The sequence below is a fragment of the Pezoporus flaviventris genome, unplaced genomic scaffold (genome assembly GCF_033815535.1).
Source record: "Pezoporus flaviventris isolate CSIRO_AGI_PZ_B2104156 unplaced genomic scaffold, CSIRO_AGI_Pfla_v1 ptg000005l, whole genome shotgun sequence".
Classification (NCBI taxonomy): Eukaryota; Metazoa; Chordata; class Aves; order Psittaciformes; family Psittacidae; genus Pezoporus; species Pezoporus flaviventris.
The window spans coordinates 5,316,326-5,570,056 of record NW_026892553.1 but is presented as its reverse complement, the minus strand read 5'-3'; the positions used below and the strand labels follow the sequence as shown (position 1 = coordinate 5,570,056).

Here is a 253,731-nt window from a genome sequence, read left to right as displayed (position 1 = left end):
GAAGTTGCTAAGCCACTGTCCATCATATTTGAGAAATCCTGGCAGTCAGGGGAAGTTCCCGATGACTGGAAAAAGGGAAATATAACCCCCATGTTCAAGAAGGGGAAAATGGATGACCAGGGAATTACAGAGCAGTCAGTCTCACCTCTGGGCCTGGCAACATCTTGGAGCAGATTCTCCTGGAAGGCATGCTAAGGCACATGAAAATCAACAAGGTGCTTGGTGACAGCCAGCATGGCTTCACTAAGGGGAAATCCTGCCTGACCAATTTGGTGGCCTTCTATGATGGGGCTACAGAACTGATGGACAGGGGTAGAGCAGTTGATGGCATCTACCTGGACTTGTGCAAAGCGTTCGACACTGTCCCACACGACATCCTTGCCTCTAAACTGGAGAGACATCAATTTAATGGATGGACCACTCGGTGGATAAAGAACTGGCTGGATGGGCGCACACAAAGAGTTGTGGTCAATGGCTCAATGTCCGGCTGGAGACCAGTAACGAGTGGTGTCCCTCAGGGATCGGTGTTGGGACCGGTCTTGTTCAACACCTTTGTCGCTGACATGGACAGTGGGATTGAGTGCGTCCTCAGCAAGTTTGCCGATGACACCAAGCTGTGTGGTTCGGTTGATAGGCTGGAGGGAAGGAATGCCATCCAGAGGGACCTCGACACGCTTGTGAGGTGGGCTGATGCCAACCTCATGAGGTTTAACCATGCCAAGTGCAAGGTCCTACACATGGGTCGGAGCAATCCCAGGCACAGCTACAGGTTGGGCAGAGAAGAGATTCAGAGCAGCCCTGTGGAGAAGGACTTGGGGGTGTTGGTTGATGAGAAAATGAACATGAGCCGGCTTCAGTGTGCGCTCGCAGCCCAGAAAGCAACCGTATCCTGGGCTGCATCAAAAGGAGCGTGACCAGCAGGTCCAAGGAGGTGATCCTGCCCCTCTACTCTGCTCTCGTGAGACCTCACTTGGAGCATTGTGTGCAGTTCTGGTGTCTCAACATAAAAAGGACATGGAACTGTTGGAACAAGTCCAGAGGAGGCCACGAGGATGATGAGGGGCTGGAGCACCTCCTGTATGAAGACAGGCTGAGAAAGTTGGTGCTGTTCAGCCTGGAGAAGAGAAGGCTGCGTGGAGACCTCATAGCAGCCTTCCAGTATATGAAGGGGGGCTATAGGGATGCTGGGGAGGGACTCTTCATTAGGGACTGTAGTGATAGGATAAGGGGTAATGGGTTAAAACTTAAACAGGGGAAGTTTAGGTTGGATATAAGGAGGAAATTCTTTCCTATTAGGGTGGTGAGGCACTGGAATGGGTTGCCCAGGGAGGTTGTGAATGCTCCATCTCTGGCAGTGTTCAAGACCAGGTTGGATGAGGCCTTGGGTGATATGATTTAGTGTGAGGTGTCCCTGCCCATGGCAGGGGGGTTGGAACTAGATGATCTAACGGTCCTTTCCAACCCTAACCATTCTATGATTCTGTGATTCTAAAACTGTGAAATGAGTGGCTGACTTGCACCAGGAGCTCCTTGAGCTTCTTGGGCCTTTCAGATTCAGTAATAAGACTTATTCTTCAACTCTTGGTTTCAGTGACCCTGGTATCATAGTCCCAACAAAAACCGGAAGCTTCCCACACTCAAGGAGATAAGCTCTCCATCAGTCTACCTCCAAAACCCCCTGAGGGTGTTAAGCCTGTTCATAGGGAGGATCTATGATAGTGCAACTCCTCCCCATTGCATCAGGGCACATTGTGGAGGGGTCAAGCCAAGCACCCACCTTCTAACAGAGCCAGGGTGAAGTCCAATGTGTGCCTGAAGGCTGGGCCCACCTTGTAGCCAGGGACAGAGCATGTCCTCGAGGGACTCGTGTCAACGCTACATCTCTGACACAGGGGCTACTGAACAGAGGCATCTCACTGAACACCACAGAAAGAAAGATCTTAAATAGTCTTCACAGCCAATGCCAGCGTTCTACAGCGTTATCCGATGGGACAGGAAGGAGGGATATAAATGCCTTAAAAATAATCCTCATGATGTTAAATAATGTGATTAAGCAGGCTGCCTAATTCTCCTCCTTGGTATTAAACTGTCCTGTTTATCACTGGTTTCAGCTCTGCCCCCCTCACTGCCCTGTCCTGGGCACACTGCTGCAGCACGGGGCTGACTTGACACTCCACCACTTCAGCAGCTGCCTGCTGTAGAAACGTGCCCTTATCTCTCAGTCTGCAGTTGATGTTCAGTCTTTTTATTTCCCTTCATGTAATCATCAGACGTTTCTGCGTTTCGTCGTGATAAATACCAGACTGTTGAATCTCTGGGGCTGCCAAGAATTGCATCTCAGCATAGCACAAATAGAGCTGCTATTTTGTTTAATTCCTTCCTTTAGTTTAGCGTTTATTCTTGCTATTGTTGTCCTCAGAAGGATAACTAGGGCTGCATCTTGCTGGCATACATTAGATGAAATAGTAAATAACATGATGGACTGAAGGATATGAGGACTAAACATACTATATTGAGATAGTGAAGCACAGGATGTGATAATGTGCTATTCATTATACAGGTGCACCAGTGCTCGCTACAGGATAAAATTAGATTGACTCATCTGTAGGTCATGTACCTTATACGGCTCAGAACTGGCAGAGATTTTCTGCTGTCTGTGCTGGGAGTGCATTGAAACAGGAGCACGTCAATCACAGCCCTGCACTCCAAATCAAGGTTTCCGTGATCACACTGTACTACACAGTATAAGGCATAAAGGATCCTGGTCATCACAGCTTTGGTACCAGTTTTGAAGACATCTTTTCATTTATACTTTTTAAATGCCACAGGTTTCTCTTTCCCTTCCTCTCAAAGAAGATAGATGTGCAACATGCAAAAAGATAAGAAGCACATGATGGTTGATAGACAGCTGGCTATATCAAGCATTACCCAGGTTATTTGCTCGAGATCATCATCTGAAGGCACATTCAGTGATGCTGAGTGACTCTCTGAAGTGGTGATACTTTGATAGGCAAAGCCAACTCACACCAACAATGGCTATTTGCTGCTGCAGTAAGTCGTGCTGCATTTCAGACAGCAGGACAGGCTGTGGCTCTGGGTTTCCTATTTCCCATCCCCTCTGCCAGCTTACAGCCACTATTCCTGAGGTACTTCTGCCATAGAACCTAGCTATAAAATGTCGTGTGCTCCAGAAAACACAACCCTTCAATACTTTTCTCTTTGCAGGTGGATTTGCTGTCTGAAGCTGCCTTTATTTATACACCACTATGGTTATTTCCATTAAAAGGCTCGAAGCCTGATCATGCAGTCTGGAAGACCTCTGAATCTATTGTGATGGTAAGGAAAAAAAAGGTGCAGTATAGACAAGAAGAGATGGAAGTGTCTTTTATGCTTTATGCAGGAAACAAAGAGATGCAAGATGGGAACTCACTTCCATGGGAGCTCACTTGTAATTGTTTAAGCCCTTCTGTCCCCCAGACACAGAGATCAATAAGAGCCTGTGATGTCATTTTCGCTGCCTGGGTTATCTCCCTGGGTGGCTTGTCTGCAGGAAAGGCTATTGAATGGGAACCCTCCAGGTATAACTGCTGGTCACTCTCTCTCTGGATGACAATTACTTCCCCTTCTGCATTTTAAGATGGCTCAATATATAAACTTGCTGCAGGGCAGGAGCAAAGACAAAGCACCAATGAAGAGCTGGATTTAAGCTCTTCTTTCGAACAGTCATGGTTCCCTCAAAAACACCATTACATTCCGAATGAGCAGAAGCTCCCTCTTTCCCATCAGTTTTTATGAGGTTAGTTCTTACCCAGTGTCCTATCTCCCATTCTTGAGCCATTTCCCAGTGTGATGTTCAGCCACTGCCCTGAATGTTGCTGCAGCTAGTTGTGGTTGCTGCAGCTAATGGTGGGCTGACCACCAAGCCCTGTCATGTCATCCCATCCCAGCAGGAGCCAAGCATACCATCGTCAGTTTGTGGCAGCACATGAAGCCAGGTCATGCTGTGCTCTCCATCTCGGGTACCTTCACACAGACAGAGCCATCTTCTCTGGCCACAAGCAGCAGCTGTAGGTAACATACGTTTTCTTTGCTTGTCTGTTGACTGCTGCCAGCAAAAAGACATTGCTGTTGCTATATGAGGATTCCATATGGCACAAAAACCCCTCCATGTCCTTAGACACAGAGGTGGCTGCAGAGCAGATTAGAGGGGCTTAGGAGAGCGGTGCTACAGCATCACTGACACCAGTACCCTCATGCAGCACCCAGTGGGATGCCTCTAGAGCAGGAGTGAGATGAGATAAAGTGGAAAAGACATTTTAAGGGATGCTGCAGAATTAGCCTTTTGCCTGGCTTGGATTAGCCAGGTTTTCATTGGTGATGAGGTAGTGACAGGCAGCTGGAGATGAAGGTCAAAAGGGAGGAGGGCAAGTGGTTGGCTCAGGACAATTTCTGAGGTTTGGGGTTAGTCAGCAGAGAGATCGCTTTTTCAGACAGAGAATGGCTTTCACCATGAGGGATCTGGGCTCTTTATCCTCCCCACAGGACAGCTCTCCAGCACAGTAAGTTCATCAATGCCAGCACAAAGCACTTGGCTGTTGTTTGCACTGGCATGTTCCCAAGCTCAGCAAAACAGAGAGGTAAGCAGTGCAGCCAACAAACTCCATGACCCACACAGAAGCTCACCACTTCATAACTGCTACAGCATGCTTAATACAAACCTGCTGTTGTGTCAAGCCCCCTATTGGGTTCCAAAAAGAACTGTGGTGGGTTGACCTTGCCTGGGCACCAGGTGCCCATCAGGCTGCTCTATCACTTCTCTCCTCAGCAGAATGGGGTAGAGAGGGAAATACGATGGAAAGAAACCATGTGTGTCGAGATAGAGGCAGTTTCATAAAGCACAAAAGGAGGCCATGCACAGAAGCAAAGGAAAGCAAGATTTGTTCTCTACTTCCCATTAGCACACGATGTCCAGCCACTTGCCAGGGAGCAGGGCTTCAATATGCACAGTGATTGCTCCAGAAGACAAACATAATGCCCCTTCTCCTCCTTTCTCTTAGCTTATTTGCTGAGCAGACATCATCCGGTACGGAATAGCCCTTTCGGCAGTTTGGGTCCTGGCTTTGTCCGCTCCCAAGATCTTGCCACCAGGCTCCCGGTGAGGGGCAATGTTGGAGAGCCAGCCTTGATGCTGTGGAGCACTGCTCACAGTGTGTTGTGACCACTGGTGTGTTACCAACACCTTTCCAGCTACCAGCACACAGCCCAGCACAATGAAGGGGAAAATTAACTCCATCTCAGCCAGACCCAGTGCATCTCTGTTGTTCCTTTTCTCTTGGAAGAAATCAGGAAGATGCTTTGCAGCCACAGAAGCCCAGGCAGAAGGAGGGGAGTGCTTGACAAATAAGTGTTTAGATGGTAAGAAAGTGTTGAGAATTGAGGAGGAATGAAATGAAATGGGAAAAATGGAACTTCTGTATCTCAGAATATAATGAAAACAAAAAAGAACAGGAAGAAGCTGGCCATTCCAGCTGCTGCTTTACACCCAGGACCTGGCACCACCCCGACATAACAGCTCTTACTGTTTCAGGAGAGGTGATGAAAACCATCCAGCACTGATAAACAATTTCCTCACATTGCTGGGATTTAGGCTCGTTCCTTTTCCTTAATTTCCTCCAACACTTCTAAGTCTCAGCTCCTCCTCTCCCATTTGCATGTGTTTATCTCTTCCAAATACTTGTAGACAGCAACCACATCTCCCCCCCACATGATGTAGCTTTAACTAGGGACAGTAAAATGACAAAGAACCTGCGCAAACAAAAAGGCAAAGAGATGACAGGGGCGTTTTGCTCCCCTCAGCACTAAGGCACAGTGACTGCTGTACTTCACAGTGGTATCACTGGGGTGTATTTCAATCATACACGCTTTGCAGGCATGCAGGAAAATAACCATCCTAAGGAGGAATTCTTATCTGTGTTATCTTCTGAGCATGAGTTGGCCTGTGAGCCTCAGAGCATCTTAAGACATCAGCAGAGTAGGAGATGCAGGAGTGAAGCCTCAGTCCCGCAACAAGGTGGGGACCATACAGCAGCATCACTCCTACCTCTGTCCCAGTATAAGAGTGGACAAAGTGCTCCAGTGGCAGCAAATGCTACTGGGGACACAAAGAACCAGGCACTTGTTTGCGTTCAGCTCGTTGGAGCTTGTCGGTATCTTTGGACTCCTTTTTTTGCAGGGGGGATGTGATTTTTTTGTTAATTAGATGTAATCTATCACAGAGTTCAGGAGTGACAGAAATGGCCAGGAGATGGGCTGGCAATGCAGTGGTAGAAGCTCTCTTCCCTTCAGAAATCAACTTAAAACCCCTAGATAACTGGAGAAAAGGCCCTGTTATTTGGTGACCATTTATATTTCAAGGTCTCTGTCTCCAGTGAAAGAGGGGATGTCTGCATCCTTCCTTCCTTCCTCATAATCAGAGTTTATGACCTGGAGACTCATTTTTAAGGTGCCCCTTTCTATTGATCTGCAGTTCCACTTCAGAGGCTATAACTGATAATACTCGATTTTAATCAACTCAGATTTGGTCATGAATTCTACTGTCAGCTATAGGAATAGAGTTAACTGCCTCTTGCCTTTTGCCTATTTATATTTTAACTGCATTATGAGGGAATAATGTGGCATCTTCATTCAGAATTAGTCATTTACTTTATGTAGAAATCTGCAGCACGTAGTAATCTCAGCCATATTCAGCCAAGCAGGTAAGCACATACTGAGGTCTACAATTAAAATCCTTAATTAAATCCTTAAATTAAGCACATACTTAAATGCTTTGCTAAAGAGGGATATAATCTCCAACATGCTGAAGATAAAGTGTGTGTTTAAGAGTTTTACTGAACCAGTGCTTTTGCTGCCACACAAAATCTATTTGTGAAGGTGTAATCGCACAAAAACCCCAGCAGTTTGATGGGGGAAGCCTGTGAGTATGCATCAACATAAACCACCCATCACCCATTCTGACAGCTCATACCTGGGGTTTGATGAGGTGTTTCCAGGCCAGTGGACCACCGTTGGCTGTGCTGGGACTATGGCAGCGTGAACAGCAGGGTTTGGAGCTCATCTGTGGCTTGGGTAAAGGACAGTCGCAGCTTGGGTGTCTGTTGGGCTTTGTGGGGCTCGGTGGGCTTACATCCGAGATTCAGGGCTTACATCCAAGCCTTGGGGCAGGTCTGGGCTCCATGTTGACTTTGGAAGATGGAAAGACCTCCTCCACTCCACCAAGCACCGGAGCCAGCACACTGCAGTGGATAGGCATATTTATGGAGCAGAACAAGAAACAGGCTTGGAGATGGTGCTAGGGCTGCATCCTGGGCCTGAGGGAAGGGATTCTCCCTGAGTTTCTGAATGAGGTGAGCTGAAGAGCTTAACTCTTGCATCTGCAATGGCTCACGGGGTGAAGGTGATAGTTGATTCTGGTATGAAAAGGCAGGGATGTCAGCTAGCTGCTATTAAAGCTCAAGGTGGGCTATCTAGTTGGTAATGGGGACCAGGATGAGACCTGATGCCCTGAGTGCACCTGAACCTCCTCCTCCCCACCAGAAGATTTGCCCATGGCTCCAGTGCCTGTAGCCAATTCCCACCTTGGATGGTGTAAAACCACCTGTAGGGCATAAGGCATCACTGGCAGTTGGGCTATGAATGGAGGGGAAGTGTGAGCATCAGCACACAGCGCTGTTTGCATCGCGTGCCGCTGCTTCGAGGGCTGCAAAGCCCGCAGACAGTCGCAGCACTGCATCAGGCCTCCTCATTTAGGGCTCCCAGGAAGCATCGTCATTCCCGAGTTTGAAGCACATCCAAGAGGAGCGCTTACAAACACCCGACAGAAAGCAATCGCCAGGTTTCTGTATGCACTCTCTTGCAGGAAGAGAGGGAAACGCATCCACGATGTAAACTCATCACCTGACACCCTCTAGAGGCCTCCCTCCCGCCTGCAAACGCTTCAGCGTGAGCTCAGCTCAGGAGGATATTCCCACCTTGTGCTACTTCGTTCCAGGTAACGGGCCCAGGAGGGCCAGCGGCATGCAGGGTAGCGGCTGCGCTGAGCCGGTCCATCGGCGAGACAGGCACCAGCCCATAGGCACAGATTGGGAAGAGGAAGATCTGAGTCCTTGAGACGTGATGTTACCAACTCAGGGAAGGGTCAGCAGAGAGAACAAGCAGTGCTGCAGCCCATCCAGCCCGTTTTCCTTTGGATACATCACGCAATCCAACCGAGCTGCGGCACAGGATGACCTCCGATGTTGGGCAGAGCTCGGGCTGCAGCTCTGCTCTCTGATGTCTGCTCTGACTGGATCTACACCACCCCTAAATGCTACACAAGGTGAGCCCTTGGGATGCAGCCCTGTACCTGGGGGGCCCTTCTGACCCTTTCTGAGTGTTTTTTGTGAAGCCCACTGGGTGGTTAAGCAAAGCTCGGGTGCTGTTGGATTATTTTTCCCATCACTGCTTTGCTCTCACTGCAGGTTCTCTGGTTTTAGCATACTGCACATCTTCCGCCAGTGTGCTCTGCAGCAAGAGACTGATTCCATTAAAGCAAAACCCAAGCAAAATGTACAGTAAAAGTTCAGCTTCCGCATGTATTTCAGTCCATGCCATTCCCCACTGTGGGACAGGGAGACCTAAATGAGTCCCTCATGGGCTTGTGCACCCTTAGCCAAGGCAGGTACTCCAGCAGCTGGAAAATGGCACAGCTGTGGTTCCCCAAAATGAGTGCAACCACATCTAATGCACCCTCATAGTCCCAAATCCATGCAAACAGCACCCAAACAATCTGTGTCCCCTCTCAGCATATACCCTGGGTAATAACACGTTAAACCCCACTGACCCTGCCCTTCAAAATGAAAGAGCCTCTCAGCTTTGGCAAGATAAAAAGGAAAAAACCCACCAAATTAATTGGAGAACTGATCAGCTTCTTCCATTCCATGCTCTGATCAGGTGAAAAACCACCACAGTCCAGCCTGCCTCAACTAAACCAGGCTGTCTCCTCTCCCTGGATGAGACCCCAGACACTGGGTTATAGCAGGCCAAAGGGAGCTGAGCACCGCAGTGGCCCATCCTCAGCAGCAGGATTCCACAGGAGCCCCTCGCAGCAGGAGCCCTGTGCTGCTCTGGGACACTTGTGCCCAAGCCCACAGGATTTAACCAAGGCGTGTTTGAAGGGGGTGATAAAGACAGGCAGACCACCAGGTTACCAGTCAACTGATGCCATTGCTCACACCACTCCTGGAATCTGGGATGCCTTGTGGGAATTCTCATCTGGATGCGGACGAGCTTCATGAGCACGCCCTGCTTAAACACATGGGTTTGCTGGGACCAGATGGGGACGTGGACAGGCCTGCAGTGATTTACTGCCTCCCACTTCCCGAGTGTTGAGATAACCGAGTTTGCTGCAGAAAGCAGCACCAGGAGGGTGGGTTTCTCACACCGGCTGCTGGGGTGGTGAGCATGGGTGTTAAGGTGGCTTTGAGTCAAGGTACAGCAGAGTAGCCTTTAGGCATAACAGGAAATGCTATAGGGGTCAGATTCCAAGTCTAACTCTTCCCAGGATATGTGTGTGTGTGTGTGTGTGTGTCTCCTCACACACCTCCTCGCTACTGCCCCTGTTAACCAGGCAAAGCATCTACACAGGTTGAAAAGCCGCTGTGCAAACCCCTCCTCCTAAGCCATCCTGTGGCATGGGCTGCAGAATCCCATTGCTGCTCCAGCTGACGGCAGTCAGACTGCAGCTGGAACCACTGAGGAAAGGCTGGTTTTACCCAGGGCAGGTTTGTCGGCAGCCTGAGGCAGCAGCTCCCAGTGCTGTTAAATCACATCCTCATTAAAACCTGTCTCTGCTTTCACTCACCCGGAAAAGCCACTGGGCCGTACACGGAGATGGATGCTGGTTCATCCAGAAGTTACAAGTGCTTTAATTACATGTGCATCTAATATAAATGTGTTAGATAAACACAAACCCACTTTAACGGAGCCCTTTCTGTAGCATTACTCAGGTATACAAATGCTTAATTAAATGTGTTTTATTTGGGTAAAGATGGGGGATTTATGCAACTAACAGGTGCTTTATTTTATAGGGTAGTTTTCACTGTATTTTGATTTTTAAATGTGGGAATTTATCCCTTTGAACAAGCACAAACCTCTGCCTTTAAAATGCTACAAAGATAAGACTGTGCAATTCAAATGGCGGGCAATTTAACTCTAATTTACCCTTCCCAGCTGTTTATCTTCGTTTTTAGTACTTACTTTGCCAAGGCGATGATGGCATCTCTGTGCTGGTCCCTTCAATCAATCCCCACCTGGGATCACCAGCTCTGATTACCAAAACAAAGCAAGTTAATGCCCAGATTAAAAGCACAGGGGCACTGGAAGATCATCATTAACCTGTGCAAGATGGCTGGGGCTTTGCCAAGGGGCAATGCCTTGGGTGGCTCAAGACATTCTTGTCCTATGGCAAGAGGCCCTATTAAAAAGTCTATCCCCAAGACTTCCAGCTAAAACTTGCACTGAGGAGCTACAGCTATGTCCAGTCTGCAGGCTGTGGGTCTGATTCCATGTTGGAGGGCAGGCTGGATGGATTGGATGACCATGGGCTTGACTCGGTCCCTCTACACTTTTATTTACCAGTGAGCAGCACCAGGTCGGGTTTGGTCCTTCTCAAAGCTGAGCTGCAGACAGGCTTCCCTGCTCCAGTGCTTGCCCCACTCGCTGCTCCAGGCTGCCACCATTGGGATCTGCATGGCCGGGTTGGATGGGGCTTGGAGCAAGCTGCTCTAGTGGAGGGGGTACCTGCCTGTGGCAAGGGGTTGGAACTGGATGAGCTTTAAGGTCCCTTCCAACCCAAGCCAGTCTGGGATTCTATGCCCGGTGGGAAGCACTGAAATCCTGTGCCCCACTGTGCCTGACACAGTTCTGGGGAGGCAGCACTGGTCTGGAAGCAGTTTGTGAGCTTAGGCAGTTGTAGAGGTGCCAGGTCTGCTTCTGGGGGCTCATTTCCTGCCCCTGTGCCAGGCTGGTCCCATCATCTGGTTGCTAAACACAGTGCCCATGTCCTGCTTTCTTCTGGCAGGGCTTGGGAAGCCCTGAGACTGAATTAATGCCGCCCTCCCATTGTTCCTGTCAACATTAAGAGTTAATGACAGGAATGGGAATTAAAACCCCACCATTTTCTAGGGCATTTTCACAAGAAACTGAAAACAGCAGCGCTCATAACCATGGGGCATTCCACTGCACCCACCTGCTCCTGCCCAGGAAAAGGTCACTCCAGGGGGTGCTTCCAGCACTGGGAATGGGGTGGGAACCCCTCTCTCCTGGCACTGTGTGCTGGGAAGAGCTTCAGGTCTCAGCATGCTGCACTGCCCATCTCCATGCCCTTGGAAGACAAACCCATAATTCCTTTTGCTGACGTTCCCATTCCTCAATTGAAAATACACTTCTTGGAGCAGAAGTGAGCCAAGCGCTTTCCACACCTCTTCCCATCCACAGCCGTGCCTCCATCTCTAATCTGCTTCAATGCTAAGGCGCATCAGCCCAATGGAGCCATGGGGCTGGGACCAGGAGTGTGCGCGGAGGGGACCGGTCCTCATCTCTTACAGTGATTTGTTCAAAAGAAACAATTCCTAATAGTCAATAAACGGCAGTTTTAATTTCTTCTTCATACATGATCTTAAAATGAGATTTTAAAGGTTTTTATTTATTCCATAAACAATATAACAAACCTCAGCAAGTTAACAAGATGACGTTTCCACCATACAGAGTCAGTCACAAATATTTAAAACCTTTGCAACAAGAACAACAAAACCCAAAATCTTACAAGAATAATTTACAAGAGGATCTATAAAACAGCAAAGCGCTCACAAATTGTCCAGGTTCCTTTACACGATATCACTACACTCGTTCACAACAGCTCTTTTTTTTTTTGGAGGGGAGGGGGGGGTGTTTTTATTACAAAATTCCCAACAAAAGTTGTCATTTTTTTGTCTTTGTATTTTGGTTTTTAAAACCAGAAACTTTTAAGTATACATCCTTTTATTAACACCCGGAGGTGCAAAAAAAGGGAAACCTCACACATACAAACACTTCACAGCACTTTCCTAAGAAAAATATACACTTACAAAATATTTTACAAATTGGCACACTTAAAAATATACAAGATTTTGTAGGCGTCTTAGAGTGATCCTTAAGAATTATACTTCAATTGACTCTACAGAATATTTATAAAGCTTATTCTAAAAGAAAAAAGGCAAATCATTTCCAAACATGTTAAAATTGCAGTGTAAAATGTGGAACAGAAATGGATATGTTACATTCATAAAAAGGGCCATTTTATAGTTCTTAAATGCTCAAGGGGGGGATAAAAGTTTTCTTTAGCACCATAAAACAGGAGCAACTTCCTAACGAGGTGCCTCTAGTTCTATGGGAGGGAACTCAAGGAGCAGTAAAGTACATTCACATCTCTGGAGGCAGCAGTCGAAACGCCCCGGAACGGAGCAGCTCCTTGGATTTCTACCCTGCTTCCCACTGGGAGTAAGAGACAAAAGGAGTTTAACTGGTACCTTTCTTTTGTGTGTGTATGTGTGTGTGTGTGTGGTTTAGTCTACGTTTGAGTCTTCCCTTTGTGCTTTTGCAATGGACGTTTGTCTGTCTAGCGAAGGGTAGTGGCGAATATCAATTTGACTTCTGGTTTCCTTTTGTACCAAGTGTTCAAAGGCTCAGTAAACGTGTCTGGCAACCCAAGCATCCTGCGAGATGGAGGGCATCCTCCTGCTTTAGATCCCAATTCCCTTAGATGGCTGTTACTCCACTGTCATTAGTGTCACTTGTTTACCTGAGAAACAGATTTGAAAGCCTTGCTTCTACCACAGACATTGTACTTTGATTATTTTATATATATTTAATTCCTTTTTTTTCTTTTTTTTTTGCATTATTTCATATGCTGAAGAGATAAAGAGGCACATTCTCAAACAGACGTCAGCGGCTTGAACCATGCAACTTCCACTGGACCCCCTGGGAGCTGCACAGAGTCCAACACACCGAGCTGAGAAAGTAAGACCAAGGGCCTGATCCTGCACTCACTGAAGTCCACACACCTGATCCTCTGCTCACTTACACTGACCTCAAGGGAGTTTTTGCTCATGATTTAACAGCAAAGGCCACTGCCATCCAGGAAAACACTTGGGGAGGAAGAGCCTATGGGACCCACCCGAGTGCTTTGCTGGATTGGGACCTTAGGGAAAGAAGAATATGGTCCAGCAGGTAAAGGATGAAAACGTTTAAAACATCTTTATTTTGGTTCGTGGCTCACTGGAGCCATAGTGCCAGGAAAAACCAATAGCAATGGGTTCACAAAGCGACCCCGAACGGGCTGAAAACAGCCTCAGCTCTTTCTCTGAATGCAGGCCTGGCCTCGGCAGGACAGTGCAGCACCAGCAAGGACAGCCCTAGTGCTCTGCTCACCTCCTCCTCCTCCCAGAACAACGCCTAAATCTGGTCCACGGTCATTATTCTCAAGCTGTTGTTCAAGAAATCCCCCCTTTTTATGCTTATAAAAAGAAAAGCAAGATGTAAACCTGGAAAAGAGGCTTTTTTTTTTCTTTTATAAAAACCTATTACTTGAATCCCCATCATTGATTATTTTTCTATTTACAAAACCTCTGTATGCAAGTACCTCCAGCAATCGATGGTCACTGGGGGTGGGCTGGCTACTGCTAGGTTGCTGTAGGGTTTCTTTCTGCAGGACATCCCCTGCATGGCGCAGTCACTGCAGAGAGACCCATGCTCCCATTCCACAGGACTCCTTCAGGAGGTGGAGCAAGAGACACAAGAAGTGCTCCACGTTGTTCTCCTCTCAGATGGATTTTATGACCTTCCTTTGCAAGTGGCTGGTTTTCCCTTCCTAATTTCATTGCCAATTATAGGTTGCCCAAGCCACAGTGTGCCAGCACAGTGAAGCTTTAGGAGAGCAGCATCACTGACACTGGTCCTGTCATACAGCGCCCAGTGGGACGCCTCTAGAGTAGGAGTGAGACAAGAAAAAGTAGAAAAGACATTTCAGTGGATGCTGCAGAATAAAAGTCTTTTACCTGGCTTGGATTAGTTGTCCCAAAGAGGCAGGAGCCCAAGAAGAAGATGCAAGAGGAGGCTGTAAGTGCAACAGGACTGAGCTGGAGGATGAGCTGAGATGGGAGCCAACACGGGGAGCCCCGGAGTGCGTGGATGGTGGGCAGGGATGGATGGAACCCATGTCCTGGTCCTCCCACAGCTGGGAACTGTGCCATAAAAAACAAAATCTCACCAATACTGACAAGAAGGGCAAGCGGAGAAAGAGAGGTGGGATGGCAAAGAGTGGAGCAAGAGTGGGGAGTGATGAAAACCTTGAGGTAGTGATAGGCAAGTGGAGATAAATTTTAGGAAAGCAAACTTGCAGCTCTTCAAGGAGTTGGTCAATAGACCCCCCCAAGGGAACTGCCTGCAGGGACAGGGGAGCAGAGCAGAGCTGGCAGATCTTTAAGGATGCTTTCCATAGAGCACAAGAACTCTTGATCCCCAGGTATAAGAAATCAGGAAAGGAAGGCAAGAGGATGGCCTGGCTGAGTTGAGACCCACTGGTCAGAGTAAAGGGCAAGAAGGAAACGCACAGGCAGTAGAAGCAGGGGCAGGTGTCCTGGGAAGAGTACAGGAATGTTGCCTGGTTGTATAGGGATGGCGTTGGGAAGGCCAAGGAGCGGCTGGAGCTGGACTTGGCAAGGGATGCACAGAATAATAGAAAGGGCTTTCACCAAAGGCAGGTCCTGCCTGACCAACCCAGTGGCCTTCTATGAGGAGTGACTACATGAGTGGAGAAGGGATGAGCTACAGATGTCAACTATGGAATGATTCTGTGATTCTGATTCTGTGACTTCTGTAAGGCTTTTGACATGATCCCCTAAAGCATCCTTCTTCCTAAATGGGAGAGATGGATCTGATGGATGGACTGTTCAGTGGATGAGGATGGATGATGCCACATCCAGAGGGTAGTAGTCAACAGCTCAATGTCTGGATGGTGATGGGTGATAAGTGGTGTCCCTCAGGGGTCCATACTGGGACCAGCGCTGTTTAGTATCTTCATCAGTAACACAGTGGGGTTGAGCACAATCTCAGCAAATGACACCAAGCTGAGTAGTGTGGTTGAAATGCCTGAGGGACACGATGCCATCCAGAGGGACCTGGACAAGCTTGAGAGGTGGGACCATGCAAACCTCATGAGACTCAACAAGGCCGAGTGCAGGGTCCTGCATTTTGGTTGGAGAAACCCCCAGTATCTACACAGGCTGGGGGTGAAGGGATTGAGAGCAGCTCTGTGGAGAAGGATGTCAGGAAGAAATCTGTAATGATGAGGGTGGTGAAATGCTGGCACAGGTTGCCCAGAGAGATGACAGATGCCCCATCCCTGGAAACATTCAAGGCCAAGTTACACAGGGCTCTAAGCAATCTGATCTAGTTGAAGACATCCCTGCTCATGCCAGGGACCATTAAAGGCTCCTTCCAACCCAAACCATTCTGTGATTCTATCAAGATCAAAAGGGAGGAGGACAAATGGTCCAAATTTGGAGGTCAGTCAGCAGAGATCACATTTTCAGCCATAGAGAAGGGCCAGTGCCACACAAGGAAACCAGGCTCATGAATATCTTCCCAGTCAGAGATTTTATGGGAGGACAAGGAATGACCACCAAAGACAGAAGGACTGAAGCAGAGAGCAACAAGGCAGCTGGTATTTGTGATTAACAGCGTCCTGAAACACCTAGCTGGGTATTCATGGATTTCTAACATATAATAAAACAGCTGATATGTTTCATGCCTTATCTTCATGCCCTATTGAACATCTCTCACAAGCAATAAATATTGCTACCTGTTTCAGTACAGGGTATCTTATTACAATGAGTCCTATATTCATAATATTAAGCATAACGAGCACAGTGCAGGCCACTTGAAATGTGCTTGCAAACGATGGTTCTGGTCAAAAAGAAGAGCCATGCCATATCCCAGCCCTGGACCTGACCTGTCTCCATGGGAGCTGCAGCCTGCAGGAGGAATGCTGAAAAAACGGGATACATCAACACCATGGCAGTGGCTGGAGATTGTAGCACCTGATGACCATACAAACAGAAAAGACAGATACTGGAGTAGCAGGGGAGAGGGTGGTGGCTGCAGGTGAGCCTAATACCCAGGGATGGAGCTCTAGCACAGCTCCTAATTAAAGCCTGAGCATCCTCTGGATCAACTTCTGGGAGCCAGAGCTGGGATGGGATGCTGCACCCTGCAGGGTACCCAGGGACCGCACTCATCCAGAGCAACTTGCTCCGGACAACACCAGCATTGCATTTTTCATGGCATAAATGAACTCAGAGGATGGTTTTCAGAATTCCTGTTTTGTTCAGAGTTCCTTCCTTCATCTGTTAAGCAAAATGCAATGCAATTACCTTGCTGTTCTCTGCGGGATTCAGAGCTGAGCCTAAGCTGTAGCTGGAGATCTGCAAATGCTGAAAACATTTTGATTCCAAATCGACACTCTGCAGCTCCACTTCAGCTCTAAGTGTTCACTCTGCTGTTTTGCCAAATTAACTTACAACTACTCTGCAGTTTTGCCTTGCACCTGGGCTGAAAAAAACCTACTTGTAAGGAAACCCAAGTGTAGTCCTGTGCTCACGATCAGGTCAAGAACATGACCTGTCTGACTGCTATTAAGGCTCCTCTTTCTCATAATTTCCTATTGCATAAACATGTCCAAGCCTCATGTCCTTCTGCTCCCAACAGCTCCCAGTTAGCAGGGCTCTTGCATATCAAGGTTTCATAAGAAATCAGCAGCAAAATGCACAGGCTCTCAGTTGCACAAGGAAAAGAGATACTTGTTGGGTTTGTTATTGTGGTGGAGGGTGAGGGTGTGGTGAGTAGGGTTACAAATAAGGCCTTTTGAGAATACATTTAGCATTCAATCCTTAATGCTGTCTTGATAAAGTCCAGTCATGTATGATCCGGCCCTGATCGGTGACTTCACAAATAGCTCCGTTTGTTTTTATGATCCTATGAACTGAATCAAAGAAAAGGGTCCGAGTTGTGTTTAAAACTAATGACTTAGCTGTTGACAGTTCAAACTATATTGGCATCGCAAGGTTAGACATGTAGGAAACACCAAAGCTATGACAAGGAGAGCGCTTTGGACAGGCTCTGCATCGAAAATGTTCAAGAAACTACTCAAAGGAAAAGTAAATAGCAGTAAAGGTACGAAACGTATTAGTTCTGTTTTTATAACTCTTTTAGAATTCATCCCAGGTTCTTATAAAATATATAAAACTGAGATACAAAGAATTAGCAATGTAACTTTGCATTTCAAATGATCTTCAGCTACAGGTTTTGCTTTAAGAAAACAGACACTTGAAAAGCAGCTAGCTGTTCTGTAGTCTCTAGATGCAGACACTTGAGTTCCTGGCAAACTTACCGTGTCAGTGGGTTTCTGAACTCCTCCACCATTTCAGCTCTCTCCTATACTGAAACTCAACACTTCACCATGAAGTTGTTCTGCTCACGGTTTCAAAGAGAGGACGTTACCATTTCCCAGCATCGGTTTCAAAGTTCCTTTTTCCTTCCCCCTCCCCCCCCGTTCTTTTCCTTTTTTTTTTGTTTTTTTTTTCCTTTTTCTTTTTTTTGTTTTTTTTTTTTGTTTTTTCCCTTTATGAGCTTTAAACCACAGGGTGAATCCATGAAATGAGGTAAGTAAATTTGGCACACTTTTAGTCATGTCCATAAAACTTTTGGTAAGTTGTAGAAGTGAACAACATCGTTTTCCTCGTGAGTTACAGGTGCTTTCAAAGGGGGGTGGTTAGTACTTAACAACTGGAATGTTTCTAGTAAAACCAAAAGGCATAGCTGCAGAAAACACTCACAACCCAATGTTGATAGAGAAGTAAAAATATATACAATACAGTCACTTGTTCATAGTTTGGCACAATTGTTTTGTTGTTGTGGGTAATAGTGCATAAACTACTGTACAACAGTATGACTTTTAAAACAGTCTTTCACAGAGAATACCAGATTAGGTTTCGCTTTCAAAGAATAAAATTCCCACAATTTCAAACTCTTCATTTCAGCACTTACATTTCAACGTACCACAAGGCAGATTTCAGAAAGGAACCGATGGGAAAACAAAAAGTAAACCCAACCCAAAAAGAAACCAAAAGGAAACAAACATCGACCGTCTTTCTAGAAAAGGGAGTCTCTTCTTCAAATACAGGAAAACCCAAAAGTGTTGTTTCTGCTTTAAGAAGAATGGAGTCTGATTCCCTGCAGGAAAAAAATCAAACATTTGATGCCATCTCAAGTTAGCTCGTCTGGAGTCACCACCACGACGGAGGGAACGCGCTAAAGGCGGGCGGGTGGAGAAGATGCAGCTTTAGATGATGCAGGTTAGGAGATAAAACAGCAGAGGGGGCCAGAAAGCACTCAAAAATTGCCACGTGAAGCTCAATTAGGAGCGAGTTCTCATTTGCAAAGGAAAAGAGCCTTTTAAGTTTTGAGATCTTGGCTTTTGGATGCATAACCTCTTTTTTTTTTTAAATTTTTTTGTGATTTGTTTTTAATCTTTTTCTTACAAAATGTTCAAAAAAAAAAAAAAAGAAAAAAAAAGTCTTTCCAAAATCATTAAAAACAGCGTGAAATTGTGGTTTGTTTCGTTTTTCCCCCAATAAATAAGGAATTAAAAACCGAAGAAGCCAAACAGCAGGAAAGAGTAGCCTTGTTAGTTTTGTTTTCACCCCCAGCCAAGCCAGAAAATTGGTCATTCTTTAGGTAGCTTGCAAGTAAGAAGTATTTCATGCATTTCAAAAGGAAAAACCAAACCAACCCAACCAAAAGAAACCCCAAAACCAACCCCAAAACCAAAACGATAAAAAAGGGGAATGTCTTTTTTTGTGTTTGTTTTTTTTTTCATGCAACTTTTGCTTTCAAGGAAGGAAAAACTGAGGAGCAGCCTAGCAGGTGGGAAGGAGGTTAAGGGGCATTCCAGCCAGTTTGGTGCAGCATTACCTCAGTTTCTCAAAAGCAGCTGTCACGGGTGGGTCCTTGTGGGGCTGTTCGCGGTCCATTCGCTTGATTTTACAGTTCTCATCCCGCAGCGATTTCGAACTGGATTTGTGACGGTAGAGTTTTTTATGGGTAGGTCCGTTATTGCCTAAAGTGCTCAGGTTACTATAGTTTTTATCAAAAAAGGGAGTGGGAATGTCCGTGGTGAACCCGGTTGAGCAGTTGGGACGACCGGGATCGCAGGTTGCTGCTTTGCCGTTTTTGCTTGAGCCCTTGTTGGTTGACTTGTGGTTCTTGGCTGCGGGTGGTGAGCCACCATTCGCCTTCTTCTTTGACTCTTGGGATGTCCCTGCCAAAATCTTAAGAGTTTTCAGTTTCAGGCTGTTGGATTCCGGTGACCGGAATATGTCTGGAACACTGTTGTGGCTAACAGGCCCCCACAAGGGCTCAATGGAGGCCATCATAAACCGCTGGACATCTGCCATTCCCGACGCGATGTTGGACAGGATGTTGGAAGGTTCTTCAAACTCCCTCTGATCGTCGTCCAGGAGGCTGGTGGCATTGCCCAAGCTGGCTTCTGACCAGCCTGTGCTCCCCTCTTTTCCCAGCGCCCACTCTCCAGACAGCCCATTGTGCTTGCCCAGTTTCACCCCGGCTGGGCTGCAGTGCTGAGAGCTCTCGGCAAGGCCCTTGGTGGCAGTGGCCATGTTGCTCAGCTGGTTGACCACCCTGCTGCCAACAGCCGGAGCCTTCTCAGCATTGACTCCCACCGCATTCTTCCCTTTTCTGGTGGATTTGGGAGCTTGCCTGGAGTTTTTCCCTGGCGGTTTATCAGTTCCTTTGTTGGTTTTGGGCGATTTTTTCCGGGTGGCTTTCGGGGAAGAGCTTTGGTTTGTACCCACATTCTTGCTGGATGAACTTTTCCTCTTCGATTTTGACACTTTGCTATTGGTGCTAATTTGACCAGATGGCTCATTAAATGTTGACAAGCATGGACTCTTTTCGAGAAGGCTGACAGAATCTTCATCGTTGAACATATGGAACTGGAACTGGTGATTATTTAAAGCAAACCCATTATCTGCCTGATCCTCGCTCTGCAGGACCCCACAGTTCCACTTGACCTTCTCGGAGCTGTTGAGGGCAGCCTGGGGGTTCTCTTGAAAGCCCTTCAGGGTGCCCAGAGGCTTGGTGTCGGAGCCAGCTATCTGCGGGGACAGGTTGGGGGTGTCCGGAGGGGACATCTCCGAAAGCGACGACTGGCGGAATCTATCAGGCGTGAAGTTGGAGATGTCTAAAAGGTCCGTGGACTCCTTCAATGGGCTGATTTCATCTATGCTTTGCTGGATCACTAGCTTGGGACTGCAGTGGGCCAAGAAATCATCATTAATATCATCCTCGCCATCCTTCTCGCAAGACTTTAAACTTAAAGAACTGTAATTGCTTGAACTAACTGACAATGAACCCACTGAATCAAAACTAATGAGCCTGCCATCATCTGTACTTAGTGTACCTCGCTGGAAATGAAAGCGCCCCTCTCCATTATTAAAATGACATGACTGATAGGAATCATCAGACTGCACTTGTTGGTTATCCGGCATGTAATTTTTTTGGTAAAGCAATTTGCCGTTGTTCAGAGTGACTTGAGTGTATCCAGAGGCAGGGAGGCCGTCGGCACCCGTGGCACTGCCGCCGCTGCCAAACTCGCTCGGCAGCCCGGCCGCCTCCTGCATGTCTCCGGGGAAGTCCTGGTGGTTGCTGCCAGCAGCTTTGCTGGCCGGCCACATGCTACTGAAGCTGCTCTGCTCCATCTCCAAGTGGCCAGGAGACTGCTGCAGCTCCGACTCGGAGGGCGGGGAGAGCACACAGCTCTGCGCTGGCTGCAGAGCCGGGAAGGGCTTTTCTGCTGGGACGATGCTGGGGAGCGAGTGCTGCTGCTGCTGCTGCTCGGAGGGATGCTGGGTGAAGTATGAGATACCGGTGTTGCTTGACAAATCAGAAGCATCTAACAACGTCTGCAGATACCCTCCGGGGATCAGGGGTACATTGGTGGTGATATTAGCAGATGGCAGAGGCTTGTCTGAAGAGGAGGTGGATGGTAGGAAAGGAGAATTTTTAGCAACCTTATCCTCGTGGCACTCCGGGAGATGTGAGCTGTCTGAAGCACAGGGTATGTTTTCGTCCTTCAGACGCGCTGCAGAGTCCTGGTTTTCCAGCGCCGGGGAACCCTCCGCCGTGCTGGTAGCAGCTTTGATCTTCTTGCACTTCAACCTGGCTTCACTTTTGAATTTGATTCTGCGGAGCACTTTCCTCTCCGTCCCCTTGTGCTCCCGTTCCTGGGATTTGCATTTCACGGCAGTGATGCCCGGGATGTCATGTACGTGCAATCCATTGGCACAGCTGGGGGTAGCGATGGCCAACGTTGGCAGCCCTTTCAGGCCTGCGTCCTCTTTACTGCTGCAAGGCTGCTTGTGATCAGAGGAGCAAGAGCCCAGCTTGTTCACTGACTGCTCGATGGCTTTAATTCTTTGAATCCGGTGCCTGTTTGCTAGCTTGCATTTTCGCTTCCGTGGGTGAGGGAGGAATGAAGCATCTGAGCCGTTAAGATAGAAATTCTGCTTGTGGTAGAGAGACGATCTGAGCAAATCCAGCCGGCTCTGCTGCCTCTCTTGCCAGAAGCCCTTCAGTGGGGCCAGCTTCTTGTATTTGCTGAGCAGCTCCTCGTTTAGGGTAACAGTTGTCTCATTGGCATCCACTTTGCTGAGCTTCACCAGCATATGCTTCTCCCCTTTAAACCTGTTAATGATGATGTACTTGATGATAACGGGGGGCTCCTTGCGAGAGACTTTTCGCCGTTTCTTGGGGCACCACTCATCATCATCCTCTTCCTTGGGCCCATCAGGGAGCCACTCCTTCTTATCCAGGATCTTCTCATTCTCGATGGAGTCCACATCGTACAGGTAGTCATCGCTGTATCGCACTTTCCTCTTAGCCCGCAACCCATAGTTCTGCTGAATGAAGGAGCCAGAGTGGTCCCGGGACAGGTACCGGCTGCAGTCCTTGATATCCCGCAGCACGTCGTAGGAGGACTCTGTGCAAGTACTGTCGTCACTGAACTCCCCGGAGTCTTCCGTGGAATTCACCGAGTCCAAGAAGTGGCTCCTCTTGGAGCCCACGTACTGCACCATCTCCGTGCTGTTGCAAGATTTATTTAAGGCAGCTTTCTCCTCCTCCTCGCCATCCTCTTCCTCACCATCCTCCTCCTCCTCCCCCCAGATGATGCCTTCTTCAGACTTGAATTGCGAAGGGTCGGTGGCACCGCTGGGCCCCCTTTTCAGGGTGCTCCTGCTGTCCCTTTTGGTGCAGTTCCCAAACACGCTGGGGAAGAAGTTGAACTGGGCGTCCTCCTGTAGGGTGGTGGTCTTCTCCCGCACGTTGTCCTGGAAAGATTCATATCTAATCTTTAGGGAGCAGACATCGCTTCCCAAGGTAGAATCGTCGTCATCGAACATGTAATTATCCACGTCTTCCTCAGAAAACAGATTTACAGAAAGCTCATTTTTGGAGCAGAGGTCAAGCAGCTCAATTTTACTTTCACTAATGAAAGATTCAAAATAGCCCCATTCCTGGTTGGGATTTGTTAGTAAAGGTTCCTCACCATTGCATTTGTCTAATAGTAATCCCTCGTAATAATTTTTCTGAGTGGGGTCCTCTGAATCACTGTCAGATTTTTCTGCATCTCTTTTGTCCGCTGCCCTCGATTTATGCATAGGGAAGCTTAAAAGCTGGTCTGAAAGCAGTTGATCCCCATATCTCATGGTTTCTCCTGTGCTCATGCAGTGAATCCCTATATCAGAGACTGAACAGGTGTCATAATCCCTATTTATATCCCCCACTTTCAAGCTTATTCCCGGCTCTGCATCAATGCCGTCCTTTGATTCAATAAAGCAGCCCAGACAGGTCCGGCTCGGCTGCATCAAGCAGTCACCCGTCAACGCTGACATGCCTCCAGGCTCCATCATGGTGAAAGGAGCCTTCTCGCAGTCACCCGGCAGTGACCAGGAGCTCATGCCCTTCGTCACGCAGGACGTGAGGGAGATGGCGTGGGCAGAGGAGTCATCCGAGGCGTGCTCAGGGACATCCGTGAGCCGCAGCGGCGACGGGGGGCTCAGCAAGCAGGGCTTCTTGGACGTCAGGGGAGGCAGCGCCCGGTGGCACGCGTGGTTTTCCTTCTGAGCTGTCGTCAAGGCTGAGAACGTGACCGCGGCGTCGGTGGCGGTGCAAGGCCTCTCATCGCCGTCCAGGGCGTGCGACTCTGGAAGGGTAAGGACAAGGGAGGGAAGAAACAAAGAAAAAGAGGATTTAACAACCTCGCAGCTCTGCTTGGGCTCAGTGCCCCGCTCCCTTTCTCCCTAGGGTCTGGTGGTGATCAAAGGGAGCATGATCAGGTCAAAGGAGGTGATCCTGCGCCTCTACTCTGTTCTGCTTAGATACCCCACTTGGAGCACTGTGTGCAGTTCTGGTGTCTCCAACGTAAGAAGGACATGGAGCTGTTGGAGCAAGCCCAGATGAGGATGATCAGGGTACCGGAGCACCTCCTGTATGAAGACAGGCTGAGAAAACTGGGGCTGTTCAGCCTGGAGAAGAGAAGGCTGCATTCAGACCTCTGAGCAGCTTCCAGTATCTGAAGGGGGCCTACAAGGATGCTGGAGAGGGACTCTTCATCGGGTCTGTAGTGACAGGACAAAAAATGATGGGTTTAAACTGAAACAGGGGAGATTTAGGTTAGATATAAGGAAGAAATTCTTTACTATGAGGGTGTTATTTAGTAGTCTTTACTGGCACAGGTTGCCCAGAGAAGCTGTGGCTGCTCCATCACTGGCAGTGTTCAAGGCAGAGTTGCATGGGGCTTGAAGCAACCTGCTCTAGTAGAAGGTGTCCCTGCCCATAGCAGGATCTTGGAACTGGATGAGCTTTAATGTCCCTCCCAACCCATTCTAGGATGCTATGACATTTCCCATGCTATGACCTTTCCCAGCCGCTCCTTTGGGAAGTGCACATGCCCCACGAGATCCCTTCCGGATGTAATTAACATGGTGATGTGCAAGGAAGGGAGAGGTAAACACTCCCCCCCTGCAGCCAGCTGGAAGAGGTACAAGAGTATGTTTAACAAACCAAACCCATCCGTTCTTTCCTCCTCATATACATACCGTTACCTGGATACTGCCTTTCCAATCTGACAAGGTTATTAAAAAACAAAACAAGCCTAATAAAAACGTTCCCATTAACATGGAAAAAAATTAAGGGAAAAATAAGATTCTTAAAGAAACAAAGCATCCCCCCTGTGGTGTCTGCAGCTGAAATGTACCTGAGCTGCGTTCCTGCTTGAGAGGCAAAAAATTATGGCTATTTTTAAGGAGCTTTAAAAGTCTTTTTGTCACTGTCCACACCAAGGGGAAGTAGAAAATCCCACAGAGTTTAAAGCAATGGTTGTTAGAGTTATTGTGGTTTTTGCCATCCTTCCCTACTCTCTAAAAATGCCTTTTTAACAATGTAAGGATGGGTTTTTTCAACCTAAGGATTTTGTATTTTTACCTCGTCGCACACTTTTATGGCAGAATAAAGTCATGGATATACTTTTATCTGACTTCTGCTTCAATGGATGAGACGACCCTTGAAATTTAAATATGGTGTCTTTTCATCCAAAAACATGCTCTGATATCACTGTATTAAATATATATATTAAAAAAATATATATAGATATACATACACCCCAATGTGTGCATTCATACCAGCCATAAAGCTCTGCTGACTTGGAGCTGAGCCCGATGCTTCTGTAGTGGCTCATATAGTTGCTTTATGGTGGCTCCACTTTAAGGGGGGGGGGGGGGGGGGGGGGGGCAAAAGCAGAAACAACACAGGCTTCTCAAGGAGTGACAAGCCCTTTAAAAGGCAGTTGGAGCACCAGGCTGCCATAAGGAGTGGGGTATCCAAAGGGATTTGGCACATACATGGCTGCTTTTATTCAAAACTGATAGAAAAGCAAGCCTCTTACTGCATCCCTGGCAGTGTTCAAGGCCAGGTTGGACACAGGGGCTTGGAGCAACCTGCTCTAGTAGAAGGTGTCCCTCCCCATGGCAGGGGTTTGGAACTGGATGAGCTTTAAGGTCCCTTCCAACCCAAACCAGTCTTGAAACTACATTTAATTAAAGCACTTTTAAAGCCCTCTCTAACTGAATTTCTTGGCTACAGTATCAGTTTCTAGAAATCACCCATCTTTACTGAAGAGGTAAACACTGACTTTACTGCCTATTAGATTAGACAAAGGGACCACAGCTAGAAAAGGAAGGGAAACACCAGCACTACGAAATACCCACTGTGCTGGTCAGGGTTCCAGCCTCCAAGTGGGCAACATGAAAAGGAGCAGGATGTGATGGAGGGCTGCCTGCCTGTGCCAAACATAAAACTTAGAGGAGGTCAAAATCCCCCTAATCTCATCCCAAAACCTTCCAGCAGTTTTGTGCTACAGGAGCCTTAGGGACAGAGCCATTTGGTTAAGTCGTAAGCCAGTAGAAGCAAGCTGCAGTCGGAGCCATGCAGCACTCTGTGGACTTCAAATAACTTTCTGACCACTATACAAATCAAAGCAGAAGTGCAGTGCAGTGCAGTTCATGTCTTCAACATGAGTGACTTGGAAAAGACCAGACTGACTTGTTTGTGATGTTTCCCTTAAAAAAAAGGGTTAAAAAATGACATAAATAAAACGAGCTGATTTTTGAGTCCCTCCCACCAGTTTTTCGATCAGAAATGCAGAGGTGGTGTCTTTTTCCTTAAGCACCAAAACAAATTAACCAGTGCAGTTCCACTTCAGAAGTAAAATAAAATAAGAATCAGCTTGGAGCTGACAGGAAGCATGGAAAATTTGAGGATAAAAGAAGAATGTCTGTGAATGCCGCAAGACTCAAAGAAGGGGGAGGCAGAAAGCTGAAATTCAACCTCAAATGCTGCATTCAATGGGCAGAGATGCTATTATATAAAATAAACTGTCTCTGGGTGTTTCGTTAGGTTTATACTTGTGTAAGTGAACTTAATTCCTGTGGAATACAAATGCCAAAACTTGGTTTTCTAGGGCTTGTATCATGCTAAGATCAGGTGCATGTTCAGGGGATGCTACGAAGTAAACAATACTCCAAAGGGCTACAGTTAAAATGCTGGAGAAACAAACCCACCTTTCTCAGTTTAACTCAACAGCACATGGGCAGCCTGAGTGGAAAACTACTGAGCTGTCTGCTGCCAGCCAGCTCTGAAGACAGACCAGATTCATGGTTAGGGTGAGAGGAGGCAAAAAGCATCAGCCCCATCCCCAGGGCCATCAACAGGGAGGTGGTGGCATCAGTGCTACTTGGTGGCTCACTGCTTTGGATCCAGGGGCAGCTCCTACACAACCATGCTTAAACTGGAAGTTTAACCTGCCAGAGGGGAGATGGAGATGAGCTCTTAGGCAGAAGTTCTGCCCTGTGAGGGTGCTGAGGCGCTGGCACAGGGTGCCCAGAGAAGCTGTGGCTGCCCCATCCCTGGCAGTGTTCAAGGCCAGGTTGGACACAGGGGCTTGGAGCAAGCTGCTCTAGTGGAAGGTGTCCCTGCCCATGGCAGGGGTTGGAGCTGGAGGAGCTTTAAGGTCCCTTCCAACCCAAACCAGTCTTGAAACTATATTTAATTAAAGCACTTTTAAAGCCCTCTCTAATTGAATTTCATGGCTACAGTATCAGTTTCTAGAAATCACCCATCTTTACTGAAGAGGTGAACACTGAATTTACTGCCTATTAGATTAGACAAAGGGACCACAGCTAGAAAATCTACTTGCAGCTCCAGCCGCTGTCATCAGCTGTGGCTTTACCATGTGCAGTCATGAAGGAGATGGGCTGACAATGGCAGTTACCTCCAGTATCACATCGCAGGGGCAAGTACAAGTGCACATTTCACCTGGCACCAGCATATGCTGCAGTGTCCTCATGGGCGTCCTCAAGTCTGGAGTTGCTCAGGGTTTTTGGTAATGAATAACAGCAGCATTTGCCTCTAAGCACCTTGTTTTGAAGTGACAGAAGGATTTGAACATACAAGATGTTCCGTTCTGGTGTCCTCAACATAAAAAGGACATGGAAGTGTTGGAACAAGTCCAGAGGAGGCCACGAGGATGATCAGGGGCTGGAGCACCTCCTGTATGAAGACAGGCTGAGAAAGTTGGGGCTGTTCAGCCTGGAGAAGAGAAGGCTGCGTGGAGACCTCAGAGCAGCCTTCCAGTACCTGAAAGGGGCCTATAGGGATGCTGGGGAGGGACTCTTCATTAGGGACTGTAGTGACAGGACAGGGGGTAATGGGTTAAAACTTAAACAGGGGAAGTTTAGATTGGATATAAGGAAGAAATTCGTTACTGTGAGGGGGGTGAGGCACTGGAATGGGTTCCCAGGGAAGTTGTGAATGCTCCATCTCTGGTGGTGTTTAAGGCCAGGCTGGACAGAGCCTTGAGTGACCTGGTTTAGTGTGAGGTGTCCCTGCCTGTGGCAGGGGGGTTGGAACTGGATGATCTTCAGGTCCTTTCCAACCCAAACTATTCTATGATTCTGTGTCAGAGAACAGTTCTTGATAGCTAGTAAGGTCAAACCTTTATATATAAATAAACTTCTCTCTCTCTCAAGATTTACAGGGCAATAGAAAATGTAAAAAGCCATGAAAATAAAAATAAAAACATGGTGAAGAATGGGAATGTCACGCTCTGCCTCAGTGCTGGACTGCCCCTGAATTTACTGTGGCTGGTGACTACAGTCCAAATGACTTGAGAAACTGCTCAGAGGCATATTTATTCCAATCAGGTTTTCAGGCAGCAGAGCACTGTTACTCCAAATTAGTTATTGCTTTCGAAAGCAAATATGGAATCAATTAAATAGATACAGCAACATTAGGTATTTTGGGCTGGCTGCTGGAAGAGTCACAGGTGCAGCCTTTCCTTTCCATGGGTGCTTAATCTGGGTCTGTTTCTTCTACCCAATCTAATTTTAAACCAGGTTGTAGGGACTAAGTATCCTTCAGCCAAATTTTGCCGAGATAAGCTAGTGGGTTCAGAAGTAACTGTGAAGAGAGGCAAGAAATCCCAGCAGGCAGAGGGCTGCATAGTCTTGTATGACTTCTTTCCCCTAAGAAACCAAACTAAAATCTGTAATTCAAACTGCGTGTGCACATGAATATTTCCCACCATGCATATGTATGGGCAAAAGCAGTACTTGTTAAGACGTAAAAAGGTGGAGATTCATAGCTGCAGTGACATCTGTGCAGAAAATACCCATCTACTGAACTGCTCCACGCTGCAGAGATACCTGCCCACTGCTAAAATTAAATACATGGAAAGAATTAGGGAAATAAGTTGGCTGCAAGTTGTCACTGCTCCCTCATGTACTGTAATTAAGTTCCTTACCGTTTTCTTTCACCCCATTAATCAGGATCGTTTCTTGGTCTTCTGAGGCACAATCCTGCTCTTGTTGGTCATCCATCAATTTAACCTCTTTCTGTTCACTCCATGCCCCGCTGCATCTGGCCAACCTGCGCATTGCCACAAACATAACAGCAGTCAGGACAATTCCCAGAATTGGGCTCAAGGAAGTGTGAATAAAAAATAGCAACAATAAAACCTCCCACAGCCTCCCATGCTGCCCTTGCCCTGCTTAAGAGGACAAATACTATTTATTTAGGCTGTTGTATTTTCGCTTTTCCACTCCACAAGCCAAGTCCAATGTATTTTGGGTGAGGTTAAAATGTTATACATCACCATTTCCTTCCCCAAAGTCCTTCTTTAGAAGGTGGAGCGGTGCTCTGCACCTCTGCAGTACCTTTGCATCGCTCCAAACTGCTTTGCAAAGGCAAAGGTAAGTGTTGTTATCTCCAGATAGGTGAGCAGAGACATAAAGAGGAGAGGACTCACCATAGTTCAGGCAACAACAACTGCATCAAGTTGCAAGAGAAATGCAAATATCCCAAGTGCCAACTGCTTGCCCTAGCTACCTGTTACTGGTCCACTCTTCCCAGCACTGACAGGTATGAAAACACCCTCATAAAAGCAGCTTTTTTTGGGGAAAAAAAAGCATTTCTGGTCTCATTCTTCACTCTAAACATGGCAGCACGAGAGCTCCTTCCTTGGAAGCCCCATTCCCCTGACACCTACCACTGCCCGCACCATCCCCATTAGGTGAAGTTTCATCTCGGTTCTGTCACCACCAGTGGAGGCTGCCTGGACTTTATGATCCTTCTCCAAAGCAACAAAGCCAAGATCAGAATCAAGCCCAGATTTTCTCTCTTCCTCCACTGAAGATTCCCCCCACATTAAATGGATCACCTGCCTAAGGACAGGGAGACCGTGCTATGGCTGAGTCCACGTACGGGTGGCACAGGATAACCCTCATCAGTGCTCCTGATGAATTTCACCTCTTTGACTGTAAATTCAAGTCAGAAACTACTTTTTTTTCCTTCTGGCAACTGGAACTTAACTTTTTCTCTCTCACAGAAGAGGTTCTAGATTGAAGCATTGTTTTAGGGTTATTTTTGTGTGTGTGTTTTTATTGTTAATCAACATTTGTCACTGTCTGATCTTCCCACAGCATTCACTGCCCTGGGTGCAGCAGCCAAACTTCATTCATATTCAGATTTGCAGTGGAGTCCTCTTAATTAACGTGAAATCTTTACAACCGTCTTAGTAAGTGAAACCTTCACTGAACTTAAAGATGTTGTGACACCAAGAGTAAGATAAGAATAACAAGCATCAGTAACTCAATTCCTCTGCATATTTAGAGGAATATTTAACTAACCCTGAGAGCTTTATTTGATGCAAATCCGCATTTCAAAGCTCTCGGCATGCCAGTTGATTCACCGCAGTAAGACCCCTCTCTCCTGCCAGAACCCCCACCCTCCCCACCACCCCGCGCTCCCACAGCCACCAAGAGAAGTTCCGGATGAAGCATCACTGATGGGTAACAGGAGCGACTTCAAATGCCAAAGCACAGACCAGGCATCGCTGGGAGTTCATCTCCATGCAACCTGAAGAAGATTAACTTCTAAGTGCAAAAGCTGCTCTGCGTTTTCCAGTGAGCCTACAACTTCATGCCTCCTTGATAACATCTTCTGCCTATTAAACATATCTTAATTAATATATAAATATTAATAAATGAAGGTTTTAAAATGTGTATTAATGAAAATATTAATAGAATATCTTAAGCCTCAGGAGAAGCACAGGCTTTGCGGGAAATCAGAGAACTACCAATGGCCCTACATGTGGTCCAGCATGACCTCTGGGGAGGGGGCTGTTTGATGCTCCAGGAGAAGGAAAGGCAGAGCTGAGTAAGGAGCTTCAATAGATTGTGCCCTGGTAGATGTGTTTGCACACCCTCGTGGTTTGCCAGGTGGGAGAGACACGTGCAAAGACCTTCCACTTCAATTACCCACGGGCAGGTAGGGTTGGAGGATGGCACATCTGGCTATGCACATTTACAGATCTGAGCATGTTGGTCACTTCATTGCACCCTGTTCGGGTGACGGGACTATCACCTTCAACATACAGGTCACTATCAACCTTTTTGTGTACTCTGATCTCCACCACCTTTCTGAAGCACAGAGGTGATGCTCTGATAGAGGCACAGTCACCCACAGACACAAAGTAAAAGGGTAGAGGCCCTGCCATGGTGCCCTGCTTGAGACTCTGCAGCTGAAGAGCTTCAGCATTCAGAGACTCCATCCACAATTTATTCTATTAATTTCCCCAATTATTTTCAACCCTGTTGACACTGCTGGCCTCCACAGCACCTTGTGGTAATAATGCATGTGGCAGCTTCTGTGTTGTGTGAAACCTGCTTTTGTTTGGTTTGAACCTGCTGTCCTTCGAAGGACAGGCCAAGTTTTCTCACAAGAAACACAGCCTCGGCCCTAGAGATGACTTGGAGTATGACCATCATTTAAATAATCAGTAATATTCACATTTACAGGGGAATCACGGCAAAGTTTCAAGTTAACCAAGTACATAAACCCAGTCAGGATACTACTGAACTTTTCCTCACTGTTCAATGTTTAACCCACAGGAACTAGGTTGAGGGGTAAGAGCTGACCCAGTGTTGCTGTAGAAAGCTGCTTCTCACAAATCAAGTCTTTGTTTTATCAGCATGATAAGCTGAGACCCACAGATTTAAGCCCAGAAGCACAAGCACCATATCTGCGTGACTTTGCTGACCTGTTTGTTGCCTGGGTGTACTGGTTTATAGCCATTTGGTGTAAAATGCCACAGGTGGCCTGTTTTCAACCAGTAACGTAATCACAGCCATATCAAAGTAATGGTTTGCAATGAATAAAACATAGGACAAACCAGAAACAGTAATTCTCCAATAATGTAAATCTGTCACTCCCAGCACACAAAACATCTCCAGAGAGAAAATAACATGGACATAAACCACTAGCAAGCTCCCCAAGAATGATCCCAAGCATTTTAAAGAAGGCATCACCCTATGATTGCTGGAATTTCCACCGGAGGAGGAAGGAGCAGGGTCTTATGTGTCTCTCTGCCTGCCTGCTTCTGGCTCCTTTGGTTTGTGGAGTCAGTGGTTTGACCCCAGTTTGCAAACACACATGAGAGAGGCTTCTGCCTGTCCTTACTTCTGGCAGATACTCAATGGCCAGCCTTCAAGGAGAGAGCAGGGCTCATTTTGGGCAATGGACTGAGAAGGTGAGCAGTGGGCAGCCAAGGAGGCAGAAAAAGAGTTTGTAGGTGGGGAAACGTGTGGGACTTTTAATCCTCTATTATTATTTTTCGGTGTGTGTGTGCATGAAGGGGAGGGAAATGCAGAAGGGACTTTTCCAGTGGACGCAATCCAAAGCTCCGAAAAAACAATGAAGACAATGAAATGCAAGAACAAAGGGGACGTGCCTGTGCACAACACAGTCAACTGCAGTAACTCGGACAGCAGAGCTGAGCTCTAGAAATGACCTGGAGAGAACTGAGAAGAGTTCAGACAGGGGATCCTCACATACAGTCAGAGAGAGATGAAGTGCGAATGACACAGACAATGTGACGTTCCCTGAGACCTGCTGAACAAGGGGACCATTTGGGAGCAGTGTGACCATGAAAGGTCGCATCCCAAGAGGGACAAGGAGAAACACCGGCGACTGCGAAAGAAAAGCTGACAAAGAGGTTTGATGTGATGCAGAACAAGAAGAAACAGAAGGCTGGGAATAACAAAGAGGAGGAGAACAGCTGGGTCCCTGGGAAGAAAAACTAAATCAAGAGAGGTCTGGGGTATAAAGGCAACGGGCAGAGAATACACCAGGTAGAAGGAAGGCACAGTACACAGAGCCATCTGCAGACAGAAGTATAAAAGGGAGAGAACATGGATTTCAGAGAGCATCAAGCCATTGAAGAGGTACATGATGGGGGTCATGCTATTAAGAACTGACAAGAGGAAAATCAGCCACCAGCTTGAAGTTTATGAACTTGACTGGAGCTGGAGTGGATGGAGGAGCAAGAGGATGGCGTGTGGAAGATGATGGTCAAAGCCACGAACTCCAGGTCTCTGGAGAAGGAGGGCAGGAGCACAGCTTGGCATGCTGTGCCGCAAGGACGGTCACAGGTGGTTCAGTCACAGGGAAGAATTCAGAAGGGCTTTTTTTGATTGCACCACATACTTTAGGGCATTGGTCTGCTAAGATCAGAGCTGGCACAAGAGAGAAAGATAGGAGCTAAGAAAGGAGATCAAAGGGAAGAAGCCTCAGAAAGCAAGGAGTGGAGCTAAACAATAATTCAACTAGATGTAAGCACGGGATAGACAAATTAATGGACAAAAGAATGGGATGCAGTTGCCCATGACAGCAATACCCAGGACTTGGTGACCTAGAGAAATCCCTTTCAGCCCTATGACTCCAGTCAGGTAAACGATGGCAAGTGCCTCAGAAAAACCCTCAGCATCACAGCTGAGAAAATCCTCCATTCCTCATGGTTCCTGTCAATTTTCCCACTGCTTGTGCTAATGGGGTTGTACAAAAGCTGTTAGTGACAAATCTGGAAGAATACAAACGCAGCACCCAAAATGGACCTTCCTGTTGCCTTGCAAGCAGGTTCCCTTCAGCCCAGATGGCAAATTAACACAAAGCACTCAAGATTGATTCTCATAATACTCATCATGATACTCAAGATGTTTTACAGGCATTGCTGCTGCTGGAGTGGAGGCAGACGCAGTCAGAGAACAAAAGCCAGTGTCCCAGCTGAGGCCCCACTAGCTCCCTCTGCTCAGCAATACAGCAATATCCTGGTAAAACATTCCTTCTGGTGATGCTCTTTGGAGTAAAACCAGATTATTTCTTCTTCTGTAAATTCAACAGGGTATGAAGAGCAACAGCAACACGAGCAATGCTCCCTATCGGAAAGGAAATCAAGGAATGCTGGTTGTTTACCTATAGAATAGAGGAGGAAATGCCTGAATCACAAAGCCAAAACATCTGGACATGTTCCCACATTCATCTCCAGTCACGTAAATGAGGGACCTTACGGTCACTTAAAACTGGCACTTTTTTTGCACACCTTGCATTTAAGCATGTTCCTATTAACACTAATTTTACAAAGGCAGATTTCTGCAACCATGAAGGGAAAATGCATCTGCTCAATGCCTGTCCTCTACAAAGAAACCAACAAGCTGCTTTACTTCTCTCTCAGCTAGAAAATGTCCATTTCCCCCCAGTATTGCATGCAGCTGTCCTGAATGGGGGCTTACAAAGAGTACAGGTAAGGGTTCATCACCTTGCTGCAGTCAGAGGTGCCATGGGAAGAGACATGCTCTTCAGCATCTCCAGCTGGAAACCCCTGGTGCCCCAGATGCTGGCTTAAGGATAGATTGTGCCAAGGAACCTGCTGGACAGATTTCCTCCCCCCAAGGAGGACTCTCCACAGACTCTTCCTTGGGAAGCAGCAGTGATTTGGCTGATAGCATTTTCCAGCAGAAGCAGTGATGGTTGCAGTGACACCCTGGAAGCACTTAACAGGAGATAAAGCAAAGCCAGCTAGCCATGACCACCACCTAATCAGTGCTTGGCCACGTGTGTATATATACATATATATATATATGTATGTATATCTCCATAGCTAGGTGAACATCTCCTTGTTCGTATTTCCTGGGCACCAGCATTATACTGTTAAAGCTTAATACTCTCCTCCCAAGCAGAGGAGAAAAAAATAATCTACCAGGTAAAAATAAACAGCCTACTCGACTGACTGAAAGCCCACCTACACATATGGGAATTATATTAGATGGACTAGATTAGGGGTTAGCAATAGCTCTTCCATAATTAAAGTTGCAAGAGTGTTTCGGCTTAAAGCTGAATAAACAAAAGGTCACCAGCACCCAGACAAAAACCCAATGTGCCAGTTCCTATTTACACACAGCTTTTATATACTGAGTGCTTTTTATTTGTTGTAGATCATGAGGGTAGATGGAGAGGGAGTAGCGAAAGTGAAGGAAAATCTTTTTATGGAGAAGTGGGGGAAGAAAGCGAAGGAGAAGACGTGGCTTTTTCTCCTGCAGAGTTGTGAATAAGCGCAGGTGTTCCATATATGCAGTTGTAGCTTTCAAAAAAAGAGCTTTAGAGAAATTAATTACATGTCAGAGCCTCTGACAGGTCTTTTAAGAATTATGATACTTTTGAATGAAAACATTATATACTTAAAAAGAAATACCATGTAAATGTCTCCGGGATTTTTTATATTCAGTGGAGTAATAGTAGAAGGGAATTCAGTTCTACCCGTGGCACGAATGAATGCTGAACGTGCTGTGCTCTTCCTAACAACGGCGTCTCCTGCTCTTGCAGGACTTCACGAACTCTCCTGCAGAAGCACAAAGCAAGAGTTCAGGGGCATCTGCCAGGGATCAGCTGTAAATGGAAACAAGCTCTCCCGAAGAACCACATTTCCTGCCCCTCCAGGCTGCATCGCTGAGCGCACAGCTCCTCTCGAAAGCGAGGCCACCCCATCACGCGCCTCCTCCTGAGCTCAAGTGGGCAGCGAGACCTCTGCAGAGGGAGATAGCCAAGTGGTTTTCTGTTGTCTTCTTTTCCTTTATCTATTCCTCCCACCGCCCTTGGGCTGGTTTTCCTTTTAGTCCTGACAAAACCTGGGTAGGACATAGGATAGAGATCTTCCCATGGAAAATGTGTGGTGGGGCAACGATCCCATCACACCCCAGGAGCTGCTGCAGCTCTCTTCCTGACCTGAAGGATGCTGTTTTCCTACCAGCTTCTGAAATTCCCAGATTTATTCCAGGGATTCCATTTGATCCTTGTTTTTTTTTCACTATAATTTGATAACTGGTGGGTGAAGTGACAAAATTTTCATTTGCCAGCAGATGGGGATGTATTTTACTACGAAGCCTAAAAGTATGGCTCTAAGTAAACCTGTTTTTTCAAGGATTTACATGTTTATTTAGGCCAAGGGTCTCTGAATTTTGCCCAGCACCATGACAAGAAAAAAGATATAAAGAGTACATGAAGTTTCCAGAACCAACAGGGTTGGAAAGGTGAAATCTGTAAGGAAAAGTACACTACAAAACCATCCTCCTGCTCTGCCCATCATGAAGTCATTCTCTAGTCCATAAAAGGGATGTTGGACTTAAGGATTCTGGTTCTAAAGTTATCTTCCCAGGAAAAACTCATAGGAAATCATATCTCTCAGCAGTTCCCTGGGGTTTTTATATCAATGATGGTGAGCACATAGGAGAAAAGGTCAAGTGAAGGAGAAACAGAAAACAAAGAAGGCCTCTGTGGGTCAATCCCAGCAGTGAGACATCTACACCTAAAGAAGGTAAGGTTTGCTAGAGTCAGCATTAGCTGAGAATAGGTTCAGCAACCTAGGACTCTCCATCAGGGCCTGTAGTGATAGGTAATGGGTTCAGACTGACACTTCTCATCCCTGGCAGTGTTCAAGGCCAGGTTGGAGGGGGCTTGGAGCAACCTGGTCTAATGGAAGGTGTCTCTTCCCATGGCAGGGGGTTGGAAAGGACCTGAAGACCATCGAGTTCCAATGTGATTGAATGATAAATACAGATAAAAGCCTCAATTCAGGAATAAATGTGAGGGATAAAAAAAATGAAACTGATACTAAAAGAGCTTGTAGAGAAAATGGAGAACACAAAAACCATGAAAAGAAGAAACAATTTTAAGAAGTAGTGTGTTCCCAGAAGGTGTAAAGGATGGATGGCTTGTTAATATTCATAGCAAGCCTCCACTTTTTCCTCAGCTGAAAGCAGATGCAACAATTATCACAGAGCCCAAGCCCTAACTCCAGCAGACCCCAAGATAGGATATGAAGAGCAGCCTGTTTTAGAGCCGACTCTGAAATAAATGACAGTTTCCGATCTTACTCTGGGAGGACATAAGGTGCAGGTGTTTCAGACCTGTCACAAACAACTTGAAGGAAAAAGGAAGGAAGTGAACAAAATTATAGCCTTCCTGACAAAGCACAGGTAAAATACAGAAGGAGCTTTCTCTGTAAATGTATTCTCACACATCAAGAACAGCAGTATATCATAAAGGGAAAAAGGCAGCAATTAAAATCCTTGAGAAGCTGAAATACATGAGGGAATGTCTGAAATATGGTGTATTTCAGCATAATACTGTACTGTATTAGGGAAAGGAGAGCTGAACCCAAAAGATGAGAGAGTACCAAAATACAGAGAAAGGGAGTAAAGAATGATTGCACTATGAGTGTGCAAGGGATAGGGCAGTAACTGGGGAGAGGGGGAACCTCACAGGGATATAGAAGTTCAAGTAGTAATGTGGAGAACAGAGAGACTGAGAAAATGGGGGGGGGGAAATAGACAGTCCAAGTCCAAAACCAAAGGACACCAGCACTGGAAGAGCACAACTCGACACCACATCCTCTGACATGCCAGTGGGGAACCTGTTAGAAAGTTGGTGACTCAAGTAAGGAAGAAACTGATGTCCCTTTTCACTAGATGTGGGATAAAACAAATATCCCTTTTCACACTGTGGGACCAGAGAACTGTTCCCCTGGGAATAACAAGAGTGAGGAAATGCAGGTGAGGAGCCCAGGTAAACTTGTGAGGGTTTAAGTGAGTACACCCGATTTTAGGGTCAAGAAGCACAAAGAGGATTCCTGGGTACCAAGAGCAAGGGAGGGCTATGAAGAAGAGTCGCAGGGTTTCTTTTTGGTCAGGAGGAAATGAAGCAATAATTAGCATCACCACTGTGTAGATCTGAAAAGCACTGGCAAGCTGAGGGCTAGATTTTCATCTCTGAAAATGAAAAAGAAAACAAACTTTGGTTTAGCTGAGATGGCCTAAAGTAAAACATCTCTACAATTACTAAAAAGAATAGCCTTATCCAAAGAAAAACACTTTTACAACTGATGACAGACCTAGTATTAAGCCACTGGTACAAGCCTATTAAAAAAATCAGTGATGAAAACTGTGACAGCTACAACTGCCACTTGATCCCCAGGACAGGCTTGTAATTTCATGAGCTAAATACATCCTTTCTGTCTTAGCAGACAGGCTGCTGGATGAGGACTCCTGGTCCCCCCTGAGCAAAGGTCACCTTAGAAGAAAATTAACAGCAGCAGCTATCGAGCCAGGGTTAGCTCCTTCTTTTTGCAGCTTGTTAGGATTTCTACTGTATTTAGAGAAGCAGGTTATCTTTGTCTGGGATGGGATGAGGGAAGGCAAGAGAGGATTTTAGGGATTTCCTAACCTTAGCTCTTGATACATTGAAACTGTAAAGAACGGAGAAAAGGAGGATATTTGTTGGAAGAGCAAGACCTGAATATATCTGAAAGAGGAAGAACCCTGATCTCACTTCTCCGCAGCACAGGCACATATCTTAGGACTTGAAACACTCTATATAGCTCCCTGAGGGTCATAAATCAGCAGGTTTAATTATGTCCTAGCAGAGCTGACTTCAGTAGACAGGAACTCAAATACACCCAATACTTGGGAATAGCGCACACCTGCCCTATGCTGCCTCTCAGCACCAGATACATACAAAGATTTTCAGGAGTATCTAAGATCAAATCAATTAATTGCAATGGAAGGCTGGCAAGGCCATGAAGAGAGTGAAGAGCTCATTAACAAAGCTTACTAACAAACCGTAAGTCACAAACCACCCCCCGCAGCAATATACCAGAAAAGCAAAACAAGAGACAACCACAGTGGCCCAGGATTGAGGCCCTTCCAATCCTGGGGTTCAAAAACTGGCAGAGAGGTCCCAAAACATCACCCTATACTGGGAATCAGAGGTAAACTGTTGTGCAAATCAGTAAAGCAAATTAACTTATTCTCTGAAACAAATGCTAGGTGAGCCAGGGAGAAGCTAAAACAGGCTGTCAATCCTGCTTGTAAGAGATACCAAGGAAAACTATAGTTCACCTGGGAGAGAAAACAGACACTTTTGGACAACTTTAAGAGGGGCCTCTTCTCTCAACCATCAATTCTAGCTTGTACGAGAGGTAAAATCCTGCCTCAGCCAGAACCAGGAGAGAAAGTCTTTAAACAACCCCACAAGGGAGTGGGAAGCAGATCCCACCACTTACCCACAGACTGATAAGCAAGCAGATCCACCTTGGTTCACAGCTGAATTTTAAGGGCTCTGTATTGTTTCAATGGCTCTGCTTAATTAGATTAGGCATGGAGGTGATACTCCCTCCCACTGGAAGGGACCGAAGAGAGCTGTAGGAAGCACACAGGTGACAGATTGTACCTACTTTGTGTCCTATAGACTCACTTCACCAACTGATGCCCATGCCGAGCGTGAGTTGTCACATTGGCAGATGGCCAGGCGGTGTCCGAGCTTGGGGGGTGACTCCGGATCACTCCGGATTCGCTGTAGGCGGACAAACTGCTGATAGAATGAAGAGGGCACTTGACACACTACATGATAGCTACAAAAATAACGTGCAGGATACCACAGCGAAGTCTCAGGCCAAAGTGAATGGGAAAAGAGTGAAAGAAGCGTTTTTCTCTAGAGATGAGTTGAGAAGTTACGTTTTTGCTTTGTCAAGCAGAGCTGCTCTTGCTGTTCTAGCATGAGGTGTTGCCTTGATGAGGATAATATGAGCAATACCCACTGCTGTCACTGACCTGCCAGCAATTACAGGTAGAAGAAGAAAAGGCTGCCCAAAGGCAGCCCATAACGCTGCTTTCTGCCTTTCCACCTTAAGAACAACTGTAATTCCAAACATGCAGTTTCCACTCAGCCTGCAGATACAAAGTTAAGCTAAATCAGAAATGTTAAGGGCCTGCATTTATTTCTGAGAAAATCAGGCTGGAATGATTAAAAACCCCAAGTCACATAAATCTGCAAAGGTTGAAAAGTCAGTGCCCTACTGGGGTATTAACCTTACAATACCACAAGGATCTCTCCAAAGCTAATTAGGTATCAGTCTAATCTAAAATAACAAAAGCCATAAAAGAACAGTTTGGGATGGGGAGTTCTTGATGGGCAGAATTGCTTCATTTAAATGAACTTATCACCAAAATTCTCTTCCTGCTGCAGTCTTTATGGACACGTGTACAAGACATATCTTACAAGCTTAACAAACTCTTCCTATGAACTTAATCAGGAAATATGAGAGCCCAAGGTCAAGTGCATTAATATTACAGAAGCTTACTAAGAAAGGGGATGTTTTACAGTCCCTTGCACACTGGATTTTATCAAATAACCCAGCTGAAGAAGGGTGTGTAAAATCTTGTTTAAAGATATGGATTAACACGGAGCCAGAAGAGCACGAGGAAATGGGATTTCACAGAGGGATGTTGAAGAAGAGATTGTCCTAAACTTTACGATCACCTTTTTCTTGACTTCTTAAGGTTCCCCATCAGAAACACTCTCTTCTCATCCCTGTTAACCACCAGCTTTAAAAATAGAAGAAAAGAGGAGGTTTTTTTACTGTACAAATTTGTAATATATTAAAGTTTGGACTAAGGAGAGCAATTACGCTGCCTGGTGCTGGAGGAGGATATGAAAGCTCGTCAGGATATTTGCAGTAACCCTAGTGGGGTAAACATTTCTCTTTTCTAATATCTTCAAATTAGAAACATTGTAGGAAAAAAGGAATCTCAGCAAAGCTCATTTGCCTCTTATTAGCAATTGGCCAACGTGGACTCAGGTTAAAAAGTGTTAATTTCTCAAGTATACGTCATTTTCATGAAAGCACAGATCTAAAGGGCAAACAAGTGAGTGGCTGGCTCAGGCACAAGAAGGAATTAAGGAATTAAGCTGGAGCAGGAGGAGGAAGGGCTCGTTCCTCCCATGTTTAAGCAAAGCACTGCCGCAAGGAGCACTGCATGGACAATCCTTGCTCACGGCAATGGCAGGGGCTCCTTCCCCCTATGACTGCAGTGCCTAGATGTGATGGGTGGAAGGAAGCTCCATCGCAAAAGCTGGACCCTCAGGTGAGCTCTGCCCAGCCCAGTTCCTCCACTGAACCTCCTCTCCAGGATATTTACTCCTCCTATTAACTATGAAACAAGGAGCTGCCTGCAGGCAGAAGGGCTTATTTCCTCTCCTCACTACAGTTCCCTTACCATGGGACATGCGAGGTACTAAAATGCAAGTCACCATCAGCTTTGAGAACTACAGAAAGCAGATGGTTAGAGAGGAGGCAAAGGTGAGAGACCCTGATTAAAAGGGTGATGTTCTTCAGGGATATGAAAGACAAAGATCCTTCAGCCATTATATCCAAGTTTCTAGACAGATCCTTCATAAACAGCCTAAGTTTTAGAAGGTTTTTTCCTTTTTATATACATACAAATAACTGTATTGATAGCAGATGGGCTCTTCCATATGATTTCCTTTTAAAACCTTCAACTTCATGCAATTCCTGCATATTTCTTGCGTTGGGAAAGGAAAGCCTGTGCTTCTTAGCTCCAGAGTACAAAGCTGGGGTTACTTCTGATCATTTGCTTTTGCTTTCAAAACCTTTAATTACACAACTGGGTAGCAGCCCTTAAATACATCATCATCATTTTTTCCCAGAGACCACCTTAGTGCATTGGGTCTGCCAGGCAAGGTGAAGCCAAAAGTGACTTACACTGAGAGAAACGACAGTCCCCACTGACTTATGCATATTTTCATAACAGTGTTAGTAGTTTCCTACAGCTGACACAGTTGGACCACCAAATTTTATGTGCAGAAAAACTTCCTAGTCTCATCCCGTGATGTGCATCTAAAGGAGAGAATGCTTCTGGCTAAAAAGGGAATAAGGGTAGGTAGGAAAAGCAGATGATCAAAACACTTATCAGGCTGAGAAAAGAATTTATTAGGTCTGATAAGGAGCCTGAATTGATGACAGCTATAAGGTACCATCCATTTTTAGCTAATAATTCAGGATGAATTAGGTGAGGAATAACATGTGATCATTTATTTAAAGACTTATTCTAATGTATACACTGGAGGAAGCAGAGTTCAGGTTGTATGAACACTTTAACGCTTACACTTCCGGAGGGTTATACCTCACCATTCAAATGCAGAGATTTAATAGCCTTGTATTTAGCTTTAAAATACAGTGGCGGGTTTAGGTTATAGGACTCCTGCATTTCTAAACCAGCAAGCCATTTTACAAGGCTGGTTTATACGCATTCCACTTTTCCTCCACTTTCCTATTCAGATTTAATAAATCTGCCAACACTTGCCTCTGAGAGCTGGTTCAGTTATTTAGAATTCCCAGACAACCCCTCTCCCCCGCTCTGCATGCCTTAGCAGTTCACCCGACTAGACAATAGCCTCAATTAAATGTAAAGCTACATCTCTTAATTTCCACTTGGAAAGATTTTGGGTTCCGCCAACTGCTGAAGGCGATTTCTGAAGGTAAAATCCTGCATTAAGAGAGACTGCAGCTCCTAAGATATCGGTCCAAAATCCCCATCCGTATCCAGGTAACAATCTGGAATGCTGATATTTAAGAGGAGAAATATCTGGACAGCTGCCCCAGCTCCCTGGGAAGCGATGTTTAGTTAAAGTCTTGGATATCACTGAAAGAAGATGTGGAGATGTCACACTGTGGCTGAAGCATTTTTTCAAGTGCTGAATTATTCACCCATGAATCTCAGATGTGAAATCCAAATGCTCCAGCACTGCCCTGGCTTTAGACAATGTCTAATTCCTTTCTGTGCCACTGCAGGGTCTCTTCATCAGCTTTCTTTCATCTATAATCACAGCCAGGTCATGGATTATTAGTCATATTCAGCGCAGAATTCAAACCCTGCTATACCAATCAACCAGCTTGGGACTCCCAAAATGCTCCCTCTGCATTAATAACCACCACACCAGAGGACTGGAACACTCCTGGCACTGGCTTACAGGGGCACAAAGAGGTACAAATCACAGCAGCCATTTGCCCAAGCACTGAGCTGGGGTGAAGCCACCAGCACAATCTGCTGCTGCTGTGGCTCTGGCCACTCATCCCACCAGCTCAGGGCCGGCAGCGCCTGGAATGGAGCAGGAGATGTGTATGGAGCTGTGTTTGTACAGCTGTATGGCACCAGGAAAGCCAGCCCTTCACCACCATGCAGCTCAGGAACTTGAGTTATTCTTATCATGCACAGAGCCCTTCCTGGGATGCAAATTCCTTCAATGTAGGAATGAAAGGAAAAGCAGTTTGGTGCTTTGGGCTCCTCTCACAAACCCCACATACAAGGGAGACATGCTCCCCATCCAACATATGCAGCCCCGCCAGCATTCTGCTGTCTACTCCACTCTCGTGAAGCCCCACCTGAGTACTGTGTTCAGCTCTGGGGACTCCAGCACAAAAAGGAAATGGACTTGCTCAAGTGGGTCCAGAGAAGGCCATGGAGATGCAGTGAGGGCTGGAGCAGCTCTGCTCTGGAGCCAGGCTGAGAGAGATGGGCTGGGTCAGCCTGGAGAAGAGAAGGCTCCTGAAGGGGAGACGTTAGAGCAGCTCCAGTGCCTAAAGGGGCTGCAGGAAACCTGGAGAGGGGCTTTGGACAAGGGCCTGTAGGGACAGGCCAAGGGGAATGGCTTTAACCTGCCAGAGGGGAGATAGAGATGAGCTCTTAGGCAGAAGCTCTTCCCTGTGAGGGTGCTGAGGCGCTGGCACCGGGTGCCCAGAGAAGCTGTGGCTGCCCCATCCCTGGCAGTTTTCAAGGCCAGGTTGGACACAGGTTGGAGAAACTGGGTCTAGTGGAAGGTGACCCTGCCTGGGGCAGGGGTTGGAACTGGATGAGCTTTAAGGTCCCTTCAACCCAAACCACTCTGGGGTTCTGTGATTCTCACCAGGGAGCTGCTGGGGACCACAGACCCTTTACCAGCTGCCCCCAGCCTCAGCACAGTTCCCTTGAAAACGCACCACCCAGCCATACATGTGCCACTACCCCAGCGATGCTCCAGTTGCAGGTCCCACAACCACCTCCCCATCCCTGCTTCCCGGCACCCATTATTCCCCTTTTTGTTAAACTTTGTTACAACTAAGAGGAAGCCAATACATTTCCCCATCCCTTCTCCATGCAAACAGAGCAGGAAGAGAAAAGAAATCATAAACAAAAGCATTTATCAGCTTTTGCTGGAGGTGTTCCTGTGCACATCGGGCCGCTCGGCTGCAATTGTTTCATTAGGAGCACCCTGGTTATGTTTGCAACTTTAACGAGTCTCGGAGAAGAGAGGAATAAAATACTAGGGGCAACACTGCAGCAAAGACAAATAGGTAAACATCCTATGGCTGACATTAGTTAATACATCACAGCTTTATTCACTTAGGGCAGCCATGAAATCAATTCTTCAGTAAAAATAAAAGATTTGTATCCAAATCTGCGCTCCCAATATGAGCGAGGCAAGGCATGGTGCAGCGGGGAGGGAAACCTTGTCTCCGCTCTATGTTTTAAGACTGCTGCTTTGTCTTTGCCTCATGCAAAGCCCCGCTGAGTGCTCTGCTTTCCACAAAATGGGATTTTTGCCGTTTTTCCTCAAAATTAAACAATCTGTCTTGTTTTTTAAACTTTCTCAGAAGTCAGCAGTGATGTGTCCCCAGCCTCAAGGACACTTTAGTGTCATTTCCCAAGTATCCCGGCTAAATTGGGAGCAATGATGGAAACCACAGGAACTGCTAAAAATAAAAACCCCTCCTTCTCTTTGGTAAAGCTAAAAAAAATCCCATCTTATCTCTAGATAAACTTCTGAGCCTCACACCCTAAAGAACGAGGCTGAGAAAGTCAAAGCCAAACCAAAAGCAGCCTATTGAATGCAAACCAAAGGATTAATTCCTGTTTTCCTACCGATTCTCCTGGAAAACCAAGACCAGATCACAGATAACTCATCATAGAATCATAGAATGGTTTGGGTCGGGACCTTAAAGCTCCTCTACCTCCAACCCCCTTCCATTAGAGCAGGTTGCTCAGGTTGCTGATTTGATGCTGTACCTGAGATAAAAATGAATCTGTTGGAATTCCCGTCATGACATGGCTGGAAACAGGGCTTGCTCTTCAAAGACACCCAGTCATGACATGCAATCCAATCAGGCAAACTCTGCCCAGAGACTGAGCACTGCAGCCCTCCAGCAGTGCACATACCGGGGCCACCGACACTCACCTTGAATAAACCAGGCTTGGAGGGAGGAATCCGGCTCTTACATGAACACTGTGAGCATGAGGGTATCTGCTGTCTCTGTAGAGGTGCAGACAGCTGCTACAAACACAGTATTCTGCAAAAGCAACACATACGATGCACCTTGAGGCTTTCCTCTGTGGGTGTGCTTTGCTCATGTCCCCGCTGTTACCCACCCCTCCATCACCTGCCTCTGCTGCCCTGGCCCTCAAAGGCATGACAAGCTTTAAGGGAGAACCCCCTAGTGGGAATGTCTGGCTACAAGGATGCCCAAAGAGCAGCACATCTCAATTTTCAAGAGGACACAAGTGATGGATGGGCACCCAATGCTACCTCAACCAAATTCTCCACCTACCTAACAAAACGATGGCTGATATTCAATACAGACCCCTGCAAACTGCAACAAAAGGGGAAATACAAGGAAAAAGGAGGCTGCTTGGCTCCATTTCCAAAGGAAAAAGGCTCTGGCTTGGCAGTGGAGATACCACTGGGGAAGAATGGTGATGTCAAGGTGGCTGCACAGTGCCATCAGTAGCTGTGGTTCACATCACTCAGGCACTCGGTGCCACCAGTACCAGCCTGACTGGGACAAAACCCAACTGCTTCCACCCTCAGAGGAACAGTAGATGACCAGGAGGTACATTTATTATCTAAAGGAGGAGCAAGTAGCTTCTCTTCTAAACCCTACAGCCAGCTGTACTGATGGGATAAAAGGAGGTGGGAAGGATGCACCCTCCCCACCCCATGTCCATCTTCAAGGGATTTAACAAAATCCATGCAACACCTTATTCCCTTTTAGGTTTAACACTCTTACACTCCTATCTGCAATTAGAAGGCGGACAAGGCAGGAGCCTGGGGAACCCGCACCTCCATACAGGCACCGCAAATCCAAACTATTTAGCACTTTTGGGGGCAGGAGACATTGCTTATGAGGGAGCTTTCATCTATTCTGAGCTCAAATTGACTGGCAATTTTGAAGAACGCGCTGCAAATTGCTCTGCTAATCACAGCCACGTAACCACATTCAAATAACATCAGTGCTGAGACAGAAAACCAAGAACAGCCAGGAGGTGCTGAGCTGCGGCTGCCTGCTCTGGATCCCTCATCTTGCTCATATGGGGATGCTGCAGCCTGCCTATTTGCTCCCCCTCTGCAGTGATCTGGCTCCAGATTCCAGATGGCTGCTCGCACCAGTTCAACAATAACAAGAGGCCACCCGCCTGCCACAGGCAGCTCACTGGGGCAGAGCTGCAGCCCTGTGTTTGGAAAATGAGAGTGTCAACAGTACCTGGGAAAGGCCACTCATACAGCTGAAAAATAATGTATCCCTCCAAGGGAACACTGACAGACAGAGAACGAGGAGGAGATTTACAATTCCTCTTATGACAAGTTGCCTCAAAATCCTTTTACCGGAGACAGACAAGACGGGGATCGGCTCTGAGCACATGGGTGCCTCCATGTGCCCTCCAGCCCTGTGCAGCTCTGCCTTCCCCCAGCTCTAAACCCAAAAAGCTTTAGGAAGCATCATATTCTCCTCTGTTTCTTAACAGCCTGAAAGGAAAGACTGCAGTGGAACAGCTGGCTCCTTTCATTCTGCTCCATTCACTCTCATCCTTGAGATCCCAGCATCTCCCACCAGGGCCTGGAGAACTTGGGGCACCAATTCCAGCTCCAAGGCGAGAGCTCCTTTGTCATGGAGACATGATGACACCGTGAAGCATGCTTTGAAAAGTGCGTTATTTGCCAGCTCATCAGTTAAGTTTAAACCCCCCAGCTTAAAAAACTTCATTTAGATAAACCAAACATCATCCTTCACACTCCAAGCAGGGGCACAGACCTGAGGCTGGTCCATGTTACCGCCATGGCTCAACTTCAGTGCATGGGGCTCTCCAAGCTCAGGCAAAGGGCCAGGACCCTGCTTGGGAAGGGGATTCACTGTGTCCAGGCTGTTTGCATGGGGCAAGCATCAGCAGGCATGGGGCAAATGGCTTTTCCACGGCTTGGAAACCTTCAGGCAGAAGAACCTACTTCCCATCTGCTGATGGGTGTCCCAGTTGCTGACTGGCCTAAACAGTAGATAAAAGGGGAAGGGGAACAATACCCTCGCCACTGGCTGATAAACACAGAGGTCAATAGGGAAGGATAAATCACCCAGTTCTCCCTTTCCATGCGTTTCACTTACATTGGTGAAATATCCTCTACAATGGATTAAATCAAAGTCCATCGTCAAGTTCAAGAACACGTTTAATGCAGATCTATTCATTTCAAGGTGGCTCTGCACAATGGATACCTTTCCCGTTCAAAAATTATTCAAAACTACATGCTTCCTTTTCACTCTGCATCTTAACATTTTAAAATGAAATACAGTGTATTTGTAACAGAGAAACACGTTGTACAAATCATAGCCTGCTGTAAAAAGTGTATTTTACAAAGCCTTTCCATGTACAGGGACAAGGACCACTTGTTGATAAATTACTTTCCATCGGAGAGTGGAAAGATGTATTTGTATGCACCATAAGTGGTGCCATTGTTCGGCAATTTGATGGAAGTCCAGTAAAATTTGTTGTGCAGGTTTTATTTAACCTCATTAAAATCAGAGTAAGGGACAGGGATGGTGTCCAGGGACAAAGCAGAGTCCTATATGCTTCGGTGCATCTCTGTATCTTTTGAGTTAAGGAGTATCTATACTGAATCATTCAATTAGGCCGCCCTCATCTCTTTAGATTTACCTATAATAATGAGGACCTGAGAAGCTTGATGCTGCAGCTTCAATTCTGCATGCAGTTTTATGTCACATGAGGAATGGGCAGTGCAAAGATCCACCTTTTCAGATCTGATGTCATCAAGATCTTACAGAAAACCAGAAACCTGCAATGAGAGCTGCCTCCATTCAAAGCTCAGGACCACACACGTATTTGCTGATGGAAAGAGGCTAGGTACCACTGCAAGAGCTGCAGGTAGACCTGTGCATGAAAAAATAACAGCAAAATCCCTACTACATAAAGCCAACAAAGCTGAAAGCCAAGATGCACCCAAACCACACAGCAAGGTTTTAAAACCAAAGATATGTGTAAAATGTGTATTGGCTAAACACTGGTCTGGGAGAAGAGCCTGAGTTTTGTACCCAAACTCTTCCCGTGGCACAGGGGAAATGACCCCCAGGGATCAGTGCTGGGGATGGTCCACCCCAAAATGAGGAAGTTCATTTTGAAGATGTAGCCTCCTGGAAATGAGTGCAGAGCTCTGGATCTGGATCACAACGATAATGGGCTGCCTAAAAATGACCTGGGATTCCGTTAGGGCTAATAACCATGGAAAAAAATGCTCCCAGACGTGCATTACAAATTCAGTCTGTAGAAATTCTTTCAAAGGTATCTCGGTTAAAGGAAATGATGTGTGGGCATCTCACTTGCAGTAAACAAGCAATTCTGCCCCTGGGAGCGGGAGCGGGAGCAGGAGCTGGTGGGAATGGAGGCTGCAAGGAAAGAGGGGCAGGCAGTCTGCTGGGAGTGGGATGGGAAGCAACCAAACCATTGCTGTGGCCCAGGACCTCCAGTGAGCTCTGCCTGCACAACTGCCTACAGCTCCAAAGCAGGAACTGAACAAATCCCTTTGCTGAACAAAATGCAGTTGCAACACAAGAGCCTGAAGGAATCATAGAACCACAGCCTGGTTTGGGCTGAAGGGACCTCAAAGCTCATCCAATTCCAACCCCTGCCACGGGCAGGGACGCCTTCCACTAGAGCAGCTTGCTCCAAGCCCCTGTGTCCAGCCTGGCCTTGAACACTGCCAGGGATGGGGCAGCCACAGCTTCTCTGGGCACCCTGTTCCTCAGCACCCTCACAGGGAAGAGCTTCTTCCTGGTATCATGGTAGGGATGAAGGTGAGTGGGCAGAGATGCTGGGTGCCCCACCTTGTGCTGCTACAGCACCACAGTATACATGCTGCTGTCACTGCAGGCTTTCTGCTGATGAAATGGAGATGCTTTCCTGATTGAAGAATGGGAGAGGATCTCCCCTATGATCTAGCAGACACCAACACGAAAAAGCAAGCCTATCTCTTAGCAAGAAAGAGAAGAGCAATGACCCACTGAAAAAACTTCAGAGCAATGCAGAAATTAGGTCTTAAACTAGTCCTCTAGCTGTGTCCATGGTTCTTGTTTAAGGAAAAGACATCTTAAGGAAAGACATCTTGAAGTCACTTAGAGGATCCCTGTCATTACCACGGAGAGGTGATGCTGTGAATGATGCAGCAGGCAGAGCCTGGTTTTTCACCCTGAATCTTAAAAATGGGGATTGGCATGTGGAAGTATATCTAAAGCACAGGGGACAGGCTGCTTTCACAGCAGGACAAGGCCTGCAGCAATTTAAAGTGATGGCTTTTGGCTTGCCACGCTGGAGAGGTTAATGGAGAAGGTATTGGGCAGCATGTCTCTCTGCCTGTTTGCTAAACCGACATGATATCCCAGTGCATGCTAAAAATCTCTGAGCAGGAACTGATAAATGGGCTGTGGTAAGCTTAGGGCTGCAAAGCTGAAACTAGACCCACAGAAATGTGAGCTGTTTCAAAACCAGCCAATTTACCCTGGGCACGGTGAGGTGGAAGCTGTCACCACCTAAATGAGATCAGAAGCTGTCAGGACCGGCCAGCCCCTTGTGTGCTCCCGGATGCAGAGTTTTGAAGGGCTTTGGTTGTGAAAAGAAAAGGTTGATTTCCAAGTCTGTTGATGTTTCAAAACACCGTATAGGGAAACAGCCCTTTCAGCAGCAAGCAGAGTGGGATGTATCACCCTGAGAGCTACAGCCTGGCTCACCCCTGGTTTAAAAGGGTTTTATGGGATGGATGGCAGCCTGAGGGCTTCTACTTCAGGTTCATCCCTACCTGAAAACCACAAAGGTCTTGACAGAGGACTGGCTTATCGCAGCAAAAACTAAGCACTGAAGAAAAGAAACAATTAAAACACTCACAGTGATTAAGTCCATAAAACATTTTCACTGCTATTTGTCTGGGAATAACTTGCTAGAAATGACAGACCCCACTTACGTGTAATAACTTTAGGAAGCTGTAGAAATCCCATGGGATGAGAGGCCAGGCATCCAGGCATCCTGCAGCGCTATGATTTTGCAATCAAACGCAGCCCAGGGCCCTGCCAAGGTTGTGCTGATGCCTTGGCTGCAAAGCTAAAACCCATCCTATGGGAAAGAGCAAAGAGAACAACTGTGCCCAGAAAAAGAGATCTGAAAGAATGGAAACCTGTGCTGGAAAACAGATAGGGCTCAGCTCACCGTGCACGTAGGTACTGGGGTTTCTGCCAAGTACTGCAGCAAAAAAAGCCAAACCCAAAGAAGCAAGGAAGTAACTGGAAATCACAGCTCAGGGCGAAGATCTCCGAGGTTCACGTTGACTGAAGACATCTTTAAAGTCTGAGAATATTAAACATTTCATGGTCTTTTAACAGAGAGGTTTCCATCAAGGAAATAACCTATGACAACAGGTTTGTTCTCCTACATGAAGAAACCCCTACAGCTACGTGTCATAACTACTAGGGTATGGGTTGTGGTGCAGAGGATGCTCATGAGCCCCATGGCTCAGACCTAGGGAATGACAACGCGCTGTCACTCAACCGCATGGACAAGGGGGGTGCAAAGTGGGGCTGGGAGGAACCCAGACTTTTCAGCATCTCCTTGGGCGAAACAGGCTCCCAGTTGTGATTCTGGTGACCCATCCACCCTTCACCCCTGCGCTGATGCTCCAGGTCCAGCCAATTTCCCGCAGGAATCCGCCGTGCTCTGTTAGCTCACGGACAAGTGGGAAATTGCCATACACAAACCTGAGCCCCCATAACGTTTATTTACACGGGGTGAGTAGCCCAGTTCCGTGTCTCAGTCTGCCAGGTGACAAATGCCCTCGGTTCCCATTTACTTCAAGATGTGCTGAGAGCCTTTCAGAAATTAAACCTCTTTATTCCAAGGTAAATGACGCATGTTTTGCTGCACAATCTCTTTGCCTATTATGCACCGTGCCCATTACTGAATGCAGGTGTCACACACAGTGCAACTCCATCGTGCTAAAGGGCTTTCGTCCTCCTTTCTTTGAGCGAGTCATATTTTTCTCTCAATAGCAACCAGATCTCTGGGTTGAATTGGCTCAGTTGTGACAGGTCACTGCTGTAACTCCCCTGCCTACCAGCAGAGATTTCTCTTAGAGCTTATACTGTTGCTTTTCCTGGCATTGATTTGCTAATATTTCATTAATACATCCCTGAAATGTGTTCTTTGTATAGCTTGGGGGGAAAAAAAAATGACACCGTTCCCCTCACTCTTTAGATCCGATTGTGGGAGGGAGGTGAAGCGCCACTGAATTTATGCTAAGATTTAAAAGGATGCTATCAATTTGAAACTCACAAAGTACTTCAATCCTTTTTTTGCACCTCAGTTAACAATCTAGCAGCGCTGCAAAAGTGAGGGATTTTAAATGATCTAAATTTAGTGCTTCCAGCTCACCCAATGTGATCAGCTCTGTTTGGTGTCTTTTCTGAATGCCTGAGCTCCTGGAGTCGAGCGCTGACATGACAGCCTCACCTAAAACAAAAGTATGTGTCTAGCCCACCAGACTGCGAAGAAATACTTGAAAATAGGAACCAAGTGCAACCCAGAGGCTCAAAAAACAACACACACAAAGAAGAAATAAAGATATATTTCCGAAAATCGTGTGATTTAAGCCACTCTTACAGTTTCTGAGCACATAAGGATTAACCATGTTCCTTATCTTTCACCATTTATCCAGCCTGTTCATATTCTACCCTGGCATTCACAGCTTGTACAGCTCCTGTTCTGGTTTTCCTACGTGATGTCACTGTGCATTAAATGATGTTGATGTGCTTGGAAATGCAAAGCTGCAGGACATTATAGAATCATATAATAGTTGGGGTTGGAAAGGACCTTAAGATCATCCAGTTCCAACCCCCCCGCCATGGGCAGGGACACCTCACACTAAACCAGGGCACCCAAGGCTCTGTCCAGCCTGGCCTTGAACGCTGCCAGGGATGGAGCATTCACATCTTCCCTGGGCAACCCATTCCAGTGCTTCACCACGCTTACAGTAAAGAACTTCCTCCTTATAACCAATCTAAACTTCCCCTGTTTAAGTTTGAACCCATTCCCCCTTGTCCTATCACTACATTGTATTATTTCCCCCTTTTTAAAGAGCTTCAAACTAAATACAGAAACGGCTTTGGACAGCAAATGAAATCGGACTTAAACTAGTAAATAATAGTTGTGTTTAGACCCAAGTCACTATGCAAAGGTCCCTTTTACACACAGCCCCATTTTCTCACACTATAAGCTAAGGAAAAACTAAATAAATACAAGAGATTTTTTGGAAGTCACATATTCTTGAACACCTTCTAACGTGCAGACACGTATCGCCCATAAAAATACTCCTCAGCAAGCTAAAACCTCTCTTTTAAAGCCCAGCTCTGAAACGGCTCAATGGATGAAACCATTTTGGGGCTCAAATTTCATTTTTCATTTTTTATTTTTTATTTTTTTTGAAATTGCATCTGGGCTGACAGCTTGAACGCTGAGTTACAGCCCCTGAGACAGAAATACCAACTCAATCTTAACAGCACTGCCGCTACCAGTTGCTATAATGATCTTAATCAAAGAGTATTGTGATAAAAAAAGGACTCTGGTTTGACAGCCTTTGGCATATCCTAGATATCAGTGTCCAGATTTCACATGATGCTGTTGGAGAAGTGAATACTCTATGGGGAATTGCTCCCTAATCCATTCTCTACTGAAAGGGTGCATGTGTGGCAGTCTCAATATTCCCTGCACTCCAGGTTATCCCTCTACACCCCAAAGCCAGTGGAAGCCAAAGGGAGAAACATTGCCTCTTGCTCCTTCCCCTCTTGCCATTCCTGACGTAGAACCACTGCCTGCTGTTAAGAGGAGACACAGCACCGGGTGAAACAAGATGTTAAATGACTGTTAACACGCACTGACCTCATGTTTGTCAAAACTAGAGTGCTGCTGCTGGGTGACAGAGTGGGATTCATGGAACCACAGAGTGGTTTGGGCTGGAAGGGATCTTAAAGCTCATCCAGTTCCAACCCCCTGCCACGGGCAGGGACACCTTCCACTAGAGCAGCTTGCTCTAAGCCCCTGTGTCCAACCTGGCCTTGAACACTGCCAGGGATGGGGCAGCCACAGCTTCTCTGGGCACCCGGTGCCAGCGCCTCAGCACCCTCACAGGGAAGAGCTTCTGCCTAAGAGCTCATCTCAGTCTCCCCTCTGGCAGGTTAAAGCCATTCCCCTTGTCCTGTCCCTACAGGCCCTTGTCCAAAGCCCCTCTCCAGGTTTCCTGCAGCCCCTTTAGGCACTGGAGCTGCTCTAAGGTCTCCCCTTAAGGAGCCTTCTCTTCTCCAGGCTGACCCAGCCCAGCTCTCTCAGCCTGGCTCCAGAGCAGAGCTGCTCCAGCCCTCGCAGCATCTCCGTGGTCTCCTCTGGACTTGCTCCAGCAGCTCCACGTCCCTCTTGTGCTGGAGTCCACACTGTGTTCTACCGAACCTAAGCGTGTGTTTGGAGCAGACACACACACGCAGCTGAGTGTGTTCCACCACCACTGCAAGAGCACCCAAGGAAAAAGCTGGTGTGAAGGCCAGGAAACCCAAGCAAAAGGTATGTGAGGAACCAAAGCAACACCTTTCTGAAGCTGCTGATGGCATTTCACAATGATGTCTGGGCTTAAAAGAACTGTGACCATCTCCCCTTGCTGGAGCTCTGCCATTGCCCTCCCCACTGCTGCGCATAGTACCCACAGACCCCGGTGGTATCCAGCCCTGCAACACTCAGAGCAGCATAGGCAGAAATGATCCCCACTGAGAAAATGATAGAGTCTAATTTGTGGCAAAACACAACAGGTGCTACAACACAGGCGGGGGAATGTGAGGAGGAGGAGAGTAACACCAACGGGAACAAATGCCTAGATAGACAAGACATGCAGAGGGAGATGCTCTATTTAAATACTCTGCCAGTTAAAAGTTAAGCAAACAAGTCGGTGAAACAAATAACGTGCTCCTACCTCCCACCAACCGAGAGATACCACGGCAGAAATAGGTCGTGTAAGTTCAGATAATGAAAGCACGTCATGAAATACTATACAGAGCCCCACGTGGCTGTGTACCTGGTAGATACAGGCAGGCTGGGTTAGGGACCGCACTGAGCAGGGCAGGCTGCAGAGGAAGAGGTCTGTCTGCAACCAGGACATCATGTCTCATGTAGGTCTGCATATGTCAGTGCTGCAACACGGAGCATTTAAAAAGTATTGTGTGCTCGGGACACATCTGCCCGTGTCAGACCTTCTGAGCTCCTGGGATCCACACTGCCCAGTAAAAGCAGGAGAACAGTTCTGAAGGAGGCACACCCGGGTTGAGCCATGTGGGAAGCCAGAGAGAGATCACAGAATCAACTCGGTTGGGAAGATCTTTAAGATCATCAAGTCCAACTGTTCCCCCAGCACTGCCAAGGCCACTACTAAACCGTTTCACTGGGGCCTCATCTACACAGTGATTCCACCACTGGCCTGGGCAGCCTGTTCCTCTTGTCCTATCGCTTGTTACTTGAAAGAAGAGACCAGACCTGAGCTCTTTGTTACCAGAAAGAAGAGACCTCCTTGGTCTCTTGTCACTGGTGTGGACACTGTGCCTGTGTCCCAACACAAGCACCTCCTCTAACAGGAATCCCACCAGTTCTCCTTGGGGTGGCAGGGGCAGGGTCTCCAACCCCTGGGAGGACAGAGGGTGACAAGTCTGCTGGATGCCATGGGTGGAAGGATGCATTCTGCCTGCTAGCATTGCACATCCCGACTGTTTTCACACAATAATTTTCCACTGGGAAGAGCCACCACATAGTGTATGAAGGTGTTTCAGCTCCGTGAGGGCATTTCTGGTGACCCCCTGGAGAATCTGCTATGAAAAGCAGGATGAATTACAGAAATTCAGCTCACTTCATGGTATCTCTAAGCACAGATTAATTACTGTGGTTTAGATCATGACAACAGTCCTATAGCTCCCGCGCAGAGAGAGGAAGGGAGGGATTTCACGGGCAGCTAACAGAGATGGCTGAGATTGCAGTTCCATCTGTAAATCCGCTTTAGCTTTCCTCCCTAACACCATCGAGCCACAGACTCTCCATCATTTCCTAATTTGCAAACCGGACTATTACTGTCTTTAAAGCTGACACTTATTTCACTCTCTTTACCAAGGATGCCAATATACAAGGTGACTTTCCTTCTGTGTTATTACCAGAACAACTAAACAGTGCTGGCTGCAGTACTACTGGAAACAAAGCAATAACATTTTCATTTCACTTTGCTAGACAGAAACATTCTTACCCTTGCACTGTGCCTATTTATTGGGGAAGCAAAGCACAAATAGAAATAATAAATGCTCACAGGGAAACACAAGTAGGTTTAGGTGCAACTTCAGCCTTAAGAAAAGTGTTATTTTACATAGCTATGATCATAGGACTGTGTCCAGCTCCGGGGCCACCAGCACAAGAGGGACGTGGAGCTGCTGGAGCAAGTCCAGAGGAGGCCATGGAGATGTAGTGAGGGCTGGAGCAGCTCTGCACTGGAGCCAGGCTGAGAGAGCTGGGCTGGGTCAGCCTGGAGAAGAGAAGGCTCCTTTAGGGAAAGCCTTATAACAATCTTCCAATAACTAAAGGGGGCCTATAAGAAATCTGGAGAGGAACATTTTACAAGGGCCTGTAGGGACAGGCCAAGGGGAATGGCTTTAACCTGACAGAGGGGAGATGGAGATGAGCTCTTAGGCAGAAGCTCTTCCCTGTGAGGGTGCCGAGGCGCTGGCACAGGGTGCCCAGAGAAGCTGTGGCTGCCCCATCCCTGGCAGTGTTCAAGGCCAGGTTAGACACAAGGACTTGGAGCAACCAGGTCTAGTGGAAGGTGTCCCTGCCCGTGGCAGAGGGGTGGAACTGGGTGAGCTTTAAGGTCTCTTCCAACCTAAGTTATTCTATGATCCTATGAAAACCTCCCTCCCCTGCATTTAAGTTGCACCAAATCCACAGCATTGTATGAAGTTGTAGGAGCGGGAAAGACATAACTGGAAAAGTAACAAAATTCAGAACTGGTGGATATTCATTGTCCACATCCAGCCAAGTACCAGCAGTAATCAGCCCTCATCAGCAGTGAAAAAAGAGAATTGCATTTTAACGTTCCTTTTACTTAACCAGCGTGATGCCATTACGGCTATGCTGAGCACTGATGGGAGAAGCTGACAAAATTCCCTCTTTCCCTTTTTCTCCCTCCCAGCACCGGGTGTTCAGCAGAGGACAAGGCTTGCTCTTCCACACAGTCCCACCGGAGGGAATTGCCATGGATCAAGATGCCTGATGCAGGTGCCAAACAACTGTCACTTCTCAAATCAGGTGGCAGCGCTGCCCTTCACTCACTGACCCTGTGGATGGCTGCTTATCACCCCAGGTAGCACCAATGCAGCTGTGTGAGATTCTGCCAACAAGGAGAAGAATATGAATAATCATCATTATTGAATATAAATCAACGAAAATCTCAAAGCCTTTTTGACCAGGAAGGGATGGACATACACAGGAAGGATGTGATGTGGATGGCTGCAGCATGTACCAGGGCTTGGCAGCTGCAGCAGTCCAGCAGTGATGGGTCCAGCAGTGATGGGTCCAGCAGTGATGGGTCCAGCAGTGATGGGTCCAGCACATCCAGGGCCTGTCCCCACCATAGAACTGCAGCCAGGATCCAAACCCATCACTCATTTCTACTGATGCCAGCCTCCAGCAACTCTGCTGATAGCAGAATAACAGAGCTCTCGCTGCTCAAAAGGCCTCTGTGAAAGTATTTGAGCATCTTACATAAGATTGCTATAAACCAATACCAAAAAAGCAAGCAAGTAATTACACTACTGCCTTGTAAGCTTTGATTCTGTGCTGTTTGGGAACAATCTTAGGATTTTTTTGTTAGGCTTATGAGGGTAATGCAGAGAACAGCAAAGCTTTGGAGGTGGGGTAGTCTAGCTTTCAAGCTCCCATGTAAAAAACAGGTTTCCTTAGAATTTCACAGCCTGACAGGCATGACTAGAGAGAAGCAGGAGACATTTCTGCCCTTTCCTAGCAGCTTCTATATTATTCCTTAAAAAAATAAAAAAAGAAAAAAAAAGAAAAGAAAAAGTTTCAGAGAATGTGGTGCCTTTATTCCCTTGTGCTGTTTAAACCTTTTTTCATGGCACCACACAATGAGCTTTCTTCGGGAAGTACAACAGAGGCTTTTCCTTAGCCCACAGTAAGGCAGCTACAGCTTCAGTGTCTTGAGAAGGTGGTGGATAAAATACAAAAAGGAAGGAGAAGAAGGAACCAAAAGAGAGAGAATGAATAAGGGTACAGTAGGGAACTTGAATCACTGAGAGGAAGGAGGTGGGGGGGAGAAAGGAAGAAAAAGGCATTGAGTGCAGGTATAATTGCAAAGCACCAGCACACTTCTTGCACCGGGGAGAAAAAAAGGAATGGTAGATGATTCAGGAGTATGACAAAGAATCCCTTCAACAAGTTGTCTTTTATCACAACTTTGCTGCTCTACAGCTACACTGAAACAGGGAGAAATTGCATCACGTCAACAGCAAGTTTATAAAGATAAACTGACTCTGAAGACAGTGGAAATATGCTGGCAGTTACTTTGTGTTTTGCTTATCACACTGCAATAAATTCACTGAGAACAGCATCAGCAGGGTATGAGAAACAAAACCCCACCTGCAGCTCAATGGGTCAGCTCTGTAACACTGGGGTGCACCCCTGGGTGCATCAGTGACCCCTAGGTAAAAAAGTCCAAACCAGCCCCTGCTGCTAAGCATCCATGTGTGTGACTCCAGTCACCCCAGATCCCAGCTCCCAGACTCCAATTCCTGATGAGCAAAGCTGAGGGGACTCAAATTCAGGCTCTTGATTAATTAAACCAGAGCAGCTCCTTACACCAGCTATTACAAGACACGAAGACATCGCTCTTTGCAGCAAAGACTGAAGACTCCCAATGCAAAGTGCAATAACACCATTAGCTTGCGGCTAAAATATTGACTGTGCATGGGTGACTGAGTGCTGTGTCACAGGTTTTGGCTCAAGGATGGTGGCAGGAAACCAAGACCTGCTGACAGCCAAAGGGATCTTTCACTGCCCTGTGTGGGAACTGAAAGCACAGGGTATCAGACTGTGCCTGTGGGGACCAGAGCAACCTTCACAAAGCACCTGCCCCAGCTAAACAGCAGCTTTGCCCTATCAAAGCCTAAATGATGAATGAGTTTGGAGCTCAAGAATGGAACACTCCTCACTACCTCCTTCTGATCATCCCCCAGCCAGGAGGGTTGTGATGTACTAAAGGGCTTCTCCTGCTTCCTTCTGTAGGCTCCTTCACCCTCTTCCCTGGCCTCACCCCTCCGCTCCATCCCGGAGAACGGCTGCTGGTTTAAATGCAAGTAGTGCACATGCAGGCACAGGATCTTTTTTTAAATGCTGAAAGCTGAGACTTCTAAGTTTATCTCAGAAGGACACTGGAAAGATGAATAGAGAGAAATTATGCAGAGAAAGAGAAAATATTCAAAGAGTAGAATTATGTATGCATAACTGCCTGGCTCCCTGGGGTGCATGGGCGAGTACACCAAGTCACTTTGTGAAATCATTCCCCACAACTCCTGTATCCTAATTATAGTGCTGTAAGTGGGGAGAAGCTAATTTTTCAACAGTCCTGATGGGGTAACTGGAAGAAGCACGAGCATGCTGTTAACCCCTCACCTACTGAGAGTCTTCAGGCAAAGAAGCTAGCACAGAAAGAGTAAATGAAATGTCAGTGAAGCCAATGCCATCATCCTCTGGTTGACTTAAAGGTGTCCAGTACAGGACCCAAGCAAGCACAAGCCTTCAGGCTAAAGTGGAAGGGCACACTTAACAAAACAGGCCAGAATGAAAAAGCCCACCAGTAAAGTGACCCAGACTTCAAAGGAGTTTGGATTCAGCATTATGATGCTTCTGTGTCCCTTTGCTCTATACAGCATGTTCTCAGCCAAAAGCTTTATAAGCCATAAATATGCCTGTACAGGAACCACTTTATGCATGCAGAAAATGCTGCCACCTCAGCACATCCCCCAGTGCAACATGACTATTTGCAGCAGAAAGGGCTCAATCTGGTGTTCCCTGAAAGCCTCCAACTGGTTTGCATGGGATGGAGCTGGTTTCAATGAGGATGTGCTAATAGAACACCTCATCACACCCATGCAGGTCGAAGACATTGATGCATCAGTGAGTGGGAAAGGTCAAAACAATGTATTTTTGACCCATTACCATGCAATGCTCAAGCTTGACTTCTTTCACAGGAAAAATAAAAGGCACTAGGACAGCCCTCGTGCTGCTGATGCAGAAATCAGCCACCAACCGCCTTTTATCCTCGCTATGCTCAACAAGTTTAAGCTAACTAAAACCACTCCTGCAAGTCCCTAAACTCAGATATTTTGACTAAAACTGTCACTAGTATTTTGACCATATTCCCTTTAAATTCCTCAGCCTGCTAATGTTTGTTCTCATTTACTACAAACCCCTTAAAAGGTTTCAATTAGCATTGTTTTTCCCTACTGGAATAGATGCAGGCACACAGTATTAAAAAAGGAAAACATAAAAGAAGATAAAATACTCCATTAACGCATCTTGGGCATGCAAAGAGTTCTTTTTCCCTCAGCCATGCCTTGCACAATACCACTAAAAGCATGGAAACATCACTTAGGGCTGGCAGAGGCACAGCACATGCGCCGGGGCTGCAGCCATTTCATCCCGCTCCATGCTGTATTCCAGGCAGCATTTTGAATCTCCTGGCTACTCGGGTCTTTGTATTTCTACCATATTCATTATGGGAGGGCTTCCCATGGCTGCCTCCCCAGCAGAAGCCACCCATGAAGATGGTTCTCCTTCAGCCCATGAAGGCACAGCTACAGGTTGGGCAGAGAAGAGATTCAGAGCAGCCCTGTGGAGAAGGACTTGGGGGTGTTGGTTGATGAGAAAATGAACATGAGCCGGCTTCAGTGTGCGCTCACAGCCCAGAAAGCAACCGTATCCTGGGCTGCATCAAAAGGAGCATGACCAGCAGGTCAAAGGAGGTGATCCTGCTCCTCTACTCTGCTCTCGTGAGACCTCACCTGGAGCATTGTGTGCAGTTCTGGTGTCCTCAACATAAAAAGGACATGGAACTGTTGGAACAAGTCCAGAGGAGGCCACGAGGATGATCAGGGGCTGGAGCACCTCCTGTATGAAGACAGGCTGAGAAAGTTGGGGCTGTTCAGCCTGGAGAAGAGAAGGCTGCGTGGAGACCTCAGAGCAGCCTTCCAGTATCTGAAGGGGGCCTATAGGGATGCTGGAGAGGGACTCTTCATTAAGGACTGTAGTAACAGGACAAGGGGTAACGGGTTAAAACTGAAACAGGGGAAGTTTAGATTGGATATAAGGAAGAAATTCGTTACTGTGAGGGTGGTGAGGCACTGGAATGGGTTGCCCAGGGAGGCTGTGAATGCTCCATCCCTGGCAGTGTTCAAGGCCAGGTTGGACAGAGCCTTGGGTGACGTGGTTTAGTGTGAGGTGTCCCTGCCCATGGCAGGGGGGTTGGAACTGGATGATCTTAAGGTCCTTTCCAACCCAAACTATTCTATGATTCTATGATTAGTCTGGGTAATGAACAGACATTCGCAGTTCCCCTCTCTGAGAAAAGCCACCTCCAAAATCTTATGGATATCCACAGAATTTAAGACCAGAAGACCATTTCAGAGGACCTCCTACAATAACAAGCAATTAAATCTTACCCAGTCACCTCTTTGTTGGGGCCAATTATTTGTTCAGAGTGTATGTCCAGGAAGATGTGCTTGATTTCAAGCACTGGTCTCAGCATGTGAGGAACTCTCAGTGCAGTCTTACAAGTGAGGAACTCTCTGCCAAACAGTATCAATATCTAACCCTCATGTTCTGAAAATTAAATATTCAACTCAAATTGAATAGCTATTTTTTGGACAAAGAACATGATTTTACTATTTAATCCTCTCACATTGTCTCAAGTTCACTCGAATTAAAGCCATTTGAACTGCGATCTGAGCTCCCTTCTGCTTAATGAACTAATTAGACCAAGGATAGGCAAACTTAGTGAATTGTATTCACCTTTTCCTGGCTAAGAGCTGCGGGACAAGGACCGCACAGTGTGCAGTGGGGATGGAGAGGAATGAAGAGCAGAAGCAGGTCCCTGGTGGGCATCCCAATGCCCAAGAAAAGCAGTACAGCCTGGAAGAGACAGTTATTTTCCTACATATTGTCTATATTTTCTTGGAAAGAAATGTTCTGTTCCGTCTGAAGAAAAGACATCCTTGACAGACCCTCATCAGACATGTGAAGGATCAGACTGCAGTGCCATTCCTGGGGGAGTAAGAGGTGACAGTGATGGCCAGGGACTCCTTTACGTGAACCAAGGGACCCAGACTCCCCTTCCACTCCAGAAGAGGGCCAAAAGGACCCAAAGAGCAGGATGTTCTGAAGATGTTACACTTGACAAAAGCAAACACAGACTGCAACCTCGTCTTTTCCCTCTGGAGCAAGATCATTTCAGCATTCAGGAAAAAAAAAAAAAAGAGTAACTTCAGACAGAAAAACTTGATGGACAGCCTCAAAACATTTTTCTTTGGGGCATTTCCCCCAAAAGAGGAGATTCTGGTTTATAATCTTATTTTGGGTGACGGTGGGTTCAGCTTGTACCTTGTATTATTTCTTGTTATGTCCTCTCCAACAAAGGGAGGATGACACAGCCATGTAAACTTAAGTAGATTTGGGATGATATCTAGCTGTGGCACACAAAGTCAGCACTTAAAATACAGATACACAATATTATCTGTGCATATTTACTTCTGTTCTTTGGAGAAGAGAGGAAATAAAACTCCTGGGGTAATAGCTTTTAATAACAGATGCAAAGAAAGAGTTTGATGATGAGAAGTAGGACAGGGACCACAACATGATGACAGGAGCACCTCACCTCTAGCTCAGATCTGGACCTAGATCAGTAGTGAACCATGAATTTCCTGATAGATGGTTTATTACTGAACCTCTTTTTGAGCCTGCCATAGACATCAACAGCACGATAACCTCCTGCTTGACAGTTCAACAGAAATGACAACACCTATGCAAACACTGAGATCGCTGTCTGCAATTATAGGTGGTCCTGTCTGAGCAAAAATCTCATCAGCCACACTAAATTTGTAATATCATTATTATATGTCTGTCGTGGGTTAAGCCCACCCAGTAACTCAGAACCACGCAGCCGTTCCCTCACTCCCCCCCCCCCCTTCCTCCCCACAGCTCCCAGAGGGGTGGGGAGGAGAATCTAAAGAATGTAACTCCCATGGGTTGAGATAAGAGCAGCCCAGTAACTAAGGTATAGCACAAACCACTGCTGCTGCCACCAGTAATAATAATGATAAGGTAAGTAACAAGGGAAGAGAATACAACCGCTCACGACCAGCCAACCGATACCCAGCCCGACCGAGCAGTGATCCAGACCTTCCAGGTAACTGCCCCCAGTTTATATACTGGGCATGACGTGCTGTGGTATGGAATACCTTTGGGTAAGGTGTCCTGTCTCTGCTTCCTCCTGGCTTCCCCTCCTCCCTGGCAGAGCATGAGACTCAGAAAGTTCTTGGTCAGAGTAAACATTACTGAGCAACAACTAAAACCATCGGTGTTATCAGAGCTGTTCCCAGGCTGAAAGTCAAAAACACAGCACTGCACCAGCTACTAGGAAGGAGAAAAATGACTGCTACTGCTGAACCCAGACAGTGTAAAATGCCCAAAGGTATTCCTGAGGAAGAAACACGTTTAGTGGTAGACCTGGCAGTGCTGGGGTAACAATTAGGCTTAATGATCTTAAAGGTCTTTTCCAACCTTGCTGACTCTATGACAGAGTCCTAAATTCAGTTTGATGCAGTATCACTGCATTTGCCATCAGCAGACAGGGAGGAGCTCAGAGTGGACAGGAAGGTTACAAGGGTGACTTTTATTGTGCTGGTAGTTTTATTCCATCACTTCTTGAAGACAAGATGCTAGAGGTGAGTTTAGGAGGATCTGTAGGCACAGAAGATATTTGTTCAGGAGCCTGTTCACACCACTTTCAGCATAATGCAAGGATAGGCTTGCAAGTGTTGGAAAGACACAGCCAGGGTATTCCCCAGGAGGTGCAACGGGTGGTAGAGGCAGTGACTGCCAGACCAAGACCTCCTATTGGGCAAGGGCAGGAAGGAAGAACGCTTGGAGAAGATTGAATTCAGGCAGATTTCCACAAGGGTTTGCAAACTCGTTAAGAGGGTGCCAGGGGACTGAGGACAAATCCACTCTCATTGCTTAGGTGGGTCCTTGACACCTCCTGGAGCCAGATCATCATGTTGAACCGGGCTACTCCATGAGATTCTGAGGTGGGTCATGTTGCAAAGTAAGATCCAAGCAAGTCCTACCCCAGAGTCAGTCTCTTGGCAACGCCAAAGAACAGGCCTAGGGAAACCGAGTGCATGTGTCACTCTTCCACCCTGAGAGCTGCAATTTGGTGTGGATGATCTTATGACAAGATCGATGAATCCTGATATAGCAGCACTTGAGATAAATGTTGCTTCAGAAGGGCTCTTGTGTGAGTATTTGGAGTGAAGAGGAGTTTGGGAGGGACGGATGACGAATGAGAAACAAAGGAACATCACCAGCTGTTGGAAGCACTGTACCACCTTTTGTACAAACACAGCTTTCCCGGGGTGATCCTTACAACTACCTGCGAAATTATTCCCTATTTCCAAACCTTCTTCCTGTAGCACTTGCAAAAGCTTTTTTGCATCTGCAGAGAAAACAGCTATAGATGCGTATGATACAAAGAGAGTTTCTATGTTGAAGCTGTGGCTGCCCCATCCCTGGCAGTGTTCAAGGCCAGGCTGGATGGGGCTTGGAGCAACCTGCTCCAGTGGAAGGAGTCCCTGCCTGTGGCAGGGGGGTGGAACTGGATGAACTTAAGGTCCTTTTCAACCCAACCCATTCTATGGTTCTATTACATTACAACAGATAAAAACCTCCAGAGAAGACCGCAATGGGCAAAACTCCTCTAGTTAGATCACAACCACATCAACAGAACAACAGTCATCCCGATGCCTCCTGAGACAGAGCTGCCAGCAAGCGCTGCACAGCGCAGCACCACGGGCACTGGAGGCTCGCATCTCCGATCCCCAACCCCTGCAACGCTGAGAGCCAGCCAGGAGCTGAGGCACCCCAGAACACTGCTTGAGCAGGATACACAATCTAGGACACAGATCCACACACAACAGCACCTTCAGGGACCTGATTCCCACCATCACAGAGGTTTTAATTTCCGCATTGACTTTAATTAAAAAAATCCGCAAAAAATTAAGACTCTTCCTGTATCCTTCAGCAAAGTAGAATCGTGTCAAAGCTCCCAGCTCTGCTTGACACAATGGACAGTCTCATGAAGGGAGTGAATGTTTCTAACCCGTTTTGAAACAATTCCATTCGAAAGCCATTGTGTGCAGCGGCAGCAGGCAACGTGGACTGCAGCAAGCAGACAGCAGGCTGGATCAATTGCAGGATGGAGGTGGGTGCAGGAAGGCAGGAGCAGCAGACTGTGGCATTGAGGCTAATAGCTCTGTAGCAATTTATTCAGTGAGAAATGCTGCATAGAGACATGGGGGTCTGCAGAGAAAGTAGGCAGAGAGTACAGCAATGCCTGGGAGGGAGACGGTCCCTGACTCCAGAGCAGCAAAGAGCAGAGAGGATCAATAGGAAACACTCCAGGAAAAGCAGGGAACTCTTCTTCCCATACAAGAACTGAATAAATGACAATTAATGGAGCCAATCCAGCCATCTGCAAAAGAAATTGAAGAAATGCCACACAAAAATACCCCAGCAAGATGAAAGCTTCAGCGCCTGTCACAGCATCGCTGTGTACAATCCTTCCTTGCTGCCTACACCCTTCAGAGGTTCATGGCCCTACCACGGCATCCCGATACAACATCCTGCCAGCAATGGGGACAGGCTATTCATTATCTGTACCAATGGCACGGGAAACTCCATGGAACAATTTCCAACCCCTTCCCCAGCTAGGTCCCACATCACTTCTCCAGGTTTACCTGGAGACACGCCATGTCTCCTCTCCCTGGTGGCTTTCATCCATGCTTTGGGTGAATATTTAAGGAATGGACATGGAGAGCTGATTTGGGGAGAGAACAAAGGCAAACGGCTTTGTGGTTATGACAAATGAGCAAAGAAATCGTGTTTGATCATTATGCATGTCCTGCGATGCAAGCCCAAGAGCTCTGCATCTCCTTGCAGACAAAATTTGCTCTGAACTGCTCCTGCTGGTGTTTGCAGCCCAAGGATAATGCGATGCTCTTTCCAGATCACACTATCTCCATGCCCAAGCACATATGGTCTGGCTAACTAAGAAGCCCTGGAAAGGCTGTCAACAAGACTAGAGGAAGGTGTGCATCTGTGCAGAAACATATGCATGCCCCAGCGCTGCACAGTGAGCCACAGAGAGGATGCTCATGACCAGAATCCCACCAAAACCTGCCTGGCTCCAGCAGAAGAGCGGTGCAGGACCAGTGCCACTGCTGCTGCCACGTTCACAAACCCTTCCCCTCGCTCCCTTTGTGCCGCATGACTGAAAATCCAGAAGTCCACCTCCAAGAACCCTCTTGCCAGGGTATCTAAAGATGATGTTCCCTCTAAACTCAACCAGCACAGCCTTCCCAGCATTGCTGCTCTGGCTCTCATCTGTACACCCACTTACACGTCTGCTTGAAAGTATGTGCTTTATGTTCATCTACAAAAATCTCCCCCATGGTACTAAAAGCAATGGAATAATCTACTATTTCAACTCACATCCCTTAGAGAATTCTGCAGTTAAAAAAAAAAAAAGGAAAAGAAAAAGAAAAAAAAAACAACCCTGGTTGAATTTGATTAAACCTTTGGAATCTCTCCAATATTTCCAGTTATTCCATCTGTAGAAACACTCTACTGGCACTTGGCACATTTATAGCATTAGCTGCCTTCTAAATCAGCAGCAGTTCTGCCTAACAATTTGGCATTTGCACACTGCCTTGTAAATTACCCACCTTACATCTCTGGGTACGAGGACCATCCCCTCCGAAAAGCCTATCACTGCCTCATGGAAATTCTTTGGGAAGAAAATATCTTCTTATGGGCTTGTGTCTTGACAAAAAAAGGGGAGGAAATGGCATTCAGTGGGCACGGTATTAACACTGTGGCTCATGGTGTTACTATGGCAGTAAAATGAAACCCAATGCAACCAGCTGGTTGCTATACTGCTATTAGAGCCTCTTTTCTGTTTCTGACCTTCCTAGAACTCTCCAAAAGGCATTAATCTGTTCAAAACTCATCCAGGATCTAAAGCGCGATGCAAGGTGAAGGTGTTGGCGACGCGGTTCTCCAGGCAGGCACCACGTAGGGAACAATTACGGCTCTGCCAGGAAGGATTTGCTCTGCTTTCTTTTCTGTGCTACGGCACGGCAAAGTCAGGAACCAGGCTAGGAACGGCTGCAGCTCCACATCAAGCCACAAAGCAGCAGGAAACCACTCGGCAATATCAGCAGCGATTTGTGCATTTCTTGGTTGAAAACAAAGAGCGGCGAAGGTCTGCATTATTGTCTCCCCACTCCAAATCGCCTCCCTTCTTTTGTCTACCCAAATCGTTGGGAGGCAAAAAACCTCCCCTTCCCAAATGGCTCTCGGCTCCAAGCTCTTCTGAAAACCCTTTCTCCTTATCTTTACCCACACCTGACCCATTCTTACACATCCCCATCAACAAAGTGTAGGAAAATCACCAAATTAAGCGCCCATCCCGTGTCCTGCAGAACAGCCATCTCCCTTGCCTGCACCTCAGACCTTGTTTCCTACTCCCAAGCTGTGCTCTGGTTAGCTGGTCCTTCCTAGCATGGGTTTGGTCTACAGAGGTTAAGAAAGGGAATAAAAGGACAAGGCAAAAAAAGAACCACATTGAATTAACTCTCCTTCTGCTGCCTCCTGCTTCTAAACTATGCCTTATTGATTTTTACACCTATTATGACTCTCTAGCATTAGAAATCCAGGGTCACCTGAGGACTCTGAGATGGTCACTGTGCTGTGTCGTGACCGCTTGCAATCTGACAGCAAGACAGAGTTCAGAGCTCTGTGCTTGAAAAGGGCTGGCTGGGATTGTCGGGGTTGAAAAGGAATTTCTTACTTCTTGTTTTGCAGGTGGAGATCCAGCACCCGGAGCTGAACTGCTCCCATCCTGTCCCACAACAAGCGGTGACTCAAAGTGACTCATTACCATCCTTTTGGAATTAGTGACTTAGGTAATGCTCCCCATGCTAACATTTAATAAGATGGTGTTTTTTCTGTTCATTTCTATACTCTCCCCTCTCTTGGTGTGTTTCTTCTTTTAACTTCAGGGAGGGATGATCTCCCTAGGCTGCAGTTAACAGAAAAGAGCAACCCATAGCAGTAAGGACCCACTATCTTCATCAGCTCTTTTTTATCAGCTCATAAAGTCCCATCCTGTGTTCTACCACATAGCAGCAAGATCCCATGCCATGTCCATAAGTGGCTGTGGGTGCTAAGGTACCTATAGTTACGTGATAAATAGCTTAACCCACCCCTCTGCAAAGGGCTGCCAGGGACTCGGTGTCACAGAGGCACCAAAGGATGCTCTGACTCCAGAGGTTGGTGTGCCCCTCGTGTCTCCATCTCAGGCTCGGGGCGAGTGCAGGGGCTCTTGTAACACATCTGGAATGCTCCAGTGCTGCCTCAGCACAGGGAAGCTGGCGCAGGAGCAAGGATCTTAGAGAAGGAGAAATGAGCTGAGCTGAGCGACAGCAGGCAGCAGCCGCAGAGACCACTGATAAAACAGAGGATCCCAGCTCCGTGGCTGCTCTGCACTTGATGAAAATGTCTGCTCCCTCTCTCATAAACACACACAAACCCAGAAATAAATAAATAAACCCCTCTCCCTGCAGCCAGCGATGCATACGAGATGACTGCCTCCTCAACATGAGAGCAAAAGGGCAAATGAATCACATTACACTCCATGAATAAAAAACAGAGTCTTAATGCAACAGTGACTTAATGATTTCATTTTCCATGCACTAGACAGTTTGGCCTCATTTGCAGAGGTGCTGAGCAATCCCAAGTCCCACTTCAGCTAACGGGGACCGCAGGCACTATGCACCTCAGGACTCTCCCATGAGCCCTGGATGTACCTAGGAAGTTCTCCCACCTGGCAGGGAGGCTTTCCCTAGGGTTTGAGAGATTGAAAGCTGAGAGCAGGGATAAGCATGAGCCAAAGACCTCAGATCTCGACCTGCTGCACCCGGATCTGTCCTCAGGAGGATGAGATTAGGGTTTACAGCTCTGACCGGTTCTTTATTTCCCACAAGGTGAAGAGGAAGGAAATATGGCCTGCAACGGTGCCCAGGCACTTGCCTGGCCTCACTCTGCACATCCCCTATGCAGAAGTTGGAAGAGATGGCAGCACCAGCCACGTGAAAGAGTGAAAACAGCATTACACCCCAGCAAGGTGCTCACAGAGCAGGTATGGAAAAGCACGTAGTGCAGGGGTGGCAGAGCCAAACCACATCCCTTTGTCATTGCATTACTGGAAAGGGGCTTCTGCAGCAGCCCAAAGCTAGCCAAGCGCCACACCAGCACACATGCATCCTGAATAGAGGGCCTACAGGCATGCTGGGGAGGGACTCTTCATTAGGGACTGTAGTGATAGGACAAGGGCTAATGGGTTCAAACTTAAACAGGGGAAGTTTAGATTGGATATAAGGAAGAAGTTCCTTACTGTGAGGGTGGTGAGGCACTGGAATGGGTTGCCCAGGGAGGTTGTGAATGCTCCATCCCTGGCGGCGTCCAAGGCCAGGTTGGACGAGGCCTTGGGTGAGATGGTTTAGTGTGAGGTGTCCCTGTCCATGGCAGGGAGGTTGGGACTGGATGATCTTAAGGTCCTTTCCAACCCTAACTACTCTATGATTCTATGATTCTATGAATAAACTCTGTTTCGACCCTGTCATGGGGCCAGACACACCACTCCCCCTTCCTGTGCTTTTAGGCCTCCCTATGGCATTTCAAACAACTCCTGTGTCCACTTTGTTGAACCTTGCTGTTTTCTTTTAAGCATCCTTCTGCACTAGCAACGTTTCTCGAAGCAAGCCTTGGTATCCACATCCCTATCATAGCCAACACAGTGGTGGTGTAGACAAGTGTGAGCTGCACCCCGGCCTTGGCTCCATCCTTCTTGGAAGGAACAAAAACAATAAAAATACCTTCACTATTTTCCTACGTCTGTTTGGAAAACACATCCCAGGACAACCTCTCCCGAACAGCATCAGTCCTCTGGCAAACAAAAAGAAGTCAAACGCAAACTATTTATTGCCAAAACCTCTTCCTTCGTTGTAAAATACTGTTTAATTTTATCCCTTAGGCATCTATTATCTCATAGCCCATATTATTTTTCCAGCTATTACTGCTTAATTTCCCCCATCCAAAAAGTACGTACAGACACAAGCCAATTTCCGTCTTGGCATAATTGTTTATGAGAAACAAACAGCTGTTTCACTAGGGTCCTAACAAATAGAGGGGAATCGATGCTTCTCATCTCTTCATTAGCTTCCCACAAGAAACTGGCTGCTGTCACGTGTGCTCTACCACCGAGCATCATCACCCTCCCAGCCCTAGGCAGGGACCCGCATTGATGGGGGGTGCCCTGGAAGGAGGGAAGAGAAACCAGGGGAGATCCACTGGACCCCATGTTCACAGGCTCACACTGTGATGGAAATAAGAGCCTATGCTGAGCATAAACATTTCCCTTTTTTTCATTAAATAAAAGCTGCTGAATTTTAATAAGAGCTTGAAATAAAAAGTAAAACCCCATGGCTAATGGAATACGCTTATGAAAATGCTTGGACTGCTTCTCTTTTCCCATTTGTGGTCGAATTTCTGTGGTTTAGTGCTTGGTTTTGTTGCGTTTCTTTTACTAGCAGAACTTCTGTAGGGTCTGAAAGATGTTTGCAAGATGCTATTGCTGGCTGCATAAGCACAGGACCTTCTCAAGGTCCATAACCCTCCTTTTACGGAGATGGTGGTGATGGGATTGTGCAGCAGCTGGCACAGGAGGCAGCAGCAAACACCCAGCAGGGGTGGAGGTTCACAGAACAGACCCCAGACTACAGCATGCAGCAGATAAAGAATAGCCAACTTAGAAACCCAGATAAAGAAAATGATTGAAGCAATTAAGGAATATGCAAAACTGCAAAATATTGTAAAGGCACACAAGTAGCTCAAGTTAAACAAAAGCCGTGAAAGACAAGGTGTGTGTGCATGTGTGAGATGGACACAGAGCTGGGTGCTGTTCTGGTTTGCATTTCCACGAGCGTTTTCCATGCAGAAGTCTGTAATTCAGTCTAATTCCATTTTGGGTTAAACATCCCTTGAGATTATTTCCCTGTTTACGGTAGCATTGGGGTACTTGGTGCTTGTGGAATTGTGTGCAGTTACACATTCCCAAATGAGCAGGCAGAAAGGGATTTGTAATAATAGAGGGGAAATGGAGAACATTTCTTAGGGATCATTCAAGAGCCTAAATATGCTCAGCCCCGGGTATGGGGCAGAGCATCTCCCACTGTTGATACTGTCTTGGTAGCCAGTTTCCGCGAGGAGGCCTTTAGGGACAAAGCCTATGCTAAATATAGGGATGGCCATTTCAGCCTAACTCCTACACCAGCCAGCCACACACAACCCAAGAGGCATTTCTGCTGCTGCTCCTTCATTTGAATACTTTATTCATGCTTGTGACAAAAGGCATCACTAACGTTTTCCTTTCTGTCACCCGTCCCGCCTTTAGCTGCTCAATTAAAAAGCAGGAAAGCTCCAAAAGCTATTGCAAGCATCACATCAGTGCTTGCAACGTTCCCGCCTTGTCCAGTGGGTGTTCCCACAGCAAATAGAAACTGCAAGCAGAGGCCGAGCAGCAATGAGTCAGGAAGGCAGAAAGGCGTGAAACCAAAATGAATGGAAAGGCAATAAACCTGCAATATTTCACCACTGGTACGGAGTTCCGGGATAACCTCCATCTATCAGCATTATCAGCGCCTGGGAGCTCACCGGAGCTGTACTTACAGTACATTAGTGACCCCGGCAGAGAAGAGGCTGCAGCCATGTGGGTACATTGCCATGTCATGGGCTGAGGCCACCGTGGGATGTGGCAAGGGTAACAGGCATTCACCATGTCCAGCATCCTGGGATGCTCCTCCAGAACAAGGGAAAGAGCACTCCAGCTTTTACCTGTGTCCCAGGTGGAGCAGAGGAGAAACTGATGGAGCAACCCCTGGCAGCAAGATGCCCTGGTCCAGGAAAGGGACCGATCAAGGAAAGGGACCAGTGAGGGATACACACGCTGAAATGCTCATGGACCCTGATGCAAAGGAGAAAAAAAGGCTCACACCCCTCAGGTGTGACTCCAGCAGCAAGCCAGGTGTACAGCTTAAGGAATAAAAGGAATACTGTTCCCTGTAAAAAGGCTGCAGAACAATTCCAGGAATCAAATTAAAAAAGAAGACTCTTTTCCAGTCACCCCAAAACCCACCAGTGCCCCTTTATTTCTCATGAAGGCACGAAGTGTAGCAGCTCCTCTTTGGGGCAATGATGGGCAACCCTTTCTCTGTATCTACAGAGAGATTACAGCATCATTGCTAAGAAACAGAGGATGGGGACTACCTCGATCCCTTGTGTTCCAGAGCACCAGGTACAAAATACCCTGCCAGTCCACTTCTAGAACCCATGACTCATTTGTCACTCCTGTGCAGAACAATCTAGTTAGCTGCCTGCAACTCCTGCCCATCTCCTGCACCATCCCCACCACGGCGGTGGGAAGACCCAGCTATACTTCCAATGCAAAAAGCAGTTGTGTACAGGCTTTGCAGTCAAGTCAGACTCATGGCATTACACAGAGAGCTGTCACCCCAAAAACCTGTGTCCCCTCCAGTGACGCACAGCTTGAACACAGGTTGGGGTCCCCTGCCCAGGCTGTGACTAAAAACCACCAGTCTCTCCCCAGAAAGAAGCTAATTCCCCATTAGTGTTGCAGAAAACTCGGGCAGCCAGCAAGAAGAAAGCTTTTTAAAGAGATATAAAAACAGGATTTTTGTATTGAAACACATGCCACAGATGGTGTAGCAGACGAGGATTAATTCATGAATCATATTTCTTAAATGATACAATCTCTCTTTTCACTTCCATACTTTCCCTTTTTGACTCAGAAGCAGGGATTTAAGATGCCCTTCCCAGATATGAATTTTGCATGAACAAACATTGCAGGGGTAAGAAAAAAAAACACCAGGATATAAAAAAGGCAGCAATAAACCAGAAAACCCAGATGTTTAAAGCTAAGTTCTCTAATGTAAGCGAACACATATCCTGTCCATCTACGAAAGAGCATGTGTGGAAATGCAATATATGCAGGCACAGATCTGGGACTAGGGTGGGAAAATGCATTCCCTACCATTTGCAGATTACTAATGCTTCACCCAGGGGTCTGAATCACAAAAGCTGATTTTCTATCTCCTCCTATCTTATTCGCCACCTTCACAGCAAAAGAAAAGCCTTAAGGCAAACATTTCCACCGAGAGGCCCTCCACGCTCTGCCCTTCAGGTCTGTCCCTCCTCCACCCCCATCAGTGCTTCCCTTTGGAATATCCTGGCACTGGCACCACCAGGTTGCTCTCCAGGAACAGCTCACGGAGCCCACAGCACCCAGGGGATTGCAGAAAGCAACAGCAAGCCAAAACATCCTGCCCCACGCAAACGGATCAACCGTAGCTTGCAACCACAGCTGAGTAATGTTTAAAGTGGAAAAGAGAGGAGGAGATGACAAATGAGCTTTTCAGTAGCTGGAGATGCTGAACTCCCAGCTCCTTCTCCACTGGAAAGCTATCTCCAACCAGCCAAACCCATACAAAGCCCATGACCCATGCAGAGACATCACCTTTACCTAGACAGAAGCACAGATCAAACCAGGGTGAGAACAAACAGTGCCAACACTCCAAGATGCCAGCACGCTGCCCTTCAGGGCTCTTTCTCACCTGCCAAAGGTGCTGCTATACCTTGCTTACACCACCAAATCAGCATTTCAGTCATTTTTACACATAAAGCAGCTGGGTATTTGCTTTAGAGCTTCTTTATCCAGCCTTGCCCTTACTATTGTAGCTTTACACACAAAGCTGCAAGTTAGAAGAAGGGTAAAAAAGATTACTTACCCTTAAATTATTTCAATCTTTCCCTGCTTTGTGTATGACGTGGGCTTCTCTTTTGGTTACTATTTCCAGATTTGGTCTTTGGGTAGGTGAATGGAAGAGGAGAATGAAAGGAGTTGTATTTGATGACGATGGAGACTGTAAAATAAAGAGAAGGATTTTAGTGCACCACAGTCCTCTCTATACATCCATATCAGATTAAATTAAATTAGTGACACCTACATAAATGCTTCCTACTGTTTTCATGCACATACACACATATCACAAGTGTCAAGGAGGAAGCAGCTGTCAGTGATATGGCAGGGGGGAAAAGGAGCAATTTCTATAATGGAAAAGGGGAAAAAATAATCTAGCATAACAACCAGCACTGGAACAGCAGCAGAGGGGCTTCCATGGGTTTGCAGGAGGAGGCAGCTGCCCACCAAACTGAGATGGGTCGAGACCACATGGGAGCACAGGGAAAAGGCTTGAGCAGAGAACAGTGTGGAAAGAGCACGGGTCAAACAAACCCAACAAACACACTTTTGCACCCCAAAAGTTGAGCTGCGTCAGCTCAACTGCTCTTGAGAAAGCAAGAGAAGAGCTGAGAGTTTCAGGAATCACAACTCCTCCATACCCTGTAACGAGGAAAGGACTCCTAGCATAGAAAGGAATGCATAATTTGGTCACCGTACCAGCAAGGAGGAAGACCCTAAACCCCAGATTAATCTCCCACCATCGGCTTTAATAGCAGCATTTCTGCTAAGTGGTTTTCCCCTACACAGACCCACATATCCATGTAAACACACAAACAAACCATTTGGCTTCCCATTCGTGGGGTATGCAGCTGCTCAGAGAAGGGCTTGGTGCCTCTGACATGATGCCAAGGTTGAATTCCTGCCACCCCATCTACTCCTACCCCTCTCCCACCGCTGACTCCGTGCCCTGCTCCTGAGCAGGCTCTTTAAGGCAGCCCAAGGCTCCCCAGCTCACCCTGGGATAGCCACCTCCTCCCCATTTGCCTCCCCAAATCACCATCCACTTAACAAGGCAGTTGAGATCCTTAAGCAGTAATTTCATAGACTCAGAGTGGTTTGGGTGGACGAGACCTTAAAGCTCATCCAGCTCCAACCCCTGCCACGGGCAGGGACACCTTCCACTAGAGCAGCTTGCCCCAAGCCCCTGTGTCCAACCTGGCCTTGAACACTGCCAGCGATGGGGCAGCCATAGCTTCTCTGGGCACCCTGTGCCAGCGCCTCAGCACCCTCACAGGGAAGAGCTTCTGCCTAAGAGCTCATCTCAATCTCCCCTCTGTCAGGTTAAAGCCATTCCCCTTGGCCTGTCCCTACATGCTAAGTTGCTTACATTTCATTGCTTTCAACTGCTTACATTTCATTGTAAGCAACTGAAAAAAAGAACAAAGATGAAAGGAGCTGACTTCCATGCTATCATTTTTCTCATGATTACTCTTCCATCTTCTGTATGTAACTGGCATCTCCAGCACTGTGAGCCCCAGCCCAAACACCAAAAGCACCCCCAAAAAAAACATATTTACACAATTACTAAGAAGGTGCCATTCCTGCTGGTGGGAAAAGAAAAGATCCCTGAGTCAAGGAGACTCATTTTCCAGCCTCAGTTGGTTGGAAAAGCACAAAGGTCACTGCAAGGAGTATATAAAAATACATGCTAACATTGAAGAGGTATAAACATAATACTAAATATCAGGTTTTATACCCAGATCAGTATTTAACACTTGCCCAGAGGCCTTTGATAAACCCCAGGCGCTTTAACAAAGCGAGGAAGCTTTTCACCGCTATTTAGCAGAACGGGAATAAGCAAAGCACAAGAGAATAAAACTGCTCAAGACATCAAGGATCAAGTCAGAAACAAAAAGCCAGGTCTCCTCATCCAGCTCCTCCACCGCTGAACGCCCGCCCTGCTAGGCTGCTCTATTTAAATAGAAACACTATTGTTAGCCATAAGCAATGCAGACTCATTAACATTTATTTTAGTGTTATAAAATATATTTTTGAATGCTTGAAGCAATAATCCGGAGGAAGTGCTAAAGCTCGGAGCAGATTTCCAATATGTCCCAGCTTTTCCAGAGAGATTTCAGGCCTCCTGGAAAGACACAGACCGTCTCAAGGCTGCGGCGCGGGAGCGTGCCGATACCTCCAGCCAACCCAGAAAAGCAGCACATGCAAATTCCCTGCCCCTGCTTCTGCTCCCGGATTGTTCAGCGAGAGGTAAATCTAAAAATGCTGCTGGCTTTCATTACTCATGGACCACAGAAACCCAAAACTATCGCTTCCAAAATGTTTTTAATGCATGTGGGTGTTTATATGTGAATAACACTTGGAAACGGAGGGACCTGATGCCTGCAGAGACACCTCCTCGAGGAGCACGCTGGCAGAAACCCCCTGCCAGCACATGCAGCTCCCGCTGGAACGTCCTCCATGGAGCCCAAGGTCAGCACGCAGGTCCCAACCAGCCCGCATCATATCCCAAAAGCTAATGGAGACAAACCATGTTTCAAATCCAACTTTTCATTAGCCCAGCCTCTCTCCCCACCGCCGTGAAGAGCAGGCAGCATGGGCAGCAGCCCTCACCAATCCCATAAGCCATCAAGGAGAGAGTTTTGGGGTTGGTTGAGAGGAGCAGCAGTTGGTAGTGTTTGTTCCAGTGGTATCCTTAAGAAAATCCAGAGAAAATTGTGCGGGAGGATGTGGAACCACACAGACATAAGACAGATTCAATACCGAGTACAGAAACCAGAGGTACACACCGACGTACAGAGCACAGTGCCCTGTTTTTACCAACCCCCAACATATCAAGAATAGGGAGGGATGCATTTTATGTTATACATACACTTTACAAGAAAACTCCAGTTTTCCATATGACAAAGCCAGCCTTGGGCCACTTTGGACAAAATAAAATGGGAAGAGGCAAGAAGGGAGAAGAAAGAGTTTTCTTTTTCAGTGCCAGAAAAGTTACTGCACCATCAGTGTTTTACAGGTGCTCCATCATTTCAGAGTGGCCTTTAATCCATGTTTTGGTAGGGAAAGGAAGACCCAAGACCTTTTCTGCATGCCATGATGGAGCTAGAGGAGCTGACATGTCAATGTTTAAATCCACACATCTCTTCCCCAGTGTGGAGAGGGAGGGACGTGCTCTGGAGCTCAGCCACGGTGGTCCCTGGCACTGTGCAGATGGCAGTGGTTTGGTTACCCGGTGCTAAACGCAATCTGCGCAAGCTACAGCATACACCAAGTTCAAAGTCAAAATGAACATTTGTTCTACAACAAAACACATTGCAAATGATCCTTAACAAATTTTAACTGTTGGTACAGTCAGATAAGAGCTCAGTAGCGTATATCATACCCTGTCGTTATTGCAAGCTCTGTGCTGCTGAACATACGAGTGGCAATGCAGAGATCTATATTTTGTATTTCAGTATAAATTATAGAGCAGTGTATAGACCTGAAGAGGCAGCTCTGCTCTTTCCTGCATTGCTTCCTTCACGTGTTTCACCCCATTAAATTCCTTCTCCATTTAGTTGCTTTATTTTGGTTCCTTGTTGTATAAAATCGTTCCGCATTCACCAAGCGGCAAAGCCAAATAAATAATCACAAAACTTCTCTGCACAAACTCCAAGAGCTGTTATGGGAAGCAGAGAGGGTATCAGCAGATAGAGACAACTCGAAGGCAACCTGAGGTTTGGTATTCTGTGTCAGCTTGACACACAGGGGAAATAACCCTTTAATCCAGTGCAGTGTATTTCATTTACTGTAGTGTTATCCAGTTCGAAGATGTTATGAAAGGAATCCCTGGAGAGACTTAAGACTTCAAAACCAGCCTGAGTTTGAACTTAATTCCACCATTGCAAAAGGCTGTAGCCGTGGAAGATGACCTTTTCCATACCTTGCATGCCAGGAGCCATTCTGCCTCATAATGTCATGCCAAATTAGAATATTCTCTTTTTGTTTTACTCAGGATTTTGTTTTGCCTTTTCTTTTTAATTAAAAGCATCTGTCACTATTAATGAAATGGGGGGGAAAGGAGAAGGGAAAAAAATCAATGAGACAAACAGATTAAAACCGGTGACGTCAAGAGCTGGGGAGAGCAAAAAGCCACATAATTAACAGAGGGACTTTCACCTCCACAAGCTCTCGTCACCACAGAACAGGTCAGGACCAGATGAGCATCACTGCCACCTCCTTGCTGCTAATTGCCCACCTGAAACAGAGGGACGCTCTTGCCATGCTGGCCTCTGCCCAGATACATCCCCCAAATCCCACCAGCAGCAGAAGCCTGGGTGGTCTCTCTCCTCTCCTTGGAGAGGAAACAAGAGGGGAAAAATACCTTTAAACTGCAGATCTCAAAGTTGTTCAGGTCTTGCCAAGGTTATCCTGAATAACAGGTTCAGATGTGCCTTAAATACGGACTGTAAATCCATGTTAGTGGAACAGAAGCTGCTGGAACTCCCTGTGATGGCAGGGATGAAGGTGTGAAGTCTGATCTTCAACCAGCTGCAGGAGCTTCACTGACCATATGGAATGGAATGGACTGGACTAAGCTAGAATAACCCAGGCTGGAAGAGACCTGAAGGATCATCTGGTCCAACCTTGCACTCACTGCATCTTACAATTTGGATTGTGAATGTATTTAAATGTAAATATGTATTTTCAAAAACAATGTTTTCCCCTCAAATACTAAATTAATTACAAAATGTCTTCATAATGTGAAATCCGATAGCCTGTTAAAGCAGCACAAACAGCTTCATTGTATCACTAATGGTTAGAAATGTTCCGTCAGCACAGTTGAAACAAATGTAAACTAAATATGTCAAGGATACATTGCTTTCTGCTCTCACCATTTTTTTAATGTCTTATTTCATGGTAGATAAAGTGAAAAATCTTTTTACCTGACTTGGTGAGAGGCTCATTTACTCATGCAAATTTAAACCCAAGTGTCATAATACAATGAAATTATAAAAACATATCAGAAAGAAGTTAGCGAGTCACTAAATTTAGCTCCTAATGGAGTTCAACCTGTCTTATACAGTTGTATGTTAATGGGAAGAGCCTACAGTGCTCTGTAAACATCAGAGCACAGCTTAGAAACCATCATTGCACACATGGGCTTTCTGAGAGGAACACTTCAGGTTTACAGCCTCACACACCTATGATCTAAGGGTAACTTCAATTTTGATCCCAGCCAAGGTTATGAGCACGGAGAGCATAAAATAAAGCAAAATGCATTGCAATGGGCTCATTGCAAGCACTGGGCTCTGTGGAGCTGCTTTGCAAACTCCGGTAAGGAGCAGGGGGGACCTGGGATGAATTGTAGGTTAGGGAGTTAACATACAGAGGGATTTTCTAAACCCATACAACATATTATGGCTGACATGGTGAAGCGCTGAGTTTGTGGGCTGAAAGATACTTGGCAGCTTCAGGGCTTGGCTCTGAAGCTGGGTAGATCCAAGCAACAAAGGAAAACTGGTGCATCTGAAATAACAGCAGCAAACCACGCACTGAGGCAGCAGCAGGATCCTCTGTTACAACCTGATTTTTTAACTTGCCCATAGTCCAAGTACAGCACTAAGATGAAGTCTTCTCTCTCAGAAACAATCTCTCATTCCAGGAGGAAGCCAAGAAGATGAAAGGGTTATAAGAGAAGGGAAAGAGATGGCTAAAGTCAAGATATGTCCAATCCATCCTTCAGACCTCCACTGTTCATCAAAACCAAAGCACCAATTAGGCACAGTGGGGAAAAAATGCCTCTGCAGAGGAACTGGCTGAAGAGACAGGAAGGCAACTTCCTAAAGATGCTGATGTCCATATCCCTGCCCATAAGAGCAGGCTTGGGTTTGGGTCCCAGCCATGGAACCTCCCCCAGGTCATTTACTGGGTGGCTGCAGCAGAAACCACAGCAGGTACAGAGCAATACTGGCCCATGTAATGCTGCTGCAGCTGAAGCATGAAGCTGGGGCCCAACACCCCATGGAAGGAAGAAACAAAGATTCCTCACCTGGTAGGACATCGTGAAAATAACACCCTGTAAGGACAAGAGGAACTAATGGAAAACATCAAGTTGCATTAAGGGCTGTGTTAAAGGTTTACAACAGCCTCCAGACAAGTTCCTGAACCTGATGTTCCTGAACCTTTATGGACCCACAGGTCAAACCAGAAGCAAAAAATACCAGTTTTAGGAAATATCACTTGTTGTGACACAAAAAAAAACCCTCCACCCTGTCCCTATGCACGGGTAGATATAAAGACCTTTCCTCGTGAGAATGAAAGCCTGCTGTAGAGTTATGCTGTAACTACAAAAGCACTAACCTGTCCCTGCCTTGTAAAACACAAAGGCTGATACAAGGAATTAGGGAGCTGTCCTACATCTAAATGCCTTAATTAATTTGTGAAGCTCTGCCCCCTTCTCGGAGGCGTGCGCCGTGGCACTTTTGTTGCTCCCTCCGATTGCCACAGTTCTCTATTTTATTTTTATCCTGAGTTAGATATGAATCAGGATCTGCAGAAGACAAAACAGCACACTGCAATCAGCCAGCATGCCAATTAAACTAAAAGATACCCTGGAAATTAAAATTAAATGCCATATCTATGAAAAGAAACAGACAGCTTCCTCAGAAACAACAAAAAAGCGCCTGGATTATGGGAACACGACTGTGGCAGCCCAAAATCGGAGCTGAAGCAGTTCTATAACTATCATCTTTCACATCTGCATACTGTAGATCTTCATCAAATTGTGTATGTTTTTGCACATTTATCATCAAGATTTATTGAAGTTGATTCCATAAATTTCATTTAGTTGTTCACTGCTGCTATTTGTTTCCAAGGCAACAAATGCACTTTGCCCAAGCTGCACGGTAAATCACGATTGTTCAGAATTTGGGGGTCCCTGCCCCTTGTGCTGCACAACGGCTGCACCTCCCGATGCAAACAACAGCGCTGGCAAGAATTAGCAACAGATTTGGTGGGCATTTACAATAAAAGAAAGAAAAATAATCCATGCAATGGAAGAAAAAGGCAGAACTAAGCAGACAGACAGCGGGCTGCCGGCGGGAAGAGAGGATTCATGCAAAGCTCCCCTCCTATCTCATTTACACCTTGGATGGCTGGAGGTTGAGAAATCCATTCGCAGGTTCAGGAGGAGTCAGAAGGCTCTTCCTGCAAAATATAATGATAAGAGAGTCGTCTCCTCATTGAGGCATTGCAGAAGGGACAACTCCAATGGTGAGGGAAACAGAAAAGCTTTGGATTTACAAACATCGCACGTGCGCCTCGGTCCCCATTGGCAGCACCCAAAGGCTCTGCCCCTGCAGCATGGGAACACCAGGGAACTTTGCTGAAGTTCAGCTCAGGGTAGGAAAAACTCACAGTCTAATCTGCGATAACACTGCATCGTTATCTCCATTGTCAGCAGCTGAACTGCAGGAGGTGGACAACTCCAAGTGCTAACTTGGCTATTGCCCAGTTTCCTGCTATTTGAAAGCAGCTCAAGGCTGTCTCATTCATCGAGCCATCCAGGAGCTCACCCTTATAGTAATGACCCACCATGTCCAGCACAGGATCACTAAAGCACCTTAAATAAAGGGCAGCAAAAGGAGAGACCACAACTGCAGGAAGACAAAAATCAAACACAAGAGATGGAGCTAAACCTCCGCACTGCGCTCCCCGAGCCTCCTCCGGGGAAAAGTCTCGCACAAAAGCCATTACTTCAGCAGTTCTAAAAACAAAACCCATCTCATACGCAACGTCGCTGTTTTAATGGGACACGATGGCTTTCAAAAGACAATGCAGTTATTTTTGATCATCTGTCATAAGCAAATACCCAGGACTGCAAAAGCGCCGTGCAAGAGGTAGCTGACGAAGTCGGCACACTGATGTCGGATGGTCCACATGGAACTGGAAACTACGGTGTGAATCAGGGAAACCCACGTTCTGCTTCCAACCCTGTCACTGGTGTGCCATGTAACTGCAGAGGACCAGCCCTAATTACCGAGTGCACAGGAAGCTACAATCCCTTCCCTTTCCCCCTGTTTTTTAAAAAACCCTCTTGTTGGATAGCACATTCCCTTGGATTCATGTATTATTCCCAGAGTGACCAATAAAGACAGCATCCCTGATGACAAAAGCCACTAGTTTTGCAACGTTCAGCCTCAGAATTGTTACAAGATTGTTTGCTTTCTAAGTGCAAGTCCACGTTTCAGAGGAATAAAGAACTTGCTGCAGCAGGCTGGATTAATGACGCAGCCAGGCAAGCCTCTGACCTCCAGCACGGTGGCTGGGCCCAGTGCTCCTGGAAACAATAAAGTAACCACACACTGCTCCTGATCAGCTGCATGATGCAGGAAATGGGGAAAAACTTACTCCTGATACCTGGTGCAAGGAGATACCCCCTTCAGCTACGTGAACTGATAGCTTTTATTAGCGCTATCGTTGTCAGGCATATTCAACCCCTTTGCTGCAATGAGTAGCATCTGAGATGCAAACCTGCCTTTCATAGCCATGACACTGGTAAAACGGAAGCAGGACAGATGGAAATGAAACAGCATCACCTTCAGTTCAGTAGCAGGGAAAAGGAGCCCTCGCTGTCACCTTACAAAGATACAGCACATGCTACATCCCAGGCACGGGGACCACAGGCAGCGATGCTCCCCATTGACAACATCAGCTGAACACCACCTCATTCCTCTGATAGCAGCAAATAAAACCCACCCTGTGAACACCATCATCTCTTCTAACAAGAGACAAAGGAACCACTGCTCAGGCACTGAAGTGACAAACTGCACTGACTATCCCAATCGGGGCAGCGCTCCAGTGCTTCCGCCTCACCCCTTCACTCCTAACTCCAGTCTCTGCTGTTTACACGAGCGTGACAAATAACGTGTTCCAATGGCAGCTTCTTGTTTTACACTACAATAAATGAAAAGCAATACAGGTTGCAGGCCATGAATCCCCCTCCTTTCTCAGGAAACGTGTAGTCCTGCAATTGGGTGATGGCTGGAGAACATCCTTGAAAACACCTAAAAGAAGAATGTTGTCCAGCCAGCAGCACAAAAGCAGGGAGAGGGAATAAATAACCTTTGAGGAGGGTGTATAAATAACTATAGGTAACATTTGCATGCTATAAAAATCCTCCCTTTTTGGCTCGGCTTTGCAAGCATCAGTTTCCTTTCCAAGTGTTTTGCTTGTGCTTTTGCAGACCTACTTCCCCTTCCCTTCCAGGGCAGGGACTCCTCTGAACCCCTTACTACACCCTCAGAAGAATGGCAGGCGTGTGAATTTCTGTTGCCAGCTGTTTACAAGAGATCCTATCCAGGCTGATGGGACCAAAAATTGGATGTGTTGGGCTAGATCCTTCCAGGGGTTACACGTGTAGGGCTGGAGTTGGGCTGTGATTTAACATGTCTTCCTTAGATAAAACCCAAACAACTACGCGCATGCACACACGTCTCCTGCTTGCTCCCTCTCTCCCAAATAAATACTATCTGCCCTCTGAAGTAAGAACCACGAGCTGCCAGCCCCCGAGCTGGGTGAAAACACATCGAGGAGCGCAGCCGGTGCGTGTGCATGTGACACAGGCATCTGCATATCACGCCACCCCTCTGCCTCCCGCCCTCCCTCCTGCTCGCCGGGTCCATTCTTACCAACCAGCAGAGGATAAAAATGCTCTTTAAAAGACCTAATTTTCCTCCCCAGCTATTTGCTGGCGATGCAGCCCATGGGTTCACACAGCTCCGAGAGGGAATTTCACACAGTGACAGTCTCCTCTTGGCAAGGCTGTCCCCTCTCCTCTGCAGCAGGATCAGCATCCCCAAAGATGCTCCAGCCCATCACTCTCAGCATCTCCCCCCTGGTTCTCCCCCAGACGAAGCAGTGTCCTGGCAGATCCATCTGATCCATCTCCCCCTCTCAATATCCCTAACGAGGCCAGAGAGGGAGCAGCCCCCTCCAGCGCTGCCTCCCCTGGGGGAGCGGGGCTGCAGAACAAGGCTCGCCGATGAGCGCTGGCAGAGCTCGCGTACCACCCGGTGAGCAGCTCCCCGTGGCGTGCAGGTGGCTCCTTTGATTCCCAATGATTTGTCAGCCTTGCTTCTGGCTGGCACCAAGCCCAGGCCAAACTTTGCAGCGAGCGGGTCACCCCACCAAACAGCATCGCCAAATGGTCTCTCGGAGATCCCACGGGAAGGGAATGGAGAGCCGGTGCCTGGAGGCACGGCTGTGCCCCCGTCTGGGACCCCCAGTCCCAACTGTCATTCCAGCGAGGGGCTCGCACCAGTGTTTATCGAATGATGCCCAAGCAAAACCATTGCATGGCAAGGAGAGCGCAAGAGAGCTTCAAACTGGAGCTATTAGAAACATTCCTGTTGAAAAACATTAATCAAGGCCAAAATATTGTGCAGGAATATGCCAGTTTTAGCAGAAATCTCACCAGGAATGTCTTGTAAACCCAAGATGCCCAGAGCAGCTTACAGCATCATCTCCCAGCCAGGGAAACCTGGGTCCATGTCCCTGTTGTGTTCAGCATCATCTCCCACACCCCTCCAGGGGAAAGCACGTGGAGTAAACCCATCCAAGGACACTCAACGCCAGAATAAGACACAAGCGAATGGACAAGCCACTACAGAGCAGCAAACTGCTAAATCCACAGCTCCCCAGGCTGGTAACAGCCTCTCATCACCCCACAGTCTTCAACAGAGAAAGCTGTAGGAATCCAGGCATCCTCCAGTAAAGCTCTGGTTAGTTTGGCCTTTTTTCCACTCAGCACAACCCCTGCTTTAATTCCCTCAGTGTTTCTGAATCTGGGTTTGGTCCTTCTGCGGAAGCCCCATGTGTGCGAGTGTCTATACACAACAGGGACTAGTCATATTTGTGGGAGAATGAAGGAGCTAATTGAGGGCTTTGGTGAGATGAAAGGAAAAACCTTAATTAAAATAAGTTTTAAAACCCATCAAGATTTATTTTTTCCTTATCTTATTCAGATTAGCAGCCATCCGAAGATTACACTCTGAATCTAAATGTACTGCTTCTCTTAGACCTTGGGGGCTTTGCTCACAAAGCCCTTAAGACATCAAAACCTTTGCTAACCTAATAAAATAAAAATGGGGGAGAAGTACATCTGACACAGAGTTCCTCAAAGAATGCAAGTAATGCCCTTAGTTTGTAAAAACCTTCCTTCATAGAAAGAACCAGGTTGGAAAAGACCTTTAAAGATCACCAAGTCCAACTGTTCTGCCAGCACTGCCAAGGCCACGACTAACCCATGGCACTGAGGGCCTTGTCTACATGGTCTATGAACACCTCCAGGGATGGTGACAGCAGCACTGCCCTGGGCAGCCTGTTCCATACCTGATCACCCTCTGGGGAAGGATTTGTTCCTCAGCTCCATCTAAACCTCCTCTAGCGCAGCTTGGGGCCGTTTCCTCTTGTCCCATCCCTTGGGAGCAGAGACTTACCCCCACCTTGGCTCCATCCTCCTTTCAGGTAGCTGTAAAGGGCAATAAAGTCCCCCCTGAGCCTTCTCTGCTCCACAGTAAACCCCCCAGGCCCCTCAGCTGCTCCCCATCACACTTGTGCTCCAGGCCCTTCACCAGCTCCGTTGCCCTTCTCTAGACTCCGCTTCCCTTTAACCCAGCTCAGAACAAGCACTGCTGGAAGCACACCGCCATTAACAGAGGGTCTAATCAGCTCTTCTTGCACAAGAAAGCCACCAGCAAAGGGCTGGTTCGCTCATGGGTTTGCACCATAAGGACATTACCCTGCAAATTCTCTGGAGCAGGCAGGCACTGAGAGCAGCAACTCAACTGAGCAACTCTGACCATCCGCGCTGGGCTCCAGCCTCAATTCCTCATCCTCAGCTTAGGGAACCTCATCCCAAGGCAAAAGTAGGGGTGGGAGAAGGATACATTTCCATGGCAGGCTGATTGTTAAAGAAAATTCCCAAACAAGGGCTCCTTTGCAGTGCTCACATTCATTGCGACAGAGACAGAGTAAAGAGTGATCAACAGCACATGATAAAATGCAATTTAGCATCAGGAATCCTCAAGCCATGACTTCACTTTCACCCCTATGTGCACAAACCCCAGGCACACACCAGCATGTCCATCTGAGAGGGGCTTTTTTTGAGCAACAAAAAGGTGTTTGTGGCAGGGGATGGAACTAGATGATGGTTAAGGTCCCTTCCAACCCAAATAATTCTGTGCTTGTATAAAACCTGAGGAGTTATTGCAACAGTCTCACACAAACACGTTTGTACAATGATGAGCAAGCACAGAGAGAGAGAGTCTTCTTACCATAATTCCAACTAAAAAAATACATTAAATGTAGGGAAAATCTTTCCTGTTCAGCGATTCCTCCGGGCACACCCACCCTCACCTCCCAGGCAACTCACTGCCCCCCAGCCCCAGAACAGGCCAGGATTTGGGCTGCTTGCTGCACACACAGCCCTTCCAATCCTGCCTTTGGGAATGCATGGCTGATGCAGCTGTCTCGCTGCGACACACAGTGAGGCAGGGAGGAGGAAACGCCGCATCTCCCAGCAAACCGAGCCGCTGGATGGTTCCTGCTCCCCGCCCCGCAGCCATCCAAGCGAGGGCATCATCTGTATTGCAGACCAGGTACCATTAGTTTGATATTGAGTTTGCTTTAAGGAAAAGAACCAAATCAATTTCTTGGGAGCGTAAACTTGCAGCTAAAGGGAAAAACTACAATTACACTTTTCAGCCATGAAAAGTAAATCAGATGGTGCTGAAATCCCAGCAGAAAACACAGATTAATTAAAGTCTGCACTTTCTGAATCTGTTATTCAACTAAACACAGCTGTTAAAAAAATGATGCCTTTGCTGTAATTTCCATGTACGCTCACACCACTGAAATACAGCGAAAAACATTATTAAGTGCATTCAGTTAGCTGCTGAAGTCGTACGGGAAAAGCAAGCACACATACATGTTTAATTATGACAGGGATTGGCTTATTTAAAAGAAGGAATTTTACTTGGGAGATCAAACGCTGCCTCCAAGGAAGGGATAGAATTTATTAGAAGGGCGAGGAAGGGAACCTTGAGGTGGAGCCAACCAGCATCACCCAAGCAGGGCTGGAGCTCCTCCGGCATCACCGGTCCTTGTCCATGCCCACAGCACACACCATCCACCCATCAGTCAGATCCTTCTGGCACAAACCCACTTGCACTTCCAAGTGCTTTTGGCCATCTGTCCATCACAGCCCGTCTCAATTTCACTGATTTCATTAACCCTAATACATTTTTAAGATCTTAGAGGCATAAAAAGAGACAAAACACTAAACAGTTTCCTTAAAGGGTCTCAAGTAAACCCCATCAAGGCGAAGAGAGGCTCCTGCTCACTTCGGATCGAGCTCTGCTTCCACACACAGCCAATTCATTCATCAGGAGATGACGCAGTTGCCGACACAGTGCTCAGCACCAGGAAGACCCTACAAGAGACACAACCAGGTCCCTCTGCATGTCCTGATCCCCACCACGCTCCACAGGGTGTGTAACATGGGCAGAGCACAGCTACCACTGACACGCTGTCAGGCAGGGAAAATGCAACACGCCTGAAACAAAAGCTTCCCTGCTCTCTTCCCCCCCTTCTCTCCAAGTCTACATCAAGGATCAAAGTGGAGAGCTCCTTGCTCTGTCACAGAGGGAAGCAAAATTGCTGTGATTTGAATGCAACCTAAAAGGCACTCTGCAATTCAACTCAATCAGTATAAACTTACTTCCCAGCCCTGACACAGCTGTTCTTCCCCTATGGAAGAGAAAATAATACTTGAACCTTGCCTCCTCTGCAAGGGGGAGAAGGCTTGTGAGAGCCCTCACTGCCTCTCAATCCTTCTGAAATCATTTCAGCTTAAAATATAATTAGCATGATCTAATACAGTAATAGATTAATATTGGCAATAGCTCCTTGCCTTAATATCAGCCTGTAAAGCCTCTCGTAAATCCCAACTTGCAATCGCTGCAACACGAAAACAATGCCACCAACACACGCTCATGGGTATGTGCATCAGGGGAGGACTAAGACCTGTGACTTTAGAGGGGGAAAAGCCACCAGGCAAATGCCATTGGCTGGATTGACCGCACTGAACCACAGCATCTCTACAAGACGGCAACCACAAGTGTGTGATGGTCATCTACATTACAACGTCTGGAACTGCAGTTACACCTTGATGTGTAATGAGTCCTGGTTTGCATTTAGCCTGCAATGATAATCATTACATTTCCAATCCCCTCCATTATTTATCTTTAGGAAAGCAAAACTGGAACAAAAGAACATCTCCAAGTCTGTGGAGGCTGTAAGAGTTCTCGGGTCCAAGAAGATCTCTGATTCTCTACACAACAATGATCAGTCAGCTATGTGTAACAAGAAATGTGCTGAATAAACTGGTCCAAGCAACTGCTCCACAACTTCCCTGAGAAAGACACCTCTCAGTAGGTTTAATTGTCACTGGCTTTTGCATAACACACCCCACTGCATCTACTTACTATTACTCCTCTACCTAATCTACCCAGCCATGCGCCTTTGCAAGTTCCTGAAACATGATCAGCTAGAAGAAGAAAACAATTTAAACCAGGAGGTATTGGTGAAAAAGAGAACCTGTATTTCTTCAGGGATGAGCAAGATGCACTGGTAGCAAACCACTTCCTATAATCTTCCATTACTGGGCGAAGGTTTTAATAAAAAGAAATAAAAAGAGCTCACATTTTGATCTTTTCTCAGAGCTAGACATGGTTTTAATTAGCTTGATCTCATTATGTAAACTGGAAAGGAAAAAAGGACACCATTAAAGCAATATCCCACTGGCAAATGAGACAACCTTGACATCAACTAAGATATGTTCTTGGAAGAGTCTCCTCTGCCTGTGATGCAGCTTCCACACCTCTTCCTCATCACAAGGTCTTCATCATCCCACCTCTTCCAGCTGTCCTGCTCAATTCAACAGCATTTCTTGGTTTCTGCTCCCCTTTGAGAAGCCTGAAAAATGCTGGTAGTAAAAGAATCAAGCTGGATGTTGACTTGGTTCTATGCAGCCCCAGATCATTCAGCGTGCTCTTTAGAAAAGATCAACTGGAACTAAACATTGCCATAATATACTCCATCTGTTAAAGTACATACTTTTGTAATAACACATTCAGAATTCAATAAGAAAAGGGAGAATTGCAAACAGGGTGTCCATAATGAGCCTCGATATAATTATTAAGCCAGATAAAGTAGGCCTGGTTTTCAATCCAAGAAAGTTATTTTTACCTTAATGATAATGAAATGTAAAAAGCATCTGTAATTTCCACTGAAATGTACTGCAGAAAGTCAACTCAGTGCACGTCACTTTGTTAAGACTATTCTTATTATTGTGTTTGCAATGACAGCAAAATGCTTCTTAGTTCCAACTCCTGGGATATATAAAAATATGATTAGAGCACTATAACAATACAACAACGGATTAATTTGCCCAAGCATTACATTTGGATCTGAAAGACTTTTATAATTTATTTTACCAACTGAAAGGTGGTTATTTGGGGATCCTGGCTCATAGCAAAGTAGCTCAGTGAAGCATTTTGAGATATCAGCAATACTACAGGGCTACCCTGAGCTTCTGTGCCTGCCCTGTGATTTAGCTTGGCCTGCCTACTCATAAAGGCATCACACATCCCATCACCTGCAAAACAAGGCAGTGGTGACTTATCTGGGGAAGCCATTACCCAAGTAGAAGAAACTGATACTTTGGGGGGATGCTCAACAATATCACCTACACCAGGAAAGGAGAACAGAAAGCACTAATCAGTGTTGAAATCTACTGCTAACAAACAAAATCCAAAAGGTGTTGAGAAATCTGGCCTGAAGGGCACACGATATAAAGGAAAATAATTAATAACTCATCTGCTGAGTGTCAATGGGAGCCACCCTCTACAACTGCAAGATTAGCACGGAATAATCACAGATTATTAGCAAATCCATGGGCTCACCCTCAAATTAAATCACTGCCATTTAGAAGGGAATGGCAGTTCCCATTTTGGCCTAAAATGGGATCAGCACCACCACTGTTTGGTTTGACTGGACCCAAATTTCACTGGTTAAGGCAAAATCCCTTCCCAGACTCCTTGCCCCAATTCTGTCCATTCTTCTGGTGACTCCTTCTCTTGAATTTACTCCTCTGCTATTTTATTCCAGGTACCCTGCCTGCTGGACCTGGAGATCAACCTGCTCTGAGCATCTCTCCCAAGATAACATCCCCGTGCTGCTCAGAACATCACATCTGCACTGCCACATGTAGATACATAAATACATCCTTAGCCAAATACAAAAGAGCTGGCGAGACCCAGTTTAAGGCTGAGCTAAAGGGAAATAATTCTAGCAGTGTTCTAGGAGGCAAGCCATGAATTCTGGGAACACCACCACCGAACCACACATGGATACTCCAAGCCAGCTCTCCTGTCATCAGCCTGGTCATTGGCAGCACAGTTGTGACCCCTGGGGCCTTGTCCCATGGAGACCCAAAGGCAGGAGAGTCTTCCGCGACTGGTCTAAATCCTTGACAGTGGATGCTCAACACTATGGAAGAGACCATCTTCTGCAGACACTACTTGACAGTTCAATGACATTATGAGAAAACAAGCGCTATGTTTCCATGAGTCAAGACTATACTCTCAGTTTTATACTCTTGCACTCGTTTTACACCTTTCACACTACACTACAGACAGACTGGCAGCCTCACCACCAGAAAAATAAAGTCTTCAGTCTTGTTTTGAACACTGGCATCTGACACGAGCCTTCGCTGTCCTTTCCCCAGCCCCTCAAACCATGCCATTTCTTCTCATCTCCCTCGCATGCACAACAAGCACCCCAAGATGATGGCACTGCCTGGGTTAGCAAGGAGAAACTGAATGCAATGTCCCTTTTAATTGCAGTGGCAAGGCAGAAAAGAAAGTGCAAAGGGAAGCTTTACTTGCTCACGCTCTCCGCTTTTAACCAATACAGGGCAGAGCGCTGTAACTCAAGAGGCTCCACGCACTGACACTGTAAAGCCTGAGAGTAATGTGGGCCTTCCACAGCTTTTACCCACACAGCCAGAGAACACAACGACTTCATTTCTGGATCACTGTTTCACTAATATCCTCAGCTTTTAGGCAATGAGACTTCTTATGCAGCCAAATGTCCAAATCTTGCAGCTGACTTTTTCTTCCTTTTTTCCTAAAGAAGATTTTAAGGGAATAAGAAATCTGTCTCCTCTTCAGAGAATTATAGAATGGTTTGGGTTGGATGGGACCTTAAAGATCATCTAGTGCCAGCCCCTCCCTCCATGGGCAGGGACACCTTCCATCTTCATACATAACTCTAGTTGTTGCACAACTGACTTTTACGCTTATTTTTGGGTTCTACAAAAGTGAATTTGGCCAAGTATAATATGCCACGTGCCCCTCTTCACTTGAGGAGTAAACCAAAGCACAATCTTCCATGTTATTTCCAGAAAGGAGGAAAACCAATGCTGGGGTCAGGCTAAGCGACATCGCTGGTAAAAAGTGCCACTGATAGGTCTCATCCTCCAAGTTTTAATTAAAGTCATAAAGCCTACAGAGGGTCTATTCCCGGTTTTCTTCCCTGGAGAGTTTGGGGCAGAAGTTACTCCGCAAGGATTGCAAGCAGGTTGTGCAGCTGGCATCTCAAAACTAGGCAGGAAGGATGGATCTAAAAACCCTGGAATTTACAGAGGTTTTGAGCAGTCTGCAATACTGCAGCTTGCATCTACGTGTACTATTTCAAAAGGGGTTTGTCCCCTCCCAGTCTGCACTAAAACTGATTTACAAGTTAGACAGTGGGATAGGGTGGATTTTGGAAAGGAAGAGGAGGATAAAGGACAAATGCAAGCATGTGTGCATACAGAGTCATCTTAAAACTCTTCCTGCCCTGCTTTCCATATGAAATCATATGAGCTTCCCATTCATTACTATCAGCGCTGTTGCTGGATTTGGATGATTGCCCAATTGCTACTATTGCCAGAAATCCTAAACATCACAGGGGTGATTCATCTGATGCCTTGACAGCTCTGGAGCTGGGCTAAGGAGGCGGGGGGGGGGGGAGGCACAAACCCAAATTCCACAGTGGAGTCCCATCACATCCTGCCCAGCTGCTGCAGGAGCCACTAACACCACATGGTCATTGCTTTGAGCTGCACCTCTCCCACTTGCTGCATTCCCAAAGGATGATTTTCTTAGTAGCAGTAGCACATGCAGTTTTACCTCTGTTTTCTTTGTCCACACCACAGGAGTTAATCGCCATAGTAGAACAAAACTGTATTTCCGTAGCAGCAAAGCTCTTCCGCATAGATGCCGTTTAAGTCTTGTTTATATGGTGCTCACTCATCCAAAGAGTTAGCAACTGGAGAACAAGAGGGGCTTTGTACCTCCATGCTCTGCTATGTTAAAAATTGATTTAGCATAATGGTTTCAAAGAGATTAAAATCCAATTTTGTAAATCAAAGCAGGAACTGTACTGACTCACTTCTACAGCAGCAGCAAAGAACCTGCCGAATTCTGAAAGCAACAGTCGCAGCCCTGATCCTCTATTAGCGCAGAGAAAGTAATTAACCAAGCAAAACCACAGTTTAATAAGCTGTATTTTACTGTATGCATCTGCTCTTTATCCTCACATCCATAACAAGATGGGATTTTCAGCTAGAGAAGAAGAAAGGCAGTGTCTGGGTTAACCACAGCTACTCAGGAGCATCCTCCAGCTGACCTACCCAGTGTGGAAGGGTTGTTCTTGGCAAAACCACCATGAGATCCCTCCTCCTCAAAGTATTTATCATCATTTCGGATTCAGCTTTGCGTTATTCCACTTCTAGAAATGGCTTTTAGCATTAAACTTCATTTCAAACAAAACCACAACCAACCACAAATAAGTAAAATGAGATAAACTGAGATAAAACAAATGGGTGCTGCAGATGTCCTACGAACTCCAACACACAAACTACCTCCTTCAAGGAAAACACATTCCCTTTAATACCCTGGATATGCAGATATAGCAGGGAAGAAAAAAAATCCACACATTCAGAAGCATTTATAGTAAGTATCTTTGATGGTTACGGCATCTTTTGAATTAAAATGCAGACACACTCAAGGGCCTGACGCCTACCATGCAGGCTGGAGACATTATGGGATGCAGACAACCCAGGACTCATCAGGTCTTTTAAACATCATTTCTTTCACGCAGCACAAAATCGTATCACTAATTCGCATATGAAAAAGCAATCTGAGCTTTAAAGAACACGTGAAGCTTTGCACAGGCATATTAGGAACCTGGGGATATTCAACCTCATGCATCTACGCAGATGAGGTGGAGTCTGGATTTGTTTTCTTCTAATTTTGTTTTCTTTTACAGGGAGGATATCAGCATTTTCCCTGGCTTACCTTTTAATACAGAAGTCAGCCTTGTTTATGCTACTTGCTTCTCACCTGAATCAAGATCTCTGTGCTACTACACAGAAACATTTTGGATCTATCAACACCCTACAAAATCCCCATGGAAAGATGAGGACTTGTCCCAGAGACACATTTAGGAAGGCTTGGAGCAATGGAAATAGGAGGTTGGGAGGAAACCCTCATGTCACTGACATTCTCCCAGTGAATTTTTTTAGAGCTGGGAGCAGTGAAGAGCAAATAGTCACAAATTTCCCATTGAGAAGAGTGAGATTAAAGAAATTTATATCAAGAATGGTGCACAAGGGCATTGGTGGGGAGGAACCGTCAGATCCACACCATGCCCACAGGATGCAAAAACTGGAAAGGCCTTGGCCATGCCCAGATCATAGTATCATAGACAGATCAGGGGTGGAAAGGACCTTGTGATCACCTAGTTCCAACCCCCCTGATCTAAGACAAGGACTCCAAGATGCCTGAAACAACGTGGTGAAGTTCTTCACCCACCAGGCACTGCTGGCTTTGCATCCTCCCAACCCCCATGGAAAAATCCTTCCTTCTCCTCCTTCTGATCTAGTGAAAGGCGTCCTTGCCCATGGCAGGGGATTGGAACTGGATGAGCTTTAAGGTCCCTTACAACCTAAACCAGTCTATGATCCTCCTCAGCTGACCAAAGCGCCATGTCCCAGCACCATGGTGGTGGCTCTGCTGCCTTGGGCACCCCAGGAAGAAAACCCCCGCATGCCGTAAAGGCAGCCCTGCAGCTCTGCCTGTGAGCAGGGATGTGCCACCAGAGCCCGTCCTCAGGAGCACGGGACCCTGTCCTGGTGTAGCACAGCTGGGGATTAAGAAGGAGAAAAAGGAAGGAAGAAATTGTTCCTTCTTCCCCCACCAGCATGTGAGCCAGATACACATACCTTTTAATTAATAACATCCTGCACAGCTGCAGTTTTGATGGGCGTTTCATCTAATCCAGCATGAAAAACAACCACCATAGCCACACTTGGACCATCACCTATTTAGGTGAATCTCTGTTGGTGCTGAGTAACTTCATGGTGCTTTGAGCAGTTATAAAGACAGTGGCCATGTCACCAGGGGACAGAGAGGAATTGCCTCAACTCCAGCTATGGTTTCCAGTCCAACTCCAGAACTTAATAACTGGAAGAGCACTGGTCACACTGGTACAAACTGCAAAACCAGTCTCCTTTATTCCCTGAAAAACTGTCAGAAATGCTTTGGAAATGCTGCCTCAACATGCATCCATCTCTCTCTGACTCCATCATCATCATCAAGAACCTTCAAGCTCTCACCTCACGAGCTGTTAGTCCTGTTGCTTTTATCTCAAATGAAGCTATAAGAGAAATAATGGGCTATTATATCAAGGAGAACATGATCTTCAACTGAGAACTCTACAGCTTCCCCAGCTCAAAGGAAGGATCCCTTCTGGTTGCCACAGACCCAGGACGACCCAGAGATCCCGGCCCATTGCTGCTCACGGATGAGGATGAGGAGAAAGGCGCTGTGCTGAGACACAGCCTGATGCAAAAACATTATGTAAATGAGGAAAATGAATATTTAAATAAAACATCTACTAAGACCATATTAACCCTGTCAATCAATGCTCACTTTCCTTTTCCCACCCCTCCGGAGGGGCTGCACAATAACCAGTTTGGGGCTTTCAGGGTATATTTAGTTCAGTATTTAGGAGTGCAGCTTCCTGAAAGATAGGGTTTTTTTCACAATGAAGTGCATTTCCTTGTGCAAAAGAGAACAAATTGCTACTTAAACTTTCCTCTATTGTCTATTTGCCTGCAATTTCCACCTCATTTACAGCCTTTTTGTGTCTGCCCTTTTGTTTAGTTTTTACCTTTGACATTCTCTTAATTTCTCTTCAGAGATACCTGACACCTTTACATTAAACTCACAATACCCATAATACGGGAGGTTTTGGAGAGAGGATGCAGCCAACCCCCAGCCAGGCGGGGAATCCTGTTTGGAAAATCATTTCTCAGCAAAGAAGATCTTGAATCAACTGGAAAATGATTTCTCAGCTCTAAAGTTTGTAGGGAGAGCAAGGAGCGCTGGCACGGGGTGGTGGAGGACCTTGGCTGGAACCCAGGTACCCACCCAGCTGCTCCATCAGTGCCCTCCTCAGCTGGACAGGGGAGAGAAAATATAATGGAAGGTTCCTGGGTCAAGATAAGGACAGGGAGATCACTCAGCAATTACTGTCATGGGCAAACCAGATTCAACCTGGGGAAATCAGCTTCATTTGTTATCAATCAAACCAGAGTAAGGTGACGAGAAATAAACCCAACTCTTAAAACAGCTCCACCATGGACCTCCATGGGCTGCATGGGCACAGCATGCCTCACCACGGTCTGCATGGGAACTTCTGCTCTGGAACCTGGAGCACCTCCTCCCCTCCTTCTGCACTGACCTTGGGGTCTGCAGGGCTGTTCCTCTCACACATTCTCACCCTTTCCTGCCTGATGCTGTGCAGCAATTCTTATCCCTTCTTAGATGGGATCTGCGCTGCATCTTCCTCCCCAGGACCAGTCAGGCACCAGCACACCAAACTCAGCAGAGCCAAAGCATTTTGATACATCTTGGTCCTTTTCATTCTCAGTTTCCTTTCAAAGAGTGTTCCAGTTCAGTCTCTGCTGGTAACAATGGATGGGTTATAGCATAGTGCTGTTACAAGAAATAACACGAGTGTCCTCCACCTCACCACCTTTCAGAGACTGCCGAAGCTGAAGCGATGCTTCACTTCCACACCCGGAGTGGGGCACACTCTAAATGGTTACCCTGAAAAGCATTAAGTCCATCACCCCAATCCTCGGTGGATCAGACACTGCTTTTGTTAACGTTCCATTTTGTTTGCAGAACAAAGTGAAATAGGTTATCCCCTAAACGCCTGCTCTCGGTGTGTCTCCAAGCACCCATTTACTCTTGCTTTCTCCTCTCCTGATCTAAAACCTGCTCCCCTTTGCCCTTCATCAGGAAAAACCCCAAACCAAAGACAGTCAGGAATTGGCATCTCCATCAAACACAGCCGTGACAGTAACATAAAAACCCCCCAAACCCAACAAAACCACTCTTGGCTGTGTAAATGTTGGCTCCTGCTGGCTCCGAACACGCAGGAGCCAGGCTAAAGCCCTGAGTGCTGTCAGCAGCACGCACGTTCCTCCTGGAAACCCCATCACCGGGAGCGCCGGGTCGGAAATTCTGAGAGCACCGAGATTTGATTTTCATCTACTTTGTTAAATTTCTGCTAATTGCTTTTAACGCACTTCCTCCACTCGAGTCTTTACAGCTTAATTCCTCATGGGCATTCATTCCGGAGTTTCACTAAGTACAGGAGGAGAATGAAACCTGACTACATGCCAGTGATGTAATGGCTTACGGCCTTGGTAATAAATCACAACAGAGGTTTTTGATGGCGGGGAGTGAGGGTTTTGCCACCGACGGCCTTCATCGGACTTCGTGGCCTTCATCCAATTTTCTAAGTTGATGGAAACCAAAGTTGAGCCAAAGGAGCTGCAGCCCTAAAAATACTATGGGCTGTGATGTAATGCAGGCCAGGGTTTTATAATTAGCACATTAGAGAGCACAGTGAAAAGACTGAACTGAAATACTTGGGCTCAAGGTTTAATAAAACACACCCCTAACTTCCTGCTTTACACTAAGATAAGTTGTCACCATAACCGAAGAAACTCCAGATCGTTTCCAGTCATCAGCACACTTCAGCCCGCATGAGTTAATGCATTAATACTCTTTTACTCACAGACAACAAGGATGTAAGATCTATAACTCCCAAACAATATTATGCATAGAGCGTACTTTTCATCATTACACATTAATAGATTTGGGAGTGAAAGTTGGAGGGGTGGTGTTACATGTCACACTTAATTATAATGCCAATAAGCTTAAATTCAACAGGGAAGTTCAGGTTGACTAAATTATTGTGTTGAGTTACCAGCACTGAAAAATCAGCTGGAAGAGGCTGTAGCCTCTTACTGCAAATCCAAAGGTGGATTGAAGAATATTGAGAAGTACGAAAAATAAATGGCCAGGCCAATCCATTGCAAAGGATTTTAAGTGACAAAGGAGAGTTCCAAGTTAGGCTGTATTTATTCAGGATACAATTCTGCATTACGGCTGTTAGAGAGTTCAATGGGATCTTATCTTTTCATCATGGGCTTACTAAAATTGAGGACCATTGGCCACAAACTATGTCAGTTGAGGTAAATGAGGCTACCTGCTTCCTTTGTCATTTAAAGCCATGGAGGAAACTTCAGCACCATTTCTGTAAGACTTTCTTAGTGTCTTTCCAGATCAGGTGCCTCCAATATCCGTAAAGGCAATGAAGCAGATTCCATAAATTCCACCTGTACTGAAAACAGAATGCCACCATTAACATAACACTGCTAAACCAAACCCAGAACAAAGCAAAACCAACCCCAAAACAAGCAGAGCCACCCCCCCAACCACTAAGCATTTAAGCACTCAGTGTGTCTTCATAACAGCTGGAGTACTAAGAAGAATGTTACTGTGAACAAGGATGAGAACAAACAAGCAAGTACCACATGGACATTTAATTCCTACAGTCAATTAAATGTTAACAATAAAATACAGTATGTGTTAATGCTAGACAAAAGGATTAAGGAATGAGGGAGGGCTTCTTTATAAACATACAAATGGAAACCTGATTTAGAAGAAGTCGGGGAATTAATAAAAGATAAAAAGAATGATTCAAATATGGCAAAGAAGGGGAATTCCTTTATTAAATTTGTCTTCAAAAGTAAATTAAGGAAAGATGCCTGCGCTATCAGCGCGCGATGGCGAGCTTATAAAAATAGCTGCCACTGAAGGAGAGAAAAAGGGAGTATCTGGAAAATGCAGACATGTGCCAAATCGCTCAATCTGTGCAATTAACCGAAGAAATCAAGTGTTGTTATTTGTGAGGAATTAGTTTTTAAAAGGGAAATTTAGCAAATTCCTTCAAACCCGAAGTCTGATACCTAATTCTGGAAATTACTTAAACGGATGGATGCAATTAGCTTCCATTCCTTGAAAAAGAATGGAAAAAAACAGGAAGAAGCAAGTATCTGGTTGCAGACAGCAGTTCATCAAGCTGCAAGAAGTACAGAGCTGCAGAGAACACCTCTTGTTACGCACAGTTGGTTTGTTAGCACAAATTATTTATTTAATGGAAAGAAGAAAGGAAATGCCTCGTGGATTACAGTAGCATTTTCCAGAGTCAACCCTGAAATTAAAAGCAACAGTCCTGTGAAAATCTGAGCTGCCTCCCTTCTCCCTGCTTTAGAAGGGATTAGGATTTAGCACCTGCAAGACTGAAGGCCAACTGAAAAACAAAGGAGTTGGAGGAAGCTGCCAAGGTATCACAAGGATCTGTGGTAGGTTTAAGCTGAACAGCTTTGTGAGCAGTCTGGAAGAGGAAAGAATATGGTTTATTACATTTCATCTACTATGCACTGAAATGCATGGCAGGACTTGACAGGAAAAATAAATACATACAGAAAAAGTATTGCTTTGATTCATTGGGACATCTGAAATTAAGAAAGGCGCCTATCCTTTCCCAGGACCACCACCCTGTCAACATCATTCAGAGAAGACATTTCCCCATCCTCTTCAGAAGGCCCTCCCAACCCTGCCGGATTTGAAAGAAGATGGAAAAATCATATGAAGAAATAGAATACTGAAGAGATCTATCACCAGAACACAGCCATGCTCTGAGAAGGAGAAGCTGGGAATGCATCCATCCAGACTGGGACCTGGAAAGGCAGAGGGCAAGCAGCTCAAGATGAAACTGGAGGAGGATGCGGCAGCTAAAAAGACAGCTTAGCTTCAGAGACGGAAAACACAGAAACACGTATCACATAGCAGGATGTTACAGTCTCTTCTCTCTACAGATGTAATTAATCCATAAATGGAATAATGTATTCACTTCTGGACACCTCATTACCAGAAAGACATTGACAAATTGAATGGAGTACAAAGGAAACAACAAAAATGTTTGAGGGTTTCAAGGGAGAGATTTTGAAGGAAAGATCAAAAGATTTGAATATGTCCGGCTCTAAGCAAGAGCACAGCTTAGTAGGACAAGATATATATCTATATGTGTTTGAAAGGTACAAACATCAAGTAGAAAAACCAGCATGGGGGGGCTATTAGGAGAAAAAACACAATGAAGTTCCTAAAAAAGAAAACTTTAGATGAAAATCTTCTTGCCCTATTAGGATGCACAGTGAATCGTGAGGGATGCAGTAAACATGTCAGTGCAAGGGAACCAGCCAGGCTGGACAAATTCTTCATCAGCTCGGTTAACCCCACACCAACCAAGAGTGGGGCTGGGAACTTCTGTTTCTGATCTCCAACATCTGCTTCTCCTCTGATTTTATATACTGACCTAAAATCCATTTGTGGACATTCATGTAAGTACCTGATAAGTATCCGGACCAAGAAAAGGAAAGGTGTGCATGCATCGCTCCCCCAGACCAGATCAAAACTAAGTTCTTCACCATGAAGGTGCTGAGGCACTGGCACAGGGTGCCCAGAGAAGCTGTGGCTGCCCCATCCCTGGCACGGTTCAAGGGCAGGCTGGACACAGGGGCTTGGAGAAAGCTGCTCTAGTGGAAGGTGTCCCTGCCCGTGGCAGGGGTTGGAACTGGATGAGCTTTAAGGTCCCTTCGACCCAAAGGAGTCCAGGATTCTGTGACTCAATCCTGTCCTCATTTTATCTCCCAAAACTGCAGCGGGTCTCTAATGGTGATGAACAGCACAAAGGCAGTCAAAATGGGAAAAAGAGATGTTAAACCATGTGCATGAAAAGGTAATGGAAGTTGATGCACTTCAGCCATATCACAGTGTCAAAGTGATGCAGCTTTAAATAACCTCAACTGTTCCTGCACCAACCTGCCAGGGCCACAAACCTTTCTCAGGCAGAGAGTGTCTTCAAGTCAATCAGACTTTGCCCAAGGAGATCCTGCCAGGTCAGATTAAGCCTTGTATCAGGAAACATTCAATACCAATACATTGTTCCTCTTTCACTTCCCACAGAATGTACCAACTAACCTAAGTCAAGGTTATATTGCAAGAAGATCATTAAAAAATTACAGTAAGCCAGATGCCAGCCTGCAGCATCTTTTAATGACTGCTGTCATTACAGACAGACACTTGGTAGCTGTGCCCCATGTGGCAGGTTGTTATCTGAAGGGCTAAACCATGGGATTTTCTTTCTGAGTGGTGAGCAGGGAAAAACACAAAACAGAAACAAAACACCCGACTTGAGAGGAAGACCCACACCAAGAAATAATACTGTAATCCCCCTTCACTGCTCCACAGCAACTTGCACTGCCAGGCTGCCCATGCTATGGGTTTCTGCAGTCAGGAGCAGTGATAACATGAGAGATATTTCTCCTTCCTAAAGGATGGCAGACACAACATCCTCATCCAACCTGCAACCTGAGAACCAGCGTCCCAGACTGAGCTAAGCCATGGCCAGATGGGGAATGGCCAGATGTGGAGGTTTTTGCCTCCCACCAGAAACCACCCCTTTATTTCTCTCTAAACTATTTCCCTTCTTGTATTCCCAAGAACTCCAACAAAAGGTTAACCTGTAAAAGAAGAAAAATCTGCAAGACGGGTCATCTAATGGCTCTCTCCTGGCTCTCGGCACAAAGCAGTGTTTATAGCTTATTGATGCGCTTCAGACTGGGTCAACTGCACGTTCATGGCCTGCCTCCCTCTTGCTTTCTCCAAACAGTCGGAATGAGCACCAGAGGAAAGCACTGCAGTGGCTGGCAGTGTATGCTGCCCAGGCACTGCCTCATTACCATGACAAAGGGAGGTTTGAATGTCCTTCAGCAAACACCATGGCTCCCTTCTAGCATCTGACTGAAAACCTGGCAATGAGTGCCTCCAGCTCCTGATACCCTATTTAGTCAGGCAGAGGAATAGGATCAAATACATTTTAGGTGCTTTTACAGTTTTCCATGGAATTGCCTTTTTATCTATAAGATTCCTCCCAGCCCTGCACCACTGCAATATTCCAGTGTCCACCTTCAGCAGCTCAAATGCTGCAGTCCCTCTGGTAGCTCACAAGGACATGAACTTTCTCATCAATTCTTCCCTCCCCAGAACACTAGAAGGAGGGATGACAAGCTTTTACAATGTGAAAATGTCGATGTTTGTTGCTCGCAGAGGCCAGATTTACAGCAAGCCTGAGCCAAGCAGCATGTTTCACACCTTCAAATTTAAGGGGAACAGTGTTCTCCTCTGGAAAACGCAGCCCCAAAGTTGCAATAAAACAGACACAGATCTGTCAATCACCACGGATGCGAAGCTGCGAAGAGCTTCCCAAAGGAAAGCATTTAGTACCAGATACAGAATGGTCAACTGCAAACCCTACCTCACTACTCACTGCAGCACGCCTGTCTGGAAGACTGCCCCATAACACAGCCTGCACAGAATATCGTTGTAAAACTCAATATACATAGGACAGAACTGTACAACAAGGAAGAAAGTCCTTGTGAAAAAGAACAGGATTTTGGTAGCTATACTATGATACTGTGTGCTAATTTACAGCTAACACCATGGAAATCCTACTATAGCATCACCCAACGTAAAGAGAGTGCCAGCAAGAAACAAGTGCTGTGGTCGGCAGGAAAGCCCCGGAAGCCTTCAGAGGGAGTATTCCTCCATTAATCCTTCGGCTAATGTGAATTTAATGCTGAGAATAGATCTGTATTACCTGTGCTGGGAAGGTAACACCACATGAGATGATCACACTTAAGAGGTTGCTATCCTGAGCATAAGGGGTTTGTAGGTTAGATGAGCCTGGTTAAACGGCATCAAATCTCTGCAGCCAAGAGATGCAATTAGCCCTGCAGCTCCCTGACTTCTCCTCCAGCCCTGCAGTCCAGGTTCTTTCAGCTGGGCTCATTTGGAAGAGCTGAGCACTTCAGACCTCTAGATTTGTTACAGGTATCTTCAGCAGACGGGATTTGAGCAGTCTGCAGGAAAGCAAACCTCTGCAGCTATGTCCAGCCACACTTCAGAAGGTCTCTCTGGACAGCCTTCCTGCCTAAAGCTTCACCTCCACACAACAATGTCCTGCCACAAAGGTTATACTTGAGCCGTCACTGAGCTGAAACAGGTATCTCACCATTACATAGTATATATGTGCTTCTTTCCAGCATGATTTCAGGATACTGCAAGGTCCTTTTTCTGTTAAGGGAGGGTTTTGCAGTGGGTTTCTGTGACCAGATTTGGGATCTCTGCTGCACCTTCATCACGGGCCCCCACAAAGCAACAGGCATCCCTTGATGAAGCTCTCCCACTTGTCTGAGTCCCACTGTGGAAGGTACCTGCTTTCCACATTCAGACTGCGGATGACACCATGTAAACCAGCAAGCCCTTGTCTCCCGAGGCTGGCTTCTCACCCTCAGACAGGCTTGTGCCTCCATGCAAACACGGTCTACATCCTGACAGCAAGTACAAGTCTATCCCAGCTGCTAACAAGGCTCTTTCTGCTTTTTTTTTTTTCTAGATATTCTCCACAGCACAACCAAGCTTCTCTGTACAAATTGTAGGTGCTAGAAAACAAGATGTTGAAATGACTTCGATTACACTGAAAGAATATCCTACTGCGTCCTTAGGGAAAGGAGAGAGGAGAGAAAACACATTTAAAAAAAGGATGTTCTGGCTCCTATGTAAACCTGCTCTTACACTGGGGGCAAATCTTAACAGACAAACAAGAAACCACCTTTGTGAAAGTTCAAATAGGAGGAAGGGGGCTCCAGCTCCACTCTCCTACTCAAGCAGGTTGCCAGCAAAGCCACAAAAGAGAAGCCAGACCCAAAGCTGAAGCGGAGCTATGAAAGGATGCTCTCCAGACAGAGCAATCCAGGCTGGATGGGGCTTGGAGCAAGCTGCTCTAGTGGAAGGTGTCCCTGCCTGTGGCGGGGGGTTGGAACTGGATGAGCTTTAAGGTCCTTTCAACCCAAACCAGTCTGTGGTTCTATGATCTGGCCTGTGGCAGGAGGATCAAAAAGCTCTGGGCTGTGGCTCTGCCACCTCTTACACCCCACAAAACACAAAGTGCTGTGGGAGGAGGCCAGTTTGTGGGATCAAATTTTTTCAACATACCCAAACATTTTCTTTTTGAGTTCTCACTATTCTTTTTTTCCCCCTAAATTTCTCATGGAGCTTCCCCAGCTCCGCTGACAGCAGCACTTGTCATCCCACTGGGAAAAGACAGCAGGCACGGATTAATTTTTGAGGTAAGCTGCTTTCATGCCAATGCATTTGGCAATCAAGAATACAAGAGCAGCTATCCCCAAAAATGCAGTGTTTATGAGAGGAGTGGTTTCTAAAATTGTTTTCACTATGGATACCAAGAAGCACCACCTGATTCCTGACTACTCGCTTGTGCACGTGCTTCCACATGATTATTTATAAGGGTGACTTGAGCATCTCTCTCACAGAACTCCTATCTCCAGGCTGAGCAGCTCCAGCTGGACATTCAGCAGAGCTGTTTTCCAGAACTCAGTGCAGAGTCTGCCAATGGGAAAGGCACTTTTATACCTACAGACAAAATAAAACCTTGCCTGCAGAAATGGAGATTCTCTCAGTGCGATTGTGGTTCTAAGATTTAATTATCTCAGCACAGAACTGCAGGTATCAGTGCTTCAGAGACAGAGAAGAAGCAAGGCAATTATTCCCAGAAGTCCTCCTTTTCCCCCTCTAACAATCACAAGGGTTACAAACATGCCAAGGTCAAAGAATGTGAAATAACAACACTTACTTCCAATTGGGATGCACAGAAACCTTGCACTGTAATGGTGGAAGAGCAATGGTGTGAAACTCAGCGGAGCCCACATGAATGCATGGCAAAAGATCATAAAGGCTATTGCAGAACCGTGTCTGAAATGACGAGGAATAAAATTAACAAGCATCTTTCCAACCAACTCAAACTTTTTACCCCTACTATTTCTTGCTGAGCTGCATCACCAGCACCCAGGCCAGGGACCCACCATCCATTAGACATGTGATGTGTTAGAGATGACTCCAAGCTGGATGTGAACTTCTAGTGGGGTTTGCCCTCTCCAGAATGAACAAATTGCATTAGAGAGCAGAGAAAAGCCATGAACGGTGGAGCTGCAAAAGCTTCTAAAAGCAACAGAGGACTGGAACACATTGTTCAATTCCCTGAACTTCTTCTTCCATTATTTGCATTATCCTAGGACACCACAGGAAGTATTTGTTTGCAGGCACCCACCCCACCAGCAGAACCAGAGCCATGTACATGACGAAGAGGGTGGAAGCATTAGGCAACAGCTGAAATCCTCGCTAGTCGTGCACATGGACAAGTTACTGTCATGAGAGCAATGACAGATGAGGTACACTTCATTATGATGTGCCTGAGCAAATAAGGATGTTGCTTATTAAAAGCTGAAGTGCACCTAGCTATGCCGTGCTGAAGCTTACACTGAGAGCAAAAATACTCATGCCCTACCTGCAGCACAGTAAACCTCCATCATCTTCTTTTTCTGCAATACTAAATCATAATAATTTCAGATATAAAGGCAGGAAAAGTGTAATTTGGTCAAAAAAAGGGGAATACCCAGGGCCGTGGCCTGAAACCTACAGCATCACTGTGCTACAGCAGATTGTTCATTGCTTACAGCACAAACCGAAAGCATTCTGAAGTGAAAATAATGCTTTGAACAGTCTGAAGTTTCATACTTCAGACTTCAACCCCTGCAAAAACTATTATCCTTTTTCTTTTAACCAGATACATGTTTCCTTGCTATTCAACTTGCAATGACAGGATTCTACTCAAACTTCCCAGGTGGTCTCTGTCTCAGTGAGAGCCTAAACAAGAAAGTTCTTGCCAACAAAGTTATTTCTTTGGGAAGTTTGTGAGAAGAGCAAGATACACAGGACTTCCTCATCATGTGCAATTTTATGCTAAGAATGCATACTTATGACAACAGACATGCACCTGGTACATACCATAGACCATATTTATAGAAATTTTGGAGCATGACTATGGCAAAACACTCTTTATACAACTTTAAACCTCAACCCCCAAATCAGACGAGTTCAACTCACATCCTTTTGTGGATGGGCATTAAGGAATTTACCAAACAGTGCAGAATAGCAGGATCAGGAGTTGGACACGGATGTCCGGGATTCCAGTCCTTCCAGGTAGCTGACATGCAGCAAAATGATCCCACTGGGCACAATTTATTCACACACCTCTCGAGCGCTCTGCTACAGACAGCCTGCTGGGCTGAGTTCCCTACGGCTGGCTTTATGTAAATGGTAGGAAAAGTGAGGGTGGGATCATGCTGATTTGGCTGTGTGCACTACAACTTGCTCAGTGACACATGCATGGGCTTCATGCCGTATTCTCAACTTTTTTTAACAGTGAAAAGTCTGGATTTCCTGCAGAAAATTCCACCCATTGACTACTCTGTGTTTGGCAGTGAAGGCAAGAGGAATAAATAGAGGATGCAGCATTTAGGTTGGGAAAAGAATACTTTCTTCCAAAATGTAACTTCACTAGAATAATACTACAGATTAAAGCATATATACATAAAACATATACATATACACACATATACATATATATACACATATATATGCATATATATACATATACATATATATATATATATATACACACACATAAAGCACATATACCCAAGTTATAACAGTCCGAACTTTGCCAGCCTGTCCCACCAGTGTGACACCAGTTCCAAACCCTGGCCGGGGCTGCAGCCTGAGGCCAGTGATCACTCGGAGCCTCATCGAGCACCTCGGCTCCCTGCAGCTCACACCCTGACTAATACCCCATTAACAGCCTCCTCCAAGGACTTCTCAGTACACAAGGAGTGAATTCAAGGAAAGGCACCCAAGTTTTTAGGTACAAGGTAGGAAGAAAATACTACGGTATCTCCTAGGGCTCAGCTAACACTCTACAAGTCTGTTTCTCCATGCCTGGCAATGCTTAAGGCCAGGTTGGATGGGGCCTGAGCAACGCGGCCTAGTGGAAGGTGTCCCTGCCAGTGGCAGGGGGCTGGAACTGGATGAGCTTTAAGGTCCTTCCCAACCCATACCGTTCTGTAATTCTGCTGGTTTTGTGTGCATACATTTCTACAGCACGTACAAGCAAACCAGGTTGGAACTAGATGATCTTAAGGTCCTTTCTCAACCCTAACTATTCTATGATTCTGTATACAAGCAAACCTCAACTACAAGGCAAGGTTTTGGTTGAAAGCCACCCCCTGGCAGAAGGATGAGTTATCACCTCTCCCAGCACAGCATCAGACAATGTCCCACTGCACAGAGGACAAAATAAACTGGAGAAGGGTGGATGAGGCAAGGAGGATGAGGAGAAGGAGTGAAAAGGATGAGGAAAGGTGAGAAAAAGACATCGGCAAAAGATGCGCCGTACTGAGCCAGCGACTGCTGGGGCCACAAATCAACCCTCACAGCACCAAATGGTGTGTAAATCACAGCAGAATGATTGCAGAGTAACTCACTGACATAGCAGTGTCTCCAGCACTGCAGACCTCCAGCAGGAGGCTCTGGTTCTGGTATCTTCTTTGTACTGGGGCAACCACAGAGATGCCACCATTACCAACACAAAGCGAGAAGGTAACAATGTGGGATGCACCAAAGCCTGGCTGGAGAGCTGAGAGATGAAGAGGAGCACTTTGCGCTTCTACCTTAGCCCGGCAGCCCCTGCTTCTTCATTCCCAGGGAGAGATACTTACTCCTAACTGAGCCTCTTATTACAGTGACAATTCTTCACTTCTCCCCAGGGATCAGCATGGAGCAAGCTCTCTCTTATTGTCGTTGCAGCTGCTGTTAAACTGTGCTCAACAATCGATCCATGCCTGAAAAACCTTCCGGAAGCCCTGCCAGGAGGGAGGACCTGCCGTGTCCTGCCAAAGAAAAGCTCCTCTGACACCCTCTCCCTACACTGTGGGACAGTTCACGTGGGCCAGGAAGAGATGGAGGGGGATAAAAATGAGTGGAAAAATACAAGTTCTCTTCATTTCCTGCTCTTTGTACAGACATCACGTTGGGTGTGATGCTTTGGCCACATACAGCCATGTTAAGCACTCTTAATGAACCAAGAGCACATCGATTTTCCACTTCCTATGTTTGTCTTTACAAACAGGCGGATACAGGAGATGAAGGTTTAGAATGCTGGTTATCAGACCTCAGGTCTCCAAGACTGTGCCCAGTCTCAGGCCATTTTGCAAACATTGCCACGAGGATGTGGAAGTGTGTGTGAGCCATCCCCCTCCATGCTCACCTCTGGCTTTCTTGAATCCAGAGGAGCAGGGGGAGACCACAGCTTCCCACCATAGCCCAGGGAGCAATGAGGGAACAACAATGAACAAGTTCTGCACTGCCCCTCAGTAGTTCTCTCAAGGAAAAGGCAAAGGATGCACAGAAATCAACTGTACTGGTACACAGCTCAAAGTGATTTCACCCTAGGATAAAGATTTCCTACTTACAGACTGCTCCACAGGTCCTGCAGACAGGCAGATGTTTGATATAGCAACACAGAAAGGCAGTCCCTGATATAACAAAAACAGTTCCCAACACTTCCAAAGGGATCCTTTATAACCCCGGTTCCAGACCTACAGCGGTTTCTCCACCTGCTGCACAAAACAGCAGCATTTTCACCCGCTCACACAGCCCTGAAAGCAGACAGCAGCAAATCCACATCTGCCTGAAGCCTCCTCTCTCCAGCAAAACACCGCCACATCCAGAGCGGACCCCATGGCTCCAGGAGTGCCTCAATACACACACGCTTTACACTGGTTTTCCAGAGGGATTCCAAGCCTGCCCGCCCACCCGCAGCACACACACAAAGGAGGGAGGAGGACCACGGCTTCTCCAAAGAGAACGGAGTTCCTGAGGTCTGGAATAGCGCGGCGCAAAGGTCATGTCATTACTGCAGCGGTTGGTGACCGGGGGAGAACAGCTCCGGGTTAAAAAAGAATGATTTGGAGAATAAATGCATTTGCTAATTCATTTTTATTCTGTACGGAAATGTAAATTGGGTGCAAAAATAAAACAAACAGAAGAGGCCTAATTATTTATACAGGCATTTTAATCAAACAATGAATAGCACACAGCAACCTTCTACATCAATTAATAAAGCTGGCTTCTGCAAAACAAAAGAGTTACACCATGTGCCCTAATTATACAATCCAGCCTGGAGATGCTTCCCCCCCCCCCTTTTCCTCCCCCAATACACCTGGCTTCATGTATACCCACCGCATTCCTGAGCTGAGGACACTCGTTAGCCCCACTCTCTATTTACAAATTCATTACTCTGCTGCGTAGTACTCATGTCTCTGACAGTAGGAGTGGTCATAATGCAGCACTCTCGGAGGCAAAACAGCAGCTAATTGAAGGCAGGGGCTGGGGGGGATGAAGAGGAGGGTCTGCCTCCCTTTCTCTGCGCAGGAGGCAGCTGCTTCCACTTCAGCTTAGCGCGTTTCACAAGATGAGGATAAAATAAGAGCTATTAGATGTTTGCATTAGATTCCAGGGAGCCACCTCGATGTTTTGCATGAACAAAGCACGCTTTACAACGTGTTTCTTCACGTCTTACCTTGGGCTTCACTTGATCAAACATCCTTCACCATCGTAACATATGTGACCCAACTGGGTAATGATGAGCTGTCACCTTTTTGAGGAATCAGTGCATATCCCTTCTGGAAGCAGATCTATCAGAAGCAGCCCAGTGCCTTGCAGCTTCACACACATCCACAGCACAGGGGCTCAGGCTGCCTCTGAAGGGCTGGTGCAGCAGAGCAGAGGAGGTGACAGCATCTCCATGCAAGCAGCCCATACTCAACAGCCCAAGTGTCCCCAGTTATCACAGAATCCCACAGAATGGTTTGGGTTGAAGGGACCTTAAAGCTCATCCAGTTCTAACCCCTGTCACAGGCAGGGACACCTTCCACTAGAGCAGGTTGCCCAAGCCCCATCCAGCCTGGCCTTGAACACTGCCAGGGATGGGGCAGCCACAGCTTCTCTGGGCACCCTGTGCCAGTGCCTCAGCACCCTCACAGGGAAGAGCTTCTGCCTAAGAGCTCATCTCAGTCTCCCCCCTGGCAGGTTAAAGCCATTCCCCTTGGCCTGTCCCTACAGGCCCTTGTCCAAAGCCCCTCTCCAGCTTTCCTGTAGCCCCTTTAGGCACTGGAGCTGCTCTAAGATTTCCCCATAAGGAGCCTTCTCTTCTCCAGGCTGAACAAGCCCAAACCTCTCAGCATCAGTTCAACAGGGTCTGGGGTGCAGGGTATGCTGCTTGCTTATTTGTAAGTAGCTACAGCAAAAGGCAACGCTGAAACCACCTGTGTTTCTTTGTACACTTAGAAGTCCTCCATCCACAAGTCAGGTCCTGCATGCAAACAGTGCACATGGTACTTTCTGCAAGGCACAAAACACCAATACAGAAATGCAGTTGCAATTAAAATCTGTGAGAAAAATGGATATCAAAAACTCGTACCCAATGCAATCAGATACTATTGAAGTTTAATTATTCTTTATGCTTTAAAAATGTTGTTAATATGTATTTGATTCTCCTAGAGCATCTCATTCCATGAGAAAGCTCCCCCCATTTCAGAACTGATGCTTATGTGTAGTCAGTGTTCAAAACGGTACTTGTCAGCTCGTGGTGCAGGACAGACCGTGCTTTAGAGGAAAGCAAGTTGCACACTCAGTGCCTGCAATCATGAATTACCACCAGTTGTTATGTTTTGGGTTCGATTGCATGGAGGTGCCTCATGCCCTAAATCTGAGTTGCCAAAACTTAAATCAATAGAGTTTTCAACAGCACTTGCACTGACACCACCAGCAAAAGCCAGACACCAAGAGAATACTTGATAGGGGCTACAAACAGCAAACATCCGCTTCTCCCTATTACCTCGACATTGCAATTCCAAGAAATAATGGAAAAACAAAAGCAGCTCTTGAGTTGCTTACTCCTAACTCCAAACTTGGGTGTGCAACACGGGTCTGTGCACATGGCACAAGCTGACTCCCCACATCCTCTCGTCACTAATGGTCCAAATAGGTGCTCAGATGCCACCACATTAAAAATGAAGCTGGTAATGATGAGCATTGGTCCATTTTGCCACTAAGGGAGTTCACCTCTTTGCAGTTGTCCATGTACAAACCTCAGCATCAACAGCAAAACAACGCTTTCTTTTTCCTTTCCATTCCCTCAAAGTCTTCTTCAGAGGTACAGGCCACAACCACTAAACAACATCACTGTGAGCCAGAGAAATACTAATACAAAATCACTGCTGGTTTGTCCAACCTGACACCAACCTCCTCTCCTCCTATAGACCCTGTAAGGATCTCTCTATCAGTAACATTTATTAGTATCCTCTAACAATTCCTGTAATTATTCACTTTTCACTGCAATTCTCTGCTTCTTCTGGAAGACGCAGCATACTGACAAATAAAATCTACCTACTGAACAAGAAGACCTTAGCTGTGACATTGTGAGCAGTGAAATAACACTTGGGAGAATAGATGTATTCCAGAACCAAACATCCCCAGGGAGCTTGGATGTTAAAAGCAACAGCACTTGCAATGTTGGATAGACACATCTAAAATGTCCTTCTAGGCTACACCATGAATTTCACAGGTAAGAAAAAACCCCAAGCCCTAAGTGCTAACCAGAAATGTGATTCAGAGAGGAGAGATGCTGCAAACAGGGCTGCTTTCTCAGCGAGCAGCAGGACTTCTCCTCTTTGTGATTTACAGATACTTAAAAACAAGTAGGTTAATGAAGCAACAATACACTGACTGCGGAGTGCTGATTAATACAAACTTCAGAGCATAGTGATCCATGAGCCAATTCAGCACTAAGGCAACGTCCAAGAGGTTTAGCTGGGTTTAGTTCAAAAAAAGAGGCCTTGAAAATGTGACAATAGCATTTAAATGTTAACTGAATCCAATAATTCCTGAGAAATAATTGTATGCATCTCCACTGTATGTGGACGAAAAAAAAAACCATATGGATAGTTTACAATAGTCTGCATTTTGATCTCTGTTTGCTTCAGTATTTTCATAGAACCACAGCCTGCCTTGTGTTGGAAGGGACCTTAAAGCTCATCCAGCTCCAACCCCTGCCACAGGCAGGGACACCTTCCACTAGAGCAGCTTGCTCCAAGCCCCCATGTCCAACCTGGCCTTGAACACTGCCAGGGATGGGGCAGCCACAGCTTCTCTGGGTAATTATTATCTGAATAATTTTCACTATTAGCTTTTTAATAGTTTCATTTAGAAGAAACTTGGTCCACTGAATGGATTGCATCCATCAACCATCAGCACTCTACATGACGTCTCTGACACTGTCTTTTTGCCTCAGTTTCCTTTTCTCTTAGGAAAAAGCAATACCCCTGGGTTGGGGACTGACCACAAAAATGCTTGGGAAGCATTTTGAACACTTAAAATTGTGCAATTCCATCTTGTTGGGAAGCACAACAGCATCTGTTCCTCACCCAGCAGGACCACCAGCAGATGAAGGTGGCACAGCCCTTGCTACCAGCAAGCTCACCAGCACCTTGCTCAGAGTCTCCGACCCACCATCAGGCATGGCCAGACATGTTGGGTTGGGAAGAAATGGGGTTCAAACAAAATAAGATGCGGAAACATCTTCAAATGGCCTTTTTTGGGGGGGCAATGATGACTTCGGGAGACTCTGGAGCCTGGAGCAGTATAGGTTCACATCATCTCAGCTCACTCACAAGTCCAAGCCTAGGTCTGCAGGGATGCAATCCAAGCATCACTTCCCAGAACTGCATCTGAACACCTGATGTCATGCCCCTCTGCTGGAGGAGGGAAACCATCCAGCTCTATCACCACCTCCAAAAACTAAGACATCTGTATGCACCCAAGCACTGTGGCCCTTAGCTAACCACCACATACTGCAGCAGCATTTTACAGCTTGCTTTTTTCCCCACAAGAAGAATCAGTGAAGGTACAACTTGCTATCTGTACATCAGTATTTCTATCTGTTACCCAAAATGAAGGTTTCCCGAGTCACACCAGAAAAGAAGACAGAATTGAGAGGGAGGGACCCTGAGTGAGGTTAATAAGACCATACGAGGTCATGTTTTTAACCAGCTTTTCCATCTCCAATAATGGCACAGCCAAGTCCAGAAGTGATCTGAATTGCACGGTGGCTGTTCAGCAGTCAATGACACGCTACTGGAGCTCTCAACCCAGTTCTCAGTGAACAAATGGTTGTATAAAAATAGCGATTACCTGAGACGACCATTTTTATTCCAGGACAAAAGAACATCAGGCTGGAAATTGCAGAATTAATCCCTTGGGATTGTAACCCACCATAAGGCTTTGCGTTTAATTTGCAGTGGAAAAATAAAAAATAATAATACAAAACAATCACAGAGTGGTGACCAAGAACAAAGGATGGATAATAAGAATTAATTTCAACATAACCACCACTGAAACCAAACTGCACTCACTATTAAGAGTTAGACCGATGGCTACTGGGCATCAGCTGAAAGCAGAGGTACTAGCTTTGCTGCTGCTTGAAGCCTTATAACCTGGCTTCTTTGCTACCAGACAGCCAGGGATCAAAGGGGGAAGAGGCACCAAGCACAGAGATGTCAGGGTGCAACAGGGGAAACTCTGCTTTTCCCATGTTTTGCCTTCTCTACAAATGATCTGCAGGACTGCAAGTGCTGCTCCGGCATCAGTCTTCTGCTACAGCAATCGGAACGCTGAGCCAGTCACCATATAACCCAACTGGTAAATAAACAGTTCAACATAAAAGCCCACCAACATCAACAAACAAAGCTAAATAAGGAGGGGTTTTCATTTGACTCCAAATGTCTCTATTATAGGCCAGGTTGGACAGGACTTGGAGCAACCCGGTCTGATGGAAGGTGTCCCTGCCCATGGCAGGGGGTTGGAACTGGATGAGCTTTAAGGTCCCTTCCAACCCAAACCAGTCTGGGATTCTATGTTTTAGCGATATTAATTTATGCCTAGCATCACCTAAAGAAAAGACACACTAGTTGGAAACAATGGGCCACCTAAAAAAAGAGCCCATGTGTTGTTCCCTTCCACCTAGCCTGCTACATCTCCTTGTTCTTCACACTAAAACTTGCCAAATTCATGACAACAAAACCCTGTCCTTGTGAAGCCTGGAGGCGGGCTGTGCTGGGATGGAAACAAAAGGCTACAAATCAAGCTTCAAAAAAGCATAGGAGGATGGAAGGACCCTTTATACAAGTAGAGCATTTATTTGTTGTGACTTAATATTATCAAAAGCAGCAGTAGGTTAGCACTGGGTTAGCATCAAATGCAACAGCTCGTTTGCAGTGACTAACCAGGGCAAACAGGGATAACTGTTGTAATGAAGCAAGTCTGCAGCCTGAGCTGAATTCTCAAAGAAGATACCAAAAGAACAAAGGTGTAAAAGGAAGAGTAAACAACGATCATAACAGAGCCAGCTACCTTCTCATGGCTCTTAGGCTGAGCCTTATGGAAGATGCTCTGGAACAAGGCTGGCATCAAGGCATTGCTCTCCATGCCCAGCTCCACTGCTGCTTCCAACAGCTCCCATGCCAGTCACATCCATCCTCCTCCTTCCCAACCTTCCAGTCCTCCAGGGCCACCATCCACAAACGAAGCTGTTGCAGATGAAGAATTAAAAGGAGAAAAAAATATATTAAAATAATAAATAATCATGAACCCATTTTTTAGGGTTCACAGAGAAGCTTTTAGGTATGGCCCAAATGCCAGCGTCACCCTGCGAATGCCGGTCTGCAGGTGGCAGCTGCATTCTGCTGCTGCTGGACTGTGCGAACAACATCTGAGCACTCTCCTGAGCTCCCTGTGTATTACTGAGCATTTAGGGAAGTGCTGGCAAAGGTTCTGCCTCCAAGTTTACCTCTGGATGAATACTGATAGGAAGGAAAAGCAAGCAGATGTTGGATGACTAACTTGAATGCGCTTGAACAGGATTTTGGAGCAGTCAAAAAAGAAGAACGTCCCCAGGGGATTTATCTACATTTCATGTTCAGCATAGTGCATATTCATTAAAAGCACAGTCACCGGTGGAGGTACGTGCTGACACAATATTGTTTTAACGCACAGCAAGAGAGGGACTCAGAACATCTCTAAATGCCTCTAAATGCCTTTTGGGTGCCACATCACCACACAGGGTAAGAGCCCTGGCTGGGGAGAGCTGCCCTAGGTGAGGCTTTTAGGAAGTGTTCAAGAGAGTGTGTTACTGCAAACATGTTGTGCTGCTTCTAGCCTGTTTTCATAAATACATGCCTGATGTGTCCCTTAAGGAGGTCTCTCAGCCACAAGAAGAAGCAGCGACTCATTGGGTTCTTTCTCACTGTCCAACTGGAAAGAGTATTTTGGAATGGTGAACACAAAGTTTTCAATGCCTAAAGAGAGACTGCTAAAAGAAATGCGGAAATGGAGACAAAAGAGAGTGACTGATATGCATTTTGACTGAGAAGTAGCAGACAACCTTGCGTTTAGCCAAGCTGCCATTAAGTGCCTGCTGCAGCAAGGCGGCCGGCTGAAGCCCTGACGGCAGAGCCCACAGTGCTGAGCAGCCCTGGGGAGACATGAAGCTGGAGGAAAGCAGATGCCATCTCAGATACAGGTCACAGCCACACCAGGTCACACCAGAGAGTGCAAACCCATGTCAGATCCACATCATGCATACATCTACAGCCAGTTGGTCCACCAGGCTTCTCCTATCACAGACACTGGCACAATCACCCAAACCAAGCAGGCTGTGCAACATCGCGTGCTCCACCATGAGATCACTGCTGAGGGTCAGAAATAATATAGGTTCAGACTTAACTCAAAAAGCCAGTATTGAACACAAAGCCCCCTGACTTGAGGTTCTGATATCAGTACCACAGTGGTCACCTGGCCAGGAGGTTCAGCAGGGTCACTGCTATCATCCATCCATGGTCCTCATTATACCACTTTACCCCCACAGATGACAAACCATTCCCGAGTCCATGCTTTCCCCTTACACCACCAACGCATCCTGACCCCTCAGGAACTTCAGCTGAGAAGCTGCACACTGTCAGCCCCACCACAGAGCCTCACACAGGAGCACATTTAATCAGCTCAGCTTTGATTTATATGTCTGACTCTTACAAAGCCCAATTTCCGACGCTGGAATTCCGATTCGCTATCACAACCTTTAGACCTACAGCCAAAGACTGTCATTTTTAACACTGGTTGTTTGGCAAACCACAAAGCAAGCTCACAAATCCAATAAAAGAAGGGGTTTTTAAATGAAATAAATAATAAACCCCACACCACAGTTCCAGCCTGCTGCATAGCAATGGGGGGAAAGCACACAGTAAATCACCCGTCTGACCGCTGGGCAAGGGCCAGCACTCACTGAGAACCTGGCTGGCGACAGCACTTTCTCAGGTTCCCCACAACGGGCTGCTTGAATTTGCTTTCTAACTACCCAGAGGTCTGACACCAGCCTTTGCTGGCAAAATAGTCTCCAAAAACCAGAGGAGAAAAGCCTGAGTACTCAGTGTGCTGCAGCTGCGCATGTACACACACAGGTTCAAATCCAGCAGAGCCTCCCAGAGCCAGGTTTTTGATAGGAGACGCCACTGCAGACAAGTTATAAGTAAAGAAAGACCCGGATCTCTTTAGAACTGAGAAAGTCAGGATAAAGCAGTATAACCTTTAGTAACATATACAATACCCCAACCTCTTTTTTCTGTCTTTCATCCCGTTTCTTGCCTGGTTGGACAGGGCTTGGAGCAAGCTATTCTAGTGGAAGGTGTCCCTGCCCCATGGCAGGGGTTGGAACTGGATGAACTTTAAGGTCCCTCCAACCTAAACCAGTCTGGGGTTCTATGATTCTTTCCATCCATTTCACTCACCAGTTGCTCCTTAGGAATTGCGACTGTCATTCAGGACACATGCACCCTCCATCTGCATCCCACACATGGAGGGATCTCCATCACAGAGTCTTACATACTACAGCTACTCTTGTAGGGGAACAGATGCCCAGCATTCGCCTCTGCAGCTTCAGATATTGTTCTGGTACACCAAGAACAGGCCCATGTACAAAATCAGCTTGTACATACCCGCCACAAGGTGCAAAAAGACAACAGAAAACAGGGAAGAGGCAGCCACATGGTTCACACACAACATAACTCTGACCCCTCCAGTTTCTCTGGTGTGTAAAACCAACCTGACAAGCATGCCCTGTCTCTCCAGATGATGCTGTGTGTTTGTAGCACCTACACATGAATCTCCAAACACTGCAAAGAGTGCGCTTGGGAGAGAAACTGAGGCAGCAGGCTCAGCAATCCAGCTATTCTGTTTCTATGTGTTTAGCCTGTTTCTCTGCTCCTCTGTGACTCACCAGAACACAGAAGTAGAGGAAAGCACTCACAGATAAAGCTCGGAAGCAAACAAAGATCAAAAAGGAATGACTTCACACTACAGAGCCTGGGCAGCCCAGTAATGCTGCACACCAGTTGCTCCCAGAATTTACCCTGGGAGCATTTCTTATCCATCTGCCATGAGGAAAAGCCAGGGGACACAGTGGCCTGCATGCAGTGGTTAGAGAGAGGACTCTATTAGTCTGTAATGCAACCCTAGTGTTTTTACATGGAGCCTCCAGGCACAAAATGTTCTTAGGACAAGTGGTCTCATAATTGGTTAAACAAGGCAGAGAGGGTCAATCTCTGATATATTAGGCTTGTGGCCACCTATGTACTCCATTTCAGCACTAATTCTCTTCCTTTCCACTGTCAAATCCTGCCATTTACTCCCACCTACATAACATCAGGCAGATGGAAAATGTTTGGCCTAATTGTTCACTCTTCTCGCTCCCTGTGTCCTTGCAAGACCTGATTTGACTTCCTATGCATCAAGACAAAAATCACATTAAACTGCATGGGAAAGAAACCCCAAACCAGCCACCAGCTCTGCTACACACAGGATTTGCATCTGATCCCAAATTGCCTTCACACCCAGCACATACGTTTTGCAGCTCTCTACCATAGCAGGACGTTCATCCCTCCCTCTGCACAGCCACTACTTGTCTTGTGGTGTGAGATTGAAGTAGACAAGTGTGAAAGAATCATATAGGGCTCAACATCATTAGGCTCATCCTGAAAGCACAAGAGTTGACAGGTCTGAGGAAGCAACTTCGGATCTTCCCCTGCAGCTCAGATTTGGGGGCTTGGAGGTTGTGGAGAGAAAGGAAGATCTTTAGAAAATAAAGCCAGGGACGCTGGGTGTTGGTGTCTCTCTTTGTAATCTTGGGGCAGTTGCGATGCTACCAGGACATCAAAACCTATAGAGAATTACTATGAAAGCCTCGAGTTAAACGTAAATCCAAACTGCGAAAACAGAATGCAAGTTCAGCCTGTTAGAAATAATGTGCTGGGCAAAACATTAACACATTTACACTTGGAAGTTGTGAAAGAGTCAGAATCATCCTGCTTAAAATGTATCAGTCAGATGAGACCTGATTTCAGGGCAGAGCATCCTGCAGATAGATAAAAGAGTACGTGAATAGGCGTCGTAACACAAACAGCCATTTATTTTCTGCCAAACCAGACCAATGTCCTCTCTCCACAAAATAATGCTCCCTGAAAACGCTGGAGTTCAACGTGCTCGCAGAAAGAGGTCACAAAATCAAATGCCTCAAAATGTTTCACTTATTAAACAGGCCCAGTCGCGCGCTTTAGGGCACTGGTCCTTAATTCAGCCTGCTGTGTTTGTACAGAATAAAGAGTAGCATACCCTCACCTTAAGGGCTGGCGGATCAGCTTTGCCTGAAAGGTCAACCAGACTTTTCCTGACTGAATCAATGCCAAAGTCAAGACTTTGCCCACTGAAAAAGCCCAGCAAGGTAAAGCTTGTGGTTATTGCGTATGCAACGGTTACCCTGCAATCATTACAAGTAAACCCTATATGCCTCAGTGGCTCATGGAAGGATAACTGGCAGCTCTGATATGAGAGCAGCAGCTTAAAGCAACAATTGTGGGGGGTTAGTTTGGGGTTTTTGTTATTTCTCATTTTATTTGTATGTGGAAATAAGTGTGAAGCATTGAAGAACAAATCACACGCATCCCCTGCAGCTATAGCCATCAAACAGGTAGGCAGCTGTGTTTTGTACCAGCTCTAACTTCTCCCTGGCCTTTTAGCTTAGCCTTGTTCAGAAAACTCTGCAATAACTCAACCTGGACAGCGCAGAGTGGAAAGGTCACCGATATACAACCAAATTAAGGAGGCACATAAACACACCAACATGACCTATCAGCCTGGGTACCCCAAAGCACAATCTCAACCAAAAGTGCACTTTCCAGCTCTGGAGATGGGCAGTCTCCTCCATGGCACATTCATTAGCTCCCTAGGAAAAGCTCCTGCATTCTGAGAGGCACCCAGCATTTGAAATTGCCAGGTTAAACCAGTAACTGAAGTTCAGTAATGCTCTGATTCCAGATACCTCCCACCAGTGCTGCAGATGTGGTACTTCAAGACATGGTTTAGTGGGACTTGGTAATGTTGGGTTTACACTTGGACTTGGTGATCTTTAGGGTCTTTTCCAACCAAAGTGAGCCTATGCTGTGTGACACAACAGACTGTGTGACCCTCTCAGACTGCTCTGGGACACCCTGAAGCCATCTCGGCTCGAGCTTCTGATTGCTCAGCACAGCAAAAGTCTCCTAACCATAATATCCCCCCCACGGTTCTGCAGTGCCATGTTTTCACAGCAAAACCTAGGCAGAACACTGAGAGCACAGACAATGGCTAAGCCCCTGTTCAGTTTAGCAGCAGTTCAGTAGCTCCTGAGATTTTTACCATGAGTTTTGCAGTATTCACCTTTATGTTTCTGTCACAAATTCCTTGGGCTGTACTAAAAAATACCTTTCCTTTTCTCCCCGTCTAGGCCAGATTCCCAACTCCCATAGCTGTGAATAAAAGACTGGAAAAGCATCCAACATACATCCCAAGAGCTCAGAAACTAGGTGAGAAGTAAGAACTTTTCCTGCAGTTAATTGTGTGAAAGGTATCAGCTGGTTTTGGGGTGATACTTCATGATTTTTTAAGTAAATACACCTGGCATGCTGGTTTCCCTGGGAATACGTGACATACTCATTCATTTCCAGCCCAGTGTCAGCTTTCTACACAATCCCAAAACAATGACTGTAACAGAATACAAACCTTCCTGATCCTCCTTACGCCTGGGGTATTAAAGAGCACTGATGAATAAAAGGCAGAATGAATATTTCAAGGGGTTGCAGGCAGCAAGAGCAAAAGATGGGGATGAGAACTGAGCAACTCCCGACCCGAGAGGTTCCAAGGCACAAAGTGTGTTTGCTTTCAAAAGCCAAGACTAGCCAAAATTTCCAAGAGGGAGCCATGATTCGTGGTGTTCCCATTCATGACTCCCCCAGGTGAGGTGCTTTAAGCTGCTTGGTTGCCAGAGCACGGGCATCCAGTGCTTCCAAATCATTCCTCCCCATCCCATGTGGGTGCCCAAACACTAGTGCTCCTAAAAAGTTGGTTTTATCTTTCTGTTTCTATTCCTCAACTGCAACACAGGCAAGTTCCTTCAACTACAATCTCATAGCTCCCAAGGTTGCTGGGAGGGGCTGATTCATCTGCGTTCACTATGTTCCTTGAAAAGAAAACAAGTGCTGCATATGAAGCCTCCTCTTTGTCACTCACTGATCTCTGATGCACCCCAAAACTGATTTAACAAGCCCTGCTTGTTAAAGTGAAAACCAGACAGGAAGAAACCCTTCTTGTTATTAAGGTGCTTGCCAGCAAACTCAACTGCTAATATCTGTGTGCAGCGCAGAAAGCCTCTCACGAAACCTTTCATGTGTCTCTCTACACGTCAAGCTCCCTTTCTTCTTCCTTTTATCTTCATATTTAGATAATTCTCACTAAAAGCAAGGTGGTCGTTCCTGCAAAATTACCATAACGTCTCTTGATGGACTTTTAAGATCTCTTCTGCTTGTTACACAGTACTTGGGATGTGTTTTGCCAAGAAGCGAGACACTGTTTATTCTTGTATTAGGAAGACAAAGTGTTTCCCACTTAAGGGCTTCATCTCTCTTAAAACGCATGGAGTAGCAGGAGAGTGAGTGGCACAACTGAAGGGAAGGGACTCCTAACGGCAATTGAATTTCAATTTCATTGATTAGTAGTATCGCCAGAGTAAGGAGATTGAATGCCGAGCCCGGTGTAAATTGGATTCCAATTGCTGTCCCTGTGTAAAAGGGGGTCTCACAGAAAGGATTAAATGCGGGCCAAGGTTGCACAATGAGCCCACTGGCTCATTCACAATCAGCTTTGTGTACTCATTAGAAAAGGGAGCTAATCACCCCAGTTTGTGCTGGTTTCGGAGCTGCCAGCACAAAAGGCTGTGACCTCCCACTGAGAGTCAAAGACAAAATATCCCGCTTTCTCCCATGTACAAAACCCTTCTCATTTTGTGCCTCCAAAATTCAACCTTCTGATGGACCCACAATGAAAATTAGCTATGGTCAGCAAGGCTCAGCTACCCCTAAAATCACAATCGTGCTGCTTAATATAGGGGGTGAACTGGGAAAATTAAACAACTGTCCAGTGAGGAGCCTACTAGTGACCTAGTTTCGTCCCAGTGTGTGGCTTGCTTGTAAATGTGTTAGGAGCATGTGCAGTACAACAAAGCACAGACACTTCCTAAGCCATCTCACAGGTAATCAAAAAGCTCTTCTACATTTTAAGCAGCACACAGACACGTATTCCTGCGCTTGTTGGTACAGCACAGAATTAAACCAGAAGTCACATGTAGTAGAAAAAGGAAACTTTGCTGGTGAGCAAGGCACTTGAAGCAGACAAAGCACAGCCCAGGAGGTGGGCAGCCACATGGTATGTTCCCCCATCACCCCTTTGGCTCTGCAAACAGCTGCTCAAACCGAGAATTACTCTGAGGCTGGATAGGAGCCTACCCTCTCAGCCTGCGCATGCTATACACCTCTGCTTTGGGGTCACAGGCTTTGGCAGATGCCCATCAAGGAGTCCCCAGCATCCCGCATGTGCAGGATAATGGCACCTCTGTGCACCACGTGTCCTTGAACTCTCCACACTTTCCCATCAAAACCACATCTGCCCCTCACAAACTAGGGTGAAGTCAAACCCCAGGCACACCGCACTGCCCTCTCTGCAGGACAGAGCCCCAGGGCACTGCCTGCTGAGACCCCACCGTGTCCACTGCTCTCCATGGACCATCGGCAAGCTCTGGGCCATCATATTCCTCCAAGCAGCTCTGTATGGCTGCCCCTCCCGTTCATCATCTCAAAATAGCTCCGAGCCACTGCTGTGAAATGTAGTATCAGCAATGTGGCTGCGTATTTTTAGCACAACAAACGTTTTGTCCTTTTGGGAATGAGTTAATTGCCCTGTTTCCTTTCCCTCCTCTGGTCCTCCCCATCTCCTGGAGACTTCTGTGGCCCAAAGCATCTCCCTGGCCCAAAGGGGAGGCAGTCCCGCAGCCCAGCACCCCTTTCACTGCATACCTGTACAGTGCCCGACACACCATAGCGTGACCACAATACAGATATTAACAGCACAAAGACACCATGCTTTCGGTGCTGGAGTAAATCAAGAAGCATCGCTCAGACACAGCAACCCCAGAACTGGCCTTGGGTTGTGCACACAAAGATGTCACAGACCCCCATAACCAACAAACTACATCCACTTTATGAAGACTTCAGGGAAAAGTGAAACAAAAGAACAATTTGGATGAGGCTTAAATCTTTTCAATGGTCACACCTTGCTTTACGTTAAGTCATCCTTGGCTATAATAAGATCCTTGCTTTCCAAATTCCCTGTTCCTATAGAAAGCCCCAGGCCAAAGGAAAAACTTCCAACATCCATTCCTTTTCATATTGAGAAGCTGTGGCTGCCCCATCCCTAGCAGTGTTCAAGGCCAGGTTGGACACAGGGGCTTGGAGCAAGCTGCTCTAGTGGAAGGTGATCCTGCCCATGGTAGGGGGCTGGAACTGGATAAGCTTTAAGGTCTCTTCCAACCTAAACAATTCCATGATCCTATGAAAACGAAGTTAGGGTTAGGAAATCTCAAGGAATCTGAGGAGAAAGGGATGATTAACATAACTTGTAACTGCTTTGCAAAGAACAAAGGGGAAGCATTTCCTTGCTGTCCTACAAAGGACACGAACCCAAGGCAGACAGTGATACCTGCAGCACTTGTGCAAGGACTGACCAGTATCAGAGCACACAACAGACCTGGCACCAAACATAATTATGAATTAAAATGAATGGTGAATCCACTTGCCCTCCCTCAGGAGTGTGACCCACAGAGAGGAAAGAGGGTCAAGACAACTGCAGAAACATGGAGAAAAGGTATGGAAGTGATTTTTATATGACGTTTAATACATGGGGTTTTTTTAACAGGGGAAGTTTAATAGGCTAGAGGAAATCAATGGACCTTCAAGAAGGAACAATTCCAAAGGAGGTCAGTCCAAAAATATGCTGCAGGACAACTCTGGTCAATGGGGAGAAATTTCTCTGTCCACAGAGGCCTTTGTCAGGCAAATACAATCTTGTGTCAGCAGCTGCACACAGGATCTCTGTTGCTGGAGGATAAAATCAGATTGCGTGCACATTGAGGAGATGTTATCTATTCACTGCCTCTTGGCGCATAATGCAGTTGGCAAAAACAGTTTAACCTAATATCTCATTTTCCTTAAGAAAAAGAAAGATGCAGGCCCATGGCACCAATTACAGATTTCTCTCTCTGCCAATATGTATATAAATAGAAAGTGTTTTATTAAACAATAACCTGTTGGCAATAAAGCAGCAGAGAACCCTCAAAGCTTTCCAGTCAGACTAACTTTCTTCAGGTGGGGTATGAGAAAGAGCCAAATCCAAATGACACACAGAAGTCAGAGCATGAAGATTCCCTCCCGAGAGTTCAGACTGAATGACCTGCCAACATCTGAGATAAAACACATTTTTGTGGTTGTTGGAGTCGCACCACACAGACCAGTCACTGTGTCACTTCAGAACAGTCACTGGTTTATCATCCTGGGAAGCTCGGTAGCTTAATATTTCACTAACACAATGCCCTTATGGCACTTCTGAAAGGATTTCACCTCCCAGTTATGCAGCTCGACCAGCACCTTGCACCAGACATGAATCTCTGCTCCTCCGTCAATATATTCACAAGGTTCTCCCACCAAGATGATAATACTCCATCTGCACTTATTTTCCAGATCATCAACTGGACTTCTGCACGCCTTACAACCTGGCCTTTGGCATTCTCAGCAAGAGCAGCATTAGGTCCAATGATCGTTATCTCCGTGACTTCAATTTTCCTCTCAGCCTCTTGCAATCTTAAACCAATGCTTTCCAACTTCTTACCCACTGCAGCATGAATAGCAGCTCGCTTTTCTATAATGCCTGCCAACCACTTAGCAAGCCCAGCACTGCTTGATAAGCCAAATCCATGCCTCCTGACGGCACGAGGCTGAAAGCAGTCAAGCCTGACCCACCCAGCTAGGAGGAAGTTTAAAAGTGAAATATCAGGTCTTCAGCGTGTCCAGTCTGCCTCGATTTTCCCCAGCAGTTATTTATTACCACCAACAGCAAACAGTAACATCCCCTGCCCAGGATCACACCCACCACCTCCTAGAAGCTGCCCACCTTTGCAATGCATCAACCAACCATAAAGGTCTGCATAGATTTAGCGCAGATGAGACAGATAAATAAGCTTTTCACTTCCACATATTGGACTGCACGTGCTGGGAATTACATCCCAATTCCAGGGGTACAATAGTGAGACAAACTGGGGGAGGCAACTGTATAATTTGCTGTTCAAAGCTAGGAAAGGTGAGAGAAGCTCCTGATGCTGCAAGCCCGTTTCCCAGTGTGTGCTCAGCTCCTGAGAGCCCCAGTGCTCAGGTCCTTTCCTTGTGACTCCAGATATGTCAACTCAAAATGCACAAGTGAAAAGCTACGTAGGTAGAAAACCCACATCATCTCCCTTGCAGTAATATACTCATTCATTTCCCTTTTACAGACCAATTCTGATCCTCAGCGATGGGTTAAGGAGTAGCGTAGTTCCCACTGCACATCCCCATGGATTATACTCACTCCCAACAAGGCTGATCTCTTCTCATTGATTTAAACTGACCTGGCTTTTTGGCAGGGATCTACAAGGAATCTAGTGGGCTAAGGAAGAAATCCTATAACATAAAGGTGCTTTGTCTGGTTGGGGGGATGTGCACAAGATGGAAGGAGCACAGAGAACGCAACATCTCTCTTAAAAACTCAAAATGTAATGGACCACAATCTATTTCTTCTATCATCTGAAGAACACAAGCAGCACTGAACCACACACTCTCCAGAAAACTAATACCTGAAGGACTCAAACAGAATATTTGATGCATCATTCCCTAGTCAGCTCTGAATTGCAGCCTCTTCCACTAGGAAACAAAATAGGGTAGAATGGAAAACAAATGGTGGAAGACCAGGAAGGTTAGGGAGATGGCTATCCATGATTTTTCCTTCTTTCTCCTCTGCTCAGCCACCAGCACCTCCTAACATGCACACCCTAACCATCCTAACTCTTCTCCACGTGCTCCATACATGCACAGGCTCGTGTTTGGATCTGAAGTGAGAACAGGGAGACAGGAACAGGAGATGACGGTGGTGCTCCTTGAGAGCCACTTCTGGATATGGGAACAAAGACTACTACAACAAGTGGAGGACATGAGACTGCCATGAAATGCTGCTTCACACAGCGTGTGCCCACAGCAGGCACGCTCCTGTCGCGGGGAAGCAGAATACAACAGCTTGAGTTTTTTCCCCTTTCTTTAAGAGCTTCATAATTGTTCTGACTAATAATAATGGACCTGTTACTGCTCCCACTATCCTCAAAGGGAGCAAAATCAAGTTTGGCACTTGTAATTATGAATGCTAAAACAGAATTTATCAAGTGCTGTGTTAAGAGAATAGAGGGCATGATCCCGGGCAGTGCTGAGTGCTCTGGGCCTCACTCAGCCTCATGGTTAAGAATCCACTAATTCTTTCTTAATATACATAAATTCATGCTGCCCAAGTCTAAAGGATGCACTCAAGTCACATGGCTGGACCACAGCAGAGAGGAGAGGTCCACTGGGGACAAGGAGGAAGTCTACCCCACAGAGAACCCATTTCACAGAACCCCAGACTGGTTTGGGTTGGAAGGGACCTTAAAGCTCATCCAGCTCCAACCCCCTGCCATGGGCAGGGACACCTTCCACTAGAGCAGCTTGCTCCAAGCCCCTGTGTCCAACCTGGCCTTGAACACTGCCAGGGATGGGGCAGCCACAGCTTCTCTGGGCACCCTGCGCCAGCGCCTCAGCACCCTCACAGGGAAGAGCTTCTGCCTAAGAGCTCATCTCAATCTCCCCTCTGCCAGGTTAAAGCCATTCCCCTTGGCCTGTCCCTACAGGCCCTTGCCCAAAGCCCCTCTCCAGCTTTCCTGGAGCCCCTTTAGGCACTGGAGCTGCTCTAAGGTCTCCCCTTAAGGAGCCTTCTCCAGGCTGACCCAGCCCAGCTCTCTCAGCCTGGCTTCAGAGCAGAGCTGCTCCAGCCCTTGCAGCATCTCCATGGCCTCCTGTGGACTCACTCCAACAGCTCCACATCCCTCTTGCACTGTTGTCCCAGAGCTGGATCCGGACTGCAGAGGGGGTCTCACCAGAGTGTAGCAGAGGGGCAGGATCCCCTCCCTCGACTGCTGCTTATGCTCCGAGGGTGCAGCCCAGCACATCTCCAACTGGCCAAGTACATCAGGTAAGGAGAAAGCTCCACCAGCCACATCTGGAGGCAGCAGATGACCTGCCATGGGTCGCCCTCCTTGGAATCTGCTCTGCATTCAGGTGGGCATGTGACAGAGACAGAAATCAGGGTCAGACAGAACCAATTAGGCTCCAAAAGCCCAATTGTCACATGTACCCTTAAGGACTCCAAAGCATTTTTTGCTGGAGCTAGTGGATGTCTCCTCCTATTTACATAATATATGACCCAATTTTGTGTTCACTGAGTATTTAATTACAGCCAGTTGCATATAAAAATGACTCAAAATACTCTGTGCACCAATAATTAATGTTTTAATTGTGTTGTTTTGTGGGGTTGTTTTTCCCCCCCACATGCAACGGTTAAATATTTTAAGCACCAAGAAAAAAAAGGAATAAAAAAATGGAAATGCATCAACTCCTTAGGAAGCTTGTCTGAAGGGACAAGTGTTTGCTCCATGTGGTGACCCCTCCTCTTCCTCCACAGAAACAGGAATTCTGTATTTCACACTCCTGCAGAATTAATAATTCCAGCCCATTTTGTGAACTTACCCGTTCACTCACCCAACTCCATCCCTCCAGGACAGGGCCTTGTCAAGCTACGGAGCATCATCTGCTTGCCCCTGGCAGAGCTGAGGCACCACTGTGTTTAAAGGAATTCAAGCACAGCTGCTCAACAATTGCTCTTCCAGCACAAGACAAATGTCCTCTCTATGAGGAGCATCGAACTATCCACTAGTATTTGTAAGATACTTAATGGGAACCTCCTTACTAAGTGTGTATTCCCATCCCACACAGGGCTGTATCACCAGGCTGCGCAATCCACTCCTGACCACTCCTCATGGTGGAGTGGGAATAGCTCTGTGATAACGTATTCCAGCTGATAAACAGACTTGGGAAAGCAAAGACCATTTTATGAAGCCAGTTCAAAACAATACAGATAGTGGTAGATTGAAAATTAGCAAAAGGACTAACAGCTGTAGGACCGTTCACATACCTTCACAGTCGGAAGGGTTTACGTGTTCTTAATGTATAAGGAACAAACCCTCCAAGATACCACTACTCCAGTGCAACACACAAGTATCAGTCTTCCTGCAGCATATCTAACACAAGTACTCTCCGTATTTTCCTCCTTAGGAGTGACTCAGATAATGATAGCAAGTGGCAAATTAAATCATACCAGTGTTATCTGAAAGCTGCAATCCTTTATAATTAGGGGGTTTGTTTGTTTAGGGAGAGAAAAAAAAATATCACATTTATAGAATGCTTATCTGCAGGATAAAGGGCCATTGTTTTTAGACTGCTTTATTTTTTAATAATGTCAGCTTAAACAAAAAATAAAAACAAAATCAAACTCTAAAAGGTCTTCTAAGCCGAGGTTTCTCATAAATAAAACAAAGCATTAGCCTGTAAATCACTGTTCCTGCAAAGCCGAGGAGAGCTCAGCTCGGAACACTTGCAGTGTGTTAATCCCACCCAAAGCTGTCCACCATTTGTTTCCACCTTCAGCCAAACAACTGGAAGAAAATAACTGCTACTTCAGGAATTACAGATTCATAGAACCATAGGATGGTTTGTGCTGGAAGGGACCTTAAAGCTCATCCAGTTCCAAACCCTTGCTGTGGGCAGGGACACCTTCAACCAGACCAGGTTGCTCCAAACCCCATCCAACCTGGCCTTGACCACTCCTCCTCCCAGTTCTGCTGAAGAGCTAACTGCACTGTTACATGGACATAAATGAGTAATCAGACACAAAAAAAAAGCAGAAAGGTCTTTTAACTTTTGAGATCAATTATTATGCTCAGCATTTCTCACTCAAGGTACTTATACCACGCTCGTCACCTTGCTATCCAAGTTCAATACAAGAACAGCAAAAACTTGTTCACATGCAGCATATTTAATCATCAAATGCTTGACAAGCATCAGCCAATATTCAGGAGTCCCTTGTGGCTTCTCTGAAGGAGCAACTTGAGTGCTCGAGTTAGGAGGCTGAACACAGAGCGGGACATAGAGCCTGAAATGGGGCTTGGGCAGACTCAGGCACGTGGGACGAGCCCTGATCTAAGCAGCCCACACATGTAGTAGCCCCATAAATCTGCAGGTTTATACCACTGAGCCCAAAGTCTCCCTTTGCATCTCCCCAGCTTTGCGCTCCTTGTTCCTCTGGATGTAGAAATGAAGACTTCTCCCCTTGGTACCCTCCTGCCTGGGTCCTCCAGGCTCCCAGTCACAAGCAGTCAGAGACCAACAGGATTTCACATTCACATTCAGGTCTGTTGGTTTTACTGCATTTATTAGCAGCAGCAGCAGCAGCAGCAGCAGCAGCATCACCACCACCACCTTGTCCAGTGTTAAACTCTTCTGTATTTAACTCAGATTTGGGCAATCCAAGCACTTCAAAATATGACACTGCAGCAGCCAAGTCCTGTATTAAATTTAACTCCAAGTGACCTCTGCCAGAGCCCCAGTGACTAAACCAAGCAGTTGAGTGAACATCTGTGGTCAATACTCAATGCAATCACAGAATAAAGATGGCAAACAATCACAGGGCTTCGGTCCCATGGAAACCTGGCCCAGTGCACGTCATCCACGCTGATCCTCAGGAGGGATGGTGGAGTGGTGACTATGTCACCACTTGGTCTCTTTTGGTCTAATATAAGACAGCCAGTGGTTAGAGAAGGCTACCTCACAGGTACGGTTGTCAAGGACAGAGAGTCCCCATCAGCAATAACATTTGGATCTGCTTCTGCCATCACTTGAGGAGGTATGAGCTAGGTCCCTCCAACCCAGGGGCCTGGAAAGACTACCATGCAGAAGAAAGATGGACACTGCCTACAAATGCCTTTTTATACATCATTCTCATCCCTTCTAATGCCTCAGATTAGATTTGGTTTCATTTTTAAATGGAAATTAGATCTTCATCAATCTTGAGTGCTTATTCTCGATCTACCAGTTCTACACATTATCTGTTCATTCTTGCTGGGCTTTAGGAAGGATTGCTTGAACACCTCTTGGAAATGAACAGCACTTTGTAATTACTAGGCTTGATTAATAAACATAGCCTCAACCAATATCTGACTTCTAACTATAAAGACACTAAATAATCTTATGTCTTGTAAAAGTCCAGAACATGGAAGGGTCTGGAAGCATTACTCTAAGGACTTGCTTTATTTTTATATTTACTATCTAGTATCATTCAATTTCTTAATCAGCCATTTTCTGTGAAGGTTTTATTGATTTTAATAGCAAATATACAATGCAACTCCATATATCCATGTGGTTCAGCCACTAATTAACTCCTACTGAACACATAACTTCTGACTGAAGCTTGAACACATTATTTTCTCAACAGAACAGCTATGAAGCTTCCCAGCCTCTTGCATTTACAAGGTGCACAAACGTTTCCAGGACAGGAATACATGCAATATTATCTGATATATTATTATTATACCCACAAGTTAATCTATGAAGGATGATTCAGAAGAGAGCACTTAATGACTGAGGAGGAATTTCAAATCTCTGACAGTGGTTTGAGAGCTGCACATCCCCCTGCTTCTCCTGCCATAGACCAGACTTCTCCATGTAGGATGATACAGAAATAAAGATCATAAAGAGAAGGGGAGAAAAAATAAAGTTTCCTTTGTCTTCAACAGATTTTGTAGATTCTGTTTAGTATTTTAATGAAATATTTACTGGGTTTGGATTTTATGCTTTAATTATTCATTACTGAAATCAGTCTGAAGAGCTGCCATACTCTGCAACACAGCTCTAAAACCAATACCATGGAGCTCCCCATTTACTGTAGTTCAGTGACTTTCATCTCAAGTCTGTTCTGCCTGCAAGTCACGAAGACCCTTCCTCTTCATGGGCACTTGACAAGCTCAGCCTAGACACCAATGTGCAAGGAGAGTTTCTCATTGTCCTGATGCCACTTCCACCAGTGTTAACGGCATGACTGACCACAACTTGCACGGTGAAGCAGCAGCAGATGCAGAAGTCACCTTATTCTGCCCCACCATGAAGGTGAAAAGCCACTTCTAGGGCTTACCAAATGGGTAGAGCATGCTTAGGTAGTGCAGAAGGGCTTTGGTGTTGGCTAGGGTCCACTGCACAAGCAAAAGAGATAAGATTCATGTCATTCAGTGAGACAGCTGAGAGCAGGAACTGTAGACAAGCTCCTTCACCCACAGCCAACCTTCTCCTTCAGGGTTACATTCTCCAAGCAGCCTCTGGACGTAAAGTCTGCAGAACACAAAGTACCCAAGATGGGGCTGCTGGGTGTTTTGCAGATAAAGCCTCATTCCCTTCTACACACAGAAGAAAACAGCAAAATATAGCTACAGTACGTTTTCACAGCAAGAAATGCCTGTGGATGACACAAAAACCTGCTGCATTTGCAGGGCCTAACAACAAAATTCTTCTCTAAAACTCTTGTCCTTGCAAGGGAAACCAGGGCTCTCAGCACCTCACCTTTGCTAACACAGGACAGCTTTTAAAAGCAAAGTCCCAATGAAGGCTGCAGGTTTTGACAAATTACAATGATCAGACAAGCCTGAAGGTCCCCATCACCTGCCAACACGCCTAAAACCACATTCCTTGGTCTTTCCTAGACATGCAGTTCACGGCAGTGATGACCATGAATCCCAGCAACTGGTGCCATGCAGGCACCAAACACAGCAATGATTTCAAACAGCTCACAGTCCAACTTCATATCACTGCTTCAGAGAGAGGGGCAGAGAAACGAGCAGACTACACCAGTCAATACTCCAGCCATTTGTCAACAGCTTCACTGTTGTCAGCTTTGGAGCACGTGATTTTTTTTCACCTCTTCAACTTCATGGTGAAGGAGAAGTTTAGATTGGATATAGGGAAGAAGTTCCTTACTGTAAGGGTGGTGAGGCACTGGAATGGGTTGCCCAGGGAGGTTGTGAATGCTCCACCCCTGGCAGTGTTCAAGGCCAGGTTGGACAGAGCCTTGGGTGACATGGCTTAGTGTGAGGTGTCCCTGCCCATGGCAGGAGGGGTGGAACTGGATGATCTTAAGGTCTTTTCCAACCCTAACTATTCTATGATTCTATGAGATGATTAAGAAAGACACTGTGGTACCTGTGCAGATATGGAGAGAAGTCTCCTCAGGAGTGAAAGCGAGATGTTTATGTATCTGGGAAAGAAGCAATGAAGTTAGTGCAAGCTCAAGGAGGGCTCTTGTTAGAATGACAACTGGCAAGACGAGAGTTGGCTATAAAGTGGAGGTGAGCCAGCCATGACTCAAGTAAGGAAGAAGGGCCATGGTAGTTGTGCTCTGTGTCCATGGGCTGCACATCTGCAGAGGGTTTGTGTTCTCCTGGAGCAGCATACCTGAGGGCTCCTGCAGGATGCAAATGGACATGACCTCGGGCAGGACCTTGGAGGGGAGTGGGTCACCTCCCAGGTTATCTGCAGGCTCCCTTCCGTTCTGCTTTGTTAAGCAAACTAGGATTTATTAGCACATGGAAAGGGAGGAAGCAGAGCGGTTAGAGGCCAAACCAGGCATCCCCCATAGGGAGATAAGACCAATAAAAGGCTCTGAAAGGCTACTTATGCAGAGCACTGGGGTGGACTCCAATTGCAATTCCATCCAAAGCATTGGATTTCTGTGAACTCCTGCCTCCTAGAAGAAAAGGAGGAAAGAGACAGCAGGAGAGGTTACAAAAGAAAGAGGGGAAAAAAGAATTCCTAGTCCTCTCAAAAGGCATTGTTTAGTTGAACTAATAATTTCTCCTGATGCACATGTATCTATGTAAATACCTAAATAATCATTTGCTGAAAAAGATGCTGCTATTATTTCTTGAACATTAGATACAATGTAAAAATCGGACCCCGAGAGTAATTACGAGGTTCAGGATAATGCTACTATTATTTCTGGAGCTCAGTTTCGGTAAACAGTGTCTAATGCATCTCAGAAGCTCACTATTAATCACCAAAAAATCATGTCTCCCTACCTAATTCATAAGCTGTGAATACTAAGTACTTGCAGAGTGGGGTTTGTTTGTTTTGCTGGGGTGGGTTTTAAGAACTCAGATTTTCCAAAACATCCAGAGGGCTCCTAAGGAAGAGCAGAAAACAAATACTTCGCATTTGCAACATTAACATTCTGGAAGAGGCTTTAAAGCTCACACCAACCACTTATGCAACTTGAATTTTAACCATCTTAACATCCTTAATCTTCATCATGTTTAGTACATTACATTTCTTTGACAACTAATCAATCAAAAGCATCATACCTTCTGTAAAGCTGCCAATTTCGTGTCATTTTGCCCTCTCTCAACAATGATTTATTTTCTACAGAAACTTCCTTGTTTATTTTATATATGTGTGGTTTTCCTATATAAAAATATAGCAGAACAGATAGGGAAATAAGCAAAGCAAAGCAGCCAACACAGTATTGCATTACTCAGGACTGTCAAGAAGAAATCCATGGCTTCCATGGATCCACAGCCTCTAGTTAACAAATCATCAAGGACATGGGTCCAACAAGGGAAAGCAAAGAATTGGCTCTAAAAGGGCTAAAAAGCTCTGGAAAGAGGCCATCAAAGACCCAACAGCAGAAATAAGCTCTCATGAATGAACAGCGAGGAGCAGTTACCAGTTCTGGCAGAGGGAAAGCAGGAGACAGTTCTGAAGTACAGTCTGCTATGATGCTCAGTGAGGAGAGGGCTTCCAAAAATAAACCCGTGGTGTACACAACTATTTGTCCATGGCCTGACATAAATGTCATAGAAGATAAAGGAAGAGTGGAAAAAGAGATCAACATTAAAAACTAACAAGAGCAACAACATAAAACTACTCAAGGAAATGCCAGTTCCAAACTCACAGCAAATCTCCCCCGGAACAGGAAAGCGAACATCAAGGGATGCCCACCAAGAGCAGATGTCTCCAGGGGAATTCGGCCAAGCAGAAAGGTAGATCCTCCTGTCAAGTTCTGCTCCTCTGAAAAGCACAGGGGTTTTCAAAACAAGATTGATTTCCTTAATGGGAACAACAGCACAGACTAATTCCATTATTTTCAATGGAGCTGAATTTGAAAGGTCTATTCACGTGTAATGGTACCTTCTGGGGAAAAGGCAGCAAGGAATCAATTCTACAAACCACAGTGATTGAGGCCATTTAAAAAACAACAAAAACAATCAAACCTCTTACAGCAATTCAAAGAACCATCCTCTAAAGCATCTGATAGCCACAAGAGCAGATCATCCTTGCTGTAGCACATCTGGCGCCTCACTGTGCTCTTCCCATCCCTCATTTCCCATCCTGTATGCCTGCAGATACTGTATGCCAGCAGCTGCTGCCTACAAGGCTTCACATAACTCCTGGTAGCACATTTATCTCCAGACAACTCCAGGGCAAGGAATGCAGGTCCAGGGCCTAGTCTGGCTAAGTGGCCTTTGTTAATGGTGCAGGACCATCAGCCCCACAGAGACCTTGGGGAAAAGCAGGGAGAGGGGTAATAAAAGGCTGGGATGATGCCTGGAAGCAAGTTATGCCAACACTGACTGGTGGCTGATATAAAGATACAGCCAGCCTACAAGCCTCCCCCTCACTGTTAAAGCAAAACCATCCCACACCATGGCAGCATTGTTCTCAACCATCTTTTAAGAAGAATCCAAGTATTTCAAAGTTGAGACTCTGAATGAGTTACTAAGAGAGGAGGGGAGGAAAAGGGAAGGAAAGCTTCCACCTGCAGGTAAAGCTTAGAGCTGCTCCTAAATTCAGCAGCAGCAACCTGCACTGGGAGGTAATAGAGCTCCAAATTCAAACATGTGGTTAGGGAGGGCAACCTTGCACAGCAACCTCGCAGCTCTTACAGGATTTATTTACAGGCTCTTCACAGATTTTACCCAAACTTCCAGGTTACCTCGGCAGTGTCCCCACCAAGCTGCTCAGCAGTGCTGTCACATTTGGGTGGGTTTCCTCCTGCTGCTTTGAATATACCAAATGGCTTCTGAGGTCTTGCTCAAGTCTTAAAAGCTTGTTACACTTCACCATTCATCCACAGAAATCCTACACCCCCCTGCAAGCCTTGAAATGAAAAGTTCTGCCTAAGTTTTACACCTTAGTGCACTAGGACTGAGATCCAAGGTCTTAGCAGATCCTAAAAGGACCACAGGTTCCTCCCATCTGGAAGTTACAGGGAATACTTCTTCTTCAGAAGTTTTTTGTGGCACTACTTCACCTCTCTATGAGATTTCAGTAAAACATGCTGCCACCGTGCTGAGAGACAAAATGCCTGGCACAAAAGCCATACTTCCTCTGCAATAAAACGTATGAGAGTCCAGATTTCAGTATTTTCCTCGGTTCTGATCACATTTTAAGGGTTCTTGCAACCATCACAAAGAAACAGCAATTCCCCCACCCCAAAAGTCAACCCAAAAAACACTGTGGCCAGGCAACTGCCTTGCCCTGCCCATCCAACATCAAGGTTAGCCAAGCCTAGAAGGAATCGTTATTAGCTGCCTGTGAAAGGATCAGTGACATCCTAGAGCTGGCCATCAACGAGGGGAAGGAGGATAAACTACCAGATACTAATCTTCTAATAGAGAAATATACGAACATTTATAAACTCATGCTTACCCCACACATACAATCTCCGTTCCACCTAGCTCAGGAAGCACCATACAGAAGCAGATTTGTCATCTATTAGAAGGTGTAAGACAAGGCTGCTCCAGCTTCGGAGACCTTGGACCACTGCACTGGCAGGGGACATGTCCCTGCAGTTATTCCTCCTCCCTCTTATTCCAATGAACCTTGTTTACTCCACTCCTGTGCACCTCCAGACAAAAACGGCCCTTCAGCTACTGTACATCTTATTTGTCCTTGCTTCTGCAATAAGCACTCACATCAACGAGTGTTTAAAACAGTGCAAAATTCAAAGGAAAGTCCCCTAGGTGGCCTATGCATACAAATAAGTATATATTTTGCTTTTTCCATAAAAAGACACCCTGCAGGTTTCAAGCTTCTCTCACTGCAAGAGATACTCTCAGGCAACAATGCTGATTTGGTGTAAGCTGATCCGTATCGCTGAATCCTGCCTTTGTTTTTGGCAGTCCCCTTTCAAGGTGACTAAATTGGAGTGGAAGTACAGTTCCAGGCAGCCCAACAAGGGGCAAGGCTGTTTTGCAAAATCTAAAAGGCAAAGTAAGATGAAGCAGACCTTCAAGCTAAAGAATTAGCTCATAAAATAACCCCCCAAAACCCCACACCAAAACAAAAACACAACAAAAAACCCAAACCAACAACGTCCATGCTGCTGTCACTGGTAATACTGGAACTATAGGAAGATAATAGCACCCAGGAGAAATCAACACTGTACCTCCTGAATCACGTTCATTCAAAACACCTCACATTTAATGGTCATGGGTATGGGCAGAGCTGAAAAAGCTGCTTCTTCAGTGAACCTGATTTATACGAACACAACTGGCTAAGATCATGTCAAGCAATTACAACAGGTCAGCCCAAAACACAGGGCTGGCCATTGACCCCAGCACTTCCAAACCCAGTGTGTGTGTGGCGCATATAAACAGACAAATAAAAACCCAACCTACATTTGTTAAGTGTATGGGCCTGAAATTGCTAAGAAAAAATATTTGCTGTCTGCACCTGTGTGATTCTGAGATTGCGGCTCTAAGTGCTCTCGACGCTGCGCACGCCACAGCACCAATGCACTAATCACTGGAGGATGTTCGGCAGCACTGTTAAAATGCAACAGTGAAGAGCAATTTCCTCATCTAACACGGCTCTAAAGATTATCTGACGCATCTTCCCTTCGCAGTAAAACAAAAGCTTGTCCATATGGGGACCTATGTGTACTCCAAGCTAAGACTTCAGTAAATTAGCCAATGCCCCATGTGAACACCGGCTGCACATAATGTGCGGATGCACTATCTTCTGTTGCTGCTAAAGCACATTTTCAGTTTCCTCATATGAATCATCTCAGGTAGAGGCTTTCTTCACACACATCAAGACTGTCCTTGACATTCCAGCTCACCACACATGGGCCTTTCAGTTTGTCTAAAAACCACATCCTTAAAATGATGCGGCAAGTGAAAGACCCAAGGCAGCCTCGCCTGGATCTTCACAGCACCTCATCATAGAATTACAATGGTTTGGGTTGGAAAGAACCTTAAAGCTCATCCAGTTCCACCCCCCTGCCATTGGCATGGACACCTTCCACTAGAGCAGGTTGCTCCAAGCCCCATCCAACCTGACCTTGAACACTGCCAGGGATGAAGCATTCACAACTTCCTTGGATAACCTGTTCCAATGCCTCACCACCCTCACAATACATCCCAGCAGGAGACCTAGAAAGCCAAATCTCCAGATATGGTGTCTCCTCCTCATGCTGGAGTTGCCTCAGCACCTTCTGGCTCCATCCCCTCTGCAGCCCACCCTTCCCATGTGCCAGCGGTCCACCTCACCCCGAGAGCTCCTCGCCTTGAAGAAGCTGGAGAGTAAAAACCACGTGCATGACCACATCCACAGCCCAGGAGCAGGTAAATGAGGCCACGAGACCAGAACGCCAGTGAGCCGAGCACCGACAAAGGCAGAGGAGGAACTATCTGGGTCATACTATGCTAACAAAGCACGGCAAAGCTTCAGAGCCAGCAGCAGGACCACCGGGAGAGGCCCGGGGAGATGCAGCCTGCTCCACAACCAGCACGCCTCACAGACTCAGGGCCAGACTGCTGCACACTAAAATAGCTGCTGCATAAAAGGCACAGCCAGCTCTGCATATTCAAGATCAGAGCCGAGATAGATGATGAGATTCTCTGTGCTATGCACAAAAGCCAAAAATCACCAGTGCATTTACAGTTCAATATTCCTCTAATCCCATCTTTATTTCTAGTGCATAAATAAAGCTCATTACACATTATTTTCCTCAGAAACCCACTAGCAACCCAAAATAATTTATGAATGTGCTGTTTGCATTTATATATCCTTGACACCCACAGTAAACATCAAAACAAGGCATTCAGTCAGTCACATTGGTTGTAATACACAATTTCTCTTTTCTCTGTGCATTCTGTCACAGCTACACCCAGCAAGCTCCTTCAAGCAGCACCTTTTATGTTATTAGATGTACAGATACACAGACACACGTCACAGAATCACAGAGTGGTTTGGGTTGAAGGGAGCTTAAAGCTCATCCAGTTCCAACCCCTGCCATGGGCAGGGACACCTTCCACTAGAGCAGCTTGCTCCAAGCCCCTGTGTCCAACCTGGCCTTGAACCGTGCCAGGGATGGGGCAGCCACAGCTTCTCTGGGCACCCTGTGCCAGCGCCTCAGCACCATACTGAAGATTTTATTTCCTTCCTTAAGGAGCACTTGCACTGGATACAGACTTCAATTTACGCATAGAATCCCCCCTTTCCAAAAGTTTATTCTGACTAAAGACCACACACGTTCACACACACGAGGAGCACATCACACAGGCCAAGGGCAGGATGAGGAGCAGAACTGCGTGTGTGCAGTGGTTCCAAACCTTGCTCAGAGCACACATGGAACAGAGCCAGGCATCTCTGCCTGGAGCATGGGCCATGGCAGGGACCAACACGAACCAGCCTCAGCATCTACTACTGCCTGATGACAACCAGGCGTAGCGGATGTGTATAACCTGTGAAGCGTTTTTAGTCACCGTGTATCTTCAGCACAGAACACAATGCAAGAACTAAAGCAGCAACTCCACATCAGATGACAGCACAGCAGACAGGGGAGATGCTGGCGAGGAGGAAAGGATGCACAGAGGAGCCCTGCACGCCTCCCTCTCCTCAGGGCTGCACTGCGGGCGAGACTGGTCAGCAAGGAAGAGCTGGTTCAAATCAAGGCACCAACCCACAGAAGGGACCTTCCAGTGCTCGGCAACATGATGAGGATTACTAGTATAATACCAGAAAAAGACCCACGCAGCTCCCACCAGCTCTCACAGTTCTCTCCAATATGTAGAAAGCAGACCTCCTGCCTCCCTGACACCAACATCCAAGCTAGCAGCTCTGCAGGATGAGATCTGTCCATCTGAGAAAGCAGCCTGAGCCCTAGCAGAACTCCCGTTCTGAGGGCTTTGTGTGTTGCAAGAGTCAGACACAAAAAGCAACTCTTATTACCTGCTCTGTGCTGAATTAGACATGCACAGTCCTCCTGATTGCACACACAAGGTAAAATTAAGCATCATGAATTTCCTTTAAAAGAAAATGTGTGCGTCAATCTTGCTCCATCAACCAGCAGAACTCTCCTGCTTAGCTCCTGAATGCTGGGTGGTTTATTCACAGTTCACTGTTTGAACTGAGTAGTATGGCAATGTATGGGAAAAAGAAGAAAAGCAGGAGATGGAGACTACTGCATGTAACACATTTGGAAATAGAATCAGGCAAATACAACTTCACAAATAAGTAGTCCCATGCCCCCGAAATAAAATAAAGAATAACCAGAGTGCAAATTTAGGAAACCAAGAATGAAGCTTGGAAACCTGCCACTAATGGGAAAGAACGGATACGGCTTGTGAAATAACCCCACCGCTTCTGTGTGTAATCATCATTTCCAGTTTGGCCTCCCTACATTAAATCTGTTTTAATCTTCCTGCTAAACTGGCACGACGTTGACTTCAGCTTTTTGGTGTCCATTTGTTCTACCACATGACATCATGAGATGCCTGCCAGTAACAGAGAGATGCCTAAAAGCCTTGAAATTCTTGGCTTTGGATCTCCAGGTTTTCTGAGAACTGTTAATTTACTTTGGCTCAAATCCTAGATTTTGGCTTTACTTGAGAAAAGTATTTCTCACACAGTAATTAAACTTGTAGTGGACAACACTGAAGCAATAGGAGACGAGCTCCAAAAAGACTGTGTTGTCTCGTCCTGCCTTCCTGAGGTTCCTCTGCTTGCAGCCCCACGAAGCAAGCAGTGGAGCTGTGGCACCAGCACTGCAGCTTCAGTTCTAATCAGACAATTAAGGAAGGAGAAATGGTGTTTGTTAAGCAAAACTTTATGCATTATTACAAAGCCCAGCTGTCAATTAAAGAACAGCTTAAACTCAGCCCATGTCAAATTCAGAACAAGGCATTCAACTTTATAGCTGCGGCAAAATTGCCTTTTCCAAAGCAACACTTCATGGGGTCTTGGCTGCATCCTTTTGGTGGTACAAAGCAGAAGCCTCACCTCTCCAACCCACACTGGGTCCCACCTAAACAGGATAAAACCAGCACAAAGGCAGCGTCTTGACCCTCAAAACCACTGGGGACACAAGCCCATGGCCTGCTTCCTCCCCAGCGCCCAATGGGAATTTGGCAGGAATTCCCTGCGCTGCTCGAGGAGCACGAGAATGGAAATGGCACAAGACTGTAAGTTCAAATACATTACAAAATAAGCCTGCAAAAATAGCTGGGCCTTGTAAGAAATATACTTCTCCATGGAAACCACCAGACGCTCTGAATTCTGGCAGACTAGAGAGAACGGGTTTGTATTATTAAAGGAAATGTCTATGCATTGGGGCTTTTACAATTACCACCTTCCAAAAGAGAGGAGCAACCGCTGGTCTCCAGAACAGGTCAACTGAACTTCCTACGTCCTTTCCTCCGCTGCCTCTCACCGGACAGCACCGCAGTTCCCAGGGGGCAGAAGGATGGATGGGGGAATGCACTCTGCAGGTCTCTGCAGTGATTTTAATTACAGAGAGAGGATGGGAAGAAACAAGGAGGAAAATAAGACACCCTGGGGTTTTGAGACACCTGTCCATACAACTAAAACACCTCCACATATTTAGGTGCGGAATGAGGCAAAGCAACGCTCCTGTAATACATTAACAAACCCGATGTATATATTTCAACATCTGTGTATTCCAAACCTCTCACACTCGAGCAAGCGCAAGATAAGCCATTACTATTCTCTCCCTCACCCAAAACAGTTTCCACTTTGGATGCCAGGTGGGGAACTATAGATTAATTAACTCCCAACTGGCATTGATGGGATAATTATAGTCGCCTGTGTCTGGATTTCACTCTTTCCACGGTGAACTGCAACACCAGAAAGCAAATCCTAACGATGAACCTCCACTTCTCTGCTGTATCCCAACCAAGCGCTGACCTCTTACCTGCAGAGGCTGGGATACACAATTCAGAAGAACTTAATAGAATATTTTTAATGAAATAAAAAGTGCTGCAGCCTCAAAACATGAAAGGGACGGGCTACAAAGGAGCACTCGTATAGAGAGCAATTATATTTTTGATATCTAATGGTTCTGCCTCAGGAAGCAAGAGCTGGCTAGCATCAAACTGTATAAAAGAAAGGATTACAGGCTCACGAAGAAAGAATGCCATTTTGATTTAAAACCCAGCAAAGCATAGTGCAGATTTGTTATTTTAACTCACAGTGCTTAATTCCTGTAACGAGCCAGAATGCCATTAAGGGCGAAAAATACACGAAATACTTATGGGTACAAGAAATTAAAAGTAACCTCACTTTTCATCAATGGCTGCTCACCCAAAAGGCCATTCTTTGCTTCTCGAAGCCTTCTTTCACTTGCACAATACAACTCGGCTCCACACGTTTTCAGCAGGAAAAAAACAAAAGCTTAGATTCATTTCTGAGCACTGGCTACTCCACAGCAATTCCCAGCGCCAGCTCAGGATAATTCCCAGCCAAAGGAGCCCAAACCCTCTCTCTGTGACTTCCCAAACAGCACCTGAAGCAGCTCCCACCTGTGCGTGTGTGATTCTGTACAGTGCCTTGTTTGCTGGTGCCACAGGTACGGCAGGCAAGTATTAAAACAAATTCCCAGCATTTAATCCCAAATCCTAGCAATCATCATCAGGGGTAAAACACAAAGTCTGCACAACAACAGAAAGACGCAGATCTTCCGCAATTGAAGAAATTAAAGGATAATCCCCAATTATTCAGAATATTTTTTACTTTTATGGCAATGGCTTTGGGGGCTTTGTTGTGGTTTTGGGTTTTTTCCCTGTGCCTTGAGTCCAAAGGATTAAGAAATTCTTCAAAACTGCTGCTGCTCCTGCTTTTAAAGAAGGGGTGTGTTCAGTGTGCCTGGGTTAAAAGCAGCAACATGCAGTATGATCAGCTAAACCTATACCAATATGTTCTTTCTGCATTAGTCCATTAAAAACAACCCAAACAAAGCAGTTCTGACAAGCAGACAGGGAAGACACTTGCACCATCCTCACAGCAATACGTGACACTGGTCAGTCACAGACTGGTTTGGGTTGGAAGGAACCTTAAAGCTCATCCATTTCCAGCCCCCTGCCATGGGCAGGGACACCTCACGCTACAGCAGGTTGCTCCACTGATTACAGAATCAGAATTAGACTTCTTTAATTGGTGGCATTGTCCTTCGTTTATCCAAGTGAGACACTGGCTACATGATTTCCTCAGGCCTCCAGTCCCTGATTATGTTCCTGAAAGGTGAAAGGGGTTTTGGCATCTGCGTGGGTTTATGCTTGTTAGCACAGATAAGCAAAGCCTAAAGGATAACACAGGTTTTCTCCCATCATCACCTCCCATTCACATAAATGCTTTTTTCTTCTTTTTCAGCTGCAGTCCTGAGCCACAAGACAGACTGAGACGTGCCCTCCCATTCAGAGACAGGCCAGAGGCTGGCATTTTCAACACAAACAATTCCAACAGCAAATCATCAGACTTCAGGTGCTTGTACTTGGCCAAAGTCATCAAAGCAGAGACTTTCTCCAAGACATATAAAGGGGCTACAGGAAACCTGGAGAGGGGCTTTGGACAAGGGCCTGTAGGGACAGGCCAAGGGGAATGGCTTTAACCTGACAGAGGGGAGATGAAGATGAGCTCTTAGGCAGAAGCTCTTCCCTGTGAGGGTGCTGAGGCGCTGGCACAGGGTGCCCAGAGAAGCTGTGGCTGCCCCATCCCTGGCAGTGTTCAAGGCCAGGTTGGACACAGGGGCTTAGAGCTCACAGGTAGGACAGTGGTAGAGCTCTATATCTGCCATGCCACACATGTGAAAGGCTTCTAAGGGCTTCATCACCTGCCCATCCACACAAACCAAACACCACCCACTTTGCTTTCTACTGGGGGAAAGAGGGGAAACTCTTCAGAAACACGTTTCTGTAGTCCCCCATATTCAGCCACACAAGGGTTTAGCCACAAAGCTGGTACCTTGCCTTTCACTGACCTGTGTTTGCAAACTCACACCAAAAACAATTTTTTCTCCTCATTTTAATTTAATTTAATTGAGAAGCAGGTGCCTGCTGCGATCCCGCAGGGCACATTTATATATTCATGCTGACGTTACAGAGGTTCCCCACCAGTGCTGCTGCACGAGCCAAATCCAGCCTGCCAGCCGTGCAGGGCCAGCCGTCGACTGAAAGAAGGTAGACTGTGATGAGCTCTTAGGCAGAAGCTCTTCCCTGTGAGGGTGCTGAGGCGCTGGCACAGGGTGCCCAGAGAAGCTGTGGCTGCCCCATCCCTGGCAGTGCTCAAGGCCAGGTTGGACACAGGGGCTTGGAGCAAGCTGCTCTAGTGGAAGGTGTCCCTGCCCATGGCAGGGGGCTGGAACTGGGTGAGCTTTAAGGTCCCTTCCAACCCAAACACTGATTCTGTGATCTCTTCCCAGCCTCCATGGCAGGGCAAATAACTGATGCACCCTCATGTCCTGCTGAAGGACCCAAAGCTGAGCACTTTGGTCCCAACCCCACCAGAGGGATGGATGGACAGACAGCCACCTCCTTGCCCCAGGGGATGGGTGGCAGCCCCCAGTGCTTCCCCAGGGTAATTCCCAGAGCTGCTCTGCAGGGTGCTGGGGTCAGGCTCAGATGCAGGAACTTGTTTTCTTGTCCCCTTGCAGGAATAACTCAAAGCATCAGCTGATGATGTGCGATTTGCATATTTCCAAGGTACAGAATTAAAACCACAATGGGCAAAACAAAACCTCACTGTGGACGACACACAATTCATACCAAAGCAGGGCAGGGTGAGAAAGGACCAGGAACAGAAAGCTGGAGCAGCTCAGCTACCTGGGAGATACGCCCCTCTCCAGGCCATACAATCTGCTATTTCCTCAGGCTAATATGATGTCCAATGCAAACCCAAGTGGAGGTTGCTCAGTTAAAGGGTCTGCTTCCAGAGATCAAGAGATCTCAGTGTCCACTGAACTCGGCACGAGCCATATTCACATGCACAGCTCATTGATAAAAATAATGCCTGGCTCCTCAGCCAATGCTTTTCATCTGCGGGCCCAGCCACACGGCAGGAATGGGGAGGATGGCATCATTAGCTCCATTGTACAAACCACACAGCTAAGGCAGCGAGCTAACATGACTTGTCCAGAATTCATCCTTGCAAAGAGAAGGGGAGACAACTCAACAGGCCAGAGCTCTTTTTTCACCATTTTATGCGAAAGGCTACACCCCTTGATGCCATAACAAGGCCCAGTTCACTAAATGGATGCACCACAAGGAGCTCAGACCATTTTACAGCCAATTTTAATAGATCTGAAACCCTCTGAAGTCCAAGCAAGTATTTCCCTGAAACCACATCACTGCATCCTTTGAAAGTATTAAAATCCAGAATATTCATCATCATTCTGTCCACTCCTAGGGAGGGTGGGTAGGTGTTCAGCACCAAAGATATAATCGAGTGCTCAGATAGGCTTAGGAGTTTTAAAGCGAGACATCTGTGATAAAAGCAATCACAGCCAACAAACTACTAAGAGGAGCAGTAATGGGATTATCTGTCAACACAAACAAAAGGATAAATGCAAGAAAAAGCATCAGTCCCTGAGACCAAATTCTCATGTATTTATCTCAGACTATGGCAGGGAGATTAAAAAACCTGAGGATCCAATAAAAAGTTATTGATTGTAAAAGTCTTGCTTTACACAAAGTTATTTGTTTATGGGTTAAGCTAACCAGTGTACAAAGGGTATGGCAGCAGCTAATGTAACCACTGACACCAAGGGACCTGCACCATCCCCACTGAGCAGCCAACGACAGGGGTACAAAATAGGCACTTGCGCTGACGCTCCTGTTCACCCTATTCCAGAGGGAAACTTCTCTCCCTCCCCAACATCCAAGCAGCAGGAAAAAACCCAACCTATCACTAAATCACAATGTAGCTGAAGGCAAACACACAGTTGCATTCAAATCCCCCTTTCATTTTGCCAGCTTTACTTGTGTGAACAAGGCCAAAGCTGAAAACACTCTCCTTTTAGAGCCTCAGGAATGGGAAGCCAGTGCAGCCCTGGAACTGTGATTTGTGACAACCTCGTTGCATTAGAGGAGCACTAAAGCAAAGAGGGACTTATCCCTGAACGGTCTCTGCTGCTGGTTGCTCCTGCAGATGGCATTTTACAGCACAGCACCATTCATCTGTACCTCTTCAGCATGGTTCAGCAGAAAAAGCACCCTTGGGTGTTTGCATGTGCTGGCAGGCGGGCAGAGATGGGGCACACGCATGCACATACATGCACACGTGTGCACAGGCACTGCCCTCCCAGGCAGCACACACAGGGAGGGAAGCAAGGAAGGAAGGAAGGAAGGAATGCATGTTTTGATTCCTCCCACTCTTCCATAGCAAACCTTGCCTTGCCCTCTTACCTTTCCTATGCTGAGTGCAGCTGCCAAGGCTCCATCCAGATGAAAGGCTTCAAGCACGACACAGAAGCATCTACCCCGCTTCCCTTTCATTCTAATTACTGGATTCACCTGAGCACATGTAGGATGGAAGAGAGGAGGCTGGGAAGCAGGAAGAGGCTGTGGCAGCTCCCAGTTCATTTGATGGAACCCAACTTCTGATCCAATTCAAAGCCAGCACTCGGGGCCCAGCAGCACCGTGGATGGCCCTACCTACCCGGGTGACTGATCCCGAGAGCTCGCAGCGCCGTGCTCATTCCTTAGGGCAATTAACAGTGAGATTCTCATTTACTGAATAGGGTGGGCTCAGGCCCTCACTGCACAAAAATCCTCAGCAATGCCTACAAAACTGGCAGCACGACCCCTGGGGGGGCTGCCTCGGATAGGGATACCTGCCCATCTACCATCAACAGGAGACTTGTTTCCCTACCCTTGCCTTTGCCCCACAGTAACAGACACCCCAGTGCTACCTCCCCATGTTACGATTTTGGATTCCTCCCCTTCCCTGTATTTTTAGGACCCTGTTGTCTCCCCTCTTTTTACACAGATGCCTGAAGTCCACCCTAATCTCTGTGTATGTGACACACAGCTACAAGCTCCCAAAAATGGTGTATCTAATAGACCAGAGGCTCCCCATGCATTTTTCATCTTCTTACGCAACTGTGCCCCTCTGCACATGACTGAGGAGATTTTGTGCAAACAGCTCAGCTACCCACCTAATGCTTACTTAATGGAAGTGTTTGCAGAAAAACACTACAAGAATTTTCAAATAGAAACAATTAGCATTCACAGTAATTTGCATCTACTTTCCCCCATTTCTAAAGCAGCATGCTCTGCTTTAATATTAACCCCTGCTTGTTCATCAAAGCCTTGTGCAGGGGAGTTTGCCACACAACTCCCATTAGAGACCACAGGAGCAATTCAGTTCAGCGGGGAAAAGATTATATGGCGATGCTTGAAACTTGGGGGCACTAGCCTTTGTTTTTAAGCGTCCTGCATGTCAGCAGAATGAGCAGCTTCCATCACACTGCAGCTATTTTCACCAGTGCTCTTGTATTTCCTCATCCCTTCTGCTGTGCATCCACAAACCTCAGCAAGGTACTAGTGATGGGATTTACAAGTGCAGTGTTCACCTTAGGTGCCCTAAATGCATGATGGGCTGAGACCAGAGTAGCCCAGTCTACTCTGGAGGTTGGAAGGAACCCAGTGCCTTCCCAGCGTAAAGGTGTGTGTAAACACCTTTAACACTGGGAAGCATGGGAAACATGAAACAGCACTTCCTACCTTTGAGATTTTACAAACTAACACAACGTGAATACCTCCCTTGCTGCTTGGATCCTATCTCTGAAGACACGTCATGCTCACAAAGGTAGTCTGTGGCCCAAGCAGGTTGGCCCCTGGAGTTAGGCACCATTTCCTCTGCCTGCATCACGTAGAAGGTGAGTAGATGGGGACAAGAAACAGCACAGAATAATTCCCGTAACACAAGACTGTATTTGCAAAGGTGCCCAAGAGAGTTACGGCTCAATCAACACGAGATGAGCATACTCTATGAGGCAAAGAAGAAACGAGCAGCTTCTTATTAAAACACAGCATCTTTTTCACTGTCTAGCACAGAGCTCCACCAGCTAGAGGGGTTTTTATACCGCCCCTTTTCTAAAACCCTGCAGAATTCCATGGGAAAAAAAAACAGTTCAAGTTTAAAGGCTCCACATCTGACGGCATCTAAGCAGAGACCACTTGTGCAATGCAGTGCTGTCCCCTGTGTACGTGCACTGCTACTCCGTCTTTAGGAGATCACATACTTCGTTCCCTGCAGGACCCCTGCCTCCTTCAGCTGGCTGGTTTGATGGGAAGCAGCAAGTGATGCAAAACAAACGGGAAAAGCCTTGTCAATCTCTGCCTGATTCAGCAGCAAGTTTTGCGCAGGACAGACGTGGATTTACACTCATGTTACTGAAATACCTGAGGTTTGTAAACAAGATGGCTGAAGCAGACAGAAACACCAGAAGGATTTGGCTCCTTCAGAAGATGCTCTGGATTATTCATGAGGAGCTCAGTGGCCAGGGATAAACACCTAACCAGCTACTGAATGCCACCCAGAGATGGGACACACATAATCAACAAAATACTGGGTTGTTTTAAACCATTACAATACAAACTGTACCACTGATGGGTTTCTGAGGATCTTCTTTGAAGAACATATTCTTTTAATGTAGGTGCTGAATGGTGGTTTTTTTGTTGTTGTTTTTAAGGATACAGGAGTCCAGACAGCATTATATTACTGTATTACTGAAACGTCTAGCAACTTGGTCTAGTGGAAAGTGTCCCTGCCCATGGCAGGCGGCTGGAACTGGATGAGCTTTAGGGTCCCTTCCAACCCCAACCAGCCTGGGATTCTATGCCTGGCATCAGTAAGATGCACAAGACTGAAAACAGAGTTCCCAGGTCAACATCGCCTGAACCAGGTAAATACAACAGATCCAAGCTAGTGGTAAATAAACTCCAGGGCAAGGACTGTTGACAGCACGCTGAAAGATCCCCCCTTGCCTTCTGCTCCTTAAGATCATTTCAAAGCCTGCAGGCAAGTAGTAACTCCTCCAATCTCAAATGATGCAACTGTGCATAAGGGAAAGAGTATATTTTATCATCATCCAAGCAGCTAACCACAGGAACTTAGCAACGTCCCCATATCCACACTCCTGATGCAGAGGAGCCTGCAGAGCACAAACACTTCTTGCATATTTTGACTTGACTCTTTCCTCCACACAAAAATAAATGCAGTTGAAGATAAACCTCAGGAAGAGGTAAAACTAAATATCATGCCAGGCTTTGCAAACACCTTCCTTTGCCTACTGCTTGGTGTAAGGTGTATCCTGTAGTTACTACACCACCAGAAAGAAGAGGGTGCTAACTGTGTTTCTATTTTCCACAGCCACAAAGCTCAGAATGAAGTCACCCTCTGGAAGCAGTACCATGCTCTATCTGTTTTTCCTGTGAGCTCAATTAAAGATCTTCTCAACCTACCTCCATACAAAATTCAGTAGCCTGAAGGACTTTGAAATGCATTATAACCCGATGTGGAGCAGCCATGGGATCATTAATACTCTACTTCAATGTAAATGTTTAAAAACTAGGCAGGAATTGAAAATGAGATCTACCTGCACCAGTTTGGTTTGTACACTGTGCAAAGTTGCATCTTTAATGCTTCAGACTGCCACCAGCAACGACTACAGCATGGTGCAGTGCCACCTGAAAACAGCATCAGGAAGGTGGATGTGCCAGCAGTGAAGCCTCTGTTGAACCCATGAGGCTGCCAGGCCCAGGGCAGGCTCCAGAACCGAATCCAGAGGGGAAGGATTGTATAAGAAAAGAAAATTATTACTTTCCACAAAAGCTCCCTTTGGAAACTATCATCCCGCCTCTAATTCAGCTGCTTATACTTGTTTTTATCTGCCTGGTGCAGTGCTGATGGCACCTCTCACACTAAGAGCTGACACATTCTCAGCCGCAGAAAACACAAAGGGAGCAGAGATCTTGTCCATCACCTGGAGATAAAACACAAGTCATCCCAAAGCTTGCCTCCTTACACTGGCTCACTGCAGCCTGTAAGCACATGCTTGGAAGTGCTTGCTAGATAAATCAAAAAATGCATACATCCAGAAGGATTTTCCTGACTCCAAAGTTTTGGGAGCCAGAAGATCCTATGCAGCTAGAGCACTTCCAAAACCATTTTTCAGATAACAACTTATCCTCATGATATTCCTTTAATTTACGCCTGAATTATTTACCTCTTGTTTTGCAGATGAGAAGCTATATGGAAAGGTTAAGGAATACTTATCTGGGAATCCAATCACCTGCAGCAAGGTGTTGAGACTGCTCAAGCATGTCCAAACCTCTAACAGAGGTGGGGAGGAATGAAAAAGCATCCGAAATGGATTAAATTTCAGGAGTTGTTATACAAAGTTATACACAAAAAGCAGTTTGCAGTCCTTGTCAAATAGCTTGGGGTCTAAACAGACGTTAGGAGAGCAAAGTGTTCAGCAAACTGAAACAGGACCTTCAGTGAGCAGGAAACAACTGCCAATTCATATGATTTTATTGATGGGCATAGCTGGGACGGTGAAGAATTAGGGAACTAAAATGAATAAAATTAGGTACAAGACAGAGGAATAGAAGAAACAAGCTGGAGTGAAGACCAGAAGAGCAAGAGGGAGAGACGGTGATCCCAGATTCTACCTCCCCATCACTGCTCCTGGCAGCCCCAGAACAAAGCAACTTCCACTTTTTACCTGCATCCCAGAACACCCCTTTTTTTCCTCCTAAATCTGTGTGGACAGTGAATTCCCAAAGTATCCAGAGTGCTGAACTAACAGGTGAGACAAGGATGCTGTCAGCCCATGGCACATGGTCTCCTGTTTGGGAAGCTGTTGATGCCCAGGGCAAGTCTCCAATGGATCCACAGGCTGGATGCTTGTGATGGATGAACTGTGTAAATGATGAATTCAAGCCTAATTTCCTCCTCTCTTTCTACAAGAAGTCTCAGCGAGGTAACTGAATATTTGGAGCTTATTTGGGACATCTCTATTCTTGGAAGCAGGGAGAAGGTGGGTTTACCCTCCCACCACAGTGATAATGGCCTTGTTTTTAAGGTTTGAACTAGGAGAGCGAAGGCAGCTACTATCAGTGCTAATTTCATAAGGACTGATTGGAAGGAAACAACAGTGCCTTTTTTAAAGGTCAAAGCCTGTGCAATCATACATTTTGCATGGGTGAAAGTCACTTCAGTGACAGAGTGAACAAAAGAGTGACAAGAAGGCAGAACAGCGGTGGCAGGATCTCAGTATCCCAGGTAGAAAGGAGAATTGCTGCTCTCTGATTTGCATGGCTTTGGGAAGGTGGTTTCAAAAGCAACTTTTCAGATTTTCACAGATAAATACCTGATTTTCTTTTTTAATACACTTTGTTTAGAGAACTCTCCTGAAAGCATATTCTAGATGTCAAATATTGTATCAGCAACAATGGAAAATAAAGGCTTAGGCAAAAATATACACTGAAAACATCACCTTTTTCAACTGGTTGAAGTCATTTACTCCAGTAACACTGTCATGCTGAGAAAATGATCTTTGTCTATAACTGCTACATAGCTATTAAGCATTTTAGCATACAAGTATGATATTTTTCTTCTCCAGTGTGCAGCTTTGCTTAGGCAGAAATAAGATGCGGGGAGATGAAATCAGCATTTAAGCTTGGATGGGAAGTTCAAAAAGCAACACACAGTCAACATAAGATAGTGTTTACACTGCAGGGAGAGCAAGAATTAAAAAAGCATTAAGTAGAAGCACAGATGGCTGCTCCACCACAAACTCAGGATAATGCTGCATCTGCAGCATGTACCTTGGGTCACTCACTAAACAGTGCTACTCAGTAAACATGAAATAAGAATTTCATAGACTCACCAACTGGTTTGAGTTGGAAGGGAGCTTAAAGCTCATCCAGTTCCAACCCCCTGCCACAGGCAGGGTCACCTTCCACTAGAGCAGCTTGCTCCAAGCCCCTGTGTCCAACCCGGCCTTGAACACTGCCAGGGATGGGGCAGCCACAGCTTCTCGGGGCACCCTGTGCCAGCGCCTCAGCACCCTCACAGGGAAGAGCTTCTGCCTAAGAGCTCATCTCCATCTCCCCTCTGTCAGGTTAAAGCCATTCCCCTTGGCCTGTCCCTACAGACCCTTGTCCAAAGCCCCTCTCCAGGTTTGTTGTAGCCTCTTTAGGTATCGGAAGACAGTTATAAGGTTCTTGATTTGCCCCAGCAAATCCCCATACCTGGGGATGCTGATGAAATAAGAGGTAGCAAAGCATGGACTTCTTAGTTTGCAAACTGTCCTTATCAAGCACATGAACTCCATGCTTGTGTTTTCTTTAAAAGAATAGTTTTAAAAATACTTGACGAATCTGAGCCAAACGCAAGTTCAAGTGGATGCCCCCAGCCATGCTCAGCAGCCAGAGCAGGGGAGTGAGAAGGGAAAGGAGGAGGAGCAAGAGAGACATCTTTCCCTTTACTATTCCAAGGTGTAAAGACTTCTCCATCATGACAGATTTTTTTTCAGGAACTATCACACATTCATAACACTAATTGATTTTCATAGAGAAGAGAGCAGATGAGGTCTCTTTGGGAACTGCCTGCTACATTTCTGCTTGAAAGGAGATCACTGCTGGTGTGCCTCAGCTCCTTCATAAAGAATTTAATTAACAATAGCTCCAAGAAGGAGCCCACGGTTGGGTCTCCAGCTCCCAGGTGACTCCAGCGCTCCAACACACCACAGCAAATTAAACCTCAGCACACGGTACCTGTCTCACATCACGTTACCATGTCGCAGGTTCTCAGGGATGTGGTGGGAAGCGGGAGCTGCACACAAAGGGACCACAAGATGCCTGCATCCAGCCTGGCAGTGACAACTTGTTTTCCTAGCTGCCACATTTGATGGCTACACGTTTCTATCCGGGATCCGGTGGTGACGCCAGAAAGCAAAATGCTTAAGAAAGCACAGTTCCAGCTGACGATCTTCACAAACACACATTTCAGGAGCAGGGGAAATGGCACCTGTGAGCCTTTTGCTCTGGGGTACAGAGGGATGACCGTGTAAATGGAGACTGGCATGTCCGACGGGAGAGGTGCTGCACCGTCATCCCCAGACAGTGCCAGGAATAGAAAACCACCATGTCCGGTCTGGAAGCCCCATATGGCACCACAATGGAGGAGAGCAGACAAGAGTGGATTTCTCTTCTCTCCATCACCACTGCCACCCTCGCTGCCTTACCCCGTAGGAGCTCTCATCCTCGGAGGATTTGTTCCTTCAGATAAAACTGAAAGCAAGGGGGAAGAGAGCTGAAAATAGCAAGAGGTCCAACGCTGTAAACACATTACCAAAAGCACTTCTTGGTTCTGCATATGGGCTCCAGGCTTGCAGGCAGTGCAAGGAAGGGCACGTTTTACAACCATCCCAACTGCACAGCAATTAGCACCACTTCACAAGGCGATGGGCAGTGGGTACAGCCTGTGCTGTATTTTTAGCCCCTGTTTTGTTATCATTCCAAATCTTGCCCCTTGCAGATGCAATACCGATACATTTGATTTATTATCTATAATGTCAAAACTGAAAAGGTTAATAACCGTTATTAGTGAGTGCAAATGAGGCAAGATTATCACTCCAATGCTGATGCTGCCAGTGGGAGCAAGTGTAAGGACGGGCAGCCACGCTCAGGCACTGTCGGCATTCCACCTGCCTGAACCACAAGTTCTTGGCCACAGCCATCACCACAGGAAGGTTACAGAGTGCAAAGCAGCTCCACCAAACAAAGATTATCCCCAAACCCGGCCAAGCACCATCCCACAGGCACATCACCGGCAGCGCTTCCCAGCTGAAGGCTCAGCCTCAGCACTGCACTGAGCTGTAACAACCACATTGATTCACCTCAGAGGGAGCTGCATTTCAGTTTGGGTAAATTTATCCTTAAGAATGAGCTGCAGACTCCAGCGATGCTAAAGCTCCTCTGAAAGGAAGGCCGGGGGAGGGAAAAGAACATTACAAATATACTAACTCTCCACCTAGCTCGTCTCCACAACAGTTGGCAGCATTATCTGCTTCTTCAGTAGTTCAAAAGAAAAAACACCACCACCTCTAATGGGATACAAGGAGGACTATTTTTATAGATATTGTGCTCATATAAACACCATAGGTTTATGCAAAAAGCCCTGTCAAAGCAGCAATCTGGAAAAGAAAAGCTCTGGAGCTCCCTGCAGCACCACTGCCTGCTCTGTATCACCGGGAAAGGGGCAAAAATCACCACTGGCCAAGGCCAACACCACCCTGTTTCCAATGAAAGGGCCTGGACCTGTGTGTACCAGCAGTATGTTTAGCTTGATGCATGTGCCACAGGCTTAGATGTGAAAAGTCCCACAGGTTCCAATAGTTCTGGAATATTAAAAGATTCTCTCGGAATACAAAACAGTAACATATATTTGGAGAAATACACAGAAGTTATTAAAGATTTGAAAATCAGACCAAGAAGGTTTTGGCAGGAAGGTCAAAATATACAATTAAACCATAGTATTAACTGCTGTGATAGATGTGCCATCAACACTCCCATCTGATTACAAACTTGCTTTGCTGCTTTGGAGGTGTCTTCTAACCTGAAACACAAACCAAAGCCCTGCATGTACTTTGGGATGTACTTCACACTCCTTTCCACAACAAAAGTGTTAACAATACACAGGTTTAACTCGTATGTAAAAACCCCAAGATCAGATCATACCTTGCAGGCATCAACTGCTGATCCCATGTGTGTTTGTAGGGTGGGAGACACCTTAAGAAATTAATTCAAACAAAAAGATCATCATCATGTCTATTGACTATTTTTAAGGTGCAGGAACGTTTAAAACCCCTGTTTATTGTGCAGATTATATGCCATTTTATGCTCTTAAAAATCAGGTTTAATTTCACCATTTTTATGTAATCAACTCTGCCTTGGTGATTGTTTTTCAAACAGATTTAAATCTGAAAAGACCTGTATTTACATGAGTCATTACAATTCGAGTTCTGTGCAACAAGCAACTGCAGCAACTACTCTGCTGTCTTCTTCTTTATTAAGTATAGCAATCCAGTGGGAAGGAAGACCTGCAAATATGACACGGAATATTTATGCTCAGTGCAACATTCCCAAGAATAAAAGAACTGTTTTGAGAGGCAGAGGTGCTCGAAATGAGACAGGTAGCACTAGTGATGGGCTAAAAACTCCTCCTTTGCATGCAGAAAGGTCAGGGGCTGGCCTGCACTTAATTCATTTGTCAGGTTTGAGAGGCTTGTCATTCAAAATGTAGGCAAAAGCTTAGCAAAGCTAAACCAACATCATTCCCAAAGTAATTAGAGGTGGGGTCAAGTCTTTTCCCTCTCTCCTGCTCTGGAGGAAATAAAAACTGTGGAAAACCACAGAACAAAAAAAAATCCAAACAAAAACCCCAACCACACTCACAAAACAAAACAGAAAAAAGCTGCAACACACAAAACCAACCACAACACCGGCGGGGGGGGGAACCATATGTTTTCCTGCTTTGCTCCAGGATGGAAATTCGGCAGTTGAAGAGTTAAGAGATGCTCTAAAAGTATCTCACCCTGATATGCTGAGAACTTGCTGGGATCTCACGGAGAAACGGGTGATTCTTACATACCATATGTTCTGCAAACGCTTGCAACAACACAGAGGGGAGCTGGGATGGAAATCCACCTTGGCTGCTGAATTCCCTGTGCTCTCTACAGCGGTGGAGTCCAATGGACAGAACTGGTTTAAATCCAGCAATCCCCACCCCAATGCAGCAGCCTCAGGGTGCCCATCCCAGCTCCACCTGAGCCCCATGAGGCTTTCCCACCCCTCAGCAGCCCTACAGCCAGGGCTGCATTGTCCTCAATGTCACCTCCCCTGCTCTTGGTTTCTCCATCTCATGGTGGGGTGGAGCAATGGAGCTGTAAAAACTTGGAGGAATGACTGGAAATGGGCAGGCACAGCACTTCCACTCTCTGAACTTCTCTGGGGTACTGGATTCAGCCCTGCCACACCAACACAACAAGGACGTGGAGCTGTTAGAGTCCAGAGGAGGCCATGGAGATGCTGCAAGGGCTGGAGCAGCTCTACTCTAGAGACAGGCTGAGAGCTTTAAGGTCCCTTCCAACCCAGACCTGTCTGTGATTCTTTGATTATATGAAAGATACTCCATGGGGGTGCAAGGCTGGACCTAAAGATATTATTGGAGATGGTTTGTTCTGGTTTGTCCCCTGCTCCCCAAGTATCACTTAGTACGTTGTAACCAACCCTAGCTAGATGCCAACAAAGGCAAGGCAGATCCACTTCTATTACATTTGTAAGTCAAGGTAAATCCTCTATTGCTGCAGACCTCCACTTGCTATAGACCCAAGTGATGGCCATCCCCTGGATTTCCTTACCAGTTGAGCACATAACATTATCCAGGCATCACTGCAGCACTGAGGCAGGACAGAGTCCCTGCACCACACTGGAATATGACTGTCACCATAAAGTCACTTATTTTACAGCTACAGGTATGCAGGAGGCTTAGCATTATTTCTTGTCCGCTGTATTCTGCTGCAAGGGAAAACTCACTGTTGCACTAATTTCACTATTGTGCTAATATATTCAGCCAATAATATCCCAGAGGGAAAAAGATAACAAAAGCACCAACGAGAACTAGCAAATAACACATCATGTTGCCACAATGTACATCCAAGCTATTGTGAACTTCTCTCTTCAAGAGTTCCACATCAAGAATTCATTATCGATGAAAACTACAGAGAGAATATGATCATTTTATTGTTTATTATATATGCCATGTATTTTATATGATATATCTGGATGAGATTATAAAAGACCAATCACCTTTTAAAATCTATTGCCATTTATAGGACTTGGAGGTTAACTTGCATACCTTGTCTGTCCCAGTTTCCCCCTAGGAATTTACATATAATACTTCTTTCCAATAGGAAACCTTTGTTGTCTACCGCAGCTGTGTGCAAAATCCATACAAACCAGGGAAAACTCTTTGACTGTACTTGTGCCGGTATCTCCACAAAAACAGCCTGGAAAAACACAAGAACTCTGATGATCTTTTCTCAGGATTGCTTATTTTAAATGCTACTCGCAACACAGGGAGGTAAAAAAACATTCTTACAAACAGCAAATTGTGAAGGTGATGACATCCCTCTGCAAACAGTAGCTGCTGCCAGCAACTAGCCACACTTGTTTTAATTCCTCTTCACCATACCTACATTTTAAGGAATACTCCTTTTAATCAGAGCAAGAACACATGAACTGGGAGGCCCAAGGATTACACCCTAAAAGCCACAGTAGATAATGGTGCATTTTTGAGAACAGAAAGCTCGTTCTCTCATTGTCAAGGAAAAAGCCAAAACACCAGAAAACCCAGAATCAACTGCACCACAGCACCCAAACCAAAACAACCCCTAAATCCTTCTACCAGCTCCCCCCCCCAATATTCAGAAAGTAATGGGAAAGGGGAAAGGGAAGGAAGACAGGAACTTAATCAACTCCAAATTCAACCTCTACCTGTACTTCTCAGCCAGAGTAGCCCAGGCTGAAATCATTAACTGGGAACTGATCACCAGCATTTATAGAATCACAGAATAGTTAGGGTTGGAAAGGACCTTAAGATCATCCAGTTCCAACCTCCTGCCATGGGCAGGGACACCTCACACTAAACCATGTCACCCAAGGCTCTGTCCAACCTGGCCTTGAACACTGCCAGGGATGGAGCATTCACAACTTCCCTGGACAACCCATTCCAGTGCCTCACCACCCTAACAGGAAAGTACTTCTTCCTTATATCCAATCTAAACTTCCTCTGTTTAAGTTTTAACCCATTACCCCTTGTCCTGTCACTACAGTCCCTAATGAATTTAATGAATTTAGGACATCTTTTGCTAACTTCAGACACTCAAATTCTGCGATGCATTTTTTGCAGAGGTATCCAGAAATATGGAAAATGTGAAAGCAAACATGAATGTCAAAACGTTCATTCCAAGGCGCTCAAAATGCTTTCCATGCTAAATTATCACATACAAATATAGGCAATATGGGGCTGATTACTTACAACTGGGCTTTTCTTCCCAAATTTGATGCATTTGATTTTTAGAGTTAACAACATATCCTCTGAGATGAGGCTCTAAAGCTCATGTCTCAATATGCTGCATAGTCAGTTCAAAATGAATTAAGAGATTACACATTGAAGGTCACATAAATATCTACAAGGACTGGAAACAATTTTGTAGTGGGAAAGAAAAAAGCTTAAACCTTAAAAAGAAAATATTCCAGTGCCACTGGAATATTGCTGCTGAAGAGTGAACTAATGCCCTGTGTTGATTTTGGATACCATACCCGGCCAGACACCCAACATCATCATCAAAATCAACGTGACAAAAGGGCTCCTTTGAACTATTACCTGTGAACTACATGCATGCTCACACACATGGAAACAAACTGGAAAACATGGGAAGTTTGGAATCATAGAATGGACCAGGTTGGAAAAGACCTTTAAGATCATCAAGTCCAAACGTTTCCCATCACTGCCAAGGCCACCACTAACCCACGTCACTGAGGGCCTCATCAGCCTGTTCCCATGTCTGACCACCCTTTGGGGAAGAAATTGTTCCCACTATCCAATCTAAACCTGGCCTGGCACAGCTTGAGGCCCTTTCCTCTTGCCCTATCACTTGTTACTTGGGAGAAGAGACAGATCCCACCTCACTATAACCTCCTTTCAGGTAGTTACAGAGAGCAATAAGGTCCCTTCTATGTCTTCTCCAGACTAAGATAAGAGTATTCCCAAGCAAACCAGCTGGGTTTTGGCTAACGTTTGGAATATTGCCCTCGGAGAGGAAGGAGGAAAGAAAGAGAATATCCCCTCACGCCGAAGTGCAGTGGCTGCAGCATTCCATGGAGACAAAGCGAGTGGACGCTAAATGCCAGAGCGCGGAACGGCACGGGAGATAATGCATGCACACAGCATGCACTCCTCACTCCAACTGGTTATCAGATTGTAACAGCACTGCGGCATCCAGGAGCGGGGATGTGCTGTTTTGTTCACATTTTAATGTGCCATCTTGCAGTAGATGCTTGCACAGCAGAGTAAATACAATCTCTATATATACCCTGCGTGGGAGTCGGGGGTTATTTCTGACTGTCTTCATTACACTTCATTGCCAATTTAAATGGAAAAAAAATAAACCCCTGCACAATTCTCAAAGTGATTTCAGACTGATTTTGATAATTATTTCCAGAACCTTTTCATTATGCAATTTGAAATACTTATTGAAAGCTCTCTTACAAAGTTATCCCTGCTGAAAGTCAAGCAAACCAGACGAGCTAAACCTTCTCCCTCTTCTTTCTTTAGCAATAAACACAGACGTGACTAACATTCAGTGTTTAGCCCCCGAGAACAGTTTAATAATAACGCTGCATCTTGCTTTATAGGGAGGGAGCTAAAAAAGAAACTCAAAGGCTAATAGGTACAAATATTGTGCTTCAATTGCAATACATAAATAGTCCTGAACTGTAGCAATGTAACTGATAGCAGCAATCTGAAAGATGTGGGTTTTGGTAACCCTCAAGCTAAAGCCGATTAGGTTTAGTTACACAGGTCCTTCGTGTATTTTTGTGCTGCTGTACCAGTTAAATTGACCTCTACAGGCATGTGTGTTGCTTTTATCACTTAATGGCTTCACATTTTCAACCCAACTTAGGCTAGCAAAAGCAAAACAAATAAGAAACTCCCCCCCAATGCAGCGTGTGTGTTAAACCCACCTGTGGAAAGGGAGAACCGCAGTGGAATACTGTGCACCAAAACCCAGGGAATGCCAAGCAATTAGCACGATGGCAGGAGGACGGGAGAGCTGTCAGGCAGGATGCTGGGCTCAGAAGTGGAATTACAGTTACAGAGGCTGGGCAGGAGCAAAGCCAGGCCACAGCCCACTCTGCTGCTGGAGAAACCAGGCAAGGAAGGGCTTTTTGCCTTCCCACCCTGCAGTGGTCAATAATGAGCGTTTCAGAGGGGACACAGAGCTTGCAGGGCATGATGACAATGCTGCACAAAACCCAAGGAAAAATTCCTTCCCAGCATTTCCTTCCTTCTGACAATTGCCTGCCTGTATTCGGCTCTACTACATATAAAAGCAGCAACTCTCAATGACGTCCTTTGTAAATCCAGCCACTTCATTCTGATTCACCCATTCCAGCACTGCGACTGAGCCCAGAGCTGGGCCATATTTCCTCTCCGCAGTGATATTGCAACCAGCCAGACACTCTTTTCACAGAATCATCATAGCCTGGTTTGGGTTGGACAGGACCTTAAAGCTCACCCAGTTCCAACCCCCTACACAGGCAGGGACAGCTTCCACTAGAGCAACTTGCTCCAAGCCCCATCCAACCTGGCCTTGAACACTGCCAGGGATGGGCCATCACACACACTCCATGCGGCAACTTTGTAGAACAGCAGAGACCTGAGAAGTTCATTGATGATGGGTCTTTTGCATTTGAGGATGCGAGCCCAACCAGCATGTCCACACAGAACAAACCCCCTTAGCTGGAACAGGGGATAGCTGCCACCAAAGACAGGCCCCAAAAAAGCAGGAAACACAGATGGGAAAACTTGGTTTGAAATTTTCTTCTGCTAGAACACATTTATTTGCCTACTTAGATCATCCTAACTTTAGGGAAACGTCACTGCATAGCTAAAGGGAAGTTTTAGTCAAGTTCTAAATATGTGTATTTTCCTGGAGCTTCAAGGAAGCAGAATTAGTCAGTTATGGCTACAGGCCATAAAACTTAATTACTTATGTGAAATACACTTAAATATGTAACTACAATTGCTAATGGAGTGCCCAGCCCCATAAATCCATAGCAATTCAAAAGGCTGGCATCAGACAGGCAAAACACTGGAGGCTGTTCCCAAAGGAATAACCACCTCTTCAGAAAGAGAACTCAGAAATTAGTTCATAGGTATACAATGGTGAAATGCAATCAGGAAACAATAAGGAAGGAGGGCGGGCAAAATGGTGTATCTTTATAACACGTGGCACATCAAGAAAAGGACAGTTTGGGTAATGGGAAAAGCAAGGCAAGAGGAATCAGTCCACAGAGGAACAGCCCATCTCCTGCCTCTGGGAGATTCAAAGGTCATGGAAAACAGAATTCCACCAGAAACATGAGAAAGGCATCAGCCAAACCCACCAGAAAACTTCACAGGTGCCACAGAGCAGTAACAAACCTTCAAGGTATGAAAGAACAGTGGTAACTGCAGTTTGCCGTTTAGCAGCGTGAATCTATGGATTTTAATGACAGGGTCTCATTTACATTTAACAATCAGTGTACTAGAACATTTCTGGAAAGTGGGGATATTTTCTTGTCTCAGTAGGAATATATAGAAATTTCTTCTTGATTAACAATGGTGTGAAGGAGTTCTGCCCTGAAATCTCAGTCCCTTGGTTGCTCTCTGGAGCTGGATGGCTATCGACACACCAAACTGCCATCCTGATGAGAAAGCTCTCCAAAATCCAGCTGCTTGTAATAATTATGTATTTAACAATTCTTCCACAAGAATAACATTATAAAGCACCTCACATGTTATTGTTCATTTATACCACACATCTGCTTTAAAAAACATTAACAGCCTATCTTGTTCTTAATGACACATTTTAGATGTGACTTTCAAAAGCACTTACAGCAACTTAGGAGCATAAATCCCACTGATACACAATGGTATTTGTGCCCTGAATGCCTGTAGCCATTACTGAAAATCTCATTCTTTTCCAGAGCTTTGGAGTTATTCCAGAGGTCATACACATAGAAAGAAATGGCAAGTGTCACAAGGTATTTCATATTTTACAGAAATGCTATGCAGCTTTAGGACAGGCATCAAGAATACTGAATACATGTACTTAAAACATTAACGGGGAGTTTAGGAAGAAGGGAAAGGCTTGAGTCAAATTTAGCCAGTAAATTTGGAGATTAGGTGGATCTCTCTTGCATTCAAGCTGGCAAAAGTGGGATTCTCATTCATTTTCATTTCACTGGCTCCTGGGGTGCCATGTAACTACACATTCCCCAGAAATACCTCCAGCACTGCACACCAGAAATGTCTTCTCCATCTTTGACAGGAATAATTAGAACTTCAGGCCTTAGTTACAGCTAAATTAAACTGTTGAACAGATTAACAAGGCCATTTAAAATGCATATTTTTGAGCAAGTCCTAATTTACTTCACCAAGTAGAGGAAACCCCACCCCTGATTAACAACAACCTCACTTACCACGAGGCACTCCTGCGATCCTCTGCTCAAGCACCGGTTTCCTACTAAAAACAGCTTTCCATGGACACATTGGTTGGCAATGTCACCTACTCCCATTGAGAACCATCACAGATGGGAGATGGCACAAAATGTTAAGGAAGTTGCACGTGTATATGTAATTTTAAATGGAACAGACAAGCCAGCTTGCAGTGGCTCTTGCAGCCATCACTGCTTCAGGTTTTCCCAGATCATGGAAAATACAATAAATAAAATCACTGCAACACTAATTCATGGATGAACATCCGAGTTCTATTCCAAGAAACAGTTTTATCTCCCAAAAGCTATATAGGGAACCTGGTTGGATTGTATAATTCAGTATCATAGAATCCTAGCCTGGTTTGGGTTAAAAGGGACCCTAACGCTCATCCAGTTCCAACCCCCTGCCACGGGCAGGGACACCTTCCACCAGATCAGGGTGCTCCCAGCCACCGTCCAGCCTGGCCTTGAGCACTGCCAGGGATGGGGCAGCCACACATGAGCACACAAGCTTTTTTGTTAGATTAACTAACTTCTGCAGCCTGATTCTCACCCCCCTCACTGACAGAGGGGGTGCTGAGAGCCTGCAGCACCTTTACACAACTGGGTGTCAACTTCCTTCTCTCAGTTTTACTTTCTGCGAAAGAAAGGATTAAAAGATCTGTTACAGAACATCACTGGTACAGAGCAGGGCCCCACTCACTGCTCTCAAAGAAATTGGCTAAAGCTGAGGGACACCAGCAGTGTTCAGCACTTGTGCACAATTACACAGACATGTGATGCTTCTGTGTTACATTTCTACGTATTGCAGAAATGCTTCTTCATGACGCAAAGTGCACGGGACCTTTTTAAGGACACACTTAGAGGCTGTTCTGCTATTCTGTCATTAACTGAGAAGCAAGAGTAAACCAGAAACTTCCCAGAGAACACAAAGAAAATCTTCTGCTCCAAACACCTGCTTATACATTGCTCACAATCAAGGTTTTCACAAAGCCTTATCCTTTTACTCCCTCCTCCCCACTTCCATACCATCACTTTTGGCTTGCTAATTTAATCTCTTGAACACTTGTGCACACTTACTGGTTTGACTTACGTTATTTGCTTAAGCCAACGACAAGCTCCAGGTAGTTGCATAATGAGAGCCAGACCATAATGAATTTTATGGTACTCCAACATTACAGGCTACTGCATTCTGTAAGAGGCTACTGCAAGCAGTAAAACAGTCCTGCAAGAGCTCTGTGTGCCTCGCTTTGCTGAGCTCTCAGCCCCACTGGCTGCCAGCACATGGTCACTTCCAGCACCTCGCCAGCTCCTGCATCCCTGCTCCCTGTTACCATCTGCAGCTTGAGACACAGCCTCCATGCCAGGAAAGCAAAGGATACAAAGCAGGGGAAGCCAGGGAGACAAATCAAACAGACAGGCAGTGCCCAAGCTTTCCTGCCAGGACCAGTACAGGCCAACAGGATCATCCAACCCTGAACAGATAGCCACGCTCTTCCGGGGATGGGACAAGCATTGGAGCTGGACCTGTGACTACCAAGCTGTGCAATAATCACAACCACTACCTTTGCTTCTCCTTAAAAGTAGCACTGCTGCTACCTGATTCCTTGCCAGATCCTAAACCCATACTATGATATTCAAGAGACACCATTGCCAAAGAGCATCCCAGGCTAGAGCTGTATTTCTTGTCCCCTGCATCTCTAGCTCTCCTTCAGGCACAGCTTGTCATCCCTAGTTTTTTTGCTGGACTACCGTTCTTCCCAGGAGGGATGGAAAGAAGCCAGGAATAGCAGTACAGCTGCAGAAGATGGGCTGTCATTGCTCCTGCCCCAGCACAAGCATTAGCTTCAACCTCTCAGCAGGCACTCCAGTCCCAGGGCTGTGCCCTCACCCACAAACCCGCACAAGCTACTGAACCCCAACTGTCCGGGTCACACACATACATCTGGCAAGTGACTTCTAACTCCTGATTAGAATTGCTGATCCAGTATTAAAAAGCTGCATATCATTTCCATACACCCTTGATTCTTTCTCTTACACTCGTGGCCCTGGATGTACTTCCGATACGTTTCGAGACTCTCGAGAGAGAACGCACCTGAGATGTCGAACCAAGACCTTGAGTAGACTCACTGCAAATACACTGTTCAACCCACTTAATCCTTAATTAGAGTTTCATTTGCTAATGTTAGGCTTCAATAATTAGCTCAGGAGAAACTGTACAAGCAGATACCAGGCCACCAAGGACTTTCTCCACACGCACCTCTGCTGCTGTGGCTGCACCATCGCTACTACACTGCTGCTGCAGTCACATCACCCTACCTATTGCTCAGCAGGAGAAGGAGCCACCCTTCACCAAAATATCCACCATGAATCTTCTACACAAAACAAATCATCTACAGAAAAGGTAACCGACACCTGCTTTGAGCTAGAAAAATAATCCTATCTCCTTAATGTCTCATATTGTTACCCTGCTAATCTGGTAGTTTATGCAGACCCCCAAGAGCAACCTACCTCTTGGAACACTGTTGTGGAAAGTAACGGAACCACCGAAGGGAATGGGCTCAGGTAGGGCTTTCCCAGCTTTGCACTCAGACCTACAAACGGGGTCTTCATTGTTTTCAATGGCAGAGGGCTGGAACGAGATATGCTTTAAGGTCCCTTCCAACCCTCAGCATTCTATGATTCTATCATAATTGAGGTAGGTGGAAAAAGTAAGGACTAAAGAGAGGTTTCACCAGCTTAATTCATTCAAAGGTGTCCTCAGTAAGCCGTTACACCTTCCATATGCTGCTGCTGTCCTTGTCTGCAAAACTGCTGCCCTGGGAAGAGAGAGCACTTTGCATTTTGGCACTTTGGTTTGTTCTCTGGATTTGTCTGTGCACAGACAAAACATCCGCTGGTGGGAATTAGCAAAGCTTTGAGGTTTAACTCAAGGGCAATTTTCAGAAATCTTCTGGAACATTTTGGCAAAAGCCAAACACAGAATATCTCAGAAAAGAAACACTTAAAGCCACTAGGAAGAGCTTTAAAAAATAAGAATAAAGCATGACTTGGATGATCTAAAGGACTCAGTCCTCATTACACTATTTAATACCTTGCATGTGCATTCCCTGCTCTGACAGAGGCCTGTCAGCAGTCCAAAGCAACTTCAACTGAGTCGGACACTGAATTGCTGACCTCTTCCCACCAGTTCAGGCACCAGCATGCCCAGTGAGCCTGCGCATGGTGTCCTGCCACCCACTGCCCAACCGAAGGGACGGAATCATTCCCAAGAAGCTGAACTACTGATTTTGTGAAACAGCAAAAGTCACGATAGAAGAGATCTTGTGGAAGGAAGGTTTAAGTGTGCAGTGAAGCTTTCCCTGCCGACTGTTCAAGTCATTCCTGTAACTGTACAATGTACACAAATGACATGAATAATGTGTCTTTCCAAGGTGCACTCACCCTTGATTCCTGCATTCCTTTTGACACTGTATGTTTCTTTTGTATCTATAAAGCAGGTTTGAAATGGAAAGAAAAGCAAAATACTACATTATAAAGCACCAACTTTACTAATTCACAATGGACTAACAGTGAAGATGGAAACATTCATTTTATTACTTTCAAATTATAAAGCATAAGTGAGTTCACTTCATATTAAATTATGTAACTACCTTGTCCTCTGCCTGTTTTTTTATCCCTGAACTACAAGATGTTCAACCAAACACAACATGGAAGCAATCCATGCAGCTTTAAAAACAATAAAGGCCCCTTCCAAACATGCTGCTCTGGTTTCATCATAGGTCACCAGCAGTCACTTCTACACCAGCTCCAGACCCACTGAAACCTTCCATTAGATTCTGTAGGAATCTAATCCACTGTTTCACTGATTCACAAATTCACTGATTTCACTGATTCACAGATCATATTCACTGTTCCTGAAGCATCTATCTGGAAAGTGCTGATTTTAATGGTATTTTTACTACTAACAATGCTATAATCCATAAAAGCATGAGCTTATGGGTTTCTTTTCTGCAGTAGTGTTTAGCTGACAATAATTTTGTGGGCCACGGGCTTATAGAGCAGGGAAATCCAGTCACCAGTTTATACTGAACTCCCTCCCATCAAGTGCCAGGCAGCAGTACCTTTGCTGACCCATCACCATTCCTTCAACTCATCCACTTGACAATTCAGGTCTCCTCCCCGTCATTTACCTTTATGTCTTATTTTATTAACGTTACTTAAACTACAGTTATCTTACATGTACTTATCTATAATCCCTTTCCATTAAGCATCCATGAAATTGTCTCTAGAACCTTCCTGTAATTATGACTTGTTCAACCTTATACCAGTTACTCCCAGCCTGCAAAGGAAAAGTGGAAAACTTACACTGAACAACCTCAGTTTCTGTTCAATTCCAATAAGAAGCCTGTTTTCAATTCTTGCAAAACAGAAACTAATATTGGAGAGTCCTGGACATCCAAGGCCACCATGTTCTCTGGGTAAATTAAAAAATGATTACATTTAGGGTTTTCAAAGGACAGCAAGAACTGTAGAGGAGATCTGGTTAACCTTGAATGAAAATCTTGAATAGGGCTATTGGAAACACATAGAGTGAAGCAAGGTATCAGGCACCGAACTATCTTCAAATCATCTTCTTTCCCACACACATTTCAGTCAAAACACAGTGACCTTTGCTAAAATGAACCCATTTCAACACTGCTGAACCCAGCCCCAGCGGGATATACATCACCATCATACCTTGAGCTCTTTTATGCTTCATAACTAAATCCCAGGCCAAACACAACCAGCTCAGAAGGAATCTGCACAAACTATCACAACTGAAATCTTTTTGCTCCACAAAACTTACCCTGGGACCAGCAAATAAAAATTTATACCAAAAAGTAGCTACCAAAACAGAAAATACTCTCTTTTTTTTGCCTCTTAATGAGCATAAATTCAAGACCTCCTGTTAAACAGCATTACCCAAGCAAGTCAAACGCTTTGGACCATGAATAAGACAAAGTCTTGCTCCTGTTGCTTCACTAAATGCATTCGGCTTTTATGAAATACAAAAGCTACTCTCACATAATCAAGGCTGATGGACAGGTTTGTATTCACTCACAGACTACAGTCACCTCTCACGCTATTACTTTAGCACCTAATATAATGCATTTAAATGATACACGGGTCCACAGGCATCGGGATTTGCTTTTTGATCTATTTACCAGCATGTTGGCAGTTCTGATGCATGCTTTCCAGAGGCATAATCTTAAAAATACAGGAATTACACCTTGTTCTGACTTAAAAGTTGCTACAGTATTTGGCTAGACAGATACCCAGTTCCAGACTTTAAACTGCCTGATAGACCTTGACAATGGGGTTGCCTTTAATGCATCATCTTGTAATGCAATAAATTTCGCTTGAAACCTCTTCAGCTGTGCACCAAGATGTGTATGTTGCCATACAGAAAATCTGACATGAAATACTGAATTAATCTTTCAAAAAGTAAATTTAATAAATTAGTTGCTCAGAGAACAATTGTCTTATGACCTGGAAAACACACTTCCAATGAGAGACTCGAGGAGATAATCTTATTTTAGGTTATTGAAAGGTAATTTAAGTGAGGAATAATTATGAAGTATGACTACACAGGCAATGGGTTTCAGACGACAGAACAAGGTATGAGACTAACAGCCACAGTCCTCCGATTTCAAACTGGAACTGCAGTTAATAAAAAGCTGAGATTCTAACCTGAAGTTAATATTCTACCTCAAACCACAGTGCAGGAAGTTTTGAAGGTGTAACCTGAGCACCCAGTAATCAGAAAACAAGCAGAAGGCTCTAACATTTCTTACTAAAACTTGCACGTTTCTGATGCCTGTGTTTCTGCACGCTTGCTTTTTTGAATTCACATGCTTTGCTCCATACAAAAAACTCTTCCTTTTTTAAGCTAACATTATCTGCCAGCCTTCATGTTCATTGCTTCACATTATAATTCCCCCCCTTTCATTTATGCGCTGCCGATGGTATTCATGAACATCCTCCGAATTCTTATCCTTCTCCTCCCTTCCCACCTCTCCCCACACAGACATTTTCTTCTTAACACACAAACATATGAATCAACCCAATGATATGGCCACTTCCCATCAGGGAACATCACCAGCATCCAGCCTAGATTTAGGTATACATTTTTAATGTATTCCTCTGTCGGCAGTGCTTCCTTCAGTCGGTCTCCTTGCAGATGGACACATGCCCACACCCAGGAGCACGAGCTGACATACATAAGGCTGCCAATACCAATTCCACACACTGTCTGCAGATGCTTACAGCCTACCAGCACCAGCTCTATTCCTGGGAAAGAAAACCAATGTTTTCAATAGAACACAGTCTCCCCGCTGCAGGATGCAGCTCTCTGCATATATCTGCTAACAACATCGCAGTATTTCTCCACCCCCTCCCCATGTTTCTCTTTTTTGTCAAGCTCTCCAGCATTTGTTCTGGGATCTAATTAAGGTCCCTTATCACCATGGCAAGAGGGGGGCAAGGTCTAACAAAACAGCATTAATGAACTGATTGTTTTCATCGGGCACATACAGAGTTATAATCCCCAAGCCTGGTACATATCTACACTTGGAAAAAATAAATAGAGCTAAAGAACTCTGTTGTTTACGCTTTTCCAAGAGTTTAACTAGAAGCCCATGTAAAACTGGCATAATCCAACAGCACCTTAGACCTATGGGAGATATATTCCAATTAGGACAGGCAGCTTCATTTTGTTTGCTCTTCTGAGCATATGCAGAAGTCTTGCGCCTACCATCTGACTCTTCTTCAAAGAGATGAGCTTCCAGTAAACTTCATTAGTTAGATGCCATTTTATAGGTAATTCAGAACCTCTTCCCACCTTTCTGGGTTATTAAATCTATTAACATCCCAGGATATTGTTATGTAAGTACTGCTCATCTCCATTATGCAGCTGAATTAGAAGAGAGCTATTAGAACCAGGTTTGCCTTGTTTCATCTCATTCTCTGTGTGAACTCAGATACCAGAAGCGAGACAACCTTCAGGGGATGCAGCTTTTGATGCTGAAGACAAGTAAAGGAGGACAAAAGAGGTCCATGAGGGGAAAGCAACAGGGGCATTTTAGGTGAGCGCTGTAAGGGAGAAGGTAGTGTTTTCTTGCCCTACAGGAGTAAATTCTTCACTCCTCCCAATATTTATCTCCTTGTTCTCTCCATCTTCAACCTAACTTCCAGTCACATCCAAGGATTTCAATACCACCTACAGTCAACCTAGACCAACACATGTTGCATCCTTGGAGGATGCCCTCCAAGAAATGTCTGGTTTTGATTCTGAGCTCTACCCCCTCTTGGTTTGGGTTCAACTGACTCCCCAAATGGTTTTTGAAGAAACTGCTAAGAGAGGTAATTTCTGGACAAGAAATCAGTCTTGGCCAAAAGTAACCTGCAGAAAGATCTCTCTACCTTTTACTGGAACAGAAGTCTTCACAAGAATATCATGAACCTTTTAATTAAGCATGATGGCTCCTCTATGTCATATAAAAGGGAAGAAAGTTCTATAGGCCAAACTGTGAAAGGCTGCCTTATTTTTTCAGCATAGGAGTATGCAATCTGAAACATGCAGGCTCTGTTTCACTCGAGAGAGTCTAACAGTTGGCTGGTCCAAAAGGCTTTGACTGCAGTCACACTGGAGTTACTCGTCCTTAAAGAACATGCCTGTGGTCACCACCTCGTCTCAGTACTGGAGATAAGGGCAGCATTTCTCTCTCAAGATCTCATCTCACATCTCCAGGTCCATCCCCCTGTACTCCTGTTAGCCTGTCTGCTTCTCAGCTTTCTCTAAAGACACAGCTAACATTGTAAGAGCTGTAAGGATCCTCCCGGTCTAAACACCTTCTTTAAATAGATGCAATGGAGCATCATTGCAAGTATGTGTCAATGCATACATGACCCACAGACATTGCTCAGCTGGGAAAGCAGCAACCATGAAGCTTCATCAACATAAGGCTCTTTGCCTCCTATTCATATTCTGTGTAATAACACACATACTGAAAATCTGAATCTCAAATACAGGAGAAAATACAACGTTTTGCAAAAATTTATGCATACTGGAAGAGCCATGGGATACTGCACACAAGCAACAGGAAAATGTGAGAAGACTCTAGCAGGAGAGGAAATATTTCTGCTAAAAGAAACAGAAAAGTGGTTTTAAAGCAGTAGTTGTGACAAAGATCAACACTGAGAGACTTCTTCACACGCTTCTCAAACCTTAACTAATTTTCACAACACTCCTGGGAAGCAAACACATCCTTAGTAATAATCCCATTTAAAAGTGGGGCAAGCAAGACAAAAATGATGGCACAGTCATATGACTAAGACAGAAGTCAATGTCGGTGCTAGGGTTGGAACTCAGTTTGTTGGCTCATGTGCTCAGACCTCTAAGTGATACCTCCTGTGCACTTTAAATGTCAACTGTTCCACTGTCATGATGCATTTCAGAAAATAAAAGCTAATACCAGAGAGAGGGACAGCAATTAAGCCCACTGCTTCAGAGCATAGGCTCACATCCCACCTGCTTAAGTACTTGCCTGCCCAGCCCAGCCTGCTTGGTCATCCTCCCTTCTACATTAAATAAAGTATCCTCTAGTGTAAATGAGTTCTTCTGCTCAGAAGAGCATTAAACAATGCAAATAACACCCATCATGTTATTTGTTCCCTCATCCTCTCTGCAGGAGAGAAGCATGTGCAAGGGTTGTGACGGGTTTTAATATATATGTGTTTGCAGTCAGTGTGGCAAAGACGACCATAACATGACTGAGAAGAATACAAATACTAGTATACATGTTGCTACATGTTTGTGTTAGATGGCAAAGGCAAAGAAACACCCCTCGCATCCAAACCAGCATTTGGTTTTGTAGCTGTCCTTCCAATGCTCATGCTCTGACTGTCCTGGGCAAGCACTTGTTCCAAGACACTGCTTTTTTCAACAGAGTGGATTAAGACTACAAAGTCTTGCTGTGCCAAGGAAGCAATGTTGCCAGCTACAGTCTTGATCTGGAAGACCTGTTAGGTCTTTTAGCTATCATCTGCACAAGACACTCACCTTCCTGAAGATAAAGACATTGAACTTCATTCAAACTTGGCTGGGTTGCAAGTGGGCTACAGCACAGCAGGGTGCACCCCATCCTCCCCCAAGTCTGCCTGAACACTGAGGATGTCACGATGCAGTGTATCACACTGGTGTTAGATGGGACTGAAAAACTCAGCTGAGGTCACTAATGTTCACCATCATGAAACAGCTCCAATCCCACAGCGATAAAGTATCACTCAAATGTACTGCTGGAACTCAGTATCACCTGAGCCAGGAGCATTCCTCAGCCATGGAGTGAAGGACCAGAGGGAAAGAGGTCTTCTATCTGAGACTTCATAACTAAAATGCTTTCAATGTCCTACTCACCCCACCAACAAAACCTATGTGTAACTTGGTTTGGGTTTAAATTTTGGAGGTTGACTCTTAATAATGTTTCTTGTCCAAGAGTGCTCAACCTGATTTTATTTCAGGCACACCCATTACACAGCTATTTATTACAACATTAATGGCTAACTTTTCAAAATAAAATGGCTGCAAAATTCAGAATGAGGCTATTCATCTATAAAATACAGACTTTTTTTTTGGCTCAAACTCTCCCCAGATGTATATCCAGTCACATTGATAAATGCCACACAATTACAACTCTGGCCTATTGACTTTACTTAGCCAATGCCACTCAAATTCTAGAAGTCCTGTGCTTACAGAGATACTCTGCACATACAATTCAGAAAATAAATACAATATATAGATGTAGTAAACAGATTTGTAATGAATGTTGCTTATCCCCATCAACTGTACTGATGAATAACGCTGTTAAAACGATCAGATCACCCACCAGCTACGAGCACAGCCTTCCCATGTCCAAAAGCCACGTGCTTCTCCCATTAGTTGCTCAAAACTAATTGTCAGATGTAATTTTCAGTCAGCAGTTTCTTCCTTCCTCCTCCTTAATATATTCCTTTCGCATGCATTCCCCACAGCACCTGACTTGCTCAGCAATCTTGCCTCCCTTCCTTACACACTCATGCATTATGTCTTAGACCTAATCTCTCCTTACAGCTTTTGAGCAGAGCTCTTCCAGGCAGCTGACATTTAAATAAGCTCTGTATTGACTTTCCCCTGCTCTACCTCGAGTCCTCCTTGTTTTCCTTATGCTCATATTCCAATTCAGCTTCTGTGCAGCTCCTTCTGAGGGTGACGGCAGTGGAACCCGACTGATAATCAATAAAGACCTTCACCCCGCAACCCCTCCTGCAAGCCCAGCAGGAGATTCCCCTCTCTTTGCATGTACAGTCACCATTTTGGATAAACCTGAAAAGGGAGAAAAGAAGGGGTTTGCCACCCCTGCAGCTTGTTCCTGACAACGTTAAAGCCTCTCAACTTGCCTTTAACTCGCATTAAACTGATACAACTTTTAATTAAAAAAGTAATTTTGAAAAATGGCTTGTGCGGCGCGGAAGGTGCTGCTCAGGCAGCACCACTGATCCCTCGAGTTCTGCAGCCTTCAGTTTAATAAACTGAGTTTTCAAGAGTAAACACAGCTTGCATTAGCACAAACCTGCTAGTTTAGACTATGATTTTCCAGCCGTTTTTCGCCAGAAGAGGAAGTTTTCAGTGCGCTACACACTAAACATTGCCACGGGTGTCACTGGACAACGGAAAGGGAGAAGACTTCCAGCCAAGGAAGTCCCCCTCCAGCCAAGGAAGCCTTGTCCAACAGGTGAGATGCCCTCTGCCACCCAGGATGGTGACATCCAGCACCAACACAGCTGTAAGGGATAAAGGCACAACAAGGACTGTCATACAATTTCCACCCGAGCTTCTGCATCATCCTACACTCACACAGCAGCACCTGCCTTCTGCAGCTATAATTTATGCTTTATTTTGCCTAATTCACTCTTTCCTGTAGTAGGTAACCCAGCAGAGGGGAAGGGCAAAGGGAAGAACAAAAGCAAAACAAGAATCAAACCAAAATATTTTGCCCTGGGCAGAAACCAGTAGAAAATACTCTCAGGTTTCCTCCTGCTTGTTTTTATGAGTGTTCACCTGTTCTTTTTGCAAGTCCTTTTAAGTGAATAATTTGAATCTTCTTTAATCCAAGAGTCCAAAAAGACACTCAGTGACAGGAGGTATCATTTCCCCTACTCTCTCCTATTTCCCCCTTATCAGTTTATCACAATTACCCTATTACCCTGCACAAACCAGGGCTGGGAAGTCAAGGGGTTTGGGTTCATTCTGCATCTCTAGCAGGTCATTAAGTTCTCCCTGAGCTCTTCCACACAGCAGGGAAAGGTGGGCTGTGGAGCTTTATCCAGTGCTTAACGCACAAATACTGTGTGAATCAAGGCACACTGCGCTGATCTGAAACGCCAAGAGTTTTGTTAATGTACATAAATAAATATAAATATAGCATTTACCATTTCCATCTTCAGTTGTTTGCATTTCTACTACTTAAAACTTCTAATGTTGTGGGAAATGCCAAAACGAGACGACTTTATGTTCTCATACTTATTCCATCAGGAAATGGTAAGCCTGCAGGTAAATTTTCCTTCTGCTGAAGCCCAGTGTATTTCTAACTGCATTTCCTCAGTCAAATCTTCATAAGAAAGCAACTCTAAAGGTGTTGGATTGAGCTGCAGTAATATAAACACTTAAGCATTCAGTTAGTGCTGAATGATGTATCTTCACATCCCTTAACTCCAAGCACCATTGCTGACTATCCTGCAAACCTGAACTTTGGACAACACCTATTTTATTAAATATACATTTGGATTTGGTCTCAGTTTCACAAACTATTTAAGCCTAAACATTAAGCAGGCAGGTTGTCCCCTGAGTTCTGATTTTTTTAGGCTATCTCCTAACACAACAAACTCAGAAGATACAACACTCGTTCTTGATCTGAAGAGCACCACTCCACACAGCAGCCTTTCAGAGGTGTGCCAGCTTCGGCTCTAACAAGTTCTTCACACTTCCTTAAGACTAATAGGCTCCACATATTCATCTCCAAAGAGTATAAATTCCCTTCTTCCCTCTCCCTTTTAATATGTCTGGCAACATTACAAAAAAATAACACCTGTGCCACAGTTATGCAATAAGCAGCATGATAACCATTAAACTGCACTTTATAAAGAGCAGGCTGAATTAGAATAAAAAAACAAACAGGATAAAGTTCACCTTTAAGCCTTGAGATCAGGGAGGTTTTCACTACTACCTCTTTGCTTGCTTGCTCTCACCTCCCTCTTCCGCTGCCCCTCTGTCCTGAGCATACAGGTAACGAACAGCACAGATGGACTGAATCTGGCTGGAAAGGGCTTAAACATTCAGGACGAAAATGAAGAATCCCAAAAGTGTTTTAGTATGGGTATACATTTCATCAGAGTATACAAACAGCACTCCCTATTTTCTTGCTACACTTAGCAAGCCTTCTCGTCTCATAAATATAGGTCAACAGAGCTAAACTCTGGTTTTGCCTCAACTCCCACTTTAAATGCATAAAGAATTAGATTTTTAGGCAGAAAAATGAAAGAAATGGTGTATTTCATGCTATTATATACCCAGCCAAGGATCCCAAAGGGTTTGTTTGGGCTTTAAAAACAAAACAAAAACCCTTGGCATTTGTCAGACTAAAGCCATTTTGCTTTGGTCTTTGCACAACCATCCTTTCCAGATTTGAATAAATAACATCAAACAAATTCCTTTGACTTCCATTACCATGCAGTGCACAGAAGTTGTTCAAGGAGAGACAGAGCAGGGTGTGAATTTGATAGCAAAGGACTACAAGAAGCACCCTGCACAACCACCATCAGATCTGGAAACGACCATTCCAACCCTTCCACTATCCCCTCTTTATTTTAGCAGCCTGTATTGCCCCCGAAAGAAACAATTCAAACAGACACAGAGATCAGGTTTAGGAGCTACCACCACAGGTATCGCTTTGCCCATAAACACATGCTGGGAGACTGAAGGTATTAACAAATAACAAAAAAACTGCCTAAAGTGTGACTACACAAAGTTCTCACTTTGACTCTTCACTTACTGTCACTTACAAATTTAGGTGTGATTTAACAGCCCCTTCAGCAAATGCCCAGCCCTAACTGAACAGCAGAATATAATATTGTGTATCCTTAAACCCACTTTTGCTTCAACATCAGCCCACAGAATGCAGGGCAAGAACTCACAGATGATATTGTCAGCTGCAGATCTTATATTTATTACAGATTGTAATGGGCAAAATAACCCCTAGGCTTTTACATGAAGTTTAAGGCACCATGCAATCATTAAGCATTTCTGACAGTGTTTGGACTCTACCATGCACAAGCTTATTGACTGCAATGCAGATGAAGACTTTTCCATACCACAAACAGCTTTAAAGCACAATTTAAGCAGCATTTTCTTCTTCTCCCTGTCACTGACACTGAAATGTCACACTGAATATGTTGCACCAGCACTACCCCTCCGTAGGGCCCATCTTCCACCATTTCTACTCTTCCATTGGCATCGAGAAGGTTGGGGTTTAATGCCCCAAGGCAAAGCCTGCACTGCTGCTTTTGCTGACAGCCTCAAGGCACTTGTGTTGCAGAACTTCCCCTCCAAACCACTGACAGACTACCCACAGTAGCTGCAAAGTTAATCCAAGGTACTTCTGAACTCATCCTGAACTAACCTTTAAGAAGTCTTAAACTTAGCCTGGTATTTGCGGTGAGGGAATCCAGCGAGCACACTGGCAGATTGTGCATGCAGAGCTGTAAACATCACAAACAAGGGAGGAAAAGAGCATGTAGTTAATAGGAAAAAACCTGAGAGACAGACTGGGATATCAGGGTTTGCTTAACACATGAATCAGAACCAGTAATTCCATAGACCAGAAACCATCTAACAGCCAATGTAACTCAACATTCAGTACTGCAACACAACCAACACCCATCTTTTGTCCAGACCCAGAAACGCTTCAGAAGCGTAAAAGCAGCACTATATACTGTTGATGATTAAGCATCAGGTTTTAAACAACCCTCTGCAGAAGGAGGGGGAACTGTAAGTAGCATGTGGCTCTCACTTGTCATTGTATATGGACATAAAGTATAATTTGATGGTAAGCCCCAAAACACTGTGGTGCTCAATATCGCAATAAATTCTGTGACTGAGGCATCAAACCAATCAAAAATCCACTCTTTCAGACTTCTTGGCAATGCAGTGGACTGACCAGTTCAAAGCCAGAAAGAAAGGGATTAGGGAATTAGCACAAATTAATGAAAGAACCAGGCACAATAAACGAAGCTGGTTTTACTGCAGCACAAACTCTCCATCAAATGATAAGCTAACCAGACTAATAAGACAAGTAAGCCAGTGAAGGTTACTGGGTTAGGACACATTAATTTTTCTGCAGAGGTTTCAGCTGATGGGTTTCTCCACATTTGCTGTGCTTGGCTGGGTTAACACCACGTGGCTGCTCTGCTTCAGATAAACTTATAGGCACCGTGGGCTAGTAATGGTCCTAAGTTCCGCTATTCTACATTAGCCATGCTGCTTGTATCATGATCTGCTGTATTTCTGCACAAATTGGCAATGTCTGCTCCATGTACTTCAAAATGAATATATCACACACAGAGAGAATCTAAGACAAGGCTCTACATGGACAGGTGATTTTGATATAGTGGATTTCCTTCGATACAGACATAAACAAACCATGGGAAATTATTGCTCCCTACAGAGCCAGCAGTGTCAAGAAGAGAGGAGTTGGTTTGTTTGCTCTAATATGACCTGAAAAATTGTGGTCAGCAGCACACTTTCCCTTCTGATCTTCCTGAAAACTCCACCCATCCTTTCACATTAAAGGCACAGCTATTGATGAAGTAAAACTGTCCATGTAACGTAATTAAAGCATTAAAACCACCCCAATCTATCACAACTCTTTGTAGCTAAAATAATCCACACCCCAACAGTTTTCTGCACACAAATGAGAACAGCACCACTTTGAATACAGGCAATGTTCATTTTTACCTCGAGGTTCAGAGAGAGGCAAGAGTACCAATTGTTCCATTCCCTGAAGCAGTAAAACCTGGCATCCACCTGTATGGCCACCAAAATACAGACACGAACCTTAAATTCATATTCAGGCTATTAAAACATGACCTTGCAGGCTCCAGGGGAAAAGTGCTACTGGCTGGCCAAACAGACACCAAACAGATTCACTTTGTACTTGCTAAACTGCCACCCATAACCCTTGTTTCCGTGAAGCAGTTAAGTATTACTCTGAAGTTATTCAACAACTGTGAAAGTCAAGTATTGTCCTAACTGGCTGGTTGCAAACAAACGCACCTTTCATGTCTTCATGCGCTGCAGCCTGTTACCAGCCACCGAGTAAAACCCTAATCAGAGGGGAAAAGTGACAGTGAATTGGTAACAAAGGCTACACACACCTGGTCTGCAGAGTACAGTCGATGCTTATGGAGGATCTGGCTGACCCAGGGAGAAACCTGAAAATCGAGGCCAAAGCAATGGATGGGAAAGAACTATTTTAATGTATAAAACTTATAGTTTCAGCTAAAATACTAAAAATTAAAAAAAAAGGGCTTCAGTGGCACTTCTGAAGAATGAAAAAAAGGCTTTGCAAGCTTTAGATTTGAAGCTTCACAAGCTCCTTATGAAAAATGCAAGCTTTGAAAAACTTCTGAAGATTTAATATTCTTACTTTGGGCTTTTCTACTGCCAACGGACGATGGATGCTGTAACTAATAAAAAATAATTAATGCAAATAAACAGGCCCTTCATAAGGCTTCAGCTTCTCTTCTCCATCAAAGACTCAAGTCATTCATTGGGACACTGTAGAGGAAACAAAATCCAGCTACAGAGCATGTCTTTTCTACAATTGGGTCTTCTGCACTATAATTCACAATCAAAGCCTTCCAAGTGAAAGGAAAGGAATTTGATCCTCTCCTAAGTAGACAGGTCCACAGACAACTCCCAAGCATGGCAGAGACCTTACCTAGAACGGGACTGAGAAAGAGCTGGAGTTTGTGCAGGAGCCCTCCACAGAGCCCAGGTGCAGGTAGGCAATGAAATGACAGGCAGTTCCTCTGGAGTGCTCAGTGTTGAGTGGTACCCTACAGTCCACCAAGCCACATCCCGGCACTCCTGAAAGTCTATCCATGTCCTGCACAGTTCACAAGAGCTGACTTTTTTTGTAAGCTCCATTTGGGAATTTGAATGCCCTCAAAAATGCAATGGTCTCATAGTATTAGCCACTTTCTTACCAGTTTTGGCATGCCAGGGAAAGTACAGTGACAACGCTTGGGCTTTAAGTACATGAGAAGCTCCTTACCCCAACAGAGAGGTGAGGCAGGAATTGCCTCAACTATTTGCTTTTACTGTAGAAATCCTGACACTCCAATCTCCAACTGGCTTAGTGGAGAAGCGTGTAACAGCTTCAGACAACACCAGTGAGCTCCACAAAGCAGCAAGGATGACCTCCACAACACAAACTGCCAACCAGTGCATAAGGAGCTACCCTCCATAACAGAGGCTCTACATGAGGCAAGGTGAGAAAGCTGAGAAATGGGCAAAAAACCTAACCAATGCCTGAGGCCAAGTGTGCCACCTCTGCTGATCCTGCCAGTTTCAATGACACACCTAAGACTGGCACTGCAACGCCATGCAAGATGACATCCACAAGTCCAAGCTCAAGCTCTCCCAGACTCTTAGGATGCTCTTGACCTCATGCCTTGGGCTAACAACAGCTATTTGCAGAGACAACGATCACAGCAGTGACAATGAGAATTCAAGAAGCTTTACAACTGATTTGGTAAATTCATAGAATCACAGGATGGTTTGGGTTGGAAGGGACCTTAAAGCTCATCCAGCTCCAACCCCCTGCCATGGGCAGGGACACCTTCCACTAGAGCAGCTTGCTCCAAGCCCCTGTGTCCAACCTGGCCTTGAACACTGCCAGAGGTGGGGCAGCCACAGCTTCTCTGGGCACCCTGTGCCAGCGCCTCAGCACCCTCAGAAATCAATCAGTTGGAGTCCAAGCGGAAGCAATGTCAGCCCTTTTGGTGCTCCCATCTTCCCAGGAAGCAACAGTGGTAAATCCAAACGAGAAGATGAATCAGAAACTTCTAGTGACACATCCACCCTATTCTAAAGATACAGCACAAACAAGAAAAAGAACTACGGGATCAGTGAAAGGGAACAATTAGCCAGCCGAATTTTCTATCAGGGGAGACTATCGAGACAAGAGCTTGGATAAATTAAGCAAATCAGGCATCTTGTAGTAAAAAGCATTTCCAGAGCTTTGTTAAAACCAAACAAGACTGCAAATATGAGCTCACGCATCACTAGGCACACACCACCTTCTGAATGCTTAAGGGTCTGACGAAAACTTTGCCCAGGGACAACAGCCCCACTGCTGCCCACTCCAGGCCTCCCTGGTGTCCCCCAACACAGACCTTTCCTGCGAGCAGAGGGTGCTGGGGTGCAGCCCTGGTTTATTCACAGAGCTGACGTAGCAATGCAGACACAGATCCAGCTCATACATATCCCTGTTTGGAGCCTGCATAATCATCCAGCTCAGCCCATGCAAAAGCAGTATGAGAACACCTTCTGTACAGAAGAAATTCTCGAGATTTAAAGTTTCAACACAAGCTAACAAACGCCAGGGATGAAAGAAATCCTGGGATGAAAGATCTCCATGACACCTGCTTTGAATAAAAAGACATTGCTACAAAAATATCAGAGACCTGCTGGTCTAGAGCCTTTGCTACATGTCATTCCCCAGACATCAATTTGCAATGGAGGCACACAAAAGCAGTATTACACAGATTACATGCTACTCCCCTGAACTGCAAACAAATCTACCCAGCACTACCCCCTCACCGTCCAACCACAACTGAACTAAAGCCACCTCCTCTCGCTGTTCCTAAGATGACTTTGTGAAGGATAAGGCTCACAGCTGGCTCAACACTCATCTGCAGGACTGACAGCTCCTCCTGCAAACTTCACCCCGGCTCAGCTTTACCAAATCCTCCCCAGTTTTCCCTTATAGGGAACGGATGGTACCAGCACTTTGGCACTGACAGCAGGACAGCTTATCCTTGGTTGGTGTGCCCTTCAGGCAAAACCCAGGCCCATCGCCTGGATGCTTAAATCTGTAACATCAGCGCTTTCTACACAACAACACAACACATGGTAATTATTCAATGTTTCATTGTAACAGTCCTAAAATCAAACGAGGGAGGTCCCACCAAGCCTCTCACAGAACAGACACATTACAGATTAGGTGGGTCCCTAAACCAGAACAGCCCAGACCCCTTGCAGAGGTGACATCACGACCAACTCAAAGGAAGGAGGAAAGAGCAAGGTACCAACAAAGCATGGCTCGCTCGGTTTTATGCTACATGCCTCATTTACTCACCGCTGGCAGCTTCCACAAAATCAGGCTCTCAAGCACCTGACTGCATACATAGGTAATGATTATAAAGCCAACTCAAGCGGGGCTAAAAGTACACAGAGATCTAGCATAAACCCAAAAAAGTGCAATTGTCTCCCAGGTGAAAACACAGGACTTGGAACAGAGCGGGTGGATTAGAGAAAAATCATTTTGCTCCCAGTCCTCAAAATATTGTTTTTAAATTCCCTGACAGACCCAACATTGTCCTTACTGGGAAGTACTTGTCATTTCACTCTGTTTAACATTCAGACTACACACCTCTCCCATGGCCAAACACAAACACAACCAGCATCTGCACAGCCCTCAAGTGAGGAGCAGGGCAAGGTCTGGAGTATCCACAGCTCTCCTCCCTGGATTCCACACAAGGAAAAGGTTATTTCCCAACATTGCTTTTTGTTTGTGACAGGGCATAAACTTCAAGGGGATGGTCTGCTGTTGCGCTTGAGGAAATCAGCACGGTTGGTTTGTTATTCTGATGGAAATCCCTCATTATCCAAGAAGTGCTGCTGTACTCTGTATGGATGGTTGTGTCCCTACAGCCAGAATGCCAGCCTGAGTGAAACCCCACTGCTTGGGAACACTTTCTCCCCAAGCCTCACCTGGGCCCTTCGTGCTCCTGCAAGCACATTTAAGCCTTTTCATCCGCTTCTTTCCAAAACAGGAAAAAGATGTGCACGTGATCGATCACAAAAACATCCATGAGGCACCATCTCAGACAAGGAGGGAGGGCACCACCAAAGCAGTGCCCCACGCAGACACACTCCCTGTCCCTGTCCCAGCTACGCAAATTAAAACCCACTGGCCACAATCTTCTCCCCTTTTTTCTAAACCCAAACCAGACTCCCCATGGCTCAGACTCAACGTTCAACACCTCCAAAAGGCAACAGCAAGCACGAAAATGGAAAAACAAACCCACAAAAATACCCCCCTTTGCACCCCCCAAAGGTGCAGAAGGGGAAAGGGGGACGAAGCACATGGGGAAGCCAGCCAGTCGCTCCCCTTTTCTGCCTCCCTTTTATTTCTGCTGAGTGTAGTAACACTTGAACTGGCTCTCTTTATTTGCAGCCGGATACACGCTTTCAAAGATACTGTACTACTGTGTAGGCCAAGCAGGGACTCTCTTTCTTCCCTCCGTTAGGGCTTTTGGGAGAAAAATAATTATTCACCAGAACTGCCATCGTGAACAGAGAAAGCTAAATCAATGTAGCTTTGTATGGGCCATTGCCACTGCAAAGCAAATACTCCATCAAGCCATGGATCAGTGAGAATTTTATCACTAGGAATCCTTACGCACATCTTTGTGTGTTTTTAATATCCCTCTTATTACTCGGTGTGCCCCCTCCCTCCCTCCCCCTGCTCCTGCACCCTCCTCCCCATGGATCTGTCTTGTGCCACTGGCAGCTACAGGGCTTGGCTGGGAGGTTCACATGCTCAGTGGGACCACCTCAAACACACAGCCAGGTTTATCCTCTTCAAAAATATAAATAAAGCGTTGGTGCAGAGCAGATGTATTCACTGAACAGGTTGATTTATTTAAGAGACTTGACATACATCAAAACCTACTATGGGCTTACATAATTGTTATCCATTTAGCAGGTCTGGTTCTTTTGTCAAGTATTTGTTTTTAAGAAAGTGATTCACTAAAGGCTGCTGCCTTACGGTGCACATTACCTTAAATGGGGTCTTGCGCAGGGTGTTAGCTGAAGTGACTTTAAATTGCATCCTACCTGCTCGAGCAGCGCTGTTATTTTCTGTTTCTGTATTCTCCCCTTCCCTAAACTAAGGAAAACCGAGCAGCACGGCGTGTGTAGAGGCACACACACACAGGATCCACTTCCCAGCCGACTCTTTGCTGTGGGCACCGCGGTTACCGCATTACCACGCTGCTCCAGCGCTAACAGCAGGTACCTCCAGCACCGGGGAGGCACATCCGAATACCAGGATGTTGCTGGCTGAACGGAGGGGTTTCGGGCGAAGGGACGAGGAAACAGCCGAGCGGAAGCGGGGGGGGGGGGAACCTCAGGGAAGGCTTCGGAGCCACGGAGCCGTTTTGTTTTCACGCAGGAGGCTCATTGAGGCCCCGGCTCGCACAGGCGCATCGCTCCCCTCCGGCCTCACGCATCCACCCAGCCGCCGACCCCCCAGAACACGCACCCATCCTGCGTTGTGCCGCCGCTTCCATCGCCGGTCCCGCTACAGCTTGTTTGGGTTAATACATCACCAACCGCACCGCAGCAGCTCGTTTGGGAGACGAGGGTTTCATTATCCATCCCCTCCCTCCCCTTCCCCGTTCCAGCATCTCCACGCACACACAGGTCACACCGCGCTCGGCGAGCACCGCACGGGCGGCTCAGCGCTGACAGAGGCACCGGAATGAAGACCGCACGGACCCAGCTCTCCGCCGCTCGCCAGACAGATGGTTAATTATATTCACAGCCGCATTTTGCGCTGGGATAGAGTTTCAGACAATGAGCCGGGTCCCCGCGACCAGCCGGCTCCCCAGTCCGACAGCGCAATGACAGCTACTTCAGCGCTGCGGCTTATTTCGTATTTTGTGGGTTAAATCCCACCCCATCCCCCCCCATTCTCCGTTATTTTTTGTTCACTGCGCGCACCCCCCCCCCCCCCCGCCTCACACCGGGGGGGTGCCGCGCATCCCCGGGGCGCTGTGGGGCGGCGCCCCCCACCCAGCGCGGCACCTGCCCCGGGGCGGGGTGGGGGGGACACCCGCACACCACACACACGCCCGGACGCAGCCACAACTTGCGCGGCGCGGCCGCTTCACCCCCCCCCCCGCCCGTGCCCGCCTCACACCACACACACAGACACCACAGAACCGGCCGCCGCCACAGCGCAACTTCCCCGCAGGCCTCCGCGCCCCGCACCGCCGCGCAGGCCGGCGCTGCCATCAGCATCCCCCCCCCCACCCGCCTCCTCCTCCTCCTCCTCCTCAGCCTCCTCCTCCCCACAGTGTGGGGGGGGGGGGGGGGGGGGGGAAGCGCCGCCGCGGCGGGACTCACCTCAGCGCCGGGCCCGTGCGGGAGGCGGCGGCGCGGGGCCGGGGGTCCCCCCGCCCGCCAGGCGGTGTCGGCTGCGGCGCCTCAGCGCTGCTCCATGCGCCCGGGGCCCCGGCGCGCGCAGGTGGACGCGCCCGCCCCTCCCCCCCCACCCCCCCCCCCCGCGCGCGCCGGCCCCCGCCCCTCCCCCCCACCCACCCACCCCCGCCGCCGCCGCCGCCGCCGCCGCCTCAGGGCCCTCGGCGGAGCCAGCGCTACCGGTACACAGCGGCCGAGCGGCGGATCACGGCCGGGACCCCCGCGGCGCGCCCGGCACCGCGCTCCCTACGGGGAGGGGGCGGCTCCCGCCTCGCCCCGCAGCCGCCGCCTCCTCCTCCTCCTCCCCGTCCGCCCGTGCCCATTCAGGAGGTGCCGGGCAGCGCCGCCGCTGCCATTGTTTCCCTCAGCAGCGGGACACCCCCCCCCCCCCCCCCCCCTTCAGGCCCCCGCCGCTCGGCGGGAGCGCGCACCGCGTCGCCACCGGGCATAAAGGGCGCGTGTCCGCGGTCCCGGACCCGGCGGCGCGGGGCGGGGCGGCCTCACCTGCCGCTGGGCCCGGGGCAGGTGCCGCTGCGCCGGGAGGGGAAGGAGGAGGGGCAGCGAGAGCGGGCCGGAGCGGCGGCGCGGGTAGGGCAGGGGCAAGGGGAGATGGGTGCCGGGAGGAGGGCGAGGCGAGAGAAGGGAAGGGAAGGCCCGGCCGGGCTGCACCGGTCCGTGGTTTACAATGGAGCCGGCCGAGCTCCCCCCTGCGTGCGGCCGCGGGGCTGAACGTGGTCCCCGAGCACGTCTGTCAATCCGGATTAATCCCCTAAAGCGCAGTGGATGCCAGAAGTGAACATTGGGAAAGGGACGGGAAAGCGGGGTGAGGGGTGGCAACAGCTCTTCTGGTTTATTTTCGTTATCGCGTTATTAATGCGTAACAGCTTCTAAAACTCTGCTTTGCCTTCAGATGTTCATTCAAAGCAAGAGGCTGCCTTCCCTCCAGCTTGCTCAGGACTTGCCAGATGCCAGGGGAAGGCAGGGACGTGGCAGACGCTGCTTTTGCAGAACAGGAGGGCAAGAGAAACAGGCACCGAACCCGAGCTCATCAAACACAGCCCTGCTGCAGGACCCCACAACAGCGATTGGTATCGCAGCCCAGTCTCTGCTCCGTGACACCCCCAGCGCTGCCAGCCTCAGATTTACTGAGTTACTGCACTAAGGACTGCATGTTATTATAACATCTTGTTTACCAAATAGAAAGCAAACCAGACACGAGTATTTTAACTGCAATTGGAAAGAAGCAAGATGAGGATTATTGGTTTAATTAAATTCACTGTGATGTTCCTGTTCTTAAGTTAGTACTTAAGCTTATGCAAAGTTCTGCTGCCTTTCATCCTGAACAGTAAAAAGTTGATTTAGGTAATACCATGACTAAAATTATCAGGCACTGTAGTCCTTGTTCTCACAGCATCGGAGAGCCCTGTGTGCACATGTAGTAATAAAACAGGAATAGCATATAGCAACATATGCAATGCTCTCTGAATTCAAAACACTTCATACACCAGCTTTCAGCACTGCAAAATAAGCAACTGATCTCATTTGTTCTGCGTTAGCAGCCAGGATATGCCATAGATGACATGCAAATAAACAATTCATTCCCACTGCAGCAGGGCACGCACCCTCCTGTAGAGACAGAGGCGAGCAGCAAGCAATTGGACTAAGGCCACAGAGTCACAGTCACAGCGGTGACACCTCCCAGCCCTGTCCTGAGTTACAGTTTTCCTCACAGGCATCACCACGTTGCTGCAGAAGTCACACACTTCAGTCCCTTTGCATATGTGTAGTCACAGTGCTGCATTTTATTTCATTCACCCATCGTTTTCTTGACAGAAAGATTGAAGTAACATAAATGAGTAATTAATCAGGGTCAGGTGAGATGGCAACAGTCACCCGGCAATGCTTGATAAAATAAACATGGAATCATGGAATGGTTTGGGTTGTAACTATGTGCCTGGAAGCACCAGGCCACAGACTCCTCCGAGTGCCTTCGGAACAGAGGCAGTGGCTGCGCTGTGTGCAGGGAGCCTGGCAGATACAACCAGCTGCAAAACACAACGACACAGATCAGATGCAATGTAAGTGTGAGGAGCACCATCATGGAGATGAAAAGCCACATTCCATTAAATAAGCACTGCACCTGGATCCAGTTTAGAAGACAACCCAAGTATTTAAATGCTGTCTTTCAAAGAGAATACAAAGTTCAAAGATTATCTTTGTAGCTGTGGTAGAATATAATCCACACGCTACCCATTTAAGGCACTTCAGTTACAGAACTACCACAATATTAATCAATCAGCAGCATAAAATCCTGCACAGCATCTTGGGCAATCTGAAAAATTAACAGTCTGTGCACTGTGATCTTTTTATGTACTGCTACAAACAGATGCAAGAAGTGCACTGACATGATGGAAGTGCAGCTCCACACCTCACCTGGGTAGTGATTTTCCAGGCTGTCAAATGAAGAGACTCACAGGTGTGAGAGCAAGGTGAGATCAACAAGCCCCAGAACGAGGAGCAGCCGCGATGCCTCGCTCTGCCCTGCCGCACACCCTCTGCTCCCCTGACCTCCCTAAGGCAGTGGCATCAGTCACTACAACCTGTGAGACAGACCACATCAGACATTTACATCTGTCCCATCCTCCCGGCTGCCTCCACACAAAATCTGTGTGCCCAGACACATGTGGAAGGAGGAGTCAGAGTCTAAAGTAGCAGAACCTGAGTTATGGCAATAGGCCAATGCCATGGTGCTCTGCAGTTCTCCAAGCACCTATTTCCTGATTGTTCCTTCTTATTCTGATGCCTAATTTTCCTGAAGGTTAAATCCTTAATTTGGCACTACTCACTCATGCCCCATCCCTGGGGCCCCAGTGTCCAAGGCCAGGTTGGATGGGACTTGGAGCAGCCTGCTCTAGTGGAAGGTGTCCCTGCCTGTGACAGGGGGCTGGAACTGGATGAGCTTTAAGGTCCCTTACAACCCAAACATTCTGTGGTTTCTGCCGTATGCAGCCCCTCTGCTAAACAGTACTGGAGAGAAAGGCAGAGGTTCACAGAAGATTCTGGTTTGCCTGTGGCCCAAGCACAACATGAATGTGATTTTCAAAGATCTCAAATCCTATGCTCCTGAGCAAGCCTGTAAAACCCAGTTCAAGCAGGAAGCTGCACAGATGTTATGAACTTTAAAAAAGCTGGAGCAAAAGGCAGCAGAGTACCAGGAGACTTCACCCTCCTGTCCCACCCCACCACAAAAAGCTGGAGAGAATTTCTCCCTGCACTTCATCAGACTTTCAGGACCAGCTTTTGAACATGAACAGTGTAACGCAGACTGCTGGCAGAACAGGAGGCACCCCATGCAGGGGGAGCTTTGATTTAGGTGGGTGAGGGACTCACCCTCCCTCCTCCTTCCTTCCTCCCCAGGTCCAGATGTGCAATTCAGAACTGGCTGTATGCTGCAGGAAATAATGCTGAGCCTGCAAACAGCATTTTATTCTTATTGAGGCTGAAGCAATTCCTGAAGAAGAAACAGAGCTGGAATCATCAAACTGTCATATACTGAATTTCTCCTTCCCTGCCTGTCACACCTGGCAAGCCTTAGAGCTTTGTCAGAAAAACATCAAACCTCTTCCCAAGACAGTTGTTCATTATGAACCCCACTGATTGCAGAAAGGCTCCCACAACACTCCTGTCTCTTTGTGTCCCCCTTCCAGCATGCTGAGAGGAGCTGGAAAAACAGTGCTGCTGTCTAGTCTGTACCTTCTCTTTGCCCTGATGGGTGATGTAAAAACTCAAAGCTGTCAGTGACCTCTCTGGGCAAGACAAATTTCCAACGTGCCTGACCAAGCTATAGAAGGCAGGAGGTAAGGAGGGTCCCACAGCAGATTCGCAGGCTGCTCCATTCCTTGATATGCCTCTTGTTCCACTGGTCAATCCCCTCCACCTCAAAAAAGCCCCAACTCTCCCCTGTAACTCCTTCACAAGGCTAAAAACCTCATTCAAGTCAGAAAGCTCCAGTAGGTTAGTAGCCTCTGAGGCTTCCATGACTCAATACAACATTCAAGTTGTGCTACTGATAGGCTCTGATGCCCCCATAAGTCCCCATCTATTTCTTAATTTCCCTTCACCTTCCTCCCAACATTTCAACTTTAAATTGTAAATCTTTGTTTAAATTGTGCATTAAATGTCTTACCACATTTCCACAGCCAAACACCTCATTATTGGTGGCTTCTGAACAGGAGGAAATAAAAGCTTATATTTGTCCCTTGGCCAAGACAAATGCTTTGCGGACAGAAGGCTCTGTGTTCTCTCATTTCCTTGGCAGGACTAACAACCTTGGCCACTTCAGGGGAGCCTACTGCATTAGCAGGGGGGAAGGGAAAAAAGGAACAAGCAAAAACCAATGAAAACCAACCAGCAACAACAACAAAAGGCTCCAGAATGGTCTGGTGTGGTTGCAGTGAGACAGAGCACAGGTTAGAACAAAACCTGGAGACAGCAAAAGGATCAGGGTATGTTAGAATGGAGAACTGAGGTGAAGGGAAGAGGGGCTGGTCTGCTGAACAACAGCTTCTGAGACAGCACAGCCAACTGCAGCAGCAGAGCTGTTTGGCTCCTGATAGCCTTCAAGCTGAAACTCCTGGTGCTGTATCACCATCAGGGTCCCAGAGCCCCTTTCGCACCCCTGCATCCTGTGTCCCATCAAGTCAGAAGGATGAGTATGAAACAGAGCAGATAGATCATAGACTACCAAGGTGAAAGGGACCTCAAGGATCATCTGGTACAACCTTCCTTGGCAAAGCATGACCTAGACTAGATGGCGCAGCACCCTCTCCAGCTGGGTTTTAAATGTCCCACCACCATAGATGGTGTTCACTCCCTTGGTTGAAGGTTCCTGCATTTCTGTACAGAGCTCTGGAGTTGTGCAGTGAGCCCAACGCAGCCTGTGCACCCCATCTACTGCTCAAGCATCAATCCTTGGTCCAGCACATCTCTGGAAAAACTCAGACCTGCCCTGGATTCGTTATAGATCCACTCACAGCAGTAAATCTAGTGACCAGATGAGGGTGGACACCTCTGCTATGTGCACTGGACTAACGAACTGCAGAAGATGCTTCTGGATACTCCACAGTCCAAACCTAGTTACTGCTTTGGCCAAGCTGGTGGGCATCAAAAACTCTTGGATGAAGATAGAGGACTCTGCTAACAGGTGAAAACACAGATTTTGTTTAGCATTCCCACCTCTCATATTACGTTGTTCTCTGTTTGGGGTGGGCTGCAGGAGAATGGAAGAAAGTTAAGTCCTGTTTATTGCTGATGGAGTTGTTACGAGTTGTGTTCTAGTACGTGATTTAATTTCTTTAGGAAACATTAAGCTCCTTATGCCTGGAAGCACCTTCTGCTTTATGCTCTTGCTTCAAGTATAGAGGATGCTCCAGTAGTGAGCAGAGGTGATGAAAATGGTTGGAGTTAGTGCAGAGAGGGCAGCAGCATGATATGGCCACATAGGTTTTGCCATCCCAAGTGCCGCTTGGTCAGTCTTCACAAATAAATTCAATCTTAGAGAAATACCTAAAGGTAAATTCATCTTTGCCAGCCAAAGGGCTCTCTAAAAGGAATGCTCATGAAAACGTTCACTTTCAATGAACCTAAACATCCTTAAGCTATTTTCCTGAAGCACTGACAGCTTGGTGAGCTCTTAGTTGGCTTGCGGTTCACCTCTGCACCAGCCCACAGAATCACCAAAGTTGAGCTCTCACCTCTTTTAGCCCCATCTAATTATGCAACTTAACTACAGTGAGAACAAGAGTTTTGCTGAATATGCAAGAGTCTCGGCAGCATATTTTGATGCAGGGAGACAGAAGGAAAAGGCTATTTTGGTTAAAGTTCAAGCATTTCTATGAGGCTTGGCTGATGTGGAAGAGACAGAGCCCTCTGCGGTGTATCTGAAGTCAAATCCATTCTCCTTGTGTGTCTTGGCTCTGCCCACATCTACCTGAACAGAAAGCTATAAATCTTGGTCATTTTCCTACCCATTTTTCTTCAGGACTGTAGTTCATTAACTACAAGAAACACAGTTTCATTAATGTGCATCAACCACTGACTTTCCCATTACCACTGCTGTCTCCAATCAAAGAATCATTTATGGAAAACAAGGGCAGAGGGAACAACACGCTTTGGCAGCTTTAAGATTATCTGCCTAAAGCTTTGCACCCTCTGTCTTATATTTTTATGTTAAAGTATCACAAGCTATTACCATATTTTTCATTATTATTTGTGGCACTAAATGCTGCAGCACACAGTGCCAGATGGCTAATATTCAGAGGAAAAATAATGCAAGGCCAAGCTTAGAAAGGCTCAATGAGAACGTAACAGCATGTCTTCAGCCTACTTTCCTATTGCACGCAGTTAAAATATTAGCAGACTTAAAAACTGGGTTTCCAATTTAGAAGACTAACATACTATAGAATTATATACATGCATATATACATATGTTTACATATGTACATATAAAAAAGTTAATCTCTTTATATTTATTTGCATGTTTCAAGGGTCTTCACTCTTTAGAAGGTTATTTTGACCAGTAGAGAAAACCAAATCATTTCAAAATGCATTAAGACCTTCAGCAGACCCCTTTTTTCCAGAACCCCTTATTGGTACAAAATATATATTCTTTTAAATATATAAACAGCTTGAGTCCTAAACTTAACCAGATGGAAACGTGCCTACAAAGAGTTGGAGCTAATTCAGAAGAGACTGACAGCCAACAGATGAGCCAATTTAGACCATCCTATGCCAAAAATGGTCAATCATGTTATCTTATGTGTGACTCTAATCTGGCAGATGCCAACTCCATCCAAACAACTTCAAGCATCTTTTTGGAAGACAGGATTATTTTACACACACTTTAAAAAAAAATCATAATAATGCTTGATTTTGCTGGAAACATTCCATTGAGTTTCAGCATTTTTCAGTAGAGAGTTTTATTAATTTATTTTAAGGATAAATCTTTGGGGTTTTTTAATAGCCTGACAGAATAGCCTTTGTTGGATGGGGAAGCAGCTGATTAAAACCATACTAAACTGCAGTTCAGTGACAGTCCCCCATTTACTTAAATATTAATAAAAGGAAAGCTTTACACCTGTGCAACACAATTTAGTTTCTTTCTGTAGGCAAAATGGTCCCTTTCAGAAACGCAAAGAAACACGAGGGTAAGCGCAGGGGAAATGTACTTCCTGCACCTCTCACCATCACCCCCCAAATTAAGACTAAATTAAAACCAAAGAACATTTTCCTACAGTGAGTGATCACAATAAGTTGTTTTCTTACATAATTTGTAATTCATCGTCTTTCAGTGAATTTTATAGTGGGTTTTTTTACCTTCCAGAAGACACATTGACAGATGTGTCGTTCATCTGCCTCAGATGGTGGCAGATGACCTCTTCCTCTGTCTCACTATATCCTCTACATCCCCCTTCTAGGAAATACAGCACTTCTATGCCTACATTTTCTTCCTTCTTGCCCCTAATTTGAATGAGAATAGCTAAAAAAAAAGAAAAGAAAACAACCCCACACTAAGTTATTAGTCCACTCTGGCAGTACAGGACCATTCAATTCATTCTCTAGTGCATCGCATAACCTGTATTTCAGCCCTGTCTCTCCTCTCAGTTTGGTCTCTGTTTAAACTCAGCCTGAATTTTAGCTTTACACTAAAGCCCTAGGAGGTCTCAGGTGATGAGATTTCTCTATCTGTTCAATTGAAAGCTGCAGAAACCAGTGTAATCACTTTGCAGATCATCATCGTTGACAGGACACCCGGAAAGGCCACTTTTAAAGAGATAAGCATCTTCCAATCTACTGTTTCCAGCCAGAATCAGGTAAGGCTTTTCTTCCAAAGAGGAGCACAGCAGTCCTGCCAGATTGCCAAGAAGACACACCCAAACTGCAGGCTATCACATGCAAAGATGCGATTTCTTTTTCCATTCGTACAGTAATTGCATTGCCTGCGTGAAGTTACTGAACCTCACGAGGCACAGGGGAGTCAGGCCATTATCTGTGGGACATACTGCAAGGTCTCAATTCCCAACCTTTTTATAGTGCCTTTTGTGATGATTGCCCCAAGATTTTGAGATCTACAGACATTAATCTAGACTGAAGTCTAGACATTGGGAAGGTTTTAGAGATCCTTCTTATAGGAGAAGCATGTATTCTCAGTTCGGTGATCATTTTCTTACAGCGTGTCTGCTTCTCTTCCGAAGGACAGTGTCAAGATGTGTATGAGCGATGAGCCTGACTGCAGATGTTGACTTTGCACTGGAGGCATCTCTGGCACAACAGGTCAGTCACATTGAAGAGAGTCACAGATGCACTTCCCATGCATAGAACATGCATGGTTTCGGCAGATGAAAACGCCGGGGTTGAGGTAACCACACCGTGCTCACACCAAACCTTTCTCTAACTCACTATAGTTTGTATGTTATTGTTAAATCATAGAATCATCTAGTTCCAACCCCTCTGCTGTGGGCAGGGACACCTCACTCTAGACCATGTTGCCTAAGGCTCTGTTCAATTTGTCTTTGAACACTGCCAGGGATGGAGCATTACTTGTTTTGGTAACCTGTTCCAGTGCCTCACCGTTCTCACAAGGAGAATGTCAGTTTACTGTTTGTTATATTGTGCTTGTACCTTGGCAGCACATTGGGCTCCACTCTAGTGGACTTCTAAGACATTTCAGCTAATCCTTAGAGTAGTATTTTTAACACTTTCCAAACCCAACCACCACATCAAACCATATCATATGCTGCAGGCTCATTCACAAAGATCACTTCCCAGTCTGCATAGGGGAGCACCTTCAAGGTGGCACACAGGTAGGATCAGAGATGCTCTGTTGCAACCTTACCCAAGATTGGCAAGAAGGTATGGGACCCTTGGAAAGAACCACAAAAGGCTCAGTAATAAGCACTTTAGGACAGGTGTGTATTAAACCAAGTAGATGTTGCCTATGAAATATATCACAGAGAAAACTTTGTTCCACTGCAGCAAACCATATACTTCAGCCTCAGGGCGTAACAAACTAATCTAGGAAACAATCTTTTCTTGTAGAGAGACACAGCTCTTCTACTTGATGGGTCACACATACACATCTTGCACATTCAAGGCCTTTTACACATCAGTGACACACGTGTGCCTCTGAGCTGACAACTCCTCTAACACTGTCCATTTCATTTTACATTGTCACCGAGTTGCTTTGAACCATAAAGCATGTGCTCGCTTCCCATGCAGACAGCGCTGGGCACGTCACAGCACTCCACAGCAAGGACTCCATGAGGTTCCTCTCATCTCCTCTTCTGTTCCCTGCAAAGTTCACAGGCTAACTATTTTCACTTCATTATCTCCTGCAGTCAGAGAGAAATAATCTGTTGAGTAACTTCTTTCTCACCTGGCTCAAGTGTTAGGAATGTTGCATGGTCATTTATATAGAAATTCACCTGGGTCCATGAGGAAGACTTTTGGCTCCCACTCTGGAACACAACCACTCCATTTCCATGAAATATCACTTGCATCTCACTCCAGTCAACAGGAATAAAAGCACCCGTCTTTAACAGATGTCATGAACAGTTTCCAGATTGCCACAGCTTTCCAACGTTTTCTAGTTGATTGTTAGTACAAGATTCCTGTAAGTCATCAGCCAGCGATGCAGCCTCTTGCTCTGCTCATCGTGTTCCGACTGATGACGTGAGCTGTCAGACTGCAAACTCAAAGTTGTCAAATAGCTATAATTTGCAGACTTGGTAAAAGAGTTTCAAATTCCTTTGAGCAAAGGACTTCAGAAATGTGTTCAGTGGAATTTAGGGCCTGTGAAAGTCGGTGCAGTTTTCTAGATGGAGCAGGGTCTCCATAGGACAGCACAATGTCAGTAAAGCAGCTTTGGTCTAAGTCAGAGCCCGCCATTAGACATGAGTTTATATTCCCACTGAATGAATTACCACAGAACCTTTAAAGTCCAAGTCTAAAACCACAGTCATTGTAGGATTTGCTTTTCTAGACACCTATTAGAATCACTTGGACATTTATTTGCTAGAACTTCACTACTTTCCAGTAGATTAAGTAACAGCTAGAAAGCTTTTGGCCTTAAAATAAAGCAAAACCCACAACAGAAAGCATTTTTTGTCAGCTTCTGGGGCGGATCATACATTGCAAAGTAGTTTTCTGTATTCCCCTTCTGTTTTCACAAGCGTTACTTGCATTTGACTGTCAGCTACTCCTATGCTGACTAAATCAGATAATCTCAGTATCACAGTCCACCCTTGGTTGTTTCCTGTTCCTCCTATTAACTGTGGTCTCTGTGCTTATATTTAGTATATACATATGTACCCAGGGCTTGGTGGTGTAACACGATGGCCTTATCTGTGTAAATCAGGAGCTGAGAATTACTCTCTTGTGAATTACATACACATCTCCTACAAGCTTATACCAAATGTTCTAAGCACCCCACTCTGGTGCGTGTTGTACTCAAGGTGTGAGTTACAGGCTAGTGTGGGTAAAGTACTTTCCAGATTGTGGCTTAGAGCTGCTGCATGATGGAAGCATCCAGCTAAGCCTGACAGAATTATAGCACCAGATGTACAAACCTGTGACACAAAAAGCACAAAGGAAGTCTTAGAACCACTTTGTGGTACAGAGTATTTTGTGACTTGAGAATCCAACACCCAATGGAAATTCCAGACACCAGTTTTGGTGAAATTTGGAAATTCCAGTAGTTCAGGCACCAGCAACTGCTTTTAAAACCCATCCTGATGGCCCACGTGCTGCTAGCATGTACAGGAAACCTCTTGTCTGGGGACAGGTAAATCTTGCCCACGCTGAGATTCAGGAGGTAACATTTCAACATGGAGTTCTACACTTGGGGAAGGAAGGTTTCTGTGGTCAGCTAGAGATCTCCAACATCAAAAATTCTAGGGGATTGATAAGAAAGCATAAGGCTAATGGGACTGAATTCAGTCACCTCCCCATGTTACAGCTACACAGCACCCAAACACCCGTTTCAACAGGCAGGGATGCAATTTGCAGCAGCACTAAGCAGAGCTAAAGGGTTCTGGTAAACACTAATTTTCAGTGGACATGACATTTAGAATCATTCTCTCCACACTGAGAGAGCTGTGTGCATGTACCACTCTCTGCAACACTACCTCCGACTGTTTTGGAAGCACTGCTACACAGAGATGCTCCTGAAAATTAGATGCCTGTAGAACTCAATACAGAAGCCAGAGTGGACAAAAGCCAGCACTGAGCAGGCTGCTGTTGTCAGCTCCCTCCTATTTCAGGCTACTTCCCTGTCCAAACTGGAAAAGCAGATGCTGTGGCAAAGCTCCCCAGGCAGTGTTTCATAAAGCAAACCTCTCCCCACAAAAAAGATGTGGCAGGAGAGGTCCAAAGGTAGCACAAGGACCTTCACTGTGCAGCATCTCACCCCACCCCACCGAGGTGACCTGGTGAGGTCCTTCAGAAGGCAGCGCTTCTCTGCAGCATGCGAGGGACAGAAGCCATTATTTCAAGTTTACAGACAGGATTTAGGGAGAGTTACAGCCCAGATATGGGGAGAGGGGAGGAAGGACAGGGAACAGAGCAAAGTAAGGTGATGTTTAAGGAGAAGCAATCAGCTTGCATGCAAAGCTGCAAGAAAAACTGCTAGCAGCCACTGTTGCACAAAGCCAGGATTAGCATTCAAAGCTTGCAGTTAAGGGACTGAATTTAGAAAACCTTCCTTCCCCTCTAACCCACATTCACCTCTCATGGATTTCTCTTCCTCTGACATTTATATTTAAATGCTGTAAAAATACTGTTTAAAAAAGTCACTGCACTGAACGTAGGAAACCATTTGCTCAGGCAAATGACATTTCAGGAGCATCCTTTATAGTCACTCCATGGTCTAGACACATCACACAACACTGCACATCACTCGATTCCCTCCACACCCTCAAAGATAAACTTCAGGTGTTCCATGATGCAATTTTTCAGGTTACTAATCTTGTCAAGTCCACAGTCTCCACTTCAATTCCCAGATATATTCTTAGTCTGTATTATTAGATCTCATAGCAGCCTTCCGGTACCCGAAGGGGGCCTACAAGGATGCTGGGGAGGGACTCTTCATTAGGGACTGTAGTGTAGTAGGGTAGTAGGTTAAAATTTAGACAGGGGAAGTTTAGATTTGATATAAGGAAGAAGTTCTACTGTGAGGGTGGTGAGGCACTGGAATGGGTTGCCCAGGGAAGTTGTGAATGCTCCACCCCTGGCAGTGCTCAAGGCCAGGCTGGACAGAGCCTTGGGTGACCTGGTTTAGTGTGAGGTGTCCCTGCCCATGGCAGGGGGGTTGGAACTGCGTGATCTTAAGGTCCTTTCCAACCCTAACCTATGATTCTATGATTCTGTATTGTACACTTTACGCACACACAGAAGTCTGAATTCAACCGTTAAAAAGTCTAAAGTCTGCCAAAAATCCTTCTCTTGTTAATGCTGAGGGTGTTTATACTATTCCATTCTCTTGCTAATGCTGCAGTAAACCTCACCGTAACACAGCAGTGTGCGCTTGCAGCCCAGAAACCAACCGTATCCAACAACCAGATTCAACACGCAGTATCCCAGGTTGGAGGCTCTTTCCTTTAGCACCTGCAGGACAGCACACAGCAATAAAATATGGAGATGGATTTTTTACAAGGACTTGTAGAGACAGGACAAGGGGGAATGGCTTTAACCTGCCAGAGGGGAGACTGAGATGAGCCCTTAGGCAGAAGCTCTTCCCTGTGAGGGTGCTGAGGCACTGGCACAGGGTGCCCAGAGAAGCTGTGGCTGCCCCATCCCTGGCAGTGTTCAAGGCCAGGCTGGACATACACATGGAGCACTCCTGCACAGCACCATTACAAGATTTAAAGACGATTAAATGAAGCTTTAGGAACAACTGCAGGAAGTTCATCCCACTGCACCTGAACATACCCAGCCTGCTCCAGGATCTCCCATCCCTTCGTCCCAGACATACTATACACTCCACAAGTGGAGCTTGGTTGTTGTGGGGCAGTGACAACAGGACCGGTGGCTATCGCTGCTCTGGCTTATACAGTAGAACTAAGTGTAAATAAAAACAATTCCCTGCTTTCTCATTTGATAATGAGAATCCACAGTTACAGCTGCACAAAACCAAAATCCAGGCAGTAATTACACACAATGTCATGTCAAGGGCTCAAGGAAATACTCAAACCAGATCTACTTCTATTGTTCATAAGTTAAAGAGCTTACATTTGTAAAAATACAGTGTTTTAAAGTAAGAAACAGTCAAGCTTTTAACAAGGATTTGCATTCTCATCAGCAAGATGAGTCTCACAAGTGCTCTTCATGTGATTTTGCAGCTCCAAACACAGAAAATTAAGGGGATACAGAAGCTGAGTGGCAACAGAACTCAGGTGCAGTACACGAACTCACCTTTCTGATGGATCACCTGGAATTCAGACGCCTCATGCTAACCCACATCCCCATCAGCTGTTCTCTGCTTCACTCCTGTCACCAAGCACTGCAAACAAATGCTTTTACTGAGAAAGCCAATTCAGAGCTTCCCTTTTGGAGGGGAAAAGCCATGATTCCATAGCTGTTATTAAAATCACTGCTATTCATATTCCACACCACTGTTTCCTCTGGAAACTGCTGCAAAGCTGGAAGAGCCATTTTGACAGGACACCCATTTCTATTCACAAAGATAAATCCTTTATTTCGTAATAATTCTCTATACAGAGCTGAACAACGGGAGTCAGGGTAAGAAGTCTTCCAGCAGAATACTTACATGCTGGGATCTTAACCTGGCCTTTTTGGTTGTTCTTGAACATCATCTCACTGTACAACGTAATTTTTACATTTCCATTCTGAAAAGAAAACCTGAACATAACTTAAAACCTCAGTGGTAAGAGATGTAGGTAACGCCTAATCCATGTAACAGGAAACGCAGGGATCATCTCCAAGTAGCATATTATTAACATCCATTTGTTAGGAGCGAAATGACCTCCCCACCAAGCAGTGATTCAGTTTTCTAACTTGGAGGTTAGAATTTCTTGTCTTGTGTCTTCAAATCTTGTGCCTAATGAGTTTTTACATGGGAATTCAATTCTCTAAGCTCATAGTTAATACATGAATAGACACTGCAAGAAGCAGCCCCTTTTTAACACGCATTTTTCACAAACATGTCTCTTTTAACAACAGAGACTGGGAAGGGGGGGAAGGAATAAATGGCTTTTTCTACTCTAAAATTGCAGACAGATTCTTATAATGGTAATAACAACTTGGATTTTGAAAACCAACCAGCTAAAAGTCCAGATTATGGAAAGCTGCTGTTTGGAAAAGTGATGCTTAAGCTTAGAGAAGAGCAGAATCACCCAGATCCACAGAGGCCATGAAAGAGCTCCCAAATCTGTGTTCTGTAAGAAACTGCACAGCTTCATAAAGAGATGCCACATATACTGTCTTAAGAGTCAGAGCACTACAGCAGGAGGCTCTCCAAAGCCATTACCCTCCCATTCAGTGTTTTAAACATCTGCTTCTAATGCTGATGCTTGAGTCATAGTATATGAAAACAAAAACTAAAACCAAAGAGAGCACAAGCTTTACCTTCTAGCAGACAAGAAGTCACCAAGTATTGCTCTGAGGTGCCACTCACAAGCCAAACGTTAACACTCACCATGTTGTCTAAGACCTGCAAAGTCCATCCCCAGTGATGAAATGCACCAGCTCTCAGCTGAGAACTTCCCTTCACAATCAAATTTAGCATTAAAACGGCTTTTGGATGCAGACACCAAGAACACCAGCTTCTGTGCTCTCTGCTGGCAATTACTAGGATGTCCAAGCCCTACAACATGGAAACCTGATCACTGAGGGAAAACCCCGGCACTTCTCCATCTTTCAGACCACTGACATTCCTCATACTGGTGCCAAAGGAAAGAATTGCTAGGATTGCAATATTACAATTTACAGCCTTTGCACATTATCTGCTGCATACAACAGTGGACAAATACTCTATTCCACAAACTGGCTCGTGGGGGTGGGCAGGGACAACACATGGTTTGGTTTTTTATTATCCACAACATAGGAAAGGGAGAGGCTTCCTGAACAAAGACTTTTTAACAAACCTTTGCTAACCATTTCTAGCAGTTCAGATAACTGCAGCTTTACAGTCAACCTTAGCGCTGTCAGGAACTAAAAAAGGAGACAATTAGTGGAAAGAAAAGGAAGATTGTAAGCTCGAATCCTGAACTGCTGCTGCATGAACAAGGATTCGCTTTGCTTCTGCACTCCAAGGACGAACGAAAATAAGCCCTTGCATTCCATATACTTTTAAGATCATTTGTAACTGGAGATTGGCTTTTTCACCCATTATTTTACCAAAGTGAGTAACTAGCAGAAAATGTAGCAAAGGTTTCAGTCCCACTAAGGTACTGTTCCGTCTTTAGTTGCAGTGTGAGGGTGTAACACAAGGAAAAGAAACACTATTTGCGACTATGTTTCCAGAAGCATCAGATTCAGAGCTTTGCTGGTGCCCCCACTGAGAAATCCCGCAGCTGATCTACAAGCATAACTGTCTATCAGTGTAATCATACTGGTGTAATTCCCCAGGGAAAAAAGTTATTTTTCAACATAGGGAAATAGCTTTATTTTTAAATTCAACATGAAGAATTACACCAGAATAACCAGTGACAAATAGGGGGAATTTCCCTGAAGAGCTAAGGCCTAAAAATACAGCCTGTCTTGGTGGGTTGAAGTTGCTCTTGGCTGGACCTCAGGTGCCCCTGAAACCTCCCCATCAGTGCCCTCCTCAGCTGGATATGGGAGAGAAAATATAACAAAAGGCTCCTGGGTTGAGATCAGGACAGGGAGATCACTCACCCGTTACTGTCATGGCAAACTGGACTCTGTTTTGGGACATCAGTTTAATTTATTGCCAATTAGAGTAGGATAATAAGAAATAAACACATCTTAAAACACCTTTTCCCCACCCCTCCCTGCCTCCAGGGCTCCACCTCACTCCCAGTTTCTCTACCTCCTCCTTGAGTGACACAGGGGGACAAGGAATAGGAGTTTAGGTCAGTTCATCCATCACATGTCGTCTCTGCTGCTCCTTCCCCCGGCTCCAGCATGGGGTCTTTCCCATGGGATACAGTTCAGGAACTTCTCCAATGCGAGTCCTTCTCACAAGCTGCTCCAGTGTGGGTCCCCTCCACGGGGTGCATCCTTCAGAATCAAATGTCTCCAGTGCGAATCCCCTGTGGGGTCACAAGTCCTGCAGCAAACCTGCTCCAGCACAGACTTCCCATGGGGTCACAGCCTCCTTCAGGCATCCTCCTGCTCCAGCTTGGGGTCCTCCATGGGCTGCAGGGGGATATCTGCTCCACTGTGCACCTCCATGGGCTGCAGGGACACAGCCTGCCTCACCACGGGCCGCACCACAGGCTGCAGGGGAATCACTGCTCTGGCGCCTGGAGCACCTCCTGCACTGACCTCGAGGTCTGCAGGGCTCTTTCACAGTCTCACTCCTCTCTTCTGCCTGCTGCTGCTGTTGCACAAGTGTTCCCCCCCCGCCTTCCTAAATATGTTACCCCAGAGGTGCTACCATTGTTCCCGATGGGCTCAGCCATGGCCAGCGAGTCCACCTTGGAGCCATCTGGCACTGGCTCCCCCAGACAAGGGGAAGCTTTTGGCAGCTTCTCATAGAAGCCACCCCTATAGGCCCCTGGCTACCAAAACCTTGCCACACAAACCCGATACACCTGCAGTGTCCTGCAAATCACAAAGACTGAGGTTTCTTGCCACTGAAGAGGTTTTGACTATGGACATGAGGAGATTATTACAGCAATGCTTTTACCATTATCAAGGTCATTTTCTCATACATTAATGACATAATAGAAATTTATGGAAGTCTTTATTGAATCTTAATTGCGCCCCAGGACCACGACTGAAATAGAAAAGGGACTGAATTCTGCTTTGACTACTACAGCAGATGCTGAGGGTACAGAATCTTTGATTTCAAACTCTTGAATTTAAGGGCAGCTTCAAATTCTTCATATTCACATACAACATGGTGGTGGTTTTCTGTGAAGTCACAAAATACTCTGTCACTTGCAGATTCCTGACAGCTCTGTTAGTTCTCTTTTAGAGTAATCCCAATGCATGGTCTGATAGCCCAGTATGAAAGGTGTTTTTGAAGGGTGAGATGGCTAATTCCAGTATTTATTGCTACTAGAAGCCTCTGATATTTTGTGGGGCTTTTCTTATTCTTTACAAGGAAGAACATTTTAAACCAAAATACCACTGAAGAATTTATATTGCATTTTCCTCTCTAGCAAATGAGTTCAAATTAGCTCAATTAAAATTGTGACATTTATCAACCATTAATGATGAGAAATAATGTAAATTGAGGACAAATCTGTTTACAGTTTAATAATCCACCTCAAGCACCTGCCAGGAAAGTTTACCAATGCCTAAAACCTGCCATAAATTACACTCTTAGTTGAGAAGTCTGAAGTTTTTGAAGCAGCTCACCTCCTGCAGATGCCACTGAATATCAGAGATTCCTAAAGATGAAAAAATAGAACTCTTTTGGTTGAAATTATGTCCCTCTGAGAAACTGTAAAAACCCAAAAACTGTAAAACCCAGGGAGTTTTTGAACGCTGACTTAAAAACAAGAGCTTCACTGTCATCTTGTGCATCCTTAACCTCTTAGACAAGATTAAGCCGAGATCATACTTAGCATGAACAGTTTCCACAGCCTTTCACACTATTGGTGATCTCTTCCTCTAGTTTCTTCCTTTCCTCCTCTTTGGATATACGATTATTCCTCTCTTCCCAGTTCGGATGGTTATGACTATTGAGTACTTTGCTGCTCTGTGTGTGCCACATTTCATGGTAGAGATTGTTAGGACTTGCAAGGAGGTCTGTGTGTCTACCACGTTCCACAACTTTACCCTGTAAAAGAAGAGGAGTAAGTCAGCAATCAATATTAACAGATCCGTAGGAATGTAAATGCTTGTCACCCAAACCAAACGTATTTGTCTTTGCTCGATAACAAATACACACGAAGAAGCTAAAAGAGCACACAGGGAGGGATTTGTACTAGATTAAGCAAAACACATTTAAAATCAAATCCTAAAAACCGTTAGTGTAAATTGTGGTTTTAGATGGGTGCTCAGTAACTGGTGTCACTGCCATTATGAAAACTGAGTGAGCAGCTCGGTTCATCTGTGCTGTTCTCAAGAGCAAAGATGATGTATTGCCTATCACTGTGGAGATGGGAAGGAAGAGTTGGGGAGGAGAACTCAAATCCTACAGACAGCAAAACACCACCACTCTTCAAAAAAACAGACTCATCTTTTTACTGTGAGATACACATTTTACATTCAGCAACCTCAAATGAAAACAATGCACTCCTTCTCCAGCTGTTATTTCTTTTGGGAAAAGACAGCATTATACAGACAGCTACATGGATTTTATATTAGAACTAAATTCGGATCTACAATTAAATCTACCTCCTTGTGACAGCTGCTGATGAACACGCTGGGAAAAAAACTGGGTCTTGTCACTTCTATTCCTAGTCGTGCTGGTGGAATCTGAGCAAGCACACACTTGACCAGCCTAACTGCAAAATGTATCTTAAACTTTCAGTGGTTAATTTCCAGAGTTCACTGTAGTAGAGCCTAGGCTTTGAATTATGGTCTCTTTTTTCTTCAATGAGTCTTGAACAATCATACAAAAGACCATTAATACAATGTTTACTCACTCAAGAATTATCCTGATTTTACCTAGGCAAAAGGTGCTGAAATGATGATGCCCTATTCCCATTGCTAAGGAAAACCAGCCACAATCATCTTGTCTCATCTCCACTGCTGAGCCTCATTTATCTGGTTGTTAACGCAGCACTCATCAATCAAGCTGGGATGACAAGAGGCAACCTTCTGCTGAGAAGATGCCACCTGAAGCAGTCGGGCACCGCAAGTGATGCACCACGCTGCCTGACTCGTTCACAATCTTCATTATACTGACACCAGTCATGAAAGCGAGCACCCTAACTGGTTTACAGTTTGAGGTTGTGCTTTTATTTTTAATGTAACAGCTACACTCTAACACAAAACACACTCGCAGTAAGCTGTGAAAACTTGCCTCGAAAACAAAAAGCCGCAGATTGCCTCGTAACATGTTAAAAAACACTTGCAAGATGCTTTAACGTGCAGTTCCATAAAGGATACACCTTAGGAAACGTGATCCAAACGAAAGAAAACTCCACAGAGCAGTACAAGTGAATTATTCTTTGAGAGTCATAGGAAGCTGAGATTTGTATGGCAAAGATAGTCATGAATGCCACCATTTCATAAGGCTTTGTTCCAATTCCCCATGAAATCATTTAATGTAGTGTAGGAATAATTTATTTTCTTTTAGAGATGCATATTTTAGTCACTAAATACACCTATGATCACAAGCATATAAATAGCACCTGAAAAAAGTGAATGCAGAGATATATTTAACATCCATTACCAGCAGATTAGAGCGCTGTATTTTCAGCATTATCAGTTAAAAGAGTAACTATGAAGTTAGAATAAAGACATGTGTTTATTTTAAATCTATAGCCAGATATGGGTAAGAGAACAAAACGAATTTAGGACAAGCTGACTATGAGATAACAGCTGCACAGTGATATGAGTAAATCAAATGTTGAAACTTTTTGTTTTCCTTACAAGAGATGCATACAGAGACGGAATAACCACACTTTTCTACAGGTACAATAGAGAATGATGATCAGATTTATAACATCATTAGACTGAACAACAGTTTAATCTGCATGGAAACAGAACATGCAGTCCTCTCTCCTTCCACTGAAAGAAAAAAAAATGGATGTATGTGAAAAATAGACACTCAATGAGTCCTGAGAATAAAGTGTAAATTGGGGGAACACATCAGGAAACCTAATCTGAGAGAAGCATGTAATAAATGAGATTTAAAATATATGCAACATTAAGCCAGTCCCAGAACATCAAGTGGAATTTGTAATCATCCATCCAAAGAACATGTAATTAAACGAACTATGCAAATGAAGTGAAAATAAAACATACAAGAATCACACATCCAACTGATAAACTTTGATTGTAAATACACAAAAAGCAAAGCTTGGGCTTTTAGAATTCTTCGATTTGGGTCATTCCCAAAGAACGAACTTTGGGGCTTGGTGGGAGTATAATGTTTCTAAATGGACACACAGACTCTCTAAACCAAACACTGCCATTACGTGAAGACAACAGATCCCAGGGTGATCACCTCACCTGATCCAGCACAATGATTTCATCTGCATCAACTACTGTTGACAACCTGTGAGCGATGAAAACTGATGTTCGGTGCTTCACCATGTCCCTCATGGCACTGAGAATATTCTGCAAGATTCAAAGAGAGACAAACTCTGACACACTCCTGGGTGGGAAACAAAACCTTGTCTGGAAATACACAAGTTGCTGTAAGTAAGGTTTGAGAAACATCTCCAGGGCTGCTGCAGCTTCACAGTAAGAAACAGCTACGAGTACCTACAAGAGAGTCCCAAGCACGAACTATCTGTGGCTCTGAGTATTTGCAGAAAACCACACATATCCCAAGGGACAAAGGAAGAGAAGTGTTACGTGACTGCAGGAAAAACTTCCCTATGCAGCCATGCTCAAAAGCAACACAAACAGCAGTAAAAGCATGTGACAAATAATAATACTTTCAAATCAATGAAAGTTAAAGAAAAAAACCCCTCTCAATATCATGTCAATATGGAGCATGTAGTTAAAGCAATCCTGAGAATTACCTATCCACAGCTTCCACCTTCCTCAACTGTATTCAGGTGAAAGCAGCACTAGTTGGGAATTTGTACCCTCACTACAATAACTGTCCACTTCATTCTTCCTGAAAAACACTTGCCTTTGTCTGAAAACATTCCCGTTACCAGACATACTTCTGTGGGAAGGACTCGTTTCATTTGCTGTCTTTAAAGCTCAGTTCTGCTGTGAAAGTTTCAGCTTTGCTTGTGATTCTTGCAATACATACAGCAAAACAAAAGAGAGGAAGAATCCAAGCAGCTTTCTGTAGGATTGTGTTATGAACATTTCTGGCCCAATGAGGAAGCTGTACTATGTCTGAGCGCTGCACTATACAGATGTATGGTGTGTACCCTGATTGTTTTCTATCTGGAAAAGGAAGGTAATTTAGTGATTACAGGTCAATAAATTTGCTCAATAATCTGCATAAGTGAACACAAACATAGCTCTAGCTCTAGTTTTTGATGACATTAGTTTGTGAAATTGCTGCTGGTGCTGAGAGCTTTTGTGCTTAAGCAGAGATGTATTTATGAAGCTTGATGCAGTTACTGTGGTCGTGTCACGACATCTGTGTCACAACACTCTGCTGTTTCACAGCCCTTCCTGTGAAAGGAATACAAATTAATACCAGCACTGCAGATCCCACCTACCTGATTTACAGCTCGGAAAGATGCTGCACAACAAACAAGAGGCTTTCTGCTCTGCATTATGTCATGATTATTTGTAAGACATTTTTAATGACTGCTAGATGTCACCTAAACATCCAGCAGTGGACTGGAGAGCTTCACACTTCATGGCCACCTGAAGTACTCGCAACAGCTTCAAAAGATAATTGTTTAAGAGTGACTGGGACCTCCAGAAAGTACAGCAGAAAATATACCCAGGGTTGATATTCTTCATTATGTCTAAAGATAGACAGACTCAGTGTCTCTGCTCTAGCCTTTAGGAAACCGGCTTAGACATAGAATCTCTTAATAATAATACCAGGAAAACACATGATAGCAATGTGGCAAAAAGAGATTTCTTTCTGGGAGGAAAGGAACAAGGAAAAAGAATCAGAATCAACCATCATTATACCACTTAAGTTTTGTATTTTTATATCCCCATTTACCTCTTCTGTAATTGAATCTAAAGATGATGTGGCTTCATCATAGAGAAGAATAAATGGCTCCTTTAACATTGCTCGAGCAATTGCAACTCTTTGCTTTTCTCCTCCTGAATGGGGGGAAAAGGGAGAAAAAGATAAAGTTACAACCATGATATTCTCAATTCATCAGCAGACAGGACTGGTTTTAGGGGTGGCTCTTTTTTTTTTTTTAAATATACATCATAGTTGCTACTGACAAAGGTCTCTACATGTTACATGAATTATCAGACAAGTTCCTGCTCTCTGGTAAATCCAAAGTGACTCAAGATTGCTTATCCTTTTAGAGATCCTTTCAGGTCTCTCCTTGAAATTCATCTAACTTTTCACTCCATAATGGCCCAGATTCAAAGCATCCCCAACAGCTTTAATCAGCAAACTTAATCAAAGAACACAATTAAAATGGTGCTGAAACCTGCCTTCATTATGCCTGTTGGCTTCTGATGTGACCAAGTTTCAGAGTAGTTTCCTCCCTTCACAATTCTCACAGCCAACATCTACTCAAGAATAACTTAGGACAACTTTTACAGTCAGGAAAATGTGCATTTGAGAACTAAAACCTGCTAACCATTTGGTATGCAATGCAAACATTTCACATTGGTGCTCTTGTCCTCCATTGTTTTATTCAAGACTTCAAAACATTCCATTTAATACCATTACATTCTTGTTAATGTTCCATTCCTATCAGGAGAGAACATGCTTTAATAAACCATTTAAAAGGCTGATGATAATGCTGCAGCTCAAATTTTAAACTTTGGCAGAACACAGTAGCAATTAGAATTGTACAATTTACTCAGTCTATTTTAATATATTCTCCCTTTCTCGCCTTTAAAGCATGTTCAAAACTCAGTTTGACAATACCCATGTTTGAAAGACATATTACAGTAACTAAATCCAAGGTCTTTCCTTGTATTTGTAGCATATTGATTTGTTTCATGTTCTTCCCCACTCATATTCAGGACAGCAGCATGTTAACCCTTCCATTTACACAGTCAGGGCTGGGGCTGTTACAGCTTTGTATTACAAAGCACTGAAATGGATTCTACTTGAAAAGGACAAAACAACTTGGATTTCATTATTTACTCTTGATTAAGCAGTCACTGAAACCAGTAAGAACTGCACTAAATGCTCACTTCACCATTTAAATTGGTAGAGTTCTCACTGCAACTAAGGCTTCTTTATGCCTATTTTTGTACCACACAAGCAAGAGAAACCACACTAGGGGATGGAAACTGAGATACTGAGCCTGTTATCCATGCTGCTGTACTGCCATGAGAGAGTCTTGTTTGCATTAAGGTTCTTGCCAACTATAAAAACAAATCCAGCACTTCTAAAGTATCAAGACAGCACTTCTAACATAGTTTCACAATGCCAACCCTCACAGAGGTAAACTGTTAATTTATTGGAGGAAAGGAATCCATAACATACCAAATTCTTGCATACAGGAAGAATCCAATTTACTTAAGACACTCACTTGCTGCACCCAACAGATTTATCTACTCACAGAACCAGGAGCCCAGATTAAGACTGCAGCCTTTATTGGCCCTACACATCACCACCACTGTTAACACATCCAAGAACCACATTAACTGCAACTGTGCCTTTCACACAGACACCCATGGTAGTGGTCCCCAAAACCTTTTTTTTCCCCCCACCACACATGTAAAATGCCTGGATTTTAAAGAGGGCCACTTAAATTCACAGAGCTCTCCATCCCCCTACTTCTCCCACAAAATATTATCTAAAATAGACAAAGAGAATCAGGACTTTAACTTTTTCTTAGAGGAGCGGTACAAGAAGCCTCACCCAACTTAAATCTTAAACAGATTCAGAAATTAATCTAATCTACACTTTAGAACAATTTAGGAAGCCATTCCATTATTCAGATTCCAAGTAACAGATGCTATATTTTTACAGAGCTACTGAAGGAACTCAGAAATATGCCTCTGACATTTCCAACCCATGAAATAACCAAGCCACTTCTGGCCATTACAACTCTCTTATCAATGAAAATACTGATTTAACAAATGCACATGGGATACAGTGGACACACTGGCTCTGCATCTCAACCCAAAGCCACACACTGGCACCCGCAAGCAGGAGCAGAGAATCAAACTCCCTAAGAGCTGAGCACGCAGCTGCATTTAAGATCAAGTCAGGGATCAGCAGACGTTTCCGAGAGCATTAGCTCCTGATTCCTGTCCCCTACCTGTAAACATCACTGAAGCTTGTTTATTACTATTGTTTGCCAATACTCGTATAATTTGTTGAAAATAGGGAACTGAAGCTGCTACTTCAATGGCAGACGCCCACTCTGAGCTCTTTTTTTATCACCTCACAAATCCAGCGCCTTTCTCCTGAGGAAGATTTTACAGACTCTTTTTGTTTAAATAAAAAAGATGAAAAGAACACACTTCACTTTCCAAATGCCACTTCTGTTAAAGCACTGTTAGACTGGTGCTTATGACCATCACAGTGGTAGCACAAAACCAAGGATGGAGTAAAGGCATACCCCAGTTTCAGTAAAGGGCTCGTTCAAGGTCAGAAGGAAACACCAACATGCCTGAACACACTTCTCCAGATTCAGAATTGGACATAGAACCACGGAATGATTTAGATTGGAAAGGACCTTTAAGATCGAGTCCAACCATCAACCCAGCGCTGCCAAGTCCACCACTAAACCACGTCCTCAAGTGCCGCATCTACATGTGTTTTAAATACCTCCAAAGACAGTGTCTCCACCACTCCTCTGGGCAGCCTGTTCCAATGCTTGATAAGCCTTTTAGCGAAGAAATTTTTCCTAAAATCAAATCTAAACCTCAACATAAGACTAAGGCTTTCAGTAACCTGGTCTAGTGAAAGATGCCTCTGCTAACAGCAGGAAGGTTGGTCTAAATGATCTTTACAAGATCCCCTCCAACCCAAATCATTCTGTGCTTCTATATAAATGCCAAAACATTTCAAACCTATTGTTAGTCAAATCCTCTTTCTAGAAATTACTAGTCTGGGGAGACAGGCAGCACAAGAGAAATCTTTCATCATTATCACAGTTCTCTGCAGTTCTGCCAGTACCTATCTTGAATCTTCTACTCACCCAGATTTGTGCTTCGCATATTTTATCTCCCTTTCAACCCTCTCTGTATTCCCCTTTTGCAAATGTGCATGCTTTCCCCTTCACATACATTCTGGGTGCAGAATGTGACCTCTGATCCTCTGTTTCAAAGAGACCAGGACTTACGACTTCAGCATCTTCGCAGCAAGAAACACAACACACGGCTTGCTGCCTGCAACAGGCAGCATTTCTGCCTGAACACGCTGCATTCCTGTGCCTCTGGACCCCCACCAGCCCCACATGCCCTGAAGAGCCACACACCTCAGCACCATTCTGAAGCAACCTCAGTACCCTGAAGTTTCCAGACTCACTGAGGTTAAGTTTCTCTCTCCTGTAGGGCCATAGCTCATTCCCAGTGTTATAGAGCAGTCTGCCCTCCACCGCTTCACCCTTCATGCAAACAAAAATAACTGGACTGTTCTTTGGTATATCAATAAATGGTGTCTTGTGCACAGAGTCAGAGTGGAAGAACATTACGCTCTGCCACGCATATTTAGAGTTCACCAGACAGTAAGGCCTTGTATTCAGGAGTGTAGAAAGCCACTGCAGAGCTGTAGTTCAAACTGCACATGTACTGCTGTTTCTCCTGCTACTCTGCATACTCAGTATTATGCTACCTACCTTGTCAAAATTCACTTGCCCAAACACTTTTAAGACTGTATTAGAAAAAGATACCAAACCTGTATCAAAAGCTGTGCCCCACCGCTGCACATATGGGCTAGCAATTTTAAGTAAAACTGTAACATGCTTTGCTTTTTCAAAACAAGACAACAGGAGATGGCTTATTGCATCCTACATGCAAAGCACACATACACAAAGTTCCCAATTCTAGTCACATGCATTCCACTACCCAAGCAGCTTACAAGAAAGATCATTTTTACTTAGAGGTATGCTCACACATCAACTCATTTAATGCTACCTCTTGAAAATACACTCTTTTAAATATCTTGTAGACTACAGTTGGCTTAAACTACAAATCTCTGCATTAGTATTTAGCCTTGCAACTACGTTATAATGTAAGTAAGCAAGTCTGATTGTCGCTTAGTGACATGGCTTAGTGGTGGACTTGGCAGTCCTGGGGTAATAGTTGGACTTGATCTTAAAGGCCTTTCCCAACCTGATTCTATGATTCCATGACTGAGGAGTAAAATACGGATTGAACTTGGAGGTATTTGCAAAAGGGATACACAGACCTTGTGCACTGAAGAACATACCTGAGAGCTTGAGTCCTCGTTCCCCAACCTGAGTGTTGTAACCATTTGGCATTCGAAGAATTGCATCGTGGATTCCTGCCAGCTTTGCTGCTGCATACACTTCTTCTGGTGTTGCACCGATATTGCCATAGAGCAAATTGTAGTAGATAGTATTATGGAAGAGAACAGCATCCTACACATATGGAAAGGATATTTTAAACAAGAAACCATGAACAATAGGTTAAAAACTATCCCCAATCCATGAAAGAAAACAATACAGAATAGCTCAGATTTCTGCAAAAAGCGTGAAGGTGAAAGTATTTGGGGAAATTTCTTTTCCCAATATTGGGATTAATACATTTTGTGTCCTAAATATATCCATGTTCTGCATGATTTTACCACTTTGCTAACTCATTATAGATGGTAATCTACTATAAAGCTAGATCTCTTAAAGCTGGAGGCAGTTTCTCATGAAACATGATGACTTTCAAAGGAACTAGACATTACCACTGCATTAGACTTGGTCTTCATTGAACCACAGTGTCAGGATACTGATATTTACTACTTCAATGGACTATCTGGGGAGAATGACCCATGGTATACCTGAGGTACGACTCCTATTGCCTTTCTGAGACTTTCCAAACTGATATCTTGTATGTTCTGTCCAGCAACATAAATATTTCCTTTCTGAGGTTCATAGAAACGAAACAATAATCTCACGATTGTGCTTTTCCTGAAATTCAAAAGAATTGAAGCTTACGTTACACTCCTAGTTTGTCATTTACTATCTCCAATCAGAACTGATGTCACAAACATGATAAAAAGCAAAACACAAGAAGCAACACATTGAAAAACAAAATGCTGCACTGATTGGCATATTTAGTCCATTTACCCACCCTGACCCACTACCTCCTACAATGGCCACTTTCTTTCCTGCAGGGACTTCAAAAGACACTCCAGCAAGGACTTTCTGTCCCTCAAGGTATTCAAAATGCACATTATCAAAGGTGATGGCAGCAGTCTGTGGTGTGATCTGCAGGGGTGGAGCCAGCTCTTTGTCCTATGAAAAGAAGAGTGCCACTTTATATGCTGCCCAGAAAGCATCTCAAGCAGTTCAACAAGCCGAACAGTCCATTTCCTAGCTCAGGAGAAAGCCAAACAGACACTCCAGCTTGGATAGGCTGAAAATAATTACAATCCACCACATGAGTGCAACGGGTTTGTTCCTCCTTTGCCCCAAAGGAGGTAAAAATTTCTGCTTAAACGCTCTGCTTCGTAACTTCTTTTGCAGTAATAAACTCAGCATCATTAATTATAAATAAATCATCTAGCACCAGGCATGAATACTTAGATAAAAGAGATCTCAATGCAAACACAGCTTTTGTGAAGCAACTTTTGCTGTCACTAAAGGCTCTGCAAGAAAAAAGCAGCTGCTATTGCACTAACAGCACTTAAAGAGGAGGCAGAGCAGCATCCTTACACAACAGCTTGAATAGAAATTAAATCTGGAAAGTAAGAAGCAGGGTGAAATGATGGCATTGCCAGAAAACAGCCCTATTAAATACCCAGATACTTTAGGAAAATAAGCTACTACTTACTTTAATTTTGGTATCTACACTGAGAAGTGTAAACAAGGTATTCATATCTATAAGTGCTTGTCTTGTCTCTCTGTATACTGTTCCCAGGAAGTTTAGGGGAAGAGAAAGCTGGAACAGCAATCCATTCACCATTACTAGATCTCCAACAGAAAGGCTGCCTTAAGACAAAACGGATGTGAGAGAATAAGGAGACTTAAAGGGTTGTCTTGTTAGGAAGCACCAAAAGATTAAAAAAAATATATATAATCAAGTCAATCAAGTCTGGTTTCTTTTATCCCATTTCTAAACTCAGATGTTTAAATAGCAAACCAAATGCATTCCCAGAAGATCAGATTTTACATAGAAAGGTGCCCCAAATGACGGGCAATGCTTGTGTGGATTTCACTTAAAAGATGTAATAGCATCTCAAAAATTAGACAGGCAGCATAGCAGGAAATTCATGGAAAACATCAGATTGGAAAGTTGTCAATTCCACAGAGAAACATAAAGGGGCCTAAATAAGTGAGAATGGGAGAAACTGCTACATGACAGCAAGAACGGGGGAAGAATCTGAAGTACAATTACAGACAAATCCAAATGACAGAATTTGTCATGATCAAGAGAGGACCTGCATACTACACACAACAGAGCTGCTAAAACATATAGTGAGAACCTCCAGGCAGCTTCAAATCAAATACACTGATGAAAGGAAAACTCAGGATGACACACTGGCTAAAGGTAAGTGCAGGGTCAGTTCAGCTGAAACAGGTCCTGAAAGATAATTTAAAGCTGTATTTCCACCATCCTGCTTGAAGGCTATTCTAAATTTTATTAAGGACAGCCATAAACTGCACCTACTGACTTATCCATTCATGGCGTAACTCTTCCCTGTCCTGGCGTCTCTTGAAAGACCAAAGCAGATGCAAGAAAGGCAACATGATATAAAGGTCTACCCTTCAAACAGATCTCAATGCCAACAGTGTTCAAAGCATCATTATTTTTACTCTAAAATCACCTTGCTTTAGCTGAGCCTTATCCCAATGCTGCATTCATCTACTGGATTTGAAGCTTGCACTGTCTTGCTAAACAAGCAGGCTTTACTTCATGCAGTAAATTAGATAAGTACATATGCAACACTAACATACAGAAGCAATTGTTTTAATAATGTGACCTTATTATTCTAAGGAAAGTGAAGGACACCAGTAATAAAACTACTGGAGACAAAGCACATGGGTATATGCATTACACACTGGGGAAAAGTTCTGATTCTTGCCAACATGGGAAAGAAGGAGGGTAAAAAGAAAGGATCTTTATAGAAGCTCCACAGCAGTATTTGTATTTATATAAGTGTCTTTCAGAACCCTTCAACAGAAACTTCCCAAAATTTTATGACAAGCAGCAGAAATACCCCAAATTCACAAGCAAAACCTCTCAAAATGAACTATCACATCAACCATACGTTAATTAACACCTCTATCATGACTGAATTAAAGGTAAAAGAGGGTCATTTTTAGCTTACAGACAGATGAGTTACCTGCAACAATGCCCTGGCTGGCAAGCACCATGATGGCTGTCAAGCCAATGCTAAATATAGCACTCTGTCCAAAGTTGAGGAGAGCCAAAGTGGAGGTAGTCTTCAAGGAGGCATTCTCATATCTCATCAAGAACTCATCATACCGTTGGGCTTCGTATTTTTCATTATTGAAATACTATGATATACACAAAAATAACAACTGTGACAGTCTCAAACATACCAGACTGTATACTTAGTTATACACTTTAGCATAAACATGCTATATGCAGAGATATACACACAACCCCTCTTCAAGACTTCTAATAGCTAAAGAGAAAAAGAGATAGCAGATTAGTGTGTGAAAACAAAACACATGAGCAAACCCCAGCACTTTCTGCTCTGGGAAAGCAGACATTAGAGATCCCTACCATACTCATTCTGATAACACTGGGTGTCTGTCTTGCAGAACTTCTACCTCATTAATGCCAAAGCCAAACACCACCTATTCCATTAGATACTAAAAAGAAGAGCAAGTTACTGCCTCTGTGCTAGAATATCCTTGTTACTTTGACTAGAACAGTACTTATCACACAAAAGCTACTTCTGAGTCCTTCTTCACAGTTGATGCCACTGTTTATCATCCCAGTTTCAGCTCTCCAATTAAAAGTAGCATAAAATAAGCATTACCCAGGACAACTTCAAAGTGGCCCACGGGATTTTTTAACAGTAGCAGTACAAGAACTCATAGACCTGCTCTTTAATGTGAACATTGCAATGGAGTGCTGCAAACCACAACAGGTAATGAAAACAGTACACAGGCTTTTGAGAAGACAGTATGCTGCAGGCCAACATTCAGAAGACAACTTTCCACAGGAAGACTCTTGGTCAAGGTGATTCAGTAATGAAAGAAACTTCTCACTCTTACTAGCAAATAGGTTTTTCCAAGCCCCACCAATGACTTTCATGCTACCCCGTCAATATCATGTAGTGTTCTTCCAATGAACAATGTTTTTCAAAATATGCTATTGCTCCCAGTATGCAGCCCTACAAAAGATGAATCTTATGGCTCACTTTCCTTAGGCTGACAGAAGAAAGCCAAAGGGCCTGGCAGTAAAGACTGGTCTTACCTTCACAGTCTCATAATTCAGTAGCGAGTCAATCGCAGCATTACCGGCGTCATTATCTGCTTTGTTCATTTCTATTCGAAACTTAGTCCTGCAAAATGAAGGCTTAATATAGTGAAGAGTTCAGGCTGAGGCAACACCAAGTACCTTGATGAATCTGAGGGCAGGCCTTACCTCCACTGAGTAATCCCTATCGTGAATGCTGCATAGGCTCCTAGTGTCCCCAGAGTCACTAAAGCAAACTCTGCACCACATTTGTAATACTGGAATAAGTAAAAGAAACAAACAAGAAGTTATATTCATTTTCAAAACTTCACTGTTGTATCAAAACTCTAACAGCTTAACACAAGACAAGGACTCTGAAGGTCCCTCCTAACACACTCCCTGCTCTGGACAGCTTAAAATAAATACAGGTATAAACTCAAAAGGAAAGCAGCAAGGAGAAGGGTATAGATAAAAAGGCTGGAGGAGATAACCAAGAGCTAACATGTTATGACACTTGAAAGTTATTTTTGCCATTATAAAACATAAATGCTGCTGATGCTTGCGTTGTTATCACAAATAAGTATTTGTTTCCATGCTTTTTGGGTGGATTTTGAAAGCAAGCTGAAGACTGGGAAAGAAGTAAATGGCCTTGCAAACCAACTGATGAAGCGTTTTCTCTGCTTCAGGGTACATTGGGAGAGAAAAGCCATAAGAAGAATTAAAGCACCATCGCAGGCTGGCTCACAGCCAGCTTGAGTTGTAACTTCCAAAGGTTATAAAATTAAACTCAATACCAACAAGGGTTTTAACTCATCTTTTACATTCAAATTTGATTAAGTCCTTCTAAAAAGAACGGGGATAAACAAAACAAGATTCTTGCTTTTAATTTAGTCTAAGCTACATATTTATATTTTAGCCTGCAAATACCCAAAGATCCTGATTTCAAAGACAGTAAGTGCAATTTACAAAAGAAAAGGTTAAAATTGAGCTTAAAACCTGCAAGAAGCAGCCTATTTTCCAAAAGAAAATTTTCACTTTTAAGTTCTGGATAAGGGAAGAGCAGTACTCAGAAGAGAGCCAATAATCACTCCCTCGTCTAGCCTCAACACGCTAAGGCACAACATTCTGCATGAAGATAAGCTGAGAAAGTTGGGGCTGTTCAGCCTGAAGAAGAGAAGGCTGCGTGGAGACCTCAGAGCAGCCTTCCAGTATCTGAAGGGGGCCTATAGGGATGCTGGGGGGGACTCTTCATTAGGGACTGTAGTGACAGGACAAGGGGTAATGGGTTAAAACTTAAAACAGGGGAAGTTTAGATTGGATATAAGGAAGAAATTCGTTACTGTGAGGGTGGTGAGGCACTGGAATGGGTTGCCCAAGGAAGCTGTGAATACTCCATCCCTGGCAGCATTCAAGGCCAGGTTGAAGAGAGCCTTGGGTGACATGGTTTAGTGTGAGGTGTCCCTGCCCATGGCAAGGGGGTTGGAACTGGATGATCTTAAGGTCCTTTCCAACCCCAACTATTCTATGATTCCTGGACAATTATTTCTGCTTCCTCAGATTTAAAGTAACCAGTATTTGAAAATTAGGATTGCTCTCCTTTACAACAGTTGCTTTCACAACCACCTTGTAAAAGCAATTATTAATGCTCAGTAGGCTTTGGTAAAAGAAAACCAATGTATTACTCCTAAATGAGACAATTCCAAATCAGGAATAAACACACTTACCAGAATTCCACTGACTAGTGCCACTTCAAACATTGTAGGTCCCAGATTAAATACTAAAGCACTAAGAACAAAACTGATGCCTCTTGTTCCTCTGTCGATGGTTTTTGACAGAGCTCCAGTTTGCCTACTTAGATGGAAGGCCAAATCCAGGTTATGAAGGTGCAAAAACACATTCTTTGCTATCCTCCTGATTGAATTCTGAGCTACCTTCCCAAATACTGCATTTCTAGCTTCATTAAATAGCGCTGCTCCAGCTCTTGAGATACCATCTAAAAAAGATGAAAAGTTTATGAAATTAAAATAGTTATATTTCCAAGCTCCCTTCATGCATGAAATTACATTAAGCTCATTCCTTACATATTTTCAACATTTTTAGTTCAAAGGTAATTTATACTTAACTGGTCCAAACCTTTATGTTATTTTTCATTTATAAACCATTGCACAGATTTTGAATCAGCTTCTTTTGCAGCTGGTTATATGAAAGGGCAGGATTTATAATCAAGAATCATTTCTATAAGCATTATTTCATATTTTAATTAGAATACCAAAAGCAAGGTCACAGAACATTGGAAATGGACAGCAACACATGGAGTCACTATGAAATAACCATCCCAGCTGCTTAGCAGTGCATAGTCCAAAAGCTCTGCTGTCCCATTCCCTTAATGAAGAAGGTTAACACTTATTAATGGATTTGGGAATACCACTTACAGCCAATGAGAACAGCAGTTGCCACAGTTGCCACTGTACTTGGTGCATCGCTGAGGTTGAGGATGTTGCCAGATATCTGGTTGAGGCTGTCTACTGCATACTTAAACATGAAGGGAACCAATATATTCATGGCCTAAAAGCATAAGAACACCAATTAGTCCATATGCATTAAAGCATCTATCTATGGAACATGGCTGTTTTTTCTGAAATTGCTCTACTGTTATATTTAGTTCTTAACCACTTAGTGCAGGTGAGATGGCTCCTGATTTCAAGCACAATGCTCTCCTATTAAGTCTTTACTCCCGGGACTGCGGGGTTAGTTTGTCTCTCTCATGGGTTCCTTTAAATATCAATTTTTATCCTAAAGAAATCGTACACTGCAAAGGCACTTAAACTGAGGCTGAGCACTCAGTACAGCAATGGCAAGACTGGAAAGGAATCAAACAGCAGACACACACACCGTGCTCCTAAATTACACTGCCATTACAGGTTGCTCTTGGCGATGCTGACAATATTCACTATGAAGAACAACTACTACTACAAAAGAAGTAACTCACCCTCATATTGCTAACACTGGGTCAACCAAGATTACGTATTGAACTAAACACGTATTAATGGATGTATTAAACCAAAGCTCTAGTGAAGCCCAAGAAAAGAAGTTAACCTATCCTTTGTCTCTTCTGACTGTTAATACTACTTTAATATTTCCATAATGCTTTCCATTTGCAACATCACTATAAATATTAACTTTATATTAACCCTAGCATTTAGCAGAGCAGCACGGACGACTTTCCATGCAGACCATATAGTCAACAAGACACTACAAACCACTTCAACATGAGCCTTCAAACAAAACACCCAAGTCCTAACTACAACCTGGACATGTCATACATCACTGGATGATTTTGAAGAGCACCAAACCCCAAATGCACCTCTTGTTAACAGTGAGGTATCGCCTACATGCAAAAAAACCAAGCTGGCTAGAGGTAAACAGACCAACTTCAGGACTTGCACAATTGCAGCATGAGAAAATACTAAAAACCTTCCAGAAAACACACAATTCTTAAGTCTTGTTAATGCTCCACTGTTAGATCCCTCATTTGTACCAACAAGAAAAAAAATTAACATCAAATGTCATCTAATTAATAGAATTAATTCAAACAGCTTCTGACAATGAAGATATCAACATAGAGTATTCCAGGCTTCTAGCAGCTGAACAAGTACGTTAAGATCTACAATCCTGTACCATGGCAGATGTTAAAATACTTCACAGTGAGCTCACTTTGCTTCAAGTTGAGGGTTTTTCTCAGTATTTGGGGAAAAAATTATGGGTAGATGGCAAATTATTTCACATGAGAAGAAACAAAAAACCAAACCAGATTGACACAGATATTTCAGCTCTCTCCACCAAATGTTTTGTATACCCACTTAGATCCTGATTGTATTTAGGGACATCTGTCAGAGCTGAAAGCCCAGTGAAAGAACTGCAAATTAATGGGATAAAACTAGGTCTCAAGCAAGAAGCATGTAAAGTCTTTCATAACTTCAGTCCAAATTCAAGCTGGAAGACAGGCTTTTAGCAAGGATAACAACTATACCAGTATCAGATACTCCCAGTGTTACAAATTACTGTAAGTAGTGGAAGACTTCATTCACCAAGAGAAACTGGGGTTTTGACAATACTTCCTTCAATTACAGTTAAATAATTAATATGTAATTATAATTATTTTAAAATGTTACATTTAAACAGTTTTAGGCAAAAGTCTTAAATACGAATGAGGAAGCAATCCAGTTTCTCCTCTTCCTTTCAGCATCTCCCCTGTGAAATAACTAAGCAGGAAAAAACCCCAACCAAATACTACCGAATTTTCAGCACAGCATAATCTAGACAGCTCCCGAGAGAAGCCAGATGAGATCTGAGAGCATCTAGGCAAGATCATTACTGGTTTGTGACTGGAAAAAGGAGAACAGCTGAAAGATCAGGTCCTACTTCAACTACATCCTTCTGACATTTCTCCAGTGCAAGCCTGAGCCGTTCAGCAACAGCTCCCTTTTAATAGATTGGAACTGTGGAAATCTCCATTAAGAAAAAAAGACCTGCGGTTAGCATTATCTGCAGAAAGCCAACAAACACCATCAAAGCAGCAGTACACAATAATGTTTGATAACTTCAATTATACACAGCAGACAAACAGGTTACTGCCATTACATGCTTAAACCTTAAGCATAAAGCCCCACAAGGAACTGAGCATGCATTAACAGAGATTCTGAATCTTTACAATAGCAAAATTCAACTCCCTTCCTTCTCCAGTACAATCAAAGCCCCTCTGCTTTCCCTTCAGAGTTACTGAAATTCAATTTTGGGGTGGCATTTTGTTCTTAATAAAGACAAATACACTAAGCACGTGTGTTAGGGTGGTGACCAACATGACACAGTGCAGGTTTTCCTGGGAGACGCTACTCAGTAGAAAATCACAGTATTGTCATGCAGATTGTCTTGATTTGCTGCAGGTTCTCACAAATCCCTCTGCAGGGATTTTACTCCTCAGCAGACCATGCTACACTACAGGTAGTTCAGAAATAGAACTACACATAGATTTTAAAGTCCATTTAAAGAAGAGAGATGTATTCTTTAAGATGCAGCTCTCCACTTGCAATTAATTTAACCAGTTTTGCAGAAATGTCTTCTTTTACATCAACATAATTCTACCCAATAGAGTTTTAAATGAAATTTAAAGCCTGGTCTCAGGTTATAGTTGTTCTGACTCCTGGAGGGTAAAGCTTGAATAAGAACAAGGCAGCACAATATTGCATTTCATTAGCAATCTGCTTTCCAGTAATTTAATATTAACAAAAAGAAGAAGTTAATCTTACAAAGTTTATAGCCAGAGAGATGAGAGGCCATTATTAGAAACAGGCCTTTGCTACTCAATTTGTTAAGTCAATGAAATCACGTTCACAGGAATGGAAACAAAATCGCAGCCTTTTACATACACTTACAGCTACCTCTGGAGCAGTCTGGATTTGCTGTCAGAGAACAAAAAGCTTTAAGCACACCTAAGTACACTATGAAAAGCCACCATGCAAAACAATTGTCTTATGCAACATATACGTTTCCCTCCTCTTCCTAATGCCCAAAAGCTTGATACTTGCCATTAAAAAGACCCTTGAAACATAAATTTGTACATTTTCTATTTATAATAGTGAATTCACAGCTTATCCTTGCCTGAATTTATTGGAAAGCAAATACGCACCCAAGAAGTCATCCCAAGTCAATTGCCCACATTTAACAGCATGTTAGACTATAATGCATCATGCTTAAAGGAGTTTAAACATTTTTTTAAATGACTGCACTGTTTTAAACTGACAGTGCATCATCTCTATTCCCTTGTGGGACTACACTATGTTTATGGCACACAGTCTTATCTTTCACTGCGCTCTTCCCAGTATTTCTTGTTGATAATAAAGATGATGAATTGGTGACAGGCTGAGCCCCAACAAGATAAAATTGGTCTACACTGAGCTCTTCTTCTGCCAATAATTCAATGAGGAACGTTGACATGAAGATGACTGAATTTATCTCTGGACCAATATAAATGTACACATTCCACAACTCCATTTGTGAAAACAAATGGAAAGCTCCACCACTGGCAGAGGTAAAACTGCTAAAGAAGCTACAAAATGTGGTCCAGAAGAGGGAAGAAGCATCTGGCTTCATGCCTTCTCCACATTTAATGATGACCTGAAATGTACTTTTTCCACTAGCAGTTTCTAAAGGTTTACTGTAATTATCTAACTCCATCCGAGCCCATAAAAAAGGGCTCCCACTCTGAGATGTTCTTAACTGATCAGATAGATATCGTTATCTCTGCTCACAGGCTAAATTTGCAACACAACACTTGTGTCTTGCCTCCCTTGCCAACCAATTTCTTCTCCTAAAACTTAGAGGATTAGCAGTCAGTAGAAATGCAGAGAGTCTGAAAGATTTCTCTGGCTCATGAATAACACATGCATGGTCTGTGACCAAGAGGCCAAAAAATCATTACAGGCTGACAGAGGTGACAAGTGATTTTGTCATATTCATGTGTTTAATCCAGCTTCTCAGAAGCCCAAGCACTTTTTCTTCTTGTGCCACAGGAAGAAAAAAGAAGAAACAGAAAAGTAAAGCAGCATTTACCATACATACAGCAGTAGAGAAGACAAAAGCTGGGAGAGGGAATGTGGAGAAAGAAAAAACAGCTATGTAGGACCTGAGCAGGCTGTGAACACACAGATGATGCCTTATGTACTCCTCTCACCTGCCTTGCTGCTGCATCTTTCAGATCACACATGTCTAGATAGGCTATAAACATTTAAGGTTAAAATTTAAAGCGTGTCATAATACAATGAATCATCCAAGGAATAAAAGACCTTACTGGCCCTAGAGCAGACTCCATCCTGTCAGCAACCAGTCATAAAAAGCCATACGAACAGCTCACTTTGAAGGCTAACAATACTACCAGTGGTTATGTGTAGACAGAAAGGCACCAAAATTCACAATAATTTGCTCAACGACAGGCAACTGGACCCCACAAAAGGAGTCAAGACAGATTGTAACTGCAGGCACTTCAGTAGCTGCACACAAACCAGCGTTTGTTTTGAAGCAGAACTTCACTGAACTGGAAGACTTAGAAACAAATAACTTCTCAAGCAGCAGACCAAGAGGTATGATCTCCAGCTTTCGTACGTTTGGTGGGTAAGCCAAATCAAACTGGGTGTGATTAACTCCTCATGTTTTTCCTATGACTGAGGATTTCCTAACCTGCCTCTCCTCTGTGATTCCTCTGGAGTTTTCTTCAGTAAAACTGAAGCCACCCTACAGAATCTGTGTCAGAGAGTCACCACTTGGATCTTTTCTCCTAACTGGAAACTTAACTTTATAAATACATAGGTATAAAATGTCACCAAACTCAGAGGAAAGTGTCCAAAAGGCTTATGAAAGCATTTCTTACTGGGGAAGGTGACTTGTACCAGGCATCACATAGTTCTCTATGCAAAACCTCCACGAACAAGCAGCTTTTAGACAAAATCCATAATAAGGACTTAAGTCCTTCAGACACAGAGAAGTACATAGTGAGCAAAGAAACTGGGTCAGGACTGCAGTGAGGAGAAAGACATGCTGGCATTCTGGTGCTGACACATGTATATAGCAGAGAAACTTTAACAGACTTAAGGTTTTTTGTGTGGTCTATCACGTACATTGTAATTAACCTCCCAAGCAGTTGGAACAAAAGGGCTAATGAGGAAGCTGCACAGGATTATACACGGTCCAGACAAGCCACAGGTAAACTAACTGGATTTTCTCTAGGACAAAGTAGTTTGCTCTGGAAGAAAAGGAGATGTCCAGGGCTCAAAGCTATGACAGAAAAACTATAGCTCTGCAACAAACTGTTGCATGTCAGTGATGCCACAGTAACTACACATAGACTGAACGTGTAAGCATGAAGTAGTTGAAGAAAATTTAATCCCCAAAGGCACAGTGGGGATAGCTCAGGTGATGAGGGGTAACTTCTTAGACTGCAGTTACTCAAAAATGTTTGAGCTCTAACAAGGCTTTTCATGACTGGAACAGAGCAAAACAAAGAACTTATCCAAGGAGAGCTAGAAGACATCCCTGAATTTTTTCACCCCAGCCAGTTACAACATACACCCTGCAGAGAGCTTGCTGTGTGTTTTCCCAACCACATCCAAAACATTCCTACAAAATGCTCGTGCTTTAACAGGCACCTTCTAAAACCTGGGCAAAACTCAGCAGGTTTTCTGCTCTGCTCTGGACACTAGGGCTCCCAGGCTGCCTTATACAGAACCTGAAGTAGGGAACTTAAGAGAACACTTAAGAGAGATCCAAACATCCAGTTACTTCCCTAAAGAGCAATGAAGTGCACGGTTTCCTGACAGGGGGGAACATCTCTCTCCATCCCAGCAGAAACATAATAGCTCTGCATTATACCAAATACAGAGCTATTTCCAAGAGTCAGGCATGCTGGCCATCAATTTTGTTTTCTTTACAGCCCAGAAAGCTGCTAGAAACACTAAAAGATTTTCTAAAAGCAAGGTACAAGGCTGCCACATGCAGGACCAGATTCTGGACTCACATCCTCCATCATGTTCATTTAACTTACAAATTAGGAAAGTAGGGGAAGAGAAAAAGAAGTAAAATACTTCCAACTTATTTCAAAATTGCCTTCAGGTTATTATTATTAACATTATAATACGAGGCTTTAAAAAAAAAGTGAATTAGAAGAATTTTCATATCCATCTGGTAAATACACATCACAAAACCTCAACTAGCCAAGCATATAATCAGTTATCTATTATTGTGAGGGCAACTGCACAGTGCACAAGGTGAACTGCTCCTTGCAGCTGCATTTTGAGCAGATCGTTTCACAGTGATTAATGCTTTACTTCACACAGGCATAAACAAGGGTGGAAGTTCACATGTACAGACATGCCACATCCTGCATCTTGTCACCTGCATTATCAGTAACGTCCTGAACAGCAAGCAGCACAACCCAAAATATCTACTGTAGACAGCAACAGCTAGCATCTGATAGACTGCTCACGAGAAGGAGCTGCAGACCCAAAGATTGGCCTTTCCTCTTCAGCTCACATAAATGAGCACATTTCTCTTCCAAGTACTCTTCTTTCAATACCTACATAGCAGAAATTCATTTCTTCTCTCTTCTCATAACACGGCAATGTTACTGAATGCTAGTAAGTTGCCAGTGCAAGTAGCTTAAGTGCTGAAACTCACTGATTAAGTAGTACCTACTTTAGCTTATCCCAGCAAAACACTAGTATTGGCTTTATGTTTAGTAAAAATTGCCATTAGAAAGCAACCCTGTTGAGCCATATGAAATGTGCAAAATATCTGGAGTAAATTTTGTAATCAAACACGTATTTCTTTTCTTCCAAAGCAAAAGATTTTGTGCAAAACCTCAGCATTTGCTCTTCTACGCTATTTCTAGAAGGTCTGTAAAATCTGGATACCCTCCATTAATCTGCTGAAAGCTTCCGCATGCCTATTGCTTTCCATGAACAAACAAACACCAATTATGTAGCAGGCAAGAGTATGAGATCCTTTCAAACAATGAAGTAAAGGTAAAAGCAAGCCTCCATTTCATAATCAAAAGACTCAAGAAAAATAATTTGAATGAAAGCATGGTTCAATATAAAAATAAATTATACAGCTTGTTTCACATTGGGACATCAGAGGAGTCCCTGAAACAACAGAAATTCCACTGTCATCCCACAGAGAAATACCAAGAGAAGACTGGAGCTCAAATCCCCTTTTCCATAGCACAGCAAGAGTTATGAGTAGATACCACCAGATTGCTCAAGTTCAGAGTAGAGAATAAGCATACAGCCTTGAAGAAATGCAGTTTGACACATCCAGCACCATGCAAGAAAAGATCTGTAAGCAACCTCTAACTCACATCTCCCATAATTTATGATGTAAATTACTAAATGGCAATGGAAAATCCTGAACTAATGTGAGCAATGGAAATGAAAATTGTGCTTGTCATCATCATCTTCCTAACCACACACATGCATACTACCTGGACTTGTGCAAAGCACTCAACACTGTCCCACACGACATCCTTGTCTCTAAATTGGAGAGACATCAATTTGATGGATGGACCACTCGGTGGATAAAGAACTGGCTGGATGGCCGCACACAAAGAGTTGTGGTCAATGGCTCAGTGTCCGGATGGAGACCAGTAACAAGTGGTGTCCCTCAGGGATCGGTGTTGGGACCGGTCTTGTTCAACATCTTTGTCACTGACATGGACAGTGGGATTGAGTGCACCCTCAGCAAGTTTGCCGATGACACCGAGCTGTGTGGTTCGGTTGATAGGCTGGAGGGAAGAAATGCCATCCAGAGGGACCTCGACACGCTTGTGAGGTGGGCTGATGCCAACCTCATGAAGTTTAACCATGACAAGTGCAAGGTCCTACACCTGGGTTGGAGCAATCCCAGGCACAGCTACAGGTTGGGCAGAGAAGAGATTCAGAGCAGCCCTGCGGAGAAGGACTTGGGGGTGTTGGTTGAGAAAATGAACATGAGCCGGCTTCAGTGTGCGCTTGCAGCCCAGAAAGCAACCGTATCCTGGGCTGCATCAAAAGGAGCGTGACCAGCAGGTCAAAGGAGGTGATCCTGCCCCTCTACTCTGCTCTCGTGAGACCTCACTTGGAGTATTGTGTGCAGTTCTGGTGTCCTCTACATAAAAAGGACATGGAGCTGTTGGAACAAGTCCAGAGGAGGCCACGAGGATGATCAGGGGCTGGAGCACCTCCTGTATGAAGATAGGCTGAGAAAGTTGGGGCTGTTCAGCCTGGAGAAGAGAAGGCTGTGTGGAGACCTCATAGCAGCCTTCCAGTATCTGAAGGGGGTCTATAGGGATGCTGGGGAGGGACTCTTCATTAGGGACTGTAGTGATAGGATAAGGGGTAATGGGTTAAAACAAACAGGGAAGTTCAGATTGGATAGAAGGAGGAAATTCTTTAGTGTGAGGGTGGTGAGGCACGGGAATGGGTTGCCCAAGGAAGTTGTGAATGCTCCATCCCTGGCAGTGTTCAAGGCCAGGTTGGACAGAGCCTTGGGTGACATGGCTTAATGTGAGGTGTCCCTGCCCATGGCGGGTGGGTTGGCACTGGATGATCTTAAGGTTCTTTTCAACCCTAAGTATTCTATGATTCTATATCACATGCATACGCACCCCCTTAAAATACCCAAGCTATTATTTCCAATACTATGTGCTCCTCACACAGGAAACAAACATCTTAAGACTATAACCCCCTTAAATAATAATAGAGAAATTGTTCCTTGTACAAACTCCAGATGAACAGTAACTATCACAGTACAGTCAAGTATCTGTACTTACCTTTGCACTTGCTAAAAACCCTAGGGATATGGCAACTCTGGCTCGCAGATCTGGTCTGTCTTTGGGCCACACATAAGACAACATCGCTCTGATGATCTTTTTGGCATCTATCTCTTTCAGCTATAGGAAAGAACAAAGGCACTGTATCATAAAGAGACCCAAGGAAGCAAACTAAGTATAAATAAGAATAAATAAATAAATAAAAAGTATAAATAAAAATGAATTTAATACATTTGGATCACTTCTGTATTTTACTGGAGAGGCAACAGACACTTCATATTTGAGACTAGGACTGCAGACTGAAATTTCAAGTTGTCAGTTTTTAGGTAATAAATCCTTGACACACTGCTAAAACAGATGAATTGCTCTTAATTCACATGTCCTCAAGAGTGCAAGTGTAGCTAGCTGTAAGTGGAATATGGAGAAAGCCACAATTCACCATAGCTTAAGTACTTCACAGAACAAATAAACTGGTCCTTCTTTTTTATCTTCTCGGGATTTGGTACAAAATGGCTTGGTATTTCTTGTTTGGAAGCTGTTTTAACATAGCACAGAAAAAATGCAAGGAAGAAATGCAAAATGTAAAGTTAATGAAGTAACAAAAAGCCAAGGAATGAAAGAACTCTGAAAGGTCTACAATAAACCGTAGTATGAAGAACATTTATGAGTCACAACAGAATACAGTATAAACCACCAGCATTTTAGCAACTCAAAATCTGAAACAGAGCAGCTATGCTAAAGTATAAATTCAACTGAATATGCATTTCAGCTCTGATTAGTTGGTTGCAAATTTAAGCATTTCCAACAATTCCCTTCACAGTTTTTTGGTCATCTTATCTTCTTTGCTGAGAAGTGAGAAATACTCTTATTTTGCCCATGTTTTCTAGGGCATACAGTCTTCAGTGGGTGCCCAATGAAGCTATAACTGCCAGCAAGAAAACTATTATAGTGGCCTTAACTCAGCTTTCAACATCACAACCTGATTTAACAGACTGGGCCCTGAAGGTGGATAACCAGGCTTCGTAAGGCAGATGATGTAAATGGCCACACATCAGCTTAACTGATTATGCTCATTTTTAATGAATTCAAGCAGGTTCTTCTCCAAACCTCAAATTTTGCTCTAAACAAGACTACAGCTCAGTTAGCAAGGCTTTTTGAGAAATACTGCGGTTTTTGGTTTGAGCTTTTTTTTGGGGGGTTGTGTTTTGGGATTGTTTTGGTTTGGTGGTAATTTTGGTTGTATTTTTTACAGGAATACAAGTTATTTTACAGATGGACAGATGCCTGTATCACTTACCTGTGCGATGCACTCCACTAAAGTCCCAAGCTACATATACTAACTAGCTAAAGCCTAGACCATGCTACCAAATCAAGAAGAACAGCATATGCAGTCACACACAGAACAAGTATCAACAACTCATTTTTCTCTGCTGATTACCCTGGGGTGAACTTGACAGACAGGAAGGTTATCTAAAGCTGAAGGGAGGGCAGCAAATAGCAGCTAATCTCTCAATTTCAGGCAATATTTTGTAGTCAGGAGTGGAAACAAAATGTTAGTCCACACCTTTTAAAGATGACTTATCATTACAGAAGCTTGTCAAAAGGGGCAGTTTTAATGTTTCCCTCACTTTAATGTGTACTTTAAATGCTCCCTCCTTGACTTTGAGGATAAACCAATTCAAAATAGAAATTCTATGTTAAGGTCCAGGGTGAATGAGCAAGAAAGGAGTGCCCCGTTAAAAGGTAAGATTGCTAAGGCAGCTAAGGAAGCCAATCCTATACAGGTAAGCTTTTTATAGCACCAGAAAACTCATCTCAGTGTTTCTAGTCATAGCTTCAAAGAAAACCAAAGGGTAAGAGATACTGCATTTTGTCAGCAACTGCAAATGTATTGGAGCATTACACAGTATAAGCACATTTCAAACGACCTTTAAAAAATGGATATATGGAAGATCTGTATGTGAAGACAGAATGCAAAACTGCTTCTGTTGCATCCTACCCATTCAGGAGATGGAGTATCTGCTGCAGCACATACATAAATCTTTCCATCTGAGCCAAGGATATGCATAAATAGCAGTTCAAACATTTGGAAAATATCTTTGATCACCACTTACAGGAAGTTAAAAAGAGGTATCACTTTAACACAAAAGATACTAGAGCAGCCAGAGCAATTCTAATTATACATTGCTATTGGCTAGTCAGACTTTGCACAGAAAAGCTATTAAAAAGAACAAAATCCATGGGCTGCATACACGCAATCTATTTCCTTTCCTTCATGGGTCTGAACAGTGACAGAAGTAAATCCATTCAGAGAAAGAAGTTAGAAGGCAGCCACTCATTTGCCAAAGGCCTTACAAAGGAACAAGGAGAAATATCAAAGGAGACGCAAAACGCACACATATTACATCAAAGTTTACCATGAAATAAATGTTACCATTGCACTGAAACATGAATTGAAAATGGTTTAAATATGCATGTGGCAACATTAAGAATTAAAATGAGTAATCTGTTTAATGGACTCAGGGTCTGTTTTGATTCTCTGCTTATACAATAAAGTTAAGAAAGGGTGCATTTCTTTTATGTCCCTTTAAACGGCAGCAATGTTTCTGGGGAAGGGAGAGGGTGTTTCCACCACCTGGACACATTATTTTTCAGCTAGATCACACTAGCTCACTATCTGACCACACAGTGACCTATCTAACAATCTATGATTCTATGTAGCAAGACACCGAGGTTAGGAAGGAGGTAGGATTCTTTCTTTCAGTTGCCTTATCAGCTTAAATAAACGTCAAACTAGGCCTGAATTTTCCTTCCAAACTTTGGGAAAGAAATACAGAGTCTTTTTTCTTCATACTATGCATCCCTCCATAGAAGGCAAGCAATGACTAGCAAACTAAATAGCAACTGAGTGAATTGGTGGTAGGGGAAGGCTAATTACCAGGGTGCCATCATGACTATCAGTCTTTCCATAAGCAAGCAAAATACGTCTGCTTAGCAGCAAGTCAGACACCACAGTTTTTGTACACAGAATAGACAGGAATAAAAGTAAGACACAAAAAACCCCAAAGGTGGTAAAGAACGGCAATGGTTTCAGTTTCAGCATTCAGCACATCAGCCACCGCTGGAAGTAAAAATTACGTTGTAAAAAAACAGATGTGTCAGCTTCTCCCATAGTTACTTGAAGATTAAGTTCCTTTTATTTTCGCTGAGGACCTCTTTGCTTTTGCACCCAATGTTCCTCTTTAGTTTTTCCACTCTTCACACATTTTACCTCTTCTACAGCTAGCCCTTGCTGCTTTCTCCTGGACAACAGCTGATACTTGTTTAGTTACACAACAGCCTTAACTAACAGCATCCTATATTAACTACATTATAGCTCCATTTACTGGAATAAAAGAGTCAGGAGATTGGCTTATACAGGAATAGCTGCAAGCAATGGGTGAACACAGAATGCCACGGAATATTTACACTCCCTAGCAGGCTAAAAAAATACCAGCTGGCATCAAAATTTCTGGCTAACATATTCCTAGTGAGTTCTAACGCTAAGGAACATCCACTGCTCCTTAACGTTACCAGTGTTTTGGCAAACACAACCTTTCATTTCCTTCCCAACCCAAGAAAACCCTGAAATGTAAATTTGTGAATGATGCCAAGCTGCAGACCTTTGAAAAGTAGAAACTAAAGAAATTAATGTAATCCCTATGATGATTAAATAGATCTGTCCTGGCAGCTGCCCATCACATATTAGGTTTAGTTGAAAAATGTCTGCATTTCAGGAAATAGCTGTTTAAAGAAAAGAACAAATAGCCCCTTGAGGTATTTTTGAAGATAGGTCAGTTGTGAAACTGTGAAATGGATCTGCAGATGAATTCTGTGAGGGCGAGTTTGTTCTAGGGATATACAAAAATCTTTTCCACGGAGCTCTGAAAAATGAAGGTTTTTTTTGACAGCAAATGGGAATTATTCAGCTGATCAACATTCCCAAGTGATCAGAAATTCTAGTAGGAAAATAAACCCCGAAGAACCAACAAATGCGTGATCACCAAAGCGACAACACAGGGGATAATGCTCTCCTCCCACTTACAGGACAACTACAATCCATAATAATTCTATTCCATAACATACATAATTAGAGGACACTCTACGAGCTTTACAGCCTGTTTTGCCTAGATCTTTGAAAGAGCCTATACATGTTGCAAGGAGGGTCTTAAAATTAGCCTGACATTAATGTTACATGCAGAGCCAGCAGTACTATTAGCAGCCTTCCAGTATCTGAAGGGGGCCTATAGGGATGCTGGGGAGGGACTCTTCATTTGGGACTGTAGTGATAGGACAAGGGGTAACGGGTTAAAACTTAAACAGGGGAAGTTTAGATTGGATATAAGGAAGAAATTCTTTTCTGTGAGGGTGGTGAGGCACTGGAATGGGTTGCCCAGGGAGGTTGTGAATGCTCCATCCCTGGTGGTGTTCAAGACCAGGTTGGACGAGGCCTTGGGTGATTATGGTTTAGTGTGAGGTGTCCCTGCCCATGGCAGGGGGGTTGGAACTGGATGATCTTAAGGTCCTTTCCAACCCTAACTATTCTATGATTCTATAAGATGTCAGATTATTCTGTTTCCCTTTGTGCCTTGTGCAGAAAAGACCACAGATGTTGGCTAAACCAAGCTGGCTACACTTTAGGTTATGAAATTATCTTACTACCAAAGCATAAATTTTAGTAGCATCTCTCCTGACCTCTACCTGTAGCACAAACAGGTTTGAATTCAATGAAGGGAAATCCTAGGTTTATCTCTTCAGTTTCTTTACAAATGAGGTTTTAAGAAAGACATTATCAGAACAGTTAAGCATGAGCAAACCTGTGCTGAAAGACCTCATTCTGCACCAAATTTCAGTTGGTCATCAACATGGTCTTCACTAGATTTAGGAAGATCCCACACGAGTTTGAACAAGTTATAATCATCACACTGAATGATTCTGTGTGACACATCAGAAATAACTTTGCACAGGAAGTGAGAAAATGAAAGTTACATAAACCCAAGAGCTTTGATTTTGCAATTTTAATCATGCAAAGTTTATATTGTGTTGTTTTAACCAAAAGCTTGCCTCATTTTGTCACTTTAATCATTTGGTCTAATAAAAGATACTGCTGCTCCTTACATACCTACCATACTTAACATGCACTTCCTGAATATAAATGCAGCCAAACCACATCAGATGCATAAACATCAAATCCAAGTAAAAATACATGCAGTTTAATTACTTCCCTCCCTCTTCAAATGCAATTTTACCAAATGATGCACTACCTGGTATCCACAAGCTAATTTCTGCTACCCTGAGTGTCAAGTCACAGGGACATATCAGTCACAAACAAGAAGAAGAAACCACAATAGCTTACAATGGAACATACTTCCCATGACAAAAAGTCCGACAAAACGCAGGCCAAATGCAGTGGAGTGTGTGACACGAAGACTGTGTTCACTGAAGCACTTGAACAGTTGTTACAAGCATTCAGTGATTTAAGAGCTAGCAAACCAACATCAACAATTAAGTAGCATTTACTTATCTACCAATACAGTTTTTACCAAGTTGTCGCTTGGGGTCATCAGCTTTTTTGGGGAGGGGGAAGAAGCTGATCACATTTTTTACTTAAAAAGCAATGCTAATTAAGGAAAATTAAGCAAGATTTTACCCCTTCCTTTGGGTCTGTATGAAGGCCTCCACCTGCATGACCATGCCAACATGTTCTCTTTTCTATCAGCTGCCACCTCGGGAGGATCTGTGTGAAAATGAAAAGTCAATTTGCAAGAATGTCAGGAAACATGCATGTAAAAGCCAACAGAAAGAAGAACTACAGGTCTGGTTTGCCTCCCTCATCCTCCAATTGTATTAACTTGCTTTAACAAAAGATACTACCTCTCTCTAAAAACCTCACGTTACTTAAGGAAACAATAGCATGAAAGGGACTATAAATCTAGCAGTATAGTAAAGACCATGTTCCAAGCAGCCAGGAGGTGAAGATGACGGAGCCTTAGGTGTCCTTTTAACTGGAATAGTTAAAAACTGAAAAGTGGACTAAAAAACATTAAGAAATTGAAGTTGTGGAGGATAATTGTACTCTCACACACTAATGTATAAAGTGGAATACATTGAAGCAGTAATAATGTACATAGAGTAACAAGGTTCCCTGCTAAATAAATACATAGGAAACTTCTAAATTTATTAATGCATGTACATGTACTAAATAATAACAACTCACTAGCACTAGGCATTTGTCCAAGTTCAATTTTGAAGTGCCTGTCACAAACAATGGACGCGGTAAAGCTTTTCAAGAGTCTGCATTTTGTTTAAGAGATCTGCTGCATGTTTACAATCTCCAGGTTCAAGTGATGTAAAAGCTCTTTAAGAATTCCTTACGTGGATGGTTTGACAGCAGACCTCAGGGCTTCCCAAATTTAAATTTCACTGTCTATGTTTTAAGGAAAAACTTTATAAAAACCAAAGTAGATTTCACACTTTGAAGTCCCAATGACCCTCAAATGATTTTTAGCTGCTTGAGACAGTCTGATGAGTGGTTATTTATTAAAATTAGAAACCCCAAAACAACAAAACCCAAGACAAACACATTTCCCAGCTTCATTCAAGCAAAGGGTGTTACTGAGAAATATGTCATAATTACTCCATGAACAGTAAAAATTGCAGCTTCCTTGTTTACATGATGCTATGGCAAGCAGACTTCCCAGGAATAAGAGCCTGACATCCCAACATTTGAAATGGTAAGAATAAATTTCCATGGTTTCTTGATATTCCACAACCTAAGCAGTTGGGGAGTTTCTAAGCAGAACTTTGAAGTAATAAAGCCCTAGAAGGAAAACACAGCTTTCTGTGCATTGGTACTTCCTATTCCTGCCAACACGAATTGAAGTATCAATACACAAACCCTACCTTTTTAAGAACTGTTCTTTGTAAGTTACTGTGTTATCATCAGTTTCTAGAGATTCAAAGAGACTTCTTGAGGAGACTGCAACACTGAAGCCTCTAACAAAAGGTATCTCCTTTTCTAGAGGCAGACACAACTTGCCATTTAAACTGCTGCACTTCAACACTGTAAATACTGAAGTAAATGAACTACCCAGCAAACTAAAGTGAAAAATGCTCCAAGGGCTTGAGTTTCCTCTGACCTGCAAGAAGGAAGAAAACCAATTTATACCTACCTCTGAAGCCTCTAATAATGGCCTTGAATAATCTCCCCCCAGGCTGTGCCACGATCTTTGCTTGCAGATTGGTGGAACCTATAGAACAAAAAGGGGGGGGGGAGTGAAAACGGAGCTGTGCAGAACATGCACTTCACATTCAGAGAATATTCATCTAGCTTATGTAAACAAGCAGAACATGAAAACAGGGCAGATGGCTTTGTTCCTTAACAAGTGACCACAGAAAAAGAAAACTAGTGGGGAGCAGCTGTAAAATAAATTACATTCAACCATTAAAAATGGCAGTGACAATGAACCTTCCTCTTCCCTGAATCCCCACTCCCATCTGGCTTTGTTTCTTTTGTACCACGAAAGCACCAAGTTGTCCCTTTCTTCTCATTTCAATTTCCTCCCAGGTTGGCTTCTGATTTGTTTCAACTATTCTTTCACTCCGTTTTTCATTATAAATTGTTATTCTTATGCTTATAGGTTCTGCCATTTCCAATTGCTCTTTGCTCAGCTCATGCCATGCTTGTCTCACAGACCACAAGACTAATCAAAGCTGCAGCTCCTCGCTGGAAAGCACTGGACTATCAGAGATTACAGCGTGCCTGACTACAGGTTTTAGGCAAGCAAGCCATAAGACACCCAATATTCACATACCTATCAATGCATCTTTAATAGATACCCTGCTAGGCACCAGCTGCATGATGCTTTACATTTTACACTGAAAACAATTACATTTCCCTAAGAGTTTCAAAAGACCATTCATTTTCCTCACATGGACTAGCTGGAAGTGTTTCCCCAGTGGCAAAACAGGGGCCTCTCCTTCGGTTGGCAATGACGGTGCCACATCATCTTTGACACATTCGATACTACATCTTTCACTGCCCTGCTGCAATATTAACCACACACCTCACGCTATATAAAAATCATTACCACAGAGCAAAATCGTGGAAGAACTGCTCATCAGCCCAAGGCAAAGAACAGGTATCATAAAAAGGGTATTTTTAGCCTTGTCAGGCAGCAGCACTGTCGTATTTTATACCCTGCCTTAACCATTCCTTTGCTCCTGTCCTAAGATACTTACCGTAAGCTATCATTTAGTCAGTCATTTTTAAGAAAATTAAGATTGCTCCCCCACAAGTTGCCACATGGGACGTGCTTATTTCAAGTATTTCCATTATATGACATTACATACAAAGAAATGCTTCCAAGACCTGGGTTAAATGCAGGAGCTGCAGTTATAAAGCTCTTCATTGTAGAAACACTCATAATTTTACAGGTTCGTGTCCACCTACATGGACATCCATCCAATCTACATTCTCCATACGAACAGCAACGATTTCATCAACAGAAAACATAATGGAAAAAGAGAAGGACTTCAAGATGCCTCAGCACATCTCAAGTTAATGCAAACCAATGCACTCCTCATAAAGGCATGGTTATTTGGGATAAAAGTTCCCATCAACATGGAAGAAGAGGAGACACTCCTGCCATGGCATCTGGGCAGTACCTAGAATCCAACACCCAGCTAAGCTGTACAACCAACACAAAAGGCAGCAGAGTTTGTAACTCAGCAGTCACCTCAACACAACTCCACCTGCTTCACCAGTCAGAGGCCATTCAGACAAATGGGTTAAACTATGACAATTCAGAATTTATAGTGGAGACATGATCCAGGGCAAGAGGCTTAATACCAGCAAGTCCTACATCCACACCAATGAGACTGAGCTCCTGTCTCCTACAATCTAGAGCACAGTTGGTACACTGAAACCCCCAGCATCCTTACACCAGCATTTATACTTCCTCAAACACGTGATGCTGATAAAAGACCATTAAGACAAGTGAAGAGTTTAGGGGCTGATGAATCACTGCTCACAACTATGCTTTGGTTCCTCTTAAGACAACACATTTGCAACCTCTCCAGAGCAGGACCATTCTCTCCTGCTTGGCCTCACAAGAGAAAGAATCTTGAGTACTGTAAGAACTGAAAACCAGATATTTAACTCTTTATTCCTAGCAGATAAGAGCACACAGCAGATGCTCCAACAGCTATTGGAAAGAAGCTAATTACTGTTTTAGAGTGTACTCCTAGGACATCATAAAAATATTTTACTAATAATTCATATCCTTTGACCCCAAAGTCTTAAAGTTCTCTTCTGGCTGATGCATGCAATAAATAACATCACAGCAATAACTTCAAGTGAAACACCAGCAGATCTAATCTCAATGACTACAGTAGATAGCCTACTTACTTGACTGAAGCTATAAACTGTCATGGGGTTAAGAGATGAATACAGTAAAAAGATTACAAAATTTGCATAAGGTACACAGGAAATCTTGTTCCTATTTTAAGTCTTGAGCCTGGAATACTGGAAGTCTCAATCCTCTCCCAAGCTCCTGCCTGAAAACCAAGTCTTGGCAAAGAAATAAAGAATTAAACAAGGTGAACAATTTATTTCACTGATATGTATCTGGCCAGCATAGTAGTATTAGTAAAGCTGCCCAAATGAGTGGGACCACTCTCCACACATTCCTCACTACAACTCATTCTCAAGAGATTTAAGACTACAAAGGAAAGGCATACCTGAACCTTATAGCAACAGATAAAAGTAGCAGGTTATTGCTTTAAAGGAGCGGGAGCAAGTCCTGCTTCTTTCTAAATTGAAGAAATTATGCAGGGAACTTTAATTCTGGCATTTCCTAACTTCTGAATGCCTGACTCTGCACCATTATGTTCTTTTAATGTATTTTTGGATATGATTCTAAAGGATGAAACAGATGTCTAGTACTGATTGCACATAAAAGTCATATTGCTGAAATGTCATGACTGTTGGTAGTAGTTTAAATACTATAAATGCAAACAAACAACAGGGTTTAAACACATTTGCACAAGGTCAAATCTACACTTAGAAGCTTCTCTCTGGAGTATGTTACATGCTGTTCCAGACATAATCTAATGGGGATGTTTGGGGTTTTTTAAGTGTAACAGAAAAGAGAACTGAAGGTAGGATTCAAGTACCTGTGCACTATTCAAGTCCCACCTAATTCTGCTGAGTTTGCAAGGCAAAAAAAGAGAAGCTGAATAGGAAAGAGCAGAAGAAGAGAGAAAAGGTGAAAATATTCTGGTATAAATGTAGACTACACTGTCACCACTATGAACAATATAAACTTAACTGCAGTTAGGTTTAACAATGGCCAAAATGCAATTGCTCTGTACACATACCTGGAGCAAACAATACCAAGAAAGTTAACAAGATGATACCCCCCCCCCCCCCCCCCACTCCCATGTTACCAATATACCCTCACATTTCACCTGTTTTGGTAAAATACATCTCAATGGCAGAACAGAAAACCCATGCAGTATGACAGTAGGCACCCCAGTGTACTCCACAGCACCCCTTCTACAGGGAGTGCTGCTCATCCTGTGCCCTCCTGGTATTCCCCAGATGACTTTCAGATCAAGTTCCCGTATTCCCATCTGTTCCTTTTCATTATATATCCTTCCTCATGACAATTTTCAGTATTACTAGACATCCATTGTATAGACAGACATATGGGATTGCTGATCTGCTCAGCAGCAATACTTCCCCTACCTCTATAAAGGGATTTTGGTAATTCAAGGAGCACAGAAAGCACATATCTGTCAGCAAAGAAACTGCTGATTAATAGTTCCCATGCATCAAGCTGTTCAACTGCACCATCAAAGTCTAGAGAAAAGAATTTAGCAATGCACACAGACATGTGAAATGACAGCTGGACAATAAACATCAGTGTTAAGTTCCCAGAACAGACCTGGCTTCAGGTAAACTTAAAAAAGCTAAACATGAAGAAATGTAAGGAAAATACCCCAAACTTCCCTTACAACCACTTCAGAGCAAGGGGTATTACTAAATTATGCAGAAGAACACATGCTTTATCACGTCATGTGGCAGCTGGAAGAGCAAGATAATGCAAGGGGAAAAGAAGTATCTTCTACTTTTTACCGTTACACTTGCAGTAACATACAAAGCCACACTTTCAAAACAGCTTACAGTTCTGAAAGAATCCCCTCAGTGTATTTATTGTCTTCTACAGATTCCTACTAAAATAATTATCCTTAAAGGCTGTTGGACCTTTTCAGTCAAATGCTGTTTTCCTTCCACTGACGTTTTAGGTCAGAGCTTGCCATTGCTTTTATTTTGGATGTGGGCAAAACTGTTCTACAAAATAATCCTAAGCTTCCTAAGAAAGAAACACCACCTTCCAGAGCTTACCAAGCAGGCCACATTCAACATGTCCATTCTCTCCACTGGGATAATTTCACTAGAGCTTTTTCTTTCCCTTAACCACATTTTTTCCTCACAAGTTAGGCTACGGCTATCATGTTTACCACTCTGAGCTGTAAAAACACAACCCGACTGACACAAACCTCTGCTATTTGTGTAGTTACATCAATAAAAGCACAACTGGGGTTGTACAGTTGATTTTACTCACAAAAGTGATTTCGCTACAGCAAGGAGAAGCACCATGTTGCCAGTATAACGGTGTCACATCAGGTGTGCTCTCCCAGGAATGCCTTATTTAGGAACCGTTCAGGGAAGATGTGCCATTAAAGTCACTATCTGGATTTCACATGTGGTTGGGTCCTGCCAGTCTCCCATCCCAAGTGATGGGAGGGCTGGATCACAGGCATTTATTTCACATTTACTGCCCTTGGTTATATTCAACAACCTAATGCAAAATCTAACCCACATTTGATACCTAGAATATAGCAATAAAGGTAATGTAAGAGCTTTCCTGCACACTAAAGTATACCAAGACATGTCAGCACACAGCAGCCTGCAGGCTTTCACAGAACACATGCCATAAAACACTCCTTTCATTAAACCTTATTTCCAGATGACTGTGCAGGACGCAAGCTTAGGACCCCAGCAAGTAAATTTAAGTGGTTTTAAATGCAAACCCAGGTGGGTTTCTTCAATTTTTAACACATAGAAAAGCTTTCAGAATAAGCCCATTAAAAAATATTTACAGCTCGCACCATCATGTGCGATAACCATAGCAAAATAATCAGATAACTGAAGCTAAAATAGGATGCACATGCTCCCAGAAGAGGTTTTAAATGCTGAATGACCTGATTTATAAGAATCAATGGCTAATCTCTCCGAAATACGACCTGCTGAAGTGCCTCACCAGCTTCTGACAGTCACTTCTGTTGGTGCAGGCACAGGATTTACTGAGCTAGCTGAAAAATGAGAAGGAAAACTGAAATCACAGGACAGAGCATTTTCCTGTCAGCAAATTTAGTTAAATGTCAGCAAATTCAGTTAAATGTTAAGAAAATCATGTCAGATTTGTAAAGGCATTACAACAAAAAACTCCAGAACACTGAGCTTGAGCCTCCTGCTAGATAAGAATCAATTTGCACAACACACTTATGTAAAACACGCTGTTTGTCATAATGTGGAGCTTGAAGCGGAAGTGAATTCAAAATCAGCAAACTGTCAAAAAAAACCCAGAATGAATAACTGACCACTTTCTATCACAGAAATGCCTAGAAAATAAAAGGCCAAAGAGATGAAGACTTGCACACATATACACACACACACTACAGACACAGCCTTAACTTTCTAGCTCAGAAAATCTAGTGCAAATCAACAGTCAGCAATATGTGGCAATTCAAACTTTTCAGCATTTCTCACATGAAAACAATAATACTCAAACAGAAAATGGAATGATAATTAATACTTCTACACATTACCATGACAACATTGCTATTTGTTCACTGACATCCAAAATACACCCCCAGGAACACCGGGCAACACTGAGTACCCAGACACATTTCATCACATCCAAATACCAGGGAAAAAAATGTTAAAGAAACTTCAACTCTCAGCTTGTCTTGCACAAGTTTCAGAAGAAAACCCCCCAAATCACTATTTCAGCCCTCATACATATATACCTCATCTACTAAGTAACATGAATTTGACTGCAGTCCATGACAGAATTCTGCCTGTCAAGGGCAACTAATCAAGGCAGGTGACAATGAAGAGCTGCCCATGAACAGTGCTACTCCGAGGGAAGAAGGTAAGAAAAAAGCTTATTACCAAACAGAAATAGTGTCTGCGAGCCCATGGGAAGTTCATTCTTGATCTTCGAGATACATTTCCTTCACACACTTTGAAAACTACACATGAATTATTCAAAGCTGGACTTATGTGTTCTCAATTCTTGTAACAAAAGCAGTCATTCACTGGAACACGTTACTCTTACACCGCTGACAGAAAGAACTCCAATTCCCATTTCCTTTCCCTACGTAACAGCAGAATTCGCTGTCAGAAGTTATCCTCGACACAAACGTTCAGCACCATCCAAGGGCACTCTTTCTAAGCCTTATCCGCACAACGATGATCCGACGCCCGGACGCGCCGTTCAGAGACAGAGCGGCCACCTGAGGAAGGTTCAGCCTGCAGCTGCCTCAACTTGCCCACGACTTCACCGCTCTCGAACAAAACCCTCCTCATACACTGACACCGGAGCCCCACGCCAGCCCCCTGTCCCTTGGCAAGAGGCCCCGTCACCAGGAGCCAGGCACCGGAGAGCGGGAGCTGAAACGGGGCACGCAAGGACGGCACAGGCCGCCCCGCCGGGCTGCGGGGGGGGAACCCCGCGGGCCCAAGGCCGCTCCACAGCGCTCCCCCCCCCCGCCCTCCGCCGTGGCCCGCCGCCCGTACTTACCTGGCGGCTCCGCGGGGCCGCTCGGGGCCGCTGCCGGCCGTTCGCCGCCAGCCACCCGTGCGCGCAGGCGGCGGCCGCCGCCGGAGAACGTAGCAGGGCGAGGGCGAGCAGCCGCCGCTTATGGCAAGCAGCCGCCGCCAGGCTCCACGGAGCCCCCAGCAGCGCCATCTTCGGCGGGGCGCGGAGGAGAGGATTGTGGGACGGCGGCGGACTCGCTGGGAGGAGCCCGGGGCGAGGCGAGGCGGGGCCGCGCTGAGGAGAGGGCGGGCTCGTCGCCATGACAGCGCCCGGCTCCGCGCCGGCCGCTCGCCGGGGCCAAGCTTCCGACCTGGGGAACCTTCACCCCGCCGCCGCCCGCTGCCTCCTGCGGCCTCGGCAGCGCGGCTCGCCGTGTCTGCCGGTGCGCAGGGGCGAGGCGGGAGCGCGCCGAGGCTGCCCTCAGCTCCGCCATGGCGCCCTGAGGGGGTCGGGCCCTTTGGCAAGCCCATCCCCAGCCGTCCCCTCCTCGGTAGGGGTTTTTGCCCTGGCTACAAATAAAGACATTGCTTTTGAGAAACCGGACTGTTGAAGCGCGGGGGTGCTAAAGCGCAAACCACGCAATAGCAGAGCATCGCTTGTATTGGAGAGCAGCTCCATTAACCCCTGGTGAGGCTGCATCTGGAGCACTGTTTCCAGTGCTGGGCCCCTCAGTACAACTGGAGAGGGTCTAGTAGAGGCTACAAGGAGGACCAGGGGTCCGGAGCATCTCTCTTAGGAGGAGAGACTGCAGGAGCTGGGCCTGTTTAGAGAAGAGAAGACTGAGAGGGGATCTCATTAATGCACATAAGTATTTCCCTCTCTGGAGATGTTGAAAACCTGCCTGGACGTGTTCCTGTGTAACCTGCTCCAGGTGGCTCTTCCAACCGTAACGATTGCGTGAATACAATGGTACGTTATAAAGTCTCTCTTCTTCAGTAGGGTGCTTCTTCCCATCTGCCACTTTCTCCACACACAGCTGGACACCAGTGCTGCTGTCAGACAAGAAGGGGTTCCCAACCTGGCACACGTCCCTCTCAGCGGGTTTTGGGGAACCCACATAGTGGCTGTTCCAGCGGGTTTCCAGGGCTCAGGCGCAGGCAGGCCTCAGCCCGCAGAGCCATGAGGACAAGCTGTGATGATCCTGACGGCACATGGCACCACACGTCTCCACACAGACCTAATTCTGCGTTCCACACCCTTCCTGGGATTAAGCTCTGAGCTACCTGGGAGAACTCCTTTGGCTACCACAGCCCGCAGCTCAGCCATGGGTCCTTTGAGGCCAGAATCATGAAGCAATAGTGTGGTTCCTGATTTAGGACAAAGATATGCCATGGATTACATTTACCATGGCCTGTATACTCCTGTCTGATTGGCATGCAGAGCCGGAAGGAAGCTGTAACTGTGTGGCATTTTTAATCACATAAAGATTTCTTCAAAGCTACCAGAGCTTGACTACTGGTGCTCTTGCCTTGAGGGAGAGCCATAAGCTCATTTGCAGGGAGAAAATACAGAGAGACAGACAGAAAGAAAGGAAGGGGACAATTGGCTTAATGCTGCTTTTTAATGAAGCTGGCTTTCTTCAGCCTGTGCTTTGATATGCAACTTTGCTTCTGACCAGGATTCACTTTAAACGACAGAGGCGACATTTCTCTGTCACTAATCTAATTCTCCATCGTAATTGTATTTGGAACCTGGTCTGAACAGTGCCGCCCTGTGGCGTTGCTCGGAAAGATAAACAGAAATCCTAGGCTTATGGCTTCCATACATCCACTTCCTTCTGCATGCTCTTTTCCACATGGAAGTTTGACCAGAGAAAATGTGGTGATTGTGACAATTTGGCTGCGATAGCCTCGACAGACAGGCTGGCCATCACTTTTAAGTGATTGTAAACGTGTCTGCAACATTTCTACATGTGTTCCTGAGATAGCCTTCGTACATACACTGTATGTATGCAGATGCAGCACATCCTGGATCAAGCGGACCTGCAGCACAGGCTCTGAGCTGTATGATTCACATCTAGTATTGCCACTGTACTGAGCTCTTTGGGCATGTGCTATGTGGAATATCCTTTGTATGGATAAAGGAGCCCCGAACTGTGGTATGGCAGGATTTGACACAGCTCTTGTGCCTCTCTAATGGAGATTTACAAAATCCATTTATTGTGTTAAACCTCACAATACTGTTCTGAGACGACTGCATTACTACAGTCCTGTCTTCGTTACACAGGGAGAGAAGAGGTTCCTCATACCTATACAGTGTGTCGGCGATAGAAGCTCTCACATACTTCCAGTAAGACCCTAACATTCTAAAATCCCTAAAGGCACAGTTCTGATCTGGAGGGAGGCAGTTTGTTAATGATTTCTAGGAAAATATGAACTATTAATCCTCAGAGTTACATTTAAGAGCAGAGCAGCCACATACACTTGAAGAGCTGCATGGATTCTATTTGCAGCCAATTAAGTAAGTGGCCTAAATTATGTGTATTTAAAAATGTTACAGAAATGTCATTTTTCTTCTTAAAAAAAAAACATGGTTGTGTCCACCTTTACACTAAGACTTGCCCTGTATTTTGTACAGCAAACAGACTGCACTTTGTACATACTGCTAGCTGGTTTACAAGTTACTTAAAATGTATCCTATCAGTTAGCTACCACAGGGCTACAGAACTAACTAAAATCCTGACCAGAATGGCAGCCACTGAAAAAGGCTGTTTAACCTCTCCCAATTTAGACACATGCCATTCAGGTTTTGGTTGGTTGGTTGGTTTTAGGGGTTTGGGGGTGTATTTTAATTTTATTTTAATTTTTCAGTGGGCTTTTCATTTAACTTCTTTCCTCCTTAAATGATCTGTGCTGTATTTTGGTTATTTCATCTTGGTCTGTTCTGGAGCTTTGTTTTTTTGCTCAGTGTTGTATTCATTGTAGAATACATGCTGTTACGTTCTCATTGAGCCTTTCTAAGCTTGGCCTTGCATTATTTTTCTTCTGAATATTAGCCATCTGGCACTGTGTGCTGCAGCATTTAGTGCCACAAATAATAATGAAAAATAAGATAGTATCTCATGCTACTTTAATGCAGAAATGTAAGACAGAGGGTGGAAAGCTTTAGGCAGATAATCTTAAAGCTGCCAAAGCGTGTTGTTCCTTCTGCCCTTATTTTCCATAAATGATTCTTTGATTGGAGACAGCAGTGGTAATGGGAAAGTCAGTGGTTGATGCACATTAATGAAACTGTGTTTCTTGTAGTTAATGAACTACAGTCCTGAAGAAAAATGGGTAGGAAAGCCTCCAAGATGTATACAACTCTGTTCAGGTAGATGTGGGCACAGACAGGGTTATTAACTTACATTGTTATAGAGTCATTGATCTCTAAGCATTTAACAAGTTGCCAGATCCTGAGGACCTTCCTTCACCTCACCTCACTGGAGCCTCCTGAGTAAGGACCTTCACCTTTGGTTATCAGTCTTCATCGAAAATGTTACTGTCCAGGTAGAAGGGGGTGTGTTTGTAATGGCAGTGGGGTTTGAGACAGATTGTTGTGGTGTGTGTGTGGGAACACACTTATGTTGTCTGCATCTAGTAATAGAAATAGAATGACAAAATCAGCACTTGTTTTTACTTGCAATGGAGTCCAGGTAAAGACTGCCGGACAGAATTCTGTGGGCAGATTTCTGGGCCCTGCTTGGTGATAAAGTGCACACTGTGCTCCTTTCAAAACTTAACAGAAACCTGTGTTCATATTACAGGCTCTGCCCTGTTCATTTCTGTCTCCAAGCCAAAGAGTTCTGAAGAACACAGGTGATTATCCAACAGGAATGTAGCAAAGTCTGAGCAAATGTGGAAGCCAGAGGGCTTTTTTTTTTTTCCTGAAACAGTGCCTGTGCAGGCTCAGAGATAGGATGTGTAGAACGGTGCACGGGTCAATGAAGCTTTATACTTTGGAGAATCTCTGCTGCTAGATTTCTTAAACCTCTCCCTTTCTTTGGGGAGGAAGATTTCAGAAATCAGAAGCAACACAAACCAGTCCCCCCACAACCTCCCTGAGCATCCTCAATTGCAGAGGGGCTTTCAAATCCAGGTTTTGAGACAAACACCTGCTATTACTTCCTGCATTCCCTTGTTGGCCTGGGGAGTTATCCTATGCGTGGAGAAGCATAAATCAAACGTGGGGTTGGTTGCTCTGTGCGTGAGCAAATCAGCAGTGGGGAATCTGGCTGCTGAGATTTGCAAATGAATGAAGTAACAGAGAAACCCCCAGATCTGATTAACCTTGCAGACAAGAAACAGCCGTGAGTAACTGGAGCTGCCTCTGTGACAGATTTACCGGTGGCACCAACTTCAGAACAATTCCAAAACACAAACTGTGCTTTTTCCTTGGCACAGCAAGAAGTCTGCAAGTGGGAAGCAGAGACTTCGGTTCTGTTGCACACTGACCACTAAGGGGAGCTCTTCAGTGATGAGATTGTGTTGTGTGAATAAGAGGCTTTGATAACCAACCCCCCCAAATTGTAGTCCTCATTGTGTTACAAGTGTGTGCTGTACGTATCCTGATTGCAACTTTGCTTTTGTTCTCTAGGGTGAATAACTGTATTGGATTTTCTAACTACAAACTCCTTCTACTCTTCTTAGCCTACTCTTTGCTGTGTTGCTTGTATACTGCTGCCACAGTCTTCAAGTATTTCATTTAGTACTGGACAGTAAGTCACAAAACTTCAATTACTTTTTCATATCCTGTTTGCATATGTGTGCTTATGAGGATCTCTGGCACATGACTCTTCTCCTGTAGAAGGAAATAAGTGTTTCTTCTGCTTGTAGGATCCCCATTGGCTTTAAACTTTCCCAAGCCATGGCTGCTCAGCTATAACGCTGCCTGGTTGCTATAGCTGAATCCAGGGCTTCTGGGCATGCCTCATATTGCAGGAGCTGCAGGATTTTAATGTATATACACAGGAAATTTAGTAGAATGTAAACAGGGCTTCAGTAGCTCGTGCCTCTTATCTCCCAGTTTAAACTTTGATTAGCTGCATGGCCAGTAATAAACATTCATATATCAGACTTTAACTGTCTCCTTCATATTTAAAATTAATACTTCCAGTCTGCTGATGACAAGAAAATATATTAAAGAGAAGGGAAGCAAGATAACACAGAGATGGGGACAGCTGTGAAAGGAGGGGAAGACAAATCCATTTCTGCTGCAAATACAACAATAAAAAAAGCTTATTGATGTTTTCTTCAGTATTGCCCTTCATCTCCAAAAGTAATTTCTTAGTACAGTACAGAAATTCCAGGTGCATAGTGTAGACAAAGTCTACTTGTTATTACTGCAGTACTTTCTTATATACAAGTACTAGAACAGCCTGGTTGTAAATAGTTACACCCTCTGCAGTTTCACTAGGTACAAACTCATGGTGATCCCTCGGCCTTGCTAAGGGTTTGTGAACTTCCACCAGATTTAATCACAGAAAGACATCCTGTCCACATCAGCACATATTACCAGCTCTAAAAGTGGTCTGCGAAGTTAGTAGAGATATGCCCATGGTCTTTTAGCTGCTTGTATATAAGCTAGAAGTCATACCAGGCACTGTAAAACAGAGCAGTAAGACAGTCTTGAGGACCATCACCTCATGCCCATACCAGGGGCTTGTCTTAGTGTTTACTTTGAAATCATTCCTAATGCAAGATGGAGAGAAGGGAAAAATGAAGAAAGAAATTATCAGCTCTGAGGTTTTTCTCCAGCTATCCAGCTGACAGATGGTGTTGTCATTTTGTGGCTGAGGCCCAGAACGGAAAACCTTGTCTGGGATTAAGCTTTCATTAAAGGGCATCCAGAGTTAAGACATCTATAGCCAAACCATCTCCATCTTTTCATTCAGACATTTCACTTCCATGATTTTCCTGGGATTTGTACCTTTGGATTCACAACTCATTTTAACATTCCACTTGAAGGATTTAGTGTACCCCAACCCTATCTTTAGAAATGCTTTTTTCCTTGGATGGAGTGAGTTGGAAACATCTCTCCGTACAATAAATGGGATTTCTTAATAGTCCTTCTGGCACTTCAGCAGAAAGCATTCACAAACCTATTAGCAATACTCATAAGATGATATATTAATATACCTATTAATTAGCAGTGCTCCCTCCACTTGGATACATTCTTTGCACAGTGAAGCTGCTTTCATGTAGGCATATAAGTTTCTAGCTCTGCTTCACTGATAGATTATAAATAAGCACTTGGCTTGCTACTATTTCTTGATCAGGATTAAACACAGTCATAATCAGACATATTCAGGGTGAGAATGGCTTTATAAGGAACGATATCAACCTCAGGTTTGAGGACTCTGTGGTAAAATCTGAAGCTTCAAAGGCCTGAATTAATACACCTATGGGAATCATTCAAACCAGTTTTATAGCTTTTTATAAAGCCTCTTGTTTATTGTAGTTCAGTCTTTCATTCTGCCCCACATTTCACAGTTCACATCCATCTGCAAATGTAACTTTTTTTATGACTATTCTGACTACATTTCCCCTCATTCATCTGTTCTGAAATAAATAGAATAAATTAATTCCAGTTTATTGCCTCTGAAATACCTTGATTTTATGAGGTATGTAATACCTCCACACTGGAATTTCCATGCTTCTGCACTACAACCCGATGTAGAGTTCTTACAGGAAAAAACTAAGTGCCCATTTCCATTATCTTTCATTAGGCAGATGATGCTTTCAAAGTGTTGAGAAAACACAAGCAAAATAGTTTTTCTGCCAACATCCCATATGTCAGGGGTGTCTTCATTGTTAACCTTCATTTTGCTGCTGGGGATGCTGTGACACCCCTGACACAGCTTAAGCTACTGCTCAGTGCACTCACCTTGTGCTCAAGCCCTGGTTTGCTACTGATGCAGCTCTCAAAGGACTGGTGGCTGTACTCTGGAGTACACCCAAGTGCACCCCTCTATTGGTACAATATTAGCTTGCCACAGCATTTTAGCATTTCATATTTTAGTATTGGCACCATAGTATTTGACAGTGCTTTGGGAGGTGGTGTGGGAAAAGTCCAGATTAAATATTTCTTGAGATTCTATTCACAAATCTCTGTGGTGTCATTTCCACTCCCAGAGCTTCTATTTCTTCTACCAAGCTGCCTCTGTCAACTTTTCCAAGTGCCATCTCTGGAGCATAAATTGGTTTCTGTCTGTCTCTAAGGAGATTCTCTGCTTCTACAGCTAAATCTGCAGAGAAATGGATATTTATTTGTGGCAACCTACTTGAAACAGTGTAAGTTTATAAAACCTGCCTGTTAGCTTTCTGTGGCTATAGCATGAGCTTTCTTCTCCAGGTTAGGTCACTTGAGAGAAGGAGTTGTCATGCTTGTGAACATGGTATGTATACAGCCACCTTTTCTTTCTGTGTCTTCCTTAGGGTTTGTGCAGTGCCTTGTACAGGTACCAATAATCTGGTATCATGTAAATAAACTGGTATCAAAAGGAGAAAGAGAAGATTGGAACTGGAAAAAAAGACTGAAAAAGCCTGGGGAGGAAATAAACCCAGCAATGCTGGAGAGTCATTAAAGAAGGAAGAGCAGGTAAAGGAAAATTTGCAGGGAAAGTATTAATATAAAATATATTAAGTACCTTATTAGCCCTAAAAATGTAGAAAAATAAAACAATACACATTAACATGGAAAATGTAAATTCTTAAGGCCATTTTTTTTTCCTCAGGTCATTATAATTAGCTATTAAAATTAATTATAAAATTTCCCGTCAAATATCATATAGCATTTGATATTTTGAGTATATACATACCCAGGTAATGCCAGATTCTTCAGTGCAGATAAATTTCTCATATCTTAGCCACTTAAATTCAAAATGCTCTAAATGAGAGAATACCAACCATCTCATCCCAGTTCCATTGGGAGAATGATTTTGCAGATTTTTACCTTTCCTCTATTTAACTTCTTCCCATTACTCCTCAGACTCCTCCCTTCTTTCACCACTAAGAGCTACTCACCCTTCTTAAACATTTACAGCATGGGGTGCGGCCACCTGTAAACTCACCTGCAGGCATTCAGCACTGTTACTCCCTTTCTCAAACCTAATCCCACAATCAACTGATGTGTTTCTGCAGTGTTAGATGATTGACAGATCGTTATTTTCAGTATTCCATCAGAACACTAAACATTCCTTTTTGTACTTCACGAGAGGAGTATCTTTTATTTCTCGTGCAGTTGGTGATTATTTCAGAACGTTAAAACTGAATTAGATGAGAGATTAGTCTGTATAAAGAAAAGTATGAACTGAATGATTAAATGCACGTTTTCCATCTTCAATTTAGGGTCTTACTGGAAGTATGTGAGAGCTTCTATCACCAACACACCGTACAGGTATGCGGAACCTCTCCTCTCCCTATGTAACGAAGTAAGGCAGTTGCCTCAGAACGGAATTGCGAGGTTTAACAACACGTGTTGGTGAGTGATTTGTAAATCCCCGTTAGACAAGCACAGGACCTGTGTCAAATCCCGCCGCTCGGACCGGTTGTCCTCACACAGGACACTCCATGCTGCACGTGCCGCTCTGCGTAGAGCCGGGTGCGGCGGCAAGGCTATGCGGGGACCGTACAGCTGAGGGGTAGCGCTGCGGAGCGAGCCGTGCAGGGTCTGCACGCACATGGACCTGACCACGGCGCCCTCGCGCTCAGGCGGAACTCCCAACAGCACACCCGGATCTCCCCGCACTTTCCCTTTCCCTTTCCCTTTCCCTTTCCCTTTCCCTTTCCCTTTCCCTTCGCTTTCCTCCTCCTGCTCCACGCCCGGCGCGGGAAGGGGGAAACGGGCGGGGCCATGACATCACCACGCCGTGGATGTCACAGGAACGCCCCGCCCAGAGTGCCCGCGCTCCCTTGAGTGACGGAGCCCGCAGCCAATAGGATGAGGGCGCTGAAGCGCGCGGCCCCGCCCTCCCGCGGCGGCGCAAGCGGGGCCGGTTCTGCGCGGCGCGTGGCGGCAGCGGCCGTACCGGGCCGTGTGTGTGCGGTGGGGGGCGCGCCCCGCGCATGGAGGCGATGCCGTGCCAGAGCCAGCGGCTCGGCCCGCGCCCGCACGACGAGGCCACGGCGGCCGGCGGCACCCGGCTCATTCGCTTCGCGGAGCCCGGCGAGGACAGCGGCTGCCCCAGCCCGGACAACAGCAGCAGCAGCAGCAGCTCCAACGGCGTGGCGGCGGCGATCCCCGCCGGGGAGAGCGGCGCGGCGCCGCTCGGGCCGCAGCTGAAGCTGCTGCCCATGAACGACCAGCTGCGGGAGCTGCAGACCATCATCAGGGACAAGTGAGCGCCGGCGGGCCGCGGCGGAGGGAACCGCGTCTCAGTGTGTGTGTGTGTGTTGGGGGGGGAAGCAGAGGGAGGCTGCAGCCTTCGGAGGGGATGCGGCGTGGCCGCGGTGCCCGGTGGCGAGCCCGCGGGTTGCGGGGCCCTGCGGCAGTGCAGCCATGTCTGGTGACGTGCGGCCGCTCCGCCTCAGCGACCGGGGGCTTGGGCAGCCGCCCCGCCTCGGGGACAAAAGGCGGTGATTCGGCGGGTCTTGGAACCCCTTACGGGTTTCCGCGTTATCTCCCGTACCTGGAGCTTGCTTCCGCATCATCATCACCTTGTAAAGGAGCATAAAGCGTGTGCGAGCCTCCACTGACTAGGTGCTGCATTGTGTTGGCAACCGGGTGCCCCCCTCCCTTCACACACGTTCGGTGAGCTCCTTGAAGGAGCAGGCTGCCCAAGGAATTATGACCGCACCATCCCCATGGCAGTGTTCAAGGCCAGGTTGAACGGGGCTTCAGCCAGGGGATGGAGCGGTCACACAACCTGCTCTAGTGGAAGGTATGAAGATCGGGGTGAGCGTGTCAAGGAAGATGTAAGAGCCAAGTCATAGTCTGTACTTGAGGGGGTATATGGGGGGGGTTAACGATTGTGGGACAAGACTGGCCAGATAACAGCTCAAGAGGGCAGCCTGAGTGAGCTAGATTGGAGAGAAGTGGGACTAGCTGAAGTGAAAAGTGAAGGAGCAGGGGCTGGAACAATTTGGGCAAAAAACCCCGCACTTCTGGAACAGTAAGTTTGGAATAGCATAAAGACTAGACCGTGGTGGGCTGGGAGGAATTAGGGAGAGGCAGCGTGAAGGAGGGAGGCAGACAAGGACACTTTATTTAGGGCACATCACCTGAAAGGAGAGTGCCTCTTTTGAAGGTGTTACGTGCCATCACTGTCACCAGGAGTCCTTGCTGCCACTATGCAGACATGAAGCTCTTGTTCCAGTTTTACACATCTTAAACTGGAGTGCAGAAATCTGTGCCCCAGTGCTGAATACCCAGTGTAAGATAGTGAAGACTGAATGTTTTACAACGTCTTACATAGTATGTAAGTGTTGGAGGCTTCCCTCCCACTGGTCATGTCTGTAGCTTTTGAGTGTTCAGCACCTGGAAGGTGATACTGCGAAGTACTGAATGTAGCAGGCAGCATATGAGAAGCTTAAGTAGTGGCCATCTATTGAAAGTGAAATTTGCCTACTGTGATGCAGGAACCACCAGCAGACACAGAGGTGTGAAATCAAGTTTATTTATAGGGTGGCCAGGTTCTGAATAAACCCTTCTCTTCCTGGAGCATGTTGGCTTTCTAACATCTGCAATAGCTAACGCATAGCACTGACATGGTTCTTCCCTTTGTTTCACTTCCGTCCATCTGCCTGGTCTCTGTTGGTATTTTCTGGTTCTAGAGGGCTTAATTTTCTAGGTACTATTTCTAATATAGCTTTATGCAAAGGCAGTGTCTCAAAGGCAATACCTACATTAATTTTATTAGATGACATAAGCATTCAAGGTCTGCCTGGCACCTTCCTTAGAAGTGGGCTAAGCAGAGAGAAGGAAAGAGAGGAACTCCAAATTCTGCTTGCTGATGGCCTGTAAAAGGTTTGGAGGTTAGTGAAAAGGAAATAGCATATAGCTTTAATATCTAGGCAACTACTAGCAGTGTAATTACTGTACCCAGGTAGGGTTTGTAATTATTCTTCTGTTGTAAGTAGGTTTTGAACTCTTGCACATAGGTTTAATCAGTTTCTTGTTATAGTGAGTGAAGGCATCAGCTGATATTTTAACTTTGAAGGTACTTCTGAGTTGCATCAGCTTCATTGCACAAGACTTTGGTAAGGGGAAGTACAGAATAAGTCTTGTAAATAATGCATTAGTCATAGCAGCTGCAGTGATCGCAAAGTGTGCTGGGCAGTGGAGATGGCACTCTCACTTTCCAGCTCCCTTCCCACCCAGGGAGGAAAACTGGGAACTGCTCAAAAGGCACGTGTAGGCTTTGGCTTTGTATGTAAGGACAGCCGGGAAGCATTATTTCCATGTTCTGTCCCAGAACATCAGCTGCACCTCAATAAATAAGAGACCTCATACTGTCCTATTCCAGTACTGATCACTCAGAAAGATGCTATAAAGTGCTCAGCTGCAAGGAGTAAAAATCAAGAACAGGTGACACCAGAGCTGCCTTAATTCAAGGTGTGTGTGTGTGTGGAGGGGTTGCTACAGAAGATGGGTGCTGCAGGTGCAGCAATCATCTGAAGAGGGTAGATACTGAAAGGCAGGCTACTGTGAGGGGAGAGAAGCAGAAGTGGAGAAAAAACAGTTAATTTAGGACTATTGCTGAAAAGTAAGGGCTGGATACTCCCAGTGCAATGCAAGTTAGAATCAGGCATGCTTATGTGGAGTTAAGGATGATCAGGCAGATGCAGAATCAAAGAATAGTTTGGGTTGGAAAGGACCTTAAGATCATCCAGTTCCAACCCCCTGCCATGGGCAGGGACACCTCACACTAAACCATGGCACCCAAGGCTCTGTCCAGCCTGGCCTTGAACACTGCCAGGGATGGAGCATTCACAACTTCCTTGGGCAACCCATTCCAGTGCTTCACCACCCTAACTTCCTCCTTATATCCAATCTAAACTTCCCTAAGTTTAAACCCATTACCCCTTGTCCTGTCACTACAGTCCCTAATGAAGAGTCCCTCCCCAGCATCCCTATAGACCCCCTTCAGATACTGGAAGGCTGCTCTGAGGTCTCCAAGCAGCCTTCTCTTCTCCAGGCTGAACAGCCCCAACTTTCTCAGCCTGTCTTCATACAGGAGGTGCTCCAGCCCCTGCTCATCCTCGTGGCCTCCTCTGGACTTGTTCCAACAGTTCCATGTCCTTTTTATGCTGAGGACACCAGAACTGCACACAATGCTCCAGGTGAGGTCTCACGAGAGCAGAGGGGCAGGATCATCTCCTTCAACGTGCTGGTCAAGCTCCTTTTGATGCAGCCCAGGATACAGAAGACCTCATGTACTCTCTTGTCTGTCATGTGAGCTGCTCAGAAAAGTGGAAAGCTCTTCCCTTGGTCCTGAGAGGATTCGGAGAAAGAAATCAAGGCCTTCCAGTTGGGAATGTTGTCCAGGTTAAAAATGTGGCTGGTCATCATGTCCTGCGGGGGGTTCACACAGCTGCCTGAGTCAGTAATGGCCATCTGATAGACTAAACTGACCATGTATTTCTTTGCTTCACTGAAGTTAACAAGAACTGTGTGCCGGAATGAGGAGATGGATGGGTGGATCACCTCGAGTGTACGTGGGTTTGCTCGTTTTCGCTCAGGCATGTTCACATCTCTGTCTAGCAAATGCTGAACGGGTGGGCAGATGCAGTTTGCACTCTGTGTTGGGAGTGAATTTTGAGTCATCTAATGGGATTTAAGTACTGAACATCTGGGGACAAAGTTACAGCCTCTTTCTGAGGAGGGTATGATTTCAAAGCAATTTCTGGCCTCCACAGGGCACAACCAGGGGCCTGGGAGCAGTAGTAATGCAGCTCTGTAACGTAGAGCTCTGGTTTCTATAGAAGCAAATTCTTTAGCTCAGATCTGTGGTGTCATTTTAACTCCTGATTTAGCAATAGACACGATTTAAATGTAGGCATTTAAAGGTTATTGTTACCTGTGATCATTCTGTTGTGTTCTGCAAAGGCTTCTTACTCCGTGGGGAACTGAGTGAACAATATAGACATGAAGGCAGTAAAGCAGTAGGACACACAGTCCTGACTGCTATAAAGAGTAGGATGATTCAGGAGTGTAACTCGCCTGTGATGAGTAAATATGACTGCTGCAGGCAGGAAGGGTGGAATCCCTTCCACATACCAGCCCAGGCACTGCAAAAAGTGAAAGACTGAAGTACATCAAATACTGAGGTGCTGCAGGTAGAACCTGGTCCTGCTTCGCCACTACATCATCAGCCCGGAATGGCAGCAGTTTGCCCAATGTTTCAAGTTTTCTTAGAAAAAACATTTACAAATTCTGTTTAGGGAAGCAGCTTTTTTCAGTCTTGCCTGCACAGTCCCCTGGGTGTCCCTCGAAGTTCCTCTGTAAGGTAACTGGAGAAACAGGTATTGCTGAAGTGCATCAGACCACAAACCCTCGGGGCCTACAGCTGCATTAGTGGTTGTGACTAGTACCAAGTGCTATAGCTGGAATAAACCCCGTAGTTGGCTTGTATTACAGTACATTCCCCAAACCATTCCTTTTCACCTCTTAAGACACACGCATGGCTTTAACCGTACATCAGCCAGGCTTCTGTGCCTTCCGAAGCAAAATGAAACTCATTTGTATTGTGTAATATCATGTTCGTGCTGTTAACTGTGTGCTACGTAGGTTTTAATGCCTTGGATTTTTTAGGTGTTGTCTTATTGCTTGATGAAGAAACTGAAGAAGTTTCTGGCCTGCCATTGTTATTTTCTGTCCTTGTACCTGGTGTTGAACAGTTGCAGTGTTTTCACATAAACCTTTTTTTCTGGCCCCTAGTAATTCTCTCATGCTGTGGGGTTTGAAATCTGGTCCCAGCTGGCGGTGTACAAGAGGTCTGTCATTTTCAGTATTGCTGTTATTTGCCTGTCATTTTTGTGTACTGTTGTTTCCTATTGTCCTCCCTGCAAAACCCAACCATAACTGAGTAAGTTCACAGTTCAGTGAACTGTGCATCAAAACATCTGTGTCTCTCTGGACAGAGGAGTTAATTTAAAGCCTAGTAATATGTATTAATAACTCACAGTATTCACTCTAAGCATACATCACTTGGCAGTCAAAACCGCAGTCCTGGTGATGCTGGGTTTGTCTTGCCACAGTCAGAAATAAGCAAACAGCTTGATTTTCATTCACATAAACATAAGATGCTGCAGAATCCTGGGGATCTAATGCAGAACTCTTTTTATAGTGTTTAAGGAGACGTCCAGAGTCTCATGGCTGCAAAACAAGAGAGGGGTATGCCTGCTCTGATATATAGGAAATGTTACGTACAAGTACCTGCTTAAGGTATCGGTGCTTTGTGTGTGTTTTTAAGGCCAGCATGCTGTGAATGTTGGCTCCTTCCTTGGAAATTTGTCCTGCTGTTGTGTAGTGAGAGTTGGTCTTGACATGGGAAGTGAGGTGTTAACAACTGCTTTTAACATTCAGGCCTTCACCACATAACAGGAGGAAGTGAGCTTACTCTTTCCTCGGAAGGGTTCAAAAGCTGCACCATCACAACAGCAAAGGTTGCACCCAAGCTAATAAACCAGCAGGGATGTGTTTTCATGGGAATGCTCATTAATCCCTGCTTGTTTTGGTCTCAAGTTCACTAATCTAATCACACAATGAGGGAGTTCCAGATAAGATAAGGGAAAGTTTATTTTTTGGGTATAAGAAGGAAATTGGATATAAGAAGGAAATTCTTCCCTGTTAGGGTGGTGAGGCACTGGAATGGGTTGCCCAGGGAGGTTGTGAATGCTCCATCCCTGGTGGTGTTCAAGACCAGGTTGGACGAGGCCTTGGGTGATATGATTTAGTGTAAGGTGTCCCAGCCCACGGCAGGGGGGTTGGAGCTAGATGATCTTAAGGTCCTTTCCAACCCTGATTATTCTATGATTCTAAGATAGGGTACGTATCCTGCTTATCACTTGTGATAACTCTGCTTCAGGGATGTGCACTGTTACTGTCCTGTGGGTGCTGACTGACCCACACAAGAGCAGCTGGAGCAAAGCTCTGTGGCTCAGAGCTGTGGAGACTACCAGATTGGTGCACACCTGATCTTGAGAGGTGTGTTGGAACCGAGCTGTAATGCTAATACAATGGAAAGCATACACATTATCATCCTCGTATTTTCATGCTGTAATTGCTGCTGGTGTAGGGCAGCAATGTTGGCAGTACTAAGAGGCAAACTCCAGTGTTAGCTCACTGCATCTCAGTCTTCACCACCAAATAGGAAACCCATGAAGCAGAATCTCTGTGGGAGAAATGTTGTATACAGCAGGAGACTTTTCTCTGAACTGCCTTTAGAGTACACTGTCCTGGAATTCATGTTATATTTAAGCAGTGTTCTTAAAATTATTCCCCAAGGTAAAATATAAATTATTACCTTTTCCAGGAAATCCAGTAGAGGAGACTTCGTATTTTCTGCTGATCGTCTGGTAGGTGAAGAATTCCCTCTTCGTGGTGTCGTACTTTGTAACTCTTCCATAAAATGGGTCTTTCAGGACGGAATAAACGACAGCAACTTTTCTACACAGGGAATTGCTCTCTGACAACAACTTTCCGTACAGGGACTGCTGTTCTCTGTTCATCTCAAAGGGTTCCAGAAACGATGTTGTTACCAAACACAGCTACATCAGGTCAGAGAGCAGCAGTAACGAGAGGACTCTAAAAACAGATGCACGGAGGCTGGACATAATTCAGTTTTACTTTGAAATTGTACTTTTGATGTTATGAACAGAGCTGTACAATTGCTTACAGTGTAGATGTTAACAATTGCTTGCATGCAGAAGTGCCTCCTGGTGCTTGTGGTGTATTAGATTAGTAGCTCTGGGTGCTTTCACTCTGGGGGCTGCTTTTTAGCCATATGGTAGTTACTAACAGGGACAGAGGACTTTGAAGTTCTCACACATTTTAGTAAGTCAGAACAAAGACTGCTGGGAATGGAACATTTATCTTATTTAAGGTACATGCTTAAAGAGAACCACAGCACTCACCCCCACACTTGCACTTCCTCGTGTTCTTAAGGGTGTTTGCAAATCCACATCGCTAACAATGAAAGCCTGTTCCTCTCTAACAAACGTGAGTCCAGAGACTGTTCAGTTACCAGCACCATTTGCTACAGGCAGGTTTCCTGTGGTGAGCCAATCTTAATCCTTGCCTGATCTATGCTTGCTCAGGACTTAGCTTTGCCCACAGCCTCCAAC

The 253,731-nt window shown here is 45.2% G+C and overlaps 3 protein-coding genes and 2 long non-coding RNA genes across 8 annotated transcripts in view; 3 read left to right on the top strand and 2 right to left on the bottom strand.

The window, feature by feature from the left end:
• Positions 1-18,598: 18,598 nt before the first annotated feature.
• Positions 18,599-181,716, bottom strand: NEXMIF (neurite extension and migration factor). Of its 3 annotated transcripts, XM_061445774.1 has the most exons (5): positions 181,595-181,716; positions 73,148-73,282; positions 38,885-39,003; positions 28,568-28,692; positions 18,599-23,413 (listed from the first exon to the last, which is right to left on the bottom strand). In XM_061445774.1, the coding sequence occupies exons 4-5, from the start codon at positions 28,641-28,643 to the stop codon at positions 19,101-19,103; spliced, it is 4,389 nt and encodes a 1,462-aa protein (XP_061301758.1). In that variant the 5' UTR covers positions 28,644-28,692; positions 38,885-39,003; positions 73,148-73,282; positions 181,595-181,716; the 3' UTR covers positions 18,599-19,100. The 3 variants fall into 3 exon arrangements, with proteins under 3 accessions (XP_061301758.1, XP_061301757.1, XP_061301759.1); XM_061445773.1 differs by lacking the exon at positions 38,885-39,003; XM_061445775.1 differs by lacking the exons at positions 38,885-39,003; positions 73,148-73,282 and having other exon boundaries at positions 181,595-181,702.
• An 82-nt stretch (positions 181,717-181,798) lies between these two features.
• Positions 181,799-183,131, top strand: LOC133265347 (uncharacterized). Its single transcript, XR_009741934.1, has 2 exons — positions 181,799-181,851; positions 182,580-183,131. It is a non-coding gene; the product is annotated as an uncharacterized LOC133265347 (long non-coding RNA).
• Positions 183,132-189,724: 6,593 nt separating this feature from the next.
• Positions 189,725-195,182, top strand: LOC133265351 (uncharacterized). The gene is made up of 3 exons (XR_009741935.1): positions 189,725-189,836; positions 189,922-190,085; positions 195,064-195,182. It is a non-coding gene; the product is annotated as an uncharacterized LOC133265351 (long non-coding RNA).
• A 3,415-nt stretch (positions 195,183-198,597) lies between these two features.
• On the bottom strand, positions 198,598-237,649 carry ABCB7 (ATP binding cassette subfamily B member 7). Of its 2 annotated transcripts, XM_061445776.1 has the most exons (16): positions 237,449-237,649; positions 230,747-230,824; positions 229,225-229,311; positions 223,536-223,655; positions 214,612-214,744; positions 213,904-214,172; positions 212,369-212,457; positions 212,198-212,285; positions 211,092-211,266; positions 209,579-209,736; positions 208,877-209,040; positions 208,584-208,713; positions 208,002-208,173; positions 203,643-203,746; positions 202,004-202,111; positions 198,598-199,658 (listed from the first exon to the last, which is right to left on the bottom strand). In XM_061445776.1, exons 1-16 carry the CDS (start codon positions 237,614-237,616, stop codon positions 199,440-199,442), a joined length of 2,262 nt encoding a protein of 753 aa, XP_061301760.1. In that variant the 5' UTR covers positions 237,617-237,649; the 3' UTR covers positions 198,598-199,439. The 2 variants fall into 2 exon arrangements, with proteins under 2 accessions (XP_061301760.1, XP_061301761.1); XM_061445777.1 differs by lacking the exon at positions 229,225-229,311.
• Positions 237,650-246,494: 8,845 nt separating this feature from the next.
• The window catches only part of UPRT (uracil phosphoribosyltransferase homolog), an 11,640-nt gene continuing 4,403 nt past the window's right edge, over positions 246,495-253,731 (top strand). Inside the window, exons 1-2 of the mRNA XM_061445770.1 lie at positions 246,495-246,782; positions 252,921-252,963. Coding sequence (XP_061301754.1) covers positions 246,511-246,782; positions 252,921-252,963 — 315 coding nt within the window. The 5' untranslated portion in view covers positions 246,495-246,510. The remainder of the gene's footprint in view (positions 246,783-252,920; positions 252,964-253,731) is intronic.

Excerpts from the sequence above, each read along its gene's own strand:
- NEXMIF (XM_061445774.1), bottom strand. The coding sequence starts at position 28,643 with ATGGATGACCAACAAGAGCAGGATTGTGCCTCAGAAGACCAAGAAACG. Across the intron at positions 23,414-28,567 it reads TAATGGGGTGAAAGAAAACG|AGTCGCACGCCCTGGACGGC; the intron begins GTAAGGAACTTA and ends TTACCCTTCCAG.
- ABCB7 (XM_061445776.1), bottom strand. The coding sequence starts at position 237,616 with ATGGCGCTGCTGGGGGCTCCGTGGAGCCTGGCGGCGGCTGCTTGCCAT. Across the intron at positions 230,825-237,448 it reads CGGCCCCGCGGAGCCGCCAG|GTTCCACCAATCTGCAAGCA; the intron begins GTAAGTACGGGC and ends TTTGTTCTATAG. Across the intron at positions 212,286-212,368 it reads ATAGGGATTACTCAGTGGAG|GACTAAGTTTCGAATAGAAA; the intron begins GTAAGGCCTGCC and ends TTCATTTTGCAG.